Genomic DNA, 288,358 nt, shown 5'->3' on the forward strand with positions numbered 1-288,358 from the left:
GATGGACTGGTTGGATCTCCTTGCAGTCCAAGGGACTCTAAAGAGTCCTCTACAACACCACAGTTCAAGAGCATCAATTCTTCCCTGCTCAGCTTTCTTTATAGTTCAACTCTCACATCCATACATGACCACTGGAAAAACCATAACCTTGACTAGACAGACCTCTGTTGGCAAAGTATTGTCTTTGCTTTTTAATATGCTATCTAGGTTGATCATAACTTTCCTTCCAGGGAGTAAGTGTCTTTTAATTTAATGGCTGCAGTCACCATCAGCAGTGATTTTGGAGCCCCAAAAATAAAGTCAGCCACTGTCTCCACTGTGTCCCCATCTACTCCCCATGAAGTGATGGCACCAGATGCCATGATCTTAGTTTTCTGAATGTTGAGCTTAAGCCAACTTTTTCACTCTCCTCTTTCACTTTCATCAAGAGGCTCTTTAGTTCTTCTTCACTTTCTGCCATAAGGGTGGTGTTATCTTCATATCTGAGGTTATTGATTTTTCTCCCGGCAATCTTGATTCCAGCTTGTGCTTCCTCCAGCCCAGCGTTTCTCATGATGTACTCTGAATATAAGTTAAATAAGCAAGATGACAATATACAGCCTTGACATACTCCTTTTCCTATTTGGAACCAGTCTGTTGTTCCATGTCCAGTTCTAACTGTTGCTTCCTGACCTGCATACAGGTTTCTCTAGAGGCAGGTCAGGTGGTTTGGTATTCCCATCTCTTTCAGAATTTTCCACAGTTTATTGTGATCCACATAGTCAAAGGCTTTGGCATAGTCAATAGACGCTGTACCTAATGTAAATAAAACAGTGCAATGTTACAGAGTTAGATGAAGAGAACTAATTTAGGACAGATATCTGAGACAAGGAGCCTACCATGCAAGAAACTTGTGAAAAACCTTCCAAACAGAGGAAACAGCTAATGCAAAGATCTGAAGGTAAAAGGAAAGTGAAAGTGAAAGTTGCTCAGTCGTGTCCGACTCTTTGCGACCCCATGGACTACACAGCCCATGGAATTCTCCAGGCCAGAATACTGGAGTGGATAGCCTTTTCCTTTTCCAGGGGATCTTCCAAACCCAAGGTTGGAACCCAGGTCTCCCACATTGCAGGTGGATTCCTCACCAACTGAGCTGTCAGGGAAGCCCTAAAGGTGAAAGGGGCTTGGCTCATTTCTTGGAACAGAGAGAAGGCCAATGAGACCAGAAGGGATGGGTTGCAGAGATGAGGGGCACAAGATAAAGATGCTGAAGTAGACTGTTTAAGGAATGTGAAACCTGATAGGACTGTCTTTAAGATTTCTGTGATTTTGGACAAATTAATCTTTCAAAAATCTCTGTAAAATGAGTATAATGTTTTACCTATCTCATAGGGATATCATGAATATTAAACAACATAGTGTGTCTCTAAGCTATTAATACATGTGTGCAAGCTCAAGCGTATCTTACTCTGGAAAGAATACTGGACTGGGTTTCCATTTCCTTCCCCAGGAGCTTTTCCAATCTCAGGGATCAAACCCAAGTCTCTTGCATCTCCTGCACTAGCAGGCAGAATCTTTACCACTGATCCACCAAGGAAGCCCCAAGTATTCAATAGTGTTATTTTAAATTATTTAAGAGTAGTAATGACGTCAATTTTTGTGGTACAGGTCCACATTGCTGTCCCTCTTCTCAGCATTACTCCTGGGGAGAATATATAGTTGTTTCAACAGAATCAGTCACATTCCTGACTCTGTTTGCTGTCATCTCATCCAGTGGCTCTGATGTTTGAATTTAAATAGGTATATCCTATGTATGCATACGAAGTTCAAATTTAAGTAAATTTAACTACCAGAAATTTTGTTAGGAAATTAAAATATTAGAAAATATAAAAGATGTCTTTGAATTTACTGGGAAAAAATCTTATGGACATTGTGTGAATATTCTATTCTGTTTTTTCCAAATATAACTGGAAATTGCAGTTAGACAATAAGCAAGGAAGGTGGATTGAGCAGGGTTAGTCCCTTCCCCCACTTAGTTGCAATTATTCTGGTCAAACTCGTCTATCCATACCAGAGTATTTCACCCCTGACATCAAGAAGTGAAGAAGAGAAGAAGAGGCAAAGGAAAAAAAAGGCACCTCAGTTTGATTCAATTCAATAAATATTTATAAGTACTGGTGTGTTAGTTCAACATACACCAATATTTTAGACTCCTTTGAGTCTTGTTCACCTATCTGGCAAAATTTCACTTCAGCTGAACTTCCTATCTATTTTCTCTGTGCCTACAACAGAACAGTCCTGTTCCTTTTTTATACACATCTCTAAGACTGTATTCCTGTCCCTCAGAAAATGTAACTTAATTGGTAATTATACATTCATAAGTGTGCTCAACTGTTTAAATGCAATTGAATGTATCTTTTCCCCAAGTAGACTATAAACTCTAAGAGAACAAGAACTATGAGTATTTCTTGTTTATTATTGTATCCTCAGAAGATGGTTTTACACACACACACACACACACACACACACATGTATATGAACAGTATATCCTTTGTCTTCCACTATCTCCCAGAGTTTGCTCAGATTGATATCCATTGAGTTGGTGATGCTATCTAACCATCTCATACTCTGCCACACCCTTCTCCTTTTGCCTTCACTCTTTCCCGACATACGGTCTTTTCCAATGAGTCAGGTCCTCACATCTGGTGTCCAAAGTATTGGAGCCTCAGCTTTAGCATAAGTCTTTCCAGTGAATATCCAGGGTTGATTTCACTTAGGATTGACTGGTTTGATCTCCTTGCAGTCTCAAGAGTCTTTTCCAGCACCACAATTTGAAAGCATCTATACACACGCACACACGTATATAAACTATTGAATAAATTTGTGAACATGTTAGACACTGTGATAAACAGGGATACAAAAAGACTCAGAAATGTCATCAGTTCTCAAGGCACTTAAAATATTGCAGAGCAGAGAAGAAGTGAGGTGAGAAGTTAGGCCACATGTTAGTTATTGAGGAAAGGATCATTAAAAGAGATTTCATAACAAACAGTGATGTGATCTATTTAGATCTTCAATAAATCATTTACAGATAGTCTCCTAACCTAATGTATCATTGCTAGGTGTTGTGGTTTTAAAATATGTACACAAATGCTTTGATACTTCCCACTTCAAGAAGTGGAGCCTAATTTCCCTCCCCTGGGCCTAGCGACGTGTTTTGGACAAATAGAATGAAGTGAGAGTGACAGAACATAGCCGCTGAGACTAGGCCATAAAAGGCACTCGGGCTTCCTCTTCACTCTGACTTGAATCACTCCCTCTGAGGGAAGCCATCTGTCACACCAAGAAGACACATCAGCAGATCTGTGGAGAGATTCTAATGGAAAGGAGCAGCCATCAAGGAACTGAGACCTTTTGCCAATAGCCCTGTGAGGGAGCCATCTTGGAAGCAGCGCCTCCAGGCCTAGGCAAGCCTTCGGATGACTGAGCGCTCGGCTAAATTGCAACATCATGAGAGACTGAGTCACGCACCCCAGTTCAGCTGGGGTTCTGAGCTGCTGGCCCAGAAAACTGAAGATAACAAGTGTTTGCTGTTTTAAGCCACCAAGTTTTGTGATCACTTGTTATGTGGTGATGGATAACTAACACGATAGAAGCTAGTGTTTTTCCAGAGAAAATTGGGAAACACTACCAGATGGGCAAGTAACTGCCTACGAAAACTGAAGATAATAAATGTTTGTTGTTTTAAGCCACTAAGTTTTGTGATCATTTGTTACATGGTGAAGGATAACTAATATGATAAAAAACTAATATTTTTCTAGAGAGAAATTGGGAAATGGTACCGGATAGGCAAATGGCAACTACTTTTACTTGCTTACACATCGGCTACAACACTAGAATTTTCAGAAATTTTCCATTCCAAGTATCTACCCTGAAATACTTATCAGAATGCACTTAATTGAATGCATCTATGGTTGAGCAGTAATATGTTGAGGTAGAACAAGAAGGGGAATTCCTAGACTTGTGGGAGATACCCTTTTTTGATCAAGGTAATACATAAAAATTTTTTAAGTACTATGAGGCTTAGATTGAAAAAGAGTCCATTGCCCCAGCCTATTCTACCTCTGAGATCCATTCTTTAATTCCTTAACATGTGTTTTTTTCTTTTTTGTTTTTTGCCACCACATTTTTAAGTCATATGCTTATGCTGCTATTTCTTGTTAGATCAATTTTAGGATTTGTCTTTTGACTTCCTAATAAGAAAGATAAAGACTCAGCAGCACCTTTGTATTATTCCAGATTCCCACTTTCCCTACCTCCACCTCCCATGTACAATATACACAAGTTTTGGTTAAATTGCTGTCCAGCATTTATCTTAATGTGAGGCCTTGCAAGTCAAACAATATGCTATAGTACATTAGGTTTATTGTAAAACTGTTTTGAACTTCCTGTGATTAAAAGCCACCTTATTTTAAAAAGTGTTTAGTTGGGTTTTTTTTAAACGACTTTTTCTCTGAATAGTGTTTTTCAGAAAGTCACATCAGGTATCCCTCCTGTCCTGATTTTCCTGGAGAAGCCCCTCCTGGAGGCCACGGTCTTCTTGCTCTAATCTGGGCTCTGTAGGGATGCTGTGTAGCTCTTTCTGGAACTTCCCTACCCCTCCTCTTGTGTACTATCTTCTCTTTCCTGATACCCAGGGTTTTGGTTGGATCATACCCTCTCAGTGATTTTATGAGAAAGGAGTAAAAATGTACATTATCCTTCATCTCTAACCACATCCTAACTCTGCTCTGCTACTTAATTAACAGTTTAACTGGCTGTAGAATTCTCAGAATGTTGAAGGCCTTGCTCCGTTGTACTGTAGCTTCCAGGGCTTCTGCAGTGTCTTGCTGATTCTCAATCTTCTGTCAGAAACCAGGATTTCTTTTTTTCTTCCTGAACTTTTTGTCTCTGTTAGGAGAATTTTCTATCCATTGACTGGGGATTCAGTGTGCCCAGTGAATCTAGATAACCATTCTTCCATTTTGGTTATTTTATTGAATTACTTCTAAGGTTGCCTCTGTTTGCATGTTCTCCCTTTGTGGTACTCTTATTAATCAGACTCTTCTCCTTGAATTAATTCTCTAATTTTTCCCCATCTCTTCTTATCTATTTCTACATCTTTGTCTTTTTATTTCGCCATCTAGAAGATTTCATCAATATTTCTTCTAGTGTTTCTGCTGAAACTCCTTATTTTAGCTACCGTATAATTAGTTTCCAAGAACTCTTTCTTATTCCCTGCTTGTTCTTTTCAATGTAATCCTGTTCTTATGACCTTGATGATTCTGGTATAGCTTTTTTATTGTCTTCCTTTCTTCCCTCTCTGTTTCTTCAAAGTTCCCTTTTTCCTATTTATTTTGGCCTATTTTAATTTGGAGGCTTTCCTTAATCTGGTGAGCTTTGATTTTCTGATCATAGGATGAGTGAGGCACTAAAGTAAAAGAAAAAAAAAAAAAAAACACAGTAGTGTGAGTGGGAGGGACCAGCTGTCTTCTTGTTTTTGATGCCATTGTTTATTCCTAGAAAATTCTCCAATTCCCTTTTATTTTTCTTTTTTTAGGCTGTTCTGGGTCTTCATTGGGGTACACAAGCTCTTTGTCTCAGCCTGCTAGTTACCCTACTAGGGATCGAACCCGCATCCCATGCATTAGAAGGCAGATTCTTAATCACTGGACCACCAGGGACTCCAATCACCTTTTAGAATGGAAGAGAAAAGGATCAGGAGTGATGAGGTGAGTGGAAAGAAGTGTATAAGTTCTGCAGTTTTGGACCTGAGCATTACAGGTGGTCTGTTGAAGGTCAGAGAGGAGTTTTAACATTCAGCATAGAGGGATTTCACTTAATCTACACTTTTTCGTTTTAGAATTTCCTCTCTCTTTGGAATCATGCTGAGTCTAGAGTCCCTGGGTTTGTAGCCACCCTGTTTCTTGACTGGAGAGTCCTGATCTTGAAATGTTTTCTAAATGAATTTTAGATAACTTTCTTTTATTTTTTCTAATGACTCAATTAGTAGTTGAGATTCTACTGTCATCAGTTTTCCCACATCCATACCTTTTGTTAATTTTCTATTGTCAATTTCAATTCTACTCTGTCCTCTCCCTGATCCAAAGTTACTTCTGCCCAAAAGGATCGCTTTGTTTCTAAGTTTATAGTGGTTGTTTGAATGGTAATCATACACTGCCCTCTGACATCTCATGCTGTCAGTATCTTTTTACGTTCGCCAGGTAATTTGTTTGTAAGTTGACTAACTCACTCAGAGTCAGCTTGTGAAGCACAAACATAATGCTGAGTGCTGGGAAAACTGAGACTGCCAAAGGCAAGTTCCTTACTCGCCTGTTGGATATGGAAAACCTACACATAAGTATATATTTGATTCCATGTGGTAGGCACAATTATATGCTCTTATGAGACCAAAGAAGAGGAATCTGTACAACCACAGAGGAGGGGTTAGGGGGGATTTCCTGGAGGTAGCAGTTGCCTGAGCTGAATCGTAAAGCAGTTGAAAGTGAAAGTTGTTCAGTCGTGTCTGACTGGGGATTTCTCCAGGCCAGAATACTGGAGTGGGTAACCTTTCCTTTCTCCAGGGGATCTTCCCAACCCAGGGATCAAACCCAGGTCTCCTGCGTTGCAGGCAGATTCTTTACCAGCTGAGCCACAAGGGAAGGCCCTTAAAGGAGTTAGCCAGGTGTATTAAGTTGATGGGTGTGGGACAGGGGAGAAAACATTTCAGGGGTGGAAATAGGGGGGAGCAAAGATGTGGCATCTGGAAACAAGGTCTCTATGCATGTGTGCTAAGTCTCTTCAGTTATGTTTGACTCTTTGCAACCCTTTTGGACTGTAGGCCGCCAGTCTCCTCTGTCTATTCTCCAGGCAAGAATATTGGAGTGGGCTGCCACTTCCTCCTCCAGGAGATCTTCCCAACCCAGGGCTCGAACTCAATGCCTCTTATGTCTCCTGCATCGGCAGGCAGATTCTTTACCACCAGCACCACCTGCGAAGCCCAGCAATGTCTCTATGGGGATAATAGCAGTTCACTAGCTATAAGGCAGAGAGGTGTTGGAGATGAAGCTGGAGAAATAGTGGGGACCTTAAATGTTGTGCTGCGAATCTTGAATTTAATTCTTCAGAAGCACCAGATCAAGAGCATGCAGATTTTAGAGAGAGGTGTAATTTACATTTTTGAGAAATCAGGTTAGCAGGGAAGACTGTTTTTTGAGAAGTACAAGCCTAGAAGCTGGGTGATCAGTTGAGGAAATATTGTAATAAATCAGGTGAGCAACAGTTAGTCCTAGGTCATAAGGATGGTGAGAAAAAAAAAAATAAGGATGGAAAGGAGGGAATAAACTGATGACAGAATTGGTGGGATTTGATTCATCAGTAGATCATGGGAGGTGGAAGAGATGGGGAAACTGAGACTGACTTCCTGATTTCTTGCTGTCTACATATGTACATGGTAATGTAATCAAATGTGAGAAAACCAGATGGCTGTGTCCCATAGAAGCTTAAGGGAGAGATCTGAACTGGAAAAACAGATTTGGGAGTTATTAGCATAAAGGAAATATTTAAAATCATTAGATTGGGCAAGTTTCTCCAAGGTAGAGTATAGATAAAGAAAAGCACTGAAGAAAGGATAGAATCCTGGGGAAGACTCACATCTTAAAGGAGGGCTCAGGGACAGCCCATGAAGGAGACATAATATCAGAGCACTATAAGGAGGATCTGGAGTGTTTGCCACATAGAAATTCAATCTAAGGAAGAAGGAATCAGCTTTGTCGAAGCAATGGAGGTGTTATTATTTCAATGAGAAATGGTAATTGCATTTGGTGATAAGAAGGTCAGGTAAAGAGGAGTAGGAAGGTGGAGTTGGCAACCAGACTGCAGAAAAGGGTAAGGTGTAAATGGGAAATTAAGAAGTGAAGTCAGTTACTATATATAGTCTGCTCTTTCAGGAACCCAAGGTAAAGAAGATGATGACAGAACTTAGGTAGCAGGTCTCCCCAAGTTGGGCTTCCCTGGTGGCTCAGTGGTAAAGAATCTGCCTGTCAATGCAGGAGACGCAAGTTTGATCCCTAGGTCAGGACGATCCTCTGAAGAAGGAAATGGCAAGCCACTCCAGTATTCTTGCCTGAGAAGTCCCATGAACAGAGGAGCCTGGCGGGCCACAGACCATCGGGTCACAAAGAGATGTGACTTAGCGACTGAGCGAAACAACCCTCCAACTCAGATGATCTCAAGCAGCTCAACAGAAAGTCTGCTGAGACAGCATATGCACACACCCATTCAGTAAATACTACATAAATAGATCTAACCAAATATCAGCACAAACCTTTAGGTTTTTACTTAGCCTTTCTTCCTCTTGTGTGTCATAATAATCTTTTTCCTTGACCACATTTTTTTCCTTAATCATTTCCTTCTGGTCTATTCAACATCAGAAATTGTTTTATGTAGCGAGAAGCTTCTCACAAAAATCTCCATGTCCCATTTTGAGAAATTGGCCTCAAGCCATTTCCTGCTTTGGTCATTAAAAAAATAATAATAGCTGTTATTTGCAGAGTAATCAGAATTCCATCAAGAAATGCTGTGTACATTAAATCTAAGTCATGTTATTGTTATGATTGCTAGTATTAGAATAACAAGGTGGTGACCTTGTTCATCTCTAAAACATTTGATATTGTTTAGTGAAGTTATAATCTGGACTTTCAGAAATCCAAGGTTGAACTATGTACCCTGTGGATGCTCCTTAAATAGTTATTTGATGACTAATCAGTTATTTCATAGGCCTTAACATAGACAAGATGATGTCACAGCAGGCAGAGTTGAAGAAGTGAGCTCACACAAAGGACCAACCCAAAGAATTCTCAGGGAAATGTCAGTAATATTTGTACAGTATGTATAAAACATTCAAATATGTGAAAACATTTATACAATCTTAAATCCCATTTAAGATTGTATAAATCTTTAAATCTTAAAGTCACATTTTACAAATGTGAAAGGAATACTTATAATTATCAAGACAATAAAGTAAGATCCAGCAATCTCACTTCTGGGTTTATACCCAGATAACTATACTTCCTTTTGTTTGTTTTGACACCACATAGCATGTAGGATCTTACTTTCCCCATCAGGAATCAAACCCGTGCCCCCTGCATTGGAAGCACAGTGTCTTAACCACTGGGTAAATAGGGGTTTCCTTGGATATTTGTACTTCCACTTTCACCCAGCATTATTCACAATTGCCAAAGTATGGAAACAACCTAAGTGTCTGCCAATGGATAAATGAATAAAGAAGATGTGGTATACACATACAACAGACTATTACTTAGCATGAGAAAGGAAATCCTGCCATTTGCTACAAGATGCATGGGCCTTGAGGGTACTGTGTTAAGTGAAATAACTAGACAAAGACAAGCACTGCATGGCACCACTCATATGTAGAATGATGATAGGTCAAACTCATAGAAACAGACAGTAGAAAAGCGCTTGGCAGGGGCAAGGGGGTGGGGGAAGCAAGGAGAAGTTGGTAAAAGGGTTCATTCTTTTAGCTTTAAGATGAATAAAGTTAGGGGATCTACTGTGTAACATGGTAGCCATAGTCGATAACACTGTAATGTATCACTAATATTTTCTGAGAGTTGAACTTAAATACTCTCACCAAGAGAGGGAAGAAGGATAAATATATAAGATGATAAATGTGTTAACTTGATAGTGGAAATCCTATCACAGTGTCTATGTATGTCAAATCACCAAGATATACACTTTAATTATCTTACAATTTTGTCAATTATACTTCAATAAGGCTGGGGGAGGGGGGAAGGCAATAAAGTAAAAAAGATTATCTTAATTGGTGATTGTTTCTGATATGTTTGCTAGAAATCTGTTCTGGGCAAGAGTTTTAAGTTATGGAATAGAGCCTTTTTCATGGGAATATTGATGTTTTTAAACTTTTCCAAATTTCGGGCTGTTACATCAGCATGAAATTCAGAGCTGATTCATGTGGAAACTGTTTCTTTCTGCAACTTTAGGCTTTATTCATTTAGTTTCCCCTTTTTCACATGGTGTCTCTCATTTTGATAGCTTAATCTTCAGACATTAATGCTCTGAAAATGAAAGTCGCTCAAGAGTGTAACTCCTTGCAACCCCATGGACTGTAGACTGCCAGGCTCCTCTGTCCTTGGAATTCTCCAGGCAAGAATACTGGAGTAGGTTACCATTCCCTTCTCCAGAGGATCTTCCTGACCCAGAGATCAAATCCAGGTCTCTTGCATTGCAGGCAGATTCTTTACTGTCTGAGCCACCAGGAAAGCCTGTTAATACTCTAGGCATATGAAATATATTCATTCATTTTACAAATGCATGCAAATATTTTCGGGAGTCACAGGCATAATCCCTGTTTAAGGAGTTAAAAGAGATCACAATTCAGCAATAGAGACATAAAGTAGAGCTGTCATAAAAGATGACATACTAAAGTCCCTGGGGGGTCCATCCACGTGCAGGGACGGGTTTCATACATCTTTGTATCTCTGATGTCAGGCTCATTCTGGAAGAGAGTAAGTTTATTGAATTGAAATTAATTTAGACATTGGAACCAGGTGAAGAGGAAACCAGGAAGACCCATGATGAGGGATCGAATGAGTTAGGTCTGTCCCTAGAGGGATATGAGAACCCATACACAGTATAATGAAAAGACAACTTTCCAGGTAAAAAGAGAGTGATTGTATTAACATGCAAGTTGTAGATACTAAGATCAGAGATACTCCGGCCCACCAGGGTATCAGATGACCAGTGACTTTTTAATTACATGTTCACTGGCACTCATGGTCAGAGCAGAGGGTATGAGTCTCACCTCTACCACACTAAGTGATTTTTAATAATGTATATAAATCCTATGCCTGTTTTTATCAGAAAAATAGGAGTATAACCTATTTTAGGTCTACCATATCCTAGAGTTAAGTCAATAAGAGATGACTTTTTAAGAAAAAACAAAAAACGGTTTACAAAAAAAAATAAATAAATCGAAACATTTTAACTTTTAATGCAATGTGTAAGATGCTGGATAGCTTTCCAGTTTCACCTTGAAAAATGTATCCTTTAAGAAACAAACAAAAAAAAGCTGACGGACCAGTCCCTGGGCTGGTCTCAGAAGACCAGGCTCTCTCATGCCAGCTCCCATGCCTAGGTCATATCCCCTCACCTCTCTGGGCCTGTTTCCTCCTATAAAATAAAGAGTGATCTCCCACCTCGGTCCACACTTGACTATGAAATGTGGCTAGTTCGTATAAAATACATGACAGATTTCAAAGTTAAAACTGTAAAATACATTATGAATCGTTGAATATTGAGTATATTTTGAAATATTTTTGCATATATTGGTTTCAATAAATCTATTATTAAAATTAATTTCACCTGCTTCTTTTTGTTCTTTGGATGTGACTACTAGAAAATCATCGTACACAGCCCTGGTATTGATCACAAGTATCCTTTTCAGCTTTATGACTCAGCCAGGGCCACCGTGGACACGTAATTCACGGTTTGATTTCCTCGCATCGAGATACGGAAGGATTGGCCGGGAATGAGGAGGCTGGGGCGGGGCCCTGCCGGAAGACACAGACCCCTCCAGCGTTGGCTCGGGGTCTCGGAGCTGGGAGAACCCCGACTCCCGCGCGGGGCTGGTGGCCGCAGCCTGGTCGGGTACCCAAGCCCGGGGCGTTCAGGGGACTCGGGGCGGGGGCGGGCGCGGCTCTCCGGGCTAGGCGGAGTCGGGAAGAGGGTTGGTGCGTCAGCCACACGCGCGGGGAAGGAAGCGGGCCTCAGGTCCCAGGCGGCCCGCGCGGGCGCCCCGGCACGTCCGCAGGCTGCAACGAGAGGTGGCGGCTTCTGAGAGGAAGGAGAGACGAGGGCGGGCCTGAGAGGCGGCCGGGAGGTGGGGCGCGCCCGGGGGCTGGCCCGCGCGGGCTTCATCTGCGGACGCACGGCCTGCTCCCGAGCGCTGGGGATTCCGAGGCGCGGCACGACTAGCGGCTGGAGCGGCTATGGGCCGCCGCTGGGGCTTCCTGATCGGCTTCTTGATCGCCGTGGGGTTGCTGGGCTCGGGCCACGGCGAGCAGCGGCCCCCAGAGACGGCGGCGCAGAGGTGCTTCTGCCAGGTAAGCGGTGTGCGCGGCGGGGCTGCGGGTCCCGGGACCCCTGCCTCTGCCTTGAGCTGCGTCCCGCGCGCCCGGGCAGGTAGGGCGCCGGAGGGAGGGGTGCTAATTTCTCCACCCTTCCGGAAGAAGTCCCCGGTGCTTTTGCTCCCTGGCCGGGGCTGGGTCCTCTGCCCCTCACCTGGGTTGGTGTGAACAGGTCCGCCACCCGAAGACCCTGAACTGATGTCAGGGCGCCCTCCCGCGCTTCTGATCAGGCTTGGGGCGAGAGGCGTGGGTGCCCCACTGTCTGTTCCTACCTAATTGGTTTGTGCATCTCTGTTGGTCTTTCCTGCCCGAGAAGCGTGCGCGCGCGCACACACACACACACACACACACTCACACTCAGTATTTGTTATTCTCACAGAACCTGGGTCTTTTTAACTTCCAATTTGACTTGGAACAGCGTGGGCTGTGCCTCTGCTGGGTCCCTTCTCCACCCTTTCTGGTCAGAACAGACTTTTGAAGAGGGCTGCCCTCAGATCTTCCTGTCAGGCTGGAGCATGGCTTCGTGTGGTTTTTCTGTGTCTTAAGCTCAACTGCCTGGTGTCTTTGGGGCCGCGGTTGCCCCGTGTCCTTTCCTTTTCCTGAATGTAGTGGAACTCTGACCGCGGCGTCCGTATTGCTGGTCCCAATTGGGAGACCGGTCCTCAGTGTCCAAGTTTGAGAACAAGCTTATTATAATTATTTCCTTCGGTTAGTAAGACATGTAGATTCCTTGAGCAAAATATTCAAAGAAACTTACAGGTTTTGGTATCCACAAGATGTGATATTTTAATGTCATTGTTATTAAAAGTCACCTTTTGGTTTATTTCTGTTGATAAAAATGACATTTTATACAACATTGAGGGATGGGTATCCAAATTGTTCCTTTTAAGTAGATTTTACTGTTAACTTATTTAGTTCTATTATGGTCAGTAATGGAAGGGATGGGGGTGAGAAGAGGAGAAAGAGGATGGTAACAAATAAACATGAAGACAAAAATGGAGACAAACATATCTATATGTATGTATCAACCAAATCAGAAAGAGAGATAAAATTTAAAAAATGGAGAAAGAAAAGGGGAGGTGCAAATGATCCATTCAGCAAACATTTATAAACACTATATAAATTGATCTGAGAATTTGTAATGCAGAAATACAGTGGCATGATTCCTGCCCTGAAGAGCTCACAGTTTAGTTAATCATGTTCTTTGGGACTTGAGGAGAGGCGGGGATCCTTGGTGTTCTTTTTTTTTTTCAGTTAGTAAATATTGCTAGAAACTAAAAAAGCAAATTTTCACCTAAGGTTTGGAAATAAAAGTTCAAATCTTCTCTGGTTCTGTTAGCATTGGCCACAAAGTCCTTTTGATTCTTTTTTTGTTGCTAGTTGTAGCCTCGTCTTCCTTCCTGTTGCCTGTCCTTCTTACCACTTCTGCCTTGAGTTACCACACCATCACTCCTCGCCACTGCTGCATGGGTGCCTGGCTTGTTATATATACATGGGGATTCTGATTTGAACCACGGCAGCATGTATTTACGGCTTCCCTGGTGTCTCAGGGGTGAAAGAATCCTCCTGCAATGCAGGAGACACAGGTTCGATCCCTGGGTTGGAGAGATGGCTGGAGGAGGGCATGGCCACCCACTCCAGTATTCTTGTCTGGAGAATCCTGTGGACAAAGGAGCCTGGGGCTGCAATCATAGGGTTGAAAAGAATCAGACACACGACTTAGCAGTAGCATGTAGTTATTGGACCTCAGAAAGCCACTAAAGTATGTGCAAAGTTCTACAAATAATTGGGCTTAATTCAACAGGCATTTATTGAGGCCTAATGTGAACAGACTTTGAGAGATCAAAAAATAAATTCGAAAATTACAATTTAGTACCAATTCTTGCCACTCCAGAGTACGCAGACTGGTACATAATTGGTGCTTAGCAAATATGTGAATGCTACACTAGTTGGAGTATATTCTTAGTTAACAATGGGTTGATAGCTCCCAATGCATTTTTTTCCCCCAGTGAATCTGTAAACTTAGTTATTGCATATGCCTGTTAGTTGACATCACATCCTAGTAAAACCAATTTCACTATATGTTGTAAGTTCTTTTGAGAATAGTGCTTCAGTTTAGTTGCCCACAATAAGTGACCAGTTGTCTGGAAGTTATGAATTTCCCTTATATACATTCCTCACCCCCCTCCTAACTGCCACTCCTGTATCATTATGTTAAAAAATGTTAAAAAACAATTTCTTACATAGAAAATTGGCTTTTTTTAAACCTTTTAGTATACAAGTCAGTGAAGTATAACACATGAACAGTTTCATGTAAAAATCCCATAAATAAGGACTCACCCTTCCTTTAAATTAAAATAGTATTGTAGCAGGTATGGGCTTGAAGCAAGTGAAGATTTTTCAGTGTTTATTTCTTTTTGACAATTATTTCCTCATTATGCACCATTAAAGAGAATGAATATAACCGAACTTTAGTCCCAATTCATACAATCCCAGGATGCATTTTAAAGAAATCATCTCAAGAAGAGATATTGAAGCCAGGTATGGAGGCAGTATGGACACCTTTTTCAGTGAAATTAATTAGAAATGTGTTTGTAAACTTTTATACTCAGAATGTTTTGTCACTCAATATAGTTAATGCTAATAAACACTCAGATCCACTTCTTTGAATTCAGTAAATCTCCATCAGGCTAATGAAAGGGGAACAGTTTGGATAATCCAAAATGGCTACATCAGAAGTGGATTATTTCTTGTTTGGAATGCATTGTAGATACACTCTATGTACATGTATTTTACCTGTCTGGGTGTCTTGTTCAGGTCAATTTAAAAAAATTTGTGTTAGTCAGAGTGGCAGGACAATGGAAAAGACACTTGATAATATGTTGGGTGGTGGGTGGAAATAAGCCCAGGATTAAAACTTAGTCAGAAGGATCTTTGAAACAGGTTATATTGGAGAGATGTCCATTGGCTCTGAATGCCACCTACATTCCAGAGTTTTCTGAACAAAGCATGTGGACCAAAGTGTGTTTCACATTGGCTGCTATGCTTGAGTCATTTAACAATGATTCTAGTTATAGCAAGATCAAGACTTTAAAGCAGAAATTGCTCTTAGTGTTTTGTGTCCTTAGAAAGTTGCTACTACCCAGGATAGAGTCTTTTTGGTGCTTCTATGCTTTCTTTTGACAGAGTTGCCCCAGTCAGCTCTGTCAATGAATGAATGCCTCTCGTATGTGTGTTCGTGTGCATGTTTTAATGGTCACAAAACTCAGTAAAATTAAGTGCAACTAAAGTTCTTTGCCAAAATAAAGCACATTTTGGGCACTTTAAAAGGTATTTCATTCAAGTATGAGGAGTATACTCTTACAGTGCTTTGCAAAAAAATAATAATCTATGGTAAGACTGGAAGTTGTTAGCACACAAGAAAACTATTTAGGAAAAAAAACTATTTTGATAGTGTTTTTTATTTTGTTTTTTGTTGCAAAATAAAGGATACCTGTATCCAAAAACTTGAGAACAAACAAACCAGTGTTATTTCTTTTCCCTTGCCTTTTGTATTTTGGAATTTGGTTCAAACCGATCGGAGTCAATGGAGAAAGTAGTGGAGTTAACTTTTGATTGTCAGCTGTGTTCCCTTGGGGCTACAGATGTAAAATTTTTGGAGAACTTTAACTGCAAACTTGGCTTTTTTTTTTTTAATCTTGTTCATTAAGAAAAGAATGTTGTAGGGTGCTTTGGGGGAATAGTTAAGATCCCTGTCACTGGGAATATTTAGGCAGTGGTAGGGTAATAATAATTATCAACATTTACTGGGCATTTACTCTGGGTCATTTTATCCTGATATGAACTCTTTGAGATGAGATCTACTATTCTGTTGGGTTCGCCAAAAGTTCATTCAGGTTTTTCCATAGTATCTTATGGAAAAATTCCAACAAACTTTTTGGCTACCTCAATATTTTTGTACTCAGATAGGAAATTGAAAGTGTTAGTCACTCAGTCGTGTCTGACTCTTTGCTACCCCATGGACTGTAGTTCGCCAGGCTCCTCTGTCCATGGGATTGTCTGGGCAAGAAAATTGGAGTGTGTTGCCATTTTCTCCTCCAGGCGATCTTCCTGACCCAGGAATCAAACCCTAGTCTCCTGAGTATCCTGCACTGCAGGCGAACTCTTTACTGATAAGCCGCTAGGTTGAAAAGCATGGGGAATGTCAACAGCTGAGAAGTATCAGGGATGAGATGCAACCCCAGAAGGTCTAACTCCAGAGCCTGCCTGCTAGCCCTGTTGTTACACACTGCCTCCCCTCGAGGGCGTGTAGAAGGGGATTGCTGGGTTGCTTGGAAGAAAGCAATATAAGGCCTTCAAAGGCTTTCCTACTCTTAAGAGACCAGGACTGAATAGTGTTAGGCCTACCTTGGTCCATATATCTACCAGCCCTCAACAAGGGCCTTTCCATTGCTTCCTGTTCGTTTGGCCCCCTGCCCCGCCAAGGCTGATTATCATCAATCACTTTGTGGGTGTGTTGTGGGAGCAGGTAGGGGAGTGCATTTTTTTAAAAATTCAAATTCTTATGGTAGGGCCACAGTTCTGTTTTACTTCGGGAGATAGTATAGTGGTTGCTTATGCCTCCATAGCACATTGTGAAGTACAACATCAGCCATCCTTTTCAAACATCGCACCCATCTTTTGGTCTTAGCTTACAGGTAATAGAACTTTGCTTCATTTCTAAGGTTCTGCCCTGGGTCCATTAACTGGAGTTCTACCGTAGACTTTTCCTGAGACTGTTCTGGTAACATGCACGGTTCTCTGATGTCTAGAACTGGATCTGGTGTCATACCTGCTAGACTCTCTTCCAGAGATCAGGTTCTGCTGCCTGTTGGCAAGCTTCTCCGAACAGCCAAAGGGTTTGGATTTCCGAGGATCTTCCTGCGTCCCCTTTGCTGGACTCCTTCCATCCAGTGGCGCTCCTGTCACCCCTGTTCCACCCCCTTAGCTGCCCTTCGAGCTGAATTGTAGTTGGTAATACCTCCCACTTAATATCTAAGGTAAGAGGCAGAAGATTTCTAAATCTACCATTGTCCTGCTTTCTCTTCTCGGTGGCCTCTAGGCTATAAGCCGTCTCTGCTCTGGAGGTATCATGTATTTCTTTCTGGTTTGGAGCTTCTTGTCACTGTCCGTGTAATTAGGATGCTGATCAGCAGATATTGGACCCAGAGATTTGTTTGTCTTTGCTGCTTGCTTTCATTGCCCTGTGAGTGCCTTTCTGCCCTTTGACCTGGCATGGTCTGGGGCACTCACTTCCATTATAGGTGACCTGAACGTGCCCAGTTATAGTTAGGCAGCGCGGTGCTGGGCTCCGGTGAGGGACAGTGACAGTGGACAGCTTTCATTCATGTATTCACCAATCCAAACCAAAAATAATCGTTAAGCTTCTACTGTGTGCTTTCTAGAAGTGCAGTGCTCAGTACCAGGAATACAAAAATGAACAAACATGAATTTGCTCTCAAGGTTCTTAACTCTAGGGAGTGGGAGTGAAATATAGATACATTCAATAGAGTGAGGTCATTCTTGTGTAGGAGTTATGTGGAGTGTGGTGGAGCTCTTGGGAGAGACCATTAATTCAGCTGGGGGTGAGTGGTACCTGAGGGGAGTTTCCCAAAAGAGAGAAGGATAGATTTTTACCTTAGAAATGGATTGCCTCAAACCCTTCCTCTTCAGTCTTTTTGTGTTTTTTCTTTTGTGATTTAATGTGACTCTCTAGCCCCTGTCCCTTTGGCCTTTACAGCCTTTGTGCCTATTCTTCTTTTTTTTTTTTTTTAAATTTTATTTTATTATTATTTTTTCCATTTATTTTTATTAGTTGGAGGCTAATTACTTTACATCATTACAGTCATTTTTGTCATACATTGAAATGAATTAGCCATGGATGTGCCTATTATTCTTTGTATAATAATTTGTATCCAAGGGGAGAAACAGTAGCTTATTTTATGTTCTTAGAAGTTTTGCCTTGAAAGCACAAAAAGAGAGAGGCATGGAAAATCAAATCATCTATGTTAGGAGCACTTTGGGCTTCCTTCATGGTGGTAAAGAATCTGCCTGCAATGCAGGAGACCCAGGTTCAATCTCTGGGTCTGGAAGATCCTCTGGAGAAGGGAATGGCAACCCACTCCAGTATTCTTGCCTGGAGAAATCCATGGATAGAGGAGCCTGGCAGTCTACAGTCCATGGAGCTGCAAAGAGTTGGACACGACTGAGTGACTTATACACACACGCACAGAAGCACTTTTGTTTTGTTGGTACCCAGAATTAGGACTCTAAGATTGTTGTATACTGAGAGAATTTTTAGCAGGAAACAAGGACACATTTGCATATGAAATGAAAATAGTTATTACAGTGACAAAATATGTAGCTCAGATTTCTAGAAACTGAATTCTTTAGTCCAAAACAAATAAGACTAGGCAAATTGGATATGAAACAAACAAACAAACAAAACTTATCTCTTGAATATTGCTGTCATCATTCCAAGTATTCTTATTTCTTAGGTGAAAAATTTCCATTACTCTTTTGTGATGTTCTAAAATTAAAAGATAGTGTAGGATTTTACATATTCCAAAAGGAGAAGACTTAAATTCAGTATTTCAATGAATTATTCTTTATTTGCTTCCTTATCAATAGATTTTTAAGTTATTATTTTATTGGCAATACGTCTCCCAAAAATATAATCCAAAGTAGTTTATAATGCATTTGGGGGGTGGGCGTAGGCAAGAACGCCAATCCTTTCTCCAGGGATCAAACCCAGGTCTCCCCACACTGCAGGTAAGACGCTTTACCGCCTGAGCTACCAGGGAAGCCTCAAAGTAGTTGCAGATATTCAGGCCAAAGTCTAAGGATCTCTTTTCTGCAGCATGCTGTACATTAAAAAAAATTAAAAGGTTACTTAAAAAAATCATAATGTGTTTTTTACTTAAGGCAATGCTTTTCTGTTAGGCGTTTGCCTAATCTCAAATAAATATCTCAGAATTTTACCTTCACAATTGATAACATTGTCTGATTATAATATGTTTTCCCACTGCATATGATTATAATATGATTTAATAATTTGATTTCTTAAATACAGTTAAGACATTGATTTTAAGCATTTGAAGATTAGGATTGGCTTTGTGGTTAATTTGCCATCTCAGTGTTGCTGATGATAAGTAATTTTTAGCATCATTTTCAAATCTATAAAAATTTTCATGGCCGATATTTGAGGGTTGTTATATCCTTAAAATAAATTATTGTTTCACTTATAAATTCAGTATCATTTCTTACATTCACCAACCTTGTCTGTGACCTACAAATCCTGTTTGAAACTAAAAGGAAAGACAGAGACAACTGAATTATAGGAATACTGGGTCTCAAAGAATTCAAGGGTGGTAATGCCTTCAGGAAAGATGGTAGAAGTGGGAGTAGGCAAACTCTAGGGAATTCAGCTAGCATATGTTCTCCATCTTCTATTTCTGCTTCTTTGTGTATCTTGTAGAATCTTTCCTCTCTCTGCCAGCTAGCTGGCTTACGTGTTCCTCAGTTCACATGATGGAATATGGTCTGAGTTTACTTCTTTAGTGTCAGGGGGAGACATCGCTCCTTCTTAGCCTCAATTCCAGAGTGCTGGAGTGGAGACGATGACTTGTTTTGGATTAGAAGCCCACCCCTGGTCAGTCTGGAGGGTGGGATGGGGATATGGAGTGGCTGCAGGGAACCAACCAACTCTTTGGGGGTATTTGTATCATTTTGAGTTCAGTGCACCCTCCCTACAAATGGTATCCACTGCATTCCTGTAGGTATATAGTAAAAGCAATAGCATTACTCAGTTATGGTCATGTCCCAGCTCAGAAAATTATATGGAAGCAAGAGGCTAGGGGCTGGTTGAGTAAAGGGCTCTTTTATCATAACCATGTGAGGAAAAACTCTGTTGCGTCTATGATATTTTGATATAATACTCCATTTTCTTTGTAACAGGTTAGTGGTTACTTGGATGATTGTACCTGTGATGTTGAAACCATTGATAAATTTAATAACTACAGGCTTTTCCCAAGACTTCAAAAACTCCTGGAAAGTGACTACTTTAGATATTACAAGGTATTTAAAAATTTGTGGGGTGGTATAGGAATACTTAAAGCTTAAATGGATAATTACATTTTCTTAGGAATCACTGAGCTTCAAAATTGTGTTTATTATTTAAAATTGAGCAAGGCTATATTAGGAAAATGCAGTTTGTAAGAATGAACCATATGGTTCTGAAATGACCCATTGAATACTTTTAATTTCAAAAACTGAGTTTTGAACTCTAGTGTTAGAATCTAGCTGGTTAAATTGAAGTCAGAACAGAAACTATAATATTGTTATCGAAGTCATGAGTTGTTCATAACATTCCAAAACATCAGATTTGCTCCATTTAATTTAAAAAAAGAAGTATTTTTAAGAAGCATGACTTTATTCTGACCAGTATTATTTTAACAAGTAACTTGTGATGTTTTATCTTGAGATATCCATTGAAAGAGTATAGAAAACCTGATCATTGGAATATGCAGTACACATTGTGTTCACAATTGTCTGTTAGCTATTACTTTCATTGAAAGGCTGTGAGTTGGAAAAAAAAAAAAAAAGACTGTAAGTTGAACAGTGATGACATGAGCTACTTTGGCTCCCAGTTGCCATCTGTTCAGGAACTGCTTAGTAGCATATTTTGTCTTTATGACCAAGTCTACCAATTTGCTTAGACCAGCTACACATTTATACCATCACTGAAGCTTGACAACTGGTAAATGGATGAAGTAGAATAATTGCAACTGATAACATGACCAGGTTATAGTATCATAATTCAACATCAGTCTGTCACAATCTTGAGATTCTTATTTTTGTAACTTTTCTCTAATTATATTTTGCAGGTAAACCTGAAAAGGCCATGTCCTTTCTGGAATGATATCAGCCAGTGTGGAAGAAGGGATTGTGCTGTCAAGCCTTGTCACTCAGTAAGAACAGTCTATGCATTTAAGAACTGTCACACGTTTTTTGGAATAATTGCAGTTTTTTAAAGGGTGCAATATAACTAAAATAATATTTGAATCCTTAGGTTAAATATAACATTGTTTAAAATCAACATATTTAAACTTATGACTATAAAGCCTATTTCAAATTATTCTGTCTTCATAATAGTAGAATTTAGATTTTGTGGTTAATACAGTCTGTTGATTTATTACTAAGAGTAATAAAAGCTATTGTTCTTTTGGCTTGATATTTTTATTTATTTTTTATTGGCTGTACCAGGTCTTCGTTGCTGTGCGGGCTTTCTCTAGCTGCAGCAAGTGGAGGCTCCTTTCATTGTGGCACGCAGGCTTCTCATCGTGGTGGCCTCTCCTTGTGGAGCACAGGGTGTAGGCACACTAACTTCAGTGGTTGCAGGACACAGGCTCAGTGGCTGAGGCTTCTGGGCTCTAGAGCACAAGCTCAGTAGTTGGAGTACACAGGCTTAGCTGCCCCATGGCGTGTGGGATCTTCCCAGACCAAGAATCGAACCCCTGTCTCCTGTGTTAGCCGGCAGATTCTTAACCAGTGGACCACCAGGGAAGTCCCTTTTGGCTTATTATTTGTTTTTCTTATGTCTTAACTACAGTTATGTATGTAGTATTAAAAAAGTGAAATTTATTGAGGTACAAATGCAGTCCTGCAGTCCTTCCCCTTTTCTGAGGGTGCATTCATTTTCCTCCTTGGCAGGGATTTGAACAAAACCACTGGCTTTGCTTAGGAGTTCTGAGAGCATTAAAATTTGAAATATTCCACTCTGAAAGCAGAGAGTTTTACCCTTTTCAATGAAGAGATATTTTTTCCTTTAAAAGTGCATATTTTTATTTTACTTTCTTTTATTGAGATAAAATACATATAACATAAAATTTACCATTTTATTTTAGCCATTTCTAAGTGCACAGTTCATTGGCATTAAATACATTCACGCTGTTATACAGCCATCACCACCATCCATCTCTAGAACTTTTACATCCTTCTAAACTGAAACTTCATGCTCATTAAACAACAAATTCCTATTCCTCCCTCCCTTCAGCCGTGGGAAGTCACTATTTTACTTTCCTTCTCTATGAATGTGACTACTCTAGGTACATCATGTATAAGGGGAATCTTTATAATATTTGTTCTTTTGTGTCTGGCTTATTTTACTTCGCATATTTTCCAGGTTATCTATATTGGAACATGTGCTAGATTTTTATCTTTTAAAGACTGAATAATATTCCACTGTCTGTGTGTACTACATTTGGTTTATTCATTCACCTGTTGATTGACTTGGGTTATTTTCACCTTTTGGCTCTTGTGAATAATACTGCTATGAACATGGATGTACAGATTATATGTTTGAATCCCCACTTTCAGTTCTTTGGGGTATATACCTAGAAATAGAATTGCTGGATCATTTAGTAATTTTTAGTTCAATTTTTGAGCAACACCATGCTATCTTCTGAATTTGGCAATAAGGAGTCATGATCTGAGCCACAGTCAGTTCCTGGTTTTGTTTCTGTTGACTGTATAGAGCTTCTCCATCTTTCGCTGCAAAGAATATAATCATTCTGATTTCAGTATTGACCCTCTGGTGATGTCCATGTGTAGAGTCTTCCCTTGTGTTGTTGGAAGAGGGTGTTTGCTATGACCAGTGTGTTCTCTTGGCAAAACTCTGTTAGCCTTTGCCCTGCTTCATTTTGTAATCCAAGGCCAAATTTGCCTGTTACTCCAGGTATCTCTTGACTTCCTACTTTTGCATTCCAGACCCCTATAATAAAAAGGACATCTTTTTGGGGTGTTAGTTCTAGAAGGTCTTGTAGGTCTTCATAGAACTGCCAGCTTCAGCTTCTTCAGCACTACTGTTTGGGGCATAGACTTGGATTACTGTGATTTTGAATGATTTGCCTTGAAAACAAACAGATCATTCTATCGCTTTTGAAATTGCATCCAAGTACTGCATTTTGGACTCTTTTGTTGACTGAGGGCTACTCCATTTCTTCTAAGAGATTTTGCCCACAGTAGAAGATATAACAAAGTAGTAGATATAACAAAGGTCCATCTAGTCAAAGCTATGTTTTTCCTGGTAGTCACATATAGATGTGAGAGTTGGACTGTAAAGAAAGCTGAGCGCTGAAGAATTGATGCATTTGAACTGTGGTGTTGGAGAAGACTCTTGAGTCCCTTGGACTGCAAGGAGATCAAACCAATCAATCCTAAAGGAAATCAGTCCTGAATATTCATTGGAAGGACTGATGCTGAAGCTGAAACTCCAATACTTTGGCCACATGATGCAAAGAACCGACTCATTGGGAAAGACCCTAATGCTGGGAAAGATTGAAGGTGGGAGGAGAAGGGGTCAACAGAGGCTGAGATGGTTGGATGGCATCACTGATGTGATGGACATGAGTTTGAGTGGGCTCTGGGAGTTGGTGATGGACAGGAAGCCTGGTGTGCTGCAGTCCAGGGATTTCAAAGAGTCAGACACGACTGAGTGACTGAACTGAACTGATGCTGTCTTCTACAGTGACTGTACCATTTTACTTTCTCAGTTGCAGTGTACAAGGGTTCCAGTTTCTCCACATTTTTGCTAACACAGGGGCTTCCCTGATGGCTCAGATGTTAAAGTCTGCCTGCAGTGCAGGAGACCCAGGTTCAATCCCTGGGTCGGGAAGATCTCCTGGAGAAGGAGATGGCAGCCCACTCCGGTATTCTTGCCTCAAAAATTCCATGGACAGAAGAGCCTGGCAGGCTGTGGTCCATGGGGTCGAGAAGAGTCAGACATGACTGAGTGACTTCACTAAAATTGCTAACACTTGCTATTTTCCGTGGTTTGTTTGTTTGTTTGTTTGTTTGATAATAACCATCCTAATGGGTGTGAAGTGATAGTGTTGTTTTGAGCAGCTTATTTGTATACATGTAAATATTGCTACATATACGTGTCTAGTATAGGAATAAGGCAAATGTAAAGTGTTATTTATGAGAATTTTATCACTAGCTGAACAAAAAGCAAGTTTTTAGTTATTTTAATCCTCATAGACACAGCATTTTGAAAAGTCAAGGGTTAACTTAGGAAATACCTTATGTCTCTATGATTAAAACATGAACATATCATTAAAATGATATCAATTTAAATATTTCATTTTATTTCATTAGTTCTAGTATTTATATTTAGTAATAGGAAAAGTATTTGAGGAGATTCAAATTTACCAAGTACTTTTTTTATATGGCTTTTTACAATGCTAAAACTATGGTGGATTCTTATTAAAGACATTTAATTGCACTTACACATTAAATGGGCTATTATTAACATTAGTCAGAACAAGCAGCCTGGCAATTATTGCAAATTTGAATCTCATCTTGAAACAGCATTACTTGTAATTATTTTAACACAGTGTAGAACTAGGGGTTGCCACCTTCAGAAGAAGATTGGAGAGGGCAGAAAAATCTGAGAGACGCATAGCATAAAGTGATAGCTTATTGATTCCCAGGTTGACAGATTGACAGATGAAATCCATTTTACTGTAAGTCCTAGAGAAAACAGCCAAGTTTAGCATTTAAGAAATGCTAAAAGTTACGACGTTTATTATCTGACTTGAGCCCACAGAAATGCTAAAATAAAATAATTCGGTGAAAGCTAGCAATTTGTACTGGGAAACTGAGAAAACCTACTTATTTCACCTTCTGTAGAACTGGAGTCAAGTGCCTTTCATGCCAATACCCGCCACCACCCCCCCCAACCCCCCCCCCGGCCTTTTTTTTCTTGAACTGGGTTCTTGATGGAGAGAAGTCTTTAAAAAAAAAAAAAATGTGGGCTTCCTTGGTGGTGCAGTGGGAAGTTCCCCTTGAGAAGGAAATAGCAACCCACTCCAGTATTCTTGCCTGGGAAATCCCATGGACAGAGGAGCCTGGCGGGCTATAGCCCATGGGGTGGCAAAAGAGTCAGACATGACTTAGCGACTAAACAACAACAAGATATTTATTCACCCCATAAATATTCTTATATTTTAGTGTAGCAGAGGAGTGCCATAATTAGACTGAAGATTCAGAAAGATTATTGGTAGTATTGTGGCGAGTAGGGAGCGGAAGATGAGATGGAGAAGGACTAGCAATTAGCAATTGAATGTAATTTTATTCAGTAATGAATATTTTTGAGGGTCTACTATGTTCCTGGACCTGGGCATGTAAGATGAGCACTTGTCATGGTGAAGTACTGGGAGAGAAACACTAAGTGATCATTTCAGTACACGAGTGATGAGCCGCTGATAGATATGCTGAAGGTGTGCACATGCGGAGCAAAGGGAGCGTAGAGGAGAGAGCCCCCAAGAAGTCCACTCCAAGTGACAACGCGGGAGCGAGCCCCTTTAACTCCTCTTAGGACAAGCCTGTCTCAGTTCTAATAGTTCCTAAGTAGGGCAGTCTATCACCACCAAAGAGTGATTACATAATTTCAAATACTTTCAAATACTTGCTGCAGGCTAACTAATCAGCTGTCCCATCTAGCATTTTATTGTACATTACTGAAATCTTGACATCTCACTATTATAGTCTTCATTATGTATCTTAAAAAGACATTGTAGGAACTCCCTGGCTGTCCGATGTTTAGGACTCCATACTTTCACTGCTAAAGGCCCGGGTTCAATCCCTGGTTGGGTAACTAACATCCCACAAGCCACATGGTGTGGCCAAAAGAACAACAACGACAAAAAGAACACTGCATCATGAATACAGAGCAATTATCACATGTGCAATACAGGTACAAGGTTAAACACAGTTAACTCACTGCTACGGAAGGTCTGCTGATGTTTTGTTAATACATTTTTGAGCTAAATGAGGAACCAAGGCCAGTTTCTTTTTGTCAACACTTTGTTTTCTTTTTTCAGTTCATGTATATGCTTGGTTCAGGTTATACGTTGGGACACAGTGGAGATAGAAAAATAATAAAAAATTGAAATTCTGTTCTTCCTACGGGGCTTTAATGGGGAAGGCAATGGCAACCCATTCCAATATTCTTGCCTAGAGAATTCCATGGACAGACTGTGGTGTCGCAAAGAGTTGGACACAACTGAGTAACTAATGCAACACAACAATGGGACGTTAAAATGCACATCTTTTGATTTGCACCCCTGATTCCAGAGAATATTTGAATGAGGCAGATTGTCTTCCCATGGAGGCTGGACTCTCTCTGAAGAGTTACTTATTACCTTTACAGTTAATCAGAACAATGTTCTTTCACTTCCATTATTAATTGGCCAATGTGAAAAAGAAAAACAATATTCAGTGTTAGTCCGGGAGTAAGAAATGAGCTCTCTGGTGGTTAAGTCTTTTGTAGGTTAATTAGAAAGATGTATCCAATAAAAATGGTACATATCCTTTGACCTAGCGATTCTACAAAGATTTTCACTTATAATTGGATAGATGTCCAAAGATAACCATAAAGCAGCACTGAATATTGTAAAAATGTCAGTTCTGCTGAAATCAACCTATAAATTTGGCCTGGTTTATTATATGAAAAAACTAGACACCATCTAAATATCTGGTCATAGGAAAAGACTCTACACTGACCTAGTACAAAGTCTAGACGAGTACACAATAAAGTGTTCATCTCTGTGTGGGTCTTTCCCTTTGGAATCTATTTCAGGAAAGCACTGAATATATTTAGCATTAGAATAGGACCCTGCAATTTACAGAGCTCTCTCACATACATCATTATCTCTACTCACAGCATCACTTTGAGGATAGGTAGATAGATCTAAAACTAGTGCCATTTTCCTCTGAAAAGAACTAGAGTTCCTTAAAAAATGGTTGATTCCTAGACTGGAACAAGAAATATATAAGAACCTGGAGTATCTTGTCATAACAGAAACAAAAAGTGCTGTTAAAGATTACTGGGGTAGGGACTTCCCGGTGGTCCGGTGGCTGAGATTTCTTGCTCCCAATGCAGGGGACTTGGGTTTGGTTCCCTGGTTGGGGAACTGGATTCTGCATGTGGCAACTAAGGTTCCTGCATGCTGAAACAAAGATCTAGTGTGCCAGCAACTAACACCTGGCACAGCCAAATAAATAGAAATATTAAAAAAAAAAAAGATGACTAGGGTAACATATAAAAGATACCAGTGCAGCTAAAGACACAGGCCACATAAAAAAGGCCAGCACAGGCCAGCACTTAGCCTCCAGGTGGTTAAATATGGGACAGTTTGAGCATTAAGAATAATGGCTAAGATTCTACTTTTGTATTTCCATGCTCTAATGTGTATAATCAATCCATAGCATGACTTATTGAATTTTTTTGTTTATTTTTAAGAAATAATATAAAGATTGCCTAACTGTTCTCAGTTAAATATTAGCCTGTTAACTTCAGTCATTTGTTCTGTGAATTTTTCTTATAAATCATAGAACTATAAAATATTTTTTCAGAAGATAGAATAACTGTCATCTAAAAGCATTTTAAAATATTTTTCAGGATGAAGTTCCTGATGGAATTAAATCTGCAAGCTACAAGGTATGTATATATACTTATTAATGTGTCTAGTATTGGACAAAACTAAAAAAATTCACTTCCCCTACCAACTAATACCTCACTTCTCTGCTCCCCTGTAAAGTGATACTCCTTGCAGTGGCTGTAATTCTTTTTTCCTCCATTTTCTTTACCTTTTTTTTTTTAAATTAAAGCTTAAAAGAAAAATAAAAGTCGGGGGGAACCCCAAATTGTGTACACATCACCCAGCTTAAGGCATTACCAGTATATATGGTCAATCTTGTTTCATCTGTCCCTTCCACTCCATTCTCCCAATTATTTGAAAGCCAGTCTGAGATAAATCATTGTGTGTACAAATACTTCGTATGCATTTCTAAGACAGATGATACTTTAAAAACCCCACATGACCAAAGTCGGGGGCGGGTCTCTCTTGTTGTTTCGTAAATGCCTTAATGTCTGTGCCTGTGTGCTCCGTCGCTTCAGTCCCACTCTTTGTGACCCTACGGACTGTAGCCTGCTAGGCTCCCCTGTCCACTGGATTTTCTGGCGTGATTTGCTGTGCCCTCCTCCCGGGGATCCTCCTGACTCAGGGATCAAACCTGCATGTCCTGCGTCTCCTGCATTGCAGGCAGATTCTTTACCCATTGAGACACCTGGAGCCCTTAATAGTCAATTTCAAATAGGATTCACACATATTCTACACATTTCACTTGGTACGCGTCACACCTAAGGTGCTATTTGACTGGTCAGTGAAAAGTCTGGGAAATTATAGTTTAGGTTTATGAGAAATATGTGTGAGAAGCAGAGGGTGAGTAGTCCTAGTTTTATAGTGGCTTTATCCTTCATTGCATGGTGCAAATCAACCACTTATTACTATTTAGCACTTTTAAAATTTTACAGTGAATCCTTTTGACTGAAAGAACTAAAAGAGGAAAAAGAAAGTACATGTTTAATGAAAAATGAAGTACTGAATCTCCACTTCTCACAGCAGTTGATGATGATATATAACTCACACAAGGGTTATTGTTTACCATCCATAAGAACCTTGAAAGTATCACTGATCCTATGAAAATCAAAACACACAGATCTGCTGACAAAGCCTGAGCAGCCACTTTGTAAGTTAGTGGTTGTTTTAAGAAGAGTGTGTCTGAGACAGCTTAACATGTGCAGACAATAAATGCAGACAATAAATTTACATATCATTTTGGAATGTGTGTTTGTCCATTTAGACTACATAACTGTTCTAAGTTAAAATTTTCTGATATTTTATTATGAAAATTTTCATACATACAGCCAAGTTGAAGGAATTTTCCTGTGAACACTGTCATACTAATCACCTAGATTCTACTATTAACATTTTCATAAACTCACTTTACTACATATTTGTCTATCTGTTCATCCTTATAGCCATCCATTAAACCATTTTATTTTTTGGATGTATTTCAAATAAGTTGTAAGCATCAGTACACATTGCCCTCACTATATGTTATTAACTAAATATATACATAACTAGAAGTATATCATTGAGTAGAGTCTAATATTTGCTTACATGTACATTTAATAAAATTGATATACAATGAAGTGCACACATCTTAAGTGTGCATTTGTTAAATGCATACACCTTTATAACAGGCTTCTGTTTCAATACAGAACATTGCTGCTACCCTAGAAAGTTGTTTGATACCCCATCCCAGTCAATCCATACTCCTTCCCCAGAGGCAGTGACTGTTCTGCACTTTTTCCATGTTAGATTTAAGCTAATTTTGATCATTTTTGATTCTGCATTTTTTATTCATACACAAAGAATGAAGTCATAGCTATTAATGTGTTGGCTTCAGTGCAGAGCTTTGCATATAATTAAATGATGCCATCATCAGCTGTTTCAAATAATCATTTCAATTCCAGAATTTTAAAAAAAATATATTTATTTTTGGTTGTGCTGGGTCTTTGTTGCTTTGCATGGGCTTCTCTAGAGTGTGGACGCAGCTGTTGTGGCATACAGGCTTTAGTTGCTCTGAGGCATGTGGGATCTTCCCAGACGAGAGATTGAACCTGTGTCCTCCGCATTGGCAGGTGGATTCTTATCCAATGCACCACCAGGGAAGTCCCAGAAATTGCTTGCTTTTTTTCATTTAGTTGATGCTCAAAGTAAAATTTTCAGAAGTTCATTCTGTTGGAAAAAAGCATTTGTCACTGAATGTTAGTATAATTCGTTTAAAGTTCAAAATTGAAGATGAAGTGTTTGTTTTGTGGGATTGATACACATATTAAATTTTGATGAAACAGTATCCTGCTTCCCTGGTGGTCCAGTGGCTAAGACTCCATGCTTCCAATGCAGGGGGCCTGGGTTCGATCCCTAGTCAGGGAACTAGATCCCACACCTTGCAACTTAAGAGTTTGCAAACCACAGCTAAAGATCCCACATGTCGCAACTAAGACCTGGCACAGCCAAATAATAAAATATTAAGGAAAAAGAAATCATGTCCTGGTAAATCAAGAAATGTCCTTACTAAATCAAGGAATCTTACTAAATCAGAATTGTAATTGGTTGAGGTACATTCATAATTCATAATTGTATCCCGACATGCTGTGATATGTTACTACTTAAGATAGAAGTTACTACTTCTATCTATTTGACAATTACTATTGTCAAAATTATATATTTGTCAAAATATATAGGAGATGCTGAAGGACAGGGAAGCCTAGTGTGCTGCAGTCCATGGGGTCGCGGAGTCGGACATGACTGAACAGCTGAACAACAAAATAGGATTTTGTATTTATATATACACTAAGTAATGACTATGAAGTTTTGGGGATGATGCTTATGCTTAATAAAATATCACTTTAGCATGGTAGTGGACTTTCTTTGCTCTCCATCATCAATCCAATTTTATAAATGTTTGAGCCTTTGAAGAACTACTTTGTTAAATAGTCCAAGAATCCTTCATTGGTATTGATCATTTGTAAATAAATGAGCCCTCTAAATGTTGGTTGAATTTTCAAAATCAGTAGAGAATCATTATTCAAAGTATCTATTGGTGGACTGCTTAAAGAAAAGAACAAATTTCAGCTTTTGAAGCTTTAGCAAGTTGTACTTATTATAACAAAGCTTGTAAACAAAGACCTGGATATTCATTGATATGAAAAGTAGGAAAGAACTGTACATATTAAGTGAAGAAAGTTCAAATGGTATACTACATTAAATTCTGAAATTTTACAGTTGTGTTTTGGAGACTCTCCCCTTGTGGGAAGAGTCTCCTCTTGATGAACTCTTGTTTTTAACTGGATAAATTTATATTCTTAGCTAGGAGGGAAGCCCAAATTCTGACCTGAAATGGATTTAAATTAAGAAAGCTTACAATTTCATTTCTATTTGTAAAACATTTAAAATAATTAAAAAATAAGAATAATTTATTTGATGATTTTTGTCTTATTTATTAAAGAGATGTACTTAGAGGCAAAGAATAGAACTGTGAAAATATGTGGGCTAAAATATTTTCATGTATTTACCTGTAGAAGTAATATTTTTCTCAGTTAAAGTGAAAGTGGCTCAGTCGTGTCCAACTCTTTGCAACCCCACGAACTGTAGCCTGCCAGACTCCTCTGTCCATGGGGATTTTCCAGGCGAGAATACTGGAGTGGGTTGCCATTTCCTTCTCCAGGGTATTTTCCCAACTTAAGGATCGAATCTGGGTCTCCTGCATTGCAGGCAGACTCCTCACCAGCTGAGCCAGGAGGGAAATCTTCTTAATTAAAAATTGTATCTTTAGAGAAGAGTCAAGTGAAAGTCGGAGAAGGCAATGACAACCTACTCCAGTACTCTTGCCTGGAAAATCCCATGGACAGAGGAGCCTGGTAGGCTGCAGTCCATGGGGTCACTAAGAGTCGGACATGACTGAGCGACTTCATTTTCATTTTTCACTTTCATGCATTGGAGAAGGAAATGGCAACCCACTCCAGTGTTCTTGCCTGAGCAATCCCAGGGACGGGGGATCCTGGTGGGTTGTAGTCTGTGGGGTTGGACATGACTGAAGCGACTTAGCAGAAGCAGCAGCAGTTGAAAGTATGAATGATTTCAAATTAACCTTAAAATTAACTTTGAAGAAGATTGTGGGCAATTTTGTAAAACGTTGAAAATAATAAGCATTTTAGAAAAATTATTTTTCTTCAGAAAAAATGCCAATGACATAGTTTTGAGACAGATGTGACTTACAAAGCTGACTGAGTTATTAAATAGGAGCTCGGAATAGTTATTTTCTTTAACTTACATTTTAATATTCAGGTAATCACAATAGTAAAGTTAAACAACTTTTGCTTAAATATAGATAGGTATACTAAAATATGTAGGTGTATGTTATCTCTTGAACAAATTTTGTTTACTTTTTGATAAGTATTTTTAACTTTTTTATTTTGAAATAACTTTTAACTTATGGAAAAGTTGCAAGATTAATATAAAGATATTTGTACACTTTTTATAAACATTCACTAATTTTTAATATTTTGCCTCAACTGTCTTAGCATGCTTAAATACATAGAGTTTTTTAAATCATTTAAGAGTTATACATCGTGTGCCTTTACCCATTTATACTTAATTATGTATGTGTGAGCACATGCTCAGTTGTGTCTGACTGCAACGTCAAGGACTGCAGTCCTCCAGACTCCTCTGTCCATGGTATTGCCTGGGCAAGAATACTGGAGTGAGTTGCCGTTTCCTTCTCCAGGGGGTCTTCCCAACCCAGGGATAGAACCCGTGTCTCCTGCATTGCAGGCAGATGCTTTACCACTGAGCCACCAGAGAAGTCCTAATTATATATAAAAAGTAATTTTAATTTTGAAAGTAGTTTTTGAGTTGAATTTTCTTTAGGTCGACCAATGTGATGAAACAAATCATTTCAAACAATTATGTCATTTCAGTTATTTCAGTGTTCGCTTTTATCCTCAAAAGAGTCCTTGCCTGGACGGTCATTTGTATGATCATCCTTACAACAAGGACATGATGGGCACTCAGTTTACATTTGTTGAGTGATTGAATCTGTGGTCTCCTGCTTCCAGTATCATCTTTTAGCTGTATGGTAGTGATGCCTGGTGGGTCGTGAAGTCTCATGATCCATACTTACTTCCCTTGTACACAGCAAGCAGAACACATATCGTGACTTTGACTTTGCAAAGAAATACAGTTGTTAAAGAACGTATTTTATGCACCTAAAGATATTGGAGTATTTTTATAAGACTCAGTAGCCTCCAGGGCATTTTTAGAATCATGGTATTTAGAGTTGAATAGATCATAGACGCACATAGACGCCCAACCACTTATTTTATGGAAGAGAAAACTGATGCTCACAATTAGGTCATTAGAAAAGTGGAACACTGCCCCATGACTCCTTGCCAAGTGATTTCTTTAACCTCAAAGATTTTCTTAGTGGACATTTTGATAGCTGTTGGACTGTAAATTATTCTTTATTTTGTAAACATAATAGTAAGTTGTATTCTCCAGCAAAACAAAGAGCAAAGCCTTTTACTTATATTTTAGCTTCAGGAGGAGTGTGAGGCTTATTTTTTTTTTTTCTTGTAAAGTTTTGAAACCAAGGGGATGATGCTTGCTCTAAAAGAACCTCAAATGCGTTCGACAGTCTTCTTAAAAGTTTCTAAAGTACAATCAATTGAATTCTATTTCTTTACCTTTTGTTTTAGTATTCTGAAGAAGCCAATAATCTCATTGAAGAATGTGAGCAAGCTGAACGACTTGGAGCTGTGGATGAATCTCTGAGGTTTGGTGTTTTATTTGCAGAAATATTTTATGCTTTTTCAGGTGAAATGTTAATTTAAGAAAAAGAATAACTCCATTTTCTTTGTTTAAAGTGAGGAAACACAGAAGGCTGTTCTTCAGTGGACCAAGCATGATGATTCCTCAGACAACTTCTGTGAAGCTGATGGTATAACATTTTTTATACTATGCATGTTAAGATTGTACCTAAGGAAAAATATTCTTTAGAAATAATTTAAAGAAAAAAATCCCCAGTTTCTAACAGTTTGGCAGTTCCTCAAAAAGCTAAACACAGAATTACCATGTGACTTAACAGTCAAGTCCTCAGCATTTACCCCCAAAAGACTGAAGACAGTAAAGCAGATACTTGTACACCCTGTTCACAGCAGCCTTATTTGAAGCAGCCAAAACATGGAAACAACCCAAGTATCCATCAGCTGCTGCTAAGTCACGTCAGTCGTGTCCGACTCCATGTGACCCCACAGACGGCATCCCACCAGGCTCCCCCGTCCCTGGGATTCTCCAGGCAAGAACACTGGAGTGGGTTGCCATTTCCTTCTCCAGTGCATGCAAGTGAAAAGTGAAAGTGAAGTCGCTCAGTCGTGTCTGACTCTTCACCACCCCATGGACTGTAGCCTACCAGGCTCCTCCGTTCATGGGATTTTCCAGGCAAGAGTACTGGAGTGGGGTGCCATTGCCTTCTCCTGTATCCATCAGCAGATGAATGTATAAACACAGTGTAGTATACACATACAATGGAATGCTATTTAGCCATAAAAAGAAAAGAAGTTCTGATACATGCTGCAATATGGATAAACACTGAAAACATTAGGCTAAATGAAATAAGCCAGGTGCAAAAGGACAAGTGTCCTATGACCCCACTTACATGATATATCTAGAATAGGCAAACTGATAGAGGCAAGAAGTGGTTTTAAGTTGCCAGGAGTTATAGGAAGGAGAGTGGGAGTTATTGCTTAATGGTTATAGTCTCTATTTGAAGTCACAGGAAAGTTTGGAAACAGTGATGATTGTTGCACAACATTGTGAATATAATTATTGCCACTGAATTGCAGTCTTAAACATGGTTAAAATGGCAAATTTCATGTTGCGTGTATTTTACCACAATAAAACAATTTTAAAAGAAAACCCAGTTTCTGAAAAAAAAATTCACCTCCTGAGTTTGCAGTTCTGTGTACTTAGTAATATATATATTTAACTTTTGTAATATATACAGGTACTTTGTATAACCTGCTTTGTTGTACTGACCTTGGATTGTTAAATATTTTCCTTAATGATGATTTGTGTTGTTTTTTGGAAAGAAAATAATGAACCATGAGTTATGTCTGTGACATTTAAATAAAACCAAGCCAGAGCTCTGGTACGATTAAAATCTAGGAGTCCTAGAATGCATTAGAACCATTCGATTTATGGATTTTTAAATTAGATTTATAGATTCTCCCAGTCTTCCATTGTTTTTTTTTTAGTATCTCCTTTTTTGTAAGTTTACTTGTTAGCATTTTAATTGGCTAAACAAAATTAAACTGAGTTGAGTTTTTGTATCCTTCTTTGCTTCTTTTGGAACGGACTAATGATCTTTCAAAAAAAATCAGTGAAAAGAATGATATAGATCATTTTAATTATAAGCAAAAGATGAATCTTAAACACTCCTCTCCCCAAAAAAGGGAAAGTACTCATTTTTAATTTGTGGCTTCATTTTGGAGGAAAAAAGTACATAAACTTTACTTAGTGGAAACCGTGACCATATTTTAGCGGATACATGTCTGTAATCCATTGTTTCTAATTCCCAAATCTGAAACTTTGAAAAATGGCTATTTTTCTCCTTAAATTTAGTGCCGATTCACTCAGTATGAATATTCATGGTTTTTTTTTCATGTTTTTTTACTACAGAAATATTTATGTGTTTGTTTAAATGTTGCTGCCCCAATCTCTCCTGGAACAATATTCAACATATGTTGCATGTACTATATTACTGTTCTAAAATCTGAAAAGTTAGGAATTTCAAATCACATTTGGGCCCAAGGGTGTTGAGTAAGAACTGTGGACTTATACCTAGTATTAGGCCAATAAGGAAAGGATGAGAAAATGCTCTCCCAGCCCTAATTTTGCCATCTTTTCTGCAAGGATTCTTTGGCCTAAACATTGCTATATGAGATAAAATTCACCTTGTAACATGGCAACTTATATTTCTTTTAGGCCTGCAGTATTAGAGAAAGAATGGGAATACCTTTACCAGAGCATCCTTTTAAAGCTACATGCTTACTTTTGTGTCCCAAATCAGTAATTCATTCCATATATGATGGAGTTCTGTTATCTTGGCTGAATAACTTGTCCACATATTTTTGTTTCTTCTCTTACAGGAGGGTGAATATATTTTTTTAAAAAGGACAGCTTTATAAGAAATAAATAATGTATGTAATGGTAGATAGAGGATAGGTATTTTATATCTTTTTTTTCATATATTATTTTTATTTTTCTTATAACAAGTCATAAGGTAAGCATTTGTCTTACTTAGGACTTGTTTTTTTAATAACCTTTCAGTATTTTATTTTATTTTTTAAAATTAATTTATTTTAATTGAAGGCTAATTATAATATTGTAGTGGTTTTTGCCATACGTTGACATGAATCAGCCATGGGTATACTTCTGTTCCCCATCCCGAACCCCCCTCCCACCTCCCTCCCCATCCCATCCCTCTGGGTCATCCCAGTGCACCAGCCCTGAGCACCCTGTCTCATGCATTGAACCTGGACTGGCGATCTGTTTCACATATGATAATATACATGTTTCAATGCTATTCTCTCAAATTATCCCACCCTCACCTTCTCCCACAGAGTCCAAGAGACTATTCTTTACATCTGTGTCTCTTTTGCTGTCTTGCATATAGGGTCATTGTTACCATCATTCTAAATTCCATGTATATACATGAGTATACTGTATTGGAGTTTTTCTTTCTGACTTACTTCACTCTGTATAATGGGCTCCAGTTTCATCCATCTCATTAGAACTGATTCAAATGAATTCTTTTTAATGGCCGAGTAATATTCCGTGGTGTATATGTACCACAGTTTCCTTATCCATTCATCTGCTGATGGGCATCTAGGTTGCTTCCGTGTCCTGGCTATGATAAACAGTGCTGCGATGAACATTGGGGTACACATGTCTCTTTCAACTCTGGTTTCCTTGGTGTGTATGCCCAGCAGTGGGATTGCTGGGTTGTATGGCAGTTCTATTTCCAGTTTTTTAAGGAATCTCCACACTGTTCTCCATAGTGACTGTACTAGTTTGCATTCCCACCAACATTGTAAGAGGGTTCCTTTTTCTCCACACCCTCTCCCGCATTTATTGTTTGTAGACTTTTTGATGGCAGCCATTCTGACTGGCATGAGATGGTACTTCATTGTGGTTTTGATTTGCCTTTCTCTGATAATAAGTGATGTTGAGCATCTTTTCATGTGTTTGTTAGCCATCTGTATGTCTTCTTTGGAGAAATGTCTGTTTAGTTCTTTCACCCATCTTTTTGATTGGGTCACTTATTTTTCTGGAATTGAGCTGTAGGAGCTGCTTGTATATTTTTGAGATTAATTCTTTGCTTTGTTTGCTATTATTTTCACCCATTCTGAAGGCTGTCTTTTCACCTTGCTTATAGTTTCCTTCGTTGTGCAAAAGCTTTTAAGTTTAATTAGGTCCCATTTGTTTATTTTTGCTTTTATTTTCATTACTCTGGGAGGTGGGTCATAGAGGATCCTGCTGTGATTTATGTCAGAGAATGTTTTGCCTATGTTTTCCTCTAGGAGTTTTATAGTTTCTGGCCTTAGGTTTAGATCTTTAATCCGTTTTTAGTTTATTTTTGTGTATGGCATTAGAAAGTGTTCTAGTTTCATTCTTTTACAAGTGGTTGACCAGTTTTCCCAGCACCACTTGTTAAAAATTATTTGTTCTAGTTCTTGAAAAATACAGTTGGTAGCCTGATAGGGATTACATTGAATCTATAGATTGCTTTGGGTAGTATACTCATTTTCACTATATTGATAGATTCTTGATTCATGAATCAAGATTGATTCTTGATTCTTCTGATTCATGAAAATGGTATATTTCCCCATCTATTTGTGTCATCTTTAATTTCTTTCATCAGTGTTTTATATTTTTCTATATATAGGTCTTTTGTTTCTTTAGGTAGATTTATTCCTAAGTATTTTATTCTTTTCATTGCAATGGTGAATGGAATCGTTTCCTTAGTTTCTCTCTCTTTTTTCTCATTGTTAATGCATAGGAATGCAAGGGATTTCTGTGTGTTAATTTTATATCCTGCAACTTTACTATATTCATTGATTAGCTCTAGTAATTTTCTGGTGGGATCTTTAGGGTTTTCTATGTAGAGGATCATGTCATCTGCAAACAGTGAGAGTTTTACTTCTTTTCCAACCTGGATTCCTTTTATTTCTTCTTCTGCTCTGATTGCTGTGGCTAAAACTTCCAAAACTATGTTCAATAATTGTGGTGAGAGTGGGCACCCTTGTCTTGTTCTTGATTTTAGGGAAAATGCTTTCAGTTTTTCACCATTGAGGATGTTTGCTGTGGGTTTATTATATATAGCTTTTACTATGCTGAGGTATGTTCCTTCTAGTCCTGCTTTCTGAAGGGTTTTTATCATAAATGGATGTTGAATTTTGTCAAAGGCTTTCTTTGCATCTATTGAGATAACCATATGGTTTTTATCTTTCTATTTGTTAATGTGGTGTATCACATTAATTGCAGATATTAAAGAAACCTTGCATCCCTGGGATAAAGCCCACTTGGTCATGATGTATGATCTTTTAATATGTTGTTGGATTCTGTTTGCTAGAATTTTGTTAAGAATTTTTGCATCTATGTTCATCAGTGATATTGGCCTGTAGTTTTCTTTTTTTGAGGCATCTTTGTCTGGTTTTGTAATGAGGGTGATGGTGGCCTCATAGAATGAGTTTGGAAGTTTACCTTCCTCTGAATTTTCTGGAAGAGTTTGAGTAGGATAGGTGTTAACTCTTCTCTAAATTTTTGGTAGAATTCATCTGTGAAGCCATCTGGTCCTGGGCTTTTGTTTGCTGGAAGGTTTCTGATTACAGTTTCGATTTCTGTGCTTGCAATGGGTCTGTTAAGATTTTCTATTTCTTTGTGGCTCAGTTTTGGAAAGTTATACTTTTCTAAGAATTTGTCCATTTCTTCCAAGTTGTCCATTTTATTGGCATATAATTGCTGATAGTAGTCTCTTATGATCCTTTGTATTTCAGAGTTGTCTGTTGTGATTTCTCCATTTTCATTTCTAATTTTGTTGAGTTGATTCTTCCTTTTTTTCTTGATGAGTCTGGCTAATGGTTTGTCTATTTTATTTATCTTCTCAAAGAACCAGCTTTTAGCTTTGTTGATTTTTGCTGTGGTCTCCTTTGTTTCTTTTTCATTTATTTCTGCCCTAGTTTTTATGATTTTTTTCCTTCTACTAACCCTGATGTTCTTCATGTCTTCTTTTTCTAGTTGCTGTAGGTGTAGAGTTAGGTTATTTATTTGATTTTTCTCTTGTTTTTTGAGGTAACCTTGTATTGCTATGAACCTTCCCCTTAGCACTGCTTTTACTGAGTCCCATAGGTTTTGGGTTGTTGTGTTTTCATTTTCATTTGTTTCTTTGCATATTTTGATTTCTTTTTTAATTTCTTCTGTGATTTGTTGATTATTCAGAAGCGTGTTGTTTAGCCTCCATTTGTTTGTATTTTTAATAGCTTTTTTCCTGTAGTTGACATCTAATCTTAATTAGAAATTTGAGCTTTTGTCATCTAGCAAAATATGGTTATAGTAACTTTTAAAAATGAAGTTGGAGAGAGATGAAGTACGTCATAGTAAAATTATGAGTCAGCTAATGTTTATCTCTAATGAGGCACGATATTAGAAATTTAATCATTCCTTGGTGGTTTGTTTTCTGTCTTAAGATACTAAATTCTGTGTATTATTTATATATTTTGAAAGTCAGTGTTATTTTTTATGAATTTATTATAATTTGCTATGCTGAAGTAATCTCTATAGTACTGTTAATAATTGAGTTGAACAGAGTTATCTGTTCCTAAACTAGGTGATTCCATGCAGATTTGTTTTTAATGCTTTTATTTTTATTTCTAGTTATTTTAATTGCTACTTTTACCTTGAACTCTCAGTTATTTCTAGGTGCTATCACTGTGCTGTTTCCAGAAGCAGATTTCCTTCTAATTTATGACTCTAATAAACTGTGAATTGGGTTAAAAATAACCAAGCTTAGTTTATCTTAATTTTTTAAATGAGAAGTAGATACTGTAGAGAGCTTGGTGGACTGTCATGTAAGCACCTTTTGGCTCAGATTTTTATCATCCACTTTGGTTGCTTTGAGGCCGTTTTCACTGACTTCCTTATTCTTTGTTAGTTCCTGCTGTTAAGCTTTATAGTTGAATTAGGTATTACTGTATTATTAACTAATTCTGTAAGGCAACTGGAGGACTAGTGGTCATATTTTTTTTGGTTTTGTTTTAAAGTTTTAATACATTATACAAATTTATAGAACATATGAGAAACCAATATCCCATCAATTTTGGCGTGGTTTTCATATATATCTATAATTATCTTTTCTATAGTGCTTATCTTTTCATTTTATTAGGTTGCCTTTGTACTTAATAGTTCTTTTGATGGTAAAGTAGTCTATTATATATCATAATACCAGTGGAAATGGAAATGGAAGTGTTAGGTGCTCAGTTGTGTCCAACTGTTTGTGGTCCCATGGACTCTAGCCTACCAGGCTACGCTCTATGGAATTCTCCAGTCAAGAATACTGGAGTGGGTTGCCATTGCTTTCTCCAGAGGATCTTCTAATAACCACTAGTTAATATTTGTTTTACTCTTATTATTCTAAGCTTATTGTGCTTATTGTTCTAAGCACTCTGCATCTTTAAACTTCTTTAAGTCTCACAGTAACACTATGAGTATTATCCTCATTTTACAAATGAGGACACTGAGGCATAGAGAGTTTACATGACTTGCTCAGGGTTTCAAAGTCAGTAAGTAGTAGGTTGTTTGTTGTTCTGCCACTCACTTGTGTCCAACTCTTTGCAACCCCGTGGACTACATTATTGCCAAACTTCCCTGTCCCTGGCTCCTAGAGTGTGCTCAAACTCATGTCCATTGGGTCGATGATGCCATCCAGTCATCTCATCTGGGTACTCTGGCTCCAGAGCCTGTGCTCTGCTCTGTTGGACATTTAGGATGCTTCTAATTTTCCCTTTTGTAAATAATAATGATACAAATATCATTCTACTTATACTTTTTTTGCATATTTAAGATTATACCTTTGGGACAGCTTTGTAGTGGTCATGTAAAAAGGAAGTATTTGGTAACAAACTGTGTGGTACTAATATACCTCATTTACCTCATTCATTTATCTCAGTTACTTATGAACTGCTTGTGGTTAATGTGATGGGAAATGTACAGATATTCTTTGCCTGGATAGGTTACCAGAATCAAATTACTATGTTCCTTCAATACTATAATTCACATATGCCATAATTAACATTAAAACCAGGATGCTTTTGCCACTGGTGTGTAATTTAATGTGGATATTTTTGTTCCTTCTTCTTTTCCCTTGTATTTTTCTCCCTAAAAGGTGTTTTTAAGTCCCAAATGCATTGTTAACATTTGTGGTGCCTTAGAATCAATGGAATGCAGTGTGCCATACTAGCTTTTTAAGGTAACTGAGAAAAAAAGAAAGATTATTATAAAACATTTTGTTTTACAGACATACAGTCTCCTGATGCTGAGTATGTCGATTTGCTTCTTAATCCCGAGCGTTACACGGGTTACAAGGGACCAGATGCTTGGAAGATATGGAATGTCATTTATGAAGAAAACTGTTTTAAGTATGTGTCATTTTCCTTTCAAAATTCCTGAAAGATGTGTTCATTTCTCTTTATAAACAAACAAAATCATAATGACTTAAAATTACAAATCAAGTTCACTTTATTAAAGGATGTATTTGGACATAGTAACATACTCATTCATTAATCCAGTTTCCCTCTGGGGTAACATATAGACATGCATTTCAACAAATACTTCTTTCTTTTCCAAAAGACTTAGAATAGTATTAGACTTGTATGAGAGTGTTGTAGGCATTTCTCAAATGTTCCTTAAGTCGGTTATAGGATCTCAGGTGAGCTAACCTAGAGCCAGAGAGATGATATAGTTAATGCAGGGAATAAATTAGGATATATAGCTGCATATTCTTTTCAGTGCTCTATACTCCTCTTTTTTTGTTGCTGTGGTTATTTTACCTGCTTTCAAATTAAAGTTAAGTTCTCTTCAGAAAATAATTATAAATAAGCAATATTTGAGCACTTATGATATGCCAGTTGTTGTGTTAAATATGTTATAAACATTTTCTTCCTTAGTCCTTGTAACAGCTCTGTGTTGTAGTCATCACTGTTTACAGATGGAAAAACTGACACTTGGAAAGGTTAAGTGATCTGTCTAGTGTCAAAGACATAGTAAGTGGAAGAACCCTCTTTGTCCTCCTACCGACTGCAATGGAAGCTGTCAGTTTGAACAGTGAGACTGAGACATGCTTCAAGTTTACCCACTTGTAAGCCTCTAGGCTGTAAACAGGGTACTTACTGAGTTTTGGAAGGGATTGTGTATGCACATGGGTGTTATGCTATCTCAGAGATAGGGATAATTCTGGGAAAATTTCTGGAGTTCCCAAGTGTGGCAAAAATACTTTCCACTTTTTGTGTCAAATATAAGCATTTGAGATCAGCAGTTTCTTTTTTTGACTTGCAGAATTTCTGCAATTTAGAAAGTGGAGAGTTTTCATTATTTACTCATTTCTGCCATGTGTTTCATTTAAATTCTCTTGACTCATATTAGGAATGTTTGATTTACAGAATTTTTAGAGGTTTTTTCCCCTAATTTTTTAATATAAACTAAAATAGAGCCCAACTAAAGCATTTGTTAGACTTTGTATTAGTTATTAGTTAGCTATTATTTCCTAATTGATTTATATCATTGTCCACATAATATTTCTAAACTATAAACAACATAGGAGGCACTAAAATTGAGTATGTTAAAACACAGCTTACATGTTCTGTTCTCAAAGTGTCTCAAGTTGTGCAATTGTAAAATAAATAAAGTACATTAAAATGATCCTTATACTCTAGTAGTGATACTAATGAATTTAATTTGGGATTTAAAAACATTTTAGTGACATTACTCTCTTTTTTCTTATTAAATACTTACTAAAACTTATTAAAAACCATCTTTATTGAAATTATAATAAACTTGATGGCCACAGAGCAAATTGATAGACTTAAAATTATCAAAGTGGAAAATAATCTAACCACACTGTTTTTAATCCCTTTTTATTTTAGTGCTGGTGTTGAGTATTTGCCTTTCTTTCCTGCTTGTCTTTCAAATGAGTGTATTTTATGACATACACGTGTATATAACATATATAAAAATATGTTAGTAACTAGAAGAACTTGACTGGTGTTTTTTTTCTTCCTTTGTTTGAAGAAATGATTATGAAATGACTTTTTGGCTGCTACAGTGGGAAAAGATCCGCAACTTATCACTAAAACAAATAACAATCCTCCCTTATAGCAGTTAGAAAAAATAAATATTTTATAAGGTCAGTAAAACAGTTTGATTTTAGATATAGTTATTAACCAATGCTGGAGACATAAGACATGCAGTTCAATTCCTGGGACAGGAAGATCCCCTGGAGGAGGACATGGCAACCCACTCCAGTATTCTTGCCTGGAGAATCCCATGGGCAGAGGAGCCTGTCCTTGGGGTTGCAAAGATTCAGACACGACTGAAATGACTAAGCACACATGCACGCACATAATTATTAAAAACCTTTCTGAGGTAATTTCACTTTTACTTAACTAATTATAGCATGATGGGTAACATATTTATATTTTATACTTTAATTTTTTGTTTCTAGGCCACAGACAATTAAAAGACCTTTAAATCCTTTGGCTTCTGGTCAAGGTGAGTTATTTATTTGTGCTGTTATTTATCAGCTAGTGAACTTTGGTTAGAAGGAAGAAGGAGGCAAGATAAAGATTGGCAGGAGCATTTGAGATCATATATTCCTGTTTTCACAGAAGTTATGCCTCATTCTTGCAGAGAAATGGGTGTTGAAAATATTTACACTTCAGTAAGGAATATTTTTGTAATGAATTTAGGCTATCATAGGATGAAGTTTAAATTATACATTTTTAATATATTTTTGCAGAATGTGTGTGTTCAGGCTGTCAGTTGTTTTTACTCATCTTTTAGTTCAATGAATATCCAAAAAACTTCTGCCTCACATCTTCCTAAAACTTGAAATTATTGTATATCTTGGGAGTCTGATTTCAAATTCAGTTGACTTTATATCTCATTAACATTTTTCATTTTCTGCTTATACTCAGGATCTGGCTTAAATGCTTCCTTGCCCACCCTGTCAATTTCTCTGATCCCCCCTAACTGGCAGTAATCTCTCTCTCCTCACAAAATGATCTTATGTATTATTTTGTTCCTCTTTCAGCTCTTTCCACTTGCTAGCATTATTTTACTACTATTTATGTATCTATTGTCTTCCCAGGTGGTTCAGTGGTAAAGAATCTGCCTGCCAAGCAGGAGACTTGGGTTCAGTCCCTGAGTCCCTGATCCCCTGGAGAAGGAAGTGGTGACCCACTCCAGTACTCTTGCCTGGGAAATCCCATGGACAGTGGAGCCCAGTGGGTTACAGTCCATGGGGTCGCAAAGAGTCAGACACCACTGAGTGACTAAATCACCACCACCACCACCATGTATCTATTGATCTACCCTAGTACTTTGGACATATGAGTAGCATTTATTGGTTTCATCCCTCAGTAAACAGCCTGAAACATAATAGATGGAATAGTTAAATGATCGATGAAATTCGCCCTCCTCATTTAATAGTCTTGTCTACAGTAGTGAAAATCGCTTGTTTCTTCAACAAATGATTATCCACTATTTACTATGTGTTAGGCACTCGATAGGTGCAGAGGGGACGTAAAATTTAAAGTCACAAACCTTGCCCAGTCTATAAGAGGCAGAACAGTTTGTTAAATAAACCATTTCAAGTATATGATTTCAGGCTTTCTCCCTAGGAAATATATAACTATGTTTTCTGAATATATGCTTATTGACAAATTCTTTGATGTGCTTTTAGCAACTGTGGAATGGTTTTCATTTTTTAAATTTATTTGAAAAACTGCTGATCTCATAGAGTCAACAAACATAAATTTACTTCTGGAAAGCAGTGAGATTGCATCATTCCATAAATGTTGGCAGACTAGTCATTCTTAGGTTAGAAATGAAAGAATGTCTTTAAACACGGCTTTTGATTTATATGGAGTCGCATATGGTACTCAGTGGAAACTATTGATTTAATATCAGATGAGATGCAAATTCCTAGGCAAGAGATGATCTTCACTCTTATGTGAAGTCACTCACATTATGATCTGATAAGTTAATTAACCACCTTTGCTTATTTTAAAGATAAATGGGAACAATGTCAGTGTTTATCATCAGGGAACTGGTTAAATGAGTTATGGTATTTTTATATAGTAGAATATAGCCATTCTAAATGTTGCTGAAAATTTTGTATTCATTTATATCAGTGGTGATCAATAGTGCATTTAGGAGAAGAAGCAGGTATTAGACAGTATGTATTAATATATTTTTTATAAAAACATAATTAGTATAATATCTCCCTATCCTGTGCACAAAGAAAAAAAACACTTACCAAAATGTAAATGGTATTTATCTTTGGGCTCAGGGAGTTATGAATGATATATTTTATTTTGTCTTTGTGTTGTCTTTATAACATATATTTGCAATGAGCATCTGGTACTTTAATAAATGATGGCATTAAATAAAAGTGGCAAAATAAAGACAGTTTTTCAGTACTTAATGAGCAGCTGCATACAAACTGCTGGATTGTGCATATTTGGATCTTACACATAGTCTTTAAAAATATTGCTGAATAAGGTAAATTTTTATAACGTCAGTTCTGGGAGTTTTGAAGCAATAACACAGATCCTTAGCAGAAACTGTCTTATAGCTGTAGGATAAATAAATAAATAAAAAGGCTCTGACAGCCAAATAACTGAGTCCTTGAGATATTTAAGAGTACTCTTAGATGATAGATTACATTTCTCTTTCCTGTCAGCCCACATTAAATCTTGAACAAGCTGAAACTACTCTTTATCCAGGCTCTTGGAGATGAGGCCATTTAGTCAAATTAGGCATAATTCCTTTTATCACCAGAAAGAGTTGCAGTCACAAGCATATCACTCTCAGATATTATCTATGTGGGTGAACTGATGGACTAAAAGTAACGGAAGTGTAGCATTTTAAAAGGAGCTATCTGGAAGGAGTTTTTAATAATATAACTTTTGTTTTCTTTTTTCAGGTAAAAGTGAAGGTAAGTATAATTTCTTTATCATACATGACAGATATGAATTTGCTTATATTGAGAGGTTTGTGGGCAAACTTGTTTTTTCTTCCCACATGTGAGACTTGAGAAGTTACTTTTTATTTATTTATCTAAGATGCTGACAGGGAGGCATATGTTAAGGGAAAAATGACTCTGTGCCTGGGATCAGACAGTAGAGACAGGCTGCCTCAGCCTCTGATAATTCACTCATACACTTTATGTGTGTGAAAGTGAGGCATTTCCCGGCTTGTGTCAGGGAAAATTTCTTCTTTATTGACTGAACTCTGGGATTTGCTGGGTCACCCATAGGAAAGTTCTAGGCATGATCACTGAGGAAAACAATAGAATGGGAAAGACTAGAGATCTCTTCAAGAAAATTAGAGATACCAAGGGAACATTTCATGCAAAGATGGGCTCAATAAAGCACAGAAATGGTATGGACCTAACAGAAGAAGATATTAAGCAGGGGTAGCAAGAATACACAGAAGAACTATACAAAAAAGATCTTCATGACCCAGATAATCACGATGGTGTGATCACTCACCTAGAGCCAGACATCCTGGAATGTGAAGTCAAGTGGGCCTTAGGAAGCATCACTACAAACAAAGCTAGTGGAGGTGATGGAATTCCAGTTGAGTTATTTCAAATTCTAAAAGATGATGCTGTGAAAGTGCTGCACTCAAGACGCCAGCAAATCTGGAAATCTGGCCTCAGCAGTGGCCACAGGACTGGAAAATGTCAGTTTTCATTCCAATCCCAAAGAAAGGCAATGCCAAAGAATGCTCAAACTGCCACACAATTGCACTCATCTCACACACTAGTAAAGTAATGCTCAAAATTCTCCAAGCCAGGCTTCAGCAATCGTGAACCGTGAACTTCCAGATGTTCAAGCTGAATTTAGAAAAGGCAGAGGAACCAGAGATCAAATTGCCAGCATCTGCTGGATCATTGAAAAAGCAAGAGTTCCAGAAAAACATCTATTTCTGCTTTATTGACTATGCCAAAGCCTTTGACTGTGTGGATCATAATAAACTGTGGAAAATTCTGAAAGAGATGGGAATACCAGACCACCTGACCTGCCTCTTGAGAAACCTGTATGCAGGTCAGGAAGCAACAGTTAGAACTGGACATGGAACAACAGACTGGTTCCAAATAGGAAAAAGAGTACGTCAAGGCTGTATATTGTCACCCTCCTTATTTAACTTATATGCAGAGTAAATCATGAGAAACACTGGACTGGATGAAGCACAAGCTGGAATCAAGATTGCCAGGAGAAATAATAATAACCTCAGATATTCAGATGACACCACCCTTATGGCAGAGAGCAAAGAAGAACTAAAGAGCCTCTGATGAAAGAGGAGAGTGAAAAAGTTGGCTTAAAGCTCAACATTCAGAAAACTAAGATCATGGCATTTGGTCCCATCACTTCATGGCAAATAGATGGGGAAACAGTGGGAATAGTGGCTGACTTTATTTTTCTGGGCTCCAAAATCACTGCAGATGGTGACTGTAGCCATGAAATTAAAAGACACTTACCCCTTGGAAGGAAAGTTATGACCAACCTAGACAGCATATTAAAAAGCAGAGATGTTACTTTGCCAATAAAGGTCTGTCTAGTCAAGGCTACGGTTTTTCCAGTAGTCATGTATGGATGTTAAGAGTTGGACTATAAAGAAAGCTGAGCACTGAAGAATTGATGCTTTTGAACTGTGGCATTGGAGAAGACTCTTGAGAGTCCCTTGGACTGCAATGAGATCCAACCAGTCCATCCTAAAGGAGATCAGTCCTGTCCCGGGTGTTCATTGGAAGGACTGATGTTGAAGCTGAAACTGCAATAGTTTGGCCACCTGATGTGAAGAGCTGACTCATTGGAAAAGACCCTGATGCTGGGAAAGATTGAAAGCAGGAGGAGAAGGGGATGACAGAGGATGAGATGGTTGGATGGCATCACCGACTCAGTGGACATGAATTTGGGCAAACTCCAGGAATTGATGATGGACAGGGAGGCCTGGCATGCTGCAGTCCATGGGGTGGCAAAGAGTCAGACACGACTGAGCAACTGAACTGAACTGAGGCATGATCAGAGTGTTGATCTACTGGCTTCCAAGCCTGTGCTGATTCTTGTGTGTAGGTATTATTGCCAGCTTTTTAAGTTATTGTAATGTGCCAAATTTTAACATATTTTAGGTTTACAGTGTCTTTTTGAGAATATTTTTGCTTTATGAGTAAGATTGGGATGATTTTTGTTATTCTTAAGGCCATATGCGTAGCAATATGAGAAGACTCAGCAGTACTTAGCTTTACTGTAGGTAGATGAGATTGTTAAAATGTGTCACTTTTCTCTCACTCTAACTTCTCTTCTTTTTAAACAAAATTTTATTTATTTGTTTTTGGCAGTGCTGGATCTTTGTTGCCATGTAGGCTTTTCTCTAGTTGCAGGAAGCAGGGACTCCTCTCTAATTGTGGTGCGTGGGCTTCTCATTGCGGTGGCTTCTCTTGTGGCACTGGGCTCAGTAGTTGTGGCTCCTGGTCTCTAGAAGTGGGCTCAGTAGTTTGGTGCATGGGCTTAGTTGCTCTGTGGCATGTGGGATCTTCCCCTACCAGGGATCCAACTGCATTGGCAGGTGGGTTCTTTGCCATTGAGCCAGGGAAGCCCCCCATATTCTCTGTCTTCTGAGCATTATTTTTACGGGTTGCCTTTACATTATGTGTAAGTAACAGAATCCTGAAGTCTTATAACTTTGCTCTTTTATTGTTATACTTTATTTTATCATAATGGTAGCAGCTAAGTAAAATCCTGAATCATAACTATACTATTTGGAAGAGAAATTCTTTAGTAGTATGATTATTTTTGCAAAGCTGTCTCATATTTTGTTAGTGTTAGTGGTGACCCTATAATTTCCAGATATGAATAACTTTATTCCACCTTGGGTGTTCCCAGTTCTATGCTTTATTCTGGCTACATTAAAAGAAGCTATTTCACCAGTGCAGACAGCCCTTCCTCCTGGGCCACGGGGCATGGACAGAAAGGTGGCCACCCCCTCGCCCATCATGCACCACACATTCCTGGGGAACCTGGTGCTGAACCATCGGCAGACGGCCTGCCTCTGGGTCAGGGTTTCACATGTAGCAGAGCAGCTCCCTCACCACCATCTACTGAAAGTCGGCCCTCCACACAAGGGTTTGTAAAAAAAATTTAATAAAATAAACAAATTTTAAAATAAAAAAAAGAAAAGATAAGCTATTTCAGGTTTTTAATACCATTTCAAGATCTTAACCTATCTCATTATCAAAGTGTAGGTGGTTAACCTGTAGAGGCTATCCTTAGACAAAACATCTTATTTATAAGTGTGATTTTAAGTGTTCTTTCTGGGAAAATATGAAAGCGGGCATATTAGGCGATTATCTAGCTGGATCATATTCACAGACAATCTACTTCAGGACTACAAAACTAAACGAAAATTTCTTTGGAGGACTAAGTCCTAACTTAAAAAAAAAAAACAAACCCAAAACATAGAGGTTACCAGTAAGGAAACAAATCACTTATAATCCCACAACCCCAAAATAATTGACATTAATTATGGCTAAGAAGACATGCCAGTACTTTTCAAAGTAATTTGCAAATATGAATTTATTTAATCCTTCCAACAATCCTAAGAAATTTTGTTAGGATTTTTATTTCCATTTTTATAGACAGAAAATGAATCCCAGAAAGGTTCAGCAACTCAGCTAAAACCATATGATTTGTAAGTAGTAGAGTTTGGGATTCAAATCAGGCAGTTTGATTTCAGGGTCTATGCTTTTAACTACTTCATACTGCTTCTCTGCTAACACTTTGATAATTCTTATTATTTTCATGTTTATACCAATATACATTATTATTTTATATATTATTATTACCATGTCAACTTACTTCCTCAGCCTGTGTCCTGATCAGCTCAGGCTGCTCTAAAAAAATACTGTAAACTAGGTGGCTAAAATAAAAGACATTTATTTTCTCAGAGTTCTGGAGGCTGGGAAGTCCATGATCAAGGTGCCAGCAGATTTGGTTCTTGGGGAGGGCCCTCTTCCAGGCTTACAGATAGCTGTAAAGATACTGATTCCATCATGGTGACCCCACCCTCATGTCCTCATCTTAGCCTAGTTATTTCCCCAAGACCCACTTCTTTTTTTTTTTTTTTTTACTCTTTTTTTTTTTTTAATTAGTTGGAGGCTAATTGCTTTACATCATTACAGTAGTTTTTGTTATACATTGAAATGAATTAGCCATGGATTTACATGTATTCTCCATCCCAGTCCCCCCTCCCACCTCCCTCTCCACCCGATCCCTCTGGGTCTTCCCAGTGCACCAGGCCCGAGCACTTGTCTCATGTACCCAACCTGGGCTGGTTATCTGTTTCACCCTAGATAATATACATGTTTCAATGCTGTTCTCTTGAAACATCCCACCCTCGCCTTCTCCCAGAGTCCACAAGTCTGTTCTATGCATCTGAGTCTCTTTTTCTGTTTTGCATATAGGGTTATCGTTACCATCTTTCTAAAGTCCATATATATGTGTTAGTATACTGTAATGGTCTTTATCTTTCTGGCTTACTTCGCTCTGTATAATGGGCTCTAGTTTCATCCATCTCATTAGAACTGATTCAAATGAATTCTTTTTAATGGCTGAGTAATATTCCATGGTGTATATGTACCACAGCTTCCTCATCCATTCGTCTGCTGATGGGCATCTGGGTTGCTTCCATGTCCTGGCTATTATAAACAGTGCTGCGATGAACATTGGGGTGCACGTGTCTCTTTCAGATCTGGTTTCCTTGGTGTGTATGCCCAGAAGTGGGATTGCTGGGTCATACGGCAGTTCTATTTCCAGCTTTTTAAGAAATCTCCACACTGTTTTCCATAGTGGCTGTACTAATTTGCATTCCCACCAACAGTGTAAGAGGGTTCCCTTTTCTCCACACCCTCTCCAGCATTTATTGCTTGTAGACTTTTGGATAGCAGCCATCCTGACTGGCGTATAATGGTACCTCATTGTGGTTTTGCTTTGCATTTCTCTGATAATGAGTGATGTTGAGCATCTTTTCATGTGTTTGTTAGCCATCTGTATGTCTTCCTTGGAGAAATGTCTGTTGAGTTCTTTGGCCCATTTTTTGATTGGGTCATTTATTTTTCTGGAGTTGAGCTGGAGGAGTTGCTTGTATATTTTTGAGATTAATCCTTTGTCTGTTGCTTCATTTGCTATTATTTTCTCCCAATCTGAGGGCTGTCTTTTCACCTTGCTTATAGTTTCCTTTGTTGTGCAAAAGCTTTTAACTTTCATTAGGTCCCATTTGTTTATTTTTGCTTTTATTTCTGAAATTCTGGGATGTGGGTCATAGAGGATCTTGCTGTGATTTATGTCAGAGAGTGTTTTGCCTATGTTCTCCTCTAGGAGTTTGATAGTTTCTGGTCTTACATTTAGATCTTTAATCCATTTTGAGTTTATTTTTGTGTATGGTGTTAGAAAGTGTTCTAGTTTCATTCTTTTACAGGTGGTTGACCAGTTTTCCCAGCACCACTTGTTAAAGAGGTTATCTTTTTTCCATTGTATATCCTTGCCTCCTTTGTCGAAGATAAGGTGACCATAGGTTCGTGGATTTATCTCTGGGCTTTCTATTCTGTTCCATTGATCTATATTTCTGTTCTTGTGCCAGTACCATACTGTCTTGATGACTGTGGCTTTGTAGTAGAGTCTGAAGTCAGGCAGATTGATTCCTCCAGTTCCATTCTTCTTTCTCAGGATTAAGAAATCAAAATATGCATAGAAATGAATGAAAATGAAAACACAACAACCCCAAACCTATGGGACACTGTAAAAGCAGTGCTAAGGGGAAGATTCATAGCATTACAGGCCTACCTCAAGAAACAAGAAAAAAGTCAAATAAATAACCTAACTCTACACCTAAAGCAACTAGAGGAAGAAGAAATGAAGAACCCCAGGGTTAGTAGAAGGAAAGAAATCTTAAAAATTAGGGCAGAAATAAATGCAAAAGAAACTAAAGAGATCATAGCAAAAATTAACAAAGCTAAAAGCTGTTTTTTTGAAAAAATAAACAAAATTGACAAACCATTAGCAAGACTCATTAAGAAACAAAGGGAGAAGAACCAAATTAACAAAATTAGAAATGAAAATGGAGAGATCACAACAGACAACACTGAAATACAAAGGATCATAAGAGACTACTACCAGCAGCTCTATGCCAATAAAATGGACAACTTGGAAGAAATGGACAAGTTCTTAGAGAAGTATAACTTTCCAAAACTGAACCAGGAAGAAATAGAAGATCTTAACAAAATGATCACAAGCAAGGAAATCGAAACTGTAATCAGAAATCTTCCAGCAAACAAAAGCCCAGGACCAGATGGCTTCACAGCTGAATTCTACCAAAAATTTAGAGAAGAGCTAACACCTATCTTACTCAAACTCTTCCAGAAAATTGCAGAAGAAGGTAAACTTCCAAACTCATTCTATGAGGCCACCATCACCCTAATTCCAAAACCAGACAAAGATGCCACAAAAAAAGAAAACTACAGGCCAATATCACTGATGAACATAGACGCAAAAATCCTTAACAAAATTCTAGCAAACAGAATCCAACAACATATTAAAAAAATCATTCATCATGACCAAGTGGGCTTTATCCCAGGAATGCAAGGATTCTTTAATATCCGCAAGTCAATCAATGTAATACACCACATTAACAAATTGAAAGATAAAAACCATATGATTATCCCAAGACCCACTTCTAAATACCATATGGTGGGGGAGAAAGGGGAGTTTAGGGCTTCTACATATGAATTTTAGGAGGGGACACAAACATTCATCCATAACAACTTAGATTTCTAGAAATGGATTTACTGGATCAAAGGATAAGGGCACTTTAGGTGCTTGATACATATGACCAGATTCTTTCTGTCATTGAAAGGGTGTGCTGATTTACACCCCTTCCACTCATTTTGCCACCTAGTTTTACCTAACTCTTGTCTAAATTAAGTATCTTATTTCTTCTTCACTCTTTAAAGTTCTGTCTTTACAGTTTTAATTTGCATTTTAATTTATTTTTTTATCAAGGTATAATTGATGTATAATATTATATATTTCAGGTGTACAACATAGTGAGTCAGAATTTTTAAAGGTTATTTTCCAGTTATAGTTATTTAAAAATATTTGCTTTCTTCCCTGTGTTGTACAAGATATGCTTAATTTGCATTTTTATTATTAGTGTGACAGAACAGTTTTTATCTGTTACTACCATTTGTATTTTTCCTTTATGGATTCTCTATTCATATTATTTGCCCTTTTTAATGGGTGCTTTAGCATTTTTATTTGGTGTATGAACTTTTTATACACCAGATATTATTCTTTGTTGCATTTGTGACATACATTTTACTCAGTTTGTTTGCCTTTTCCTTTTGTTTATAAAGTTTTCTGACACAAATGTTTTAAGTTTTTATGTAATCTGTAAATATATAAATGTATGTTTATTCTATTTGTCATTTCTTCCATTACTTTTATGCTTGTTTGGTTGATTATTAATATTACTATGAACAACTTTGGTGAAAAGATCCATATAGTACAATGTTTGTCTTCTCTAGTAGATATATACATAGAATGTTCACATAGGTATAATATTTCTTATGCCTTTTTATGTATTATTTCAAACAAACATTTTCATACATTGTGTTCCACACGCTTGTCATTTTAAAGTTTTATATTATTCAGTCATGTTAACTTGAACATAGTATTTTATCATGTTAGCTTAGGCCTTGTTGTGCATTTTGGTTATTTCGGGTTTTAAAAATTATGTAGAACATAATCATATTTCTATGTATTATCACCCCACCTCCATTTTGAGTTGTTTCTTTAGAGCATAATTCTAAAAGCAGAATTATCAGGTCTAAGTATATGAACAGTGATTGCTGTAGCCCATAGAATATAAGTGACATTTGGTTTTTGTAACATTTCCTTAAATTGTTCTTTTGAAGTATGGCATGGCATAAAATACTATCAGTTATAGACAAATAATATACTTCCAATACTATTTTATAATTTTGACTTCTCTCATTTCAAAAAGTGCATAATGTGTTCTTAATTTTTATAACATGAATTGCTATTAAGGCTAAGTATTTTTCCATGTATAGATTTACTATTTAATTTCTGTGTTTTGACCTCATATAAAACACTTTATCCAGAAAGTTATAAGGCTAGGGAGTTATAAGGCTAGGGCCACCTAAGGCAATGTTAAAGCCTTCTGAAGACTGAGCAACTGAGTGGCACTTAAAGTGAATCCATACCAAGAACCTTTCTCCTTTGCAGATAAGACTGGGACCTTTAAATTGCTCTTTGGCACAAAGTTGCTATAATATTTTAAAACTTTTGAAAAATATATATTTGGGCATTTTTACAATCTTATAACTTATTTTTCTTTTAATTTCAGAGAATACTTTTTACAGTTGGCTAGAAGGTAATTGGACACTTTTAAACTAATTTTTTTCATTTTAAAATACACATAAAATTAATTTTATATCTTACAAGTTTCACATATGAAATTTCTATTTCCAAATTACCTTTTGTAGGTCTCTGCGTAGAGAAAAGAGCATTCTACAGACTTATATCTGGCCTCCATGCAAGCATTAATGTGCATTTGAGTGCACGATATCTTCTACAAGGTATATAATAGTCACTTTTATTCACTTTACTGCACTTAATTTCAGGTATCCTTAAAATTTTCTTGGTATTTACCTGGATGGGAAAAGATTGGCCCTGTTGAATAATAGGCAGGAAAAATTTATTCCTAAGTGGCAGTAATCAGGAATGTGGGAACTGTGGACATTATCAGGAAAAGTTCAGCCTATTCTTATCAGTCTTCACTTTCTTTTAAGAATCTGCTCAAAATCACACATATCACTTTGGAAATGTTCTTTTGTTTTGTTGTGGGAATTAAAATAGCTCCTAAGAGCACAGTTGTTTTCATTAGATACTACTGTATCTGAATCCTTATGTTTGCATGTCAGCTTCAGGCCTGTAGTTTAATGGGTAAAAGCGTTTTGGCTGCTCTTCATGCTTTACAAGGCTGTTGAAAAATGAGACCATGTTGGATTTTCATCAGTAACATGTTTATTCTAGAATTAAAGTATCTCTTACTTCTTAGAAACAAAATCATATTAACTTTAATTAGGACTTCAAACTCATTAGTAATTTCAGATAGTCATCTTTGACTTCTGTATCTTGGTTTTATGAATATATTTATATTTAGGAATTTGATTGGATTAGTCCTGGTTTCTCAGTAAAATAATTGAGTTTATTTTCCTTTTAAGTATGGGTTCTAGAAGATAAAATATTAATATGAAACTGTTAAAGGCTCAATTATGTAAAGCAGTTTTCATGGTTGTATTGATTATACATTTTAAAATATAAAATAAAATTAGCTTTTGTAAGCATAAATAATCTAAATACAATGAAACTTAATTTTAAAATTCAGTTTTTAATATTTAATTCTTTCTTCTCAGATACGTGGTTGGAAAAAAAATGGGGACACAACATTACAGAATTTCAACAACGATTTGATGGAATATTAACTGAAGGAGAAGGTCCACGAAGGCTTAAGAACTTGTATTTTCTCTACTTAATAGAATTAAGGGCTTTATCTAAAGTGGTTCCATTCTTTGAGCGCCCAGATTTTCAACTCTTCACTGGAAATAAAGATCAGGATGCAGAAAACAAAATGTTACTTCTGGAAATACTTCATGAAATCAAGTAAGTTGTGCATTACAACTCATGCAACTTATATATTAATAGAAGAGTGACAAGTGATATCCAAAATTAAATTCTTAAGTAATCAACTTAAAGGAAAATTATCTAAAAAATAATTAAAAGCTAATTTTGCTCATAGGTCTTTTAAAATTGAGTTTTGGTTTTATTTTCATTTTGACTTATGAACTAAGAGGTGCATATTTTTAGTTTTAAGAACCATTCTTTTGCTATTTGATACTTGCATTGTTTTTATATTTAGTTGAACAGGTTGGGTTTGGGCCCTAATTCTACTATGTTATACAGTTAGCTTTTATATTTGAGGATAAGAATTTATTTGAGGGCATCAAAATTTTGATTTATACTATCTGTTCTACTCTATTGTACTTGTATTATTCACCACTGACCAGCAAAATGTTGTATTAGCAGGACTTTTAATATTTTGTAATACATGAAAATGATTTTGTTTTATTCAGAGAATATGTTTTATTTAATGCAGGTCATTTCCTTTGCATTTTGATGAGAATTCATTTTTTGCTGGGAATAAAAAAGAAGCAAACAAACTAAAGGTAATAATTTTATACTTTAATTTTTAAATGTAAACTCACATGCAGATATGACTATAAGGCCATGTTTTATTCTTAACAGTAAATCCGAATATACATCTTGAAATTATAAGAAAAAAATCAGAGTCATAATCTTTCTTTTCCTCAAGAAAAAGAGGAAGTCCAAAAGCAGATCCAACTTAAGATTTAGTTTGTATTGTTTTCAACATAACAACGGAAATATGTGTGTGAATGTACTCTTTACAGAAGGTTTTCATTTCACACTGATTCTCTCGTGTAGTAAATAGAGCTTATGAATGAAAGGAAAGGGATCTAGAGCTGGAGAAGCAGAAACTGTCTTCTGCTGGAGAGAATTCTGAAAATAGTTTTGGCTAAATTATGGGATGCTCTTTAGAGGGAGAGGGCATAGTGTTGTTTTGGCATTCCTTTCATCCCCTGGGAACTAAAGGCATTTAGGGCTTCTTAGGTGGCATAGTTGGAGAAGGCAATGGCAAGCCACTCCGGTACTCTTGCCTGGAAAATCCCATGGAGGGAGGAGCCTGGTAGGCTGCAGTCCATGGGGTCGCTACGAGTCGGACACAGCTGAGCGACTTCACTTTCACTTTTCACTTTCACGCATTGGAGAAGGAAATGGCAACCCCCTCCAGTGATCTTGCCTGGAGAATCCCAGGGACCGGGCAGCCTGGTGGGCTGCCGGCTATGGGGTTGCACAGAATCAGACAAGACTGAAGCGACTTAGTAGCAGCAGCCCCAGGTGGCATAGTGGTAAAGAATCCGCCTGCCAATTCAGGAGACATGGGTTCGATTCCTGGGTTGGGACGATCCCCTGGCGAAGGAAATGGCGACCCACTCCAGTATTCTTGCCTGGAAAATTCCAGGGACAGAAGAGCCTGGTGGGCTTCAGTCCATGGGGCCACGACGAGTCAGACACAATGAGTGACTGCACACACAAAGGCATTTAGGTACGTCGGCAGGCAGTCCTGGAAAGAACAGAAGACCTGAGATCACACAGGATGGGTGTTGGTCTTTGTCTTGCCTCTTAATGGAGGTATGAATCCAGGCAAGACCATCTTTGTGCCTATTTGCCTCAAAATACAACAAATAAGAAATTTCATTGAAAAGATTTATTAAACACTCATTGTGTGTGGAGTGTGATTTTTGTCATTAAAGGGAGAGATGGCTTCCATCCTCAAGGGATATCTAAGTCTTTTTGAAGACTTAGAAGGGCTTCCGTTGTGGCTCAGCTGGTAAAGAACCTGCCTGCAATGTGGGAGACCTGGGTTTGATCCCTGGATTGGGAAATTCCCCTGGAGAAGGGAAAGGCTACCCACTCCAGTATTCTGGCCTGGAGAATTCCATGGACTTTACAGTCCATGGGGTCGCAAAGAGTGGTCGCAAAGAGTTGGACACGACTGAGCGACTTTCACTTTCACTTTGAAGACTTAAGTAAAATTATATTGTTCTCAATTAAAAAGGTATAGGTAAGTAAAGCAGGTGGTCCTCAGTAGAAGTGGGCTTGATGTGGTTTCATCAGAATATTTATGACAGTCTCCCTTTGTTTCTAATTTTTTGTTTCTTTCGATATTGAAAGAACCTGATTTTTCATAGCTTGCAAACAAAATACTTTTTGCACTTTTGTGTTTTTTGCTGTTAGATAATAGTTATTTTTGAATGCCCATCTACCTCCTACTTAAAGCATTCTTGCTGGAAATGCATACCTCAGTGCTTATGTAACCTACCAAACAGCTTCCAGGAACTTAGAAGTGAGGGGAAGATGCTGTAATGACTTTTTTCCCTACTATTTTTGATATCTGTCTTATTTTTAGTAGACTTGGTGGTTTATGGAGAGAATGTTTTGACATCTACTTGTTTTATATTGTGCAGATTAGAAATATTTCTCACATTGTTTTAATTTTATCAAAACTCTGAAATACTCAGCTTTGAGATCCTATGAAATTTAACAAATAATTTTTCTGAGTCCTTTTACAAGAAAAGAATAAAACACCAAGGAAACTTGTTAATATCGGTATTTACTTATTTTGAAATTATGGTTTATAGTGAACATCATGGATTTGAATAGTCACATAAGATTATTTTAATACCTCTTCTTGTCTCCTTTACACTCTATCAGTGTATGGTTATAAGTAGAGGACTTGTATGAAAGAGAAGTGTTCAGTGTTCACTTCAACACAGAATAGGATCTCACTTGAAGGCTTATAGAACATCTGAGAATTGGGTGAGAATTGTTTTTTGGCCAGTTGGTTTCATTGAATATAGATCAATGATCAATGTGGTTAAACCACAGAATGTTTGATCATTCTACTCACTGACTGTAATTTTTAGTATTGATCTTAAAACTATGTATATGAACAAGGAGAATTTTTATTTTTTTTATTTTATTTTATTTTATTTTCCATTTATTTTTATTAGTTGGAGGCTAATTACTTTACATCATTGCAGTGGTTTTTGTCATACACTGAAATGAATTAGCCATGGATTTACATGTATTCCCCATCCCGGTCCCCCCTCCCACCTCCCTCTCCACCTGATCCCTCTGGGTCTTCCCAGTGCACCAGGCCCGAGCACTTGTCTCATGCACCCAACCTGGGCTGGTGATCTGTTTCACCCTAGATAATATACATGTTTCGATGCTGTTCTCTTGAAACAAGGAGAATTTGTAAATGACTTAGGGTCTGTTTATTTTAAGGCTAATACATTTTTCTAATCTGAGTTAATTTTAGAATGTACTCAGGTTATTGGACATTGATTGTTATTTGTGGAAGTCATAAGGGTTTTCTCTTTGTTCTGGTCTAGTAAATTTCTAGCTTATTAATTTGGTTCTTTTATATTATGTTCATTTAAGCATTTGTGCTTGGTTTTAATTTTGCAATATTAGTTTGACTCTTGTTAAGCAACCACATTTATTCTCCATATATGTCGTACAAAGACTCAAGAGCTGCTCTATTCAAGTATTTGAATTCGTGAACATAGATTCAGATAACTGAGTTTAGACACTGTGTACAAAAGCCATGCACATTGTTTAGAGGCTTCCAAGCTTTAAAAGTATCAGTCTAAGTCAAGAGCTTTCATGCCTTTCCACATGATAATAGTGTTTTATTAGTGAAACTATAACTGCCAAAATCCATCATGCATTTATTGACACTTGAAACATAAAAGCTGTGTTTTATTGACCATGACATTTATATCCATTTGGAAATTTATAGTGTGTACATGTGAGCTATTTGTTCTGTCTGTATACAAATCCTTGTCTACTCAGGGATTTTGTAGACTTTTACACCAACTATAAATCCTCCAGAGGTCAGCACCTATAGGATGGGAACATCAACTTCAGAGTAATTTTAGTGCTCTGTTTCTGTTATTCTTATTAAAAGTGTGAGTATTCTTTAATTTGAAGTTGAAATACAAGTTTAAAGGAAACCTCAAATCACCAAAAATCTAGAGTAGTATTGCTGGGTAAATATTTTTTAAAACTAAGTTGAAAATTAGAATTACTTCTTACTTATTCCAAAGGGTATAGAAACACACAATATAGAATATTGCTAACAAGTGGTAACATTTAATATTAATAATTTTGGCTTTGTATTAAATTAATAAGGTATAAGACCTGGGACCTTATTATAAATCTTTTACATGATACAGCTGTTGACTGTTTCAAAGTCTCAGGCTGAATGACGTATCTGGGGAAAGACTGTCTCCAGAGTGAACTGAGGTCTGCTTTGAATAGTAGGTTCCAGTCTTTGCTGATTTATTCCCATTTTTAGATCTTTGCTTATGTTCTCTTCTGATTGAGCTCAGTGTGTGGTTTAGCACCATAAAAACAAGCAAACAAAATATTATATACTTACCAAATTATAGGCTATTTGATATAATGAATGTTTCATCTGAAATGTATGTCAGATTTCCTGCTTCAAGTACTGTAAGCCTGGGATTCCACTGTAAATTCAGGACAGGGGAGTCATTGGAGAATTAATTAATAATTTCCACTGGTGTGAAAGAAGGATATGTTCTTGGCTTCCTTTCTTTCTTCCTTACCCCTTAAAGACATACACTGCTTTTAGATGAGTTTAATGAGTTTCTCTCTGAAACTTGGTGGAGGGTACATGGATTTCACTATATTCTATAGATTTTTGTATGATAATAAAGCATGTATGATAATAATAATAAATGGTAAAAGATCTGGTTGTTTTTCCTAATACCAGAGAGAAGGGCTTTCATTTAACTATTATGAAACCAAAGGTTTTTACTTGTTCCCTCCATTATTTATTCCTTTCTCCCTTCCTTTTTTCCTTTTTTGGTAAATGATGTCATACAACCTCTGCCCCTCCCCTGATATTGACATATGGTTAATAATCACATACAATAGAACACCTCAACTCAGTTACTTTGTGTACATTTACAGACAGTCTAGTTTGGGAGGCAGGCAGTCCTGGGGTTTGGATTTGCTATTTACTAGATATGGGAATTTGAGCAAGTTACCTAGCTTCTCTGGACCTTATGTTTTTAATTCATTAGGTGTAGATTGTAATCATACCTTGGGCTTCCCTGGTAGCTTAGCTGGTAAAGAATCTGCCTGCAACGCGGGAGACCTGGGTTAGATCCCTGGGTTGGAAGGATCCCCTGGAGAAGGGAAAGGCTATCCATTGCAGTAATCTGGAGAATTCCATGCACCGTATAGTTGGTGGGGTTGCAGAGTCGGACACGACTGAGCGACTTTCACTTTTGCATTTGTGGTGAAGGTGAGATATAATTGCATATGTAAAGATTGTGGTGTGTAGGAGGTGTTCCGTGTACACTGATTTCCGTTTTCTTCCCTTCTTTGGTGCTCTCCAGTGCCTTGCACGCAGTGAGGCACATAGAAGGCACTCAGAGATACTTAGTATTTGACCATATACTACATCTTAATAAAATTTTAAATTATTCTTAGGAGGACTTCCGACTGCATTTTAGAAATATTTCAAGAATCATGGACTGTGTTGGTTGTTTGAAATGCCGACTGTGGGGAAAGCTTCAGGTAAGCATATCAAGCTCAATCCTGTTTTCTTTCTTTGCACAAGGAATTTTCTGATTTCTCTTTTTTTCTTATTTCTATTATAGACTCAGGGTTTGGGCACTGCTCTGAAGATCTTGTTTTCTGAGAAACTGATTGCAAATATGCCAGAAAGTGGACCCAGTTATGAATTCCATCTAACCAGACAAGAAATAGTATCATTATTTAATGCATTTGGAAGGTTAGTTTGCACCAAAATTTTTTTTTGCTAGCCAAGTAAGTCTAATACAACACATATACTCTCAGATAAAACTGGGTAGGGAATATCCTGTTTAGTGAAATTATCTCACTACAAAATTCTGTGATCTTATGAAATACTTTAACTTTGTAGATACGTGCAATCATTAGATGATATTCTTTATTGTCACCTCTTGATTCTTGTAATCATTATTAATTCACTGAGTGCTTCAGTATTCATCTTAGGGAATTTGTAAATATTTTCTAATCTATAGTGCTACCCAAATGTTTTTTTGAAGGTCCTAGAAAAAATCATGTTGTGTAATGTAGGTGTACATATAAAATTTGTGAATTTGCCATTGTGTAAAAACATGCTTTTAAAAATAATTTTCATAAAAATGATTAGGAAATAAACTTAAAATTAGGAACTTACATTATAAAATTTAAGTACAGATGCATTTCCTCCTGGCCTATCATATCTAAAGAATGCAGAGATTTATTTAAAAAAAGAAACTAACATTTTCTAAGGACTATATTTCTTCACTTAAAAAATCATGATTTAATAATTGAACTTCAAAATTATTCTTTAGTACACAGATGCTTGACAGTTATATTTGAGTATTTTGCTGTTTTTTTCATGGTGTAGAACAGAGCTAAAGTATACTTAAAATAACAAACTTTTTATAAAAGTTAGTAAAAACAATTTGGTCACACGTTTACTGTTCTCACTCTTTATAGTCCAAAGGCTTTGATTCTTTGTATATTTATTTAATAAATGTGGTAAATTGATTAGTTTAAGTGTTCATATAGTTATACATATTTAAAATACATATTTTAATGCTTATGTACTTTATAAAGTATATACCTATACTTTATATATACGTATAAAGTATATACCTATATATTTTAAGTACTAAGCATATGAATATACTTATGAATACTTAAAAATACAATACTTATGTACTTTATAATTTTGTACTTTGAAACTTTAAACTTAGTTGTGACTAATTAAAAATAACTGATTTTGGGGGAAAGTTATCTTAGTTTTAATATGTCAAATTAAGAACAAAAGTGCATCAAAACAGAGTAAATGTTTTATGTACCTTTATGTTTGTTGAAATAAATTAACATTTTTTTCTGTGTTCTGAAAATGCAAAGTGAATAACTTGTAAAGTTATCTAAAATAGTTTCTGAGTGAAATTTATTTTGTTTACAGAATTTCAACAAGTGTGAAAGAATTAGAAAACTTCAGGAACTTGTTACAAAGTGTTCATTAAAGAAAGCAAGTTGAAAAGTGCCTATTTCTGGACAGTGGAGGCCAAAGAATGGAATTTCATTCAAAGGCATAAACAGCAATGAGAGTCTTAAGTCAAACATTTTATATAAAGCTGCTTTTGTAAAAGGGAATTATGTTGTTTTAAATAACAATTTTTTAAATTGTGTTAAATCTATGTGTAATATTATTGTGAGTAAAAGTAAAACTTTGATAATGTGGTACATCTTTAATGTTTAATATTAAGTAAAATCATCAGGATTATCAAATTCACATAAGGTAAATCTAAGTAAATGATGTTTTAAGTCTCTCAAACTAGAATTTTGTGTAAGAAGACATAATATAAATTAAACTGTGGCCAATGTGAAAAGTGCTTATAGGAGAATGTTATGACCCATTATTAACAACCTAAATTACTAACAGCCTAAATGTTCAACATTTAGGGTGAACAGATTTGGTAAATAAAAGTACAGAATGCCTTGTTAAATTTGAATTTCAGATAAACAACAGTTTTTTAATATAAGTATGTTGCATGTAATATGGGACAAACTTATACCAAAAAATTATTCCTCCTTTACCTGGGATATACCTGGGAGTCCTGTGTTTTATTTGGCAACTCTACAATACATTGGTATGAAACAAATCACTTTTAGAATTATTTTGCTATTTTGATTGGCTTATTTTGGTGTGTAGAAAGATACAATGATAATTCAAGGGTATAAGGGATTTCTAAGCAGTGTGAAAAGTTGAATAGATTTGTATATTTATTCTCATAGTACTTTCCCTGATTCTGAATAAAAATTTGGGGAAAGTTTTTATTTTTATATAATTTCAAATTTATAGAAATGTTTCCAGGATAGTATCAATACAAAGAACTCTTTACCAGATACCTTAATTGTTCATATTTGCTTTCTCTCTCATGCTTTCTCTGTATATATACATGCATATACTATTTTTTTCTCAATCATTTGAAGAGTCAGTTATAGGCATCATGTCCTTTGAACCATGTGTAATATGAATAAGGTTTCAATGATTTTTTTTTTTTCAGGAAAAATATCTGGAACTATATACTACTATAATTCTTAGAATAAGGAATCATTTTGAGTTCCAACCTAAAATTCTTTTTTGAATTTTGTTACCCTTTTAATGCTGTATAGTCATAGGCATAAAATTTGGGGGTTTTGTATGTGATATTCATTTCTTTCTTCTCCCCATAACTAAACTGTAATTTTTAGAAGTCTTGAAGGGAAGATCTTCAATGATAAAAAATATTTGAAGGGGTTTAGGAATTTATAGCACATGGTAATTGTAGGAAAAAGGGAGATGTATACCTCAAAATCATGGGCCCTTTCTGTATGTCTTAGCAGGTATATCAGGTTGAGATGTAACATTATTAATAAAGCAGGGTTTATTTATATAATGGCTTAGAAATGCTACTTAACACTACTGTATGCTTTTTCTTCTTTATGTCCCTACAGCCTGATACAGTGTCAAGCACATAGTAGGTGTCCAATAAATATTTGAGTGAATGTATGAAAATGTATTCAATATATTTAATTATCACAGAACTAAGTTTAATAATATATGTCCTATTTCCTTTCCTCCCTAATTTGAATAGGGCAGGAAAAGAAAGATATTAACCTACTATGAAGTCAGTATTCTTAGAGACTCAAAAGACTATGAAGTGAGCACCAAATATAGAAGTGTAAGGACGTTTGTGGTACTCTGAAAATTTGGTAGATGGGTTTCAGTGGTCATTTTGCCTGTGTAACTCTTTAACTCTCATCTCATGTCCCTACTCTCTCTTTTTGTAAAGCCAAACTTTGGAAAGAATTTCCCTGTCTTCACTTTGGCCCCCTCCACTTGCTCCTTTAACTGAAATTTGGCTTTTTTTCTTAGTAGTTAACAATCTTGTCTTTTGAAGTCTAAAATCCCAATTCTAAATCTATGGTTTGGTTCACAAGCTATTTCTTACTTGACTTTTTTTCTGCATTTGACACTGCTGACAGCCCCTTCCTTAAAAACCTCTTTTCCACCAGGTTTCTTGTATTTCCCTCACTTCTGAGTGCCTCTTTTCATGTATTCTTTAAGTTATTCCTTAGGCTTTTATTCCTGCCGTCTTCAACACCACCACTTCTCACTCTTGAGTCCTTCCAATTCAGTGATCTCTAAATCTGTATCTTTAGCCTAAACTTCTCAGACCATCTGCCTTCTACGCATCTTCACTTGGTTTCCCACAGACACCTGTGTGCATCTTAAAAAGTTACTCTGCCCCAAACCTACTCGTATGCTTATGCTCCTTCCTTTGGTTAATTTTAGAAGCATCATCATTTAAATTCTCTAGGCTAACCCTTCCACTCCCCTGTCCAGCCAGTGTCTAATCTCTATGGATTTTATTTCCATATCTCTGATATATCACTGTCTTTCCATTTTGATTGCTCTTCCCTAAAGTACAAACCTTTTTCCTTGCACCTGACCTGTCTCCTCTCTTGCTTCACAATGTTACCAAAGTGGGCTCTCTATAAGCACTGTCACACTGTTACTCCCTGCTTAACACACAGTGAACTCATGACCCTTTAGGAAGAAACCAGACCTCTTTCCTTGGTGAACAAAGTGCTCTGATAGGGGTCTTTCTGTTTCCGCCAACCTCATGTTCTGCTAAAGCTGACTTACAGTTCTTCAGATGCAGCATTGTCAGGCCTCCACAGCTCGGTGCCTGCTGTTCTCTATCACGTGCCCTAGCCATCCTTCCCCACCTGGGAAACTTCTGTGTATCCTTGCAGGTCCAGCATAGCGATCACTTCTGTAAATTCGCCCTTGCTCCATCCAAGGAGGATCATCTAAGTTCTTTTGTGTCACCACTGTAATTACAACCTACCTCTACTGTGTCACTTATTGTACTGTATTGTTTTTGTTTTTTAAAGTCTCCTTTACTAGAATGTGAGCTCCTTAAGGGCAGGAAAAGGAACTTTATCCATGTTTGCATCTCCACAGCATAGTTTTTGGCATATGAACACTTAATAAATGTTTGTTGAATAAATTGATTTTAAAATGACAACTTTATTATCACTAGTGATCATACCTTCACTCCAAATATTCTTCACAGTAAGTCAGTAGGCACCCAAGGATTTCTGGACTTTAGGTGATCATTAAAGCTTCTGAAACTATATTAGAAATTTGGTGTGGTTTTGGCAAGTTATGAAAGGGGCCTATTATGGAAAAAATGGTAAGAACTCTTTTTTTTTCAGGGGAAAACATTCCTGAAGAATTTCTTGAATAATCAAAGAAAAGCTGCCCAGGATTATGAGCTAGATAAATTTCTACCTGTTTAAGAATCTAAGGGGAAGGAGAGAGGTGTTGTAAGTTGTTTCACACAAGGATTTTTCTTAGCTTAATGTTTGAATAAACATGTACTATCTAATATGGGCTTCCCAGATGATGCTTCCCAGGTGGCGCTAGTGGTCAAGAACTCACCTGCCAATGCAGGTAGATGTAAGAGACACAGGTTCAATCCCTGGTTCAGGAAGATCCTCTAGAGGAGGGCACAGCAACCTACTCCAGTATTCTTGCCCGGAGGATCCCATGGACAGAGGAGACTGGCAGGCTGTATAGTCCATAGGGTCGCAGAGTCAGACATAACTGAAGTGACTTAGCACGTATGCACATACTATCTAATAACTTTGGTATTTTAAAGTATGGCATTTCATATCGAATTAGTGTATAACACTAATTAGTGTACAGCTAATGTTCTACATACAGTTATCTCAATGTTCAGTACATACAGTTATCCACTTATACAGTAGTTCGACTTTAGATTTTTCAACTTGACAACAGTGCAAAAGTGATACACATTCAATAGAAACTGTACTTCCACTTTTGAATTTTGTCCCCCCCCACCCCTGGCTAGTGATATGCAGTAGGGACCGCTCTCATGATTTGGGGCAGTGGCAGCACCGCAGCACCCCCTCAGCCACTCACTCACAAGGGTAAACAACCCATACACAACCATTCCGTGCCAAATACAACTGTTTTTTCACTTTCAGTACAGTATTCAATAACTTATACATGATATTCAACACTCTATTACAAAACAGGTTTTGTGTTAGATGGTTTTGCCCAACTGTAGTTTAATATAAGTGTTTTGAGCATGTTGGTTGGATGGCATCACCGACTCGATGGACATGAGTTTGAGCAAACTCCGGGAGTTGGTGATGGACAGGGAGGCCTGGTGTGCTGCTGTTCATGGAGTCGCAGAGTCGGACACGACTGAGCAATTGAACTGAACTGAACTGAAGGAAGGCTAGTCTAGGCTGTGATGTTCTAGGCCAGCTGTATTAGATGCATTTTCACTTAGGACAAGCCAAGGAATATCTGTAATTACAAGCTCACTAAAAGTGAGCTGTCATTTGTAACTAGGTATTTTTCTCTTTCCTGTGGTTGGCTTCTTATACTTACATGACAGAAACTCAATGGGTGTAGTCTGTTAAAAGAGATTAAGAAAACCAGACCTCCAAATAAAAGAAACACTTTTATTTTTAACAGTAGTGTTTTGTTACAATTTAGTGAAACAAATAAATACATTCATTGGCCACAGCTATACTTTTATAACCAGTTTGACACTGATTTTATAGCTGAGAAACACTGTTAAACAATAAAAAAGGCAGCTATGCTTAAAAAAGCCACTTTAGCTATAAATTACATCTTTCAGAAAACTACTACCAGCTATAGTGAGTGGCAAGAGTTTCAAAATTAATGACCATCCAAATGAAACAATAAAAACAAGTACTGCTAATCACTGTAGAATTATACACTTAAGCAATGAAATTCTCTTTTCTAGTTAAGTGAACCAAAAAGAAGGTTTGAAATTGTCATCATGTGCTTCAGTGCAGGATGAACAGGGGATCGATAGCCCTTTGATTTGATAAACAACTCCTTCTTTCAAGACCAGACTTAAAGTGCTCCTAGTGCTTTGGAATTTTTAAGCAAAAACTGGGCCAGAAGCTTCTCTTTCTTTGTCTTTGGTAATTTATTGTGGGAGATGTCTATAAGGAGACAAATGCAAGAATTCAGGTTCCCTGGTCAAGGATAAGAAATTTACAAATCTCGGATTTGGAAGAAATCAACTAATGCAACTGAAAAAACCAGGTTATTTTATCTGAAATATTTTTAAAAACTAATCCTCACTTATCTGGTCAAATAGGAGCATTATGTAAGGAAGTCTGGGGAAGCTTTCCTAGAAAACATGTATCACTTTGAACCCCAAGGATTAACAAAGGCAACACATCTTCTTAGTTAGCTCTAGATAATTAAATACCTAACATTATTAAGAAAATAAATAGTTGGCATTCTGAAAAGAAACCAGTAACTGAAGTTGCAGTAAAAATACACTCAGGTAAGTGCATGGTATGTTGTCCTGTTATGACCTATAAATTCTATACCATAAATTTTTAAATAATTTGGTTGCATTGAGAGAATTTACTATAAATCCAAAGTGACATGTATAAGTTTATGCTTTGGACTGAATTCAGAATTATTTTGTATGATAAAAAGATGAAATTTCTTTGGCTGTGTACCAGCTTCCCAAGAGATCAAAAGCATTAAAAATTTCATTTTTTTCCTGGGGTTTCACGTACTGTTATACTTCTGTGAAGTTACTGAATCAATCAAAAAGTTGAAAGATGTTTTATGTAAGAGAAGAAAAAGAATATAACTTTGTAATCAAAGTAAAGACAGAAAAAGATAGTTGTATTAGTTCCAGTTCTGAAGAAATAGATTAGCAAATAACCGTATATAGTCATCTTTAAGCATGTTGTGACAGCTTCCCAATGTTGCCTTTTACCTTGGGCTCTTGAGGTATTTAGCATCTACTTTTTTCCATATAGACATTGGTAGAAAGTGCATTTTAAAATTCTCTATCACTTTAGCCTACCATATATATATATATATATATATATATATATTTTAGATCTAAGATAGGACGTTCAAGATAGTTTTAATGTAATTATGAAAGTACTCCAATATTGTTAACCACTGGCTTTTATACTTACCTAGTTAGTACCTTCACATGAGTTGTTCATTTAGTCTAGTGCTGGAATTAATTTTAATTAAATTTAATTTGGTTTTGCTCATATGCAAGATATTAAAATGAAAACTAAAGGAAGAATTATATGTATTACAAAGTATTGCACTTGAGTTCACTGCAATAACATATCATGATTTAATTTACCTGAGGATAATCCTGATTCATAGGAATAATAGGTATGCCTTGCTATATTTTATTTCAGCTAATTGAATGCCTTTGAAAATGTATTCATGTTTTAACTTAGAATTGTATATTTTCTGAATAATTCTTAAATGCATCTGTAAACTTTAGTCCTAAGAAGTTTCTATCAATATCTCCCTACAGAAAAATTGCTGTTGTTTTCTTGAAGAATCATGCTTAAACTACTGCATTATCTTAACCATACAGGATAATCACTTGTCCAATTCTACTCAAAGTAGCCACGTGATTTTGATTGGTATACTTTGCTCTTGAAGAAATGACTGTGGCTTTCCAAAGAACACTGCTGGTCCTCACTGTAAAGGACTACTAGTATCATTTCTTTATAATGATTGTTTGAATAATTTCAGTTAGTACTGTACAATCATGCTTAAAAGAACTATCTTCAATGATTACATATTCTCAACAGATCTTTCAAAAGAATGATACATTTTTATGCCTTCATTCTGTGCACTGTTGACACTATAAACTTTATTGGGTAAGAATTCCACATGGACTACACTGCTGGATATACAGGCTTTGATTTTTGTGAGGAAACTGCCTCCTGATTTGATGTACAACATAACATCCCAGTGTGAAGACTGGGGATGACTTTGGGGACTGCAGTGTACTCTTTCAGAACAAAGATAAAAGTGCAAATATGCGTTTGATATTCCAAAGTCAGGATGTTTGGAGGCCATCAAGTCCCTTAAGATGTAATCCTTCTTTTCTCTGGCTCCAAATTTTCCATTGTACTTCATTTTACCAGGACGAGGTCAAAAGTAACAGCTGTGTCCTCCACTGGATTCAGCCACATTTCCAGGCTTTGTTTTCAGTTGTAACGGATAATGGAATGCTTATGCAGATGGGATTTAAACACATTGAATATACACATTTATGAAAAATGATTGAAGAATCACAACTTGGTAATGCTATCAGTTTTGTGGTGTCACGTATAAGCTATGGTGACTGTTCATGTCTAAGTTACTACAAGTAAAGAGCAAAGGAGCAGTGTCTGTCAGAGGTCCATGCAGGTGGGGAGAGACTGCGTAACTGCTGCTGCCACACCCCGTCATGGTGCCATACCAGCCCAAGCCTTGTGAGTTTGACAAACTGCAAAAAAAGGGCAAAAAAGGACTGCGGTCAGGATACAATAACTCATGTTGGCACTTCTAGTTCTCAATGAATTATGTTCTTTGCCAAATAATGGCTTCCTACAAAATTCAATAACTTATATCTAATATCCTTGATTCTATATCACATATTAGAAAAGGATGAATAAAGACCATTCAAAATTAGTAAAACTTGATTATCAGATGATAATAATAATAGTAATATAGTGCTTATTATTACTGGGCTTTATTCTAGGACATACATATGTATGTTTACACACACATGCACTCAATCTTTACAACAATCCTATCAGATAGGTTCTATTATTATCCCTATTTTACAGATGAACTTAAAAGCTTTTGCACAACAAAGGAAACTATAAGCAAGGTGAAAAGACAGCCCTCAGATTGGGAGAAAATAATAGCAAACGAAGCAACAGACAAAGGATTAATCTTAAAAATATACAAGCAACTCCTCCAGCTCAACTCCAGAAAAATAAATGACCCAATCAAAAAATGGGCCAAAGAACTCAACAGACATTTCTCCAAGGAAGACATACAGATGGCTAACAAACACATGAAAAGATGCTCAACATCACTCATTATCAGAGAAATGCAAATCAAAACCACAATGAGGTACCATTATACGCCAGTCAGGATGGCTGCTATCCAAAAGTCTACAAGCAATAAATGCTGGAGAGGGTGTGGAGAAAAGGGAACCCTCTTACACTGTTGGTGGGAATGCAAATTAGTACAGCCACTATGGAAAACAGTGTGGAGATTTCTTAAAAAGCTGGAAATAGAACTGCCATATGACCCAGCAATCCCACTTCTGGGCATACACACCAAGGAAACCAGATCTGAAAGAGCCACATGCACCCCAATGTTCATCGCAGCACTGTTTATAATAGCCAGGACATGGAAGCAACCCAGATGCCCATCAGCAGATGAATGGATGAGGAAGCTGTGGTACATATACACCATGGAATATTACTCAGCCATTAAAAAGAATTCATTTGAATCAGTTCTAATGAGATGGATGAAACTGGAGCCCATTATACAGAGCGAAGTAAGCCAGAAAGATAAAGACCATTACAGTATACTAACACATATATATGGACTTTAGAAAGATGGTAACGATAACCCTATATGCAAAACAGAAAAAGAGACTCAGATGTATGGAACAGACTTGTGGACTCTGGGAGAAGGCGAGGGTGGGATGTTTCAGGAGAACAGCATTGAAACATGTATATTATCTAGGGTGAAACAGATCACCAGCCTAGGTTGGGTGCATGAGACAAGTGCTCGGGCCTGGTGCACTGGGAAGACCCAGAGGGATCGGGTGGAGAAAACAGACAAAAGATTGAGGTTAACTTGTCCAGATGAAGTGAGGATTAGAGAAAATACTATATCAAACTCAAAGCATTATGTAATGTGCATTAAGGCTTTCTCTTTGCACTGATACAAAGCTAAAATGGTATGGACTTGTAATGATTTTGGAACAAGGAGGGCACTGAAGATTTCTTATAGTAACTAAGCTTCCTAGGAGTTTTATTTAGGGTTTCTCTGTGGATTTTGAACAGCACAGTAGATATGGAAACATATATAATCACTATAATAGTATTTCTTCTCTGCTCACCAACCCCCATCAGCTTTGAACTAACGAGGGATCCTGAAATGAAAGGGTGCCATTTTACCCCCAAAGGCATTTCTCAAATAAAGGTAACATATGGACTTAGGAGCAGATGATAATTCTTTATAGTACAGGTCTCATCGTGGGTTTAACATCTACTGTTCTATGCGCCAATGTTAAATGATCTTATATATTGATATGTATCAGCAAATCACCCTTTTCATATTTGGGTTAAAGCTTTTTAAAAAAATCTATGTTGGTACTAATTCAGTGCAACTACCTTCCTTCTCTTGAACTTCCCAGTCTTGGCAAGTCATCATCACTATCATATCGTCTCGGATTGTCGAAGAAGTATGCTCTGGAACTATAACTGTGACTATTTATCATGCCAGCAGGTGCCTGTGAACAATGTAGTAGATAGAATATGAAGATTTACTTTTCAACTAAGAAAGGAGGTTGAGACCTATAATCCTTTTTAGTTTTTGCCAAAAATAGAAAATCAATATAAATGTTCTATTATTTTTAAAAATAAGAGCAGGCATTAGGTAATGTTATGATATCATACCAAATTCTGGTTTAATCTCTGTGCCCGGAAAAACAGTACCACTGACCATGCTGGCACATGTTCCCACAGAAAGAGGACCATTCCAAATACAATATACTCTTCTCCACTTACGTCTTTTACGTGAGCCTGTGAATAGAATATGGTCGAGCAGTTTTAAAATCAGTCTTACATGTAAGGAATCACCCTCCACAAACAACTTGCTTCAGGTAGGGTAAGTTAAAAGATCAACTTACAAGCACATAGAACTCTAAATTAATTTTCCATATTTTATGGCTTCTCATGTAATGATATTTATTCTTTAAAGATCATAAAATGCTTTGATGTTAAGTAGAATAAAGAGGTATTAACTTTTTCAACACATCAATTTATGAAAATATTTTTAACACATGGGTAGTGGTGTGGGTGGTTTAGGTCCCATAGTCTGAGGAGGGTTATAGAAGAGACTACAGGTTCCAGCTCCTCCAAAGGCAAAATAATTGCACTTACCCTGAGTTACACCTGTAGAGAAATGTAACATGCAAGTCGCTCAGCTCTGTTGCTATTTAAAAACATGCTTTTGGGCTTAAATCCCATGTTGAATTTGTTTCTATTCAAATAGATGTGGGGAAAGAGAAATGGGAAAGGAGTGAAGGGAATCTGCCACACGGAACCAAATGTGAAAATTCCTTCTTTGAAAGATAATTAAAATTCTGATAAAATAGCATTCCAGAATGCTTAAATTCAGTACAAAGTTAAATAAATATAAATAAAGATATGACATGCACCTAGGTCAGACTATTTCTAGCAGAAGGATGGAGAATGCTGGGAGGTCAAATATGCATAGCAAGGGTACCAGGAGTCACTAGAGAAAACACCTAGATACCCAAGGAACTATGAAAGCACTCCCATTTTCAAGACTGACAATGTCAGATTTTCATAAAAGCCATACATCTAAAACTGAGCCAAATATTTAGGTTATATGTAGTTCTTGGGTAAGAGAGAATTAATTTCATCCTAGCAAATTAAAGACATAACCATATTTACTAGCTAATGACAGAATATCAGCTTATCTAGAGATACTTAAACAATATCCTTTACAAATTAGTAAAATAGATTTATAACCAATAGATTTAATGTTAATATTATGCTGTTAATATTATTCACAAAAAGAAAAGAAAATACTACTTTGGGAGAAGTTCTCTCTGAAGAATGATTTCAACTGCCACATATGAATGACAATTTTTAAACATAGAACTTTGAAGTATGATTACTGATAGTGGCTAGAGATTCCATAAAAGTGTTTGTAAGTCAAACACTTAAAACATTCTCCTAGTCAGGCTAACTTCATTATCATACACTTAGATTCGCAATACATGCTAGATTCTTACCTTATCCGAAAGGTTATCCCAGCCATAATTAAATGGGCTTTCTAATGTATCCTGAGATATGGTGATCACCACCAAATTATAACATGCTCTTGAAGAGTACAGAAGAATGACCACAGAGCCTACGACAACAGTCTGGCATAGAGACATACCCTAAAAGAAATAAAAGTCATCATCACAATAGCCTACACATTTGTCATGATATATATTGTCCACATACAATATAGTCACCTCTTGCAATGTACCCCTAGAAAACGCTGAGTGAGTGCCAGTTGAAATCAATTCTTGATTATCATGCTTTACAATTCCTATTTTTAGAACCACTTGTGTTTCAACTACCCTGTTAATACATGTAAGTTTTTTGTCAACTTGCCTAGCAGCAGCTGGAGGAAGATTTTTGTTCAGCCAAGGTTACCTTACTTCCTTAAGTAATATATGAATAAACAAGTTGGCAAATGATCGATGTTAATCAGAGAGGTAGTTTAGGCACAATGAGAAAAGAATGGGAAATAGAAACATTAGTCCATTTGATACACTTAATTTCCAATAAGAAGCAAAATTAGAATAGAAACAATTCCTGTACTATTTGCTTTGTTCTATTAGAGTTGATGTTAATCCTCTGTTGATATTGTTATGTTGATGGCAAAATGATGCAGGCACCCAAATGCACTTTCAAATCCAAAATATTTTAATACTAAAGCTTTCACCATTTCCTGAAATATAGAAAGAAAGCCTAATATAACAGTGGTTATAACAGTGGTTGTCAACTAGAATGTATATATTGGAGAAGGGTGTGGTATCCACTTTTGCAGAGATTCTTAACCTGAAATATTTGAATACAGCTGGTTTTCTTTGTAATCCTATTTATTTTAAAGACATTATTCTGAAAAGTGACACAACTACCAAACATATTGTGAAAAACACCTAATACGGTGTTTTGGAAGTTTGTATTTTAGTGTCACAATGATTAAGCGGAAATGATGGCATTCACCACACAAGGGTCAGGGCTGCTGGATGATTGACAATTTATAGGAGAGTTCTCCACATAAGAGAATTCTCTGACCTTTATAACTTCCTCTTGGACATTTATGAAGATGAAAAACTTATGCATAATGAACTGAGCCAGAACCCAAATCTGTTTTAAATATAAAGTTTATGCTTATCTAGTTTTAAATAGATGCCAACATATCCAGAAACACACATAGCATGTAAGTTGAGGGAAATTTGTCCTTTGTTTTTTGTTCGGACCTTTATCAAGAACAGTCAAATATTTCAGAAAGGTGTGAAAGTGACAGCAATACTGCTTGTGGTATATAGTGCAAAAGCAACACACCTGTCACAGTCTGCATTCATAGTCTCATTCACAATTTCTATGTGTAGATACAAGCATCTGACCACTATAGCATACCCTCAAATCTACACATTCAAGTATTTATTAATTACTTTCCTTTTATTTTCTCATTATATTACAATTAGGGCAGTTGCACTGAATTTTTGAAGTTATGTGTGCATGTATATTAAACAATCTATTAATTTCAGCATAGAAATAGGTTATTAAAATTTATGAGAAGGTTTCAATGGGTTTGGTAGGATTGAGAAATATTATAACTGACATGCTCATAAGAACAACACATTTTTAGAGGTGAATAAGAAGAAAGCAAACTTAAAGACGAAATATATCTTGAAAGATTTTGGGATAGCAATAGCGTATCTTCTCTGAGCTAACTCACTATTACAGCAAAAAGTATGTGTGAAAATAAAATCCTAGCAAGATTAAATTTTTTAATCAAGACTAAGCTTTTCCACAATGTGCATTTTTATTGTGCATATTTATTATGAATCCAAAAAAAATGTTGCTAATAAAAAGCTAATCTAAAAGCAATCCAGTTTCCATTTTAAAAATACTATATTATTACAGAAAAGTTAAGTAACAAGAAAAGTTAGAATGCTGTAAGCATTATCATCCTTTAATATGCTGCTGCTGCTGCTAAGTCGCTTCAGCTGTGTCCGACTCTGTGCGACCCCATAGACGGCAGCCCACCAGGCTCCCCCGTCCCTGGGATTCTCCAGGTAAGAACACTGGAGTGGGTTGCCATTTCCTTCTCCAATGCATGAAAGTGAAAAATGAAAGTGAGGTCGCTCAGTTGTGTCCGACTTGTAGCGACCCCATGGACTGCAGCCTACCAGGCTCCTCTGTCCATGGGATTTTTCAGGCAAGAGTACTGGAGTGGGGTGCCATTGCCTTCTGCAATCCTTTAATATAACCATAAGTAAATTTATAGTTACTGCTTTAGAAATACTATGACTTCTAAAAGTAATAACATCTTATAATATGGAGTTTCTCTACTTACACTTGTAAATATTAGAAAAAACTGCAAAGAAGTGTGAGCAAAGAATAGTATCAGAGCAATTAGCAAAGCAAAATTGCAGCCAAATTACATACATATAATAGAGAAAGAAGTCCACCAATTTAGAAAACAAATTAAGATTCTTCCCACAAAATATAGGATCATAAAACAAAAGATAAGCCACATGGAAAGTGCTATTGGAAAGTTAGAGAAAATTTTTCTAAATTGAATAGTCATGACAAACAATTCCCTCAGGAGCAATCCTCAAAGAATGATTCTCCCTTCCTCTACTTCAGACATCTGCAAACCATTGTTTTAGTAATTCCACACTTGACAAGTAAAGAAGAGTTAGACCTCACTCCAGTATGCTTACCATTGACTAGAGTTCAGTATTTGTTTATAGGTACTTTTAGGACGCAGATATGCAGAAACCTCAACTTACCATTTATTGAATTTTGACAACTGGTGTATACAAACAAAGAACATTACCATCACTCTCGAATGTTCTCTGACATCCGTTCCCACCAGCCAACCCCTCAGACACGAATATTCCCCTGCTTTTGTTTTAACCACAACTTAGTTCTGCCTACTCTAGAACTTCACATAAATGGAATTATAGAATATGAACTCTTGTGTAGGTAGGTATCACTCACTCCACATGTTTTGAGATTCATCCATGCTGTTGGATGTACCAGTAGTTAGGTCTTTGCACTGCTGAGGTGGACAATGAACGTGACCAACTCCTGGTTTGCTCAAAAGTTTCCTAGTTAAAAAACTTTCCTAGTTTTAGCACTGAAAGTCCCATATTCCAGAAATCCTTTGAGTCCCTGGCAAACCAGGACAGTTAACCCCACTAATTCCACTGTATAATTACATGAATGTGTTTATATGAGAATTTGTTTATCCACTTTTTCTGTTGATGGACTGTTTCTGTGAATGGTCTTACTCAAATCTTTTTGTGGACATATTCTTTTGCTTTTCTTGGGTAAATACCTCAGAATGGAATTGCTGGGTCATGTGATAGGTTTAAGTCCAGCTGTATAAGAAACTGCCAGATCTTTCCCCAAAATGGATGTACAATTTTATATTTCCAACAAAATATGAGAGTTCCAGTTGTTCCAATTCCTAGATAACATTTGGAGTTGTCAATCTCTTTAATTTTAACCATGCTGTGGATATTTTGGTTTTAATTTGCATTTCCTCAGATGACTAACGATACTGTGTTTATTGGCCATTTGTATATCTTCTTTGTGAAAAGTCTGTTCATATCTTTGACCATTTTTAAATTGGGCTGTCTTTTAAAAAATTATTGAGTTGTAGACACTCCCTGCATATATTGGAAATGATTCATTGTCAGATGTATGCATTGCAAATATTTCCCTAAAATCTGTGGTTTGCCTTAGCATTTTCTTAGTCTTGCCTTTTGATGGGAAAATTTAATTTTAATTAAGTCTAATTTATTATTATTCTTTTGTGATTACGTTCAATGACCTGCTTAAGAGATTTTCAAAAGGAAATTAGTCCTGAATATTCATTGGAAGGACTGATGCTAAAGCTGAAACTCCAATACTTTGGCCACCTCATACGAAAACTGACTCATTGGAAGAGACCCTGATACTGGGAAAGATTGAAGGCAGAAGAAGGGGATAATAGAGGATGAGATGGTTGGATGGTATCACTGACTCAATGGACATTGAGCAAGCTCTGGGAGTTGGTGATGGACAGGGAAGCCCAGCGTACTGCAGTCCATGGGATCGCAGGGAGTCAGACATGACTGAGTGACTGAACTGAAGAGATCTTTGCCTGTACCCAAACTGTAAAGATAATCTCTTATGTTTAGTTTTAAAAGCTTTAGACTTTTTTGAACTGTATTTAAATTTGTGACCCGTTTTGAATTTTTGTGTGTATATGAGATGCAGCTAGAGGTTCATTTTATTTCATGTGGATATCCAGTTGTTCCAGCACCACTAGCTTTCCCTTTGAATTGTTTTAGCACCTTTGTCAAAACTCAAGATTATTTAAGTGTGGATTGTTTCCAGGCTATTATGTTTGTCTATGTCTTAATTACTATGGTTTTACACTAAGTTTCAAAGTCATGTGTTCTAACTCTTCTTTTTCAGAATTACCTTCTGCATTGTTCACTACAATAACTGTTAGCCACATGTATTTACATAATCACATTTAAACATGTTAAATTAAAAGATCAGTTCCTTTGTAGCACTAGTCCTCTTTCAAGTGCTCCATAGTTACATATTGGCTAGTACAGATATATAATATTTTTATCATCACAGAAAGTTCTATTGGAAAGCACTACTTTTTAAAAGTATTTTAGGTCCTTTCTATACCCATATAAATTTTAGAATAAATTTGTCAATTTCTGTTTTTTAAAGCTGCAAGGTGCAATTATAATTGGGATTGCATTTTACTGATAGATCTTTTGTGGGGAGAATTGTCATCTTAAAAATACTGTATCTTCTAATCCATAAATAATGGTCTTCAATGATTTAGATCTTTCTCTCAGCAACATGTAATAGTTTTCAGTATAGAGGTACTGCTTGTTTTTTGCAAAATAGATTCCTAAGTATTTTGGTTTCTTTATGCTATAGAATTGCTTTTTGAATTTAATTTTCCAACTGACTATATCTGGTATATAGGAAAATCATGTAATTTTGCATTTTGACCTTGTATCCTGAGAACTTGCTATATTCATGATTCTTCAGGATGCTCTACTTAAGCAACCATGTTATCTGCAATTAGTTTTCTTTCTTTTTTTTTTGATGGGCTAGGTGGTTTTTTAAAAAATATTAACTTATTTTAATCAGAGTATAATTAGTTTACAATATTGTGATGGTTTCTGCCATACATCAACATGAATCGGCCACAGGTATACATGTGTCCCCCCATCCTGAATCCCCTTCCCGCCTCCCTCCCCACCCTATCCCTCTGGGTTGTCCTATTATACAGAGTGAATTAAGTCAGAAAGAGAAAGTCAAATACTGCATATTAATGCATGCATATATATGGAATTTAGAAAGATGGTACCGAAGATCCTATATGCAGGGCAGCAAAGGAGTCATAGATGTAAAAAACAGTTTTACTTCTTAATTTCTAATTTTATACCTTCTGTTTTTGTTTTATTGGACTACTGAATAGAAATGGTGAGAATGGACTTCCTTGCTTTGTTTCCAACCTTAAGGGCAAAACATTCAATACTTTCAGTGTGACACAGATTGCAGGTTTTTTAGAGATGTCTTTTATCAGGTTGAGGAACATTCCTTCTATTCCCTATTGGCTTAAAGTTTCATTGCACATATTTAAATTTAATAAATAAATTTATTTAATAAATTTAATTATTTTTAAATCATGAAGGGTGCTGAATTTTGTCAGATGTTTTTGCTACACCTATTCAAATGATTATTTATCTTTTCTCTTTTGTTCTCTCAATGTAGTGAATTACATTGATTGACTGATTTTCAAATGTTAAATCAGTGTTGCTAGATTCTGTATCTCTAAGTATAAGAGATTACAAGTGTGTGCTCAGTCACTTCAGTCGTGTCCAACTCTGTGTGACCCTATGGACTGCAGCCTGCCAGGCTCCTCTATCCATGGGGTTATTCTGGCATGAATATTGCAGTGGATTGCCATGCCCTCTTCCAGGGGATCTTCCTAACCCCGGGATTGAACCTACATCTCCTGAGGCTCATGAATTGGGACTGAGCATAGGACGATAAAAGCTCCAACTATGATTGTGGGGATTTTTATCCCTTTATTTCTTACTACCTGGTAAGTTCCTCCTCTTTATTCCTACTATTTGGTTTCATATACACATCTGTTATTTTTATGTGTTTGATGAACTGTACCTCTTTATATTTGGTAATATTCTTTGCTTAACTTTTATATCTGGTAATACCCTTTGTCTTGACAACTCTTTTGCTTAATATTAAAGTGCCTTCTTACACTTATTGAATGAGTAGTATATCAGTTTTCTTGTTCAACTTATATCTATCTTTATATTTAAAGTGCCTTCTGAAGTCACAGTATAGATGGGTCTTGTTTTGTTTTTTTTTTTTAAATTCATTTTGACAGTCTCTACCTTTTAACAGGAGTGTTTAGTCCATTAACATTTACTATAATTAGTGATATGTTTAAATTTAGGTCTTACATTTTACTATTTGCATATTTATTTGTTGTTCCCCTATCCATTATTTCCTGCATCTTTTGGTTAATTGAATATCTTTTAGAACTCCATTTTAATTTATCTATTGAACTTTTAACTATACTTTTCTATTCCTTGTTGTTTTCTTTTTGCCTTAAGTGGTTGCTCTAGGGCAGCAGTCCTTAAAGTGTGGTCTCGGGATCTTAAAAATCAAAATCAAGATGATTAAAAACAAGAGTACTAAGATGTTATTTGCCTATTATATTTTCATTCTCTTTTGTATATACAGCAGAGTTTTCCAGAGACTTTATGATATGTGATGGTGTCAACACTCTGTATACATGTGTGTTCTTGTGTTTTCTATTAATAGGTTCCTGATATAATAGATTTAGGGTATATACACATCCATTTTCAGAGATTAACTCAGCTTGTTCTCTGTATCTTTATTGGGTTCTTGTTAATTTTCTTTAATTATACCTGATATACCTGCTAAAACCTCATTATTATCAAACAGTTAGGTTTATTTTCTTTTTTGGCAATGCCCATAACATGGTCTGTGGGTTCCTAGCTCCCAATCAGGGATCAAACCCATAGCCCCTGCAGTGGAAGCATGGAGTTTTAACCACCAGACCATCAGGAAAATCCCCAAACAAGTAGTTATTCTGAAATCCTAGAAGAAAAGAAGAGAAAGGGGGACTTCCCTGGTAATCCAGTGGTTAGGACTTGATGTTTTCACTGCCGTGGCCTGGGTTCAAACTCAGGTTGGGGAACTAAGATCCAGCAAGCCACAGGGTGTAGCCAAAAGAAAAAAAAAATGAAATGAAATCCTAAATTTTTCCTTGTATCTACATGGCAGCACAATAAGACTAGGTAGAATTAATATATTTGTTTCATAATATTTAAGCATTTAAATAACTTAAAATATTAAATTTAATATTAAACTCATTTTAGAAATTAATCACATGTTACTCTAAAATGAAAAATTATAATTGTTTTCATATTTAAGAATGGATTATTGGCTTAGGAATGGGGACTTATCTTTTTATTGGTACAAAGTTTCAGTATGGGATGATGAAGATGATCTGGAGATGGACAGTGGTGATGGTTACACAGCAATGTAAATGTACTTTATGTCCCTGAACTGTACATTTAAAAATGGTTAAAATCATAAATTTTATGTTATATATATTCATTAGAATAACAAATATTTTTCTCTACACACAGCTTTTCTGTTTACTTCTAAGATACTGAGAAAGTTGAAAGTGTTAGAATTCTCTGACTCAGTGAAGAAAGAAATCTATATAAAGTAACTGGGTGACACTGATTTCCTGTTTTATCAAATGAAATGCAATGAGCTTTATAAATGTTAATAATTTACCTTATTGTCTTTTGCGACAGAACATTATGTCCAAGTTAAGCTGCAGCATCATTTTGAGATCAATCATTCAGAGATTAAAGCAAAACAATTGTAATTGTAAATGCAGGTGTGGTGAGCATTTAAATGCCACAAATTGTTTTTATAACTTTCCAAACTAGAAATTAAAAAACCATTCAGGCACTTTATAGGCTAAGTTGTTATACTGCATTGGTTGGCAAACCAATCACAATAGCCGAGAGACTAGTAAAGCCTTGAAAAGTTAACATTGTTGAATGCCTCCTGGATGAAACATGCATTACCATTTTCCAATATAGAAATTTACTAATTCAAAGATTTAGCTAAAAACAGTGATTTAATGTCTTATCAATAGACTTGTGTTACTGTGTTTGCCTTAAAAATAAATAAATCTGATATAGCAGGACTAATTTTGTTTGTATTCATTTGGTGTCAGCACCAGCTAATCATACAAGATACTCTTATGTCAATGCCTGAGAAGTAGCACTGAAATATTCGAAGTGTTGAAAATTCTTCTGATTATTTATGCTGGGCCAGTTGCGCTGATAGTCTCACCTACGGTACAGAAACAATCGATGGTAAAACTGTGGGCTGGAGCACAAATCAATGCAGTGGTACCAAAGAGTATTATGTTCTTTACTACTATGCACTCCCAGTTAAAAAAGAAAGTTCATTTAAGAATATCCCTGATGAAACAGTGAAAATATTTATTAAGTATTGACCCCCCAGTACCTATCTATTTAATACTATGTGTGAAGAGATAGGATATGCATTGAAGTGATTCTGCTGTATACTGAAGCACAGTAGTTGTCTTGAGGAGAAGCACTTATGTGGTTGTTTGACTTGTGAGCTGAACTTATGAGCCACTTTTTTCATGAAACCCCATTTTCTACTTAACAGACAGCTATGGCAGACAAACAACGGTCATTTAGACTTGGTTAATAAGCATACTTCTTTTTTCAAAAATAAATGAAATGAGTATGTCATGTCAAAGAAAACATCTAATAATATTTATTGCCAATGATGAAATATGAACTTTCAAGTCAAAATTAGAATTTTTGAAAACTTGTAAGTACCTGTATCCACTGTAAGACTGGCAGCTTCCCAAACTTAAATACTTTCTTTGATGGGGTTGGTGGTAGTATTAACAAAAGTGATTCTGGATATTGTCTAATGAAATGTATCAACATTTTGAAGATCTGTGACCACTCTTTTCCTGTGATCAATGCATGATGTTATAACTCATTCAAAGTGTTAAGACAGACCAATGGAGAGTACAGAAAGTTCACTAATATGGCTTTAGATTCTATATGGCAACTAACCTTTAAGAAACCTCCACTTCAGAGTTTTGGTGTAGTATTAAAGAAGAATATCCACAATTATCTGAAAAGGCTATTTAAATTCTCCTCCATTTTCCAACTACATATATGTGTGAGGATGGATTTTCTTCATATACTTCAACCTAAACAACATATCACAACAGATTGAATGCAGAAGCAGATATGAAAATCCAGATGTCTTCTATTAAGTCAGACATTAAAGAGATTTCAAAATGTATAACAATGTCAATCTTTTCACTAACTTACTTTTGTTTTGGAAAACATAATTATCTAGCATAAAAACATTTTATTCATGTTAACATAGAATAGATCTATTATTGGTATTTTAATGAATTAATAAATGAATATTTTTAATTTCTCATTTTTTCTAAAATGTATATATAGGTAGATATAAGTTATACAAACAAAATCTCTTTGGGGTCCTGAGTAATTCTTAGTATTGTAATGGGATCTTGACACCAAAACGTTTGAGAATCACTGCTCTAGGGATTATAAAATATATCCTTAACTTTTCATAGTCTAAATAATTGTTAATATTATTCCATTTGATGTAAAATATAATAACTGTGACCATATAGGCCCTGTCCTTTATGCTACAGTGCTATAGTTGTTCTATATACTATACCGAGAATTATGTATTATATCTACACACCTAAGCCTCACATTATAATGTTTGCTTTGCACAGTCATATTTATTTTAAAGAAATTAGGAAATTATATTTACCCACACATTTTTTATTTCTTGTGTTCTTCATTCCTTCCTGAAGAGCTAAAATTCAAGCCAATTTTATTCCTCTTCAGTCTGTAAAATTCTCTTAGCATTTTTTGTAGTGTAGGTCTGTTGGTAGTTCATCTTCTTTGTTTTCTTTTTCTTTTATCTGAAGATTTTTTACTTCTTCATGATTCTTTAAGAATATTTTTGCAAGATAACAGATTTCAGAGTTGACAACATTTTTCTTTCAGCATTTCAAAGATATTGTTTCCATGTCTTCAGGCTGTATTACATCTGATGAGAAGTGACTGAACCTTTGAATCAATGTTCCCTTATGTATGTGTCATTCTTTTCCATTTGCAAAATTTTCTTTTTTTAGGTTTTAAGCACTTCAGGGCTTCCCCGATGGCTCAGTGGGTAAAGAATTCGCCTGCAATGCAGGAGACACAGGAGACGTGGGTTCGATTCCTGGGTCATGAAGATTCCCTGGAGGAGGAAATGGTAACCCACTCCAGTATTCTTGCCTGGGAAATCCCATGGACAGAGGATCCTGGCAGGGTACAACAGTCCATGGGTCACAGAGAGTTGGACACAACTGAGCAAATAACACTTTCACTCTCACTTCAAGCACTTTGACTACAATGAACCTAGGTGAGATTTTCTTTATACTTATCCTGATTGGGATTGCTGAGCTTCATGAAATTGCAAATTTGTGTCTATCATCAAAATTGGAAAATTTAAGTCACATGTCTTCACACGTTTTTTTCCCAATCTCATTTTCTTCCTCTTTTCCCTTGGGAATTCCAATTATACGTAATTTGACCCTGAGACTCTGTTCATTTCATTGTCATCTCCCCTCCCTGTCCCCCATCATCCTCTGGTCTTCAGATTGGATAATTTCTGATTGATTTAAGTTCACTGACTCTTCTTTCATCTCCAATCTGCTGCTAAGCCCAAGTAGTGACTATTTAATTTTAAATACTGTATTTTTTAATTCTAAACTTTCTGGTAGTATTAAAAAATAGCTTCTATTTCTCTTTAAGATTTCTTATTAATTCATTCACATATTAATATATATTTCCTTCATATCCTTGAGCATATTATAAAATCATTGATAAATTCAACATCTGGGTTAACATCTGAGACTGCCACCAATGATTGCTTTTTGAGTTTTTCTTTTTGCTCTTGAGTATGAGTTATAGTTTTCCTGTTTCTTCATATATCTAGTGACCTTGGATTCTGTCCTGGACATTGTGAGAGCCATGTTTTAGAGTTTGGATGCTGCTATAGTTTTCTAAAACGTATTGATTTTTTTTCTTTTCCCTTAAATTTTTTTTTATTTTTAGCAAATGATTAAGCTGGCTAGATTCAAATCTCAAACTGTCTCCCCTGCATGAATAGCAGCTGAAATCTCAGTTCAATTTCTTTAACCTTTACTGTGCTGCTGCTTAGAGTATGTCCTGAACATGTCTAGTTCAAGTATCAGATAAAAATTTGGCAGAGTTTAAAATCAGAATTTGGACCTTCCTCTACCTGGCTGTCTTCTTCCTGAGATTTTCCACTGACTTTCCATCTGGAATAGTTTCTTGAATTTTGCCCTATGATTCTTCAAGCAAGTAAAATAGCAGGTTTCTCTTCAAGTTTTGGCTGCCCCATGGATGGGACTTTTCCTCAGGCTAGAAGCTGTAAAAAGCAGGAAACTCACGCTGTGTCAGTTCCTTCTTCTAAGAGGCTGCTCTCCAGTGTTGTCAGTGCTTTTTATATTTTTTCCAGGATTTGTCTTTGCTTTCTGCAGAAGGTTGAGTCCAATAGAAGCTACTTGGCCAATAGCAGAAGTAGAACCCTGCACATGTTTCTGAATCCATCTCACAAATGCTATTTCCATTTTGAAATTAGAATGCCAAACTAAGCATCAAAAATAAGAAAACAAAGTAATCTCAATTAGTAAATTTAAAATGTATTTTGATAATTATAAGGCCTAAACAGTTTTAAAAATAGTTTCATGATGCTAAGACACAATGAAATTAGATCTCTGGCTCCAATGACTCCACTGTTACAGATAAGATGGCTTTAAGTTGATGGACTTTATGTCCATGGAAAAATAAAAAACTTCTGAAAATGCTGGCTGGTCTAGTAGAAGAATTTAGAAGTATAAAGGAAAGGTACTCGAGCTTAGGAAGAGATAAAAGATATAAACCCAGGGTTGTAAGCAGGGATTTTTCAAATGGGACAAGTGTGTGGTGGATTGGTTCAGCAACAGAATAGGAAATAAGACTTGCAGTATAAGAACTGGAATAATGAAGGCAGTAAATTAAAGAAGCACCACAGCTTAAGATGAATGAAAAAAATTCCAGTGACTCAAGAGAGAAATCAGAACACTGGGAAGGTAGCAATCATATCTATTATAGAGGATGATGCAGCCTCTGTTTTTTGTTTTTTTTTTTTTAACCATCATCCTCAACAAATTCTGGTGAAGTCATATTTCAGGGTGGTGGATGACAGGCATTAATGGTATTTTAGTCTATTACTTTAATGTGGCCTAAGTAATCATAAACTACTTCTTTAGTCTTATGGGATCAGCTGGTCTCCATGAATGATCAAAAATATAGTTTAAGTTGAATGTTACTGTGCCTCTGCAAGATGCTGATGATGCCTTCCATCCCAATATAGTAATTAATATGGATCAAGAGTTGAGTGAACATGGGACAGAAAGGTTTGCATAGTAATTAAAACTGTTAGACATTCAGGAGAGAGAGAGAGAGAAAATGCATTATTTGCAAACAGCTAACTAGGCAGGGAGACAAGCTAACCTTGAGTCAGATAATCATCTGCTTTACACTCTCATCCAGATATAAAGTTGTACATGTCCTTGATCATAGATGTAAGGCTAAAAGCTCAACTTCTGTACTCACCCTAACTTTGAGTGGTCTTTCATACAGATAATCCCAACTTGCCATTATTTTGGCTCCTATAATGGCAAGTTGGGATTATCTGTATGAAAGATCACTGAAAGATAAGGTGAGTACAAAAGTTGAGCTTTTAAATTAATTAATTTGAAACCTTTTTTGTGCCACTATTTTATCCATTAAAAATAACATGTCTCCTATATTCTTATAAATATGCTTATTTTTCCTGAAATGGAAATTAATATTAGAATAAAAATAATTTTATTGTATGTATTTTAATGTTAAAAATTATAATTCTGATTAAACATAAATAAATTCAAATATACCACAGAAAACAAAGAAAGGCAAAGCAAAGAGCAATTCAAAAAACTTAACTGGAGAAAAGGACTAATACTGACAAATGATCATATTAATAAATACAATGTATTTGTTTACCCTATAAAGAGTTTGTAAAAAAGAAACATTTTATCTAAAGTTAATGAGACACACTTGAAATGTCAGCAATATACAAAAAGTTTAAAAATAATATTAAGAAAAAAATTAAAAAATAAAAAAGGTCATTATATACTTTCAACAATACATGTTCCAAAAATTTCTAAGAAAAATGACTCAATTATTAGATGAAATGTTGGAGACTTCAACCATTACAAAATCTGTGCAGAATGGAATATAAACAGAGTCAAAATTAAAATATTTAAAAGAGAAATCCTATTCTCCAATAATTCTTATCTTTTTCACTGTTCCTTTGGAGAATTTTATTATATATAGAGGACATGTCTCCAGACACATTTTGCCAACAATTTTAGGTATTCAAGAACTTTTTGAAGCTACATTACCATCCTTTTTTATATATTAGGATCATAATAACTAACATTTATAAGGCCTTCCTAACTGCTAGGAATCACACTAAACACTTTATATTCATTTTAATTTAATTTTTATAACAACATTATAAGGTAGGTTCCACTCTTATCCTCAAACAACCTATGAGATCAACATTATCATTATTTTCATTTTACAGACCAGGAGAGTGACCATTAGAGATGCTGTTACTGAAACAGGAGGCAAGGCGGCAGGGAACAAGTTTTAAAAGAATGATATGGCCATAGGACATGACAAAAACTAGTTAAACCAACTAGGTCCAATGTGGCAGAAGATCTGACTTCCTGTGGACCTCGTTATATGCCCATCATAACACATTAGCAAAAGCTAAGTGACACACCCACCAGTGCCATGACAATTTCAAGCTGGACCATCAAAAACCAAAAGGTTGACAATAGTCCAATTCCTGGAAGTCTTTGTCCCTTCCTCAAAATATTTGCAATAATCCTCCCACTCACTAGCCTATAAAATTACCCAATACATAAAAACTAACCACCCCATAATTCAGGACCTCTTGCCTTCTGAGATGGCCCACACTCTATCTGTAGAATGTGCTTCTCTCTAAATAAATCCACTTCTTACCTATCACTTTGTCTCTCACTGAATTCTTTCCTCAATGAGACATTAAGAATCTAAGCTTCATTAAGGGCTGAGACCAGGTATGTGATATCAAGACCATGAGTTCAAATCCCAATCTGAACAACCTGCACATTCTCATTACTTTTCCAATTGCTCAATTGGTCATACAGCCAATGAACAGGAGAGACAGGATTTATTTATATCCTTATCTCTCGGATCCCAGGGGTTTTTTTAGCTCTTAAGCACTATGATACACTGTCCCTCACTAAGGTCATTTCAAATTAATTAAAAAATCAATATATATGAAAAAGAGATATAAACATATCTCGAAGTATATCCAACCACATTTTAAAATTTATATTACCCTCATTGCAAAAGAGAATTTGCAGTAGTTACAGAGATACACACAGAATAAAAAATAAATATAGGAATGTGTGGGGATGGGGTAAGATGTGAGGATGGGCTAAGAACGTGAAGTGAAAGGAGAGGCAGTCCCGGAACAAAACTGGGTATCATAAGATCACCTGTGACTGCTATAAAGATGAGCCACAGATTTGCCTCTGCACAACACAGTAGCCAGAGAAAAGAACTTAATAATATTTTTCTTGGTACTAAACTGGAGAAAAAGATCTTTTCTAGGGAGCAACAACATAATATGATAAGACTTTAAGACAAATGTTTCTCACAAGAAATTTCTTACACATTCCCTGATGTAGACCAAAGCATGATGTGCCAGTATATGTCAGGAAAGACAATTCTATCCAGGCTATAATGCAGTCTCAGAATACAACTCTATAATGAACTGGATTAGGCAGAGAGTAGATATGGACTAGATGGGGAAATGGACAGACTGTATGTCCTTCAGGTAATGTTTCTGTCAATTAAACTTTTGAGTTTAACAACTAATAGCTTATTTTCTCCAACAAGAACCTGGAGTACAGAAATGCTACATTGTTCAGGAGGCCAGAGTCATATGCATGGACAATCATGCAGAGGGTAAAACTGAGAAATTCCAGTGGAAGCTAGAGGGCCCAAAGAGAACATACATCTGAATTTTAGACTTTTCACCAAAGTGAAAGTAGAATAGCATTTGTCTATACGTAGAGATATCATCTAATTCACACCAATGTGTAAATATGTAGTATTTAAGACATGGCTGAAATCCAAAGGATGTTGCTATAATATACAGTAACGATATTATGGAAAGTTGGCAGGCAGTACTTGAGAAAACATATTGCTCTAAATGCCTTTATTAGTTTAATTTAAAATAATAAATTAAGTATCTATATAAGAACATAGATATGGAACAAAGTAACAACCTTACATATGTAAGAAAATCAGAAACTGAAAGGGAAGAAATAAACTATTCAAATTCATAATAACGAATATTTAAAAAGCAAGTCAGAGTTGCTACTTTGAAAAAGAACCAAGTCACAACACTGATCTAGTAGGTAAAAGAATAAAGTTAAGAGAATTCAAACAGAAAGTTATTTCTAAATTTTATTTTGGAGATGAAGAAGAAGGGACAAAATTAAGGTCATAAAAAGGAGAAACATTAAAGTTATGCCTTAAAGTTAGGTAAGATAAGGACAAACAGGAATAGAGTACTGGGAGCGGAAAGACATTTTGGGAAGATGAAACAGCCTAAGGGTATAGAGACAGAGAAGCATAACTGTACTACTTAGAAATAAGGTTGGTAAGACTGAGACAAATCATGGAGGATCTCATTATCACTGAATATGTAGAAGTAGGAAGGAAGAATAAAGAGAAAAACAGAAGACCAAAGTCTGAACTTTCAGGAAACTCTCTTAGGGATAGCAAGAAACAAGGTCAGTTTGAAAGTGGAGGAGACAGATGCTCAACAAACATTTGCTGATTGAATAAAAGAAATGGCTATTACTATATATTGTTATAGAAGTCAAAAAACAAAAATGAGTCTAGACATTTTACAAAGAAAATGTGAAAGCAAGATGATGTACTATTTGAGTAAACCTAATTAGGAAAACCAAGAACTACAGAACAGCATAATACAAATAATTTACTATCTCATATTATATTTACCTTTATAGGTATGTATCTGAACATGTTTCTCTGCAGCGTTGCGAGAGAATCCTGAATCCATGCACTTTTTAAATTTAAGTGTATATTTTTCATATGATAGTGACAGGGAAGGTATTTAAAATAATTCTGGAGGAATTATCAGATTAACTTCCCTCCTCACATTGGTAACTTAACTACATTCAGAGAATTCTGTATATCACAGTGAGCAAAACCAAACTCAAAAAGTTTCTAAGTATTCAGAAAACAAGCCTTCAAATTCAGCCTCATTTATCTATGTTTTATCACTAGACAAAAGAGGTAAGGAATTTATCCTGGTGTTGTCACACTATGAAAAGATGCTGTTGCAACATCAAAAGATTATGCACCACAACAACGGTGGTTATATTATTCTTAACACTTATATGGAAGCCAGAATTAACTAAAATATTTGATTTTTAGGAAGTAAACTGTTAGAAGTTGGATAAAAAAATTTCCAGACAAGATTAATGGATTTGAAAGTTAAGTCTCTCTATGTCTCTCTTTCTCTCCTCTATTTCTATTTTTGTTTCTATATTTCTATTTCTATTGATATAAGTTTAAAAAATAAAATTAAAATCTTCACCTAAACTTCAGGGACAAGTTGATTTCCATGCATTTAATTATAGTACCTTACTTTAGTAGGATTATATTAAGGGTGATAATAATATAGAAGTCTAAAAAATATTTCAGAGAACTGTTTAAGAAACTATCTTGCCTATTGTCAGTGAATAGGCAACGATGCCAAATTAAAGCAAGCTCATATGTATGTATAACCCCCCAGCCCAATATCCATACACATATACCCCATACCCAATGCCACACATACTCTGGGATGCTGATTCACCACTCAACCACACTCTCAGTCAGCAACAGCAGAAATGTTCATGGTTCTCTGTTAACGGGTTAACATTGGCTTTTGTTTCCTGACCCAAAAGTATATGGAAAGCGAGAAGCAAGGCATTTATAAATTCAGTTACATGAGTAGCTGTTTCAAATACCATAGGGACTTCATATTATGGAGTGAAGTAACATTTTCTAAAACTTTATACAAATCAACAACACTATACCAGTAAGACATCTTGACATTGCTAACCCAAATGTATATAAATATAAAGTGGTAAATCTGTTTAATGGCAGTACTGCCACCCTTACTGATGAAACCTAAGTTGTTAGTATGGCCTTGGATATTAGACTATTTGTGATACATTTGTATACATTCTGGCTTATGTAGTTTAATTATAGCCTCCAATGCAGAGGATATAAATCATAGGAAATACAACATGTTCAAGGTAAGTGTCTTTGTTTAAAAACCATTGTTCAGTGAGCACCAAGTTTTGAATACTTTTTACTTTCTTGTGACCATTCTTTCATGCTCAGAAATGTACCTGACATTCAGAATGCTTTTTAAAGAAATATAAAATGTCCATTAAAATATGGTTCATAAGATAAGGATTTGAAGTGAGACTGTCAAGTATAAATTTAAGAAATACACTTACCTTTGATTCGAGGTAGACATTTGCTGATGACATTTTTGTAATTTTGCATATGTAACTAACTAAAGAGATGGCACAAAGAATAAACAGGCTATCATTAATTAATGCTCGAACAAACACAGTCCATTTCAACTGATTTTCTGGGACATCTCCATGGACTAACATTGCGCAAGTCAAGTTCACCACTAAAAAGAGAAGGCTTGCCAATATAAAGCCCAAATGCAACAGAATTCTGAAAGAAAAAATGAATTTATTAGATTTTTATAAAACTAATGAGAAACTAAACTTAATATTGAATTAGTGTGTTACTTTAAGTACAATAATTCCTTCAGTTTAAACTGTTTGTAATTTCATTAAATACAAATTTAATAATTACACAGTTACTTAGGATATTTTTGCAATTATGATATTAGTAACTAAGCCATTTAAAAATGGCATCAGATTTTAAACCATGAATTTAAAAATAATCTCATGTGGACTTGAATTCAGTTGCCTCTATCAGGAAGAGTAATATAGGATTATCTTAACTAATTAAAGTAATCCTGAATTTTTCATTTTGTAACTGCTGAGCACATTTTCATTGACCTTTCCATTCTAAGAATTAGCAGGCTTCTAAAATTTTCTTGTAAAATTAATATACCATATATAAATTTAAATTGATCACTAATATTAACTTTAGAAGGTAAGGGAAATATGTTTTAAACAATACTCCCCTTTATGAACATCTGATTATAGCAAACATTTATTTCAAACAAGACTAAAAAGGAACATAGGGACAATATATGTAGAGTTTCATACACCCATCAATATCTCATCTTCTTATAAAGTGGCATATTTATTATGCATACAGAACTACTCCCAAAGTAGAATGCTTAACTACTTCCCCTTAAGAAAAATTAGACCACTTCATAAAAACTCTTCAGGTAAGGTGTGGCTCTCTGTATCAAGTAGTTGGAACAGCTATCTATATGAAAGTAACTCAATTCAAATACATTTATACTCCAAATTAACATGATCCGGAAACTTATTTGCCATTCTAAAAGCCTCTACTTTGGGTCACTTTCAATAGTGGGAATTACAAAACGTTGTTTGCCTTTGTAAGTAATTACACAAGGAAAATGGAAGGCAATGTGTAACCTGTAACAAGCAATCTTTATTAAGCATACATGCAAAATACAAGGATTCTAGTTTGAGAAGTTTAGATCTTAATATTCTTTCAGGTTAAATAATAAAAATAATAATTATATAGCTTGAAACCTAAAATGAACCTTGAAATTATCCATACATTCAGGGAATTACAATAGATTAAGAATAAAAGCATCAAGAGGTTAGATGAGGAGCACTGCTGCCAAGTTTATAGATGAATTGGTCTGAAACCCAAGGCTCCTGACTCCCCAGTTTAGCAATCTCATTTTCGAGGTGAATCAGTACAGAAACATTACTTATTTCATGGAATGACACTATACATTCTCACTCCAAACAGCATAATCTGTTTGACTATGAGAGTATAATCTATTTTGAGAATTTGTAGACCCTATGAACTACATCTGACATCTGAAGTGGGACAGGGGCAGAGCACTAAAAAAGGTATGCGGCAGCAATACTGCTGAAGGGGGAAGCCCAGATTACTCAGTTCACTTTCTATGAACTAATCTAAATACATAATCTTCTACAAAACTGCTAAAGCACCCTCAACTACCAAGCCCTTCTACCTTGAGAAGTATACTGTAAAAAAAATTTACACATGCTACTCATGAAACTTACTTGTGTTTGTCAAGTTCAGTTGCACATCTGACTTTACATATAACCTATAAAGAGAGTATAGAAAAAAGGTTTTGAAAACGTGTAATACAGTACTCTTATATTTGCTTTGAATATGTATTTCAAAGTGATACAACAAATAATAATAGCAAGCAAACCTCAAATGTTAACAGTACAATAATAACTTTCTTTGGTATAATTTTAAAATTAAATTTCTATCTTTAAATTTTTAAACTGAAATAATTCAGTTTATGCATTTATTGAACTTTTATTTTGAGCCAAACATTGCACTGAATGGCTTGTAACCTATTTTAAACTTATCTTAAGATGGAACAACTTACTTAAATATGAATATGGCTGAGTGTTCTCCAAATATTATTCCCCCATAAGATGAAATGAAGTCATTAAAGGAAACAAAGGACCAAAAAATGAACACAAAGATGATGAACATATATCATATTTAGTTAACTTACTTCTTTCATAAAGTCTTGCAAAAGGCAGGTCCTCAAATACTTGATGAATCAAGATAAGCAGGTAGATAAGGCGAATTTGAAATAAACATGGTAACTTCTGAGAACATGGGTGGAAGGTCTAAATTCTTGACTGGTGAATTTGGACTTTACTTTTTATATAGTGGGAAGATAATGAAAGTTTTCATGTAAGCACTCCAAAATACTTCATTAATCTGGCATCAGAGTACACACAACCACAGAGAAACTACAGGCTAAAAGTAGAAAGGCTAGGGACTTCCCTGGCAGTCCAGTAGTTAAGACTCTACACATCAACTGCAGGGGGCGCAGGTTCAATCCCTGCTTGGGGAACTAAGATCGCATATGTCCACAAGGCTCAGCCAAAATAAATAAATAAACATGGAAAGACTTGTTATAAGATTATTGAAATAGATAAGAACTTTGAGTGGGGGTGGGAGTGGGGTTGGGGTGGGGGAATCTAGAAAGAGGCAAGTACAGAACGTTATAAAGAAACCTAGTGTAAGTCTTTAATAACTTACTGATTTTACTCAAACAAGTACTGAGCACATACTATGAAAGGTACCATGGATTCATAAACCTAGTAACTGTTTCTGCCCTCAAGGAGCTCAGTGTATGGAAGAAAGAGTTAAACCAACTATTTTGAAACATGGTGATATCAATGCAAAAGATACTGTTACAACATCTAAGAAGGGAGAAAGACTAATTCAGTCCAGGAAATGGTGAGAGGTAAGGAGACAGAGGAGAGATTATGTAGAGTCAGTGAAAGAAAAAGTCACTCAGTCAAGTCCAACTCTTTGCAACCCCATGGACTATGCAGTCCATGGAATTCTCCAGGCCAGAATACTGGGGTGGGTAGCCTTTCCTTTCTCCAGGGGATCTTCCCAACCCAGGGATCGAACCCAGGTCTCCTGCATTGCGGGTGGATTCTTTACTGAGTTATCAGGAAAGGCCTGTAAAGAGTCAGCGAGGGCTTTGGAAGACACATTTCAGTCAAGTTATGACGGATAAATGAGTATTAGGTAAATGCTCAGGCAAAGATAGCAGCTTGTGAGTTTACATATATGTTATGTTTTGGTTAACAGTGCCACCATTTACCAGAAGCTAGATGTGATAAAGGATTCTAAAATATCAGCTTGTTAATCTCTAATCATTCTCAGATGTATGTTTTCTTTGTCACTAATACTATACTGAATTATTACTACAGCCTTTTAATTGGTCTCTCTGCTTCCATTCTTAACTCCATCTATATCTTTAGAACATAACTGGGCATTTTGCCATTTTCCCTTTATTCTCACCTCTCTACATTTTTTATTTTTATTCAAAATTATACTAAAATATATATAACATAAAACTACAACTTAACCATTTTCAAATGTACAGTTCAGTTGCATTGAGTACCTTCACATTGTTATGCAACCATCACCATCATCATCCACCTCTGGGATTTCTTCATCCTCCTGAACTGAAACTCCGTATCCATCTAACAATATCTCCCTGTTCCTCTCCCCTCTAGTCTCTGGCAATCACCATTCTAATCTCTGTCTTTATGAATTTGGCTACTCCAAGTACCTCATATAAAAGAAATTATACAACATTCATCTTCTTGTTATTGGCTTATTTCACTCAGCACAATGTCTTCAAGGTTTATCCATGTACCTCACACGTGAGCATCTGTCAGAATTATCTTCCTTTTTCAGCCTGAATAATATTCCATTTATGTATATACTATATTTTGTTTTTATATTCACCCATTGATGGACACCTGAATAGCTTCTGCCTCTTGGATACTGTGAATGCCGCTGCTTGGACACCGTGAATAATTCTATACAGGAATATGTTTTGCTGTTGCTCATTCCCTAAGTCGTGTTCAAAGCTTTGTGACCCCACGGGCTGTAGCACGCCAAGCTTCCCTGTCCTTCACCATCTCAGAGTTTGTTCAAACTCAAGTCCATTGATTCGGTGATGCCATCCAATCATCTCATTCTCTGTCGCCTCCTTCTCCTCCTGCCCTCAATTTTTCCCAGCATCAGGGTCTTGTTTCTTCGCACCAGATGACCAAAGTATTGGAGCTTCAGCTTTAGCATCAGTCCTTCCAATGAATATTCAGGATTTGATTTCCTTTAGGATAGACTGGTTTGATCTCCTTGCTGTCCAAGGGACTCTCAAGAGTCTTCTCTAGCACTACAATTCAAAGCATCAATTCTTCAGTGCTCAGCCTTGTTCATGGTGCAACTCTCACATCCGTACTATATATGACTTCAATCACTTAAGAGTAAGTTGCGTATGCAATGCCCCTTTACCTTTAAATATATCAGTGTATATGATACTTACTTTATAAAGGAAATTATCTTCTATATCCAGTACAATTATAAAAATAATAAAATTGATATTGATAAAGTATCGTTATCTAGTCTGCAGACCTTATTCAGATTTTGCCATTTGCTTCCCAAAGTGCCATTTACACGGTGAGGGAGGGAACCCAAGATTATACATTGCACATAGGTTTATTGTATACTTAATTCCTTGTTATTTTTTCCTTTTGTCTTTTATGATATTCAGTTTTAAAGAGTTTAGACCAGTGATTCTGTAGAATGCTTCTCACTGGGTTTATCAGATAGTTCCTCATGATTAGATTCAGAATATGCATTTTGATAGGAAAATCACAGAAATGATGGCACTGCATTCTTCCAGTGCATTATATTATGAGGCTCACGATGCTGATTTCTCCCATTACTGTGATGTTAACTTTGATCATTGGTTAAGACGGTATTCACCAGGTTTCTCCACTGTTTATGTCACTATTTTCCCCACTGTAATGTGGAGAGATATTTATATTCTTATTTTTTATTATGTTTACTTTTAATTGGAGAAAAATTGCTTTACAACGTTGTGTTGGTTTCTGTAGTACAACAACGGGAAGCAGTCATAATTATACATATATTTGCCCCCTCTTGAGTCTCTCTTCTCTTCCCCTCATCCTGCCACTCTTCGTTGTCACAGAGCACTACGCTGGGCTTCCTGTGTTATACAGCAGCTTCCTGAGATATTTAACGTCTAGTAAATGTCTTTTCTTCTTTAAACTTTCACACACTAGTTTCAGCATCTATCAATCATTATTGCCTGAATAAATTATTACTATTTGGAACACTTTGTTTAAAAAAAAATGAATCTGATCATACTATTCCAGGAAAAAGCCCACACTCCTTTGATACAGCAAAGGTCTTTTATCACCCAGCTCCACCTTCCCATCATTGAATCCTTTTATCCCTGTCTTCAATCTTATGGTCTGCTCTGTATCCTTGCATTACAAATCACACTCTATGGCACTTATTCACATTTTTATCCCCCTCTTAAGAGAGGCTGTAACTTACTCATATTTATAGTCCCAGTGCCCAGCATAATGCCTGGTTCATAGTAGGTTCAGAAAATGTTTGAATAAGTGAGCAGTGAATTTAGGTCAAAGCAAGTACTTTGGTATGTCGCTGTGTGTGTGAGTATTAGAAATACGGCACAAGCAGAAACTGAAGGGAAAAGCAGTCGGCCAATAATGGAAGACTTGTACAAAAACGTGAAAGGATTAGACCTTAATTCTCACAAACTGTATAATATGTTTTTATGCTTGAGTAATTTATTAGGTGTCAGTATAGACAATGGATCAGAATGCCAAAAAGAATTTCAGTTAAGGCTGTTGCATTTGAGCAAGCTGAAAGTGGTAGTAACTCAGTCCAGGCTCCTCTGTCCTTGGGATTCTCCAGAGAAGAATACTGGAGTGGGTTTCCATTCCCTTCTCCAGGGGATCTTCCCAACCCAGGGATCGAACCTGAGTCTCCTGCATTGCAGGCGGATTCTTAACCACATGAGCCACCAGGGAATGAGTCTACTCTTCCTCATTCTCAAGTTTTGAATCTAAAGAACTATTAGAATGAAAGTCCCACTGACAAAAGATTTTAAAAGTCAGGTCATGTAATTGATTTTTAGTTTTAAAATTTATTATATATAGGTAGAAATAGAGATAGCAGGTGAGCTTTGGAATATAAGAAATAAATCATAACCACCTATAGAGGTGACAGGTGCAACTCAAAGTAGAAGATACTTGGGAAAACAAATGTAGAATGAGAAATCAACCTGTGATATGTTCACATTTTACAGTAAAAGTGAAAAAGCCCAAAAAGTGAAGAAAAGAGAGATGAGCAAGGGAGAGAGGCTTAAGAATCAGACTAGTCATAGAAAGCAGTGGAGTAGTTTAGAGGTAAAAGGAAGAAAGTATAGCCTTTGTTCAATTTTGCAAAAAATCAAGAATAATTAAGAAATGAACATTTGACTGGGATAACTTGAAGAGACTAGTTTTCAGTGGAATTACAGGAAAAAAAAGCGAGGAAGAAAGACAACAAAGGCAGTGAACACAGACAATACAAGATATTTTTTAAGATAGGAGATAAGAGAAACCTGGGAATTTTTTTGACTGGAAGTCATATATTGGAATATTGCATATTTCTGCATGGTCCAGGGTTTCTGCTATGCAAGGGATTTGCACAGTGCACATCCTTGAAAACTAGAAATGATGTCTATCCCAGTGGAAGAGGGAAGATCCGTCTCCTGACTGGTATAATAGAACATCGCTCTCCCTGAAGACATTCCAGGGGAGTAAAGTTTTCATTTCCCTCCTTGGTGAAGATCTGCTTACATTTCAGAATAAAGACAAGGTCTGCCTGTCTTCTTCACTTGGAGCTCTCTATCCTATAACATGCCTTGCTGCACACACAGGTAACATCTGGCCCTCACTGGTTGCCTTATGGGAACTGGGCTCGGGGAATTGGTTTAAAACACTCCTTTGGTTGCTTCTTGTTTTTTCCCATGAGCAATAAATGGCCTTTTTCTCTGACCTATGCGTCTTCTGCTTTCTATTGGTATATGTCTATAAAACTGTGGGAGGCTAACCTATCAGCTCTCAACTAGAATAAAATCTCAGACATTTACAATTTCTGATTTAATGATCTGTTGATCAGAAACGAACTAGAGAGGGTGAAATGGTAAATGGAGGAGAGTGGGAGAAAGGAAAGGAGAGCTCAGTTGTTAAAGAGGGCTCTAGGTGAAGCAGGTCAGCCCTGAAAAGGAAAACACACACTTTTGAGATAAGAGAGAAGAAAAGATAGCTGAGTAAAAACTTGGAGATCTGTACAGAAAATGTAAAATAATCTACAAACCACTTTGTTAAAATAAGAAATTTGGATGTAGCAATTTTGATATAGAGAAAATGGATGAGGGAATTTGGCAGATGGATTCTATTTTTTTTTAAAGTAAAGTAGGAGGCCATCTGAGTTAAATTCACCCATTCCAGTCCATTTTAGTTTGCTGATTCCTAGAATGTCGACGTTTACACTTGCCATCTCCTGTTTGACCACTTCCAATTTGCCTTGATTCATGGACCTAACATTCCAGGTTCCTACTGCAATATTACTCTTTACAGCATTGGACTTTGCTTCTATCACCAGTCACATCCACAAGTGGGTATTGTTTTTGCTTTGGCTCCATCCCTTCATTCTTTCTGGAGTTATTTCTCCACTGATCTCTAGTAGCATATTGGGCACCTACCAACCAGTCCATCCCAAAGGAGATCAGTCCTGGGTGTTCATTGGAAGGACTGATGCTGAAGCTGAAACTCCAATACTTTGGCCACCTTGTGCAGAGTTGACTCATGGAAAATACCCTGATGCTGGGAGGGATTGGGGGCAGGAGGAGAAGGGGATGACAGAGGATGAGATGGCTGGATGGCATGACTGACTCGATGGACATGAGTTTGAGTGGACTCTGGGAGTTGGTGATGGACAGGGCGGCCTGGTGTGCTGCGATTCATGGGGTCACTAAGAGTCGGACACGACTGAGCGACTGAACTGAACTGAACTGAAAGTAGGAGGCAAGGTCATATCCTGAGAAGGGATGTTAGATTTAAGCACTTGGAATATGAGAAACATTTGGAATACATGAATAGAGGGCTATAAAAGATTATTTTCAGAAACAGAGAGGTCCAGATAAAGTCAGGCAGTTGACAGTGGATGTGGTCAGCAAAGGTTCCTAATTTTAAAATTGAAACAATCTAACAGGAAAAAAATGGATGCCATTAAAAAGTTAGGATAACTACATTGTACTTTTCAAATAGTAATTTAGAACTGTGACATGTGGAACTACTGCAGAGAAAGAAAGAGTGGGTGAGTGAACCACAAGGGCACAACATAGTCAAGAGAAGAGAAACACTAGACAGGCCAGGTACTAAATGCAAATCACATCAGACAGAAGCTAATGGAGTGAGGAAAACAAAAAGGGTAAAGTGAGTAGAGGTTAGGATGAAGATAAAAAACACATAAATGGATGAATTAAAGATGTATAAGGGGAAGAGAAGAAACTGGGTGAAAAGAATTGCTTAATTTTCAAGAACTGATCCAAGTCGTGATCATGCTACTGAGCAGCTCAAATAGAAATGGAGGGTTTTAGAGCTCTGAGAATTGACTGAAGTGAGAGACACTGGATGGATTATCAATGGGGGCTTTGAAAAAGATCTCTATAACAAGAGACCAGGCTAGGAGAAGGAAAGTAATGGTTCATCCATGGAGTGGAAGTCCTTATGATAGCTAATGAGGATCTAATCAGATGGCATGTGTTTAAGAGCAATGATGATGGTATAACATTAGTAAGTAGTACTGGGAAACATAAAATAGGCCAATTATTCTTCCCACAAGTCTGCAAAAAGCTATATTTCAGTGAAGGCATCTAAAAGGTTCAAATGAAGAAGAGAATGGGGACAGAGTAGAAAGTGTAATTCAAAAGGTCATGGAATGGGATAAATAATGGGTATGAGAGGGAGTGGAGATGAATAAGAAAAAAAATTAAAGGTCAGCAATCCTCCCAGATTTGCAATATGTTACAATGTGTCATATAAACACAACCAGGTGCTTTGATCACATTTAGATTATAGTAAGATTAAAAATGATGACCTGATATTAGTAGATTCCAAGTATTTTATAGAATATAGCTAACAGGACATGATGCTAGGTAAAAAATTAATATCATAAAATGTCAAGCAATTATGATTTATTATGATATTAAGACAGTGAAGGACAGTTCATGAAACACACAAAAACATTTACTTTATGTAGATTTCTAGAAGTTTACGATGGTAAATAACATATATCTACATGATTCACCAATGACAATTTATGGTCAGAGAGGCCATACCTTTTCAGGTCTTTCTCAATAGCAGAAAAACTGAATAAATGGACCATTTTATTTTTTAATCAAACATTAGGAAATTGAAGTATAGTTGATTTATAATCAGTTGTGTCAGACTCTTTGCAACCCCATGGGCTATAGCCTGGCAGACTCCTCTGTCCATGGAATTCTTCAAGCAAGAATATTGGAGTGGGTTGCCATTTCCTCCTCCAGGGGATCTTCCTGACCCAGGGATCAAACCCAGTTTCCTGCGTCTCCTGCATTGGCAGGCAGATTCTTTACCTGCCACCTGGGAAGCCCTGATTTATAATATTATATTAGTTTTAGGTGTACAATGCAGAAATTTAAAATTTTTTAGTAAATTATACTCCACTTAAAGCTATTATAAAGTATTTGCTATAGTCCTTGTGTTATACAGTATATCCCTGTAGTTTACATACTGTATATATAGTAGTTTGTACTTCTTAACCTCTACCCCTATCTTTCCCCTCTCATCTTCTCTTTCTCCCTGGTAACCACTAGTTTGTTATCTATATCTGTGAGTCTGTTTTTGTTTTGTTATAGTCATTCATTTAGTTTTCAGATTCCATATATAAGTGATAATATACAGTATTTGTCTTTGTCTTATTTTACTATGTGTAATACCCTCCAAGTCCATCCATGTTACTGTAAATGAAAAAAAAATTTCATTTTTCATGGCTGAATAGTATTTCATTTATATGTATACATCATTTATCTGTTTATGGACATTTAAGTTATTTCCATATTTTGGTTATTATAAATTAAGTTGCTATGAACACTGAGGTGCAAGTATCTTTTTGAATTAGTCTGTTCTCTTTCTTCAGATATATTCCCAGAAGTGGAATTGCTGCATCATATGATATAGCCCTACCTTTAGGTTTTTGAGAAACCTCCATCCTGTTTTCTACAGCAGTTGTACCAATTTACATTCCCACCAACAGTATATAAGAGCTCTCTTTTCTCCACATCCTCACCAACAGGTTATTTGTGCTCTTTTTGAGTGATGATAGCCACGCTGACAAGTGTAAGGTAACAGTCAATGTGGTTTTGGTTTTGTATTTCTCTGATTAGTGATGTTGAGTATATTTTCATGTGCCTGTTAGCCATCTATGTACCTTTCTTGGAAAAATGTCTACTCAGGTCTTCAGTTCATTTTTAAAATCAAGTTATTTGTTCTTTTGATGTTGAGCTGAAGGAGCTGTTTATATGTTCTAGATATTAACCCCTTATTAGTCATATCTGCTGGAGAAGGCAATGGCACCCCACTCCAGTACTCTTGCCTGGAAAATCCCAGGGATGGGGGAGCCTGGTAGGCTGCAGTCCATGGGGCCACACAGAGTCGGACACGACTGAAGCGACTTAGCAGCAGCAGCAGCAGCAGTCGTATCTGCAAACATTTTCTGTCATTCAATACATTGTCTTTTTGTTTTGTTGATGTTTTCCTTTGCTATGAAGAAGCTTTTATGCTTGATTGGGTTCCATCTGTCTGTTGTGGCTTTTGTTTCCCTTGCCTTAGGAGACAGATCCAAAAAAATATTACTACGACACATCTCAAAGAGTGTTCTGCCTGTTTTCCTCTAGGAGGTTATGGCCTCTGATCTTTAATTAATTTTGAGTTTATTTTTGTATGTGGTATTTATCTTTGTATATGATTTAATTTCATTCTTCTACATGTAGCCACTTAGTTTCCCATACCACTTACTGAAGAGTCTGTCTTTTTCCCATTGTATATTCTTGTCTCTTTTGTCCTAATCAACCATAACAGTGTGGGTTTATTTCTGGGCTCTCTATTCTGTTCCATTAATCCATGATCCAGTTTTTGTGCCAGTACTACACTGTTTTTATGACTGTAGCTTTGTAGTATAGTCTGAAGTCAGGGAGCATTAATGAATTTAGTTAATACAGGTATCTCAATATTTGAGGATGAGTTACAGTGGAAATGTGTATCATTTACTGTCTCCCAGCGTGTGCAGAACAATGGTGCTTAGAAACAGTAGATACTGAAATACCTATGGAACGTGTGATTTCTATAGAATTTCTTTTTGTCAAGTTTCCTTCATCTGTTGATTTGAAATAGAAACTTTATTGGAGAACATACCTATATAAACTTTGAAATTGATGCAAAAATAAATTGTGGTGAATATAATCTCTTTCCCATGGTAAACAGAAACTGAAACTCGCTCAGTCATGACTGACTCTGCGACCCTGTGGACTATACAGTCCACAGAATTCTCCAAGCCAGGATACTGGAGTGTGTAGCCTTTCCCTTCTCCAGGGGATCGTCCCAACCCAGGGATCGAACCCAGGTCTCCCACATTGCAGGCGGATTCTTTACCAGCTGAGCCACAAGGAAGCCCATGGTAACAGAAAGGCATGTATTTCCAACAAGGTAGCTTTCTTTCATAGAAACATTTTCCTTAGTTTCCATATCACTTTAAGTTCCTGTGGAGCACAGTGCACCATTCTCATGTTTGCCATTGCTACTTCTGCAGATTTTAAAAATGAGACTTTTAGTTACCTTAGCTATAAATTGAGTAGTCAAACTTTTCTCACATATTCTCTTTCAGTGCCTATTCTACATTTCATGTTTTAAAAACTCCTTCTAATCTTCTAAATATTTTTTTCTTTATAGCAACTTATTTCTAGCACACATAGAATACAATATTTTTCTGTCAGTTTCTTAGGATACTAGCACCTTTTTCTTGCTTAGCCTGTTTTTTTTTTTAAGTTGCTTAAAAATGATTTTATACAATTTAATTGGGGTGTTTTGACTTGTAATTCAATAAGTTCCAGATTAATACTGAAGATACATATCTAATTTTGTTCTCACCTGAAACTCCACTAAGACAATACTAAAGGGATTTTCTTAAAATAGATATACCTATAAATGTGAGTAGAATGGGGAATGATAAATAAAGTGTTAGAAGCTAGAAAGCAGACGGATATGTGTGCAGAAAAGAGTTAACATAGCATTCCTAAGACTGTTATCCTTACCCACTTGTAAGGCTGGTACTTGGCTGGCATTGGGAACTTGGGATTTTGGGGGAGATTTTCACCACTCCCTATATGAGAAAGGTATTTCATTGTGCCCAGGCTATTTGTACAAACAATATGGTTTGTACTCAACACTTGCTTTCCCTATGGGAGTCTGGAATTTTGGGGTTGGGCAAAGAGAGTTTATATAACTAAGCCCCAGTTTAAAAAAATGTTGGCACTGAGTTTCTCATGAGCTTCCCTGGTAAATAACATTTCATACATGTTGTCACAACTCATTACGGAAGGAATTAAGCATATCCTCTGACTCTCCTCAGAATTTTTGGAAGCTTGTGCCTGGTTTCCTCTGGAACTTATGCCATGTATCTTGAAATCTTTATTGGTTTTGCCCTATCCTTGCAACAAAATGTAACCATGGTACATAAGTCCTATTAGCAAATCACTGAGGCTGAGCATGGTCTTAGGGATCATCAACACAATGTGATGAATCCCAAGCTAGTAGTGAGGAGGACTGAGAACCAACTTGATAAATATTTCAGAATCTTCAAAAGGTTCAGGAACCAAGAGAACCAAGTACTACTGGAACTGAGAAGTAGAAGTGACTAAAACAGAGGTGGATAAAAGCTGTTTATGAGCAGTTAAGTCCATAACTGCGAAGAAAGAGCTAAAGAACTAAAGAGCCTCTTGATGAAAGTGAAAAAGGAGAGTGAAAAAGTTGGCTTAAAACCCAACATTCAGAAAAGTAAGATCATGGCATCTGGTCCCATCACTTCATAGCAAATAGATGAGGAAACAGTGAAAACAGTGACAGACTTTATTTTGGGGGGCTCCAAAATCACTGCAGATGGTGACTGCAGCCATGAAATTAAAAGACGCTTGCTCCTTGGAAGAAAAGTTGTGACCAACCTAGACAGCATATTAAAAAGCAGAGATGTTATTTTGCCAATAAAGGTCCGTCCAGTCAAAGCTATGGTTTTTCCAGTAGTCATGTGTGGATGTGAGAGTTGGACTATAAAGAAAGCTGAGCACTGAAGAATTGATACTTCTGAACTGTGGTGTTGGAGAAAACTCTTGAGAGTCCCTTGGACTACAAGGAGATCAAACCAGTCCATCCTAAAGGAAATCAGTCCTGAATATTCATTGGAAGCACTGAGGCTGAAACTGAAACCCCAATACTTTGGCCACCTGATGTGAAGAAATGACTCATTGGAAAAGACCCTGATGCTGGGAAAGATTGAGGGCACGAGGAGAACCGGACGACAGAGGAAGAGATGGTTGGATGGCATCACTGACTCGATGGACATGGGTTTGGGTAGACTCTGGGAATTGGTGATGGACAGGGAGGCCTGGTGTGCTGCAGTTCATGGGGTCGCAAAGAGTCAGACATGACAGCGACTGAACTGAACTCAACTGATGCTGGGAAAGATGGAAGGCGGGAGGAAAAGGGGACAACAGAAGATGAGATGGTTGGATGGCATCACCGACTCAATGGACATGAGTTTGAGTAAACTCCGGGAGTTGGTGATGGACAGGGAGGCCTGGGGTCCTGCAGTCCATGGGGCTGCAAACAGTCGGACATGACTGGGCGACTGAACTGAAGCCCCTAAATCTCTTTCCCTCGTCCATGCCCTGAAATGCCACTTATTCATTCTGGCAGATACCTGGGTGTTTATTCTCTGTAGAGACTACTCTGACCTAGAGTATGAGTTAGATGGCAAGCACAGTTGATAGTCTGCCACCATGCTAAAAACAAGGAGATTAGTGATAAATATCAATTAAAGGGAGTCTCCCATGCCCAAACTCTCTTCCATGACAATATTCTCAAAGTGTTGTAAGCCACAGCTTAATTCTCTGAAGGATTTTTCTTCCTGAGAAATCTGATCAGTCCAAGAGGAAAGACCCAAATATAACAATTCCAGTATCAGGGGTTCCCTACAAATTGTCTAGCCAGACTGTCTACTGTGTACATGCCTCACCCAGATGCTTAGAGATTCTACTCTTAATTATGAAAAGACAGCCAAGGATAACTGGATAGCTCAAAAGTTTTCAATGAAAGATGGAGATCCCAACAAACTAATAGAAAAAGAAAAGTATAAAGAAAAGAACTAGACAAACAATTCCATCATTAGTAGACTTGGAGAGATAAGAAAATCTACTGCACTCAAGAAACAAAAACAAGATGCTATTAATAAAAAATTCAGAGAACAAAAAAGAGCTCTTAGAAATTAAACAAGCTAATAAAAATGAAAATGTCAAGAGAGGGGCTAGAAGTTGGAGAAATCTTCCCCAAAAAACCTAGAGAATAAAGACATATTAAAAAATAGAGAAGAGGTAAGAAAAAGATCTGTCTTGGAAGTCCAACATCCAAATGTTAGGGGTTCAGAAAGAACAGAAACAAAGGAGGGGAGAAAAATAAATGAAAAATTGAAGAATGTTTCTCCAAACCAAAGCATGCATATGGCTAAACTGAAAGGGCATGTTCAATGCCCAGTAAAATGTATAGAAAACATGAAGAGAGATCATTTTGGAACTCTAGGGTCAAAGAAAAGTCTAATAGGGTTCTAGAAAATAAAAACAATTCACATGGAAAGGATCAGGAATCAGAATGGCTTTCAAGCTTCAATCACAACAAAGTGGAGCAACACCTTAAAAAATCTTTAGGGAAAATTATCTCCAACTTAGAATTCTATAGCTGCTTAAACTATCAATAAAATATAACAGTAGAACAAAAATATTGGACATGAAAAGCCCCCCAAAATTGCTTATCAAGCATACTTTCTCTAGAAGGTTCTAGAGAATTACTTCACTGAAAGGTATGCAATAAGGGATTAACTTAGCAGGCCTGAGTTGTAAAAACTCTGCACATTCCACAGAAAGATCTGGTTCTTGCCTAGCACTCGGAAGGTATTTCTGAATCTTTGGAGTATCTTAGCTTTGTTTACCTGGGGACTTGGGCCATTCCAAATAATTTATGCTAACAATGTGATTTATGGTGGCCATGTGACCACCATAATTTATGCTAATATATGATTTATGTAACCTAGACCATTTAATATGAGTTTGACCTTTGAAGAGGTTGGAGACTGAGCAATTAAAATCCTCCAGGGAGACCATGCCTATTTGACCGATTCCCCAAAAAGAAAACCCTGGACACCATGTTTTAGGTGAGTTCTCCCGGCTGGTAATACTTTATAGATGTTGTCCCATGTTGTTGCTAAGAGAATAAGCACTGTCTACAAGACTGCTGGGAAAGGACAACTGGAAATGTATCCTGGTTTCTCCTGGACAAAGAGAAACCTTAGAGATTTAATTCAGAAACTTAATTGTATAAAGAAAGCTGTGCTTTAGAGATGAAGTGAACTGTCTAGGAACACACAAGAAATTAAAAGGATTAAAACCTAGGTGTCCTGACTCCTAATTCAAGGCTCATAGGGATCCTGGTTTTCTCTGATACATTAATACATTTAGATCTTTGATGGTACAGAGTTCAATTCCTTAATTTCCAAGGAGACAAACACTGCTTTATTAATAATAGTGTCATACATATGTCACTGTAACTACTTGTTCATTGTTCAAGATTTGCAGAATTAACATACCCAAGAAAAATATACTCAGAAACCAAATGATCTGTTTAGTAAAATATAATGACCTAGAAGCAGTTTAACATCTCTATTTTGTGCTCTTTTGCAGACTATAAAGTACCTTTACCATATCCTTTACTTAACTAGAAGTAGATTTTTTAGAAAGCATAAATAACTATTTCAGGAATGAAGTATTAATGTTTTAAGGAGGAAAATTTGTAAGTTGTCATTACTGAAAATCAACCCAAAATATAACAGGTTACTATGGGTTGCTCATTAGTTTACCATGCATAGCTCTCTTATTGAAAATTTAACATACCCTGTATTAAGAAATAAACATAATTTATTTCTGAACTAAGAATTTCATACATTAGATTTAAACTTCTTTGAGAACTAAACTGAATTTGTGATGAAACTGTGGTACCCTTTAAAAATTTTTTCCCTATAAAGTCCCTCACTGTATATTACTGATTTTTCATAAAACCTTTCATGCTTCTCAAACTAGGAAGATAGCAGAATTGCTTTTTGTAAAGAAAGACAGAGAGCCAAATTCATTGGAGAATATCGTTCTAACTGATAATGGTGGTCATAAAAAGAGGCAGAATGTATCAGAAGTAATAGAATATCCTAAGGGAGAAAGAAGCAGAAAGAACACTGATTAATTTCTTTCCATCTAGATATCTTAAGGACAATAACAGTTTGACCATCATCAGTGATGGTGCTCATTCATACTATCTTAAAACCTGCTAACTCCATGGTATGACAGAAAAGTTCTAGAGTACACAGTATCACCTCAAACCAGCCCAGGTGGCTTGATAAGCAACTGGGCAAAGTTCTAAACGACAGCTGTGGAAAGAACACAAGTTTCAGAAAACACTACTTAAGCATTTTTATGTGTGTGTGTGTGCGCTTAGTTGTGTTCGACTATTTGTGACCCCATGAACTGTGACCCACCAAGCTCCTCTGTCCATTTCCAGGCAAGAATACTGGAGTGGGTTGCCATTTCCCACTTCAGGGCATCTTCCCCACCCAGGACTTGAATCTGCACTCCTTGCATCTCCTGCATTGGGAGATGGATTCTTTACCACTGTGCCCCTTGGGAAGCCCTAAGCATTTTTTTGAAAAATTCATTTTTAATTAGAGGATAATTGCTTTACAATATTGTGTTGGCTTCTGCCATACATCAATATGAATCAGTCATAGGTATAATGTCCCCTCCCTCTTGAACCTGCCTCCCACTTTCTAGGCTCTAGGTTGTCACAGAGCACTAGATTTAAGCTCACTGCATCATATAGCAAATTTCCACTGGCTATCTAATTTGATATATGGTAATATATATGATTTAATGCTACTCTCTCAATTTGTTCCCCCACAATCATTTTTATACTGAGAGACTAAAGCTGAAAAAATTGTAGCACGTGATCAATATGCTAATGGAAAATGGCAGCTGTAATTGGTCTGTGAATTTTAAGTTAAATCTAATCTAATACAGACACTGTATTAGATTCCAGAACTAGGTCACACAGTAAGAAGAAATTTTTTTTTAAGAAACCCTCAAATTCTAGATGCTTTATCAGTGTCAGATAATGACAACTATACACCTTAGATATCAGTGAGACTAACCACTTTACAAATTAAACAACGGGAGCAGAAAACTAGTGATTTGGAAAATATCAATTAACCAAGTAAAACAGAATTTGGAGTAGAACTCAGACTTTCAGAAATGATGAAATTATACTACTTAAAACAGATCCCTTAAAGTTATAACAAAAAGATGACAAGGATACTTAATTCATAAAAGCTTGTCTTTATTTAAAACAAATTAGATGCAAAGTTCAACTCTGCTAAATTTAGAGATTGATTGTATCTGTGCAGATGAAAAGAATTTCTTTTAAATTCCTTTACCTTACCATGAATTTGCTCTACCATCCAAATCATTAAGCACTGATCTACATATGTAACAGTGCTAGGTGCTGAAGAGCATGCAAAACTTCCTTCAAAACAAATATACAATTGTGATTAACCTAAAGCAATGGACAGTATAGTAGAGTGAGGCAGACATTGATGGTGTATCATGGGATGTATGATACTTTCTTCATACTTGTTCAAACTTAGAACAAAATCAACTTCCCATAATTTAAGGTGTAAATTATTCAGAGTTCATTTTAACTAATGTTGTTCAGTCGCTAAGTCATGTCTGACTCTTTGTGACTCATGGACTGCATGTCAGGCTTCCTTGCCCTTCACTATCTCCTGGAGTTTGCTCACATTCATGTACATTGGGTTGGTGACGCTATCCAACCATCTCATTCTCTGCCATCCCCTTCTCCTCCTGCCCTCAATCTTTCCCAGCATCAAGGTCTTTCCCAATGAGTCAGCTCTCCGCATCAGGTGGCCAAAGTATTGGAGCTTCAGCTTCAGCATCAGTCCTTCCAATGAATACTCAGGATTTGATTTCCTTAGGATTGACTGGTTTGATGTCCTTGTTGTCCAAGGGACTCTCAAGAGTCTTTTCCAGCACTTCAATTCAAAATCATCAATTCTTCGGCACTCAGCCTCTCTTATGGTCCAACTCTCACCTCCATATATGACTACTGGGAAAACCATAGCTTTGACAATAAGGACCTTTGTTGGACACTTTAGGTCTTACTTTCATTAAATTTCAAACAAAACTGTGCACTTTTTCAGGAAGGATCCATTTCATTGAGGTATATGTATGCAGGTGTACAATTTGATGAATTTTGTCATACTTTAACAACCTAAGAAACCACTATTTCTGTCAAAAACAGAATATTTTCACACCCTCTAAATTTCATCCTGCTTCTTTGTTGTATATCCTTCCCTTCTGGTTCAAGTCCTAAGCAATTGGTGATCTACTTTTTGTGTCTGGGTTTTCTAAAATTTAAAATAAATGTAGTGATATAGTATGAGCTGAGCTCATTTTTGTTCATCTGACCTACTTAATTTTAGATTCATCCTTGTTGTGCTTATCACTAGCACGTTCCTATCTTACTGCCAAGTATACACCTTTGTATACTTTATATAATATTTTGTTTATCCCTTTGCATTTTATGGATATCTGGGGCAATTTCAGTCTTGGCCATTGTGAATTAAGCTACTTTGAACATTCACACTCAAGTTTTTGCAGAGACATATGCTTTCCTTTCTGTTGGGCATCTAGGACTTCAATAGCTGTTTTATGATGTGTTTCACTTTTTTAAAACTGTCCAACTGTTTTTCAAAGTGATTATAAAATGTTATGTTCCTAACATCAGGGTATACTTTCTTATTAATCCACATCTTTGCCAATACTTGCTATAATTGTTTTAATTTCAGTCTTTTCAGTCAATATTTAATGGCATCTCATTGTTGCAATTTTCATTTTCCTGATGAGTAATCTTGAGTGTCTTTTCATGTGTTTTTTGGCCATGCATATGTATTCTTTTATCAAGTGTCTTTCAAAATATTTTTCCCATATACTTTGGATTTTCTTATTGTTAAGGATAATTAGAAAAAGAGAAATTAGAAAATATCTCAAGACATAAAATGATGTAGCTTTTTTTGTTACACTGAAGCAATTTTTTTTCTATTCTTAGTTTGTTGAGTTTTTATCATAAAATAGTGTTCAGTTCATTTCAGTTGCTCAGTCGTGTCCAACTCTCTGTGATCACATGGACTGCAGCATGCCAGGCTTTCCTATCCATCACCAACTCCCAGGGCTTGCTCAAACTCATGTCCATCAAGTCAGTGATGCCATCCAACCATCTCATCCTCTGTCGTCCCCTTCTCCTCCCACCTTCCATCTTTCCCAACATCAGGGTCTTTTCCAATGAGTCAGTTCTTCTCATCAGGTGGTCAAAGTAAGGGAGCTTCAGCTTCAGCCTCAGTCCTTCCAATGAATAGTCAGGACTGATCTCCTTTAGGATGGACTGGTTTGATCTCCTTGCAGTCCAAGGGACTCTCAAGAGTTTTCTCCAACACCACAGTTTAAAAGCATCAATTCTTCGGTGCTCAGCTTTCTTTATAGTCCAACTCTCACATCCACAGCTTTGGCCGGATGGACCTTTGTTGGCAAAGTAATGTCTCAGTATTTTAATATGCTATCTAGGTTGGCCACAGCTTTTCTTCCAAGGAGCAAGCATCTTTAAGTTTCATGGCTGCAGTCACCATCTGCAGCGATTTTGGAGCTCCCCAAAATAAAGTCTGTCACTGTTTTCACTGTTTCCTCATCTATTTGCCATGAAGTGACGGGACCAGATGATCTTAGTTTTCTGAATGTTGAGTTTTAAGCCAACTTTTTCACTCTCCTCTTTCACTTTCATCAAGAGGCTCTTTAGTTCCTCTTTGCTTTCTGCCATAAGGGTGGTGTCATCTGCATATCTGAAGTTCAGTTCAGTTGCTCAGTCGTGTCTGACCCTGCGACCCCATGAATCACAGCACACCAGGCCTCCCTGTCCATCACCAACTCCCGGAGTTTACTCAAACTCATGCCCATCAAGTCGGTGATGCCATCCAGCCATCTCATCCTCTGTTGTTCCCTTCTCCTCCTGTACCCAATCCCTCCCACCATCAGGGTCTTTTCCAGTGAGTCAACTCTTTGTATGAGGTGGCCAAAGTATCTGAGGTTAAATTTTGTCAAATACCTTTTCTGTGATCTATTGAAGACATGTGACATCTTTTATTTTGTTAATATGGTGTATCACATCGATTGATTTTCCTATACTGAACCATCCTTACATCTCAGGGGTAATTCCCACTTGGTCATGGTGTGCTGTTGGATCTTTTCAATGTGCTGCTGGATTCAGTTTGCTATTATTTTGTTGAGGACTTCTGAATCTATGTTCATTAGGAATACTGACCTGTAGTTTTCTTTTCAGGTGGTATCTTTGACTTTAATATCAAGGTGATGATTGTCTCACTGAACTTGTTAGGAAGTGTTCTCTCCTCTTCAATTTTTTGGAAATATTTGAGAACTGACATTAATTCTTTAAATATTTGGTTGAATGGTCCAATGAAGCCATGTATGTCTGGAGTTTTTTTTATTGGGAAGTTTTTGATTATTGATTCATTCTCCATGTTAGTTATAGGTCTGTTCATACTTTCTTCATGATTCCGTCTTAATGTGTCTCTGGGAGTTTATCCATTTCTTTTAGGTTATTCAAGTTTTGGTACATAAATGTTTATAGTAGTCTCTTATGATCCTGTTTATTTCTGTGGCATCAGTTGTAATGTCTCATCTTTCATTTCTACTTGTACTTATTTTGTCTTTCTTCTTAATTGGCTAGCTAAGAATCTGTCAATTGTTTTGCTTTTCAAAAAACTTAGTTTCATCAATTTTTCTATTATTTTTAAATTCTCTGTTTTATTTCTGCTCTAGTCTTTCTTATCTCCTTCCATCTGCTAATTTTGAACTTAATTTGTTCTTTTTTCCCCCAGCTCCTAGGTATATAAAGTTAGGCTGTTCATCTGAGATCTTTCTTCTTTTTAAATACAGATGCTTATTGCTTTAGAAATCTCTCTTAATACTGCTTTTTCCACAGCCCATCATTTTTAGTATGCTGTTTTTTCTTTTGTCATAACTTATTTTCTAATTTCCTTTTGATTTCTTCTTTGACCCAGTGGTTGTTCAAGAGTATATGAATTTCCATATAGTTGTAAATTTTCTAGTTTTACTTCTGCTACTGAGTTCTAGTTTTACTCCACTGTGGTAAGAAAAGATACTCTGCATGATTTTAATTTTAAATATGCTAAGACTTGAGAAGAATGTATATTTTATTGTTGTTGTGTGAAATGTTCTATATATGTCTGTTAGTGCCATTTGGTCCACAGTATTGTTCAAATGCTTGGTTTCTTTATTGATCTTTTGTCTAGATGCTTTATCCATTATAGAATGTAGGGCATTGAAGTCTCTTACAGCTTTGATATTTGTGTCATTTCTTCTTTCAATTTTATTAATATTTGTTTTATACATTTAGGTACTCTGGTGTTGGATGCATACTCATTCATAATTGTTACATCTTCCTGGTGGAGTCACCCTTTTAGCATAATATAATGTCCTTCTTTGTCTCTTATGACAGTTTTTGACTTGAAGCCTATTTTGTCTAACTAAAGTAACACCATTTGAATGAAGAGTTCCAAAGAATAGCAAGGAGAAATAAGAAAGCCTTCCTCAGTGATCAATGCAAAGAAGTAGAGGAAAACAACAGAATAGGAAAGACTAGAGATCTCTTCAAGAAAATTAGAGATACCAAGGGAACGTTTCTTACAAAGATGGGTTCGATAAAGGACAGAAATGGTATGGACTAACAGAAGCAGAAGATATTAAGAAGAGGTGACAAGAATACACAGAACAACTGTACAAAAAAGATCTTCATGGCCCAGATAATCACGATGGTATGATCATTCACCTTGAGTCAGACATCCTGGAATGTGAAGTCAAGTGGGCCTTAGGAAGCATCACTATGAACAAAGCTAGTGAAGGTGATGGAATTCCAGTTGAGCTATTTCAAATCATGAAAGATGGTGCTGTGAAAGTGCTGCACTCAATATGCCAGCAAATTTGGAAAACTCAGCTGTGGCCACAGGACTGGAAAAGGTCAGTTTTCATTCCAATCCCAAAGAAAGGCAATGCCAAAGAATGTTCAAACTACTACACAAATGCACTCATCTCACATGCTAGTAAAGTAATGCTCAAAATTCTCCAAGCCAGGCTCCAGCAATACGTGAACTGTGAACTTCCAGATGTTCAAGCTAGTTTTAGAAAAGGCAGAGGAACCAGAGATCAAATTGCCAGCATCTGCTGGATCATGGAAAAAGCAAGAGTTCCAGAAAAACATCTATTTCTGCTTTATTAACTATGCCAAAGTCTTTGACTGTATGGATCACAATAAACTGTGGAAAATTCTGAAAGAGATGGGAATACCAGACCACCTGACCTGCCTCTTGAGAAACCTATAATGCAGGTCATGAAGCAACAGTTAGAACTGGACATGGAACAACAGACTGGTTCCAAATAGGAAAAGGAGTATGTCAAAGCTGTATATTGTCACCATGCTTAATTAACATATGCAGAGTACATCATGAGAAATGCTAGGCTGGAAGAAACAAGCTGGAATCAAGATTGCCGGGAGAAATATCAATAACCTCAGATATGCAGATGACACCACCCTTATGACAGAAAGTGAAGAGGAACTAAAAAGCCTCTTGATGAAAGTGAAAGAGAAGAGTGAAAAAGTTGGCTTAAAGCTTAACATTCAGAAAACTAAGATCATGGCATCTGTTCCCATCACTTAATGGCAAATAGATGGGGAAACAGTGTCAGACTTTATTTGTTGGTACTCCAAAATCACTGCAGATGGTGATTGCAGCCATAAAATTAAAAGACGCTTACTCCTTGGAAGAAAAGTTATGACCAACCTAGATAGCATACTAAAAAGCAGAGACATAACTTTGCCAACAAAGGTCCGTCTAGTCAAGGCTATGGTTTTTCCACTGGTCATGTATGGATGTGAGAGTTGGACTGTGAAGGAAGCTGAGTGCTGAAAAATTGATGCTTTTGAACTGTGGTGTTGGAGAAGACTCTTGAGAGTCCCTTGGACTGCAAGGAAATCCAATCAGTCCATCCAAAAAGAGATCAGTCCTGGGTGTTCATTGGAAGGACTGATGCTGAAGCTGAAGCTCCAGTACTTTGGCCACCTCATGTGAAGAGTTGACTTCATTGGAAAAGACCATAATGCTGGGAGGGATTGGGGGCAGGAGGAGAAGGGAATGCCAGAGGATGAGATGGCTGGATGGCATCACTGACTCGATGGACATGAGTTTGAGTAAACTCTGGGAGTTGGTGATGGACAGGGAGGCCTGGCATGCTCCGATTTATGGGGTTGCAAAGAGTTGGACACAACTGAGCGAGTGAACTGAACTGAACTGAACTGAAAGTAACACCTACATTCTTTGGTTATTATTTTCATATCTTTTTTCATCCTTTACTTTTACTCTATGTGTGTCCTTAAGTTCAAAGTGAGTTTCTTATATATAGCATACAGTTGGGTCTTTCATTTTTTTAGTTCATTCAGCAACTCTTATGTCCTTTGACTTCAGAGTTTAATCAATATGCATTTAAAGTACTATTAAAAAGAAATTATTTATATTGCCATTTTGTTGATGTTTTTCTTTTAGTCTTATAGTTCTTTGGTCTGTTATTTCTCTCTTGTTGTCTTCATCTTTTGTTTTTTTTTGTATTAATACATGTTGTTTTCTTTTCCCTTTTAATTTTGTGTAACTTTTATAGCATATGTGTGAGTGTTTACCTTAAGGCTTACAGAATACCCTACATAACAGTCTATTTAAAGCTGATAACTTAAATTCAATTGCATACAAACTCTATACTTAAACTTCTGCCCACACTCCAACCTTTTAGTGTCATCATTTATATGTTTATCTTGTGTATCTTTTAATATCTTTAATAGTCTTTATTTTTATATTTTTCTTATCTTTTATACCAGAATTAAGTTATTTACCCACCACCATTATAGTAATACAATTTCTGTACCTGTCTGTATATTTGTCTTTATCAATGAGTTTCATACTTATGCTATTATGTTACTTTTTAGTATCATTTTCAACCTGAAGAGCTTGCTTTAGCATTTCCTATAGGACAAGTCTAGTAGTGACCTCTTCTAGCTTTTGTTTATCTGGGAAAATCATTCTCTTTTCATTTTTTGGAAGGATAATTTAGCAGAGTATGTTATTCTTGCTTGGCAGTCCGCCACCTGCCCCCTCCCCCTTATCCCTTTAATTAGATTATCCTGCTCGTTTTCTGAACTGCGAAATTTCTGCTGAAAAATCTCTCATAGCCTTACAGGGGTTCCTTCGTATGTGACAAGTTTTTTCCTTCTCTGCTTTCAAAATTCAAAGGTCTTTGACTTTTGATAATTTGATTATAACATGTCTTGGAGTGTGTGCATTTTTTTATATTCTTTTGACTTCTTGAGTCTGGATGTCTATTTTCTACTTCACTTTTGGGAAGTTTTCAGTCATCATTACTACTGAATAACCTTTCTGGTATTTTCTTTTCTGTCTGGGATTCATTGTGTATATTGGTTTGACGGTGTACCAGTAAGTCCCTTTAGCTTTGTTCATTCCTTTTTCTTTTTTGACTGAATTATTTCCAGTGATTTGTCTTCAGATTCATTGATCCTTTCTCTTGTTTTATTATCCAGTCTGTTGACGAACCACTGAATTTTTCACTTTAGTTTTCATGTTCTTCAGCTCTATGATTTATGTTTTGTACTTTTTGATATATATACATATATACATTTTTGTTCACACTGCATGGATTGTGGGATTATAGTTCCCTGACCAGTGACTGAACTTGTGCCCCTTGCAGTGGAAGTGTGAAGTCCTATAACTGGATGATCAGAAATTGCCTTAATATTTTCTCTTTTAAAATTCTGCTTTGTTGAAATTGTTCATGCTTTGGTCTGTTGCCTGTGGTTAGCATCTTTATGACGGTCATTGTGAATTTTCTATCAGGCAAATTATATAGCTCTGTTTCATTGGGGTTTCTGGATATTTATTTTGTTTGAAACATCTTTGCCTGATTCATTTTCCTCAGTCTCAACTCTGCATTAGTGTCAATACATTATACAAAATAGGTACCTCCCCCAATCTTCATGGACTGGCCATGGACAGCAGAATACTGTCATCAACCAACTTTTCCAGAGACTCTGGGGCCTCGACCAACTCTTTCCCTCCTCAGGGAGTAGCAGGAAGTTGTAGTTCAGGTTTCTTCACTCTCTGCTGAGGAAGCAGGGTAGCTATGTTGTTTGCCAGTTGAAGATGCTGTCCCCAATCTCCTCCAGGTGGCTAAACTGTATTGGACACCTCAGACTTCCAAGACTGGTAAGATAGAAGGTCTCACCTCTAGGTGAGTACCCTCGTAGGGAGTACAAACGAAACACTGGGGTACTGGACATATGAACTAACCCCTTCCTTTGGGAGAAGCTCAGAGCTAGGAGGTCTCATCCCAATTGTATGGCACTGCACTGGGGTCAGGGACTCTAATGTGAGTCTGTCCCAAACCTCCTTATTGGTTTTGATGATTTTTGTTGTGTGTTCACCTGCTATACAGGAGAATTTCGATTAGTTTCTGAATTTCTCACACAGGGAATTTGTGAATTGTTGCTGATGGTATGTTTGTAGGGGGATGGAGGGTCCATCACTATCTTGCTGATGTCACCCCAACATAGCTTCTATTTTTTCCTGTTGTTGACAGTGTTACTGTGAGCAGAATTTTAGGTTGCTGGTTATTTTCTCTCAGTATTTTTAAGATGTTTCACCATCTTCTGGATTCCTTAGTTGTTAATGAAATGCCAAAATAAACTAATTTTCATTCCTTTTTTTGTAATATCTGTATGGAGTTGTTTTAATCACAGTTTGTCTTTGGTATTTTGAGATATTACTCTTTGTTCATTTTCCTTTAATCTGTCTTGGATTTTTTTGGCTCTCTGAATTTTAAATTTAGCATCTTTCATTAATTTGGGCAAATTCTAAGTCATTATTTTTTATAGTAATTTCTCTAAAATTCCAATACATTGGACCTGCTCATTATATCTTAATCCTTTAATCTCTGTTCTTATTTTCCATCTTTTACTTCTCTGAGATATATTCTGGGTGATTTCTTCCTCATATCTTTCAGCTTAATGATCTCCTTTTAGCTATTTAATTTGTTCAGTTCATTTCAGTTTGTAATTTTAAATTGTTCCTTCATTAAAAAATGATTTCTTTCCAAATATGCCTAGTTAATTTACATTATTTATCATATATCAATAGTGTTACTTTATTAAATCAAATGAATAGATATTTTATACTATCTATTTGATAATTTTGGCATCTTTAATCTTTGAAAGGAAGAGTTCTCAGAGTGATTTTTCATTTTGAGCTCATGTTCCTTTGAATTTTGTCAGAATTCTGGGTTTATAGTATACTTCTCAACAGATTACTTGGATTCGCTCCCTCCAGGTGCTTGAGGTTACCACCAAGTCAGGGTAACATTAAACTACATTTTTCTAGTTGACCTTTTTCCTCCTCTAAAATCACAAAAGTGTGATTTCAGGCTTCAACCCTGTGTGAGAAAAAGCTTGCTATGCATTTTCAGAGAAGACATTTTTCCTCAATTTGTACCTCCTTTACTCAGCGCCACGGAACAGACAAGCACAAATCTCACCACCAACCTCTGAGAACCTGTTTACTTTCTCCCTAATTCATCTACTTAAGATGTGTATTTCAATAATTCTGGCGTTAAACTGGAGGGGATGAGTTCTCTGACTAGACCTCACCACAAGGTATTGTCTCCAATGTCACCTCTTCATATCAATGTGCTGTCACCCCCAAGACATTGAAATTCAGGATTTAGGTTAGCAGGAAGCAGCAAGCAATCACCCCGAAAACCCAAGACAAACATCTGTGTGGTATTTTACAATTTCACATTCACTTCTTTTTTTATGGCTTCTTGTCTCTGAAGAACTTCCTCACTTACAACTCATTCACTGAAAGGGATTAAATACTCTCTGCAGCATTTTAAGGCATTTCTCTGAGTCTTTGTTCAGCCAGATGGCCCTGGTTTCTACTTCTATAAACTAGGAGGTGAGGGTCATAAGCTGAGTAAGGAGGAAAAGAGTTTGCTGAAGAGTGGAAAAGGTTTGAAATGGTGGGAATTGGGAAAGCAAGATAAACACTGAGCACTAAATAATAAGCAGTATAAATGAAAAGCAGTATTCAGAAAAGATCATAGAGAGGAGATCACTTGACAAGACTTTATAGCTCATGGGCTATACAGTAGTCTCATTTCTGATACATACTAAGACATAAAACCTTGGACAAATTACACTGTTTATACCTATCTATTTCATAGGGATTGGGAAGACATGTGTTGTGAAGTGCTTTGAAAATACTAAATCACATAAAATGTAAGACATTGTAATTATGTCTTTGCCATAGAAATGTATCTCAAACTATTGCTTCACAGATGATCTCAGGAAAAATAGAATCAAGTTAATGGATATAACAGTTTAGTAGATTTGGATAAAAACAGTTTATAATCACATTTATGGATAAAAATCTAACACCGAGAAAAGTACAGTTTCCAGTAGATAGTAACTGACTCATGAGGTGAGACTTACTTGTTTTGCAGGCTTTTCTGTTTAATAGATTTGTTGAAACCAAATTAGCAAAGCCCTAATTATTATGGGCCATTTGCCATGATATAAAAATAGTTTTGCTAAGTAAAACTCTATTAAAGCAATTCCATCAGTAAGATTTTACCTGTAGTAATCAGAAGTAACTAATTGAACCAAAAAAATCTAAGAGAATCTTAGCATTCATTTCAGAGCCAATGTTTTAGGCACAAAATATAAAGATCCCAGAAAGTACACAAATAATTTACCTCATATATTTATCAAAGTTAACTCTCGAATTTTAGATGGTTAAATATTTTCAAGATTTTGGTCTTTTTTCAAGATTGTCATCTAAAAATATATTCACTATTGTCTAGGAGTTTAAAATGTGATAAAGTAACTTCTTATCCTCAGGGAGTTTCTATTTTAGGTGGTAAAAGTACTTTTATGAGAAATCATAGACCATTATAACAAAATGAAAGCACCTGTTAAGTTGAACTCCACCATGTTCTCTGACATTTCATCAATATTTGGAAGAACACATCGAATGTCAGGGACAATGACAGCAGCCATGCATGTAAGAGTTAAGATTCTGAATTCAATTTTCCTAGCTGTATTGGCATTGTGATTTAGTAACTGCACTTTATTGTGATTAAGCAACTGGCACTCATGTTACAGAATTGCAAGAAAAAAATGTCAATATGGGTCATGGAGGTGAACTCATTGATTTTGGCATGCATCAACAACACTGCAAAGATACTATCAACTATCATTTTAAGTCCTTTTACTTGTTCCAATGGTAGGTAGCATGTTTAATCAGATAACTTATTTTAAAGACTGAACCCTTTTCTAGTAAAAGTACAGGAGTGTGAACTTTTCTTTGGTAAGTACATGGTAAAGTACATGTTCTATTAATCATGCTGGAAAAAGTTCAATAGGTGTTTTAAACTTAGTGCATACGTTTATTATTTTTTTCGAACTATTTGTTGCAGGAGGTAAGTATGTAAAACTAATTATTTCAGAAAGGGCTACCTCCCCTTATCTGAATTCCATTCAAATATGGTCAAGAAAAGAAAGAGTGGTCTAGGCAGTCTTAACTTTTTGAAAACTTATTTTTAGAATAATTTCCACAATGTATTTGAAGTAGTAATGGTTGTTTCACAAACTTTATTTTTATACTGCTCTATGGTTCTTTGTAACTAAGTCTTTAAGTTAGAATTTAATTTTAAACTACTACTATATGTTTTTATATAGTAATACGTGAACTGTGAACTTCCAGATGTTCAAGCTGGTTTTAGAAAAGGCAGAGGAACCAGAGATCAAATTGCTAATATCTGCTGGATCATCGAAAAAGCAAGAGAGAAAAACATCTATTTCAGCTTTATTGACTATGCCAAAGCCTTCGACTGTGTAGATCACAAGAAACTGTGGAAAATTCTGAAAGAGATGGGAATACCAGACCACCTGACCTACCTCTTGAGAAACCTGTATGCAGGTCAGGAAGCAACAGTTAGAACTGAACATGGAACAACAGACTGGTTCCAAATAGGAAAAGGAGTACATCAAGGCTGTATGTTGTCACCCTGCTTATTTAACTTCTATGCAGAGTTTGAGTACATCATGTGAAACGCTGGGCTGGAAGAAGCACAAGCTGGAATCAAGATTGCCAGGAGAAATATCAATACCCTCAGATATGCAGATGACACCACCCTTATGGCAGAGAGTGAAGATGAACTAAAAAGCCTCTTGATGAAAGTGAAAGAGAAGAGTGAAAAAGTTGGCTTAAAGCTTAACATTCAGAAAACAGATCATGGCATCTGGTCCTATCACCTCATGGGAAATAGATGGGGAGACAGTGGAAACAGTGTCAGACTATTTTTTGGGGCTCCAAAATCACTGTGGATGGTGATTGCAGCCATGAAATTAAAAGACGCTTTTAAAAAAATAAAAATAAATAAATAAAAGACTCTTACTCCTTGGAAGGAAAGTTATGACCAACCTAGATAGATACTAAAAAGCAGAGGCATTACTTTGCCAACAAAGGTCCGTCTAGTCAAGGCTATGGTTTTTCCAGTGGTCATGTATGGATGTGAAAGTTGGACTGTTAAGAAAGCTGAGTGCCAAAAAATTGATGCTTTTGAACTATGGTGTTGGAGAAGACTCTTGAGAGTCCCTTGGACTGCAAGGAGATCCAACCAGTCTATCCTCAAGGAGATCAGTCCTGGGTGTTCATTGGAAGGACTGATGCTGAAGCTGAAACTCCAGTACTTTGGCCACCTCATGCGAAGAGTTGACTTATTGGAAAAGACCCTGATGCTGGGAGGGATTGGGGGCAGGAGGAGAAGGGGATGACAGAGGATGAGATGGCTGGATGGTAGCACCAACTCGATGGGCATGAGTTTGAGTAAACTCCAGGAGCTGGTGATGGACAGGGAGGCCTGGCGTGCTGCAATTCATGGGGTCGCAAAGAGTTGGACACGACTGAGTGACTGAACTGAACTGAAATGTTTTTAATTAGTGAGAAGTGAACACAACAAATACTTTAAAGAAGTCAAAAGTAAAATGAAACTGGCATTTAATACGACAGATTGGGTAATCAAGAAGCACAACTATTTAAAACAGATATAAGGGTCTTTTGGTTAAAAAAAAAGTCAAATGTTAAGTTTTAAATTTGTCACCATGTAGATTTTCCTTACCACTCTGCTGTAATACAAAGAACTCACTGGGAAAGCCTTATTCATTCAGAGCGATCAATAGTGCTTCCAACTACTTGGAATTGATATAAAAATTTGAATTAAAAAACTGGATATGGAACAACAGACCGATTCCAAATTGGGAAAGGAATACATCAGTGCGGTATATTGTCACCTTGCTTATTGAACTTATATACAGAGTACATCATGCGAAAAGCCGGGCTGGAGAAGCACAAGCTGGAATCCAGATTGCAGGGAGAAATATCAATAAGCTCAGATATGCAGATGACACCACCCTTATGGCAGAAAGCAAAGAGGAACTAAAGAGCCTCTTGATGAAAGTGAAAGAGGAGAGTGAAAAAGTTGGCTTAAAACTCAACATTCCAAAAACGAAGATCATGGCCTCTGGTCCCATCACTTCATGGCAAATAGATGGGGAAACAATGGAAACAGTGAGAGACTTTATTTTGGGGAGCTCCAAAATCACTGCAGATGGTAACTGCAGCCATGAAATTCAAAGACACTTGCTCCTTGGAAGAAAAGCTATGACCAACCCAGACAGCATATTAAAAAGCAGAGACATTACTTTACTGGACGTTGTCTAGTCAAAGCTATGGTTTTTCCAGTAGTCATGTATGGATGTAAGAGTTGTACTATAAAGAAAGCTGAGCACCAAAGAATTGATGCTTTTGAACTGTGGTGTTGAAGAAGACTCTTGAGAGTCCCTTGGATTGCAAAGAGTTCAAAACCGTCAATGCTGAAGGAAATCAGTCCTGAATATTCTTTGGAAGGACTGATGCTGAGCTGAAACTCCAATACTTTGGCCACCTGATGCAAAGAACTGACCCACTGGAAAAGACCCTGATGCTGGGAAAGATTGGAGGAGGAGAAGGGGACGACAGAGGAAGAGATGGTTGGATGGCATCACTGACTCAATGGACATGAGTTTGAGCAAGCTCTGGGAGTTGGTGATGGACAGGGAAGCCTGGTGTGGTGCAGTCCATGGGGTCTTAAGGAGTCAGACACAACTGAGTGACTGAACTGAACTGTTTTAAATACAGATTCCTTTGTATTTTTTCTATTGAATATGGAAATGATTTCTGGTTAAAAATGTCTCTTTTTAAACAGGTGAAAATATATTCTTTTAAGTATAGTTATGTTTCTTAAAATCATTTGTTTTATAAAAAGACAAGGATAGATAAACTTACATTCTTTCTAGGAGACACTCCAAAAGGAAAAAAACTTTAGCCCAGTTTCTTTCCAAATTATGTTTTCTAGGATAATAGAACCTTACTGTTTTTTAAAAAAGTACATGACAGAAACAAGATATCCATTTAATAGGAAATTAAATATCCTATTTAATAGGAAGACTTTTAGACATTTAAGTATCTTCCTCACTAGCTTGGAATAACAGCAATCAAAAGTCTGAAAATCCAATCTGGATATTGTGTAGTTTATGCTGTAGAAGTATGCTTTCAGAATTTCAAGCTTAAATATAGATGCTTTTTCCCTACTGTGATAATGTTTAGTCAATTTGTGTTTACCTTAGGGTGAGAGGTATGACTGGAAGAAGGTACAAGGGGATCTCCAGGGCACTAAAACTGATGCATATCTTAATCCAGGTGGTGGTAACATGAGTGTGTGCATATGTAAAATTTCACATAGCTGTATATGTAAGCTTTATGTACTTTATGGTATATGTTATATTTCAAGAAAAAGTAAAAAGAATGTTTAGCTAGTTATGAAATGCCCAACTGTTTTACAATGAGTCATTAATATGACTTTGTTGGTGAAAATGGTATAAAACAAATTATCTGATACTCAGGGCTTAAGGACTGCTGATCATGCTTAGGCAAACTATATCTGAAGCTAGAGCAAAGTTTTAGTGATGAGATGTGCTGGTAGTGTATCAGAAATTGCCAGGAAGAACACAGTGTATCAGCTTAACTATAAAGGACTGAAGTATTGTAACAGTTGAAGCAACAACCAGAAGATCAGAACATCTGCAAATAAGTGATGTGACTATGGCATGTTTATTTGATTTATTTACCCATGTTCTTATTTCTGCTTACTGTTTGGGTTTTTGTCACCGTATTGCTTTGACTTCCAAATGATTGGGAATTCTGTTACATATTCTTAACTGTTGTTTTTAGTGTGGTAAAAAGGTGAATTTATGATTATGCTTTTAAAATTACGCATTCAACTTCATAGCTATTACTGGAGAAAAGTTGGTTTACGCAGGAAATACAAACACACAATCTGCCTCAAATGTTTATACTTTTGCTCAGAACCATGTTAATTCTCATCACCTCCAAAAGCCTTTGAGAGGATTAGCTGCATAGACCAATATTGTTCTATATTAGTCAGTATTAAGCATATGATGTCACCTTGTTTCCTCCCCTCCTCAAGCTTTTTTTTTTTTTTTTGCGGGGGGGGGAGGGGAGTGGGGAGTTGTATGTGTTGTTTTATTTTTTTGGTAATTCTCAAAATTCCGTGGCTTAAATACCACTAACTGGCACACATGATTGATAAACTTACACTCTCAAACCTGTTTGAAATGGGTCAAATACCTAAGCGCTGCAGAACAATGCAAACCAACCAGCAATTCCTCATAAAAGAGAAAGGGGGTGTGATTAGGTGCCAGCTATTAAGCAAGTTATTGCAAAAACAGTTCGGTGGTTTGTTTCTGCAGTAGGCGCAGGTTAAACTAGTATTTTCTCTTCATTAGCTGGAAAAAATAAAAAAGACTAGGCTTTAGGAGGTAGAACCAACAGTCGAGGCATGAAGCCACTGGGGCAAACACACTCGGGGCTTTACGGAGGTCTTTATACTGACCCTCGGGATTGGTTACTGATTATTAACCCCGCCGGGGAACTATCGGACGGAATTTGTGTGAAGCTTATCGAGCCCAAGGAAAGGAGATGCAGGAGGGAATATAAGCTTCTAATAAAAGAAACGCAGTAACAATAGCAGAGGAACAGCTCTGCCTGGTGACGTAATGGCTGGCAGCAGTCCAGCCTCAGCGGAGCTGCTGCTACCTCAGCATCCAACCTCCCTCAACACAGTCCAGCTTCGGCAGAGCGACCCCGGCTGCTACTTCGTGCGGTGCCACTTTGTCGGTGCCACCGACACGTTCGCTTACAAGGGCCAGGACGCCAAACAAAGGCTGGTCTTGCTGTTTCAAGTTGTCTGAACACACACTCTCACTCACCACCCCACCCCCCCGCCCCCCAACTCCCCAAACCCCTCAGTAGTCGAGTCAGTCGGCTGCTTAAGTTTAGGGCCAGAAACCTGGCGCACACTCCAGGCGTGCCTCAGTTTCCCCGGGCTGCTCTCGGGTCCGCTTCTGCCGGTCCGCACCCCCCCCCCCGCCCCCCCCCCCCGCAAGCCGCCACCGATCCTCAGACCGAGTGAAACGCGGCGGCCCCACTCTCCCGCCCGGCCCCGCGTGCCGGTCCTCCCGCCTTACCTCCGCCAGGTAGAGGTTGAGGAGACAGAGCGTGGAGAACTGGAGACAGGAGGGGAAGCAGTAGAGCAGCCAGTGGGGGAAGAAGTGCAGGTGAGCGGGCGGCCGGAGCAGGGGCAAGGAGCCGCTGAGCGAGAAGGCGGCGGAGAAGAGGGTGGTCCTGAGCGCTGCCCACAGGAGACAGAGGAAGAGACAGAGGCTCTGGTAACTCAGCCGCCGCTCGCGGTACAGGAGCAGCCGCCACAGCTGCAGGTAGGCAAAGGCGAAGAGCGCGGCGTAGAGCAGGGCGTGCAGGATGCTCAGCGCCAGCTGCACCGAGCCAGGCACCGCGGCGCCTGAGGCGGCAGCGACGGCGTCTCCGCCGCCCCCGCCGGGCGTCGAGGGCTCGCGGCCGGCCGCCGGACCCGGCACAGACACCCTCATGAGGGGGCTGGGGGGGCGGGCGAAAGAGCGCGGGAAGGAAGGGGCCGGACTCGGAGCCGCGGTCGAGGGGGAGAAGGATGTCCCCCTGACCCCCCACCCACCCCAACCTCCAACCCCAGGAAGCGCCGTGACAGGACCCAGAGCCCCGCGGAGAGCAGCCGCGGCTCCCCGGACCCCGCCTCCTCTCCCCGCCCCCCCACCCCCGGGGGTCTCGGCTCCTCCTGCTCCGGCTCGGCTTGGTAGATGCAAAAAACAACTCTCGGCTGGAGACAATCAGCTGAGAAACCCGAGCATTTGAGGCGCTCGCTCCGCACCTTGGGCTCCAGCCGATTGGCCCAGGAGGGCACGCCCCCTGGGCGCCGCGCTCGGAAGACCACAGGCCACAGCACCTGTCGCTCAGGGATCCCACGACCTGATTGGGCGTTCGCTTTCCCCGCTTGCTCCCTCCCATTCTTTCCCCAACCACGCTGCAGATTGGCCCAACTACGGCACGGCCTACTCGCGCTGGCGGGCGGGCTAGACGTCGCCTGTCACCGGGGTGGCTCTTGCCCGCCCCCTGCGCTTCCCATTGGCTGGAGAGGCCGCGCGTAAGGCCCACGAGGACAGGGAGGAGCCTCGTGGGTTGTTTTTTGCCCAGCGGTACGACTCAGAAGAGCGGTGCAGGCTGCTGCTGCGGAGGCGGGAGGACAGCGAACTCGCAGGTAGGGGGAGCGGTTCGCGGTTACTGGGCAGGCAGAGCACGGCCCCGCCTTCTGGCTCTCATCCTTCACGTGGAGAGAACTGTCGGTCCGCAGACCAGATCCCAGCCGGCAAGTCTTGTCCTCAGGTCTCGGGTACGTAGGTGGCAGCGCCGGTCCTGGAGACGAGGGCTATGATATCTGCAAGCAGGTATGCTTGCCGGCATTCGGATCTGGTGGGTCTCCCTCAGCAACGACCGCACCACCCGGCTGTGGAGTTTGGCTTAATTAGGGCCTCACCTGGATGCTTCTCAGGGACGTTTTGTTTTCTTCTTTTTCCCTAGCGTGAGCGCCTATAAAACGTGAGCCCTTTGTGGGGAGAGGGCAAGGAATGAGGCGAAGGCTGAACGGAAGATCTAAGTAAGAGACCTTCCCCTCCCTCAGAACATGTTCCAGAAGAGAGTGGAAAGAGAATGGGATGGGTATGGAAGCCGTCTCTGAGTAGGGAGAAAGTGGGCATTTAAAACTTAGAATTTGGGAAGATGCTGTGAGCGTTAGGTTAGGCAAAACGAGAGAATCAGAATTTTAAGTATTTGATGGATGTCTGGAGAGGAAAAGGGGAAGGGGAATAGTCTGTGCTTTTTGAATTCCCGATGTATTCCTTCAAAGATCTGGACCTGTGTGTGGGTGGATGGTTGTGCTCTATCTAGCGCTCAGAGTTGTTTGGTAACAAAATGAGCCAAGTAGTGCAAAATGATGAGAGAATCATTTGTGTTCCCCTGAGGATGGGTGGCGCATCGTTATTTAAGTATCCCTGTGAAAGACACTGCTACATTTATTTCTGTAGCTAAGACTCAGCCTTTCCTAACTCACCATCCTAAGAAGCGTGTAGCTAAGAGATTCACAGCGAAGGTAAACATCTCCAGACTGTGGGACAGTAGTTCAGCCAGGCAGCACATGCTGCTGTGTTTTGGGTTCTGTGTAGGGTGTGCCGACAAACTGATGGATGTTGAGGTCTGGTACTGTCCTGTGAAGATCCGTCAGTTGGAACACTCAGCTGAGCAGGTTGTCCTGTGCAGCCAGCCTGCAGTAGGCAAACTTGGAGGAGAAGTTCACAGGCCTAATCCAACATCAGTGCTCTGCAGAAGGATCTTGGTGGTGGTTTTTTTGGTTGTTGTTGTTGTAGCTTATGGCATCTGCCTCAGATTCATAGAGAATGTGGTTAGGCCAGTACACTGATTTGAAAGGGTTCAGAGAGCTCCTCGCCCCAGTGAATTAACTGATTACAGTTATGTGCTTAAGCACATCAGTTAAGCATGGATTCAGAGTTATGTGCTTTTAGGCAGTTGCCAAATCGGGAAAGCCACTTATTTTCTGGCGTGTTTTATTTTTGTATGTTTTATAATCAGTGAATCAGGTCATGAATATATTTTCTCCATGAAGGGGTTTTTCTTTTTTCCCAAAATTCTCTACTCACAGTGAGAGTAAACCACACATGGGCTTCCCAGGCGGCTCAGTGGTAAAGAGTCCGCCTGCCGATGCTATAGAAACAGGAGACGCCAGTTTGATTCCTGAGTCGGGAAGATCCCCTGCAGAAGAGAATGGCAACCCACTCCAGTATTCTTGCCTGGAGAATTCCTTGGATAGAGCAGCCTGGAGGGCTACAGTCCATGGGGTTGCAAAGAGTCAGACACAACTGAGCACGCACACACATGCTCATTTCACATCTTTACTTGTGAGATTTTTTTTTTTTTTTTTAATTTCAGAGTCATAGGAAATCTGGATAGTCACCTTTTTCTCCTTCCTTTTTGGGGGCATGTATATGGGGAGGTGTAGACAGAAGATTTGCCTCACTCCCTCAGGGAAACTCTTTTAAGTGGAGAGGTGTTGACTCCTTTTATTGCCTCTTTTGGGTCATAAATGATAAACTGTGAGATTTATCATTTATGAGATCTAATCAGCATTTTATTGGAGGCTGGCTTCAGTGAACAGGTTCTGTTCTCCAATAGCACTGTTAAACTGTAAGAAAGATAATTTTTGACAGGATGTTCTTACAGGAACTTTGCAAGTACTATATGCCCCCATTTGTTGCAGAATATGAAGTATGGCTTTTCCCAGAGAATGATGCCTGCAGATTTTGGTGTATTTTGTTTAATGTTTAGAGTTGGCTGATTTCCTGTTTCTCAAAAGGGGAAACCATTAGTTTTATGTTTAATGATAAGGGGAATTCAGGCCTTTACAGAGGAAACTAACCAAGGGTCTTCTAGAAAAGCTTGTGCCTGGAAAACCTAAAATTTGAAATGTGTCCCTGATGCACAATGATTGAATATTGTTGTTTTGGGAGAGGAGATTAGCACAGTGGTCTTTCAAACATTTGAAAGCAGAAGAATTGTTTGCCAAGTGTTGTTATTTATAGGACCCAGTTCCCAAATGAGATCGCTCCAGCTGAAGAGGGCCACCAGCTGCTCCATCTGCACAGAAGGGCAAATCCTTGTCCACTCCTCTCACTAGCAGGAGGATCAGTGTTTTTCTCCTGAGGTACTTCCTCCTCCTTTCTCAGAATTCTGGTGCTGAGCAAAACAAACTTTTGTTGCTGTTAACATTTTATTTATAAGCTTTAGCCCTTTTTGTACTAGAACTTCATGCATCCATTCTTACAGTGTTTGTCATCCTCTATTTGTCCTTGGTTAAATGTCACACACTTTTCCCCAACTTTTAAATGACCTGTGCATGCATACTTGTTTAGAGTTTAGGGATGAGGCAGAAGTTATATCTTACATACTAACTCTGATTATTCAGCCAGGAGCATCGTATTGAAGAACTGAGGGCTCTTTCCAGGTGGAAAGGTTGAGTCTGCACTTCGTGGGGAGGTGTCTGTGTGTAGTATTGGCAAATATTTGCACATGAGTTCATTTTCTTTTCATATTGGCACTGGTTGTGGTAACAGTCAGTTGCATTTTAGAGTCATCTTCCCTTTTAAAATCTTCCTAAAGTGAAATTGGGTCAATTTCTTGTGAATTCTTTGAAATATATTCATTTAAAATCTAGGATATGTGTTTATGTTCAAGTCACTCTCTTCTTAGCTGTTACTAAAACAAATAGGGCTAGGCTGGGAAATAGTGTAATAACAACCCTAAATCTTTAGAAGTTTAAAGCAAGATGTTTATTTTATGTTAATACTGGTAGGCTGGGAGCCTTGTCCCATGTTGCCCTCTTCCTGAGACTTGATTCAACAGTTTGAGTGTTTTCAATCATTGTGGCAGAGACAAAGTGTATCATGACACATACACATTGACTTTTAAAAGCTTTTGGAAGTTACATATGATACTTTGCACATTTCATTGGCCAAATCAAGTCATGGCCATATGTAACTCAAGGAAGTGGGGAAGTAGAATTTTAACATGTGTAGAGACCTAGGAACATTTGGACACTCTCTCATTTTTGTGAGTAGATATTCTCCTTCCTATATGTACTTCAAAGAATCCGCCTGCCAATGCAGGAGATGTGGGTTCAATCCCTGGGTCAGGAAGATTCCCTGGAGAAGGAAGTGGCAACCTACTCCAGTCTTCTTTCCTGGGAAGTCCCATGGATAGAGGAGCCTGGCAGGCCACAGTCTATGGGGTCACAAAGAGTCAGGCACGACTTAGTGGCCAAACACAACTGTATTCTTCTTCCTGTATGCACTTCATCCTTGGCTCTTCCCTGCAGAGATGACCCCTAACTTGCGTTCAGTCACTGTGTCAAGCTCAAAGTCTGGGATCTCTGAGTATTGCTTAGTAGCCGTGATCTCTGGACTTCATAAATTATCCATTTCCCTTACACTGTTGAATTCATAGAGTAGTTGTAGGGACATATAACTACAATATGTGTTCTTATTAATAATATTTGAAGAGGAGAAACATGGAAGACATAAACCAGACACTGAACTGTAGTGATTTGGAAACTCGCTGGACAGATTTTGCTAGGGCTCAAAGTATAAGAAAAATGAAATAAAAAAGCATATCAAATGACTAGTTAACATTTGACTAGCCCACAGATTCACTTTGTGAAATTGCTATAAAAGCTGCTAAACATTTATAGTCCATTTCTGTGTTTTTCTCATTTTTGTAGACCAGTGCTGCTGCTGCTGCTAAGTCACTTCAGTCGTGTCTGACTCTGTGCGACCCCATAAACGGCTGCCCACCAGGCTCCTCCATCCCCGGGATTCTCCAGGCAAGAACACTGGAGTGGGTTGCCATTTCCTTCTCCAATGCATGAAAGTGAAAAGTGAAAGTGAAGTTGCTTAGTCGTGTCTGACTCTTTGGATCCCATGGACTGCAGCCCACCAGGCTCCTCCATCCCCGGGATTCTTCAGGCAAGAACACTGGAGTGGGTTGCCATTTCCTTCTCCAATGCAGGAAAGTGAAAAGTGAAAGTGAAGTTGCTTAGTCGTGTCCGACTCTTTGGATCCCATGGACTGCAGCCTACCAGGCTCCTCCATCCATGGGATTTTCCAGGCAAGAGGACTGGAGTGGGGTTGCCATTGCCTTCTCCTGTAGACCAGTGACAAACAGTTACTATTCTAGCACATGCCCTCGAGCGTAGTTCTTTATGGTCCTTGGCTTTGGCTTGCAAGAATTCTTTTGATTTTTATCATCTTTGGCCACATCTGAGTTGGACTTTGGAGAATATGGCTTTTTTCTGCAGCTGAGCAGTTTTGTCAGTGTGTTTCCTGTACCCTGCAAAGGTGGGGACTTAGGAATTGTTTTAAGTTTGGAGCAGCTAGTCTTTTAGATGGTGGTGTTTCTTTGAGTGCCTTTCTTTTATTTCCTTGTTAAACACAATCAACAGCAACTACCACATACTACTCATCTTGTCTTCCAGCCTCTTCTCTTTGGACCATAAATAAGTTCTTTAGCCACGTGAACCTAGCTACATGCTCATAAATTCATTAGGTACTTCTCACTTCCAAATTATTGTAGCGACAGTTACATCAAATGTTTTGTTATTTCTTAACACAAAACATTTGTTGAGGTCCTGTCTCTGTGTTTCCTTGAAGAGGAAGAGTTCCCATGAGTAGTCTTACAACAGTTTCCTGCTGCTTGGCCCTTGAGCCTATGTGTGGGGTTCTTGTTAAGGCAGCACCTCACTTGTAATTTGTATACTGGTGAAGATAAACTAGATTATGCTGCAGTAATCCACCCCCTGCCACACCAGTCTCAGTGGTTTAAGACAACAAAGTTTATTTCTTCCTATGTCATATATTCATTGCATACCACCTGGGGGTTCTCTGGGCTGCACCCCATCTGAGACCTGTGCTGACAAACAGCCACCATCTGAGTGTTTTCAGTGACTGTGACAGAAGAAGAGAAAGCCAGGCATATTGTACAGTAGCTGTTAAACTGTTGGTGAGACAGCCTTATGTGCTTATAGTGTTGAAAGAGCAAGGTATATGGAGTTTCAGTTTATCAGCTCTGTTGTAAATTGGAGAACTAAATTGTTTCTCATTACCCCTGAAATGTTAAATTGAAGAGTAAATGGTCTTCATGACTACTGAAATGATAAATGTCTAATTTAGTATGATTTTTTTCCCCTAAGTTTTTCATTCTTTCATCTCTTCATTCTTTACTGAAAAGTTCCACTTCTATCCTTATGAGTAATTCTTGCTACTTTTTTCCCCTGTCTCCTGTTTTGACATAGTGATCTTTTGCTTAAAAGATAAGGAATCTATTTGAAGTTAAAATTAAAATTCTCACCTATACCTGTTGGTGTAGCTTTACTTTCTAAAAGTATGATGTTTAATATAAAAACTAATTCTCCCAAACTATCTTCTTTTAAATGTAGATAATATATATCAGCAGTAGAAAAGCTTCCTGAAAGAAGAAATTGTTCAAAAGAAATTTGAAAGTAGTGAAAGTATAAGCAGAGAGAACTGACAGTGGACACAGAAGACAGACAGCATGGGAGTAGGTACAGCATGAAAGAAGATGAGAAGATGATATATAGGCTAAATCTGCGTCCAGAAGATAGAACTGAATTAAAATATGAGTTGAAAGAGCTGTTTGTGTTTCTAAGCTGTTTAAATCCATCAAAAATTACTATATGTATATTTTGGAAGGAATGTTCTTAAATAGTTTCAGTAGATATCCTCTAAGGTAGGTGGCCCCAACCTTTTTGGTGCCAGGGACCAGTTTCGTGGAAAACAGGTTTTCCATATATGGGAGTGGGGGGCAGGAAGGGTGGTTTCAAGATGACTCAAATGTATTACATTTATTATGCACTTTATTTCTATTATTATTATATCAGCTCCACCTCATATCATCAGGCATTAGATCCCAGAGATTGGGGACCCCTATGCTAGAGGATTTAAAGTAAAAAGAATGTAGACGTATATTTTGGATCTCATTTTCATGTTAGTGGTTTTAATTGCTATTTGAGTATTAATTGTAAATCCAGTCTAGGTAGAGAATGACTAAATACCCTGTTTAAAAAAAGTGGGTTGAATAATGTTTTAGAATTAATTTTAGAATCCTTAGAAATGACGGCTTAACATACACCAGTAAGTGGGGCTTCCCTGATGGTTCAGTGGTAAAGAATTCACCTGCAATGCAGGAGATGCAGGAGACTCAGATTTGATCCCTGAAGTTGGGAAGATTCCCTGGAGGAGGAAATGGCATCCCACTCCAGTATTCTTGCCTGAAGAATCCCATGGAGAGAGGAGTCTAGTGGACTATACAGTTCAAAGGTTCACAAAGAGTCAGACACAGCGGAACACACACACACACACACACACACCAATAAATAGCTGTTAAACATAATATACTTAGTATTGTGTTTTCCAGATATCTTTGATATCTTTTGTATCAAAAATTAATAGTATTATCAAATCAGTGTCATTATATATCATCCCCTCTCACATTTGTACTAGAAGGAAATAGTAAGGTATTGTCAAAATCAAACCTGAGACGAATTTCTTATATTATTCTTTTTAACAGATTTTACTTCATTCATTCATTTAACAAATTCCTGGGGCACAACTTTGTCGAATACCTACTCTTGCTAGGTATTGTCCTGGGCAACAGAACACAACAGTGAAGAAAATAGATTCTCCCGTCCATATACAGCCACAGTTGATGATGTCTTCCAGTTTCAGTGTGTTTAGAGCTGGCATCTCTTTTGTCATGATGTGCATTTTTTATACATCAGCAGTAGACTCTCCAGAGCTGAGTCCTCAGAAATTCTTCAGTACATTGCAACCAGGAAAAGCCACCTTAGTTTATTTTTGTCAAGCTGGTAAGTATTTTTTATATTTTAATGTGATTTTTGTGATGTTTCTATTGTTGTTTAATCATTATGCTCAGGGAGAACTCACTGTCAGGATTAATAAAATGTGCTTTAAAGCTGTTACTATGATATGCCTACCTGGGTTTGAATCCTGACTTTGCTTCTTGACCTGTTTTGTGACCGGGGTCAAGTCACTTAATCTCTCTGTGTGTCTTTTTTGTCATCCATAATGAGGAAATAGTGTGTGCTTTATAAATTCGTTGTGATGATTAAGTGACTTAGCTCATGTCCCTAATCCACAGTAAATACTAGGTGAGAATTAGCTATGAGTAATATCATTTCATTGCCATTTCTAAAAGTAAACATTTTGATATTTTTAGCATGAAAATATTTTTAAAGTATTTTAAAACTTTAGATATAGCAATACTAATGCTTAAGTTTAATACTCTGCTTTAACCATACTATTTATTATACTGAATTAATTAATACAGCTATTGAAGATAACTGATCATTGTCATGGTTCTATTAAAATTTCTCATGCCTTAAAAAATACTATTTTTGGAATTAGTAAGTGAAGTGAATTCACATATTTGTTGGCTCCCTTATAGGGCTTCTCTGGTGGCTTAGAAGGTAAAGAGTCTGCCTCCAATGTAGGGGACCTGGATTCGAACCCCAGGTCGGGAAGATCTCCTGGAGAAGGGAATGGCAACCCACTCCAGTATCCTTGCCTAGAGAATTCCATGGACAGAGGAGCCTGGTAGGCTACAGTCCATAGGGTCACAAAAAGTCAGGCATGACTGAGCGACTGATACTTTATTATAATTAGGATTTGAAAATGGTATGTTAAAATCATTTTGAAATTTTTGTACATATATGTTATGTATATAATATTAAACTTGGAAAAATAATGACAACTGTTCCATTTAAATAAACACTTATTTATCTACTTTATGTTTATAAAGCTTTTAAGGTCACAAAATGAAAGTATTTCATGATAAAAATATTAGACATAAGAATAATGAGGCAATAGGAAATAGGGTACAAAAATACGTAATTTGGTTTGTTTAGTCACTTGTTGTTGCATAGTAGTTGGGCAAACTAATATATTTCTTTTGCAGTTTGCAGCTTTGGGCTTTAATTTTAAAAATTCATTTTTCCTAAGGGGCAAGTTATAAAACATTCATAAAACATTTCTTATTTTAGAGTCTCCAAGAACTTCTATGTTTCTTGAAGAACTGAATGAGGCTGCTAAACCTCTCCAAGACTATGGAATTTCAGTAGCAAAGGTAAAAACATATTTTTATTAATAGATGATTAGTGACAAACAGTTTACAGCTGTGTGACCTAAGACTGAGTGTCTAAAAATAATGTGTTGTTTCACATCTTTTTCAAACTGGAAAAATATTTTTTCTATCTTTTTTTCATAAGAATAAGCAGAAGTATAGATGGTTCCAAATTGTTATACAAGTTAATGGCAATACAGGGGAAAAAGCTATTTAAAATTCTTAGAGCTTCATTTTGTAAACCATTCTATTGAAGCTATAGTGTCATTTTTTTCAGTCTTCTATATAGGCTTTTTTAATTTTGCCTGAGAAATACATCATAATAGATATTCATAACTATTGAAACATTTCTATTAGCACAAACTGAGGTACCAGAATTGAAGTTATTGAAGTGTGTGTTTTTGTTTTTTCTTTCATATTCTGTCTTTATAATTGCTTATGTTGTGGTTATCATATTTATTTTTAGAAAAACTTTAAGACAACCTAATTTGAACATATTTAATTTCTCAAAGTGTTCAAACTTGCTGTGGAGTATTATGGAAAATTTCCAGATGCATCATGGTTTAAATAGCTTCACGAACCTTTCATTTTGTTAGAATTTGTACCTCGGAAAGTGGAATGATTAATAACCCAGTGATTATTAAATTCTTTCAGATTAGTGTCTCCCTGAGTTTCTGTGTACATTTATTCTTTTCTAGTTCATTAGCCTTCCTCCTTTGAAAGATGGCTACTGTCTCTCTTGATCCCTGCAGCTTGAGTTCCCAGGGCAGGAAACACAGAAAAGTTAACTGACTGACTTTTAAAGGGAAACTGTTCACTCTCACCACAGAACACTTCTGACGCCAAATATGTGTGTTTTCCACACCAAGCAGTCCTGACACCAACAGCCCAGAGTTAGTACAGACGCCTCAGGGGAGGGTACAGTCCTGTGAGACTGCCCTCACTTCAGATCCCAGTCACAGGGAGTGAGAAGATCCCCAGGTTTCCTACGACTTCTGGAGAACTTGACTACAAATGGGGGTTCTCACAACCCCCTCCTCAGGGTCCATAATTGGCTACAGCGACTCACAGAACTCAGGGAAATACTTTTCTTAACTGTTATGGGCTTCTTATAAAGGATATCTCGGGAGTGGCCAGGAGGAAATGCATGGGCAAGATCTGGATGAGTCTCAAGTGCAGGAGCTGGGAATTGGGGCTGAAAGTCACCACTCTCTAACCTTGCCTTTTGCTGGGAACCAGCCCCCTTCCTGAAGCTATCTAGGGGCCCCAACTGCCAGTCATTTCATTTGCATACAGACAGACACTCTTATCACTACCAGAGATTCCAAGGCTTTTAGAAACGCTTACATTTGGGGTTAAAAGACCAAATATTAGAATAAGAGATACTCCTATCACTCCATCATTCAGGAAATTACAGGGTTTTAGGTGCTTCCTAGGGCTCAGTCAGTGAAGAACATGCCTGCAATGCAGGAGACCTGGGTTTGATCCCTTGGTCAGCAACATCCCCTAGAGGAGGAAATGGCCGTCAACACCAGTATTTTTGCCTGGGAAATCCCATGGATAGAGGAGCCTGGTGGGATACAGTCCATGGGGTTGCAAGCATCAGACATGACTTAGCAACTAAACCACCATAACCACCACCAGGAGCTCTGTGTCAGGAATGAGGGGTAGAGACCAAATGTCTATTTCTTATTATATCATAGTTATATTCCTTGGAGAAGGAAATGGCAACCCACTGCAGTATTCTTGTCAGAAAAATCCTGTGGACAGAGGAGCCTGATGGTCTGTAGTCCAATGATCACGAAGAATTGGACACGACTGAGTGACTAAGCATGCATGTATATACCTTAAAAAAAAAATCTTTTTTTTTGAATGTCAGTTCTCTTTGTATAGAGGTCTCAGGGTCTCGATTAACTGTCAACCAGTTTATGCTCTAGAATGATAATGGTGCTCAAGCTTTGAATAAAAATTGAGATTTAGAAACAAAATATAATGTTGGTATGACACTCGAAAGGGATAATCATACTGTTTATCTAGCAGTCAGTAAACTAATGACTAGTAACTATGTGTCTGCTAACTGGAGTAGAAAAAGAAGGTTCATGCCTAAAGATCACCCTTATGAGCTAACGGTTCATAAATCTTTTACAGTTGAGGACTCTTAAGTTATGTGGAAAGGAAACTATGGTGGAAGAGATAGACTTGTTTTGAAAGAGATAGACCTAGGCCTCGAGTACCTAGCTCAGTCTCTGGTACATAGTAGATACTCAGTACTGTTTATGAGATTCAGATCAGCTTACTATTGTCTCTTATTGGATTGTAGACTTAAAAAATATTCACAACCTAAAAGCTGAGAGTTATGTTTTCTTAGGAGGGAATTTTTAGGACTTAAAACCCAGGAGCCAGCACCTCAAGTAACCCTGAGAGAATAGCTCTGAGGAGGTGACAAGAGCAACCAGATTATGTAGAAGTTTTGCAAAAAAGGGCACTAGTCCAAATGTCAAACTGATCGCTGTTAATTAAAGGAAAGCCAAATATCTCAAGTTAAGGAATTTAGCGCTTTTCTGTGTATAGGAATATACGAGAGTCTGGGCTCACTGAAATCATTCCTTTGATATGTGTACCTCTGTTATCTGGTACCAGTATCCTATATTTTCACATCCTGAGTTTTCTCAGGGCTGACCTTCGGTGGTGGCTGCAATCGCTGATGACCGTGACATCCTTTGTTTACTGATATGGCAGGAAATACTCCATTTCTCAAGATAGAAAAATGACTAAGATCCCAGACTTTTTCTTTGGAGAGTAGATATCCAAAACACATTCACAGACCCCTCCCCCCCCCGTTTTTTTTTTTTGTTTTTTGATTACACTGTATACCTTTGGGAATCTTAGCTCCCTAACCAAGGATTGAATCTGGGCCCTTGGCAGTGAAAGCCTGGAGTCCCAACCACTGTACTGCCAGAGAATTCCTGCAGACCATGTTAATAACTGGCAGAACTTGGTCATATAAGAGGTACAAATATAATGCTGTAGAGGTTTAAAAGAAAGAAATCTTACATGATTATCGAAGTGGACGTCATATTATGGTATTGGGAAAGACTTCACAAAAAGTAGCATTTTGAGATTGTCTTCAGAAGTTAAGATTTCTTCAGGCAGATGTAGATGAAGAAAACACTAAATTATTAATGGACTAAATGTTCCAGTTAAGAAAACAATTGTTAGGCTGGGAACAATAACCAAACCCAATTGTAAGATATTTAGAAATGCATCTTTAAGGCTTTAGAAACTCTCAAAGTAAATGAAGGAAAAATACTATATCATGCAAATAATAACCAAAAGAAAGCTGGTGTGACTATATTACTTTATCAATATAGATTTAAAAACAAAAAAACCTTTGGGTCATCTTTTTTCAATCATAACCATTCCATTAATAAGTCCTTCAGGTTCTACTTCCCTGGTAGCTCAACTGGTAAAGAATCTGCCTGTAGTGCAGGAGACCCCAGTTTCAATTCCTGGGTCAGGAAGATCCCCTGGAGAGGGGATAGGCTACCCACTCCAGTATTCCTGGGCTTCCCTGGTGGCTTAGCTGGTAAAGAATCTGCCTGCAATGTGAGAGACCTGGGTTCGATCCCTGGGTCAGGAAGATCCCCTGGAGAAGGGAAAGGCTGCTCACTTCAGTATTCTGGGCTGGAGAATTTCATGGACTGTACAGTTCATAGGGTTGCAAAGAGTCAGACACGACTAAGTGCCTTTCACTTTCATTCAGGTTCTACTATTAAAACCATGCATATTTGACCACTTCTGGTGTCTTCATTTCCAGTATCTTGTCCAAACTTCCTCACTTCTCCTCTGGGAAACCACAACAGCTGCCTGTTTGGTCTTTCTTCTTTCACTTTTGTCTCACCAAACCCTTTTCCACATGTAAGCAAATGTATCAGATCTCAAAAAGGCTTCCCATTACAGTTATGTTAAAATCAAAACTCCTCTGTGGACATCGACTTCCTCTTATCTCACTTTCTGTTCCTCCACCTTCCTCAATTTGTTCCTGACACTTGCTAGTTGTCTTTTTGTTACTTGAACCTGCTAGATGTGTATTTCCATAAGGCCTATGCAGGTATTTCCCCCTCATCTCTTCCACATACTTATATATTTGCATGCATCACTCCGTTACTTCAGTTCTTTGTTCATATGTTACCTCCTCAGAGAAGCCTTCTTGATGACTTACCTAAAATGTTCTGTCATACACTATCCCTGTAGTAAGTTTTTTTTTCCTTCATAGTACTTAACATTACATATTATTTAGTTTTTAAATGGTCTATCTCTGCTTTTAGAATATAAGTTCTAAAGAGAAAGATTTTAATTTGGAACCTAACTGTGCTGCCAATCAAGAGAATAGTGACTAGCATATGATAGGTGTTCAAATGGGTTTTGAGTGAATGAAGGGACAAATCTATTATCGTAATAACAACCATCCTCTGTGCTCTGACTTAGAAAAAAATTTTTTTAATTACAGTAAAATTCATGGCTTTTGGTCATGACTATACTCTGACTTTTAATTCTGGTTCTCTATTCCTCATATCTTTTCTGGGTATCAGTTCTCTTTTAGTAGCTGTTTAAAAAATAAAACAAATGTGACTTTTCCACTTGTTAGTGTGCTTCCTCGAACTCCATTAACATTAACCTGAAAACAAAAACCCAAAACAACAAGAAGAAACCCATTCAAAAAGAAAACAAAATGCAAATTTAACAAAATCCAAAACAAAATACTAACTGTTCTTCCAGCCTTGGTTTTGCTAAGTTTTGTTGCTGGCAGCCCACTCGCCCTGTCTGACAGCCTCTCATTCTCTCTCTTTCCTTCCCCTCTATGTCCCATGCTGCATGTTATATGCTCAGTCATCTTAGTTTTACTTTCTGTACTTGTGAAAAGTCTCTTGAATCTCTCCTGACCTTTTCTGCTTTACCTCAGGTCCCCGTCGTCCTTGGCCTGTGAGAGTGAGTGTTAGTCGCTCAGTGGTGTCCCACTCCTTGCAACCCTATGGACTGTAGCCCGCCAGGCTCCTCTGTCCATGGGATTCTCCAGACATGAATACTGGAGTGGGTTGCCATGCCCTCCTCTAGGGGATCTTCCTGCCCCAGGGATCCCACCCAGTCTCCCACATTGCAGGTGGATTCTTTACAGTTTGAGCCACAGGGAAGCCCTCCGTGACCCGTGGTGGTGGTGGTGTAGTCGCTAAGTCGTATCCGACTCTTGCAACCCCATGGGCTGTAGCCTGCCAGGCTCCTCTGTCTGTGGGATTCTCCAGGCAAGAATACTGGAGTGGGTTGCCATTTCCTTCTCCAGAGGATCTTCCTGACCCAGGAATCGAACCCAGGTCTCCGGCATTGCAGGCAGATTCTCTACTGACTGAGCTATGAGGGAAGCTTTGACCTGTGCTGCTGTGATAATCCTGTCAGCTGGCTTCCTTGCCTTTGTGCTCTCGTGCCTTCCATTTCATCTGCATGTTGCTGCCAGGGTCATCCTCATGTTTTTCACATGGAGTCCTCATTGTAAGCTATCAAGAGTGTTGTGGCTGCTCTAAAATCATCAGGGACTCAGACTCATTCTTTCTGTTTCACCATCCTTAGCAAGGGTCTCTCGTTTAAGGATGCCTTATGGTCCATGATGACTGCTGCTGCCTACCTGTCTTGTTAGGTTTTTTTCCTTTGTCAGCAAGGAGTGGGAGGACCATGAGTACCAGACAACCCCCCTTTAAGACCCTTCTAGGAATTCCAAACCTGTGACTTCTCCTAACATTATTTAGCGATCCTTAGCTGTTGGCGGAGTCTGGAAAAGTCTTTTAATGGGGGTACTTGCTATTAGTGACATTCTGTTAGTGAAGCAAAAAGAGTGGGATGGATTTGGGTTGGGGAACCAGCAGTATCTGTCATACCTATGTTCCAGCTACTGAGATGCTCCGTGGTTCCAACTTACCATTCACTTCTGTTTCCTGGCTTTTGCCCATGATTTTTTTGTCTTGCCTTTATTGTTTCCTTCCTTTTCTACTTCATTACTTTCTACTTCCTTCATAAGATTGAACTGAATTAGGTATGATTAAATATAACTCTTTGATATAGAGACGTTTCTCTGGGTTCCTTTCTCTGGGTTACCTCCAGCACTTGCATAAGTGAGCAGTTATTGCATACAAATTGGAAAAAAAATAAAATAAGAAATGTGATCTGGAGATACACTGCAATGTTTAATTTTCCTTTGTGTTTCCCTAACCAAGAAACTCTGCCATTTGCTCTATATTCTTAAGCCTTTAATCTTTTAAAGGTTAATTGTGTCACAGAAGAAACATCGAGATACTGTGGAAGTGAAAAGGATATGATGAAAGCATATTTATTCAGGTAAACTAGTTTTTTCTCACTGGGATGGGTAAATATAAAGCTATACCTTGAAGATATTCAAGTATACAAAATGTCACAAAGCCAGAAGGAAGCTCTGTGTAGTGGGGATCATATGAAGCTTAGCAAAAAGTCTAAGTAATAGATTTGTTACCTCCACTTTGGCTTCCTAATCTACAGATTAAGGAGAATGATACTTAAGTATCAGGGTTGTTTTGGATATTATATGAGAATCTTATGTAAGCTTTCACTGCAAATGCCTGGTAAGTAAGCACTTAGCATTTTTAATGTGCTAAGTAGATATGTCAGGTCAGGTGTGAAATAAATGTCTTACTACTTTATTTTTGAGGGATCTACAGATTTCCAGATTATAGATTTCTCCATACTGGGGTCTGCTAATCTGAGTCAGCAAGCTCTTGGGATTTGGCCTAGAAGTGGGGAGAGGTCCTTTCTCCTCTGGGGCCTGCTGCTGAGGACCCTTCTTTGTCTCTTCGCTTGCCTCCTTCCCAGCCCATGTGGGGCATCTGTGTATGCTGTGAGACAGGGAGGCTGGGAGGAAGCCTTGCTGGGACTCAGGTTTTTTCCCAGTCTTTTTGCCAACCACAGAGCCTAGGCTTTTCAAAGAGCCTGTCTATGAGGTGTGTTTAGTAAGTATTTGAGTGTGTGTTATGACAGTGCCCTGGTATGCGCATCGGACAGTGGATAAGACACAGGTTCTAACATCAAAGAACTTCCAGTCAGTGTGTTAGAGCCACAAGTGTGAATGCTAAGGAAATCTTTCTGTAATGCTTTGCAGGGGCAACATAGCGCTGAGAGAATTCCCAACGGATACCTTGTTTGACGTGGATGCTATCGTTGCTCATGTTCTCTTGTAAGTTCAGGGGGCACTTGTTCACTTATTTGTTATTTATCTATTGATTTCATTTTAGACAATTGCAATCCTTTGTAATACTTTAGGGCCTTGACATTGTATTTGTAAGCATCAGTTTTATACATATTGCTTATCTGTTTTCCCACGTAGTGAAGTGAAAGTTGCTCAGTCTTGTCTGACTCTTTGCGACCTCATATACAGTCCATGGACCTCATATACAGTCCATGGAATTCTCCAGGTTAGGATACTGGAGTGGGTAGCTTTTCCCTTCTCCAGGGGATCTTCCCAACCCAGTAATTGAATTCACATCTCCTGTGTCTCCTGCACTGCAAGCAGATTCTTTACCCGCTGAGCCATCCGGAAGCCCTGGGTGAAAGTTAAGTTACAGGACATTCTCAACTTCACAGGTGAAAAGTTGTGGTTATCACATGTTCCAGTACTAATATTAGTGAATAGTCTTTAGAAATCTCTGCTAACCATGCCTGTGGCCTGAACAGCCAGTTGTAAGAGATAAGAGATGGTCTTTTGAAGAAGGAATTCCAAACAGCTCCTGGGCTGTCCCGAGATAAAGAAGGGATGGCTATCTTGATAGTGGGGGTGATAAAAAGTTTAGCAAAAAATTCAAGTCATAGATGTGTTAGTTCTCAAGAAGCTTACTCATTTATGCTCTTTTTACAGTGGACACCCAATGACTATCTTTGACCCAGAAATAAGGGTGAAGAATCAGAGAAGGTTCTTTAAGGGATTGGGGAGGGGATGCTAATGTTGTCTTTGACAAGTTTGACAGCAGATTCTGGAGCAGCAGGTTCACGCTAGCTCCACGACAAAGGTGGTTTTGAAACAATTGGGCAGTAGATGTGGAGAGGCTGTTCGAGCAGGGGGCCCTGTTACCTGAACTGGCGCCTGTGGGGCTTGTGTCATTCAATCCTGCTGTGGTGTCCTATTCCTTTGCTGTACAAAGGCTGATTTATGGAACACTAATACCACAAATAGAGTATTCCCCAGGGTCCTGCTATGTGCCAGCTACTTATAAGGCATTGGAGATGCCAAACAGAATAAGATACAGTTCTGTCTTCTAAGAATTTAGCATTTTGTTACAAAGACAGATATATAAACAGAAAATATCATATAGTAAGGGAAATGGAGCTTCATAAGGGCTTAAACGTCAACAGGGTAGAGAATATTTCCTTCATATAGTAAGGGAAATGGAGCTTCATAAGGGCTTAAACGTCAACAGGGTAGAGAATATTTCCTTGGGTCTAGAATGAGGGTGGATATTTGGTAAGAAGCCTTCCTGAAGGAAGGTAGCATTTGGGGTGGGTCTTAAAGGATAAACAGGGGTTTGCTCAGTGAAGAAATGAAAGGTGGAAGAAGCAGAGGCAACTATGAGCCCAGGCAGGGAGGTCAAGATAGTTTGGAGAGGGTGGTTTTACTGGCGTTTCAAATGCATGGAAAGCAGGAGGTGAGAGCAGAAAAGCTGGCATGGGGTCAACGGAGGGGATCTTTGCTTACCATGTGAAGGAGTTGAGGCTTTGGGGTAGCCAGTGAAGGGTGAGGAGTCCAGCCCTGGGCCACACAGTCCTTGTGGGTTCTTCCAGGCCCAACCACAGGCAACGGCAGCCTTTGTCCAGCAGGCCTCGTAGAGGGAAGGTGCCCACTCACAGCAGAGTGGGAGCCAGCTCTTTGGGGCCCCTTGGAATGAGATGACTCCTGCTGTGGCCTGGAGCTGTTCTGTGGTTGGGGAAGGAAGTGGAGCTTGTGGAGTTGGTGTCTCTCCTCCCCTTTTGCCTCTTGCACTGGCGCAGTGAGCGTATAAAGGCTTGGTTTTACTTTGACTCTTTGTCCTAATTGACCTGATTGTTCAGCAGAAGGCGGTAGGCAGTAAGAGATGTGATCAGATTAGCACTTAAGAGCTCTTTCTGGTGGGTGAGAGACAAGTCCGTGGGATCCACACACATGTAGACACCATTGTGTGGCCACTGTAGAACCTAGGGAAATAAAGATAGCAAAGAGGAAGTTTCTTTTTAACGGTGAGGAGGTGAAATTTTCAAGAAATGCTTGTTTGGTTGTGTTGGGTCTTAGTTGTGGCACAAGAGGTCTTTGTTGCATTCCGTGGGATCTTTTGTTGGGGTGCACAGACTTTGTAGTTGTGGAACAGAGGCTCCAGAGTGAGCGGGCTCAGTAATTGAGGCGCATGGGCTTAGTTGCCCGGCAGCCTATGGGACTCAGTTCCCCAATCAGGGATTGAATCCGTGTCCCCTGCATTGCGAGGCCAATTCTTAACCACCAGGCCACCAGGAAAGCCCTCTGCTGCTGCTGCTGCTGAGTCACTTCAATCATGTCCAATTCTGTGCGACCCCGTAGATGGCAGCCCACCAAACTCCTCCGTCCCTGGGATTCTCCAGGCAAGAACACTGGAGTGGGCTGCCATTTCCTTCTCCAGTGCGTGAAAGTGAAAAGTGAAAGTGAAGTCGCTCAGTCGTGTCCGACTCTGTGCGACCCCATAGACAGCAGCCCACCAGGCTCCTCCGTCCATAGGATTTTCCAGGCAAGAGGACTGGAGTAGGGTGCCATTGCCTTCTCAGGAAAGCCCTCTAAGAGGTGAAATTAACTGAGCTTGGTAGCGATTAATTTGAGTAATCCCTGATCTCTTCTTTTCCTTCCTTCTCTCCTCACTCTACCCCAAATCTGATCTGATCACCATCTGAGATAGGCAAAGGAAGAAGGGCAAGTTTACAGGAAAAAAATAAGTCAGATGCTCATCTTATCTGAGTCTCAAGTAGGCAGTTGTAGGAATTTGCATTCCTGAGAAGTGTTGTCAACATGTAGGTCATCTAGGGAGCATTCTAGGATAGTACAAACATATAGAGGAAGAAGAAACTGGGCAGAAATATATCAGGAGAGTAGAATTCCAAAGAGGCAATGTCCTCGTTTTTGTTTAAAATATAAGAAAAATGACTTGTGAAATACAGTATTTTACAAAAATTTTCAGTAACAATATTTAGAATCTTGAAGAACTGTGCTAAATAAATAGTATGCCATATCAGAGCTGTGCTTTTTTTTTTCCTCCACGAGGAAAGAGAATGCCTCCTAAGCCATCATCCTACTTCTTTGTGCTAAAAGCATCAGTTTAACACCCAGTTCCTGGCAAGCAGTTCCTCTCTTGTACTCTTCAGTTGCATACTGTTCATAGGAATGAAACTGAACTTGTTGCTGGATATTTTTTGCGCATTTTTCTATCACATTTTGAACTTTCATTCTTATTAATTTCAAAGTACTTTCTGTTTATAAAGGAGATAGAAACTGTACATTTTCCTGTTTGTCATTTATCTTTTGAATTTCCCTATTTTTTTTTTAATATTATCAGTTCAAATTCATCTTTTCTCTTTTGACTTCTGGATTTTAAGTTGTACCAAGGTCTCCCTTTTGCTTTTGTTACAAAGGAATTCACTTAAAAACCTACCAGATTATTTTTTAGAGCAGTTTTAGGATTACAGAAAATTGAACAGACAATACAGAGAATTCCTCATTTCTCCTCTGTACTGTTTCCTCTGTTACATTATTACATTGGTGTGGTACCTTGTTACAGTTGATGAATTGATATTGACACATTATTATTAACCAAAGTGCATACTTTTTATCAGGATTCACTCTGTTGTATAGTTCTATGAGTTTTGACAAATGTGTAATGACTTGTATCCATGGTTATTTATCAGACAGTAAGTTTCACAGCCCTAAAAAATCCCCTCTACTCCACTTAGTTATCCTTCTCTGCCACTCCCCAGCCTCTGATCTTTTTACTGTATAGTTTTGCCTTTTTGAGGGTCATGTAGATGGAACTGTACCCCAGAAAAAGGGCTCAGAGATTCACAGAAAGCCAAGTTCTGACAGTGACTGCAGTGAAGTAAGGATTTATTGCAGGCCACTGAGCAAGTGAGTGGGAGACAAACCTCAGGTCCACTCCAATTTGGTCTCTGAGTTTGGAGCTGGGGGAGAAGAACAGAGAAGCTGGGGTTATTCATTGTCTAGTGATGTTTCTGTGACATTTCTTAGTTGTAGTTTCAGAAGTCAGGATACCTGCAGTTTACTAACATCTGGTTGGGTGGACCATGACCCCAGGGTGGGGAGGTCTGATAGCTCATCCTGCCCTGGAGAAAAAACCTGAGTCTGTATATACTTTAATGATAAGTTATCCATGACAGCAGTTTTAGTATGTTAACAGTGTTGTAGACAACAACAGCTTTAGTCACCTGACTCTGGTGATTACTGTTCAGTTAGCACAGGGTTGAGGTCAGAGGGACAAGAAAGGGAATACAGTTTTGGTTATAGAAGTTAATCATAAAATTGTCAGGGGGACTTGATTTTAGAGGGAGCTCAGCTTCAGAATCATACAGCATGTACCCTTTTCAGATTGGCTGCTGCATATAATTAGTAGTATGTTCTAAGATTCCTGCATGCCTTTTCATGGCTTGGTAGCTCATTTCCTTTTTTTATTGCTGAGTAATATTCCATTGTACGGATATATCACTGTTTATCTCTTCACCTGTTGAAGGACATCTTGCTTGCTTCCAAGTTTTGGCAGTTATCATTAAAGTTGCTATGAAGCTCCGTGTGTAGGTTTTTCTCTTTTGATGTGGTTTTTCAACTCATTTGGGTAATATCTTTGGGGTGTGATTTCTCGATCATATTTTAAGATTGCTTTGGTTTGTAAAAAACTGCCAAACCGTCTCCAAACTGTATCATTTTGCATTACCACCTACATTGAATGAGTTCCTGTTGGTACACATCCCCACCAACATTTGGTATTGCTAATTTTCTTCTTTCTTTTTTAACTTTAGCTATTCTATTAGGTGTGTAGTGGTATCTGATTTTAATTTACAACTTCCTAAGCACATACGATATTGAGTATCTTTTAATATGCTTATTTGACATCTGTATATTTTCTTTGGTGGGGTATCTGCTCAAATCTTCTGCCCATATTGTAAATTTTTTTTTTTTCTCATTGTTGAGTTTAAGAGTTCTTTTATGTGTTTTGGATACAAGTCCTTTATCAGGTATATATATGTTTTGCAAATATTTTCTCCCAGTCTGTGGCTTGTACTTCAGTCTCTTAACAATGTCTTAATTTTTAATAATAAGGAAATGCAACACTACAATTTTTTTTTCATGGACCATGCTTTAGGTTGTATCTAAAAATTCATTGCCAAATCCAAGGTCACCAAGATTTTCTTCCATGTCTTACATTTAGGTCTCTGCTCCATTTTGAGTTATTTTTTGTGAAAGGTGGATAGTCAGTGTCTAGGTGTACTTATTGGCATGTGGATGTCCAGTTGCTTTAGCACCCTTTTTTGAAAAGTCTAGCCTTTTTCCACTAAATTGCTTTTGATCCTTTGTCAAAGATCAGATTCTATTTATGTGGGTGTATTTCTTCTCTTAATGTCTTAATGGTTCATTTTTACATTTAAGTCTTTGCTTTGTTTGGAATTTAACTAGGTAAATGGTATGAGCAATGAATTTAGCTATATAGTAATCAGGTGGTTAAATAGTTATCCCAACAGAACTGAGATTAATCTCCGTTTTCAAGATGCCGTTTTTCATACTAAACACTCATATATATTTGGGCCTACTTTGGACTTTCTGTTTCATTAATCTGTCTTGTTGTTTTCTTTTTTTCTTTTTTTACTGTTACCTTAATTACCGAGGCTTTATAATATACTGTCTGAAAGATCCTGGACACGACTGAGCAACTAAGCACAGCACAGCACATCTGAAAGATCCAGGTCCCTTCATATTTCTTTTTCTAGAATCACATTTTTATTCTGTTTACATGTGACATTTAAAATTGGGTTGTCCAGTTTCTTCTTCTCCCTCATTAAATCCTACTGGCATTAAATTTATAAGTTATTTTAGGGATACTTGGCATCTTTGAATGAATCTTCCCATCCCAAAACCAGATGTCTTTCCATTTATTCAAGTTTTGTATCCTCTAGTAGTGTTTTAATTTTTTCTTTGTATATGCTTGGACAGTAAAATTTATTACTAGGTATCTTATGTCTTCTATTCTTATTGTAAATGGGTTCTTTTCTTCCATTATCCTCTAATACACACATACTGGTAAATTTGTATGTGATTAGTAATCTATAGTTATTTATACTTGAAACAGAAAAGATTAAGGTTTTAGACAATTTTTTAGTCTCAGAAAATTGAGGAAGAATTGAGTTAGTAAAATCTTAGAATAACAAGTGTAAACTAGGGTAATCCTACACTAAATAGTTAGAGAACTGCATATTTTTGAACCATAATGGCCAATTAAATCATGGTTTTTTTGGTAGGACATTTAAAATATTCCTAAAACATCAGTTATTAAAAGTATGTTGACTTAATGGTCTACTAAGATTTTTCACACATTGATTTTTCAGGATATATTAATGAAATAAACCAAGTGTTTAGAGCATAGTAGAGTTCTGTGTGTATAAGAAAGGAAGTGTTAGAGTCTAAAACTCTGAAGGGTCTTTGATGTTACCCTCTTTACGTATATACGTGTAGAAATGCCAAGTCTTAGAATTGGCAATCACACACAGCAATAAGAGCAGTCAGAGTAACGTGACAGTACTGGATTGCTTTTTCCAGTTCTCCACAGAGCTGCAAGGTGAAAGCTGTATTCTTAACATCTGTATTTACAGCAAGGTTTGGAGAAGAGCTTAAATTGTGAATCTCTGAGTTTATATAGGAGCTGGCATATCTACTTTTTCCTTCTAGAGATAGAGCGCTTATCTTTTTCTCTGGAATTTAAGTAAATTGCTTGGGGTGGGAGATAAAGGCTTCTTTCCCTAAATATAAGAGTGTAACTCCAGGGAAGATAAGAAAGGTTTTATTACCTTTGAATGGAAGCAGATGGCTCCAGAGAAAAGAAGACAAGATTAAGAGGAGACATTTTCCATCTTTGTGTCCTGTCAGTTTTCACCTTCAGGAGAGCTGGGCTGTACAGGAACACTGAGAAATCTAGGAGAAGTAGTCTTCTAACAGAGGCATATATAATATATATTTATGGCGTGGATGCATTTCAGTTCAGTTCAGTCGCTCCGTCGTGTCTGACTCTTTGAGACCCCATGGACTGTAGCATGCCAGGCTTCCCTGTCCATACCCACTCCCGGAACTTGCTCAAACACATGTCCATTGAGTTGGTGATGCCATCCAGCCATCTCATCCTCTGTCATCCCCTTCTCCTCCTTCCTTCAGTCTTTCCCAGCATTAGGGTCTTTTCCACTGAGTCAGTTCTTCGCATCAGGTGGCCAAAGTATTGGAGTTTCAGCTTCAGCATCCAATGAATATTCAGGACTGATTTCCTTTAGGATTGACTGGTTGGAACTCCTTGCAGTCTTTCAAGAGTCTTCAACACCACAGTTCAAAAGCATCAATTCTTTGGAACTCAGCTTTCTAGTCAGCTCTCACATCCATACATGACTACTGGAAAAACCATAGCTTTGACTAGACGGACCTTTGTCAGCAAGGTAATGTCTCTGCTTTTTAATATGCTGTCTAGGTTGGTCATAGCTTTTCTTCCAAGGAGCAAGCATCTTTTGATTTCATGGCTGCAGTCACCATCTGCAGTGATTTTGGAGCCCAAGAAAATAAAGTCTCTCACTGTTTCCACTGTTTCCCCATCTATTTGCCATGAAGTGGTAGGACCGGATGCCATGATCTTCATTTTTTGAATGTTGAGGTTTAAGCCAGCTTTTTCACTCTTCTCTTCCATTTTGATCAAGAGGCTCTTCAGTTCTTGTATGCATTTAGTGTAAATATTTCAGAGTTTCACAAGAAACTGATGATTGGTTTATGGAACTGGAATGGGAAAGCTAGGATGGGAAGAAAGAATTGGAGGTAGACTTTTCACTCTTCAACTTTTCAGATACTTTTTGAGTCCTACAAAAGTGTTAAAATGTGCAAAATAAATAAAATTTAAAATAGAAATAAGATTATAAATTTAGAGTCTAAAAATCCTTAGCTCTATTTTCTAAAATATACATAGTCAAAAAGTTTGGTAACTGTAAGGAAAATTTCACTTCCCAGCTTTAAGATGGCATTAAGAAAGGTAATATTTAGAAAAAGATAATATTTAGTGTTACTTCACCAAGTAACAATTAATCTTTATTTGTTGATTGAGAAAACCTTATGTTACACTCCTGAGGCAAGTCAGATAGAGATATAGGAGACTGAGGCACTGTAATCTCAAAGGTGGGCTTCCCTGGTGGCTTAGATGGTAAAGATGCTAATAAGGCCATTACCCCCACTAGTTGTTGACGTCTAGAAATCATCACATGATCCAAAAAGGAAAGATTGTCTAGTGCTATAAAGAAACACTTAAATCTCATTAACTCTTTATTAAGATGTGCTAATTGATATACTTGTGGCAATATTTAGTCAAATGGAAGGTTTCTTTCCTCTTAAGGTTAATATACTACTGACAATAATATGAACTACGAATATTATGGGAATTATTTTCAAATATCATAAATTCTGCTAACATTTTATTTTTAACACATTACTGCAGAACCTGGGTCCTGAGACTTTAGGTGATGTTGCTGGAGAGCCTCTGGGAAGGATCCTACTGGAGGTGTCTTCCTCTAAAACTCCTGAACTGTGCCCAGGCTGGTCCCTTCCTGATAGGTTTTGAGCTGTTGTTAAATCCTTTCTGTCTATCAGATTTGTTCCTACCCAGTATTGTCACCTGGGTTCTTGTTTGATAGTGACATACTGAGAGAAATTGTAATAAAATAATTGCTTGTCTTAGATTTGAATTCCTCACAGCTCCTTGTTAATTTGGTAGTAACTAATATTGTAAACACACACCCACCTCTATCACCACAAGCATCCTGTTTTGGTAGTAATGGTTGTATGCCCAGAGTGTGCCCTCTTATACACGGTCCTTCTACCAGAGCATGGCGTCGTGCATGACATGTGTTATGTGTTCAGAAAATATCGGATTGGTGGAAGAATGAATTGGGAAGCTTCACTTTTTGGTTGTTAAAAATTGGAGTAGCAGAAATCTTATGTTATAAGCCTGTAAGATTATTTCTAGTGATAAGAATTTTTTAAGTGGTAAGATAGTTGGAGAATGTATAACATATGACAAAAAGACCAAGACTGATGCTTTGCAGAAAGATCCTACTGGAAGTATCTTCCTCTAAAACTCCTGAACCAGGCTGGTCCCTTCCTGATGTTTTTGAACTTTATTACTTGTTTTCTCAATTCACGTTTCACTGGCTTCAGTTTGTTTTTTTAATTGTATTGTTTAGAAAATGCTTTATGAAGTATTTGGGATATTTCATTTTATACATGGATCTGCCTTGTGTAATATACAGTCATCCCTCAGCATTGGAGGGGGACTGGTTTCAGCACCCCCTCGTCCCTCCCTCTCTGACCCCCTCTCCCTCATACCAGCATCCTCAGATACTCAAGTCCCTTACATGTTAGCATATAACCTATGCACACCTTCCTGTAAACTTTAAATCATCTCTTAGGTTACTTAGCCCAGTACAGTGTGAATGCTGTGTAAGTAGGTGTCATTACATGGCAAATTCAAGTTTTGCTTTTTAGAACTTTCTGGAATTATGTTTTTGGAATACTTTCCATTCACAGTTGGCTTAATCTGTGAATGCAGAACCCACTGGCCAATTGTAATTAATTAGATAAAGTAACTTGTCTGTCTCTTTCCCCGTGCTGTTGCCCTCTTTTCCCTCCTCCCTCTTTATCTTCATTTTGCCCTGCGGGTTTTGGTAAGGCAAAATAGAAGGTAACAGTTCCTTTTTATTGGATTTTTTAGAATTTAATAGTGACAGAACATAATAAAAAGTGGGTTTTTTTCTGAAAAAAGGCTGAGCAACCTGCTGCTCTAAAAGCAGGGTAGAGTAGACTCCTGAATTCCCCCTTTTTTCTGACACCCACTGAATTCTTGACCATATATTTTATGTGCCTAGTGGTTGTATTAGGAGAGTCTCAGCAAGAGTATGCCAAGGGAAAGGAAGGCCTTTCTGGGGCAGGAAGAGCCCCCAGGTCAGAGCAGGCTCATGGTGTTTTATCGCGTCTTTGGAGCAGGAAGATCTTAAAACAGATTTTTCCTTTAACCCATTTCTCCTCCTCGGAACTGGAGTAAAGGAGCACTGGCTTGTGGAATGGATCCAGAGATCCCTAGGTGTCCCTGTATCCTGGAAGTTAACATTTAAAAATACATATTCAAGTTAGGGACGCCTTTGGGAATAATCCCACAGATCATGAGATTATGAATGTCATTAGTTTTGGTTATTATTACCTCGTGGATCACTCGCTTGCTCAGTCACTCGTTTGTGTCTGACTCTTTGTGACCCGGTGGACTGCAGCACGCCAGGCTTCCCTGTCCATCACCAGCTCCCAGAGCCTACTCAAACGCATGTCCATAGAGTTGGTGATGCCAGCCAACCATCTCATCCTCTGTCCTCCTCTTCTCCTCCTTCTACCTCGTAGATAATGACTCTTTAATAATAATAAGCTTTGGGACTTTAGACAAGATAGCCTCTTTAAGCCCCATGACCTTTTCTGTAAAATGGAGTTAATGATAGTCCTGATCTCAGATGGTTGCCATGAAAATTAAGCAAGACTAAGAGCATGCCTGGGTGTTCTTAGTTATAAACCCCCAAATCTGGGTCTGACTGGCTTATGCAGAAAAGAACTTGGAGAGGGTAAAGGGAATCTCAGTCTCACTAGAAGGGTTGGAGAACTGGAGTAGACTTACGTGGCTCTGAGTCAGTCATAGTCGTGACACAGAGCTGGTCTCAGGAGGACTGCTGCGTCTCTGCTTGTCATCAGATGCCACAGCTTGCGTTGCTAGCACTGCGGCTGTCATTAGCGGTGTTGTCATCCCTGCCTTTGAAGCTGACTCTTGCTGCTACTGCTTCTGGAAATAATTCTGCACTGTCCCTGATTCTGTACATCACTGGCTCCCAGCTTAGGATGTCAGACAAGTGATTTTGGGCCATATAGCCTAGCAACAGGGAACCTGGGAAGGCAAATTTACAAAATGACCAGCTTGTATGAAGGGACTTGGACTTTGCTCACCATGAAGACTTAGAAAACTGGGAATTTCCAAAGCAAGAGAGTCAGTCAGTCCCAAACTGATAAATTGCCACTGCTTATAATATACTTAGTACTATGCCTGACAAGTGGGAATTGTCCCCCCAGACACTGGCTTTTATTAATTTATACTTGCCTGTCTTTGAGGAAAAAGTTAGATTTCTACTCCTAGGTTTGATTTTTGAAGCAAAAAAAAAAAAAAAAAATTGCTACTAGAGCAGTAAAGCTAAATGGATGGATGTAATTCCTAAGCAGAGAATTTACATGGCAGTCCGATTATGTTCACTAGATGGTGCCTCCCAGTGATTTTGAAGTGACTTGAGGGTAATTCTGGTCTTGCTAGCCAAAATGTATAAGCAGCCAGTAACCCAGATTGCCACTGAGACTTTCTTGCTATTTATTAATTGCCTCTCTTTTTACCTGGTTTACCATTTATGAGGGGTCAGTAATAACATAGTTTAGAAAGTTACAGGCAAAGTGTCAAAAAACCTGGGTTTGAAAATCTCTACCAGTGACTACTGGTATATCTTGGAGCATGTTACTTAACCCCTGAGATTCTTTCCTCTGTGTGTCTGTATATGTGTTCTTGCGCGCGTGCGTGTGTGTGTGTGTGTGTGTGTGTGTGTAACAAGAAATTTCCCAAGAATATCATTGAGGATTTAAATGTGCTAAGTCGCTTCAGTCATGTCCGACTCTTTGTGACCCTGTGGACCATAGCCCGCCAGGTTCCTCTGTCCATGGGATTCTCCAAGCAAGAATATTGGAGTGAGTTGTCGTACCCTCCTCCAGGGGATCTTCCCCACCCAGGAATCGAACCTGCTTTTCTTACATCTTCTGCGTTGGCAGGTGGGTTCTTTACCACTAGTGCCACCTGAAGATTTAAATGAAAATGTGAAAATATCTAGGAAATAGTGAGTACTGCTCAGTAAATATTGCTTTTAAAAATAAAACAAGAGCCCTGGGAATTACAGAACTTCAAGTTTCACATTTCTTTTAAAAAGTGGAAGAAATCTGTGATATGTAGGTAAATATTTAAGCAGTGTAACTTAGGGCAGCCATTTCAGGGTACCCCTGAAGTTATGATATTTTCACAGTAATATTGAGATGTTTGCCTTTTTCACTTTCATTGTTTCATGAATTCTCTTTCTAAAGACTACGTGATGTGTGTGTGGTGTCATAACAGAGTGAACAGAGAAGCAAATACGAGAATCTACCTGTCTTCTATTTAGTTCAGTGTTATAGAGATTTACAGAAGTGTAAAGCAATGCCATTCTTTTTATTAGACTTTTCTTTCGTTTTGAAAATTTTGTTTTTAATAAGTGTAAATGTGCAATGGTGTTTATTTTTATTTTTTAAAGAATTAACATTTTAAATTGCTGTTTTAATTTCTATTTTGGCAACTATTGATAGATGAGACCTACGTAAACGAAAACCCATTGAAGAGCTCAGTAATTTTTAAGGGTATAAAGAGATTCTGAGACCAGAAAATTTGAGAATTGCTATTTTAGTGGAAAGTGCTATGTTTTCAATAAGAGGAAACTATGATTGACTAATTTATTGGACTGAACCTTGGGCTTCCTTGGTAGCTCAGACAGTAAAGAATCCACCTGCAGTGAGGTTCAGTCCCTCATCTGGAAGCTCTCCTGAAGAAGGGAGTGGCTACTCACTGCAATATTCTTGCCTGGAGAGTTTCACGGACACAGGAACCCGGCAGGCTGTAGTCCGTGGGGTCACAAAGAGCTGGACATGACCGAGGGACTAACATATTTCCTTATTTATGTGTATGGACTTGGAACAACTCCAAAATTCATAAAGTCTAGCTTAACAACAATACACATACAGACAGAGACATGCATGTGGAGATTAAGTGGAATTTGTTGTTAGTCACAGAGAATTTATATAGAAGTAGAAATTTTTAAAAGGAGATTCTTTTCAATGAACTAATGTGATCAATTATTCTGATCTATACATTAAATGTACCAGGTTCTATTCTAAGTTATTATGGATATACTGACAAAATAGACAAAGTCCCTGCCTCAAGAAGGTAACTGTTTAATGAGAGAGGCAGGGATAAACAAGTAAAAAATATATATGAATAATTATAAATTGTGATAAGAACTACATAGGAGCACATATTATGAAATTCAAGAGGAAAATGATGCAGACCTACTTATACAAGGGAGGCTTCTCTAAGTCAATGATTTTTAAGCTGAGACAGTATGTATGAGAAGGAGCAGAGGGAATAGCTTTCTGCAAAGAGAACGGTGTATGTAAAGACCCTGAGGTGTTGCCTAAAGTAGGGTAGACATGAGGAATGGCAGAACAAAATGATGTTGGAGAAGTAGGCAAGATCTAGGCCATGCAGGGCCTTATAGGCAATGGAAGGAAGGCTCTAGTTTAGACATGTGAAGGGCTCAAATGTGTCTATGGCTGAGAGGTTTGTAAGGGATTATTTGGCCAGAAGAGAGTGTTAGTAAGTACAGTGTATATTGAGGTAGTTGTGATAGAGGATAAGCAGTTATTTCTCATAACTGTCCCTGGTTGATGTTCTCAGTGACAGAATAATGACTTAGTGATTTTAATTCAGTATTGAAATTCCTAGGTTCTTACTACTGAGAGTTTGTTCAGAAGATTAAATTTCTTTTTTGATTATGTTCTTTAACTTACTCAAAATATGTATTAAATAACTAAGTGCCTGCCAGATTTTTCTACCAGTTATATCTCTGTTTGTTTCAGTGCTCTTCTTTTTAATGAAGTAAAATATATTACCACCCTGGGAGACCTTCAGAACATAGAAAATGCTCTAAAAGGAAAAGGAAACATTGCATTTGCGTATGTCAGAGCCATTGGAACACCAGGTATTTATCAACTTTGTCTTTAATCTTTGCTGTGCCTCTATATATGTGTGTCTATGTTGAAGGACTTAATGTATTTTAACTACCATTGTAATATTTTAAAATAAATTTAAAGGCTCTTTTACCATTACATTTTCTTTCTTCAAGTAGGCAGCATAGTACAGTGATTGAATAAGAACTCTGGAGCCAGACACCTAGGTTAAACTCCCTGTCCCACCAACTACTTACAGTGTGACCTCGGTGTGCTCAATCATGTCCAACTCTTTGCAACCCCTTGGACTGTAGCCCACCAGACTCCTCTGTCCATGGGATTCTCCAGGCAAGAATACTGGAGTGCGTTGCCATTTCCTCCTCCAGGGAATCTTCCTGACCCAGGGATCGAACCCACGTCTTCCGTGTCTCCTGCATTGGCAGGCGGGTTCCTTACCATTAGCACCACCTGGGAAGCCCAGAAAATACAGAACGCTTCACGAATTTGCGTGTCATCCTTGTGCAGGGACCATGCTAATCTTCTCTGTATCATTCTAATTTTAGTATCTGAGCTGCTGAAGCAAGCATATGACCTTGGACAATTGACTTATTTAACCTGTTCCCTGGTCACTAAGATGGTGAAAATAATTGTGCCTACCTCTTAGTTTATTGTGAGAACCAAGGGAATTTGAAAAAATAAAAAGGTTCCTGGCACATAGTAGGTGCTCTGTGTCTGCTATTACTGTTTTTTATTTCCTAACAGTCCTCATGGTACCTGATTTAGTATTCAGTAGTTTATAGTATTTGGTAAATGTTGTTGGCTGACTTGACTTCCTTTTTTATTTTGGTGTTTGCTGTTTATGACATATTTTTCTTGACTTTTAAAAAATTTTGACAACATCACCTTAGCCTTAATAGGTAATTTTGTCATAAAGAAAATTATAAATGTTTTATAAACAAATAATTATTATGCTTTCATGATTTTTATTTGTTAATGGTATAACTTGGACATGTTAATATAAAATGTTGTTAAAAACATTTAAAATTGTATATGCTGTATGAAATAAAATAATTTATTGGAAAATTCTGTTTTTACAGACATAAAGCTTGATGGCTACATGGTTTAAACAATGTACATGTAAAATAATACCCCACAATCAACCTGTTTATTGTTTACTTTTCAGGGCCCCTCAGGTATTGTATTTTGTCCATAGTCTGTAATTAAAGTCAGTAAGAGGGATGAACTATACAAGGACTTACACTGTCATAATGGAACCAGAAATCCCTGATTTATATTTTATCAGGATCAGTCTGACTTCTGGGTTTGGAATAGAGTAGAAGGAGCAATAGTAGAATAAGGGAGAAAATCAGGAAGTTATCACAGTAATGCAGGCAGGAGATGGTGGTGGGTGGCTTGGAACAGGGTATCAGCAGCAATGGCAGTGAAAATACATTTGAATTTTAGCCATAGTTTGGATTGTAAGAGGTACTGAATTTTCTGACATATTGGATATAGATTGAGAAAGATAGCAGAGACAAGGATGGCTCTAGGATTTTGGCCTGAGTTCCCTCCCTGAATGGTGAAATTGCTAATAACTAAGGTGGGGCAGACTGGAAATAGTTTGGAGAAGAAAGCTCTAGAATCGACTTTTGGACACCATACTTGTGAATTACCCATTAGACAGCCAAGTAGCGATATCATCAAGGTAGTTGTAGTTGGATATTGCTAGTCTGCATTTGATGGTGGAATACAGACTAGGGATAAACATTTATGCCATAAAGTTGTGAGACCAGAGGACATCACGAAGGGAGTGAGGCTAGATTGAAAAGAGAAGCCTGAACTCATTAGATACGTCATCTTTCACGGGTCAGTAGAGGAGGTGGAAGGAATGACCTGTGTGTCACAAAGTGACGAGAGGGTTTTAGTGAAGAGAGAGTAGCAATTGAATGAAAGGATGCTGAAAGATTGACTAGGATAAGAACCACCGGTTGGCCATTATGCTTAGCAATATGAAGTTACCCATGCCCTTGATACACATGATTTTTGTAGAGCAGTAGGGATCAATGCCTGCCTAGGGTATAAGAGAATAGGCAGAGAGCAACTGGAGACTGTGGCTATAGAGTCTCATATAAGATTTTGCTATTAAGGGAAGGAGGAGATGAGGCAGTGGCCGGAGGAGTATGTGGGGTCGAGTGAAGAATTTTTTAAGAAGCGTATTTGTATGTTGACATGAAAGATCTTGTAGAAAAAGGAAAATACATTATGGAGAAAAAGGAAGGGAAAATTATTGGAACAACATCTTTGAGTAGACTTGGGTAGATGGAATCTAGTGAATGGGGGAAGGGGTGGCTCTTTGCTGGGAGCGTGGAAAATTCACCTATGGTATTAGGAGAGAAGACAGAGAATATTGGCATCAATTTAGTTAAGGGGGCAGATACATATGGTGCTGGGAACTTCTTTGGTTTTGCTTAATTGATTCATTTTCTTAATGAAATAGAAATAAAGTGATCAGATAGTGTGAGGAAACAAGGGATGAACTAATTGTTTTAGAAGGCCTGAAAATAAAGAATGGCTGTTATGCAGCAGTAATAGTTGATGCCAGTAATCTAAAATGAGACCATGGGCATGGTTATGCTAGCAGGTTCTTGTTTTCTTCCCGCAGTCATATTCACTTTTATGGGTGTAAGTGCAAAACAGGCAGATTGTTTGATTTAACTTGGATTGTGTTTTAGCTAGACAGGCGGATAAGTGACTATAAAGACTGACCATGGAATTTAAGCTGGACTAGGAGGGAAGAAAGAGGACCTGAGGTGGGTGAAGGACAGTGAAAATGTAAGACTGTAAATTCCGGAAGGTTAAAGTTGTGTACTAGACAAGTGACCCAGAGATGGAAGGGTGTGTGCATGTGTGTGTGTGTGTGTTTGGGGGGGAGTGCTACACATTGAAAATTAGGAGGATTTGCAGATTGGTGATTACAAGCCTGAAGTGGGACAGTGACCATGAGTGGTTAAGGTAGGGCTGAAGCGAAATCACTGGAGTTTCCAGATAAGACCAAGGACTGAAAGGCTAGGATTTTGCGAGGAACATGTATGGGGATAGGAAAATCGGAGAGCGTGACAGTGTGACAGAAGCTAAATTTTTCATGAGATGAGGGGGATTAATTCTGGCTGGGTTAGTAGATGACTCCGACAAGGCAGAGTGGTGAGTGGAATAATCTGATGAAATGTGATTCAAGTGATAGAAGTTTAGGTCAGGGAGGGGAAAATAACTACCTGGAAATGGCAGTGAGAAAAAAAGGGAAAATAAGATATGGAAAGGAAGAAATTCTCAAAGGAATGCTTTAAGAAAATTTCTCAGAACTGAGGGATTTGAGCCTCCAAATTGCAAGGGTTCACTGAATCCCAGCAGTGTTTAAATGTAGAGCCATGCCAGAGGATCTCATTTTGAATTTTCAGAATATTGGGAACAAACACTATTCTAAAATTTTCCAGAAAGAAAAAAGTATGCTGTTTAAGGATCAAGAATCAGGATGACTTTGGATTTGGGAGCCAATGAAAATGGAGGAATGCTTTCAAAATTCTTAGGGGGAATGACTTGAACCTAGAATTCTATATGCAGACAACTATAGTTAGTTATGAAAGTAGAATAAAGCCACTTTGAGAAGGTTAAGGTTGCAAAAAATGTTTATTCCATATATCCTCTCCCAGAAAGGAGCTAGAGAATGGGAGCAAGGGAACAAATTAGTCCCGAAGATGAGGGTAATAGGCCAAGGCCCCAATACAAGAGTGAGAATCAGAATCCCCAGGACAGTAATGAAAGTGAGCTCCTAGGATGAAAGTTGGGGCAGGTTGAGTAGCAAGAGTCCTCGTTCAAGCAAATCAGAAGACTCTGCATAAATGTCTGCAAAGAGAGGGAATGGATAGTAAAACAGATACATTTGAAGTATTGGGGGCCTAAGACAGTTGCAGAAGAGTTTAGGGATAAATTAGCAAGGAATGTAAACAAAAATTTTTAAAAAGATACTTATAACTGTAGTGAAAAAATTCTCAAAAGGAAATTGTATTTACTGAGTCCCAACAATATGAAACCATGAACTTCCAGATGTTCAAGCTGGATTTAGAAAAGGCAGAGGAACCAGAGATCAAATTGCCAACATCCGTTGGATCATTGAAAAAGCAAGAGAATACCAGAAAAACATCTACTTCTGCTTTATTTATTACGCCAAAGCCTTTGACTGTGTAGATCACAACAAACTGGAAAATTCTTCAAGAGATGGGAATACCAGACCACCTTACCTGCCTCCTGAGAAATCTGTATACAGGTCAAGAAGCAACAGTTAGAACTGGACATGGAACAACAGACTGGTTCCAAATTGGGAAAGGAGTACGTCAAGGTTGTTTATTGTCACCCTGCTTATTTAACTTATATGTAAAATGCAAAATGCCAGGCTGGATGAACCCCAAGCTGGAATTAAGATTACTGGGAGAAATATCAATAACCTCAGATAACACAGATGGCACCACCCTTATGGCAGAAAGCGAAGAACTAAAGAGCCTCTTGATGAAAGAGGAGAGTGAAAAAGCTGGCTTAAAACTCAACATTTGAAAAATGAAGATCATGGCATCTGGTCCCACCACTTCATGGCAAATAGATGGGGAAACAGTGAGAGACTTTATTTTGGGGGGCTCCAAAATCACTGCAGATGGTGACTGCAGCCATGAAATTCAAAGATGCTTGCTCCATGGAAGAAAAGCTGTGACCAACCTGGATGGCATATTAGAAAGCAGAGACATTACTTTGCTGACAAAGGTCCATCTAGTCAAAGCTATAGTTTTTCCAGTAGTCATGTATGGATGTGAGTTGGACTATAAAAAAAGCTGAGTGCCAAAAAATTGAAATTTTTGAACTGTGGTGTTGGAGAAGACTGTTGAGAGTCCCCTGGACTGTGAGATCCAACCAGTCAATCCTAAAGGAAATCAGTCCTGAATATTCATTGGAAGGACTGATGCTGAAGCTGAAACTCCAATACTTTGGCCACTTGATGTGAAGAACTGACTTATTGGAAAAGACCCTGATGCTGGGAAAGATTGAAGGTGGGAGGAGAAGGGGACAACAGAGGATGAGATGGTTTGATGGCATCACCGACTCGATGGACATGAGTTTGAGCAAGCTCCAGGAGTTGGTGATGGACAGGGAAGCCTGGTGTACTGCAATCCATGGGGTCACAAAGAGTCGGACATGACTGAATGACTGAACTGAACTGAACAATATGAAAACTGAGTATTGATCTAATAAAAACGAGGACTATATTGGGCAAATTGAGGGGATCGAATTATGTACATTTGTGGAATGAGGTTTCAGAAAAGAGAACTATTTATCATCTTTCATAGTGGGAAGTCAAGAGACAATACTAACACACACAAATAATCAGGAAATAAAAGTTTAAGAGCGTCATTTAGGGATTTGGAGGTAAATACCTAAAGAAAGAGAAAGTTGAAAGTAGTTGCCCCTTGGAAATGGTGTCAAGGGTAAAGGAACTGTTCATTTTAAAAATATACCTTATAGAATTGTCTCTTTTTTGATAAGAATAAGTTTGATTAAAAAAATAAGCCATAAGTAGCATACAGACATATTCATGCATAAAATATAACATACGAAAGTGGTGTGGCATACTCTCTTCCCTACTACTGGGAAAAAACTATCACAGATTTGTCATATAGCTTCAAGTATAACTCATTTTTAATTCCCTTTTAGTTCTGCTCTTACCTTGACTTGACTGGAACAGACTTCTTATAACTTCTTTAACTGCCTGCATATTCCCAACTGGGATCCCTACAAAGGATTTTTCTTTAAACATGGTAGAGCATGAAAGTGTGTGGGAAAGTATTCAAAATAGAATCGCACAAACTAACCTCTCCTCCCTCTCACCTCCCCTCTCTTTTTCAGAGCACAGAGCCGTCATGGAAGCTGCTTTTGTGTATGGGACCACACACCAATTTGTCTTAACCACGGAAATTGCCCTTTTGGAGAGTATTGGGTATGTATAAGAAATATAAGTAAACTATTTTAAGTTTCACTTGTTTCACATTACTTTTTCAGCATTTCTGTCATACTGTCACAGCATGGACTAATCTGAAAGGAATCATAAGCAGGTGTGAATATATAAATGAAACCTGAAATCCTCTTCATTACTATCATGTGAAAGTGAAAGTTTCTCAATTGTGTCCAACACTTTGCGACCCCATGGACTATACAGTCCATGGACTTCTCCAGGCCAGAATACTGAAGTGGGTAGCCTTTCCCTTCTCCAGGGGATCTTCCCAACCCAGGGATTAAACCCAGGTCTCCCGCATTGCAGGCGGTTTCTTTACCAGCTGAGCCACAGGCTGTACTAAAATGAGCTTAAAGATACAGAAGTGATATTAAACTAAGGTGAACCAAGGCAATATGGATAAGCCACAGATGTGATCCCTTGAGTGGTCATGTGTATTTTAGAAATATATCTACCCCAGTTGTCAGGGGATCAAATAACAGCTTTTATGACTAAGCTCTAGAGATTCTTTGAGAGTTCCATCAGTTACTATACCAGAAAAATCTTAAATATATTTGAGTACAATTTTGAACAGATGTTTTCTAAATGTTTAATTTTCTTGTCTAGTTTCTAGCTTACAGTTGTAGGTAGAGACCTTCTTTGGACTCTTTTTGACTGGGCAACCGAGGGGTAAAGTTTTTCTTCTGTTTAGTACATAGGGACACAAGAGACATAGGAACACCAGTGCGTTTGAAAGACTTTTTAAGTTTGATTTCAAAATATTTTTCAGGAAAATTAATACAAAGCAAGGCAAAGGGGTGATTGGGTGACCCTTTTAAAACCATGTTCTCTTGAAACATCCCACCCCCGGGTTCTCCCATAGAGTCCACAAGTCTGTTCTATACATCTGAGTCTCTTTTTCTTTTTTTGCATATAGGGTTATCGTTACCATCTTTCTAAATTCCATATATATGTGTTAGTATACTGTAATGGTCTTTATCTTTCTGGCTTACTTTGCTCTGTATAATGGGCTCCAGTTTCACCCATCTCATTAGAACTGATTCAAATGAATTCTTTTTAACGGCTGAGTAATATTCCATGGTGTATATGTACCACAGCTTCCTCATCCATTCATCTGCTGATGGGCATCTAGGTTGCTTCCATGTCCTGGCAATTATAAACAGTGCTGCGATGAACATTGGGGTGCACGTGTCTCTTTCAGATCTTAAAACCATGCAAGAGTTTTTAATGAGTCCTCTTGCTCACCTCTCAGAAAATAGTGACTATTTGTTAAACCGCACACAAATCCCAGATATTTTACAGTTTGGTAAATTTGGTTGTTAGTGCATAGAAAGCTGATAAAGTGAAATGGTTTTTTTTTGGGGGGGGGTGTTGTTGGGAGTGCATAGGCAAAGAATGAAGTACTTGCAAATAAAATTTATTGCTCTGTACAACATCAACCAACATTCCTTTTTCCCTCTTCTTATTGAACTGCCATTCTGCTAGTTCTCTCATTAATGAGTTAAAGAAAACTTTGATGCATGTTTACTATTTGTATAAGAATTAGTATTCTTAACAATTTGAGAATCATGCTGATAGTATCATAAAGCTCTATGATATGTAGTCACTGTATCTCAAGATATAATGAGCAGTAGTTTAGACAGCTACTTGGCTACTACCAGTGTAGACTGCCAAATTCCCATCTTGGGATGGGGGAACCCGGCTGTTCTCAGTCCCATGGTGATTTTGGGGTAGCCCCACAGTTTCTCTGAGGATTTTTTGTACTTTCTCCTCTGTTATCATCATCTTTATTTTTCTGCGAATGAACAATTGCTAATAACAGTGACATGCTTCAAATATAGAGTGTTGGTTATTTACTGGCAAGGTATGGGTCCTCTCATTTGTCTTACAAATCCTGTTCAGCAAGATCAGACTATACAGTGATCAATGATTAAGCATGGTAATGTTCTGGAAAGATTTTTGCTTGTCTCCATTTTTAAAATGAGAATTAAAAACAGTTATTCTGTTTTTCATAAATTTGTTAGTATATGACACATTGGAGAGGTTTATTCATGGCTAACAAAGTGGAGAGGAATCATACCTGGCCCCGATGTGGTAGGGAAGGACTGTGGATTCAGAATATGTAGTCAGTGGCTCAGATGGTAAAGAATTCGCCTGCAATGCGGGAGACCTTTGTTCGATTCCTGGGTTGGGAAGATCCCCTGGAGGAGAGCATGGCAACCCACTCCAGTATTCTTGCCTGAAGAATCCTCATGAACAGAGGAGCTTGGTAGGCTGCAGTCCATGGGTTCACAGAGTCGGACGCGGCTGAGCAACTAAGCACATGACATCACTTCTAGATGAAGTAGTTAACGACTTTGAGTTGTCACATAATGGAGGAGAAGTGTTAGTTGCTAAGTCATTTCCAAATCTTTGTGACCCCATGGACTGTAGCCTGCCGGCTCCTCTGCCCGTGGGTTTTCCCAGGCAAGAATACTGGAGTAGGTTACCATTCCTTTCTCCAGGGATGGTCCCAACCCAGTGACCGAACCTAGGTCTCCTGCATTGCAGGCAGATTCTTTATCACCGGAGCCACCAGGGAAGCCCCACCATTTAATGGAGGAGAGATGAATGTATTTTTTCTTCCATCTGTTCTTTTTCTTTTTTCTTTCCTTTGTTCATTCTTTCATTCAACAATTATCTATTGAATGCCGTCTGTGTTCTAGGTACTGTTCTTCTTGCAGGGTGATAACTTTGGATAATCTTGTATATTAATAGTTATGTTGGACCTGAGTATGTTTGAAATGGTTAAGAAGGGTATATGTGCTCTGTACTGACCTTCATGGGAAAAGAAGAGGATATATGTTTATGTATCACTGATTCACTTTGCTGTACACCTGAAACTAACACAACATTGTAAACCAACAAAACTCCAATAACAATTTTCTTTAAATGCTAAGAAAAGAAAAGGGTATATATGATGGGTAGTAAAAGAGGTAGCATGCTGTAGAGACACAAGTACTTTCTGCTACCTCCCCATATTCCCTTCTTAAAGTATCTGTGTATAGGCCAAGAAGGGTGTTACCCCTACTTCATACTTATCACAGTCTGTTAAGTCGGAGGTGGCCACCTGACCTAGAGTCAACCAATCCATGGGCTTACCTGAGCAAATGAGATGTCTTCTTCCAGGAACTTGGAATTGAACATGGGAGAAACTGGATTATACAGCACTTTAACTGTCTTGCTTACTGAATGTTTTGCCCATGTGGAAGTAAAGCAGAAAGAGTGGGGAGCTAAAAAGTGTTAATGGCAAAATGAAGGACCCTGAACTCTTGCTGTTCAGATCTGTACATTTGTTCTCTGATCCAGTTACTTGGATTTTCCTTGTATTCTGTGAGATACCCTTCTAAACTAGTAAGTTCCCCCACCCCCACTTTTTTGGTTTCTGTTACCTATAACCAAATGATCTCTGATTAGATAACTTTCTGACATAATTTTATTATTTCATAAATTACGGTTTGTGGTCCAACCTCAGCTGGGTTATCATGCTCTTAACACTTTCCATTCAGTATTATGTGACTGTTTATGGTTTCCCTCAAAAAAGTTATGTACTTTGACTGGGGCCTTGGCTATATTGTTCCTATTGTCTGAAATACTCCTTAGTCTTCTTGGCGAAGTCATTCTCTTACTGTTTTTAATCTCTGTGGTGATCTTCCTTTCCGTTTCCTTCCTTCTCTTCCCTGACTTGAGCAGAATGAAATATTTCTTTGTTTCTCATAGCACCCTGTATATTATAGTACTTATGAACCACATTTTTTTTTAACTAAATATGTCCTTTAGCCCATGCCCCTCAAGGATTTGAAATATCTTATTCATCTTAGTCTTTTACATTTAGCACAGGGCCTAACATAGTAGGCATTAAGTAATATTGAGTGCTCATTTCTTTAATCATTGAATCTACTAGATATTGATTTGTAATGAAATTTGAAGTCAGTGAATCTTGGAGCTCAGTTGAAGCATGTGTCAATAATTAAAATAACATTGTAAAAATAAAAATTTGCTGTATTTTGCCAGACTGTACTAATGCCATATGGAGATTTATAGAATGTTATTTTAATTTTGGCAAACCTTACTTACTATAAGTTTATCTTTGAATTTTCATATTGAAGGGAATGCCAAAACTCAAATTATAAGCCACATTTGCTGGGTTTTCTAATATTTCAGATACAAACTCACTAACTCTCACAAAGTGTCACATGGTTTCTATCTTAAGGCATGTTTTGGCTGAAGTTTATTCAAAACAGATTTGGGTTTAAATTAAACCTAGAAGATTTGTGTTACAAAACTTTATTTAGCATAGCTATAGAAAAGCAACTATATTTTAAGATAATCTCATTGTTCCCAAGGTGACAGTCTTTTATTTAAAAATAATTGTGTAGACCTGTCTCTAACCTAATTTAAAAGTTAGCATATGAAACAGTTCAGGAAAAAAAAATTGCTTATACATCTCAAAAATTCCTTTTATTCTCTTTTTTTGCTTTGGTCCACTTAATTTTGTTATACTGTTTTAGGCTTTTACCAAAATAGTAATTCAAAAGCACAAAACTTAGGACAAAGAGATTTATTATGTCTTTCTGCATAGTAGAAGAATCACACATTGAACTTCAAGTTGGTCTGTTCCTCATTTTTAATTTGCAGCCCTGAGGATATAGAGTATCCACATCTCTACTTTTTTCACTGTAAACCAGTCTTGGACCTGACCCAGCCATGTAGGAGAATACTAATGAAGCAGTCACTGACTACACTGAACATTCATCAATTTATTAAGACAATGGAAGCACCTCTGCTGGTATGTGTCTTATTTAAATATGTTAGATAATTTGTATGTAAAATTTATTGTTTTGATTTACAGATATGCATTTAACTTAGATGAGCTGTATCTTTTCCCCTTGAACATATTTATTTCATTTAGGCAGATTTAGGAGTAGTACCTTATTAAAGGTAGATTAGAGGATAAACTGTGTATTCATAAAATGGTATTTTATTGCCTTGAAGTGTTGTTGTTTTGAACAACCCAATATAGCATTGTGTAATTATAATGGTAGTTATAATGAACTGTGGAACTATTCTGTGGTAGTTATGACTTGTGACCATTCTGAGATCACAAAGATTACATCATGGGCTAAGAAAAGACCTCTTTTGATGAATGTTTTGATTCCTGTTTTAAAAGTTTATAAATACTTGCATTATAGCATTTTTGGTGTCTCACCTTCCTTAGTGTTAGCCTGGAAGAATCTTAGACTCAATGGGTGATCAACTGACTTCTCTCTGGAACTTTAAAGGGTTGTCCTGAGCATATGTAAAATTTTCAATAGGCCTTCTCCCTCACCATGTCCTTTTTACATAAAAATTGTGCATATGTGCTATAAATAATTCAAACAGTGCAGCAAAGTATAAAGAATGAAAAATTTTAAATCCACTAATTCCCATCATTCAGAAATGAACTGTTAGATGCAACCAGTCATCTCTGCATCCATATAGATACATATAGATAGAGGGATGAATGAATTCATGGACATATATTGCATGAGCTGCTTTATAGTAAGAAGCACTGTATTTAATCTTATTTGAATTTACTAGAAGAAAAAGAAACTGATATGAAACTAGAGGAATTATGGAACTTTTGAGAAATTGTTTCATTAGAGGACTGTTTAGGAAATACTGTCTTAAGTGTTGAAATGATTATGGAAAACACTGAGAAGTGAAAATTATTATTTTAAGAAAACTGCATATTTTCATTTTAGATAATACTGATTTACTCCTTGGTGTAAAAGATGAGAATATTAACTTCATATGTTTATTTCCATCTCAGTTCCTCTTTACCCTCCAGATTGTTGTTTTCTGTTAGTTTACATTGTAAAGGTTATAATATTTATATTGTGTTCTATAATCATAATTCCCATTTTTTTAAAAAGCCCTGCTTTCATATTTAAATAGATTCAGAGCTCATCAGTCCCAGTTCTACTGGCTTCATTCCTTAGTTCTTTATTTTGGTCAGTTTTTATTTGGTTGGATTTTGACTTCAAGCAACTAAGAAAAAACATAACAGTATATAAGTCTTTTTCCTTTCTGTTCACATGGGAGAGGGAAATATTTACTATGTCCTTTGGGAGAAGATCCTCTGATTTTGGTTTGATCTTCCACTTCCCTACAAAGCCCTCATAAGTTCATTGTACAGTTCTTCATCATTTCTCTCCACCCTCATTTCCTTTTCTTCCAATGTTGATATTAAGAATTCTCAGGATTTTGTCTACTCACCAGTCAACATTATCTATAAACATTTATAAAGATGGAAGTGTGATTCAGACTCTTTGATGAACTTTGGATGAATGATCATATGCATTGTTTCACTTCTAAACATATGAAAATAGATGCAGGTTGGAGAGTTTGTGTGTTTGTGTGTTAAGCAGATAGGGTTCCTGGACGTTTAGTTGTTGTAGATACGTAGCACAGCTGCATCTTATTATCATGATAGGCTCATTCTTGAAACCCAGCAACTTTGCTGTGAAATTAAGCCTGAGGAGAAATCATGTGAAAAGAAATTGAGGGCCCTAGCCCACAACTCTGCGCTCATACTAGTTAGCAATAGCTTGCTAACTAGCAAATGAGCCATTTTTAAAGTTGAACCTTCACCCTCCAGTCAAAATGCCCCACAAATGCAACGTGGGCCAGAGATGAGTTTGTAGACATATGAACAACAGAAATGATTCTTTTATTTTAAGCATTAGGTTTTGGGGTGCTTTGCTACATACACAATGATAGAGGCTCAGAACACACCCTCAATCTGTTTCTATGGCATTAGCTACTCTAGGTTTTTAAATCTGAATTTTCAGGTCAGATTTTCCTTTGAAGTTCCTGTCCCATGTATTTAACTACTTATTAGATGTCTCTCTCCTAAGCTCTACATGTCTGACATTAACATGTTGTCTTTTACCATCTGTTCTTGGTCCATTATCTTGGTTAATTTACTGTCCAGTCACTCATGGCAGAAGCCTAGAAAATCATTCTCAATTCCTGCATCTGATTTTAGATCTGAAATATCTTCTCGAATTCTTCATTCTAACAGCCAGTACTTTTATCCAGGTTCTTCCTGTCTCTTGTGTACTATTTTAGTAATAGGAATTGATCTGGTCTATATTCCTATATTTCACTCTCTTTAAGTTCATACTCTTTGTTGCTTGCATAGTAATATATTTTAAACACACATGTATGATCTTGTTCTGATAATATTTGCAGTTCCTAAATGGCTTCAATTATTTACAGAATGAAGGCCTACTTTCTTAGGAGGATATACATGGTTTTAATGATCTGGTCCTTTGCCAATTCTCCAGCCTTACTTGTCTGTTCCCATGTTTACTTTTTAATATTGAATTGCTTATGGTTCTCCAAATACTCAAAGAAGAAACCAGGCTTTTCTGTTTCTTCAGGCTGTTATACCCATTCAGATCTTGACAATTCAGTTCTGCGTGGTTGTGAGACTGAGGTTTCTACCTTCTTGCTAGCTTATGGCTGGTGTTGCTCTTAACTCCTGTGGTCTGTTCTCAGATTCTGGCCATGTGGCCCTCTCAAAAAAAATTGCAAGTTTCTCCTTCAAAGCCAGCAGACAATCTTGCTCCATTGTGCTGTGACAGTCTTACATGGTATAATCTAATCAAGGGAATGACTATGCTGTGAGTACCACCCATGCTCAAGGAATTAGGATTATACAAAATGTGTATACCAGGAATTTTGGGAGTCATCTTAGAATTATGTCTACCATAGCTAAATGCAGATTTCTCTCTGGAAACTTTAAGGATTAGAAAAATGATTCTCTATTATTAGAAAATTTGCAAGAAAGCATCTCTCTGCGTGCCTGCTTTTATCCCCTATGCTGGTTTTACTCAGTGGGCTCTTTCAATCTGGCAGCTTGTGCTCCTTTAGTTGTGGGAAATTTCTGTATTTATTTCAGTGATGATTTCTTCCCTTCTGTTTTCTCCCTTCTCTCTTTCTGGGACTCCTGTTTGAATGTTGGGTCTCTTGAACTAGTCCCTCAATTTTATTATCTTTTCTATTTTCCAGCTGTCTTTTGCCATACTTTCTGCAGATTTATTCAACTTTAGTTTTCATTTTTTGTGAATACAGTATCTTCTCATCTTTTTGAGCTTATCGGTAGTGGTTTTCTGAACCTTTCTTCTTCCTGAATAATCTGTTTCCTCCATGTTACTTGTTTTTCTGTTTGTTCTGGTCTTTCATGTTAGAGGCTCTCCTCTTGTTCATGATTTAGAATATGAAACTAAAGAAGTTGGCTGGAAATTCTGAGACTATGGATCAGACTTGTTAACTTTGAGCTCCTAGGGTGGTTGGACCTGGACAGGTTTTTGGTGAACCACAATGTCAGTAGCTTTAGGCTTTTACTTTTGGTTGTTCAAGATCCCCAGAGAAAGATCTTCCAGTTTTCTGCTGAAATACAGAAGTCTGGTTGCTAGCTTACCAGAAACCGAGTGGGGAGGGGCTAGAAGGAGTCTCAGCATTTGGTTGCTCAGTCCCTCTGCTTTGAGCATGGTATTGACACTCAGCTGTTCCTGCAGTCCCCCCAGATTTCTTCTGGTATGATGCAGGGGTAGTTGCCTAAGGAGTTAGGGAAGAGGATCTAGAGATCTAACTGCTTCTCCAAAGGTTTTGTCTGTTCTTTCTTACTCTGGAGCCTTCCTGCCATCATTCCCCTCCCCCTTCTCCTTTCCCTGTTCCAGAAGCTCCAGGCACTGACAGTTCCTGAGCAGTTTTAGGATTCTGCAGTTAAAGTGAAATTGTTTCTTATCCTTTCCTCTCATAGCTAGGATTTTGTTGTTCTTTAGCTTCTAAGACTTTGCTGCCTTTACTCTTTTCCTTTCTTTATGTGTGTATGTTCATCTGTTTTGAAAAATCCTACTGCTGAAGTTGTCCTGGGATTTCTGGAAGGAGTGAAGTTAGATGTGTATTCAAGCTGATGTCAGCTCAGATGTTCCTCATTGTTCTGTAATATGTCATTATATATGTTAAATTCTCATATGGAAGAATTTGTTATGTGTTTCGTTTTCATTTCAAATCTCTCTCTTTATTCAGCAGCACCACAGTTTTGTTGCTTTTTTTGGTTTCTCTGATATTCTTATTCTTTATGGTTGTAAATATCTGTATAACTAGTTGTAAAATTTGTTAGTTTCATATGTTAGTTTAAATTATATAGGTACATGGGAGCATGAAACTTAGAAAACCATGAGACCATTTTTGTTAATTGTGGATTTATTTCACAGACTTGTTTTTTCACTTATTATTAGCAGGGTTTAAATCCAAATGTTGGAACATTATTATCACATAGTGAAGACGTTTTGTTCTTTTTCTAAATGAAGACTGAAGTTACTGAAGATCCTAGACAAGTTTCAACTGTTCATGTACAACTAGGATTACCACTGGTTTTTATTGTTGGTCAACAAGCTACTTATGAAGCTGATAGAACAACTGCAGAATGGGTTGCTTGGCGTCTTCTGGGAAAAGCTGGAGTTCTACTTTTGTTAAGGTATTTTAAACATGGAATAGTAACTATTATCTATTTAGCAGGACACTGGTATTTTTCTTGATCATCTGTTCACTGGTAAATAAATTAAAATCTCTAATAGATTCTAATATAGTTAGAGCCAGTTGCTGAGTTGAAATCTTTAATTATCAGCTTGATTAATAGTTAGACCTTTAAACTTTACTAAATGAAGGTGTAGGTTAAGATAGAGTATAGAAAACCTGGTCTGTATTTACATGACAAATTTCTCAGTCTCACTAAATTGTAATCTTTTCTCATAAACATTTTTAGTATAAAATTTTCAGTTCAGTTTTAGATTGACCTCCTGGATGACTATTATTCTTGAGATTGGCAACATATAACATTTATTTCCGTTTTTATAAAGGGACTCTTTGGAAGTGGACATTCCTGAGGATACTAATGTTATCGTCAGAAGAGCAGAAGAGGTTGGTCATTTTCTATATTGGTCTACAACGTGTGCTTATTTAAAAGAGGTTAATACACATGGTCCTAAAGTAACATATGCTTATTACAGAAAAATTCTATGAATTGCCACTATTCAGAGATAACAGTTGTTAATATTTTGGTGTGTTATTTTCATTTGTTAATCTCTTTTTCCGTGTGTATGTGTGTGTGTGTGTGTATTTATATAAATATATGTATATCTACATATGCGTATTTTTAAAGAAATTTAGGTTCACGCTGTATACATCCTACTTTCACATACAGTTATATTTCATTACTTGGTATTGTGCTGTGATGCCTGCCTTTAAACACTTGTTTTGGGCCTCACTGATTTATTTCCCTTTGCTGAATCTCTGGAAGTAAATTTTGTTAAGTGAGATGTTTCTTTTTCAGAGCTCGGGCCTTTAACCACTTTTAATTAATCTTTTTTGTGATTTAAAAATTTTATAGATTATACTTCATTTAAAATTATTATTAACTATTGGCTGTATTCCTTATGCTGTGCAATATATCCTTGTGACTTATTTATTTTATTCATGGTAGTTTGTACCTCTTAATTCCCTCCCCCATTCCCTCTTTCTACTGGTAACCATTAGTTTGTACTCTATATCTGTGAGTCTGTTTCTGTTTTGTTATATTCATTTGTTTTATGTTTTAAATTCCACATATAAGTGATAATGTACAGCATTTGTCTTTTTCTGCCTGCTTATTTCATTGAGCATAATATCCTCCAGGTCCATCTATATTATTGGAAATGACAAAATTTCATTCTTTTTTTATGGCAGAGTGATATTTCATTGTATATGTATGCCACATTTTCTTTACCCACTTGTCTGTTCATAGACACAGGTTGCTTCCATATCTTGGCTATTGTAAATAATGCTACTATGAAGATTGGAATAAATGTATATTTTCAGATTAGTGTTTTTGTTTTACTCTTTAGATTCTACTCTTTTATTTTTACTTTTTCATGTGTGAAGTTAATTGACGTTCATTTTTTTTTTCCCCTGAGTGTGACTTTTTTTTCTTTTCTTCCATGGAAAGGCATTTTATTAGTAAAATAAAATGTGTGTACATGTGTGTACATGTACTGTGTGTACATGTACAGTGTGTACATGTCAATGGGAATTTTAAAGACTTTTAAAATACACAGTCAAATTTCCCTCCAGAAATATTATTTTACCAGAAGGATTTAGAATTCTTTGTTCTTCATACATCTTTGCCAGTACTGAGTAGTAATCTTTAAAAAAAATTATTTCTATACACAAGAAAAGTTTCCATATTAATTTGCATGTCTTTGATAACTTCGACTAGTGAGATCACCTGTATTTCCTTTGTAAATTTCTTAAATTTTTGAATTTCTTAAATTCTTAAAAATTTCCTTAAATTTTTCTTAATTAAGAACTCTTTGAAATATCTTCTAAATATTTTAAACATATGCTAAAAAATTGTTGATATGTTTACAAATGGTCAGATAGTTTAAACTTAAATTCTCTTGCATAAGTCTTTGGTATGAATACTGGATTCAGATATCAAGATTGCTGGGAGAAATATCAATAACCTCAGATACACAGATGACACCACCCTTATGGCAGAAAGTGAAGAGGAACTAAAGAGCCTCTTGATGAAAGTGAAAGAGGAGAGTGAAAGAGCTGGCTTAAAACCCAACATTCAGAAAACTAAGATCATGGCATCCGGTCCCATCACTTCATGGCAAGTAGATGAGGAAACAATGGAAACAGTGAGAGACTTTATTTTCTTGGACTCCAAAATCACTGATGCTGGTGACTGCAGCCACGAAATTAAAAGACGCTTGCTCCTTGGAAGAAAAGCCATGACCAATCTAGACAGCATATTAGAAAGCAGAGACATTACTTTGCTGACAAAAGTCCATCTAGTCAAAGCTATAGTTTTTCCAGCAGTCATGTATGGATGTGAGAGTTGAACCATAAAGAAAGCTGAGCGCCGAAGAATTGATGCTTTTGAACTGTGGTTTTGGAGAAGATTCTTGAGAGTCCCTTGGACTGCAAGGAGATCAAACTAGTCAATCCTAAAGAAAATCAGTCCTGAATATTCTTTGGAAGGACTGATGCTGAGCTGAAACTCCAATACTTTGGCCACCTGATGTGAAGAACTGACTCATTGGAAAAGACCCTGATGCTAGGAAAGATTGAAGGCAGGGGGAGAAGGGGATGACAGAGGATGAGATGGTTGGATGGCATCACCGACTCAATGGACATGAGTTTGAGCAAGCTGCAGGAGTTGGTGATGGATAGGGAAGCCTAGCATGCTGCAGTCCATGGGGTCACAGAGAGTCAGTCACGACTGAACAACTGAACTGAATTGACTGCTGAATACAGAGTTAAAGAGTCAGAAGACTCCGTTCCTGCTAGTTCTGGGCCCAGATAACTGAATTAACTTCTTCCAGCTCAGTTTTCTCATTTGTGAAATAGTTATAAAACCTTTCCTTCTAACTTATAAGAAATATTATAAGACCAAATAGGAAAATACTTTGAGAACTGTAATACTGTTCAAATATGTGTACTGTGAGGTCATTATGCTTTGCTTTTAGACCAGGTAATGGAAAGAATACTTACTGAAACTTTTTTTTTTTAATCTATTAGATAAAGGATTCCAAAATAGGACATTACTTTGTTATTGAGAAAAAGGTTTTATAGAAGAATTAAAGTTCATGTTGTTTTCCCAGTACATATAAAAGTTACATTTATACTATACTGTAGTCTGTTAAGTGTGCAATAGCATTATGTCTAAAAAAATAATGTATGTACCTTTAGTTAAAAAATAGTTACTGCTAAAAAATGCTAACCGTCATCTGAGCCTCTCAGTTCAGTTCAGTCACTCAGTCGTGTCCGACTCTTTGTGACCCCATGAATTGCAGCACGCCAGGCCTCCCTGTCCATCACCAACTCCCAGAGTTTACTCAAACTCATGCCCATTGAGTCGGTGATGCCATCCAGCCATCTCATCCTCTGTCGTCCCTTTCTCCTCCTGCCCCCAATCCCTCCCAGCATCAGGGTCTTTTCCAATGAGTCAACTCTTTGCATGAGGTGGCCAAAGTATTGGAGTTTAGCTTCAGCATCATTCCGTCCAATGAACACCCAGGACTGATCTCCTTTAGGATGGACTGGTTGGATCTCCTTGCAGTCCAAGGGACTCTCAAGAGTCTTCTCCAACACCACAGTTCAAAAGCATCAATTTTTCGGCACTCAGCTTTCTTCATAGTCCAACTCTCACATCCATACATGACCACTGGAAAAACCATAGCCTTGACCAGACAGACCTTTGTTGGCAAAGTAATGTCTCTGCTTTTTAATATGCTATCTAGGTTGGTCATAACTTTCCTTCCAAGGAGTAAGCATCTTTTAATTTCATGGCTGCAGTCACCATCCACAGTGATTTTGGAGCCCCCCAAAATAAAGTCTGACACTGTTTCCGTTGTCTCCCCATCCATTTCCCATGAGGTGATGGGACCAGATGCCATGATCTTAGTTTTCTGAATGTTGAGCTTTAAGCCAACTTTTCCACTCTCCTCTTTCACTTTCATCAAGAGGCTCTTCAGTTCCTCTTCACTCTCTGCCATAAGGTGGTGTCAGCTGCATGTCTGAGGTCACTGATACATCTTTTTGCTCATGGAGGGCCCTGTCTTGATGTTGATGGCTGCTGGGTGATCAAGACAGTTGCTGAAGGCTGGGGTAGCTGTGGCAATTTCTTACAATAAGACAACAGTAAAGTTTGCCACATTGATTGACTCTTCCTTTCACAAATGATTTTTTCTGTAGTATGCAGTGCTAGTTGATAGAATTTTACCCACAGTAGAACTTCTTTCAAAATTGGCATCAATCCCCTCAGACTCTGCTGGTGCTCTATCAGCTAAGTTTTTGTAAGATTCTCTATCTTTTGTTCTTATATCAACAATCTTTAGAGCTGCTTCACCAGAAGTAGATTCCATCTCCAGAAACCACTTTCTTTGCTCATCTATAAGAAACAGCTCTTCATCTGTGCAAGTTTGATTGTGAGATTGCAGCAGGGATAATTTCTAAAATAATCTAGTGGCCTAAAATTGCATGTTTTAAAAAGTTATGGTTGAGCCTTAGTGTAAGAAATTTTAATGGAATAATTTCAATGGAATATAATTTGGTATTCTTAAAATATCTGGGGCCAGGTATTATTTTTATGGTTATGGCTAAACAGTCAATTGAACTTTGTAGTAGAATTATTTATTTATTTATTTTTATTAAATTACTTTTTTTCCCCTTCTTTTTGGCCATGCCACACAACTTGTGGCATCTAAATTCCCCTACCAGGGATTGAACCCAGGCCAAGGCAGTGAAAGCCCCAAACCTAACTGCTAGGCCACCAGGGGCCTCTCTAGGGAAATTATTTTAGATTAAGTATTATTTTGAATGGTGGTGGTGGTTTGGTCACTAAGTTGTGTAAAATATCAAAAGAATTCTGGTGCTATTTGCAATAAAATTGTATATATTTGTATCTTGTATTGAGGTAGGACTTACTGTTATATGTAAAATACTTCAGATTTCAGCAGAATGTAACTGACAAGAAGCAAGTGAGACTTTCAGTTTTGTGTTTTGCCCTCTTTTCTAGCAGCCTGCACTATCTTTCTATAATGTTTAGATACTTTTAATATTGTGGAGTTAATTTCCCATTTGTATTTTTAAGTATTAAAATTGAAATTCACAGGTTTAGTTTCATTTTAGTGTCAAACAAGTAAAATATATTAACATGGTTCATTATATTCTAGTCATATCTTTTAAAATTAATGTATTTCTAGGAAGCACAAATGGAATTTTTGGCATTAAATCATATTGATTTAATAGTATTCCATGTGGAAAGTACCATGTACATTGAGGAAATGGGCAAATATGAAGACATGGAAGATCTAAATATAGGTAATGTGTTTTTTTGATGCTCATGTTCCCCTCCCATTTCTGTCCAGCATCCTTAAGGTCAGTGAAATTTCAATGAATTAACTTTCACATTCAAGAATATGAAGAGACCTGAAGAAATTAATTTTGACTCACATTTTAGCAAGTTGATTGGGTGAAAATATACAAGGATGCTCTATTTTGCTTAGTGTGATACCTTTCATTGTTATATGTTAGGCTTCTCTCTTTCCGCCTGTGCCTTTATCCTCCAGATCAGTTCTTTCAGTCCTACTGATCTATTCCATGTTTAAAAACGACCCAGGAGCCACAATACGATATTTATTTTTGTTACTCCTATTAGGGTATGAAATTCTGATGACTGTAGTTATATTTGTAGTTGTAAATGAATCCAGTTGTTATCAGTAAAAGGAGTAAACTTTGATAACATTTTTATAATTATTTTTAACATTATTTTTAATAATGTTAAAAATAATTATTAATGTTTTAACATTTAAACATTTAACATTGATATTTTAATGTTAAATTAATTTTAACACAATGTCAAAATAATTTTAACATTAATTTTAACATTATTTTAACATAATTTTACCAATTCTGTTTTTCTTTTTATTGTTCTATCGCTTACATTTTGAAGTATTCTATACTTTTCAAGGCAATTTCCCACACATTTTTTACTTTGATTGTTATCCTCTGAGTTAGTTGAGGTTACCTTCATTGTAGGTGAAGAATCCGTGTTTCGGCAGAGTTCAATGATCTGCACAAAGTCACAAATGGCATGTGGAGCATTCTGACTTGAAATTTCATTTATGACCATTATCATTCCTGGTACTTTATAACATATCCTATTCTGAAATTGCTCAGTTGCTTTTCTCCCTTCTGTACTGGTCTATTATAAACTTCTAAGGCAGGGATTATGTCTTGTGCATTTACTAAATGTATCCTGTTTAGTAAATTATTGAATTTTTATCATGAGTCCCATTGAGTAAATACTTTTTATGTAATCCTGTCATTACGAGTCCCAGGAAGGAAGGAATTTGCATACTCTTTTCATGAGAACCGTTTATTATGATGATCACAATCTGTATTATAAATTTAGTAAGGCCTCTGAGCTTTAACTGAGCTTCCCTGGTGGCTCAGATGGTAAAGCATCTGCCTGCAATGCGGGAGACCCAGGTTCGATCCCTGGGTTGGGAAGATCTCCTGGAGAAGGAAATGGCAACCCACTGCAGTATTCTTGCCTGGAGAATCCCGGACGGAGGAACCTGGTAGGCTACAGTCCATGGGGTCACAAAGAGTCGGACATGACTGAGCAACTTCACTTTCACTGAGCTTTAATTGATACATGACCAGCTTCATGGTTTGAGCACTGTTATAGTTTTCTGATATACAGAGGTTAGAACTGCTAATGATTTAAGCCAGAGTTCTTCTCCATAGCATCATCATTGTATAGGCAGACCTGTGTTCTGGTCTCTTGCTCCTTGCTTTATTCCTATCATCGTTAATATATTCAAACTTTCAAAGTCATAGGAATCATCCTAGTGTCAGTTTAATAGGATTCCTGTTCTCAGTGGAAGTTGCCTTTTTCAAAATTTTGTTGCCATGTGTCATTTTACTTAGTGACTCTCTGGCTTCAGTTTGCCCTTTGGTGCTGCCTTCTCATTGTTTCTCTCTCTTGTCTTCGCTCCTCAGCCCCGTTCTTGTGTTCTGGGGATGGGGGGTGTTTGGTCTTAACTTCCTATGTTTGTAATCCATATTGACTCATAACATAGTATGATGTTGTGCCAAACACACAATTGCCCTCTTATTTTCATTCCTTCTCATTAAATAGGAAAGATAGATGAGGCTTGGAAAGAGTTTGTTATCATGTAAAAGTGGAATATAAAGAAAAATGCTCTTCAAAGGAAATGAACACACAATGAGTCAGAATTAAGTAAACTGGGCTCTACAAAAAGGAGAGTATGAAAAAAACTTGTGTGACTAAAAAGAATATATATACATGTTGATAAGTAGGTGAAATGTAGAGCTGAGGAGTAAATATATTTAAAAACTAAAGTGGCTTATTAAGAGAATGGGAAAGCAGAAATGTGTTAGAACAAGGTAAGAACTGCCATATGACCCAGCAATCCCACTTCTGGGCATACACACCAAGGAAACCAGATCTGAAAGAGACACGTGCACCCCAATGTTCATCACAGCACTGTTTATAATAGCCAGGACATGGAAGCAACCCAGATGCCCACCAGCAGATGAATGGATGAGGAAGCTGTGGTACATATACACCATGGAATATTACTCAGCCATTAAAAAGAATTCATTTGAATCAGTTCTAATGAGATGGACGAAACTGGAGCCCATCATACAGAGTGAAGTAAGCCAGAAAGATAAAGACCATTACAGTATACTAACACATATATATGGACTTTAGAAAGATGATAACGATAACCCTATATGCAAAACAGAAAAAGAGACTCAGATGTATAGAACAGACTTGTGGACTCTGGGAGAAGGCGAGGGTGGGATGTTTCAAAAGAACAGCATTGAAACATGTATATTATCTAGGGTGAAACAGATCACCAGCCCAGGTTGGGTACATGAGACAAGTGCTCGGGCCTGGTGCACTGGGAAGACCCAGAGGGATCGGGTGGAGAGGGAGGTGGGAGGGGGGACTGGGATGGGGAATACATGTAAATCCATGGCTAATTCATTTCAATGTATAACAAAAACTACTGTAATGATGTAAAGTAATTAGCCTCCAACTAATAAAAATTAAAAAAAAAAAAAAAGAAAACCAAAAAAAAAAAAAAAGAGAGAAGAAAGGATGGATTAGGAAATAAGAATGGACTGGCAGGATAATGAAAATATGTGAATAATAAGAAAATACTGTAAATGAGAAGATTGGCCTTTAATTTTTATCTTGAGGGCATAACTTTTAGTGTCAGAGAATGTGATATTTGAAAGTATCTTAAAATTAATAGTGTAAGTCTTATGGTTCACAGGTTTGAACACTGAGACTCAGAGTTATGTAATCGACTAGAGTCACACAGCTAAAAATTGCTGATGTGATACTAAAATCTAGATCTAGTCTTTTATGATATTGGAAATCATATGGAAAATAATAATTTAGTTTTCTGACTGCATTGTCTTTCTCACTTCCTTTCTTTTTAATATGTTATTACAGAGAATTATAAATGTATCATAAAATAGGATACTAGAACAAACCTCCAGATAACCATTTCCTGGCCTCACCCAACTAACATCAGTCAGTGGCTAATCCTGTTACAATCATAGCCCTTTACTTATTATTTTGCACCTAATTCCAAACATATAAACTCATCCATAAATATTTCCCTGTATTTCAGACATGTAAGGATTCTTTTAAAATTAACATAATGCTATTACTACATCTATATGGTTAAGAATTCTTAATATCAGATGCTTAGTCGACATTCAGATTTCCAGCTTCATGCTTTTTCATGCCACTGTTGCTTTGTACATGCTGTTCATTTTACTTAGATGCCTCTACTGCTTCCTTAAGTTTCATTTTTCGTTTAATAATGTTCAGCTAGTGTCAACTTCTAGGAAGCTTTAATTGTCTCTCTAATCAAGTTAGATGTGCCTCCAGTGTTACCATATGATCTGTACAAACTTCCAACAGGATATTTGTGAATTCAGAATATGTGTGTTTATGTGTGTTTACTACATACTTGAATGGATAGATGAATAAATGGGTGGGTGTGTCTGTCTTAATGAAAAGTTTTTTTTTTAGATTTAATTGATATGTAACATTATATTAGTTTTAGCTGTATACCACAATTATTCAATATTTCTATATATTGTGGTTAATGAAATTAGTTTTACATATTCAGAATCTACCCATAACTCAGTACACATAGAATGAAATCTCAATTTCTTGGTTTATATGGGCTTTTATGGCTTTCCATGTGGCGCTAGTGGTAAAGAACCTGCTTGCCAATTCAGGAGAAGGAGACATAAGAGATACAGGTTCAATCCTGGATCGGGAAAATCACCTGGAGGGAGAAATGGCAACCCACTGCTGTATTCTTGCCTGGAGAATCCCATAGACAGAGGAGCCTGGCAGGCTACATACAGTCTGTGGGGTCACAAAGAATTGAACACAACTGAGCGACTAATACACACATGATCTGGAAAGCCTAGAGTTTTCTCACGTCATTTCTTCAGTCTATTTTGTCTTAGTCAAATGTGCCTTCCCTCAGTGCCTAGAGTATGCTGAGCTCTTTTATGTCTCAGAGTCTTTGCATATGTTGTTCTCTTTGTCTAGAACATTCTTTTATTGATTATCTGGTAGACTTTGGATCGCCCAGTTTAAATCTCCCTGTTAAACTCTCTCACTGTATCTTTTGCCTTTCTTCTTAAACTGATCACGTTTATAGTTACGTATTTATTTAGTGATGAGTTTATTGATCGACTTTTCCGTGGATAGAAACTGTGTGGTCAGGAGCTGTGTCTGCTTTGCTTGCCACTTTCCTTAGTGTCCATCACAATGCTTGCTGTGTAGTAGAAGCTAAAGAAATACTGTCAAACATGTGTGGTAGGACTTTTTTAGGTTATAAATTAATATATTGATTAGAAATAAATGTTATTTGTTGTCAAGTTTGTTATTTTTATATTTATATTTATTATATTATTGACAAGTGTAAGTAATTCCTTTTGGAATTAACTAAAACTTGATCATTTCTAGGTCAGGAAGCATCTGAGAGTCATTTAAGATGGAAAGCCAGACAACTGGAAAGTTTTCTAAATATGCATTTTAAATATTAAGATAGTATGAATTCATGAGTTTCTGTGAAGTGCCAAATTTTCATATGCTTGCCTGGGAGAAGAGCTTAAATATTTTAAATTATAGATTTATATTTATATTAATTTCTCTTCAAACATTTCAGGAATTCAAGATGATGAAGTGGAAGAAACTGTTTACAGAGACAGGAAGAGACAGTTACCTTTGGAACTCACTGTGGAGTTAACAGAAGAGACATTTCATGCGACAGTAACGGCTTCTGACAGCATAGTGCTTTTCTATGCTGGCTGTGAGTATTATGAACCTTTAGAGGTGACTACTGTACTGCATATTAGGACATTTAAAGTAGGCAGATTTTACTTTTGCATTCTGTTATTACACATTGTAAAATGACATAGCTTTCATATGTCCCACACTTTTAAACAGTTTACTTCGGAGCTGTTTCTAGGGTCGTAAAACTGATTATATATGGTATAGTCAAAGTGTTAGTCGCTCAGTCATTATCTGACTCTCTGCAATCCCATAGACTGTAGCCAGCCAGGCACTTCTGCCTATGGGATTCTCCAGGCAAGAATACTGGAGTGGGTTGCCATTCCCTTCTCCAGGGGATCTGAGCCTCCTGCATTGCAGGCAGGTTCTTTACCATGTAAGCCACCAGAGAAGCCCTGATTATAAATATCTGACTTACAAATTGGAGATTATGATTAAACTAGATGTTAAGCTTACTAATTTGGAAAATGGTTGTTATTCAAGCTAATGATTTGAATAGATTAACAGTTATTGTAGGTTTATAGGCATTATATTGCTTTTATCTTCAAATAATAGCCATTCAATTGCACTCCTTGCCATATGAATGTAGAAAATTAGTTGTATTTGGAACTCTCTTGAATGTGTGGACAATACTGAGTGCTGCATATTAGAATATTTCTTAGTATAAAATAATTTTGAGATACCCCATTAATCTATATGTTTGTTACATATAAGTATGGATGCTTTAGAAATATGTATGTTGTAATATTTATTTAATTTTTTATTTTAATGTAGGGCAAGCAGTATCCATGGCATTTCTGCAGTCCTATATCGACGTGGCAATTAAACTGAAAGGTATTACACTGTTGTTGGCATGTTTATTTTCCTGGTTCTGAGCTATAGCTATTTGTAAAATTGTGTCACGCTGAAGATGTAGAAAACCAAATAAAATTTCACATTATTATGTTTGTGTCTCCACGGTTCATACATTAAGGAACCATGAGTTTCAAAACTGTTAGGAGCATTCCGTTTGATTGTCTTCATTAAATTGTCTTATAGCTTTATACTTAATCCAGTAAACTTTTTGGCTGAATTCAGTCATTCAGCAAACATTTATTGAGTGCTTACTATGTGCCAGTTACTGTTAAATATTATTAAATATGTACTAAATATTATTAAATAAAATTTTGATCAATAAGCCTATAGTCTCACAGTCTAATGAAGGCTCTAAGATCCCAGTGTTCTTGAAGCTATACAGTTAGCTTTTCATGGGTAGGGAATTTCTTAATAGCCAGAATCTTCTTATTTTAACTATTCTATGAAATCTGATTCAGTGGTAGACAAACAGTAATCCAAGCAATGAACTCAAAATGTCTATGCCACTGTCCCAGCAAAGACAAAAGGAGGAGTAGGGAGGCCTGTTAGTAAGAGAGAGAGTAATAGATTAGGTAAGTATAATATTTTGTAATCATTCGAATAAGACAGTCTATATCATGCTTTGTATCTTTAATATAATTTCTTCTTGCTTTGTTTTTCTTGTTAATAAAAGCTGTTATGGCTAAATGGGCTTTTTCTTGGCTACTCCAGAAATGCATCCACCATTTAGTTTTTTGGGAGCATTAGCTTATAGCTTCTTTTATAATTTAGTCAGTTCCTTATGGGAAGAAAGTATGCCTTATACTCAGCTCACTGGACTTGGTGCATTGTCTTACATTACAGAGTATGTCATGTTTAATAATTGTTGAGTGAATGAATTAGCAAATATAATAGAGTTTCATAAATTTTGTTTTATTTTGTGGAAAAGGTGTACTGGTGTACAACTTGTGTGCGTGTGTGTGTATATATATATGTATATATATGTGTATATATATGTGGGGCTTTTGTGAATTCAAGAAGTTGATTCCAGAAAATCAACCTAAACATAATATGTTTTATAATAATAAAAGCATCAGAGATATAAAGAAATCATTTTTGATCCATTTCTTTTCCATTCATTTCCAGACTACATTCGATCCATTGTTTGATTCTTTCATTCCCCAGGAGAAGGGATGATTAAGTCTGTAGATAATATGATCCTTAGTTTTTTTTAAAGCAAATCCTGTCACTATCTAGTTCTCCTTTATGGTTGCAATCTACAGACTGATATAAGTTTCTTCTCTTAGGTTTTCCAGCCTTACTGGTAAAATGATTAGAAGAAAGAAAAAGTAGGAAAATATAAACCATAATGAAATAGTAATTGGATAATGTCCCTGAATACTAGAATTATCCCCCCTCCCCAGCCCATTTGGCTAGATACCAAATGAAAATGGAAGAAGGTTCTCTTACTTTCTTCTCTGTTAATGACCAAATAAAGACCTGACCCCTCAATGCAAGGACTCTGAGTTGTATGTGTTTGTAGAATAAAAAAAAGCATATTAACCAACCTAAAGACTTGATTTCTTTTTTCAATTAGTATGTTCTTTATGAATAACAATTCTTTTAGTAATTAGATATCAGATAGGTGGATTATTTTGGAAGTTCATGGGGCTGCATATAGAAATGCGTACTATAGGTAACAATAATGTTTTGTGTCTATGGTGAAGCCTATACTCTTAATTTTATAAACTAGGACAATATTGTAATACTTTGGACCTTTAGTCTTGGGGAAAAGCCACTTTTTATCTCTTAGTCCAAGAGGATGAAGAATATTTTATACTCAGTCACAAGGTGGCACCAAATGTCAAGTTTTCATAATTACATAGTGTCTGTAGCTGAGAGTCTTGTTTTTCTTTTAAATTAGGATCCTTATTTGAAGTTGCTGTGTTGTTAAAGTATGTGGAGTGTAATACTACAGTAATCTTAGAACATTAGACTATTCCACTCGAAACATGATTAAGTATTGAAACCATTTTACAGCAAAGAAAATTAAAATGTGATAACTTCAATATAAGTAGCCTTATCATTTTTTAATAATATATATCAATATTCTTTTTTCAGTTTTAAAGATAACATCAAAGTTTTCGGCTTGGACTGCCGGGACATTTTAAGCAGTGGTAGACCCATTGAGGATGCTTATTGAAGGGAGAGAACTACATTTATTATGACACCATGTCATAATGGTGTCCTTTGGTGGCAATACATAGTATGATACTCCATCTGAACAAGGACCAGTACATGCACCACTAGATGTTTATTGACTAAATGACTAAAATAATGGAGAAGAGAACTTTATAGAGTAGATCTAAGCTTAGAAGGAATAAAGATTTATCTTTGTATGCTCATATATTATTCAGATATTAACATACTTTAATGTAAATACTGAAAATTTGTTCATGAAGAAATATCAGGGTACATTTCACAAATTTTTATTGGATACATAATATGTAATAGACATTGTACCAGGTAGCAGGTTTATAAGATGACTAGACTCTGAGATAGAATCTAGGATCACAATGCAAGGATGAACTTTTAGTATTAAAACTTTTGATGATAAAATATTAAAATATTGCATTTCACAATTTTATTCATAAGGGTAGGTTACATCCTAATTTAGAATTAAATTGATATACAAAGATTCCTTCTTTGATCTAATACTATATGAAAATTTCCTTTTATTAGATTTTCTTTCTTTCATAAGCTGAGTTGTATGCTACTTTGTTATTTGTTTTTTGATATCTCTGCACCTAATTATATATTTTGGAGAACTGGAGAACTTTACATATACAGTTGACTTAGACAACACAGGGATTAGGGGTGTTGACATTCCGTGCAGGAGAAAATCCAAGTGTAACAGGTTTTGCCCTCCATATACACGTTTGCCGGAGAAGGCAGTAGCAACCCACTCCAGTACTCTTGCCTGGAAAATCCCATGGACGGAGGAGCCTGGTAGGCTGCAGTCCATGGGGTCGCTAAGAGTCAGACACGACTGAGCAACTTCACTTTCACTTTTCACTTTCATGCATTGGAGAAGGAAATGGCAACCCACTCCAGTGTTCTTGCCTGGAGAATTCCAGGGACGGGGGGAGCCTGGTGGGCTGCCGTCTATGGGGTCGCACAGAGTCAGACACGACTGAAGCGACTTAGCAGCAGCAGCAGCATACACGTTTGCTCTATATCTAAGTTTCCATATCTGTGGATTCATCCAACCTTGGATCATGTAGGACTGTAGTATTCACTATTGAAAAAAATCCATAAGTGAACCTACACAGTGTTTTTAAAGGGTCATCTGTATTAGTAGAGAACAAGTAGGAATTTCTCTTTGAGGTTCTGCTGTGTGTTTTCTCAGGCTGAAAAGAAATTATTTAGATTAAATAAATATGTATGAAATTATACTGTTGAGACAGGTTGGATATATGAAAGTGAAAAGTGAAAGTCACTCAGTTGCGACCCCATGGACTATACAGTTTGTGGAATTCTCCAGGCCAGAATACTGGAGTGGGTAGCCTTTCCCTTCTCCAGGGGATCTTCCCAACCCAGGGATCGAACTCAGGTCTCCCACATTGCAGGCAGATTCTTTACCAGCTGAGCCCCAAGGGAAACCCAAGAATACTGGAGTGGGTAACCTATCCCTTTTCCAGGGGATCTTCCCAACCCAGGAATTGAACTGGGGTCTCCTGCATTGCAGGCACATTCTTTACCAACTGAGCTATCAGAGAAGTGAAGTGAAGTGAAGTTGCTCAGTTGTGTCCGACTCTTAGCGACCCCATGGACTATAGCCTACCAGGCTCCTCCGTCCATGGGATTTTCCAGGCAAGAGTACTGGAGCGGGTTGCCATTTCCTTCTCCAGGGGATCTTCCCTATCCAGGGGTCGAACCCAGGTCTCCCGCATTGTAGGCAGACGCTTTACCATCTGAGCCACCAGGGAAGTCTGAGCTATCAGAGAAGCCCTAGATAAACATCATGGAGGCCCTAGATAGTATATTCACACACATATCTAAGGTATTTCATGTATGAGGACTGCTCTAGATTCTGGAAAACCAGTGATGAGGAAACCAGACACAGTCCCTGACCTCAGGAAGCTCAGATCATACAACAACACAAATGAGTACATAATTCCATGGTGAGGTAGGGAAAAGAGCACGGTCCTTTAGCAGTATAAGAATCAGATGTAGATCAGGGTGTCAATGGAGGCTTCTTTGAAATGGTCACACATGCGGAGATCTGAAGGGTGAGAAAGACCTGACTGGTAAAATTGGTAGAGGTGGGCTGATAGCAAAGTAGATTTGCGTTTTGAAAAGATATCTCTAGCTTCAGTGTAGAGACATATTAAATTCTGGGAGATGAATCAGGAGAAGTGATGACTAGAATGATGGCAGGAAAGAGAAAGGGACCAATATAAGACGTACTCGGAATTTAGGTGGTAACATTGGAAGGCATGCGGATTGATGAGGTAAGACCTGAGGAGCTTAGGAATGAGGAGGTGTGACAGGTGATACTTTGCTTTTAGAGTTGCACAGGATGGCAACGTTCACTACTGTTCAGAGGAAAGAAACCGTGTTTGGTTTTAGACGTCTTGAGTTTGAGGATGTTTCTGTTCAAAGGGACCTGGAGAAGGCAGTATGGACACATGGATCTGGAACTTTGAGGAGCCTGGGCCAAAGCTAAAAATTTAGGATTTCTTAGGTTGTTGATGATTATTGAGATTGTCTAGAAGAGACTGAAGAACAAGAAGAGAAAGCAACTCAAACTGAGCCTTGAGGGAACTCCTGACTCCACTGGCCGAAGAGCCTGCAAAAGGGAACAAAAGGAGGCAGCTGGGGAGAGGTTGGAGCCAGTGGGAGGAGGTGCTGCCGAGAACCAAGGGAAGAGAGTGCCCCAGGAGCCTGCCGTGCTGCTGAGAAGCTGAAATAAGAATGGGATAGAAAGACATTAACAGTTCTCAACAACTGAGTTTTCTACATGAACATTTATAAAAATGTGCATTTTCTTTTTATTTAGGCACATCCACCATGCTGCTTGCGAGAGTAAACTGTGCAGATTGGTCTCATGTGTGTACCAAGCAAAATGTTACCGAATTTCCTGTTGTAAAGATGTACAAGGAAGGCCAGAACCCAGTATCTTACACTGGTATGCTGGGAACTGAAGATCTCTTAAAATTTATTCAACTGTAAGTATTCAGCTTCACTGTAAGACTTTTTAAGTTTTAGATCTATTCAACTCCTAATTCCCTTACTTATTTGACTCACCTTGGATAGGTTAAGGAAGTATGAACACTGATGAGAAAATTTTGGGGAGATAGAAATTTTATTTAATGAGACTGATTTTTCTTTTTTTTTTTAGAATAGTGTTCAGTTGTCTTTATTTTGTCAGATGTTTATCCTATGGAATATACTAAGTTCAGTATATATATATTTTTACAAGCTGAGAAGTATTTTTAAAAATTAATTTTGACTGTAAATATTCATCCAGCAACAGGATTTCATGCCCAGTGAACATTACGTCTGTCCAAGAAGCAGAAGAATATTTACATGGGGAATTATATAAAGACCTAATCTCCTATTCTAGCATGTCAGTACTGGGACTGTTTAGTCCAACCATGACAAGAGGTAAGTGGAGCTGAACATTTAAATTATATAATGGATAGTTGAAGGCTTGTTTGTTTTCTTTTTAAAGAATTAATATATTTTTAAATTAAAGAGAACTCAATTGTAGAGAATTTCAAAAATACAAAAAAGTTTGAAGAAAAATAAAAATCTTTATTGTTAAATTTTAATGTAATTTCTTCCCTCTTTTTTTATGAACTTATGTGTTGAATATTAATATACATTTTAATGTAATTGGGCTAGTACTGTGTATTTAGGTTAGTATCTGCTGTTTTTATTTAACATTAAGTGGGTGCATTTTTCCATGTGATTAGTATTCTTCAAAAACATTGTGGCTGTATAATTGATTGGATGAAAATACCATAATTTATTTAACTGTTTACCAACAAATAATTTCTTTTATTTCCTTTTTTCTTTTTGTTATATGTAAAGAGTATTTTTATTTATGAGTCTTTGTATAGATTTTAGACTATTTAATAGCTATGGATTCCCAGTAGGAGAATAACTTTGTCTTCTGTAAGCTGTGTATGTGTTATTCATTTTTTTAAAAAAAGGTTTTTACATTTGTCTAAAGGATTACTATGAGATTATAATATATTAAAGATATTAAGCTTTTGTCATTTTATTAACATTCCAATTATTTCCCCCAGTTGGTTGTTTGCTTTTTAGCTTTGTCTAGTAATTTTATATGTAATAGTTAAAATTTTTTTCAAATTTATTGATTTTGAGATTTCTTCCATTGCTTTAGCTATAGAAAATGCTTATCATTCTGATCAGTTAATAGCCACCCGTCTCTTCTTGTTGCTTTAATTTATAATATTTTCTTATGCTATATTGTCTTCTTGAATATTCTTTTTTAAAATTTGTGGGTGATAAGACACAGATAACATGAAACTTACCATCTTAATCATTTATAAGTGTATAGTTAACTAGTGTTAACTGTATTTCTATTGTGTGCAAATTCTGATTTCCAGAACTTTTTCATCTTACAAAATTGAAACTCTTTACATGTTAAAGAACAACTCCCTTTCCCTGTTTCCCTAGCCCTTGGCAAATACCGTTTTCCTGTCCATGTCTATGAATTTAACTTCTCTAGTACCTCATGAAAGCCAGATCATGTAGTGTTTGTCTTTTTCTGAATAGCTAATATATATACACATATCTTTTTGAATGTTTTCTATTTTATTCACTTTACCTAGTGATACTTAATCTAATTTATTTTATAAAACATGTTGAATATGATTGGTCGTCTCTTTTTCTTTTTGACAATTTCTTATCTTTTTTGCTGATTGACTCTTCTAAGTGAACTTCAGCCATTTACGCATATTGTCTAAACTTATGCAAATTTTTATTGCTTGTTTTATGCTTCATTGGTATTTCTTGTTTAAAAAAATGCTTTTTTAAAATTTACTGAAGGATAGTTGATTTATAATGTTGTATTAATTTCAACTGTGCCTCAGAGTGACTCAGTTATACACATTTTTTTTTTTCATGTTCTTTTCTATTATGGTTTATCATAGGATACTGTAATAGTACCCTGTGCTATAGAGTAGAACCTTGTTGTTTACTCATCCTATATATAATAGTTTGTATATGTTAATCCCAAACTCCAAATTCTTCCCTCCCTCACACTTCCCTTCTTGTCAACCAATAGTCTTTTCTGGTGTGTGAGGCTGTTTCTGTTTCATCGATAGTTCATTTATGTTGTATTTTAGATTCCACACATAAGTGATATCATATGGTATTTGTCTTTCTCTTTCTGACTTGCTTCACTTAGTCTGACAGTCTCTAGGTCCATCCATGTTGCTGCAAATGGCATTATTTTGTTCTTTTTCATGGCTGAGTAGTATTCCATTATATGTGTATGTACCCCATCTTCTTTATCTGTTCATCTTTCGATGGACATTTAAGTTGTTTGTGTCTTGGCTATTGTGAATAGTGCTGCTGTGAACACAGGGGTGCTTATAACCTTTCAAGTTATAGTTTTATCTGGGTTTATGCCTAGCAGTGGAATTACAGAATCATATGGCAACTCTAGTTTTGGTTCTTTGAGCAACTTTCACATATTGTTTTCCTTTTTTTTTTTTTTTGCTTTTCAACCCATTTATTATTTTTTTTCATTTATTTTTATTAGTTGGAGGCTAATTACTTTACAGTATTGTAGTGGTTTTTGCCATACATTGACATGAATCAGCCATGGATTTACATGTGTTCCCCATCCCGATCCCCCCTCCCACCTCCCTCCCCATCCCATCCCTCTGGGTCTTCCCAGTGCACCAGCCCTGAGCACTTGTCTCATGCATCCAACCTGGGCTGGTGATCTGTTTCACCCTTGATGGTATACTTGTTTCAATGCTGTTCTCTCAGACATACTGTTTTCCTATAGTGGCTGCACCACTTTACATTCCCACCAACCGTGTAAGAGAGTATCTTTTTCTTCACACCCTTTCCAACATTTATTATTTGTAGACTTTTTAATGATGGCCATTCTGACTGGTGGGAGGTGGTACCTCACTGTAGTATTGATTTGTATTCTCTAGTAATTAATGATGATGAGCATCTTTTCATGTGCCTGTTGGCCCCTGTATGTCGTCTTTGGAGAAATATCTGTTTAGACCGTCTACCCATTTTTTCAGTTGGGCTTTTTGTTTTTTGTTATTGAATTGTGTGAGCTGCTTGTATATTTTGGAAATTAAGCCTTTTATTGGTTGCATCCTTTGCAAATATTTTTTCCCAGTTCATAGGTTGTTTTTTTGTTTTATTTTTTATTTCCTTTGCTATACAGAAGCTTGTAAGCTTGATTAGGTCATATTTGTTTTTGCTTTCATTTCTATTTCCTTGGGAGACTAAACCTAAGAAAACGAATTCATCTTATTTTTGATGCATTTCAAATTAATGCTTTTGCCTTCAGCTTTGATACAATGCTTATAGTAATAAGTTTAATTTGTTTGTTTTCCATAGTATCATTGGTTTTCCATAGTATCATAAGCCCACCAGTGGGCTTCCCTGATGGTTGAGATGGTAAAGAATCTGCCTACAAGGCAGGAGGCCCGGGTTCGATCCCTGGGTTGGGAAGATTCCCTGGAGAGTGGAATGCCCACGCTAGTATTCTTACCAGGATAATTCACGGACAGAGGAGCTTGGCGGGTTATAGTCCATGGGGTCGCAAGGAGTCAGACACGACTGAGCAATTAGAATACTCTCTACCCTACTGGCTGTAGTGTTCTTTCAACATTACAGCTTGTCTATACTTAAACTGCCTCGCTCTGCCTTTTTTGTCCTTCATAGGGCTGGGTCTTTCAATAAGTTTTAGAGGGGGAGTCCACAGGGTATTTATTCTAACCAATGGATTTGCCTAGAATGTTATTCTCTCTTGGCTTTGGAGATGGATGGCCTCTTGACGGGATAGCAAAAAGTGTTTTCTTCATCATGTCAACTGAAAAAAAAAATGCACAATGTGAGAGTTGTGAGTTAAGTTTTATTTGGGGGCAAAATGAAGTTTATAGCCTGGAGCCAACCTCTCAGATAGTTTTGAGGATCTGCTCTGAAGAGCTGAGCGGGGAGGCAGTATGTATGTAATTGTGGTGAAGAGGATTACATGCAGGCAAGCACTCGTGTTGACAGAAGACTGCTGCTAGTCACAAGAAGGCACTGCTGGTCACAAGGAGCAGATGTCTCTGTTAATGATTTTAGTGCTGCTTTTCTAGATACGAAAAGATACAATAAATTGGGTCCATAAAATCTTCTGAAAATATCTATCTGAAGGCTTGTTCTGCCAGTTTTCCCCAGAGTGCAGAGTGCCTCATTCCTGAGATCCACCCTGAACTCCTTTCAGGGTGTGTTCAATTTGTTCATCACTAAAATGGTTAGTTACCTCCTCACAGAGGCAGGTGGCAAGTAACAATGTTTAATTGGCATTCTCATGCTGTTCCCATTTACGTAGCAAACTTTCGCTTTCATTTTTCGTTTACTTAAGATGAATTTCAAAATCTGAATGAAATATTTTAAGAATGTTTGCATGGGAAGAAGGTCCCCAGTGTCCAGCATTATAATTGTATATAGTTGATACTATTAACTATTGATTCTTATTAAATTTTGCTTTCTTTCTTGCTTTTTGTCTACTAGACAAATTGCTGTCTAGTAATTTTTTCTTTCTACTTTGTCTTCAGAATTTTTTAAAATAAAAAGGCAAAAAAACTCATTAGTAAGAATAAGACGGCTGTTAATGTGTGCCATGTGGCTTACCATCTTAGAAGGCAAAATCCAGAGGGTATAACTTTTTAATTTCTATTCTATGAAAAATCGTGAAGTAAATGACTCTATGTTTTATTCCTTTTTCCCTTTCTCTTGTTTTTTTCACCCACATTGACTTTGTTTTCTGCCTACCTCAGGTGCCTGGTGTCCTGAAGTTCTTATTTATTATTTACACTGGGCCTCCTTCCGAAAAGAATTAGTCTTTAGATAATAAAAAGCACAAATACAATAAAATCATTAAAACAAGGATAAGAGTCAAGCAATAAAGGTAGGAGATAATTAGGTAGAATACCTAGAAACAATAGAGTGATCATAAAACTTAACCCTGAGCAATCTGGTAGCAAATAGAAACAAAGATGAAATTTTTGCCAACTTATCATCATTATATAATAAATGGCAAAATACAAGTTAGGGTGCTGAGTCACCCGTAGAGAAAATATTTCTCTGATTGTATGTGCTGAGAGGAATTTTTCATGTATGTGTTATATACGTATGGATTTTATTTAGAGATCAACATAAGGCACAGCGTGGTGGTGTTTAGTCGCCAAGTTGTGTCCAACTCTTCTGTGAGCCCATGAACCATAGCTTGCCAGCCTCCTCTGTCCCTGGGGTTTCCCAGGCGATAATACTGGAGCGGGTTGCCATTTCCTTCTCCAGGGGATCTTCCTGACCCAGGGATGGAACCCATATCTCCTGCATTGGCAGGCAGATAGATTCTTTACCACTGAGGTACTTGCATGACCCCCAGAAACACTGTACTTGACCACGTTTCTATACAAATGATGATAAAATTTACATATAATTGTCTCAACAAACGTCAAAAGCATAATGCTGAAATATCGATACATAAAGGTGCTTCTGGTGTACCAGAATGATGTAGTCTGGATGTGATGCGTTTTTAATGGCTTGGTTGCTTCTAAGCCTTTTAAGTCAGGTATTACTTCCTCTTCTTTTTTGTTTGTTTTTGTTTGCAGATATTCATTGATAGTTGGATTTTCAGCATCTACTGAATGAGAAAACATAAAGCAATAAAGGGCTCTTATGAATCCATAAAATTTTTATGTTCATTTTAATTATATTCACAAATGCCAACTACCAGAATTTGCTGAGCACTTTTTGTATGAGATCTTAATTGTTGTTCATGTAGATTCTAATGGTTTAAAGACTAATGTCAGTCCCATGAAAGCTGAAATGTCTCTTTTATCCTCTGGTGTATCTTTCAGGACCCTCCACTAGAAAGTTAACTACTTTTCCCCTTATCGTTAATAAATACCTTGTGGAAATATAATTTAAAACTCTGTAAATGTCCTGTTTCTCATCTTACTTTTGCATACCAGTTTTAGAATCCACTCACTGTCTGAAAGAGGTATTACTATGATAGTTGCCAAGTGGGCAGTTTCTAATTCCATTAATCCTTCTACCTTTATTAGTTGGCATACTACTTATTTGTTTATCAGTATGGTTAGCTGAGTTCTTATTTTATTCAATGGATTATAATCAGTCACTATCATTAGTTTGCTCAGGTTGTCCTAGGATCCCTTTCATTCTATTATGCTTTTTTTCCCCTCATCCCTAGTACCTGTGACCTTTTGATATGTCTCCATTGTTTTTTGAATGTCCTTTTGCCACAAAATGTTCCCAGCCCCATTCCTAGAATCAGCCAGTTCTCCAGGGAATCCAGTTTCCTTTAGTGAGACATTGAATCTAAAAGCTGAGATCTCAGAGTTAGGAATGCTTTTAGTTACTGGGGTGTTCTTGCCTCTTGCTGACAGAGCTAAAATGCAGATGAATCTACATATGTGTATGTATAAATATAACTATGTAATAAAATGTAACAGTGGAAAGAAGCAGTATTGCTAAATTAATGTATTTATGCTTAAAATCAAAACAACTAAATATTGTAAGTCACTATTAATATTATATCTCAAGTATATTTATAGTGGTTAAAAAGCTTTTTATTTAGATAACTGATCATTTCCTTATATTTGGGTTGCCATATATCCTGACATACATGGCAGTTTTCACCAAAGAGGAGAATGTGCCTGGTTTCAAGCATTCAAAGGGGAATTTACACTTTGATTTAGTGGAAATGGATATAGATCTGAGGTCTAAAATCTTAAATACTCCCATTCCCCAAGGAACTTTTAGGATTTATGTACAAGTAGACTCATGAAGAGCCTTCCAAGAAACATATTCATGAGTTTATAATCTTATGAATGAGCAAATTATATGGAATGTTCGTGTCTTTCCCTACTGTGTTTTATTTAAAAAAGAAGAAGCTAAAACAGATTCCATTATGTCATTGCTTTAGGTAGCAGTCATCAATTATTGATCAGAATTTAGAGGAATTTCTCTTAGAGATAAGAGTGTAGGCACTCTGTTCCTTCTAGTTGCCTGGTTTTCTTATGTAGCTTTTCTGCTTTGGCATAGCACAGGCTAAAGAAAATGTTTTCATGGATTACTCATTTCTCATTAAATTTGTGATTATAAATGACTTCTCAATGTTGCTTGCAGGTGGATCTTGCCACCCTCGTAAGTGGCTTTACTACATGTTTCTCAGTCTTGCAGAAAGCCTGCATCATTTTTAAAGAAAATCTGGTGGTTACCCAGTGTTAACGGTGCTGGTGCTCACATCACGAACATAGTGCTGACTGCTGAGGGACAGATCTTCTGGGTTCAGCTTACCCAGACCTCTAGGTGCTTTATGGTTCAGTAGTTCCATCATTGCTTTTCTATTTGAACTGCTGTGAACCTTTCATACAGCCAGCCAAGGTATCATCTGGCCTTCAGTTGGCAAGAATACATCATTTACAAAAGTCCATCTCTGCTCCTTTCTCATTAGTCTACAGCTGTTTAATTCAGACTTGTTTCTGGGTTGTAAGATCCAGAACATGCTCTCATTTATGAAACTGTATTCAGAAACCTGCAGAGATAATAGTTCTTATTTTGAATATGCTTATCATAACAAATGGGAGAAGACTAATCCACAAATTAATAAAAATTCAGAAGTAACAAAAACGCCTTACAGAAAAATACAGGAAATAAAAAAAGAAGATGCAAATCCCTCATAATTGTAGAACCCTAACACAGACACGACAAGTTGACTCATTGGAAAAGACCCTGATGCTGGGAGGGATTGGGGGCAGGAGGAGAAGGGGACGACAGAGGATGAGATGGGGTTGCAAAGAGTCAGACGTGACTGAGTGACTGGACTGAACTGAACTGAACACAGACACTGTCAGAGGACTAGAATTTCCAGTCTTCTGTCTTTTTCTATGCATATCGGTCCTCTTAGGTTTTGTGGTGTAAGGTGTGCATCATTTCACATACCTGCTTGTCTTTCCAGGCTCCATATAGCCCAGCTGTCTCCATTTACCTTGCCATAGGAGTAGATTAAAAGGCAACAAATTTTTATTTAACAAATCTGTATGATCAGAACCCTATAAATCTTATAAATTACAGTTGACCCTTGAAAATGAGGGAGTTTGGTTTGCTGACCCCCTGTGCAGTGAAAAATCTCCATGCTGCTGTCTCTGCCTTAAAAACAATGGGTTTGATAAATGATCTATCCAAGGGCAGCAAGCTCAGTTTGGGTAGAGTTAGGACTCAAACCCTCCTTTTGGTTCCACATGTTTGTCATCTCTGATTGAGATCTCCCCACCTCCCCATTGTGATCTCCCCATCCATCTCTGAGTTTATGGGGAACATAAACTTTTCTCCACACCTAGTTTAAATGTCTATAAAATGAAAATGCAGGTACTCTATTTATTGAAAAAACTTCACGTTTAAGTGGATTTGTGCAATTCACACTCAATGTTGTTCAAGGGTCAACTGTACATTTAGAGTACATTTTTTTACAGAACATTAAATTATGTACATTATGTATGTTGTATTACATTAACGTGCATTTTTATAATAATCAAATATCATGATAACACAGGTTTATTTTAGAACCAAGAAGGTATGTAAGGTCTACACTTGTTGTTTAGTTACTCAGTCATGTCCAACTCTTTTGTAACCCCATGGACTGTAGCCCACCAGGGTTCTCTGTCCATGGACTTCTCCGGGCAAGACTACTTGCTTGGGTTGCCATTTCCTTCTCCAGGGAACCTTCCTGACACAGGAATTGAACCCACTTCTACTGCTTTGGCAGGTGGATTCTTTACCACTGAGCCACCAGGGAAGCTACAAGGTCTATACTGAAATATATTTATAATTAGTAATAAAGCATTATCATCTATAAATCTGTTCATCAGTTGAATAGCACATATAACTTTAAAGGTTTCAGATTTTTATCTTGTTTGTATATTTATAGCGAAAGAAGAGTTCACTGAAGCAGGAAGCTACCTAAAAGGATATGTTACCACAGGAATTTATTCTGAAGAAGATGTTTTGAGACTGTAAGTGTATTATAATTTTAGGGAGGAGGAAGTTTGCAAAGTAATGTATTACCTGTCTTCACACGATTTTTTTTTTTTTTTTTTAAGGAAAATAGGGCAGCAACATACCTAAATTTTTAATTTCATCCTGGGAAAATCTGGAAAGTACTATCTGGCTATTTAGAATTTTTCCATACTCAAAATTCTTTAGGCTAGAGCCCCCCCCCCCCCCCATGAGGCAACATTGAATTCATACCACTTCATCTTCCTATAAAATTTTTCCTCTTTGGATTCTATTACCTGCAATTTAAATTCTTTGCAGTTATAGTTTTTTGAGGAATTTTACATCTTGAGTGTCTGGGTTTTGATTTGCCATCAAGTTATGCATAAAAATCAGAGTTTTTACATATTTCTCCCAGAGTTTTAGGTGATGAACTGATAGTTCTACTTAATTTTGTTATTGCAGACATACACTTAAGCAGTGCTTTTTTTAGCCACTTAAGTTGCTTTGTTTGTAGAATTTGGGGCTGCTGTAAACTATCTAATATTTCAGTTGCTGCAGAATGAATGAACTGAGAATTTAGACGTTATTAATACACATCACATTCTACACTGACTTATCTTCAGCTGCACATGGAATTGTTTGTGTTTCTTACCCTCTGACTATACTATTGCCAATTGTGATTTCTGAGCTTAATTAAATCTTTCATCCTGAACACTGGTGACACATGCATTTGATGATTGAGCTCCTCTTCTATCCAAGAAATCAGTGACTTTTGAAAAGTGAATACCAAACTCTAGACTTCTAGGGAATATGAGACCTATTCAACTGACACATGGATAGTCACCCACTGTCTTCTAGACCAATAGTTTTCAGAGTATGTTTTGTTTATAACTGACTCATCCGCTAAGAGTACCTTCCAGGTAATCTGAAGACTGGGCAGTAGAAAGCCCAGTCTTCAGATTGATACTTTGTTTTAGCATGAATCAAATTTTTACATGATATAAATGTTACCATATCACTGGTAATTTCACTTGGGCATTTTTTCCTATTTAGTGATTTTCTTTTAGGTTTAGTTAGCAAAAGTAGTGGTAGGAGAGAGCAGATTTCACGTTCTCTTTCAGTGAAGAGAGCTCAGACTCTGTATCTGGAATACCTCAGTGTGAATGCTGTCTCTGCTATTTATCACTCTTTCATCATCTGTAAAATGAGGATTATAGGGCCATTCTGAGGGTTAAATAAAAATGTAACTAGAAGCACCTGGTATAGTGCCTGGCAAATTTAGGCCTATTCTCATAAATGCCTATCTCCTTGCTCAGCAGTTTGGTGAGCAGTCCAAAAAGTTAAGAACCATTCAATGTGTTCCTAGTCCTGTTTAGACATTTTCTTGATGAGTAAATTGTCTAGAAAACAATAAAATCTGGCTAGATTAGTATCTGTTGTTTTCTTCTAATCTAGGTTGTCAAGGCTCTTGAACTTGCTCAGATAGCCTCACATAAAAGCTAAGTTTGCCTGGAAATGGAGATTTTCTTTTTCTTTTTTTCTTAGTAGGGCTTCCTGTTTGCTGCCTCCACTGTGACTTCTTGGCCTAACTGTTCATGTTTTTGATGACTTGCTGTGTTTTAGTTGGGAATTTTAATACTCCATTTCTCCACAGGTCAAGTAAATACACCGTACCTCTTCCAGCCCTGCTGCTTGCCAGACACAAAGAAGGCAAAATAGAGAGCATTCCATTAGTTAACGTCCATGTGCAAGACATAGTTCAAATAATAACAAATGCATCACTGGAAACATTTGTGAGTATATTTTATAATAAGGATGTTGTTTGAAATAAAATCTAGAGCAGTTAAAGATAGTGTAAAAAACAGTGTGTGTTTTAACACATGGTTTTCCATCTTTTGTTGGCACAGGGCATGATGTTTGGTGAGCTCTAGATTCATTGGGCTGCTCTGTTTTATTATTCACCCATCATGCATATAGCTCCTTTAATCCACTGCCAAAAGTTTACATGTCTTTGGATTATTTTTCTTGCTGGGATGCTTGTGGCTTATGGCCAGTTGAAGTACTCCATCTGGGCTGAAACTTGGCATGAAGCAAGTTTGGATTCCAGAGAGCAGCATGCTAGGCTTCCAATCCTTGCTTGCCTCCTCACTGGCTGTATGTAAGCGTCTCTCCACATGTGTAAAATGGTTATTGTAAGGACTAAATGAGAATGGGTGTTCAGTGCTCCGTGTACAGTGTTTAGCCCCTGGTAAACACTCAGCAAATGTTAGCTAGTATTGCTTACATTGTTGTAGAGAAAAGTATGTCTTGTTAAAGTCCTTTTCTGATGCCTGCTTTGTATAATAGTGGATTTAAAGGCACAACAGATGTAACCTGCATTTCTTGATTTTGGTTGTTTTTCATTAATATTAAACACAGCTAGAATGTTATAAATTGATGCTTTTCTACATTTCTAAAGTGACGTGGGAGCAGTATTATCAACTATAAATAGTGAATGAATATCCTCTTGTTGTTGTCTTTTGTCATGATGATCTAAACAATATTACATTTTAGGTTAAGAAATGAATGTGTTCTTTAAGTCCTTTTGTGGCCTCAGTCCTACTAACTCCCCTCCCCTAATTAAAGTTACAGTTTATAATTAATCAAATCATTAAAATTTTTAGGATGTGGTTTTCTAAATTATTTATTAAAGTAACATTTTTGTCTTTGATGACTTTATTAAATGACTGTCTTTTTAGCGCAACCATAGTGTAATATTTTTGGAATTTTTATAAGACGTTAGCTTTTTTCCCAGATAATACAGAAAACTATAAAGGGGAAAATTAGAATAAATCATAGCTTCTTTAACCAAGTGTAAATTTAGGGATATATTTTCCCAAACTTAAAAAACATTCCATGTGTGCTGTTGTTAAATTTCCTAATGCTGCTTTGTGTTGGAGCTTTTAAGTCTAGAGCATCAGTGACTGTATACAGTAGCTATCTTCTGGCCTGCCCTTAGGTACTGGAAAGACTTCTCTGGATAGGAAGAAGCAGTGGATGGCCAGATGGTAAACATTTTTTTATAAATCAAACTTTTATTATAATGAACCTGATGACAAATTAGTCCAGGTAAACAATGCCCAGATCATAGTTAGTTAAATGTTAGTTGCTCGGTCATGTCCAACTCTTTATGACCTCATGTATTGTATGTAGCCCACCAGCTTCCTCTGTCCATGGAATTTTGCAGGCAAGAATACTGGATTGGGTTGCCATGCCCTCCTCCAGGGGTTCTTTCCAACTCAGGGATTGAACCTGCATCTCTTATGTCTCCTGCATTGGCAGGCAGGTTCTTTACCACTAGCGCCACCCGTATAATGACAAGTATACCGTCTATGTAATGGCTCACAATTCATATGGCCAACCCAGACCTTGGGCCTGCTCTCCAGGCTCCTGTATACAGTTGTCTGCTTGACAGCCTGTCTTGAATATCTTTGAAAGTGAAAGTGGTAGTCGCTCAGTTGTGTCTGACTCTTCACAAACCCCTGCCAGGCTCCTCTGTGGAGTTTTCCAGGCAAGAATAGTGGAACTCTCCAGGCAAGAACACTGGAGTGGGTAACCATTCCTTTCTCCAGGAGATCTTCTTAACCCAGGGATCGAACTTGGGTTTCCTGCATTGCAGGCAGATTCTTTACCATCAGAGTCATCATGGAAGCCCCAGATCATAGCTAATTATGTGCTAATTAACTAGTTATTGCAATTAAGCAATTTAAGGCTGTCATAGTTAGAACTCTTTGTTGGGTAATATGTTTAGCACTTTTCTCAAATACATTGAGTTCATTTTTGTGCTTTTATTATAAATAAGAATACGGGAACATACGTAATTATAGTCTCTTATGTACTCAAATAGGCAAATATCCAACAGTAAGTGTATTTGATGACCTTTTCTTTTTCTCCGGGTGGCCTCTGAGTAGCAATCAAAACCCTTGATTGTGCTATTCCTTTTTAAAATTCTCTCTTCTTTTGGCTTTTGCAGTTCCATCCTCTCCAGGTGCCCCTTCAACCCTCTTGCCACTCTAGAATTACATCTTCAACCATTGTTTCTTCTTTTGCTACATTCATTCTTTGGGAGACTTAGTATCTATACCCATAACTTATATGGGTCATTATACCAGCTGATGATTCCTAACTTTTGAGTTTCTAATCTTAACTAAACTTGCATAACTCTTAGTCTTTCTTACCTGACAGGAAAGAGCAGTGCCTGTCACTGGCCTATCTTTCAACAAATTCATACTCTAGTTAGTCATCTAAAACAGGCCTGACCACGTGACTTATTTGATACAAAATCTCAGTATTTCTGGGAGCTAGAAAACCTCTCTAGTCATTTTCCCACGTGGTCTTACAGCCGTATTTGCTTCTGGCCTGCCTGAGTCTGACACATGTCACTGTCACTGTTCCCCAGACTGTCTGTATGCCCAACACCTGTCTGCTCCCTGTGTCTGGAATCCCCGCTCTAGCACACACTTCAGTCTGTCAAGGTCTTTTTCCTTATCCAAGGCCCAGGTCAAATATCACTTCCTAAAGTCACCCATGAGCTCCCCTACCTTGTTTTTTAGTTTTAATTTAGAGCCACTAGGCTTCCTTATTCATGCTCAGTCACTTCAGTCGTGTTGGACTCTTTACAACCCTAAGGACTGTAGCCCACCAGGCTCCTCTGTCCTTGGGGTTTTCTAGGCAAGAATACTGGAGTGGGTTGCCATGCCCTCCTTCGGGGGATCTTCCCAACCCAGGGATCGATCTATATCTCCTGCATTTCAGGCTGATTCTTTACCGCTGAGCCACTAGGGTCTTCTTATTGTTATACATTAAAATTTTTTCTTGGGTCACAGCAGTTTGCACACTTGCCTCCTCCTCTAAACTATGAACTCTTTGAGGGCAGAGTAAGCATCTTACTTCTTTTTGATTCAGTACCCAGCATAAGGGGCTTTCATTGGTAAAGAATCTGCCTGCTGATGCAGGAGACATGGGTTTGATCCTTGTGTCAGGAAGATCCCCCCTGGCAGTCTGCTCCAGTATTCTTGCCTGGAAAATCCCATGGACAGAGGAGCCTGACAGGCTGTGGTCCATGGGATCACAAAGAGTCGGACACAACCAAGCAACCGAGCACGCACACATGCACACATGTACCCACCCAGCAGAAGATCTTAAAATTCTCAATAAATTTTTGAATTGAGCTGTGATGGCTCCATTACACCATATCCATCAGATCTGTTCTGCTGGTTTGATAAGATCTGTCGGTTTTAGGAGGGGGACATAACTCATGTAGAAGAGAAATGACAGTAGTTAACGTAAGACAACATGGGGGAGTTTGGAGAAAAGGGGATCTAAGATTTAAATCTTGAAAGAGAAAGGTGTGAGAAGAGGACTTTGAGTGGTGAAAGGGAAAGAATTCAAAGAAAAATGAAAACTGGCAGAGGAAAGTGGCTTTGAGAACTAAGTAGGGAGAAGTATGTACCAGGGTTTGGTGTTTGAGGATGAATTGGAGGTGGTTGGCACCATAAAAAAAATTGTTCATTTGGATTCCTAGTGAGATCCAGTGAGATGGCATACTCGTAAACAAAATCCCTGGGTGCTAGTTTCGTTTAATTCTCCCTCCTGCTCAGCTGTGTGACTTCAGCACGTCAGCTTCTCATCCTTGGTTTCCTCATCTGTCAGCTGGGGATTTGTTTTCTGATGTAGGAAGATTTAATCCATACTGGACAAGTATATCCAGAAGATGAATTAATAGATGTGGTACTAAATATGGAAAATGGTAGAAGCCTTTAATACTCTAAGTCACTGCTGTTTTTAATCCTAAGTATTTTAACGTTGTTTGTTACTCTTTTCAATTCTTATTAATAACAGCCTACACAAATTGTCTTCTACAAATATATTTTTAAAAAATGCTCTCTTTTAATTAATAAAAAGAGTAAGATTTCTTATTTCTTACTATTTTTTCTTTATGTTAAACCCCTCAAAAATAAGAGCCTTTAAAATTTGTTTTAGCATATTATTGTATTACTTTAATTATGCTAAAAACTCAATTTTGAAAGTTAGATTTATTAATTTTTAAATAATCATAGATGTTAAAAGATTGTATCTTTAAAGCTTAGCTTATATTTTTTTAAAAAATTTTATGCTAGAGGAAAAATACTTGTCATGTGTGTGTTGGTTAGTTTGATCCAGATTTTAACATAAGAAATTACTTGAAATACTACATGCTTATAAAACAAGGAGCTCCTTTAATTTATTTTCAAATTCTATTAGTTTTATTTTGAAAATAATTCATTATTAAAATGAGTTTAAATAAAAAACACTCTTGAAATTCATATTTGTTAATCAATATAGTAAAATCTCCACTTAAATGAAAATGTGTTTGAAATACATTTTATAAACTAACATGCAAGAGTGATTTGAACATTATTTTCTATTTTATGTATTATAATTTCCTGTTTTTTCTTGATTTGTTTTGTTTTTAAACAGCCAGAGATCACTGTGGAAAATCTTCCCATTTACTTAAGACTTCAGAAACCATTACTTATTTTATTCAGTGATGGTGGCATAGATCTTCAGCATGAAAAAACAATACTGATGCTGGCTAAAAAGAAATACTTGGATTCACTTACCCCTTGTTGGTTAAATCTGTAGGTATATTTTTTATTTTTTAATATGTAAAAAGTAAAGAAAGTAATATTATTAAGTCTTCATTACAGAATGAAAGTACCTTTGGAGTTAATGTTATGAAACCAATGTATAAGTCATCATGGTATTTTAGTAACTAAACTGCCTCAGATGGTCTGAGATGATCTTGTTTTAGATTGAATTCTATTTTACAATAAATTCTTTTTTTTTTTTGGCTGTGTTTTTTTTTAACTTTATTCAAGCATAATTGACAAATAAATTTGTAAGATATTTAAAATGTACATTGAGATAATTTAAACACAATGCATATATGTATGCATTGTGAAATAACTCTTTCATCTAGTTAATTAACACATCCATCACCTCTTATATTTGTTTTATAAATGTAAATGTTGGGATGGGGTGGAGTGAGAACATTTAAGTTCTACTCATGTAGCAAATTTCAATGATACAGCACAGTATTATCAACTATATTCACTGTGTTATACATTAAATCCTTGGATCTTACTCATCTTGCAACTGAAAAGTCTGTTTCCTTTTACCAGTCTCACCTCATTTCCCCCACCCTGCAGTCCCTGGCAACTTTTCTACTCTGTTTTTATGAGTTTGACTTTTTTTTTTAGGATTCCACATGTTAGTGTTACTGCTATGTAGTATTTGTCTTTCTCTGTCTCTTTAAGTATCTTGTTATTTTATAGTTTGTAGCCATTTAATTTTGAGCTGACATGATCAGATAGTTGACTAAACTTTGAAAGGAATATATTGATTATGTCAGGACAAAATTGATGAGCTGGTGGACTATGTCTGTTTTTTATTAAAACTCTCATGCTGCCTTTTTTCTCCTAAGAGACATACAGTACATACCTCATGTTAAAAGAAACATTTTATGACTCTAATTACCAATAATGTAGTTATAGACCTCTTGATTTTTAGGACTTACTTCCATAAAATAAACTTCCTGGTATGGTGCTGTATTTAAAGGTTAATGTTTTACAAACAGTTGTTCTTGTTATAGAAAGAAATATTTACTAACGTGTTTAGTTGCTCCCTTTTCTAGGAAGAAGACACCAGTAGGGAGAGGAGTCTTGCAGGCATATTTTGGTACTCTGCCCCCCCTTCCTCTTCTTGTTGTGGTGAATCTGCATTCAGGTGGCCACGTGTTTGCATTTCCTTCAGACCAGGCTATCACTGAACAGAACCTTTTATTGTGGCTGAAGAAATTAGAAGCAGGACTAGAAAGTCATATCAGTAAGTTTCCTGTTTGAATGTATGCAATTATTCTACATTTTGTTTCATGGATTTTTAAACTTGAATTATAGCTGATGAATGCTAGAATGAGTTGAATTGTAATGTTTGTAAATATTCTAAATATTAATACACTGATAGCATTGTCCATATAGTCTGTTATATGGTAGATATTCTTACCCACAGAAAATGAGTGCTGTTATATTACATTTAATAATAGCTAAACATTTATTGAATGCTCAGTAGGTATCATGCACAAAGTTACATGCTTCACATGTATTATCTGCTTTATTCTCACAGGAGTCATAGGACATACCTGTAAAGGAGCTAAATAACTAGTTCAAAGTCATATAATTAACCAGTCAATGAGGAAACTTGGATTTCAACATGGCTCTGTTGTACTCCAGAGCCAGAATTTTGAACCACAAGAAAATAGATCTTGGCCCTGAGTTTACAATGCTGGTTTCATGACATGCCATGAAAGTGAAAGTGTAGTCTTTCAGTGGTGTCCATCTCTTTGTGACCTCATGGACTGTAGCCCACCAGGCTCCTCTGTCTATGGAATTCTCTAGGCAAGAATACTGGAGTGGATTGCCATTTTCCTCTCCAGGGGATCTTCCCAACCCAGGGATCAAACCTGGGTCTCTTGCATTGCAGGCAGATTCTTTACCATCTGAGCCACAGGGGAAGTCCAAGACATGACATGCCATAGTCGCTATTTTTCTAAAACCTCTGTGGGTTTGTACTTGTGGCATAGATAGGTTTGTTAGTTTATGTACAATCATGGCAACAAGCCTGTTGCTATAATTTAGTTAACATGTAATAACCTAGATCATTAGTCTGTTGAGGAAATAGTGATGTAATGAAGTTTCCTAAGGCATTTGTAAAGGTTTTGTTATTGGAAACCAAATGAACTATTTTATAATAACATTTTGATGCTGTTCATGACTGAGTTCTGAAATAAGTTTGTGTATGTGTGTATGTGAACACATGTGAATATGTGTACATGTACACACACAATTCTGGTATATAAACTCCAATTCATTGTTATGCTGTCTCTCAGTTTGCATGTTGTCAATCTATCACTATGTATGTTTATGTATATTTAATCATATTCTTGAATTTATTCAAGTGTCAATCTTTGAAACATACTTGTTCTTCCCAGGAGGTCTATCCATTTCATTTTTGTTAAATTAGGCAGTTTTAACTAAATTGTTATGTCTAAATAGTCTATTGATTATTTTTGTATATTGAAATACAATTCACATATCATAAAGTACACCCTTTTAAAGTGTACAGTTCGATGTGGTTTGGATTTTTTTTAATGCATTCACAAGATTGTACCATTCACAACCATTACCACTACTGAATTTTAAAATATTTTCATCACCCCCAAAAGAAACCCTGTACCCATTCACAGTCACTCTACATTCTCCCCTCTTTTCATTCACTAACCACTTATTTATCTTCTGTCTTTCTGGATTTGTCTAGTCTAGACATTTCATATAAATGGAGTCATACACCATGTGGCCTTTTGTGTTTGGCTTCTTTCACTTAGCATAGGTTTTTAAGAATCATCAGTGTTGTAATGTGAATCAGTGGTTCATTCCTTTTTATGGGTGAATCATATTCCATTGGATGGATATATCCCATTTTGTTTTTCCATTCATCAGTTGATATACATTTACACTGTCTCCATTTCTTGCTAATATAAATAATGCTGCTATGAACATTCATGTACATGTTTTTCTAACAACTATACAGATGTCTTATGCCAGTTACCCCACTGTCTTGAATATAACATCTTTGAAATAGGTTTTCAAATTGGGAAATTTGATTCCTCCAACCTTGTTCCTTGTGTGACAGATTATTTTGGCTATTCTGGGTCCTCTTGGATGGTATTTTTAAGTCTTAGTTTTCTGAGATATAATGGATTAGTCTGAGCATTTAGAAATGTAAAAAAGTAACTAAATTGACTATTTGGTTTGTCATAATCTGGAAGAAGCCTTTCTGTGGTTGTTAGCACTCACTGATGGCCTCTTCATTCTAACCACACAGCAGAGGGGTCCTTTCAGTTGCAGCTCTTGAACTCTTCAGATAGGCTGCATTCTCTGTCTGCACTGCTGTTTTATAGAAGCGTCTGAGTGCTATCATTGTGCAGTTGCCATGACACAGAGGCCTCATGGACTCTGACTACATCAGATAGGATTATATGTAAGTAGGTCAGGCCGGAGTACCTCTCCACTGAACAGCTTTTTTTTTTTTTAATTTTTTTTCCATTTATTTTTATTAGTTGGAGGCTAATTACTTTACAGTATTGTAGTGGTTTTTGCCATACATTGACATGAATCAGCCATGGATTTACATTCATTCCCTATCCCGATCCCCCCTCCCACCTCCCTCCCCACCCCATCCCTCTGGATCTTCCCAGTGCACCAGCCCCAAGCACTTGTCTCATGCATCCAACCTGGGCTGGTGATCTGTTTCACCCTTGATAGTATACTTGTTTCGATGCTCTTCTCTCAAAACATCCCACCCTCGCCTTCTCCCACAGAGTCCAAAAGTCTGTTCTGTACATCTGTGTCTCTTTTTCTGTTTTGCATATAGGGTTATCGTTACCATCTTTCTAAATTCCATATATATGCGTTAGTATACTGTATTGGTCTTTATCTTTCTGGCTTACTTCACTCTGTATAATAGGCTCCAGTTTCATCCATCTCATTAGAACTGATTCAAATGAATTCTTTTTAATGGCTGAGTAATATTCCATAGTGTATATGTACCACAGCTTTCTTATCCATTCGTCTGCTGATGGGCATCTAGGTTGCTTCCATGTCCTGGCTATTATAAACAGTGCTGCGATGAACATTGGGGTGCACGTGTCTCGTTCAGATCTGGTTTCCTTGGTGTGTATGCCCAGGAGTGGGATTGCTGGGTCATATGGCAGTTCTATTTCCAGTTTTTTAAGAAATTTCCACACTGTTCTCCTTAGCGGCTGTACTAGTTTGCATTCCTACCAACAGTGTAAGAGGGTTCCCTTTTCTCCACACCCTCTCCAGCATTTATTGCTTGCAGACTTTTGGATAGCAGCCATCCTGACTGGCATGTAATGGTACCTCATTGTGGTTTTGATTTGCATTTCTCTGATAATGAGTGATGTTGAGCATCTTTTCATGTGTTTGTTAGCCATCTGTATGTCTTCCTTGGAGAAATGTCTGTCTAGTTCTTTGGCCCATTTTTTGATTGGGTCATTTATTTTTCTGGAATTGAGCTGCAGGAGTTGCTTGTATATTTTTGAGATTAATCCTTTGTCTGTTGTTTCATTTGCTATTATTTTCTCCCATTCTGAGGGCTATCTTTTCACCTTGCTTATAGTTTCCTTTGTTGTGCAGAAGCTTTCAAGTTTCATTAGGTCCCATTTGTTTATTTTTGCTTTTATTTCCAGTATTCTGGGAGGTGGGTCATAGAGGATCCTGCTGTGATTTATGTTGGAGAGTGTTTTGCCTATGTTCTCCTCTAGGAGTTTTATAGTTTCTGGTCTTACATTTAGATCTCTAATCCATTTTGAGTTTATTTTTGTGTATGGTGTTAGAAACACCTTATCTTCGACAAAGGAGGCAAGGATACACAATGGAAAAAAACAACCTCTTTAACAAATGGTGCTGGGAAAACTGGTCAACCACTTGTAAAAGAATGAAACTGAATAGCTTTTAAAAAGGTCATGTGATGTTCAGAGACAAAGAAACCCGAACTTCTGACCCAGCTTCCTTGACTACTAACTGTGTGTTTTTTTTCCTTTGTTTCCTCCTGATAGTCCCTACTCTGTGTTACAGTTATTTTAAAAATTAAAACGAAGTATGCAGAGGCATACGTTTTAAAGTGTAAAGCCTACAGTATTTCTTATGCTTCGAGTAAAGATCCTTTCCTACTAAGGGCCTCCTTAGGGGCTTTGATTTCTCAACTAAACCATTAGCAAGGATCAGAATTCTTCTGAGTTTCCTGAGAGACTCGTATTTCTTCCATTGCAATGATGGTAATGCCTCTGGTTTCCATTATTTCTTTGTATCTCTGCTCCCAATCTTAAGTTATTCCTGCAGCCTCTGCAGCGGGGAAGAAGCCAGGGTCCAGGCAGGACTTTTCTGTATGGAGCCCTGTCCTCTGTGCTGCCAGGACCTGCTCTCACTGCATCCTGGGAGGCAGGTCTGAGACATGAATGCTGCAGCTCCCCTTAGGAGAGCCTGCGTCTCTAACACAGTGCCACTGGCCTCTGCCTCACCTTGCTTGCTGCACATCTTAATTTCTGTGAAATTGTGACCACTGGCTATTCTTATTTGACATTTACACTTAATTTTGGTCAAGTTCTTTGACCTTTCGAGGACTTGGTTTTCTCATATATAAAGTTGGGATAATAATTGTACTTACCTCATGAGGTTGTAAGGATTAAATACATAATTCCTGATACATAGTAAAGCCTCAGTCTATGTTAGTTATTATTATTATCATTACTAATTTGATAATAGTGTCTTTTTTGCCCATATGTGAGGAGAGTACAGTTTTATTTGCAATTGAAAAAATTAAGATCTTTGTACAGTTCCTCAGGAAATAATGAGCAGAATTAGAATGTCCAGTTTCAGGCATTTTGTCATTGTCTCAGACCACTAGGCTTCAGTGCTTACCATAAAAATAAATATTGATAAATCTTTGCTGTGCTTTAAATTGGACCTCTGTTAAAGATACTTCATCTGCATATTACACAGTACAGTTATTTTACTTCTTACCTATTCATTATATTCAGGGAACTATTTTATCCATTTGTCACTATTGACACTGACAGCAGACTATATTTGAGTCTGTTATCTGGGCAACACTGTAATTTGAAACATCAATTACAGGGGTAACTTAAATGTAATACCTTGCTGATGTACCACAGATTTCATATACTTGAGCCTGAGTGAAGAAATCATATCAATGAGTAGAGTATACATATACATATATATATATGTACTGATGCAGATTTTTGTCTGTGTTTTAATTAGAGTTTGTATGACTGTCCTAAGCTTTTATTTGATTTATGAGAGATGCTTGAGTTTTTGCTTTATGAGCATTACTTTCTTTTCATATAACAGTATATAGATTCTTTCATTGGAATTTAATTTTTAAATGTTTAGTTTGCACATTTCCTTATGTAATTTCTCACATAGTACTTTGAATAGGCATCTAAACTCTGAAATTGTGTGAACTCTGTTTACCGAATGGAGTAAAGCTTGTCTATTTATCCAATATATATGTTATCAGGTTAAGTCCTTCTTCTTTTAATGACCAATATTTTAAAATAATGTTAAAATTCACTGCCATGAAGCCCTCCTAAGTGCTTCTAATCACTGCCTGTTTATAGTACAGTTGATTCCATAGCAGTCTTCCGAAACAGAAAATGCTTTAAAATATAAGAAATATTTTTCTAAAATTTATATATATATGGTCCAAAATTTTTATCTGGAATGATCTATAGTTACAGTACTTTGGGCATAAAGGCAGGGGTAGGGAGGGAAGCAAGAGACTTCTTCATTTTAACTTGTCCCTGGCTGTTGTAATCTCATTACACATATTGCTACTTTTTTAACCCTCAGCAATGGTTAACAGGCAGTGAGATTATGGACCTTTATGTTTTTTGCCTATTAATACCTATCTTTATTTAAAATAGCACAGCCTATAAATGAAAATGTCTAGTAATGACAAATGCATTAAGTTTCTTAGACAATGATGATAATAAAATGTAGCTTTCCCGTAGATAAATAAAACTGATAAGGCCTTCACTCCTATAAATATATTTTTCAAAATAAAACATTTTCTAGTATATTCATGTGATGGGATTTTATATCTGTTCCTCTTTAACCCTTGATTCTACCTTCCTTGCAGAAGTTTTACCTGCTAAGGAATGGAAACCTCCTCTGCCTGCTTATGATTTTCTAAGTATGATGGATGCGGCAGCATCTGAGCATCTTACTAGGAAAGATCCCGAGTGTATAAAAGAAACTGACGTGCAGGAAGGTGATAAAGAACAGCCTGACGATAAATCCGCAATCACAGAGGAATCGACTGGAACATTGAAAATGAAGCATTCAAGCAGAAGTAGTTGGTTTGAAGAAGCCAAAAAACTGCTCAGGCATGATAATAAAGAATTATGATACTCAAAAGTGAGCTAATTTTATAGGGCTGTGAAAAGCTTCCCAAAGTCTTTTTGGCTTATTTGATAGACTTGAGAATTTATTTCACTATAAAGTAATACTGAGTCATTTCAAGTTTCTAGATCAGGGCTATTCAATGGAAATATAATGTGCAATATAGTAATTTAGAATTTTCTGTAGCCACATTAAAATAAAACTGAGCAGGTGAAATTAATTTTATTTCACCCAATTTAAGTATACCACCCAAAAATAGTTCAGTTAACATAAAAATTGTGAGTTATTTTACATTCTTTTTTTGTATCAAGTCTTCAAAATCCAGTGCGTCTTTTATGCTTACTACACGTCTCACTTCAGCGTAGCTACGTTTCAAGTGCTCAGTAGCCACGTATGGCTGGTGACACAGGTGAAGCCATACGTATTCATGTATCCACTCTCCCCCAAACTCCCCTCCCATCCAGTCTGCCGCACAACACTGAGCAGAGTTCCCTCTGCTATAGTTGGTCTTTCTTGGTTATTTATTTTAAATATAGCAGTGTGTACATGTCCATCCCAAACTCCCTAACAACCATAAGTTCATTCTCTAAATCTGTGAGTGTCTTTCTATAAAACCAGTGTTTCTTAATCAGGGGAGAGTTTTGCCCCCAAGGGGACATTTGGTAATGTCAAGAGGCATTTTTGATTGTCATTACTAGGGGCATTACTGGCGTATAGTGGGGTTAAGTAGGAGCCAGGGATGCTAATAAGCATCTTACAATGCATTGGACAACTCCTCCCACCCCAAGCAAAGAATTACTCTCCCCAAAAGTCAATAATCCCAAGTTTGGGTTAAACTAATCTGTGGCAAAATGTTAAATTCCCCTATATTTTTAAAAGTAATGAAATAACCCTAAAAAGAATGCAGAGTAAGATATATTTAATATATATTATGTTGTATATGTTATATAATGATTATCTTATATATAATAATATATATTACATATAATATATATATATAATTCTTATATATATACAGTTGCTCCTTAGACCAACCTAGATTTGAACTGCATCGTTCTACTTACATGTAGATTTCTTTCACTGGATACTTTCTACAGTACTATAGTGTCCGTGGTTGATTGACTTTGCAGATGTGGAACCATGGATATGGAGGGCTAACTGTAAAAAGCTGTTTGTTTGGGGGTTGGCTCCCCTAAACCCCACATTATTCAAGGGTAAACTGTATATTTCATAGTATCATAGATCATTTGTTCCACCCAGCACCCTTCCTAGATGTTTTTCTTATGGCATGTAGTCTGTATTAATTCAATTCATTCTCAGTTTTTTATTTGTTACCTGGGAGATATGAAAGTTAACTCCAAATATAGCTTGTATTAGTAAAATGTCACCAGCCTAACCATTAACTGCAAGCACATAAAAACTTGAAATCAATTAGTCATTGTACCATAGCCAGAAATTTTGACAGTTATTAATATTTGTTTTTAATAATTTTAAATAAAGTATCTGGATTTCAGGCTACCTTTAAAAGCTTCCTGTGGCCTCTATCATGCTGTCTATTGGACCACTTTCCCTGTATCAGTTGGATTTCTTTGGTTGCAAGCAACAGAAATTTAGCTTTGATTAACTTAAGCAAAGTAAGAATATTGGTAATTCATAGAGTTAAGCTATGCTTTGAAAAAATACAAACAAAAGCTGTTCGGGGATCTGTATAGCAGGAACTAACCAGCCCAGTAATTTTTCTGTCTTCCTGTCCAGCTGTTTTTCTCTCTTTCATGTCTCAGGGACTCCTGGGAATGTTGGCTAGGGGAAGACTAACTGGCAGCCCTAACCAGATTTCTACAGTACAGAAGAGGTGAGCCTTACAGAAGAAATCTAGATTCTGTTTGCTAAGAAAAGGGAGCATGAGTGTGGAGAGAGAAGAAAAACAGCAAAGAGGAAATCTATGAATCCTCAAGACACCACTTGCTGTGCTTCTACCTAGCCTTTTATTCTTTTCAGGTGTTTCTGTCACATCCTCCTATCCATGTGTGAGAGTTTCAAAAGCTCGCTCTCTCTATCCTCAAGTGTTGGAGTTTTCCCATGTATCTCCCTGAATCTCTGTAAGAGTTGGCCAGTGCATATGTACATTCTGAGTAACATTTCATTCCTCATGAATCAAATTATTTTACCCTCTCCTGACTCATCTATGCTGGAAGAAACATCCTTGGTCCAGCCCTTATGATGAAATATTTCATTCATTTCACATTTCCTGAAGTTCATTACCCAAACTTATGCTTCTTTTAAAAACTAACTAAACATGGATAAGCAGAACGTTTTATTCAAAGATCTGTGTCTATCATTGGTAATAGAAAATAATCAAATAGGTATACTTTGGGAGTTGTGCTTCCATTTAAGATGTAGAAAGCTGCAAGAGAATGTTCCTCCCATCTTAATAAAATAAAAATCAAAACTTTTCTATTACACATCAGAGAAGGCAGCCAAAGGAACTGAATTCCAGAATGACAGGCCTCTTAAAGAGACAGAATACATGAACTATTTCACCTGTGGCAGAGAATAGGAGGCTGCCAGTAAAGAAGACACTTAGAAAGGTCTAAGATGTGTCCCTGCCTGCAAGTTATAAGTTAGCTTGCCATAGTTTCTTGTATTAGAGAAAAGGGACTTCATTACTTAACCCAATAGTATCAATCAGTGTCAGTATCTCTGCTGGTTCCCTGATCCCCAGTCCCACGGGGCAATGAGAGGAGGGCCAGGTGACACCTATACATGCTGAGCTCCAGGAACCTAAATATTTTATAAGTATTAAGCATGCCTGTCCTTTGTTCTGGAGGGAGACATCTTTGTTACAGTAGATGGTAATCACATGTGTCTCTCTTCAGAGGAAGATGCTATCTCTGTTTACCCCAGCTGAGAAGGTGGTTGAGACAGAACAGAGGCAGTCAGTGCCTCTCCATAGATCATGTGCAAACATGAGCGACCCATGAAAAAGTATCTTCCAACAAAAATCAGCTAAAATTTTAAAGAATTTAGGGGCAAGCATGGACGAAGAAGGCAATTGCGACCCACTCCAGTACTCTTGCCTGGAAAATCCCATGGGCAGAGGAGCGTGGTGGGCTGCAGTCCATGGGGTCGTGAAGAGTCGGACACGACTGAGTGACTTCACTTTCACTTTCCTGCATTGGAGAAGGAAATGGCAACCCACTCCAGTGTTCTTGCCTGGAGAATCCCAGGGACGGGAAAGCCTGGTGGGCTGCCATCTATGGGGTCGCACAGAGTCAGACACGACTGAAGCGACTTAGCAGCAGTAGCAGCAACATGGACTGACTATTAGCTTAGAGTAAGTGGGAGCTTATCTCTCCTTGGTATTCTTTGGAACTCTGCATTCAAATGGGAATATCTTTCCTTTTCTCCTTTGTTTTTCACTTCTCTTTTGTTCACAGCTATCTGTAAGGCCTCCTCAGACAGCCATTTTGCTTTTTTGCATTTCTTTTTCTTGGGGATAAGAAAGTCTTACTCAGTGATCAGTGCAAAGAAATAAAGGAAAACAATAGGATGGGAAAGACTAGAGATCTCTTCAAGAATATTAGAGATACAAAGGGAACATTTCATGCAAAGATGGGCTCAATAAAGGAATAATGGTATACCATTTCAATAAAGAAATGGTATTGACCTAACAGAAGCAGAAGATATTAAGAAGAGGTGGCTAGAGTACACAGAAGAACTGTACAAAAAAGATCTTCACGACCCAGATAATGACGATGGTGTGATCACTCACCTAGAGCCAGACATCCTGGAATGTGAAGTCAAGTGGGCCTTAGGAAGTATCACTATGAACAAAGCTAGTGGAGGTGATGGAATTCCAGGTGAGCTATTTCAAATTCTAAAAGATGATGCTGTGAAAGTGCTACACTCAATATGCCAGCAAATTGGAAAACTCAGCAGTGGCCACAGGACTGGAAAAGGTTAGTTTTCATTCCAATCCCAAAGAAAGGCAATGCCAAAGAATGTTCAAACTACCGCACAATTGCACTCATCTCACACTCTAGTAAAGTAATGCTAAAAATTTTCTAAAGCCAGGCTTCAGCAATATGTGAACCTTGAAATTCCAGATGTTCAAGCTAGTTTTAGAAAAGGCAGAGGAACCAGAGATCAAATTCTCAACATCTGCTGGATCATTGAAAAAGCAAGAGTTCCAGAAAAACATCTATTTCTGTTTTATTGACTATGCCAAAGCCTTTGTGTAGATAACAATAAACTGTGGAAAATTTTGAAAGAGATGGGAATACCAGACCATCTAACCTGACTCTTGAGAAATCTGTATGCAGGTCAGGAAGCAACAGTTCGAACTGGACATAGAACAACAGACATTCCAAACAGGAAAAGGAGTACGTCAAGGCTATATATTGTCACTCTGCTTATTTAACTTACATGCAGAGTACATCATGAGAAACGCTGGACTGGATGAAGCACAAGCTGGAATCAAGATTTCCAGGAGAAATAACCTCATTTATGTAGATGACACCGTCTTATGGCAGAAAGTGAAGAATTAAAGGGCCTCTTGATGAAAGGTGAAAGAGGAGAGTGAAAAAGTTGGTTTAAAGCTCAACATTCAGAAAACTAAGATCATGGCATCCAGTCCCATCACTTCATGGCAAATGGATGGGGAAACAATGGAAACAGTGAGAGACTTTATTCTTCTGGGCTCCAAAATCACTGCAGATGGTGACTGTAGCCATGAAATTAAAAGACGCTTACTCCTTGGAAGGAAAGTTATGACCAACTTAGAAGCATATTTAAAAGCAGAGACATTACTTTGCCAATGAAGGTCTGTCTAATTAAGGCTATGGTTTTTCCTAGTCATGTATGGATGTAAGAGTTGGACTATAAAGAAAGTTGAGTGCTGAAGCATTGATGCTTTTGAACTGTGGTGTTGAGGGAGACTCTTGAGAGTCCCTTGGACTGCAAAGAGATCCAACCAGTCCATCCTAAGGGAGATCAGTCCTTAGTATTCATTGGAAGGACTGATACTGAGGCTCAAACTCCAATACTTTGGCCACCTGATGTGAAGAGCTGACTCATTTGAAAAGACCCTGATGCTGGGGAAGATTGAACGCAGGAGAAGGGGACGACAGAGGATGAGATGTTTGAATGGCATCACTGACTCAATGGAGATGAGTTTGAGTAAACTCTGGGAGTTGATGTTGTACAGGGAGGCCTGGCATGCTGAGGTCCATGGGGTCACAAAGAGTCGGAAACGACTGAGCGACTGAACTGAACTGAACTGAAGTGGGAGCTTTGACATGACAGTAGTTCACATTCTCCTGGGAGCTCCTTTCCACCAGTTTCTGCTGGGTGCTATGAGAACTTTTGGGGCAGGAGCCTGGTGAGAAGATAGCCCTCAAAGACACAAGCGTGCAGGTAGTGGTTGATCTAATATTCTCTGGTGATGAAACATTGACCACTTCCTCAGACTTTCTCTTTCTTTTTTTTTTTTTCCAGACTTTCTCTTATATGAGTAAAAAACATTAACCACTGCTAGAGAGAGCATAACTTCCTGCCTTCAGGGCCCAGGCACAGATCCACTGCATCTGGGGAAGGAGTAAATGCAAAAAGGTTTGGCCTCTGGGGAGAGGTAGAAAACCTCTTTGGCCCAGGATACTGCACCAACACCAAGTGGAGATCTGCTATCAATGGGAGAAGAGCAGTTCACCACTGGGGGAGTTTGAGACTGTGGGGTGACACAGGTAAGCAGGACTGGCCCAAAGCTGAAGATGGAGAAGGAGAACAGATACTCTGGCACCCAGGTCTGACCCAAGTGCAAGATGACTTCAGCCCATCCCTGAAGGAGCATGCAGACTGTATTACACCAAAGGTAAAAATAATAAAATCCAAGCCTGTTTTCATGGATTTGATCCACTCAGTCTCTCACACTAGTGGCCATGTATAAGTATTATTTATCTTTCTCAACTATTCTCCACAAGATGTGTGGCATTCAGTCAAAAATTCTAAGACTTAAAAAAAGTAAAACAATTCATAGTCAAGAGATGAAACAAATGACACAACTAAACTCAGAAATGACCCAGATATTGGAAATTGTGAGACAGAGACTTTTAACTATGATGAATGTGTTAAAGGATTTACTGGAAAAACAAAAGGCAAGCTTGAGCATATCTGCCGAAAATAGGCAATTATAAGTCACCAGAGTGGACTTGAAAAAAACCAAAATAGAACTTTTAGAAATAAAAATACAATAGCTAAAAATTTAAATTGGACACAGCTGAAAAGAAAGTGATAACTAGAAGATAGATGATAAAAATTATTCAAAATATACCACAGAGAGACAAAAAGATGAAACATACAGAAAAGAGATTAGAAGTCTAGGATGATGGAGAGATAAAGATTAACATCTGTTAATAATTAATAGGTGTTCCACAAGGAGAAGAGGGAGAATGGGGCAGAGATACCAAATATGGAGACAATTACTGAGGATTTTCCAGAGTGATGAAAGATACCAATTCACAGATTCAGAAGTTTATAAATTTCTAAGTGGATTAAATAAAAAGAAATCTGTACTAGACACAGAGTGAAACTACGGAACATCAAAGGCAAAGAGAATCTTAAAAGATGTCAAAGAAAAAGACCAATTACATCCACACTATTGGAAACTGGACAACAGCTGAATCAGAGGCTGTGGCATGGTATTTTCAAAAGGCTGCAAGAAAAATATTTGCTAACCCAGAATTTATATCCAGTGAAATTTTTTTTTGAAAAGAGGATAAGATAAACACAGTTCAGAATAGCAGAGACTGAGTGGCCATCAAGAAAAATAAGGAGATTCCGGATATTTATTTCATGTGGAAGGAAAGAGATCCCAGATGGGAGGGCAGAGAAGACAAAAGACATAAAGAAGCAAAGTGATAAATACCTGGGTGAATCTGAATGAGCACCAAGAGCATAAAACACTCATAAATGCAAAATTTTAAAGAAAACATGATGGAATTAACATATTAACGACAACAATGTATAAGTAGGGAAAGGAGTGGATAGAGATGATTACTTTTAAGGTCCCTGGGAAATGAAGATGGTTATTGATTAGTCTTAGCTTGTGACAGGCAGTAAGTATGCATTTTGTAACTTTTAGGGTATCCACTAAAAGGATAGAAAACTTTCACACGGTGAGAGGGAAAAAATGTAGGTACCAAAAATAATCAACAGCAAGAAAAGAAAATAAATGAAACATAGAGCAGGTGGGATAAATAGCACAAAATAAGACAGCAATTTAAACAGAAATGCTAGTAAACAAGTGCTAATGGGTCAAATATTCCAATTAAAAGACCATCAAGCAGGATCAAAAAGTCAATACAAAGTTTATAAAAGACATAAGTTAAACATACAGAAAGGTTAAAGGTAAAAGGACAGAAAAAGATATGCCATTCAATTTCTAGGTAAGAAAAAGTTGGTCAGGTTAGACAGCCTTAATATCGGATAAGAAAGACATTAAGGCAAACAGCATTATTGAAGATAAAAAATCACTTCATAATAATAAAATGTTCAATTTGTAACACTTGTAAATTCGTGATCACCTAAGAACAGTTTTCACACTGTTCATGGGGTTCTCAAGGCAAGAATACTGAAGTGGTTTGCCATTCCCTTCTCCAGTGGACCACGTCTTGTCAGAGTTCTCCAATATGACCCATCCATCTTGGGTGGCCCTACAGGGCATGGCTCATAGTTTTCATTTAGTTAGACAAGGCTATGGTCCATGTGATCAGCTTGATTAGTTTTCTGTGACTATGGTTTTCATTCTGTCTGCCCTCTGCCTGATAAGGATAAGAGGCTTATGGAAGCTTCCACATAGGAGAGACTGACTGTGGGGGAAACTGGGTCTTGTTCTTATAGGCAGGGCCATGCTCAGTAAATCTTTAATCCAATTTTCTGTTGATGGGTGGGGCTGTGTTCCCTCCCTCCTGTTTCACCTGAGACCAAACTATGGTGGAAGTAATGAAGATAACGGTGACCTCCTTCGAAAGGTCCCGTGCACCCATTGCCACACTCAGCGCCCCCGACCCTGTAGCAGGCCTCTGCCGACCCACGCCTCCACCACAGGCTCCTGGACACTTCACGGGCAAGTCTGAGTCAGTCTCTTTTGGGGTCACTGCTCCTTTCTCCTGGGTCCTGGTGTGCACAAGGTTTTGTTTGTGCCCTCCAAAACTCTGTTTCCCCAGCCCTGTGTAAGTTGTGTAATCAATTCGCACTGGCCTCCACAGTCAAATTCCCTAGGGGTTCTCAGTCCCTTTGCCAGATTCCCAGGTTTATTGACTATGCCAAAGCCTTTGACTGTGTGGATCACAAGAAACTGTGGAAAATTCTGAAAGAGATGGGAATACCAGACCACCTGGGCTGCCTCCTGAGAAATCTGTATGCAGGTCAAGAAGCAACAGTTAGAACTGGACATGGAACAACAGACTGGCTCCAAATCAAGAAAGGAGTACGTCAAGGCTGTATATTGTCACCCTGCTTATTTAACTTATATGCAGAGAACATCATGTGAAATGCTGGGCTGGATGAAGCACAGTTGGAATCAAGAGTTCTGGGAGAAATATCAATAACCTCAGATATGCAGATGACACCACCCTTATGGCAGAAAGTGAAGAGGAACTAAAAAGCATCTTGATGAAAGTGAAAGACGAGAGTGAAAAAGCTGGCTTAAAGCTCAACATTCAGAAAACTAAGATCATGGCATCTGGCCCTATTACTTCATGGCAAATAGATGGGGAAACAATGGAAACAGTGACAGACTTTATTTTCTTGGCCTCCAAAATCACTGCAGATGGTGACTGCAGCCTTGAAATTAAAAGACGTTTGCTCCTTGGAAGAAAAGCTATGACCAAGCTAGACAGCATATTAAAAAGTAGAGACATTACTAGGTCCATCTAGTCAAAGCTATGGTTTTTGCATAGTCATGTATGGATGTGAGAGCTGGACCATAAAGAAAGCTGAGTACTAAAGAATTGATGCTTTTGAACTGTGGTGTTGGAGAAGACTCTTGAAAGTCCCTTGGATGGCAAGGAGATCAAATCAGTCAATCCTAGAGGAAACCAGTCCTGAATCTTCATTGGAAAGACTGGGGCTGAACCTGAAACTCCAATACTTTGGCCACCTGATGTGGAGAACTGACTCATTGGAAAAGACCCTGATGCTGGGAAAGATTGATGGCAGGAGGAGATGGGGATGACAGAGGATGAGATGGTTTGATGGCATCACTGATTCAGTGGACATGAGTTTGAGCAAGCTTCAGGAGTTGGTGATGGACAGGGAAGCCTGGTGTGCTGCAGTCCATGGGGTCGCAAAGAGTCAGACATAACTGAGTGACTGAACTGAACTGAACTGAATAACAGTTTTAAACTATATGACACAAGTTTAATAGTTCACAAATTATCAAGTGTCATTTAATAAGCTTAATCTTACTTTGCCTGACCACAGAATATTCATTCTTTTTGAGCATACATGGAACATTTACAAAAACTGATACGTGTTGAACCATAAAGCAAGTCTTAATAATTGTTAAAGGACTAAAATCATACAGAACATACCCTCTGACCACAATGCAGTTAATCTAGAGGGAAAAGAAAGACCAAATGATAACTAGGTTATGTAGAGTTAAAGGGATGGGTAGACAAATCTAAACTTTAGATAAAAATCTGGGAGTCATACAGTTTATTAATGGCAAAACCTGGAATTAAACCTGAGTCTCTTTCACATTCATTTAGTGGCATGATACCATATAAAGGCTTTTCTGTCTTTTTTTTTTTTTTTTTTTGCACTGAAAAAATACTGCAATACTTCTTTTTGCACTGAAAGTCAATACATATAATACAGAAAAATCATACTAAAATGGCCTATTTCTGGATTATTGAATAAGCAGAGAATTCGAACATCTCTCCCACTTAGAGTTGTCTCATGTTCTCACACTTTATGGTTGTAGGTTGTAATTTCATAGTCTTTTAAAATATGCCTTTTTTTTTTTTAAACTAAGATCATCCAAGACTTAGTTTGGATAACCCAGGGTCAAGTTCTTATATAGGCCTTAAGAGCTATTAAAAATAACCCAGGGTCAAGTTCTTATATAGGCCTTAAGAGCTATTTAAAAAACAGATGGGAGTCTTGTGAAATATTCCAGACAGCCCTTCTGACTTGTAGTAGGTGAAATTTCACGTCAGCCTTTTAATCAAATAAAGTACTCATTTCCTCTGACCTTAGGTGCAGTCCTAATTTTCTGTTTCTTACGTAGATACTTTATGATAGTTACGAAGTCTGTTTCTGAAAACTAATTTTCCTCACATTTAAACATATTTCCTGGCTAGAGAAACAACATAACCTGCTACCAGTTCTTTGTGCCAGGAAACTTCTTCTGAGTGCATGGTTTCTTATGTTAAGAGTAACCAATGCATTTAAATCTCTTCCCCAAAGTTAGCAGAGTGGAACTCTAAGGATACATCAGCTTTAGATGGTCTTGACAAGTGTGAATGGTAAGTAAATCCCTACTGAGATACTAAAACAAGGTAGGATCATTCTTGTTTCTAAAGATAATTATACTCCAGGGAAGGAGAGAGGGGAGGAAGTTATTGGAAGACAGTTTCCTTAAAAAGAGTCTAAGGAAGCATCATTCAATTGTTCAATTGAAATACTTCATTCAAATTCAATTCAAATACTAACAATTTGTTTTGTATTTGACCTAATGTTTCACTTCTTATTTTTAGTTTTTGAGATGCCTATGTTGAACATGTTTCTTATTCAGGTTTGGTAAAAAGAGTTAAGAATATCTATATATATCCAGAAACATCTGGGAGAGGTGGTATTGCACTGTACTTAAGAGTATGGGGTGATTTGGACTGATTTGGACTGAAGAGTCTTCAAGTCCTTATTCTTTCAATAGCTAGCTGTATGGTGTTGTGAATTACTTAAAATTTTTACATCTTGGTTTCTTTATTGAACATACTGCTCATCACATAGTGTTGTGGATTAAAGGGGAGAATGCATAGAGAGCATTTGATAAAAACCTTCTTAAAGGTGGTTTTATTTATCAGAAACCTTTTCCTATTAGCAAAGTAATACATTCTTGTAACAAAAATTCAAAGAATACGGAAATCTAAAAAAGCACAATAATTGTCTCACTTCCCTCTGACTCTGATTACAGAACCAAGTGTTAACCACTACTAATAATTTGGTTTGTATTTGACCTAAATATTTCACTTCTTATTTTTAGAGTTTGAGATGCCTATGTTAGAACATGCTCCTCATTCAGTTTACTTTTCCTTTCCATATATAACGTTAGAAAAATGTTTCTTTCACTCTCTGGTTAAATCCATATTTAGTGTTCATACAGAGGTCTGGAAATAGAGGTTGTAGAAGAATCATTTGATCATAAATATGCTCCATATTTGCCTTAGAATTGGAGTTTGCTCTTCCAACCTGAACTTTAAAAATTAGCATTATTATACCTACAGTGTCCTTTGGCTGAAATGAATACCACCCTCCCATCCCCAGGCATCCCAGAGTACAATGCCTAAGAGCATCGTTCCGTACTGAGTAGCACATCCAGATGTCCTGTTAAGGGCAGCATCCCCCGTATGTCTAGGTATTGCTGTGCTAGTATCTGATGAATACTGCTGGGGGTGTGAATGTCGCATCAACTAAGAATGCTTTAACTGCATGTAACAGATAACCTGACGGTAGCTTAAATATGTAGGGTGTTATTTTACCTGATAAGAAGCCTGCAGATAAAGCAGTTCCCTGGTAGCACTAGGTTATGTTTTTGGATTTGCTGTCCATATTTTAATGGCTTGTTTCCCCTTCTCTGCAAGGCACTTGCTGAGGCTCAAGTGTCCAGCAATGTATTCAAGGCAGGAAAAAAGGAGGGAGGGTGGTGTCAGATAGGTCTTTCTCCATTTTATATGGAAAACAAAGGCATAATCAGAAGTCCTGGGAGACTTCTGTTTGTGTATCATACTTGGACCAGAGCTAGACCACACAGCTACTCCTACCTACAAAAGAGCTGGGAAGCAAGTCATGTATTTGGTTTCCCAATCTCTACATTGGGAAACAGCAATGGAAAATGGTGCAACCAATGCATAGTCTCTGGCACAAGGAGGGAAAGTGGGAGATGAGGGGGTGGATTATAACTGGTCTGCTGCTTTTTTTCTTCTTGTTGGTGCTGGTCTGAAGACACACCCCAGTCTTAGCAGTGAAGGTGACCCACAAGCTCTCCAATGAGAAGCTCCATACCAAGGGAAGGCCTGGATCCCCCCAACTGTTACATCTCTTAATGACCAGCTCCCTTGGTTCATACATAGTTACTTGCCCAGGGTGCCAGTGCCCCCTGAGGCAGGGTTGAGGCAGTTCTGACATCTGCCATCTCTTTTTTGTGTGTGTGGTTAACACTTGACATTTACTAATTAAGACAACCAACTCTTTTACTTTTATTTGCATTTATTTTCTGCGGCATTTATTCCCGGGCCATAAGTTTTTCTTTCTTCAGTTTCTTCTGGGATATCTTTTTCTTCTATGCAACCCCCTCTTCTGGTTTAGGAACAATCTGTTCTTTTTCAGTAAGGACCATCTCAATGTGGCAGGGAGAGCTCATGTAGGGGCTGATCCGACCGTGAGCTCTGTAAGTCCTGCGCCGCATCTTGGGGGCTTTGTTCACTTGGATGTGCTCAGTGACCAGAGAATCTGCATCTAAGCCCTTAAGTTCAGCATTACTCTCTACATTTTTGAGCATGTGTAGTAAAAATTCAGCACTCTTTTTGGGCCACCGACCCTGCGTCCAGCCCCACTGTTTGGCCTGTGCACACCTACCAACTCCATCATTTTAACGACGGAATGGCACACATTGCTTCTTTAAAGTGACATCCTTCAGATACTTGGTGGCTTTTCGGATATGCATACCCTTTATGGCCTGGGCAGTTTCACGAGTGTTCTTAAAGTGAACACGAAGATTTGAACCTCTTGATTTGCATGATTTTGTGGGGTTTTCTGGGTCGAGTGAATAGTGCACCATTTTTAGGGGTCAGCTCAGGCCACTTACCGGAAAAGCCATCTGCCATCTCTTGAGCACCAGGCTCTCTGTTGCTGTTCTCTGTCAGCTCAGTCATGCATTCAGCCAAAAATTATCATAACTTTCTACCCTCAAGGTTTGTTTTGGGTACTCTTCCTTCCCATCTTCCCTGCTCCTGAGCATGGTTGAGGGTCACTCTGGCCCACTGGGAAGACCTCTCAAAGTCCAGGTATCCTTATGCAAATGAGTCCACCCTTTATTGAATTTTGTCTGCCCAAGGGTTGTGGACTTCGTGTGCTCTTTTCTGTAGCCAGAGGATCCTGGCTTACACTTACTTAACAAGTAATAAGCATTCAAATGACTCTCTGAAGAACAAGGAATATCATCCAAGGTGACTGGATTGCCTACTTGCTTATCAGAGAAGTGGAGTTTGCCTCCTCCCACCTAAAAAAAAGAAAAGCTGGCTACACAAAAAATTAGAAAATATGCAGTAACTGCAATACTTGCACATGGCATAATTGATTCTGAAGTTTCATGCAACATATCTTTACATCATGTTATTCATTCATTCAACCATCTGTGGTGCCTATAAGTGCCAGACCCTAAGCCAAATACTATGGATATAAAGTGAAATCAGGCATTGTCCTTTACCTGAAAGACCTTAGCATCCAGTGTGTGTGGGAGATATAGAAACCATTTTTGCCTGTTGCCTTGTGCTAGGGCCAAGAGGTGCTTAGGATGATAGGGAGTCCCAGTGGATCCAGGGCAGCTGAACAAGCTAAGGGCCAGACAACTTTCTAGGGGAGATGATACTTGAGCTGAATTTTGAGTATAAGTAGAAGTTGCTAAGGGAATTTCCAAGGAGATGAAAGAGCATGGGTGATGACAGGATGTCCATGGTATTTTTTCTCTTGCACACACCAGGTCATTTCTGCATAAGCCAGCTCATTATACAACTGGTGCATGAAACAAGAGAAGGAGTTCCATACAGAGAGAAGGGTATTTGGTGAAACGGAGTCTAGGAGGCCAGAGAGGAACAGGAGCCAGGTACTACAAATTGATGTTGAACTAATGAGCTTGAACTCTGGATCATAGGTTGTAGATTTAAGTTACAAGCTTATTAGGTGATTTTCCCTTCTAAGAGTGAAAAAGTAAACTTTAAATATTTCTATTTTAATGAAAGGGAAAAGTTAAAACATCAATGCTGGGTTGAGTGCAAAGCCCCATGGTCTTCCCGAAAAGATAGGTCCAATTATTTTAGAGTAATAGTCCCTTTCTGCCAGTCTGTTTGCTAGCATTAGATTAAGTAGATTAAACCCTCTGAGGATTTAAAAGTTGTAGGTGAATGTTTTATCCTGGAAATTATAATGAATTAGAAACCCTCTAGGGCTGAAGTTATTTCCTACAGTAATTTTTCCAGGCTATTGGAGTACAATTTATTCCCCTGTAATATAAAATGCACAAAATGGGAACTCAGTTAGTAAACCTCTCTTGGCATCTCAGTTATTACAGTTCCAGGAAATGACAAAAATATGGGGAGAACAGAGACCAATATTTTCACATCAATTTTCTCTCTTTATTTTGGCTTCAAAGTGTTCCAGTATTTCTGTAGTTTCCTAGAAGATCAGGACTTTGAGAAGCAGATTCTCATCATGAAGTCAATATAATTCAAGTCAGAAAGGGTCAATTTTATTTTTAGCTTTTTTTTAAACTTTAAATTGCAGCAAAAACATTCATTTACTGGTTTTAAAACCCCTTATGTGTATACATACCACAGTGCTGCAATGAACATTGGGGTATATGTGTCTTTTTCAATTATGGTTTCCTCAGGGTATATGCCCAGTAGTGGGATTGTTGGGTCATATGATAACTTTATTCCTAGTTTTTGAAGAATCTTCATACTGTTCTCCATAGTGGCTGTATCAATTTGCATTCCCACCAACAGTGCAAGGGGGTTCCCTCTTCTTATGGAACATTACTCAGCCACAAAAAGGAGCACATTTGACTCAGTTCTAATAAAGTGGAAGAACCTAGAGCCTACTATACAGAGTTAAGTAAGTCAGAAGAGCAGATATCATATATTAACACATATATATGGAATCTAGAAAGATGGTACTGATGAACCTATCTGTAGCAGCAATGGGGATACAGACCTGGGACATGGCAGGTGTGGGGAAGATGAATTGAGAGGAGAGGGTATGATGAACTGAGATAGTAACATTGGAACATACACATAAGCAGATGTAGAATTAGACAGCCAGTGGAAACTTGCTGTATGACACAGGGAGCTCAAATTCAGTGCTCTGTGACAACCTGGAGGGGTAAGATGGTGTGGGAAGTGGAAGGGAGGTTCAAGAGGGAGAGGATATACATACACCTACGGCTGCTTCATGGTACCACATGGTGAAATCATATACAATATTGTAAACCAATTATCCTCCAACTAAAAATAAATTAATTAAAAAAAGAAACCCTCTTTATGCATTTTTAAAGTAGTATTCTGGCCCACCCTGAGATTTTATACTGTAAGAATTTCAGAAGGTCATCAGTACTGATCGTTTCTAATGTTCTGTGTATGATGCTTATTGCTGAAGTGGTTAATAATGAACTTATTCTTCTGGCGTTCTGCGGTGCATGGGGTTGCAAAGAGTCAGACATGACTGAGAGACTGAACTGAACTGAGACCCTACAAAATATTGATTCATATTCAGTTTTCTAATTTATAACACTCTTTCCCATATATTGCCTGTTTGACCTTCATAATATCTCTGTAAAATAAGACTTGGCATTTTATAAGCTAGGAAAATAATTGAAAGGTTCTGGCAAATAAATCTCAAGTTTTCATTTGCATCACCTACAGGAGCTTTTCATAAAATAGATTCCTGTATTTACTCTCCCACTCAACCTCCAAGACTCTGATTCAATGGTTAAAAGGCTGCCTGAACGATGCTGATAGTGAACCCAGTTGGGAATTCCTGCTTAAGAGGACTTTTCTAGAGTCCTTAAGGAATGGAACCAGAACTTAAGCTAGAAACGCTGACTGTAAGTTGACAGATTTCCCCATAGATCACAAGTCAGGTGGAAGAAGTAGGTAAGCAGCAGGGATTATGGGAATGCAGGTAGATGGATGTGGATTGATGGTAAAAAGATACATCTTAGAACAATTTTCCTTCAAAGAATTTTCAACAGTGAAGATGGAGTGACAGTCAATGAAGACAGAAATCTTCAGATTGGTAACATTTTAGAGGATGGTGGGGGAAGAGGACAGACAGGTTAGTTAGTATGGATGTGCTATTTGTTTCTATGCACAAAAAATAATGGGGAAATGAGGCAAAAGAAATAGTAAGATGGTTCCTTGTATCTTTTCAAAAGCCACAGTGGAAAAAAAAATCCATGATAAGTTGGAAAATTGAAAACAAATAATTCAAAAAATAGTTGCCTTCAAGCCAAAATAATTCCTAGGTATTAATATGGGGAAAAGATACTGCATGTTTTAGAAGATGAATTATAGTGAAACTCTAGGAAGGAAGACCTGAGTGATAGGTATTTCCAGTTTTATATTACAAATGATGAAACTATGGTTCAAGGAAGTAAAGGATATTAAGATGCGTAGTGAGTGTGTGGGAGAAGGAACTGGAACCTGTGAATTAAAGTTTTCTATCAAACACTGTCTATAACAAATAGCAGCACAAAGAAGAACCCACAAGAGAAGGAGAATAGATTCTAGGAGAAGAAAAGAAGGCCTAGGAAATGCAACCTTCACTCCATTCTGTGATGCGGATGGAATGTAATGTTGCCATCCTGTGTTTTTGTCGTCAAAGAAAACCACAGAGCTGTGACCATGAAATTTCTTCTTGGAGAGTTGACACTGGGACTTTCCAAATTTTTATTATTCAGAACACAAAATTTCAGCATGAGGCAGGATTTAAAAATGGATTTTGTAGAGAATAAAATTTAGAAAATTTCCTTGGCTGCTACTCCTCACCTGTTGGTTGAGAATTTTTGTTTCAGATAATGCCATCTTAAGTATACTACAAGCACTTTCTGCTTGTAAGTGTTTGTAGTCATAATGTATTTCATCAAATGTATTTCTTTCACAGCTATAAAGGACTTCTAGAAGTTTATTTTGTTATTTTTAATCATTGATAATCTATGCACTGGATTGTTGCGTTCCCTCCAATAAAGCCCCCTTTCATAGACAAAGAAAGAAAGAAAGTCGCTCAGTCATATCTGATTCTTTGGGACCCCATGGACAGTCCATGGAATTCTCCAGGCCAGAATACTGGAGTGGGTAGCCTTTCCTTTCTCCGGGAGTTCTTCCCAACCCAGGGATAGAACCCACGTCTCCTGCATTGCAGGGAGATTCTTTACCAGTTGAGCCACAAGGAAAGCCTGAAATACTGGAGTGGGCAGCCTATCCCTTCTCCAGGGGATCTTCCCAACCCAGGAATTGAACCGGGCTCTAAGAGTTGGACATGACTGAGCGACTTCACTTTCACTTTCCACTTTCATGCATTGGAGAAGGAAATGGCAACCCACTCCAGTGTTCTTGCCTGGAGGATCCCAGGGACGGGGGAGCCTGGTGGGCTGCCATCTCTGGGGTCGCACAGAGTCGGACACGACTGAAGCGACTAGCAGCAGCAGCAGCAGCTCCTTCACTGCAGGCATTCTTTACCAACTGAGCTATCAGGGAAGCCCCAGCATAGAGGTTGTCACATCCAGTCATTATTTCATAGTTATCCAGGTTTCCTCAGAGTCTATGTCTTCTTTCCATTTCTTTTCCAGAGGCCTTTTCATGTGCCAAGTCTCAAGTTAGGCCTCTCACGCCACTTATGTCTTAGATAAATCTGAGCTTGGCTTCAGGAAAATATTAAAGACACAACTAGTACCTAAAATGTCTTCAGTCTGAATGTTTTGATACATCCTGAATCACTTCCCACAGTCCATGGAAGGAATTTGATTAAGCTCTGCTTCAAAAACCATCTGATCATAATTTGTTTTTCCTAAGACAAAGTAATCTTGTATATCATGAGCAGGAACCCAAGAATCCACAGCGGTCATTTTCTTATAGGAACACAGGAGATTATTTGTCTTTCTAAAAGTAAATGCAAAACCTATAAACTGCATGATTGTTCTTTTCTAAGTCTCTAGAAATCACCTCAAATGCAATTATAAACATTTCAGATACAGTATTTAACATTGAGAACATTAAAAATTCTTTTATAATTTTATTTATTTCTGTCTCTGCTAGGTCTTCTTTGCTGTGTGGACTTTTCTCTAGTTACAGCCAGCTGAGGCTACCCTCTCGCTGCGCTGCTCCTTGTGGTACCATATGGACCACAGCTCCATGTGGTAGAAGAGGTAGCATCCTCTTCTTGCTAAGCATGGGTCTCTAGGGCACATAGCTTCAGTAGTTGCAGCTCATGGGCTCAGTATCGTGGTCCCTGGACTCTAGGGCACAGGCTCAATAGTTGTGGCGCATGGACTTATTTGCCCCATGGCATGTGGAATCTTCCCAGACCAGGACTGAGCCGATGTCTCCTGCATTGGCAGGCAGACTCTTTACCACTGACCCACCAGGGAAGCCCAATTACATAAAATTATGTATATATATTTGTTCATAATGGAACCAGAAGCAAAGCAATACTTATCATATAGGAACTTGTTTTTCTTGTTTCACTCTTCCTTCTCATAGTTATTAACAGACAGATGCTGTAAAAAGAATTTAAATTCAGTATTGGTGGGAAAGAATTTCAGAGTTATTTCTAGTAATTCCCTTGCTCCCTTAATGGTATCAGAATTTTAAAAAAATATGTAGCTGACTTTATTTTGTTAACACTTGCTCTAATCTTAACTTCATCAAATGGCTGTTTTTCATCCCCACTAACAGAACTGGAAATCTGATAGTTCAGGGTCTTTGAATGGTTGTCGCTCCCCTTGAGAATTGTCTTTAGCTTTTGCCTACTAGAGAAAATAATGATTATTATAGTTTTCAAGAGTCTTTTTAAAAATAGAGATTTATCTTATTTTGATGATAATTTCAACTCACTATTTATATTTTCTGAATGGATAATAATTTCATATATACATATGGTAGGCAGTTGAATAAGCAAAATTTCAGTTAAATAAATCATTTTGTAACTTAAAAAATTAAGAATTGCATTCTAAATGAAAATTCATACACTCTGGATATGTTTATGCAATTTCAGAGCTTGACTATGTATACCTGTATATGTATCTCTGTGTGTGTGTGTGTGTGTGTGTGTGTGTGTGTGTATGCCTGTATGTGTGTTTCTGATAGAAACTGATTTAAGAAACTATTTTAAGAGAAAAAAATGCCCATAACTAGCTCATTCATGCTTTACTTTTATTGTATGAAATTGAGCACACTGAGTAGTTTGTTCTGTTTCTGATTTTACCTTGTTTTGCTTGTCGTTTCTGTTCCCTAATGGCTACCAAAAATAATATTTGTAAGTATTTGTAACACCAGGCATCTTCTTTCTTCTTTAGTCTAATAGTCTAAAATTCTTTGATCTTGAATACAAATAGAAATCCCAGGACCTTTCCGAGGGTTGAAGGGAAAATATTGAAAAGTAATTTGAACTCAGGACCACATGCAACATATACATGTATGTGGTATGCTACAAACTGCGGAACTATGGCAGCGGTGGCTGTGGTAGAATATGTGTACTTGCTCCTGTGGCCCTCCTTTCTATAAATATCTTATAGCAAAAGAGGTTCTTTACTTCAGGTCGATGATACATATAGGCACAAGGGAGTGTACAGGTGGACATAGGCATTTTTCTGACAGATAGATTGATAATCTTTCTTTAGACTGTCAAAGGATTCCATAATGTAAAAATGGCAAAAAAAAAATATTAATGAACTAAAAGCTTAGAAGATGACTGTATACAATTAGCTTTACATTTCAGATTTTCTAAGCATCACTTATGTATCAGGATTCTCTAGAGACACAGAACCAGTAGGAGCTATCTAGCTAGCTACTGAAGAGTAGATTTGCTATAGGAATTGTTTAAGCAGCTGTGGAAGCCAAGAAGTCCCTTGATCTGCAATCTATGGGCTGAAGAATGAGGACAGTTGTCCACATGCAAAGGTCTAAGAACAGGGGAGCTGATGGGATAAATCTCAACCTGAGTCCAAAAGCCTGAGAAACAGGAATCCCAACTATGAGGCCAGGAGAAGATGAAAAGTCTTCCCTCAGGAAGAGAGTGTGTTCTTCCTCCACCTTTTTTAAAATCTACTCAGGCTCTCAACAAATCGGATGGTGCCCACCCACCCTGGGGAGGACCACTTGCTTCACTCAGTTCACCAGTTCAGCTGCTAATCTCTTCTGGAGACACTCACAAACACATCCAGATAAAATGTCTTACCAGCTATCTGGGCATCCCCTGTTAGCCTAGTCAAATTGGGACATAAAATTAACCATCACAACTTAACAGTTTGAAACTTAAATTTGTGACTTTGTTTTCTGCCTCTTAAGATTCAGATGCCAGTCAGAAACTAAGGAAACTTAATTGACATGAATGGTACAGGCATATGACTAGAGCAGAGAAAGTACAAGTTTACTTTATGAGTAATGTGTTCCTGAAGACTTGGCAGAATTCAAAACTTGCACATTTCATGTCTAGTTGCTCCCATAGGACTGACAATGTTTACTAGTGAAAGTGGCCAAGGCATATGCCAATTATGTAAACATATTTGGTAATTTATTCATCCCTCCTCCAACTTAAAATTATAACTCTTCAAGATTAAAAAATAGATTTACTTTATTTCTAATTTTGTGCTGAAACCAAAACTTTATTGATATTTCCAGTTCAGCCTTTTCAAGTTAATTCTAATTCACATGTATTTGCATTATGTATGTTATACTCTGTGTGGTAACTAAGCCTTCTCAAGATTAGAAAGAATGAATTAAAAAAATTTTTAGCTCAATAATTTTATCTCTTGTAAGATGCTATTCACAAATAATTTTGCACAACCAATAGTGCCACTAATACTACTGCTGGTAAAATTACCATAACTAATGGCCCAATCAATCTATAAATGGAAATAAATTTCTGCCCATTTTCCAGTAGTTGTCTATGTTTTGTTTCTTTTTTATCCTGTAGCAGTCTGACACTAAGGAAATCCAACTAGAAGGAGAGGTTGAGCCAAATAAAATGTCAATCAAAAACAGGTTTGAAAATATATATCTAATTCTTGTTTTCATAAAGTGCATGCGTGTGTGTGTGTGTGTTTAATTTTCACTTTGATTCAGTGTTCTGTGGATAACTTTAACACTTGAAAATGGTTTGAACAAATTAAGCCATTCATTTTGATTCTTGGACTTTTTGGTTTCCAATCCCTAATTGGAAAGGAGATTATAAATACCCTTGATTTGACTGTATACTTCAGTCACAATAGTGTAAGTAAAATCTTTAGGGCTTTATAATAAAAATTAAATTTTTTTTTTTTTTGCATTTGAGAAATTTTAATTTTAAGGACACTGATTTATCATGAACCAAACCTCTGGCTTTTAGGTGTTTTGGCCTCAACATGCAAAGCTTCTTTATACAAGTTAAGCAAAAGTGGCATGTTTGGTCTTCAGGTTACAAGTAATACTGACCCTCTTGATTGTCTCAAATAAGAGGGTCTTACTTTAAATACACAGGGGAGAAGAGTAAGGAAAAGAGGCATCTAGGGCCTCATGGGGACCAACTAAGAGCAGCAGAACCAAAAGTCATGTAGAGACAGCCAGCGACGCATATCTGGGCTACATCGCCATCACGGCGTAATTTGAGAACTAGATTTCCATTCCTCAAGATCCAGGTCTACCTTTAGGGACCTGTCACGTCCCCCTCAACCATGGAAGTCCAAGGAGCCCTTTTTCAGTGCTCTGCCATTCCTGCCCTTCAGCTAACGGCGCGGCCTCCTCCAGAAAGCCGCCCTCAGCCCCTCAGTGTCCCTCCTCTGCGAGAGGTCACGTGTGCCTTGCGACGCCATTGTTCCTCCCGTTGTACTGTATTTCTCGTTTACTTGTCAGACGCCTCTTCTAGGTTGTGAAATGGTGTTCCGTGCCTTGGTCATCTCTGTATTCCTATCCTTGGTTTGTCTCTGTGATTTTCAGTCTTTGCTCCCTTTACCAGCTGCTTTTAATTGACTTTCTTTTTAGGATTCAATACTTTCTCAAAGGGAGAATTAGACTTGTCATTTAGTCACCATCATCTCTGTGGGCCAGAGCTTTTGTGCCATATTACCTCCCAGGTTGTAGACATAAAAATTGGCTGCCCTGATCCAACAGCTCTGGCTAATTGATGAGATTATATTACCAGCATGATTTCTGTAGTCTAGATTGGCAATGGGTTTGGTGGGTGGGTTGTGTTTTGAGACTTGAACTGTGCAGTGCAAGAGATCACAGCTTTCTTTGATCCAAAATCTTGTTGAGTGATTAAATACATGAGCAATCTATATTGGTTATCATTCAGCCTCTCCTTTTTGAACTATTTTCTTTTAGATTGAAGAACTAATATTCCTTTGGGGAAGAAGTATGGTCTCAGTTTTCAACAGGCAAAATTTTCATTTCCTTCATTAACATCCCTGGTAACAAGAACCAGTTGCTGAGAAATAGGTCACAGTTATGCATGAAACACCAAACTACTGGTGTAATAACCTCAAATGTCAGTAGATCTTTAATGAAAAGCTTTCAGTTTTTGGCAGCACTTTGGTGATTAATTTCCACTCTATAATTTGTATTTGTACAACAAATTCATCAAAATTAGGCTTGCTTTTCCCAATACAGTCCTTGCTAGACCTCTATTTACTTCTTCATTTCAAAGAACCATTTTTGGCCACACTTGTACTTCAAGATGTTTGTTTTTCGTCTCTGGTCACCCAGGTCTTTCTTACTACTGTAGTACCTAGGAAAATCAGTGCACTCTGTTTCAGCTCTGGTGATGGTTAATGTATTTGCCAATTAACTAGATTATGGTGCCAGTTGTTTGGTTAACACCAGACTAGCTATTGCTGTGAAGGTATTAATATTTAAATCAGTAGACATTGACTAAAGCACTCTGCCCTCCATCACGTGAATGGGCTTCATACAACCAGTTGAAAGCCTTACAAGTACAGACTGAAGTCCCTGGAGAAAGAAGGAAGAAGTCCTTCCTCCAAACTGCATTCAGACTCCAGACTGCAAACTTTGGAAATTCCAGCCTGCTGGCCTACTCTGCAAATTTCAGGGACTGAATTTCAGTGATTGCCAGTCCCTCGCAATCACATGAGCAAATTCCTTAAAAGAAATCTCTCTCCCCTTCTTTCTCCCTCTGTACGCACTGTACATTATACACTCAGAGAGAGACTAAGTGAATTAGACTACAGACATATACACATCCTGTTGGCTCTATTTCTCTGGAGAATATAGCTACTCTCACCCTTAATAATGAAGTGGGACTATTCATGGCCACTGAGAATAAATTAGATCAATGGTTCTGAATCAGGGGGCCCACGGAGGTATCTCAGAGACCAGCAAAGGGAACAAGTAAAGTGCTGAGAGGAAACATTCTGTTCCTCCCTTTCTGAGCTTCAACCAGAATGGTTCCACTTTTATCTCATATGTTGGAAGATGGTGCAAATGTGCTTAGAAAATATTCCACTGCTAAATATAGAGCTTGAAAATTACATGGTTACAGTTCGGATGAACCAGTTTCTCAAAGGTTACATGTATCTGGTATCTGAAATTTTTTACTAAATATTTCAGCGTAATTTTTGACTGATGACAGAGGAATAGCCCAAAATGTGCCAAATGTATATTTCTGTAGGCTGTGAAGGTATTATCTTTATGATAAAGATTTTTCAGGACATATCCTCTCCCAGTAGCTATATTCTATCCAGCTCCATAGTTCTGTAAATATCTGGCTTCACAGGAGGTGCTAGTGGTAAAGAACCTGCCTACCAATGCAGGATACCTGAGATGTGGGTTTGATCCCTGGGTCAGGAAGATCCCCTGGAGGAGGGCATGGCAACCCGCTCTAGTATTTTTGCCTGGAGAATCCTATGGACAGAAGAGCCTGGTGGGCTACAATCCATGGGATTGCAAAGAATCAGATATGACTGAAGCGACTTAGCACACACAAGAAGATATAATTATCTTTCCTTCTCACATGCAAGTCCATCTTCTTGAGAGGCCTTTCATTAGAGCAACAATCTCTAAAAATCATGAAACATAAGGATTTATTTTTTACAGGATCAGTGGGAAAACTAAATCAAGATGTGGCCACAGGACCAGGGGAGGGCTGGATTCTCTCTGAGTTGCTGTGTGCAGGAACTTGGGAAGGAAGGAAGGAAAACCTGGACTGATGTTCACCAAGTTCTGAAACATCAGTGGAAAGTGTGAGGAGGAGTAAAAACCTGTGAAGTGGTGGGCTGATACGTTGACAGTCTTGTGGTTGCGGAACTCAGTGGTAGGCCTGAAGGAATTTGATCTTTCAACTAGAACTAGCTAGAAGTGGTGTTAGAATCCTCTGCCTTTACTCACGTTGTTTGGGTAGGATTAACCAGAGAAGATGCATCTCGTAACAGAAATGGGCTTCCAGAAACATCTGATGGGCTGGGATCCTGCTATCCAACATTGCCTGGCCCAGCAAAACATGAAGTCTTAAGATTTCTCTGAGCTAGAAGGTCATCATGTGGTTTTGCTATTGATGGGGATGGGGATTTTGTGGGGAAGTAGCAACCTGAGCAGAGTCTTAAAATGCATCTATATAATCACACACTTTCTACCACCATACACAAAAATAAACTCAAAATGGATTAGAGATCTAAATGTAAGACCAGAAACCATAAAACTCCTAGAGGAGAACATAGGCAAAACACTCTCCGACATAAATCACAGCAGGATCCTCTATGACCCACCTCCCAGAATATTGGAAATAAAAGCAAAAATAAACAAATGGGACCTAATGAAACTTAAAAGCTTCTGCACAACAAAGGAAACTATAAGCAAGGTGAAAAGATAGCCTTCAGAATGGGAGAAAATAATAGCAAACAAAGCAACAAAGAATTAATCTCAAAAATATACAAGCAACTCCTGCAGCTCAATTCCAGGAAAATAAACGACCCAACCAACAAATGGGCCAAAGAACTAAACAGACATTTATCCAAAAAAGACATATAGCTGGCTAACAAACACGTGAAAAGATGCTCAACATCACTCATTATTAGAGAAATGCAAATCAAAACCACAATGGGATACCATTTCACGCCAGTCAGAATGGCTGCTATCCAAAAGTCTACAAGCAATAAATGCTGGAGAGGGTGTGGAGAAAAGGGAACCCTCTTACACTGTTGGTGGGAATGCAAACTAGTACAGCCACTATGGAAAACAGTGTGGAGATTTCTTAAAAAACTGGAAATAGAACTGCCATATGACCCAGCAATTCCAATCCTGGGCATACACACTGAAAGAGACACATGTACCCCAATGTTCATCGCAGCACTGTTTATAATAGCCAGGACATGGAAGCAACCTAGACGCCCATCAGCAGACAAATGGAATAAAAAGCTGTGGTACATATACACCATGGAATATTACTCAGCCATTAAAAAGAATACATTTGAATCAGTTCTAATGAAGTGGATGAAACTGGAGCCCACTATACAGAGTGAAGTAAGCCAGAAAGAAAAACACCAATACAGTATACTAACGCATATATATGGAATTTAGGAAGATGGTAACGATAACCCTATATGCAAGACAGAAAAAGAGACAGAGATGTACAGAACAGACTTTTGGACTCTGTGGGAGAAGGTGAGGGTGGGATGATCTGAGAGAATGGCATTGAAACATGTATATTATCAATTGTGAAACAGATCGCCAGCCCAGGCTGGATGCATGAGACAAGTGCTCAGGGCTGGTGCACTGGGAAGACCCAGAGGGATGGGATGGGGAGGGAGGTGGGAGGGGGGGTCAGTATGGGGAACACATGCAAATCCATGTCTGATTCATATCAATGTATAGCAAAAACCACTACAATATTGTAAAGTAATTAGCCTCCAACTAATATAAATAAATGAAAATATAAAATAAAATGCATCTGTGTAATTAATAGAACAGTATGGTACTCGTGCAAAAATAGAAACACAGATCAATGGAATAGCAGATAAAGACAAGAAACAAACCACACACCTGTGGTCAATTAATCTGCTAAAGAGGAGGCAAGAACATACTATGGAGAAAAGATAGTCTCTTCAATAAGTGGAGCTGGGAAACCTGGACAGCTACATATAAAAGAATAAAGTAAGAACATTCTTTAACACCATGCACAAAAATAAATTTAAAATGGATTAAAGATCGAAATGTAAGTCCAGATGCTATAAAATTCTTAAAGGAAAACATAGGCAGAATACTCTCTGACACAAATCACAGCATTATCTTTTTGGATCCACCTCCTAGAGTAATGAAATAAAAACAAAAATAAACAAATGGGACCTAGACTTAAGAGCTTTTGCACAGCAAAGGAAACCATAAACAAAATAAAAGACAATGCACAGAATGGGAGGAAATATATGCAAAAAAATATGACTGACAAGGAAATAATCTCCAAAATATACAAAGAGCTTATGTAACTCAATATAAAAAATAAAAATTAAAAAATGGGTTGTTAGAGAAATGCAAAACGAAACTACACTGAGATATCACTTCACACCAGTCAGAATGGCCATCATAAAAAGGCTACAAACAATAAATGGTGGAGAGGGTGTGGAGTAAAGGGAACACGCCTATGCTGTTGGTGGCCACGTAAATTGGTACAACTATTACAGAGAATAGTATGGAGGTTGCTTAGAAAACTAAATATAGAAGTAGCATATAATCCAGCAATCCCACTCCTGGGCATATATCCAGAGAAAACCATAATTTGAAAAGATACCTACACTCCAAAGTTCATTTCTTATAATAGCCAAGACATGCAAGCAACCTAAATGTTCATCAACAGATAAGGAAGATGTGGTACATACTGGAGTATTACTTAGCCATAAAAAGGATTAAGTAATGCCATTTGTAGTAATATGGATTAACCTAGAGATTATCATACTAAGTGAATTAAGTCAAACAGAAAAAGACAAATATCATGATACAGCTTATATGAGGAATCAAAAAAATGATACAAATGAACTTATTTACAAAACAGAAACAGACTTACAGAATTAGAAAACAAATTTATGGTTACCAAAGGGGAAAGGTGGGAGGAAGGCATAAATTAGGTGTTTGGGATTAACAAATACATGCTACTGTATTTAAAATAGATAACCAACAGGACCTGCTGTATAGCACAAGGTACTCAGTATTCTATAATAACCTACATGGAAAAAGAATTTGAAAAGGAATAGCTGTATATGTGAATAACTGAATCAGTTTGCTGTGCTCCTGAAAGTAACAACATTTAAAATCAACCATGTGGACTGAGTCGCTTTAGTCATGTCTGACTCCTTGCAACCCTATGGACTGTAGCCCACCAAGCTCCTCTGTCCACGGGATTCTCCAGGCAGGAATACTTGGGTTGCCATTTTTTCCTTCGAAGTATCTTCCTGATCCAGGACTGAAGCCATGTCTCTTACATCTCCTGCATTGGTAGGTGGGTTTTTTTTTTTACCATTCATGCCACTCCAATATATATTTTAAAAAAAACTTAAAAAAATGCATCAGTGCATCTCACTCTTCTAAAGTTCCCTTCCTATTATAGGCTAAAATCTAGGTGAGTGTTTTTCAAACTGTAGAGTATATCAGAATCACCTGTGGAAACATCAATTGCTGGACCCACCACCAGAGTTTCTAATTCAGACAGCAATGAGGTCAAACCAGTCAATCCTAAAGGAAATCAACCCTGAATATTGATTACAAGGACTGATGCTGAAGCTGAAGCTCCAATACTTTGGCCACCTGATGCAAAGAGCTGACTCATTGGAAAAGACCCTGATGCTGGGAAAGATTGAGGGCAGGAGGAGAAGTGGGCAACAGAGGATGAGATGGTTGGACGGCATCACCAACTCAATGGATGTGAGTTTGAGCAAACTCTGAGAGATGGTGAAGGACAAAGAAGTCTGGCATGCTGCAGTCCATGGGGTCATGAAGAGTTGGACATGACTTAGTGATTGAACAATAATAATAAGGTCCAGGATAGGACCTGAGAATTTACATGTTAATAAATTTCTAGGTGATGATACTGCTGGACCATGGACCACACTGAGAACCATTAGTCTAGGCTACCTAGCATCCCACAAATGGACTTTCTTAGTTCAGTCCTTGCCAATCCCTCTTGTCTATCTTCCCACCTCTTGCCCTGCACTTTGTGATTCAGCAGTTAGAAACTACTTATGGTGAATCTGGCAGTCACTGTGCTCTTTCCTGCCGCCTAGGTTCATGTTCTTCACTCTGCTTGGGATGCGCATTCCTCCTTATCCCATTTATTTACCTGATTAATTTGTACTTAGCTTTTATGAGTCTGTATCCACAATCCTTCAATAATCTTCTTTATCACTTTTGTTGCCTCCCACCTCTCCAGTTCTTCTTCTAGCCAGACGGTCCTCCTCAATGCTTCCATAGTCTGAACACTTTCTGCACTGCACATATCCCCTTAGACTAGAATTGTCAATTTATGTGTCTGTTTCTTCCGTGACACTGTCAGTTCCTTGAAACCTGAACTACATCTTTTTCTTTGAATGCACAGTGCACTAAAAATAGAGGTTCTCGGTAAATTTAAGGGAGGGAGTAGAAGGAAGGGGGAAAGTGAAATGTGCACCCTTGGTTCCTGGGGCCTCTAATACACAGAGAGCATGTGGCCTGGCTTGGAGTCAAGCTTCCGGTGGCGATCAGGCAGTAAAAGGATTCTTTCAATTACATCTGTTCTTAATCCTGTAATCTATAAACATTTTGGTGCAAATCAAACAGACAACACATTGGAGTTATATGGCGGCAATCTTCTATGTGGTTAGGCTGTGAGCATGGAGGCTTATGATGAGGGGCTCTATGTGATTAGTCTGGCAAAGTCTGGCTGGTGTCACCTTTAACTTCTCCTCAGTTGAAGTACACCCTTATTAAAATGTAGGACAAGTTTAATAATTTAGAATACATAGTTATCACCTTGCTTTACCTAGTACACGAGGACCATTAATTGCATAGTGAAGCATGCCCAGGAGGTACTCTGGTTCACAGACTCCTTTAAATAGTGTTTGGGCTTTCAGTTTTTCCATGCCTCCTGTCTGTCTTCATGATTTATTATTCTGTTTCATCCAGGGCCCCATTGAGGATGAAAGACTTTAGTCCATTTTACCCAGGAAAGAGCATAGAGAGAATTCCATGTAACCCTCTCATTTTCTTGATGCTGAGCACAAGGGATCTGTTCAGGCCCAGAGCTGGCCCCAGTGGAGCACTGGAATCAGGCTCCTGCTCTCAGCACCGTACCATGCTGCCCTGCATCATCTGTTAAAGAAGCCCCACTTTACATTTTCAAATTCTACTATTCCCAAAGCATCATAGTTGCAAAACAGACTCAATTAGAAAGCCCCTATAATAGGATAGAGCAAATTTAAAGGTGAAATCCAAGAGATGGACTGCACAGGAAGGTATGGTTTATTATGCCAGTTGTACAATCACAAGCGATGTGTACTGAGGGTTTTCTCTGTTGTGGGCACCACACTAAGTGCTTTGAGAGTATTAAAGCACTATTTATGTGTGGATCCCCATGGCCACACTATGAGCAGGTCCATTGTTATTCCCAGTTTACAGATTGGAAACTGGGGCTTAAAGGCCAAGAAACACCCCTCAAAAATCTACACTATTAATGCCAAAATTCAAGTGCAGGTGGTTTGTCTCCAGAACTCTCACCCTTCACTGCTCCACAGATAGAGAAAAACCAGATAGAAATTCCAGTCTGGTTGCAATAGTGACCGAAGCAAAACAATTGCTACCTAAGGTAAATAGCAAGACAACAAAGTGCCCCTGGGCACCTCCTGCTTCACCTCGTGTTTGTGAAAATACGGACATTGTAATGGGCTGGTGTCCTTATGATTTAACTTCTTGTCTTAATGATTTGTAGATGAATTACATACACTTAGGCTTGGAAGACACCACAGAGTCCACCTGGTGCAGCGTGACCAGATTGACAAGGCCAACCTTTGTAGGATCCCTGGGGAAAAGTGGGAAGTCTTTGCTGAAGACCAGCCTGTGATGGAAGGTTCACCTCGGGAGAGTCTGCTCAATCAGTTAGGAGAGTCATGCCTCCCTGTCTGTGGGGGGTTGGTTGCAGGACCTCTACAGAAACCAAACTCCAGGGATGCTCAAATCTTTCATGTTAAGTATCAGCACTACAGGTGGGCCCCATGGCTGCCCATGTTTTTGTTGTTGCTCAGTCACTTTGTCGTGCCCAACTCTTTGCAACCCCATGGACTGGAGACCACCTGGTTCCTCTGTCCATGGGGTTTTTCAGGCAAGAATACTAGAGTGGGTTGTCATTTCCTTCTCTAGGGGATCTTTCCAGACCAGAGATTGAACTTGCATCTCCTGCATTGGCAGGTGGATTTTTACTACTGAGCCTCCTGGGCAGCTGATGACTGACCACACTGTCTTGTAAAACCTTGAGTCCTCATGAGTTGTTGACTCTCTGCATATTTTGCCTCATTTTTCCAACCGGATTGCAACCTATATAAAATCAGGTATTGGGATTCATTCATCTTGTTATTTTCCAAAGCACTTAGCATTCTGTAACCTTAAAATAAAAATTTACTGATTGAACATGAATCCCTCAAACTTACAGATCACACAACTCTGTCCTCTTTGGGGGATTGGATATATGATGCTCTAATGAAGGGTGGTGGAAGAATGGAAGTGTTTCTTATTCTACAGATATTTTTCAAAGGAATGGGATACTTTCTAAATATGAATTCAGTACACTTTTATTTGAGACTAAACATATTAGTATTTGGACTCCCCTGGTGGCTCAGTCAGTAAAACGTCTGCCTACAATGCAGGAGACCTGGGTTCAATCCCTGGGTCAGGAAGATCCCCTGGAGAAGGAAATGGCAACCCACTCCAGTAATGTTGCCTGGAAAATCCCATGGATGAAGGATCCTGGTAGGCTACAGTCCATGGGGTTGCAAAGAGTTGGACACGACTGAGCAACTTCACTTAACTTAATATTACTATTATTTCATTTGTCTGATACTACATTTTAGCTCATCTCCAAATATCTATTTGAGAAGAATTAGTCATTTGCTATACATAATCTGAATCACTTTTATATCCTATTTTTATTTCTTACTGGGGATTTCCTACAAATCATATATGACCCACGAATTTCTCTTTAGCACTCCAATTTTGGAAAAAAAAAAAATGTGATCCTGTGCGCTGGTTTGGTCTGTTCTAAATACACATTTCCTTTTTCCAAATACACATCTATACCAGATGGGTTTACCACAAGTGAAGAATAAAGGTCAAAAGAAGTTAATTGGTACAAAAGGCCATTAGGTTAAAAAAATGTCATTTGTCATAACATGAAATTTTTAAATGCATATTTGATTTAATATATAAGTAAGCACAATCAGTGGAATATAAAAAAGGATATTACAAAATGTAAATTCAACTGGCTATGATCTTTTATTGACTTGAATTCAAATTCACTGGGGCTTCCCTGGTAGCTCAGTGGTAAAGAATCTGCCTGTCAGTGCAGGAGGTGTGAGCTTGATCCCTGATCTGGGAAGATCCCATATGCCTCAGAGCAACTAAGTTCTTGCCCCGAAACTATTGAGTCTGTAGTCTAGAGCCCAGGAACTGCACCTGCTGAGCCCATGTGCTGCAATTACTGAAGCTGACCCAACCTAGAGTCTGTGCTCTGCAAAAATAGAAGCTCTTGCTCGCAACAACTAGAGAAAGCACACGCAGCAATGAAGACCTAGCACAGCCAAAAGTAAAAAAGATAAACAAAATAATTTAAAAAATTATTTTCGCTATGCTAGAAAAAAAGTTAAAACTACTACTTAGGTAGTTGTAGCACTCCTGGATGGTGATATGGGGAGTATCAGTGCCATTTTGAACGTTACTGTGTACTTAGAGTATTTATTCAACATTCAACAAATATTTATTCAGCCCCTATGTGTCAGGCATAGTGTTCTAAGGTTACACTGGTAACAAAGACAGTTTCTGCCCTCTTGCAATTTACATTCTAGAAAGCCTCCCTCCCCAAATAAAGAAACTCCAGTGCAGGTTCAAATCTGTCTGTAGTTTGGGGTTGCTACCTGCCTCATAAAGCGAAGTTGAGGGTTTGTCTTCTAAAAAGACAAAAACCTCTGAAAAAAACCTTTTATACAATTGGAGGGAAAAAAAAGAAAATCCAAACAAGTAACCAAGATGACAAATAACTGCAAGATATAATAAGTCCTGAAAGGAGGCTGGGATAGAGAATCAGTTTGAAGTGAGGTTGGGGGAAGAGTTAAAATGCTTTAGAAAGCAGGGTTTGGTGTTGGCCTTTCTGAGGAGGAAAGAGTTAAGCTGAAAACTGAAGCATGAGTAATAGACGAGAGATGTGCGTGTGTGCATGCGTGTGTGTGTGCATGCGTGTGTGTGTATGCATGCATGTGTGTCTGTGTGCACATGCACCCCACCAATGGGAAGCCACAGTTATAAAGACTGTGAGGCAGGAAAGAACTTCAGGGACTGAGCAGCTCAGAGGAGCCCCTTTTGAATGGTAAAACGTAAATGATAGAAAGGGATCAGTAGCGGAAGAGGTGGGCAGGAGCTGGTTTGGGCAGGGCCTCACCAGTCATTGCAAAGGAGCTGGGATCTAAGTCCAATGGAAGCCATTTAAGGTATTACAAAGGGACATGACAAGACCTGATTTGTGCCCTAAGAAGGACACTTTCATTGTGGTGAGGAAAAATAGATCCATGGAGAAACAAGGATAGAAGCAAAGACTGAAGGGAAACAACTATGGTTTTGGGGTGAAAATGATGGTAACTTGGACTAGGAAGGCAGTAGTGAAGGCAGACTGAAGTGGATGGATTGATGATGGGATGAACATGGAGGTTAGGGAAAGAGAAATGAAGCTTGACTCTTCTTTTTGACTTAAGCCAAACGTAATTATATGTGGGGGTGGGGAACTGCTTTTGTGGGTGGTATTGATTCTATTTTGAACATGTTTGGTTTGAAATGTTTGTATGCTATCCTAGCTCAACAAATGATGTCAAGTTGAGAGATGACAAGCTTAAATAGTGTGGAGCTATAGGAGGGGTCTCAACTAGGAATATCACTTAGGTAGTAATTCATTATAAAAAGAAATATTTGAAGAAGTTCAAATATTCTTGAACAGAATGAGAAGGGATGGGAATGGATGAGATCACCTAAGAAAAAGAATTGAAAAGAAAGAGTATTGAGGAGAAATTCCTAAGAAACACTACCAAAAGGAATTGCTCTTGCAAAGGGCCCAAGGAAAAAGTGGTCAGTGGGGTAGAAGGAAAACCAGGAAGCTGCCAAGAAAGAATAATGTTAAGTAGTCAAAATTTGGACAAACTACCAAAATTTGGACAAATCAATATTTCTATGCTTCTATTTCCTCATTGCTAACACAGATTTATACATTTTCATTAAATAAAAAATTTATAGTAGCATATTAGTTTTATATTGCTTCTATAACACAGTGCCATAAACTTTGTGGCTTAAAGCAACAAGAATGTAAAGCAACTTACTTTTCTGGAACTGAGAAGGCCAAAACAGGTCTTTTACACCAGACTAGTATCAGTGTATCAGTTGGCCTGCTTCTTCTTGGAGGTACTAAGGGAAAATCTGTTTCTTTGCCTTTTCTAGCCTCTTGAGGCTGCTCACATTCCTTGACTTACAGCCTCCTCTCTTCTTCAAAGTTAGAAGTGGCAAGTGGAGACCTGACATCTCTTCCAGCAAGCTTCTGACATCTCTCCAAGCGAGCTTCCAACATCTTACCTCCTTCTGACTCTGCCTCCTCCACTGGCTCCCACTCTCTTTGACTGAACTGAAAGGCCCTGTGATTACATTGAACTCACGTGGGGAGTCAGGCTACTCTCCCTATCTCATTGTCAGTTGATTAGCAACTTTAGTTCTAACTGCAGCTTAATTCTCCTTTATCATATGACATTTGTTGAGTGACTACATGGCACAATGCTTAAGAATGTTTATTGAATAAATGAATGCAGATGGTAGATTTCAGATAGAGCTACAGAAGCCCTGTACTAACCTCATTTGATTTTACCTTTGCCAGAAACTTGTGGGATGGACTAGCATTCCTCCAAGCCAGTTTGTTTTCTTGACGTCTCCATTTAAGTTCACAGACCCACTGCTTACTCATGTGTGAAAACGCAAAGATCTTTTATTGTATATTTTGAATTATTTATATCAAGTCTACTTTCTCTCCCATCTTTTGTTCTTTTTGACACTTTCCCCACTTCATTCATTCAACAAACAAGACATCAAAGTCTATTACATGGGACTTCCCTGGTGGTCCAGTGTCTGAGACTCTACGCTGCCAGTGCAAGGGGTGAGGGCTCAATCCCTGGTCAGGGAAGATTCCATATGCCATGTGGCCAAAAAAAAAGTCTATGTGCATGAACCGAGAACTTTCAGATGTTCAAACTGGATTTAGAAAAGGTAGAGGAACCAAAGATCAAACTGCCAGCATCTGTTGGGTGATAGAAAAAGCAAGAGAATTCCAAAAAAAAAATCTGCTTCATTGACTATGCCAAAGCCTTTGACAGTGTGGGTCACAATAAACTGTGGAAAATTCTGAAAGAGATGGGAATAACAGATCACCTTACCTGACTCCTTGGTCAGTATGCAGATCAAGAAGCAACAGTTAGAACTGGACATGAAACAAAGGACCGGTTCCAAATTGGGAAAGGAGTACTTCAAGGCTATATATTGTCACCCTGCTTATTTAACTTATATGAAGGGTACATCATGCAAAATGTTGGATGAAGCACAAGCTGGAATAAAAATTGCCAGGAGAAATATCAATAACCTCAGATATGCAGATGACACCACCCTTATGGCAGAAAGTGGAGAGGAACTAAAGAGCCTCTTGATGAAAGTGAAAGAGGAGAGTCAAAAAGCTGGCTTAAAACTCAACATTCAAAACACTAAGATCATGGCATCTGGTCCCATAACTTTATGGAAAATAGGTGGGGAAACAGTGAGACTTCATTTTCTTGGGCTCCAAAATCACTGCAGATGGTGACTGCAGCCATGAAATTAAAAGACTTGCTCCTTGGAAGAAAAGCTATGACCAACCTAGACAGCATATTAAAAAGCAGAGACATAACTCTTCCAACAAAGGTCTGTCTAATCAAAGCTATGGTTTCCCCAGTAGCCATGTATGGATGTGAGAGTTGGACCATAAAGAAAGCTTAGTGCCAAATAATTGATGCATTTGAACTGTGGTGTTGGAAAAGACTCTTGAGAGTCCCTTGGATGGCAAGGAGATCAAATCAGTCAATCCTAAAGGAAATCAGTCCTGAATATGCATTGGAAGGACTGAGGCTAAAGCTTAAACTCCAATACTTTGGCCACCTAATGCGAAGAGCTGACTCATTGGAAAAGAGCCTGATGCTGGGAAAGGTTGAAGGTGTGAGGAGAAGGGGATGACAGAGCATGAGATGGTTGGATGACATCACCGACTCGAGGGACATGAGTTTGAGCAAGCTCCAGGAGCTGGTGATAGACAGGGAGGCCTGGCATGCTGCAGTCCATGGGGTCACAGTCAGACATGACTGAGTGACTGAACTAAACTGAAATGACCATCAGCTGGTTAGGACCCTCACTATCTCTCTTGGCTTCTTCGGAGTCAAGTCTCCATGGCCTCTGCCACATTTCTTTACTAAAGCACAGTAGGACTATTCTCCATACGTGCTTAGTATTTGCCTTCATCTCTTGTTCACTTTTGTTTCTTTCGCCTAGAATGTCTTTACCTTTTTTGCCGAGTAGTATTATATGCCCTTACTTTTTCAGCCCCAGTTCTCACCTTATTCTTCTCAGAAGCCTCTTTGACCCTGACAACCATGTCTTTTCTCTCCCTGAACATTCTTGTCCTCTTGATTTCCTGTATAGTCATCTGGGTTGTAAGCATGTCTGAGTGCACTCAATTTCTCTCCAAGAGGCTCTCAGCTTATTCAGGGCAGTAACTGCATTTTCTTGTAGCCACACAGGCTCTAGATTTCAAGTTTGAATCCTGGCTCTGCTACGTGCAAGCTCTGTAGCTTTGGGCAAGTTATTAACCTTTCTCTATGCTTCAGATTCCTTATCTGCTCAATGGTGTTAATGATATTCCTGAGTCAATAGCGTTATTATGAGAACTGATTAACATAGGGACTAACAAAACACATGGTAAGCACTCAATTAACTTGAGTTGAACTTCTGCACATCTAGACGATTGAGAATTTGGTATTACCACTTATTTGAGGGAGAACAAAGATTTTAAGAGTTAAATCAGTTCAGTTCAGTTGCTCAGTTGTGTCCGACTCTTTGCAACCCCAAGGGCTGTAGCACGCCAGGCTTCCCTGTCCGTCACAAACTCCTGGAGCCTACTCAAACTCATGTCCATTGCATCAGTGATGCCATCCAACCATCTCATCCTTTGTCATCCCCTTCTCCCGCCTTCAATCTTTCCCAGCATCAGGGTCTTTTCCAATGAGTCAGTTCTTCACATCAGGTGGCCAAAGTATTGGAGTTTCAGCTTCAGCGTCAGTCCTTCCAATTCAGGACTGATTCCTTTAGGATTGACTGGTTGGATCTCCTTGCAGTCCAAGGGACTCTCAGGAGTCTTCTCAACACCACAGTTCAGTTCTTTGGATCCTCCCAAGTTAGGAAAGAACTAGGTTTAGAAGTTGCATCACTTCAGCTCCACTTCCCACATACCTCCTACTTCTGATTTGGAAGGAATAGATTTATTTTATTTAAGAGTGTTTTATCTTTTTCTTAAATAGAAGACTGGAGTCAAGCTACCTGATTTTATGTACTCTGGTTTTAACATATAGGAGATGATTTGGGCAAAGTTCTCAGCCTGTAAAAACATTCACATCCTTATGGCTGAGTCCCTTCACTGTTCATCCAAAACTATCACAACATTGTTAATCAACTATGCCCAAATACAAAATAAAAAGTTTTTTAAAAATATTCACATTCTGCAGTTTATCTGGCCAAGTCCCAAATCTTCATTGTAAACTCCTTGACCCTAAATCCATGAAATACTTGAGAGCAGGCTAACAGTTCCTCTCCTTTATATGAAACTCCCATTGTACTGGAAGACCTCAGTGGTTCCAGGAGGGTCCATGACACTGTTCCTAGTTCCCTTGCTTTTTCACTTCAGGTTTTGCTGGGGGTCGGGGGAAGCCCTGGAATGTAAATCTTCAAAGTGCCTTAGATGATATACAGATACCTGGTTTTTTTTTTTAAATAATCATGACTACTATAATTTGTTATTGGATACATAATATAAAACATAGATAAATTATAACATCAATAACCTAAAACATAAAGGGGGTGGTAAAAGTGTAAAGTTTAGGAATGCTATCAAAGTTGAGTTGTTATAGCCTAAAATAGGATGTTATAAGATATTTTACGAAAGTAGTATGGTAACCATACACACACACACACACACACACACACACACACACACACACACAAACCTGTAGTAGTTACACAAAAGATAAAGGAGTCAAAGGACAAAGCTAAAAACGTCATTATATCACAAAGAAAGATAGCAAGATAAGAAGTAAGGAATAATGGACCTACAAAGCAGACTTTATTTTCTTGGACTCCAAAATCACTGCAGATGGTGACTGCAGTCATGAAATTAAAAGACACTTGCTCCTTGGAAGAAAGCTATAACAAATCTAGATAGCATATTAAAAAGCAGAGACATTAATTTGCCAACAAAGGTCAGTATAGTTAAGGCTATGGTTTTTCCAATAGTCATGTATGAATGTTAGAGTTGGACCATAAAGAAGGCTGAGTGCCAAAAAAAAAAGAAAAAAAAAAGAAAGCTGAGTGCCAAAGAATTGATGTTTTTGAACTGTGGTGTTGGAGAAGACTCTTGAGAGTCCCTTGGACTGCAAGGAGATCAAGTCAGTCAATCCTAGGGGGAAAATAAAATTACCCCAGGGCTGTCGCTGGCTGGGAGTTTTCAGAATGGACATTGGGGCTTCAGGGTTTCATTCAACTGTCATCCTCTTGGGGCAGACCTTGAAATGTCAGTGTTTTGAGGACCCTTTTCTGCTTCAGGAAAACCACAAGTTGCAAATGCAAATCCTGTGGTAGCACCACTTGTAGAAGTAGGGCAGAAAAACTCCAGCTGCTTGAGAAGCAGTGAGACACTTGCATACCCCATTTGCATTCTGTACTGGTCTGTTTTAAAACAGGTATGTATACAGGGTTATCGTTACCATCTTTCTAAAGTCCATATATATGTGTTAGTATACTGTAATGGTCTTTATCTTTCTGGCTTACTTCGCTAACGATAACCCTATATGCAAAACAGAAAAAGAGACTCAGATGTATAGAACAGACTTGTGGGCTCTGGGAGAAGGCGAGGGTGGGATGTTTCAAGAGAACAGCATTGAAACATATATATTATCTAGGGTGAAACAGATCACCAGCCCAGGTTGGGTGCATGAGACAAGTGCTCGGGCCTGGTGCACTGGGAAGATCCAGAGGGATCGGGTGGAGAGGGAGGTGGGAGGGGGGACAGGGATGGGGAATACATGTAAATCCATGGCTAATTCATTTCAATGTATGACAAAAACTACTGTAATGATGTAAAATAATTAGCCTCCAACTAATAAATGAAAAAAAAAAAAAAAGAAAAAAAAATAAAACAGGTATGTATAAAAACAATCACATCATTCTCTGGTTCGAACAATTTAAATGGCTATTTACTGTCAACAAGATTAATCTAGACTCTCTGGCCTAGCGCATAAGATCTGCCATCACTCAGCCTTAATTTACCTAAGACTGACTTTCCCAGGCCTGGGAGCATCCACACTCCTTTTTCTAATCATTCACTAAAAAAGTACACATGTGCTCTAGTCTTGCTGAGGCAATGTTGAAATATAATTTTAAAGGGGGAAATAGTAATATCCCACTTCTAATCTCACAGGGTGCATGATAATATTAATAAAAATTACTACCTAACAAACATTGTACAAAAAAAAAAGCACTGCATACACATTAACCCATCTTACTCTTCATAACCTAAACACCATTACATTTTTATCCAGAAGGAAACTCAGGGGTTAAGAAAATTGCCCAGAGTCCTATAGTGAGAAAATGGTAGAACCAGGATTCCAACTGACAGTCTGGCTTTTAAACCTCTGTGACCTTCCAGAAGGCTTATTCTCCAGGGAGAGATTGTTCTGCTGACATCTGAACCTTCAGGAACTTTTACTGTCTCTGCTAGCTTCTGCCGACTTGGCTGGTTAAAGTGGATCCTTACTAAGGAGAAAATGGACCAAATCTCCCTTAAAGCCCATGTACATCCAAGAGCCACAGAGTGCAGTATAATTTGATAATTGTCTGTTTTTTTCTGAAAAGGACCAAACAAAACTAGATTCTCTGCATCATCTCCCTTGCTGAGAAGTCTTATTGAATTACAAGTTCATAAGAGAAATGTTTACGTGAGTTGTATAATTTAACTAAGCTTTCCACGAGAATGCTCAAGTTAATGGCTAACAGCTGTGGGGAGCATGAAAACAACTTGCTCATACCTGGAGTGCCTTCAGACTTGAAGAAGCTGGCCTGCAGTGGCTCTCCATCTGCACTGCACATTATAATCACAAGAGAAGCAGGGTTTTTGAGAAATACCTGGTCATTGGGCCCCTCCCCAGACCAAATTGTATTCTGATGCATCGGTAAATGCAGATGTGTGTAGGGGGGTGGTGAGCGGTGGGTGGGCAGAGGCACTGGGAGTTTTTGAAAGCACTCCAGGTGATATTAACATGCAGCTGTAGGGACTAGAACTTCTGGGCTTCCCTGGTGGAGCTAGTGGTAGAGAACCACTGCCAATGCAGGAGACTTAAGAGATGCAGGTTCTATCCCTGGGTTGGGAAGATTCCGTGGAGGAGGGCATGGCAACCCACTCCAGTATTCTTGTCCGGAGAATCCCATGGACAGGGGAGCCTGGTGGGCCACAGTACCATCCAGGGTTGCAAAGAGTCAGACACAATGAAGTGACTTAGCACGCACACACAGGGACTAGAACTACTGAGCTAGAGAAAAAAGATGTATATTTGTTTTTAGTGATCTGCAATCCTTCACAGTGATTCCAATCCCTAATTCAGTTAAGACTTGGACAATATGGACCTTTTTCAGCTGTCCAAAATGTTATTTTAAAAACTGGGAACAAATGGCAGTACTCTGAAAGTGTGCAGAAGTTAATGAAACAAAACAATTTCAGATCTGGGTTGTTCTTTGTAACCTTGATACTCCAAGTGTGGTTTGAGGGTGAGTACCATCAGCCTGACCTGGGATCTGGTTAGAGGCTGAATGTTAGGCCCTCCCGGAAATCCACACACTTTTCAAAACCCATATATTACAGTGTAAGAAGCACTGCCTTGGACATCATCTTTTCCCGCAGGGTATGAACGAGTTGATGGAACTCCCATCTAGAGACTGGACTCCCATACTGGGAGCTGAGGGGCCAAGTCGACTAATTTCCTGGACTTGTTACTCTCCACTACATTATGCTGATACACCTGAAAAATCAGTTCTGGGTTTCTTTCCCTGAGTGGATCCAGATTCTTATCTTCCATTTCTATCAAGGAGGTTTCCAGGATGAGGCCTTTAATGATCAACTCATGTTTGTAAAGGGGAGAAAGACACCTATGATAAAACGTATGCATGAAAAGTAGAATTGATCTGTAAAATCTAATTTTACCTCGGCCTCAAAGAGAAAACCATAGTAGAACTCCTGTAAAATCTTTTTTCTTAAGAAAGGAAAAAATCCCTTAAATAGGACACCATAAGATGGAATTATTTAAAGTTTGGTGGATAAAAACAAATCTTAAATAACAAAAGTTGGGTGTCACTCCAATAAAAGTTTCCATTTCAGCTCTGCTTGAAGTTGTTTGTTGGTATAAATTTTTACCAGGGTACAAATTTTTCATGTGAGGAGATATAATTGCTATGTCTCTCCATACGGAAATGACTTTGCTCCGTAGCACTCAATTCTGCCAATGGTTGCAAGATTTAATGTTATCAATTCAGGGTTCCTTGATCAAGCAATCTCTTTGGATTAAATGCTGAGGCAGAAATATGAGTCTTCCCTGTCACATGAAGGGTGAGGTTGAGGGCAAGGGTGCTTCTGGAACATTTGGCACTGGGGCAGGGTGCTGGTGCCACATGGCACTGCTTGTCGAACTGAAGGGCATCCCCTGGTCTGGTCCCATCGACGTACCTGGTGTCTGTTGCCTATCTCTGCAGCTTTGCCTGCTGCCCTTAGGGCCTTGTTACCTACTGCCCTTGGGGCCAGGTTACCCTCATCTGCTTTGTCTCAGCAGTCCTTTCTGCTCCAGGATCTCCCAAGCTTACCTGTAGTTTTTCCAGTTCTCCCCACCCTCTTTCTGGCTGGGTCCAGAGAAGCAGAGGGCAAGGCAATGGCATTTCTCAAAGACCCAGTGCAGCTGAGCCTGAGTCTCAGAGTCCAGGGATCTCTCTTGTCTTCCTGGGTGTGCAATACCTCTCTTTTTGGTGGGAATGGCTCTTATGTAATTACACATTTTTTCTGTTACATGGTTCATGATATAAATCCCATGCTCTAATTTGGCCAGCTTGTGGCTCCTGATATTTAAAAGGAAGTTTTGTGTGTGTGTGTGTGTGTGTAAAATTTCAAAAAATCCTTTACCCTCAATGCCTGTCTTCCAGCTAGGTGCGTGTCTCCCCAGATGCTCAAAAGCCAAGTGCTGAAAAGTGTCTTTCTCTCTCCAGCCATGACACCCACACCCTGAGAGCAGTGCACAAAGCTCTCAATATAACAGGCTGGGGATGGAGAGAAGAACAGAACAGAACACTGGACAATACATTTTTAAACCAAAACACAATCCCGCCAAATTCCTGCAAACCAAGCCACATTTTAAGTCCAATATGCCACCTTTATTCTTAAGGAATCTATTTATGAGAGACAGAATTCAGCTGTATGAACTTTCTTTGAGTCCTTTGTGCAGGACATTTCATAAGGTCCTACACAGTATATATTATACTTGTCCTCAGGTGTCTATTAGGTACCTCTTACTGTTGTAAAGGACTACCACAAACATGGAAACATAAAGCAACACAACTGCATTATCTTAAAGTTCTGGAAGTCAGAAGATCAAACCTGGTTTCACTGGGTTAAAATCAAGGTGGGCGTCCCTGGTGGCTCAGATGGTAAAGAATCTGCCTGCAATGCGGGAGACCTGGGTTTGACCCCTGAGTTGGGAAGATTCCCTGGAGGAAGGCATGGCAATCTACTCCAGTGTTCTTGCCTGGAGAATCCCCAAGGACAGAGGAGCCTGGTGGGCTGCCGTCCACAAGGTTGCAAAGCGTCAGACATGAAAGTGACTAAGAACCCACACATAAAATCAAGGTGTTGGCAAGCCTATATCCTTTCTGGAGAGTCTAAGGGAGGACCCACTTTACTGTCTTTTGCACATTCTCGAGGCTGCCTACATTCCTTGGCTCGCGGTCTCTTCCTCCATTTTCAAAACCAGCAGTGGTGCCTCTCTCCTCTCTGGCCTCTGCTTCTATCCTATGTCTTCACTCTCTGATTGTGACCCTATTTGTTGTTGTCCAGTTGCTAAGTTGTGTCTGACTCTTCACAGTCCCATGGATTGCAGCATGCCAGGCTCCCCTGTCTTCACTATCTCCTGGAGTTTGCTCAGCTTCCTATTCATTGAGTCAGTGAACCATCTCATCCACTGTCATCCCCTTCTCCTCCTGACTTCAATCTTTCCCAGCACTGGGGTCTTTTCCAATGAGTCCACTCTTTGCATCAGGTGGCCAAGGTATTGGAGCTTCAGCTTCAGCATCAGTCCTTCCAGTGAATATTCAGGGTTGATTTCCTTAAGGATTGACTGGTTGGATCTCCTTGCTGTCCAAGGGACTCTCAAGAGTCTTCTCCAGCACCACAGTTTGAAAGCATCAATTCTTCACTGTTCAGCCTTCTTTATGGTTCAAATTTCACATCTATACATGACTACTGGAAAAACCATAACTTTAACTGTATGCACCTTTGATGGCAAAGTGATGTCTCTACTTTTTAATATGCTGTCTAGTTTTGTCATAGCTTTCCTTCCAAAGAGCAAGCGTCTTTTAATTTCCTAGCTGCAGTCACCGTCCACAGTGATTTTGGAGTCTCCTGCCTCTCTCTTATTAGGACTCTTGTGCTTGAGCCCCTTGGGCTCTCTCCAAATATCCAGGATAACCTCCTCATCTAATGACCCTTCATTTAGTCACATTGGCAAAGGCCCTTTTAGGGTATAGAGTAGCATATTCACAGGTCCAGGGATTAGGATGTGGACACCTTTGGGTAGAGGGGGGCATCAGTCACCAATGCGTGCCCGAAGGAGAGGACAAGGTTGAGAAATTTCCTGTGATACCATTGATGTTTTTGTTGTTGTTGTTGTTGAAATTATTGTTTTATATTGGAGCATAGTCGGTTAACAGTGTTGTGTTAGTGTATGGCGTACAGCAGAGTGATTCAGTTTTACATACACATGAACCTATTCTTTTTCACATTCTTTACACGGTTAGGTTATTACATTAGGTTACTACAGAATATTGGGCTGAGGCCCCTGTGCGCCACAGTAGGCGCTCATTGGTTATCTATTTTAAATATAGTAGTGTGTACATGCCAGGGTGATTCTTTTCTTCTTGTATGTTTTTCTTTATCTTCCTTCATTTAAGTAGGGAGCCAGGTTCTGACTCTGCCTTAGAGTGGGGGAGGAAGCAGAAATTGCTGGCAGGACACTTCCCTTTCTGATTTTTTATTTTTATTTTTTTTCCATTTATTTTTATTAGTTGGAGGCTAATTACTTTACAATATTGTAGTGGTTTTTGTCATACATTGACATGAATCAGCCATGGATTTACATGTGTTCCCCATCCCAATCCCCCCTCCCACCTCCCTCTACCCGATTCCTCTGGGTCTTCCCAGTGCACTAGGCCCGAGCACTTGTCTCATGCATCCAACCTGGGCTGATGATCTGTTTCACCATAGATAATATACATGTTTCGATGCTGTTCTCTTGAAACATCCCACCCTCGCCTTCTCCCACAGAGTCCATAAGTCTGTTCTGTACATCTGTGTCTCTTTTTCTATTTTGCATATAGGGTTATCATTACCATCTTTCTAAATTCCATATATATGCATTAGTATACTGTAATGGTCTTTATCTTTCTGGCTTACTTCACTCTGTATAATGGGCTCCAGTTTCATCCATCTCATTAGAACTGATTCAAATGAATTCCTTTTAACGGCTGAGTAATATTCCATGGTGTATATGTACCACAGCTTCCTTATCCATTTGTCTGCTGATGGGCATCTAGGTTGCTTCCATGTCCTGGCTATTATAAACAGTGCTGCGATGAACATTGGGGTGCACGTGTCTCTTTCAGATCTGGTTTCCTTGGTGTGTATGCCCAGGAGTGGGATTGCTGGGTCATATGGCAGTTCTATTTCCAGCTTTTTAAGGAATCTCCACACTGTTCTCCATAGTGGCTGTACTAGTTTGCATTCCCACCAACAGTGTAAGAGGGTTCCCTTTTCTCCACACCCTCTCCAGCATTTATTGCTTGTAGACTTTTAGATAGCAGCCATCCTGACTGGCGTGTAATGGTACCTCATTGTGGTTTTGATTTGCATTTCTCTAATAATGAGCGATGTTGAGCATCTTTTCATGTGTTTGTTAGCCATCTGTATGTCTTCTTTGGAGAAATGTCTGTCTAGTTCTTTGGCCCATTTTTTGATTGGGTCATTTATTTTTCTGGAGTTGAGCTGGAGGAGTTGCTTGTATATTTTTGAGATTAATCCTTTGTCTGTTGCTTCGTTTGCTATTATTTTCTCCCAATCTGAGGGCTATCTTTTCACCTTGCTTATAGCTTCTTTGTTGTGCAAAAGCTTTTAAGTTTCATTAGGTCCCATTTGTTTATTTTTGCTTTTATTTCCAATATTCTGGGAGGTGGGTCATAGAGAATCCTGCTGTGATTTATGTCAGAGAGTTTTGCCTATGTTCTCCTCTAGGAGTTTTATGGTCTTACGTTTAGATCTTTAATCCATTTTGAGTTCATTTTTGTGTATGGTGTACAACCTCTTTAACAAGTGGTGCTGGGAAAACTGGTCAACCACTTGTAATAGAATGAAACTAGAACACTTTGATTTTTGATTTTTAAAAGCCTAAGTGCAATGAGGAAGTTGCACTGGGAGACCCAAGGAGAGGTGGGAGGGAAGCAGGAGGTGAGGGGGGTTCCCCAGCCTTGGAGGTGAGTGGGATTAGGAATGGGGTGGGGAGCCCTTGCTCCAAGGAGGTGGTGAGACCTCAGAAAAAGGACCGTCTATCTCTTGGTCTTGAATAGGACCCTAGCACCCTCAGGCATTACCCAGAATCGGCACAACGGCTAGCAGCAGGTGTCCGGTGTCCTGGTGACTGACATCCAGAGGAAACTCTCAGGGTCTTGGTCCTGCAGGGGGCCTAACAATGTGTGAAACTGAAATACACCCCAGCATGGCAGGATGGAGGCTTAGAATCAAAATAAATTGGATTGAAGAAAATAAGGAAATTCAGTATTTCTTGCCCAATTGTCTAAATCATAAATATAAGATGAAATAGGATCACTGCTCAATAGACATATAATGAAGAAAGCTAAGTTTCTTCGTTCCTCCCAGCTCCCTTTATGTCTAAAGTGTTGTGCAGTCAAATCATAGGGGGTTACTCTAGAGTGCACTTAGTATAATGGAGAGGGAAGGGCACAGTGCAGAGGGGCACCTAATTCTAACTCAGGGGGTCAGGAAAGACTTTTGGAAGAATTGGCATCTAAGCTGATTGGGAGATGTCAGGTCTTAGTGACTGAAGGAAACAGTGACAGTAAAAGGGAAGATGGGAGGAAGAATGTCAGCCCAGGGGTAGAAATTCAGCAGGTGTTTTAGAAGCCAAGCTAAGCGCCTTGGCCTGGACACCCTCCTCCCTATTCCCCTGGAGCAAGGGGTGGGGGGGGGCATTTTTCATGTTTCTCTTCACTTTCCTTGTCCACCCTCCCCCTACCCTCAACTCTGGGGCTGAGGCAGTGAGGCAGAGGCCCCTGCCTGCTGGGTGTGCAGGGCAGGAGCTCACACAGCTTAAGAAGCTGGTTTCTGGGGTGCTAGGCAGTGCACCTCTGCTTTTCCTACAAGGATTACAAATTAACATTCCCATAGGTCTCTGGGAAACCTTCTGGATGTCCTGGTATGAGCTGTGTCCAAGGCTTTGAACAGCGTGTGTCTGGTGCTCGGACAAGCTGCACCAGAAGCTAGGATTTGACCACATGCATAGAGATGTGACCCTAAGTTATGAAACTCGATGGTGTAAACAAGGTAGAGAAAGTAGAGATGCAAGAGAGGAAGATGGTGAAGAGAACTATGAGTTTGATTGCAGGTTGGTGGAGTTTAAAATGCCTCTCACCTATATATATATATATTTTTTTTTAATCAAATGTTGATTTAGTTTTCCAGCCAGTCTTTACATCATGATGTAAGAAGGCCAAACTATAATATTCAAAACAGTAGAGATATCCCTCCTGATTACATTTCTACTTGTTCCAGTTTCCAACTGGGGAGTCCAGGAACTCTTATTTCCCTGTCTCTCACTCCCAGCCACTTAGTTACACGGGCCTGACTTCCACATATGCCCTAATGACAGTGGTGAGAGATGGGGTAAGGGGCTTCCTCCTGGCATGGGCTGCAGGGGAGGGAAGGACGCGTCTGTGGAGATGGTGAGGGGGATGAGAGAGCAGGAGCCGTGAGGCAGAGGCCCCTGCCTGCTGGGTGTGCGGGGGAGGAGCTCACACAGCTGTGGTTCTTAAGAAGCTGGTTTCTGGGGTGCTAGGCAGTGCACCTCTGCTTTTCCTACAAGGATTACAAAAAATAATCTATAGTATTAATCCTTTTATTTTTCACTCAATTTCATTTCTGGCCCTGTCTCCCTTCACCTGTTTACTGGTACCTAAAACGCATAGCGTCAGATCCTCTTGGGTTTCTCATCTCCTCACCTCTTCTTTAATTCAGTATCTGTGGTTTGAGGTCTTCAAAAGGGCATGGGCGGTAGGAAGGAGCATGTGGCCCTGGCACCTGTGGAAAGAGATGCCCACAGCTCCGCAGGCTTGGCCAATGCTTGGACCACAGGAGTTTTGTGAGGTTGCGTCTTTTCCTTCCATCGGTTCAGCCGTTGTGGCCTGTAGATTGAGTTTAACCAAACAGATACTGCAGTGGACTAAACACTTATGTCCCCTCCTCTCTCCCAATTCATACATTAGAATCCTAACCCACAGGTGACAGTGTTTGGAGGTGGGGCCTTTAGAGGGTGATTAGGTCATGAGGGTAGAGCCCTGAGGAAAGGGACTAGTGCCTTTGTGAAAGAGGGCCCAGAGAGCCCCCTCGCCCCTTCCGCCATGTGAGGACTAGTAAAGGGGGCAACCAGCGTGCAGGCTGAATTGTCTGGTTCCAGAATCTCAGACTTCTCAGCTTCTAGAATTTTGAGACATAAGTTTCTGTTGTTTATAAGCCCCTCAGTCTATGCTATTTTCGTTAGAGCAGTCCAAATGGACTAAGACAGGTATATAGTTAGTGTGACCTGTACAACTGAGCCAATTAAAAATTAAGTTTGTCTTAAACTTTGCATTTGAAAAATCAGAGGGCAATGGTGGGCCCACACTCCTGTTAGGCAGCTATCAGCAGACCGTGAGGTCACCACTGCCAGCCTACGAGGGCCATTCCACTCCAGGACGCCACAGCCCACAGCTTCTTGCTGACTTTTTACAACCATCTCTGTTTCCTTCACTGATGTCAACTATTCACCCCTGTAGGCCTCTGAGTTGTAACTCCTAGCCTAGATGCAGACATTTATTTTCTGGACTCTTACCCTTCTTACCCCTATCTCCTGCCCCATCTGCCAGCTACTGAGAACAGCGAACAGCGTACAAGTTATTTCTGTTCTAGAAACAGCAAAGATCTCTTTCTCCCTCTGAGGGCTTCTCACTTCTCCCTCAGCTTCTCCTTCCAGTGGTCTCTTTTCCTGTTTCTGCAAGACTCCGCCTGCCCCTCGCTGTTCAATAAGACAGTTTGCTTATGCACGTAACAAATTCCCTTCCCTAAGGGTTTGTGCTTTTGGAACTTAACAGCCAGAAAGACTGGAAAGGCTATTTTTAATTTTTGCTACCTTCCTTGAGGAAATGAAAAACAGAGCCTGCTTGAATAAAAGGGAGGGAAGAAAAAAGACAACTCCACTGTAAATTAATCTATAAAAATATCACACAGCCATGATTACTTGTTTAAAAATGTTAGACATGCTCATTGTGACAGTTCAAGCATTATACAGATGACCTATCAGGACAAGGAGGTTTCCAGATATTCCGCCACCCAGAGATGACTGCTATTCATGTATTCTTTCGGAATTGCTATTAGGATTTTCTTTAGAAATGGGCTTACACTTTTATATTGATCTATATCTTGATTTTTTTCACTTTTCCATGTCAGTCCACACTGATTTACCTCATTGTTTTTATTGGTACTGAGTAACCCTGTACATGATTGAACCCTTGTTTAGTTCTCAGATCCGATTTTGAGGGCCCTTTTGATTGTTTTAGATTTTTATTATAACAGAAGCAGTGGACATTCTTTTACACAATTCTCTTCACAACTTGTGTAAGTAGGTCCCAGAAGAGGATCAGCTGGGGCAAGGAACACGGACATTTAAAATGTTGATAGAAAAGCAAGACCCCTATATATGCTGTCTACAAGAGACCCACCTCAAAGCAAGGGACACATACAGACTAAAAGTGAAGGGCTGGAAAAAAAATATTCCACGCAAACAGAGACCAAAAGAAAGCAGGAGTCGCAATACTCATATCAGATAAAATAGACTTTCAAATTAAGTCTGTGAAAAGAGACAAAGATGGACACTACATAATGATCAAAGGATCAATCCAAGAAGAAGATATAACAATTATAAATATGTATGCACCCAACATAGGAGCACCGCAATATGTAAGGCAAACGCTAACGAGTATGAAAGAGGAAATTAATAGTAACACAATAATAGTAGGAGACTTTAATACCCCACTCACAACTATGGATAGATCAACTAAACAGAAAATGAACAAGGAAACACAAACTTTAACGGACACAATGGACCAGCTAGACCTAATTGACATCTATAGGACGTTTCACCCCAAAACAATCAACTTCACCTTTTTCTCAAGTGCACACGGAACCTTCTCCAGATTAGATCACATCCTGGGCCATAAATCTAGTCTTCGTAAATTCAAAAAGATTGAAATCATTCCAGTCATCTTTTCTGACCACAGTGCAGTAAGATTAGATCTCAATTACAGGAAAAAAATTATTAAAAATTCAAACATATGGAGGCTAAACAACACGCTTCTGAATAACCAACAAATCATAGAAGAAATCAAAAAAGAAATCAAAATATGCATAGAAATAAATGAAAATGATAACACAACAACCCAAAACCTATGGGACACTGTAAAAGCAGTGCTAAGGGGAAGATTCATAGCATTACAGGCCTACCTCAAGAAACAAGAAAAAAGTCAAATAAATAACCTAACTCTACACCTAAAGCAACTAGAGGAAGAAGAAATGAAGAACCCCAGGGTTAGTAGAAGGAAAGAAATCTTAAAAATTAGGGCAGAAATAAATGCAAAAGAAACTAAAGAGATCATAGCAAAAATTAACAAAGCTAAAAGCTGGTTTTTTGAAAAAATTAACAAAATTGACAAACCATTAGCAAGACTCATTAAGAAACAAAGGGAGAAGAACAAAATTAACAAAATTAGAAATGAAAATGGAGACATCACAACAGACAACACTGAAATACAAAGGATCATAAGAGACTACTATCAGCAGCTCTATGCCAATAAAATGGACAAATTGGAAGAAATGGACAAATTCTTAGAGAAGTATAACTTTCCAAAACTGAACCAGGAAGAAATAGAAGATCTTAACAGATCCATCACAAGCAAGGAAATCGAAACTGTAATCAGAAATCTTCCAGCAAACAAAAGCCCAGGACCAGATGGCTTCACAGCTGAATTCTACCAAAAATTTAGAGAGGAGCTAACACCTGTCTTACTCAAACTCTTCCAGAAAATTGCAGAAGAAGGTAAACTTCCAAACTCATTCTATGAGGCCACCATCACCCTAATTCCAAAACCAGACAAAGATGCCACAAAAAAAGAAAACTACAGGCCAATATCACTGATGAACATAGATGCAAAAATCCTTAACAAAATTCTAGCAAACAGAATCCAACAACATATTAAAAAAATCATACACCATGACCAAGTGGGCTTTATCCCAGGAATGCAAGGATTCTTTAATATCCGCAAGTCAATCAATGTAATACACCACATTAACAAATTGAAAGATAAAAACCATATGATTATCTCAATAGATGCAGAAAAAGCCTTTGACAAAATTCAACATCCATTTATGATTAAAACTCTCCAGAAAGCAGGAATAGAAGGAACATACCTCAACATAATAAAAGCTATATATGACAAACCCACAGCAAGCATCACCCTCAATGGTGAAAAATTGAAAGCATTTCCCCTGAAATCAGGAACAAGACAAGGGTGCCCACTCTCACCACTACTATTCAACATAGTTTTGGAAGTTTTGGCCACAGCAATCAGGGCAGAAAAAGAAGTAAAAGGAATCCAGATAGGAAAAGAAGAAGTGAAACTCTCGCTGTTTGCAGACGACATGATCCTCTACATAGAAAACCCTAAAGACTCTACCAGAAAATTACTAGAGCTAATCAACGAATACAGTCAAGTTGCAGGATATAAAATTAACACACAGAAATCTCTTGCATTCCTATACACTAACAATGAGAAAACAGAAAGAGAAATTAAGGAAACAATACCATTCACCATTGCAACAAAAAGAATAAAATACTTAGGAGTATATCTACCTAAAGAAACAAAAGACCTATACATAGAAAACTATAAAACACTGATGAAAGAAATCAAAGAGGACACAAGCAGATGGAGAAATATACCGTGTTCATGGATTGGAAGAATCAATATTGTCAAAATGGCTATACTACCCAAAGTAATCTATAGATTCAATGCAATCCCTATCAAACTACCAACAGTATTTTTCACAGAACTAGAACAAATAATTTCACAATTTGTATGGAAATACAAAAAACCTCGAATAGCCAAAGTAATCCTGAGAAAGAAGAATGGAACTGGAGGAATCAATCTGCCTGACTTCAGACTCTACTACAAAGCCACAGTCATCAAGACAGTATGGTACTGGCACAAAGACAGAAATATAGATCAATGGAACAGAATAGAAAGCCCAGAGATAAATCCACGAACCTATGGTCACCTTATCTTCGACAAAGGAGGCAAGGATATACAATGGAAAAAAGATAACCTCTTTAACAAGTGCTGGGAAAACTGGTCAACCACCTGTAAAAGAATGAAACTAGAACACTTTCTAACACCATACACAAAAATAAACTCAAAATGGATTAAAGATCTAAATGTAAGACCAGAAACTATAAAACTCCTAGAGGAGAACATAGGCAAAACACTCTCCGACATAAATCACAGCAGGATCCTCTATGACCCACATCCCAGAATTTCAGAAATAAAAGCAAAAATAAACAAATGGGACCTAATGAAACTTAAAAGCTTTTGCACAACAAAGGAAACTATAAGCAAGGTGAAAAGACAGCCCTCAGATTGGGAGAAAATAATAGCAAACGAAGCAACAGACAAAGGATTAATCTCAAAAATATACAAGCAACTCCTCCAGCTCAACTCCAGAAAAATAAATGACCCAATCAAAAAATGGGCCAAAGAACTAAACAGACATTTCTCCAAAAAAGACATACAGATGGCTAACAAACACATGAAAAGATGCTCAACATCACTCATTATCAGAGAAATGCAAATCAAAACCACAATGAGGTACCATTATACGCCAGTCAGGATGGCTGCTATCCAAAAGTCTACAAGCAATAAATGCTGGAGAGGGTGTGGAGAAAAGGGAACCCTCTTACACTGTTGGTGGGAATGCAAATTAGTACAGCCACTATGGAAAACAGTGTGGAGATTTCTTAAAAAGCTGGAAATAGAACTGCCATATGACCCAGCAATCCCACTTCTGGGCATACACACCAAGGAAACCAGATCTGAAAGAGACACGTGCACCCCAATGTTCATCGCAGCACTGTTTATAATAGCCAGGACATGGAAGCAACCCAGATGCCCATCAGCAGACGAATGGATGAGGAAGCTGTGGTACATATACACCATGGAATATTACTCAGCCATTAAAAAAATTCATTTGAATCAGTTCTAATGTGATGGATGAAACTGGAGCCCATTATACAGAGCGAAGTAAGCCAGAAAGATAAAGACCATTACAGTATACTAACACATACATATGGACTTTAGAAAGATGGTAACGATAACCCTATATGCAAAACAGAAAAAGAGACTCAGATGTATAGAACAGACTTGTGGACTCTGGGAGAAGGCGAGGGTGGGATGTTTCAAGAGAACAGCATTGAAACATGTATACTATCTAGGGTGAAACAGATAACCAGCCCAGGTTGGGTACATGAGACAAGTGCTCGGGCCTAGTGCACTGGGAAGACCCAGAGGGATCGGGTGGAGAGGGAGGTGGGAGGGGGGACTGGGATGGGGAATACATGTAAATCCATGCTAATTCATTTCAATGTATAACAAAAACTACTGTAATGATGTAAAGTAATTAGCCTCCAACTAATAAAAAAAAAAAAATTTTTTTTTAAAAATTAAAAAAAATTAAGAAAAAAAATAAAATAAAATGTTGATAGATACTGCCAATGAATCCCCCAAACCCTACAGTGTCAAAAATGTTGAGCTAGAATTTCTTTTTCCACACCCTTGCCAACATTAGTAAGTAAGTAAGTAAAGTTGTTCAGTCGTGTCCAACTCTTTGCGACCCCATGGACTGTAGCCTACCAGGCTCCTCTGTCCATGGGATTTTCCAGGCAAGAGTACTGGAGTGGGCTGCCAAATAAAACTGACTTGTCATTTTTTTGCATATTAAAATACAAATAAAATATACTTTCTGCCTTAGAAGAATATAGTAAGTATATTGGCTACAATGGAAATTTTCTTTAATGAGCAAGTATTTTGATGTGTTCCACTAAGGAGAGGCTTAATGAAAAATGATCAGCAAGAACAAACAAGACATGCAGGGGTCTACAGAGACCAAGTCCAACCTAGGGTGTGGAGATGAGGCCAGCCTCAAACCAGGTGATGGGTACCGAGTAGGTGTGCAGTTTGAGGGAGAGAAAAATAAAATTATTTTTTAGTGCAAATGGCCCTCTAACTAAATATAGGAAAAATATTTATGAGTAAAATTTATGAATAAAGGATGGTCATATCTATTAAATACAGAATACCAAAAAAACACCTTCAATCTCTGATGGAAAAGCCATTTAAGCTTTTGTTGACTTGATCATGAATCAGTTAAAATTTTTGAGTTATGGGTTTCAGAGCACTGGAAATAGAAGTAGGAGGTTCAAAGGAATGTTAAAAATGGTTTATTTACTTACAGTTTGAAATCTAATTGGAAGACAAAATTTAAATACAGGGAAGTTGAATAACTTTCCTAGATTAGAATATGAGGATTTATCATCATTTAGAAAAGAAAACTCCTCGATGAGGTTTTCAAAGACATTGGCAAGATGAGGCAGTCACTGGCATGTACAGAATTCTAGCTGAGTTCTGGGATGATTCTGACCTGAGAAATGAGAAATTATATTTTCTGCTACTGCTCCCACTGCAAGCCCAAATAGTCAGACAGAAGGTAGGCCAGATTATTACCCTCTTATAATTGAAAATTGTTTGATATGCTTGGGCTTATGCATATGGTGAACATTTGGAAATTCTGGACTTGCTGCCTGCAGAACATTTTAACTAAAAGCAGTAAACTGAACACAGATTTTGGACTTTTAGCCAGATCAGTTTTTTCTGTACACATTGCCATTTCTGCTTCATACTGAGAGATTTAGCTGGCAACCTTAGGGACTTTGCATGAAAAAACGTTGACTCCAAAAGAAATGTGGAGAATGCGAATCTCTGTTCAAATTTCGGCCAAAGTAAAGAAGTAGTTTCACGTCAGCATGAGTTGCCAATAATAATGTTATAAAAAATGTTTTCCGGAAGCCAACAATCTATTTTTTTTTTTTTTTTTTTGGTCTGCATGAAAATACTTAGTAAACAGAAGTTTTGGATACAATTTAAAACAATAGATCTCCATTGTGTGACACATACAAATAGAAAGTTAAAAATGGAGAACTTATTCATGCAAAGGTCAGTAAGAAGGTTTCCCACAATAATTGGATCTGAGTAAGCAAGTACTCATTGAATGCCTTTTACGTGGCCAGCACCATGAAGGGATTGTGGAGGAGGGAAAGGGGACTAATGAAACACCATACAAAGTCCCTGATTTGAGGAGCCTTCACTGAAATGGAGGGATAAGAAAGAAACACATGAAACTGCTAAGTAACCATATAAAGCAGTGTGAGGTGATATATTTGTTTGAGTAGAGAAATTCCCTAAGTGTGATGAGTGGTTGCAGAAAGTGAAGGTAATAGAGACTGAAGGAGGTTTTCATGGACTAGAGAGTGTGGAGAGGGTAACCCCGCAGAAGGACATTCCAGGATGGGAGCAGCAGAAAACAAGGGGGCATGTGAGGGAGGGAGGAACAGACTGGTCTGGAAGAGTGATCCGGTCAGAGTGACCCAGTCACTTTCTAGCAGGTAGAAGTCTTGGCTGCCTGCCCACACCTGCTTACTGTATTCGTCCCTTTTGTTTTACACCCAGCTCTATCTCTTAGCGCTGCTGGAACCATTTGTCTCTTCTGAATTCTGTGTTCCTCTCTCCCCACTCAGGCTGTTTAAACACCGTATCAGGAGTTAGACTGCTTGGGTTGAATCCAGGCTCCTCCACTTACCAGTTGCGCAAATTATTCAATTTCTTTTTGCCTTGGTTTTCCCATCTTTAAAGAGGAGTGAGTAATGATTAAATTCATTAACACATATAAAAGTTTTTATAACCGTGACTAGTACCTAGTCAGCAATCAGAGAATGTTAACTATAATATTAGCTATTCCTTGATTGGTGGTGAGGATTCATTTAAAAAATTATACTGGTAATATATGGGGATCATCTTTGGAGGCACTAACAATAATCCAGAGTCCAGGTAAGAGAGGCTGAGTGAGGGTGACCCCTGGATGTAGTGGCTTAATTGAGGTGCCACCCTTGATGCCCTCCCAATAGCCTCACCAGTACCAGTGTCATCCCTGTCTGATATCCCCCACCCTCAGGAAACATTTCTACAGGTGGTGATCGTCAAGAGTAAATAGATGAGGACATCAGTTTTGTTTATGGACAAAGAGGAGACACTGAACAGAGATAGGATAAGATCAAAATAGCTTCTGAGAATAGTTTAAGGAATTGATTCTATAGATAGAGGATGTGAGACTTGGAATTAGGAAACCATGTCCATGAATGTGAAATTTAAGGAAAGGGAAGAGGAAGAGGAGTCAAAGAACAGCAATCAAAGAGAATGGAGACAAACCAGAGAAGATGACCATGTGGAAGCTGGGAGAACAGTTTCAAGCAGAAGAGATTTTTATTTGTGACCCAAATGAATGTCTCATTCTCTCATCAGAACCTAGGCTTCCTTTGCCTATGGTTTATCAAACATTTCTCAGTAACCCTAACATTTGGTGACCCTGTCAACACTTTTCAGAGATTCTTGTGATTTTGCTCGTTATTGGCAAACTCTTCTGCACACTCTTCAAAACTAGAGTTGGCCCTTAAACTCAAAAGGACCTAGTTCATGGTCTTAGCCCATCACTACCTATTCTTTCTACCACTAGTCTGTTTTCTTCTTTCCTTAAGCAGAAAGGCCAATAATATATTTGTGATGATTTTGAAATTATAGCCATGTATCAGACCAATCTTTTTTTTTTCTTTTTTCCATTTATTTTTATTAGTTGGAGGCTAATTACTTTACAATATTGTAGTGGTTTTTGTCATACATTGACATGAATCAGCCATGGATTTACATGTATTCCCCATCCCGATCCCCCTCTCACCTCCCTCTCCACCCGATTCCTCTGGGTCTTCCCAGTGCACCAGCCCCGAGCGCTTGTCTCATGCATCCAGCCTGGGCTGATGATCTGTTTCACCATAGGTAATATACATGTTTCGATGCTGTTCTCTCAAAACATCCCACCCTCGCCTTCTCCCACAGAGTCCAAAAGTCTGTTCTGTACATCTGTGTCTCTTTTTCTGTTTTGCATATAGGGTTATCATTACCATCTTTCTAAATTCCATATATATGCATTAGTATACTGTATTGGTCTTTATCTTTCTGGCTTACTTCACTCTGTATGATGGGCTCCAGTTTCATCCATCTCATTAGAACTGATTCAAAGGAATTCTTTTTAATGGCTGAGTAATATTCCATGGTGTATATGTAGTGGTGAGAGTGGGCACCCTTGTCTTGTTCCTGATTTCAGGGGAAATGCTTTCAATTTTTCACCATTGAGGGTAATGCTTGCTGTGGGTTTGTCATATATAGCTTTTATTATGGTGAGGTATGTTCCTTCTATTCCTGCTTTCTGGAGAGTTTTAATCATAAATGAGTGTTGAATTTTGTCAAAGGCTTTTTCTGCATCTATTGAGATTATCATATGGTTTTTATCTTCCAATTTGTTAATGTGGTGTATTACATTGATTGATTTGCAGATATTAAAGAATCCTTGCATTCCTGGGATAAAGCCCACTTGGTCATGGTGTATGACTTTTTAAATATGTTGTTGGATTCTGTTTGCTGGAATTTTGTTAAAGATTTTTGCATCTACGTTCATCAGTGATGTTGGCCTGTAGTTTTCTTTTTTTGAGGCATCTTTGTCTGGTTTTGGAATGAGGGTGATGGTGGCCTCATAGAATGAGTTTGGAAGTTTACCTTCTTCTGCAATTTTCTGGAAGAGTTTGAGTAAGATAGGTGTTAGCTCTTCTCTAAATTTTTAGTAGAATTCAGCTGTGAAGCCATCTGGTCCTGGGCTTTTGTTTGCTGGAAGATTTCTGATTACAGTTTCGATTTCCTTGCTTGTGATGGATCTGTTAAGATCTTCTATTTCTTCTGGCTCAGTTTTGGAAAGTTATACTTTTCTAAGAATTTGTCCATTTCTTCCAAGTTGTCCATTTTATTGGCATAGAGCTGCTGGTAGTAGTCTCTTATGATCCTTTGTATTTCAGTGTTGTCTGTCGTGATCTCTCCATTTTCGTTTCTAATTTTGTTAATTTGGTTCTTCTCCCTTTATTTCTTAATGAGTCTTGCTAATGGTTTGTCAATTTTGTTTATTTTTTCAAAAAACCAGCTTTTAGCTTTGTTGATTTTTGCTATGGTCTCTTTAGTTTCTTTTGCATTTATTTCTGCCCTAATTTTTTAAGATTTCTTTCCTTCTACTAACCCTGGGGTTCTTCATTTCTTCCTTCTCTAGTTGCTTTAGGTGTAGAGTTAGGTTATTTATTTGACTTTTTTCTTGTTTCTTGAGGTAAGCCTGTAATGCTATGAACCTTCCCCTTAGCACTGCTTTTACAGTGTCCCATAGGTTTTGGGTTGTTGTGTTTTCATGTTCATTTGTTTCTATGCATATTTTGACTTCTTTTTTTATTTCTTCTATGATTTGTTGGTTATTCAGAAGCATGTTATTTAGCCTCCAAATGTTTGAATTTTTAATAATTTTTTTCCTGTAACTGAGATCTAATCTTACTGCACTGTGGTCAGAAAAGATGACTGGAATGATTTCAATTTTTTTGAATTTACCAAGGCTAGATTTATGGCCAAGGTTGTGATCTATTCTGGAGAAGGTTCTGTGTGCACTTGAGAAAATGGTGAAGTTGATTGTTTTGGGGTGAAATGCCCTATAGATATCAATTAGGTCTAGCTGGTCCAAAGTTTGTGTTTCCTTGTTAATTTTCTGTTTAGTTGATCTATCCATAGTTGTGAGTAGGGTATTAAAGTCTCCCACTATTATTGTGTTACTATTAATTTCCTCTTTCATACTCGTTAGCGTTTGCCTTACATATTGTGGTGCTCCTATGTTGGGTGCATATATATTTATAATTGTTATATCTTCTTCTTGGACTGATCCTTTGATCATTATGTAGTGTCTTTCTTTGTCTCTTTTCACAGCCTTAATTTTAAAGTCTATTTTATCTGATATGAGTATTGCGACTCCTGCTTTCTTTTGGTCACGTTTGCGTGAAATATTATTTTCCAGCCCTTCACTTTTAGTCTGTATGTGTCCCTTGTTTTGAGGTGGGTCTCTGGTAGACAGCATATATAGGGGTCTTGCTTTTGTATCCATTCAGCCAGTCTTTGTCTTTTGGTTGGCGCACGCAACCCATTTACATTTAAGGTAATTATTGATAGGTATAGACCAGTCAATCTTAAAGGAAATCAACCTGAATATTCATTGGAAGGACTGAAGCTGAGGCTGAAGCTCCAGTACTTTGGCCACCTGATGCAAAGAACTGACTCATTAGAAAAGACCCTGATGCTGGGAAAGATTGAAGGCAGGAAGAAAAGAGGGCAACAGAGGATGAGATGGTTGGATGGCATCACCAACTCAATGAACATGAGCTTGAGCAAACTCCAGGAGATAGTAGAGGACAGGGAAGCCTGGCATGTTGCAGTCCTTGGGGTGGCAGAGTCGGATACAACTTGACAACTGAACAACAACACATTTTAAACTCATTGCATTTTTAAATGATGTAGTCCTTGTGTGTAATTTCCATTTTCTTTCCTATCTCAGCTATTCACATGTAGCTGCTGATTTATGATGTTCCCCTGGGCAAGTTCAAATCCTGAAAGATGATGCTGTGAAAGTGCTGCACTCAATGTGCCAGCAAATTTGGAAAACTCAGCAGTGGCCACAGGACTGGAAAATGTCAGTTTTCATTCCAATCCCTAAGAAAGGCAGTTCCAAAAAATGCTTAAACTACTGCACAATTGCACTCATCTCACACGCTAGTAAAGTAATGCTCAAAATTCTCCAAGCCAGGCTTCAGCAATACATGAACTGAGAACTTCCAGATGTTCAAGCTGGTTTTAGAAAAGGCAGAGGAACCAGAGATCAAATTGCCAGTATCTGCTGGATCATCGAAAAAGCAAGAGAGTGTCAGAAAAACATCTATTTCTGCTTTATTGACTATGCCAAAGCCTTTGACCGTGTGGATCACAATAAACTGTGGAAAATTCTGAAAGAGATAGGAATACCAGACCACCTGACCCACCTCTTGAGAAACCTGTATGCAGGTCAGGAAGCAACAGTTAGAACTGGACATGGAACAACAGACTGGTTCCAAATAGGAAAAGGAGTTCGTCAAGGCTGTATATTGTCACCCTGCTTATTTAACCTATATGCAGAGTACATCATGAGAAACGCTGGGCTGGAAGAAGCACAAGCTGGATTCAAGATTGCCAGGAGAAATATCAATAACCTCAGATATGCAGATGACACCACCCTTCTGGCAGAAAGTGAAGAGGAACTAAAAAGCCTCTTGATGAAAGTGAAAGAGGAGAGTGAAAAAGTTGGCTTAAAGCTCAACATTCAGAAAACTAAAATCATGGCATCTGGTCCCATCACCTCATGGGAAATAGATAGGGAGACAGTGGAAACAGTGTCAGACTTCATTTTTTTGGGCTCCAAAATCACTTCAGATGGTGACTGCAGCCATGAAATTAAAAGAAGTTTACTCCTTGGAAGGAAAGTTATGACCAACCTAGACAGCATATTAAAATGCAGAGACATTACTTTGCCAACAAAGGTCCGTCTGGTCAAGGCTATGATTTTTCCAGTGGTCATGTATGGATGTGAGAGTTGAATTATAAAGAAAGCTGAGCATTGAAGAATTGATGTTTTTGAACCGTGGTGTTGGAGAAGACTCTTGAGAGTCCCTTGGACTGCAAGGAGATCCAAGCAGTCCATCCTAAAGGAGATCAGACCTCAGTGTTCATTGGAAGGACTGATGCTGAAGCTGAAACTCCAATACTTTGGCCACCTCATGCAAGGAGTTGACTCTTTGGAAAAGACCCTGATGCTGAGAGGGATTGGGGTTGGGAGGAAAAGGGGACAACAGAGGATGAGATGGCTGGATGGCATCACTGACTTGATGGACATGAGTTTGAGTAAACTCCGGGAGTTGGTGGTGGACAGGGAGGCCTGGCGTGCTGCGGTTCATGGGGTCGCAAAGAGTCAGACATGACTGAGCAACTGAACTGAAATGACTGAACTGAATCTGAACAAGTCCCTTCCCCCTCTGTCCCAAGCTTCTCATTCAGGCAGTTACCAATTAATGTTTAATAAGATATCTCAGAATGATCCAATAAAACAAACCTATTCCAAGGACTTCTAAATTTATTCAAGATTCTCCATCTTTCTTTCTGATGCCATCCATTATATTTCTGCTTTCCTAGTTCTCCTTAAAGCTCCCTAAGTGTAGCCACAGCCCCGGGCTCACGTGTTAGCTCTCTGTTCTCTCTCAGGGTGTTAATCTACCTAAGGGCTTTATATATCTGCTCTATACTGGTGTCTTCAAACCTGTATCTCTGCTCTTCTCACCTAAACTCTAGCTCTCCAGTTTTCATTGCCTCCGGTTGGATGTGCCACCGTCAGTCCAAGCTGAGAAAGACCAGGTTCAGCATGGCACCAGCTGCCAGTCACTGGAACTCTTGTCTGACTTTTCGCTTTCCCCTGCCCTTGTACAAGTTCAGTGGATGAGCCCTAGAAGTTCTGTCCACTTATAACAGAGAGCCTCCTATTCTGCCCTCTAAAACAGTCCCTGTTAAACTATAATTCCTGTTCTGTTTAAGCTTTTTGAGGATAAGGATTATACCTTGTTCACCTTTAAATTCCTATCTATAATCCTTTATTTTTGAAAATAGACATGCAAAAAATATGTTTGAATTTAGTAGTTGAGTTGCAAAGAGAGTGTTCCATGCTGAAATATGTTAATAAAGCCTGGAGTTGAAGTTAATTAGGATTCCTTATTAGATTGCTAGTGGTTATTATTAATAATTCCTAAAATAAGCAGTATAGTACACGAGTGGGTCAAAACGTCATTGATTCTAGGATCCTTTTTCTCCAGCACCAACCGCATCTCTCTGAACAAAAGTCCCCAGAAAAAGTTTGTCAAATGTACTTGGATGATTATCCATATACAAAATAACAAAATATAAAAATTAACCCCACATGAATAAAAATGTTATTTATAAAATATATACACATATACATATATTTAAAGCAACTAAAGAACTTTAAGAAAATAAGAAAATACACGTGAATATTTCTCAATCTTTTTCTGGGAAAGAATTTTCTAAGTATAACACACATAGCAAGAACCACAAATATTGACATCAGTTCAGTTCAGTTCAGTCACTCAGTCGTGTCCGACTCTTTGTGACCCCATGAATTGCAGCACGCCAGGCCTCCCTGTCCATCACCAACTCCCAGAGTTTACTCAAACTCATGTCCATTGAGTTGGTGATGCCATCCAGCCATCTCATCTTCTGTTGTCCACTTCTCCTCCTGCCCCCAATCCCTCCCAGCATCAGGGTCTTTTCCAATGAGTCAACTGTTCGCATGAGGTAGCCAATGTATTGGAGTTTCGGCCTCAGCATCAGTCCTTCCAGTGAACACCCAGGCCAGATCTCCTTTAGGATGGACTGCTTGGATCTCCTTGCAGTCCAAGGGACTCTCAAGAGTCTTCTCCAACACCATAGTTCAAAAGCATCAATTCTTCGGCACTCAGCTTTCTTCACAGTCCAACTCTCACATCCATACATGACCATTGGAAAAACCATAGCCTTGACTAGACGGACCTTTGTTGGCAAAGTAATGTCACTGCGTTTTAATATGCTGTCTAGGTTGGTCATAACTTTCCTTCCAAGGAGTAAGTGTCTTTTAATTTCATGGCTGCAGTCATCATCTGAAGTGATTTTGGAGCCCAAAAAAATAAAGTCTGACACTGTTTCCACTGTCTCCCCATCTATTTCCCATGAAGTGATGGGACCAGATGCCATGATTTTAGTTTTCTGAATGTTGAGCTTTAAGCCAACTTTTTCACTCTCCTCTTTCACTTTCATCAAGAGGCTTTTTAGTTCCTCTTCACTTTCTGCCAGAAGGGTGGTGTCATCTGCATATCTGAGGTTATTGATATTTCTCCTGGCAATCTTGAATCCAGCTTGTGCTTCTTCCAGCCCAGCGTTTCTCATGATGTACTCTGCATACAAGTTAAATAAGCAGGGTGACAATATACAGCCTTGACGAACTCTTTTTCCTGTTTGGAACCAGTCTGTTGTTCCATGTCCAGTTCTAACTGTTGCTTCCTGACCTGCATATAGGTTTCTCAAGAGGTGGGTCAGGTGGTCTGGTGTTCCCATCTCTTTCAGAATTTTCCACAGTTTATTGTGATCCACACAGTCGAAGGCTTTGGCATAGTCAATAAAGCAGAAATAGATGTTTTACTGACACTCTCTTGCTTTTTCGATGATCCAGCGGATACTGGCAATTTGATCTCTGGTTCCTCTGCCTTTTCTAAAACCAGCTTGAACATCTGGAAGTTCTCAGTTCATGTATTGCTGAAGCCTGGCTTGGAGAATTTTGAGCATTACTTTACTAGCGTGTGAGATGAGTGCAATTGTGCTGTAGTTTGAGCATCCTTTGGGATTGCCTTTCTTAGGGATTGGAATGAAAACTGATGTTTTCCAGTCCTGTGGCCACTGCTGAGTTTTCCAAATTTGCTGGCATATTGAGTGCAGCACTTTCACAGCATCATCTTTCAGGATTTGAAATAGCTCAACTGGAATTCCATCACCTCCACTAGCTTTGTTGGTAGTGATGCTTTCTAAGGCCCACCTGACTTCACATTCCAGGATGTCTGGCTCTAAGTGAGTGATCACACCATCGTGATTATCTGGGTCGTGAAGATCTTTTTTGTACAGTTTTTCTGTGTATTCTAGCCACCTCATCTTAATATCTTCTGCTTCTGTTAGGTCCGTACAATTTCTGTCCTTTATTGAACCCATATTTTCATGAAATGTTCCCTTTGTATCTCTAATTTTCTTGAAGAGATCTCTAGTCTTTCCCATTCTTGTTTTCCTCTATTTCTTTGCATTTCACTGAGGAAGGCTTTCTTATCTCTCCTTGCTATTCTTTGGAATTCTGCATTCAAATGGGAATATCTTTCCTTTTCTCCTTTGCTTTTCGCTTCTCTTCTTTTCACAACTATTTGTATTGACATAGGTAACTATATATTTAAAATTTTTAAATATTTCAATGCATTTTAAAAACTGTGAGATTAATTCCAACACCAGAAGATAGAACATTGTAAATAAAACATTTGCAATGTATGTGACAGATAAAGAATGGATATCCTTACCATATAAAAAAAAAACTCTTAAAAAATGAGAAAAAGATGAACATCCCCAAAAGAATAATGGGGAAGAAACACACATAAGCCATTCGCAAAAAAAGGGATATCTACAGATGGCCAAAAACAGATGCTCAACATCACTAATAACGAGAGAAATGTAAAGCAAAACTACAAAGAGGGATCACCTCACCAGTCAGAATGGCCATCATAAAAAAAATCTACAAACAGTAAGTGCTGGAGAGGACGTGGAGGAAAGGGAATCCTCTTACACTGGTGGTGGGAATGTAAATTGGTGCAATCATTATGAAACCATTATGGCTTCCCTGGTGGCTCAATGGTAAGGAATCTGCCTGCAATGCAGGAGACCTGGGTTCAATCCCTGGGTCGGGAAGATCCCCTGGAGAAGGACATGGCAACCCACTCCAGTATTTTTGCCTGGAGGATCCCATGGACAGAGGAACCTGGCAGGCCACAGTCCGTAGGGTCACAGAGTCAGCAACTAAACTTTCACTTTTATTTTCCTTGTGCAGAACAGTGTGGAGGTTGCTTAAAAAACTAAATATATAAGTACAATATGATCCAGCAATCCTCCTCTTTGGCAATAGCTGGAAAAAATGTAATTCAAACAGATACATGCACCCCAATATTCACTGCACTGCTATTTACAATAGCTTAGACATGTAAACCTTTTAAATGTCCATGGACAGATGAATGTATAAAGAAAATGTGGTACCTTTATCAACAGAATATTACTGAGTCATTAAAAAGAAGGAAATAATGCCATTTGCAGCAGCACAGATGGGCATAGACATTGTCACACTAAGTGAAGTGAGTCAGACAGAGACAACTCATATAATGTCACTTATGTGTGGAATCTAATTTAAAAAGTGATATAAATTAACTTATTTACAAAACAAAGACAGACTCATAGATCTCAAAACCAAATTTACGATTACCAAAAGGGAAATGTGGGGAGAAGGGACAGATTAGGAGAATAGAATTAACACACACACACACTTCTGTACATAAAATCAATAAATATACCTGAAACTAAACACTATGTCATAAGTCTACTCCAATAAATTTTTTTAAAAGGAAAAGAAACAAAAAAATTAAAAAACTAAGACTGATAAAAAAGAAGAAGAAACATCAATGGTCAATAATGTTTGGGGAAAAAATTAAACCCAGCTATGTATTTAATTAAATACAAGCTAATATAGAAAATTTGACAAGAATATGAGGGGAAATAGGTGTTCTATCGGAGAAGGCAATAGCAATCCACTCCAGTACTCTTGCCTGGAACATCCCATGGACAGAGGAGCCTGGTAGGCAGTCCATGGGGTCGTGAAGAGTCAGACATGACTGAGCGACTTCACTTCCCCTTTTCACTTTTATGCATTGGAGAAGGAAATGGCAACCTACTCCAGTGTTCTTGCCTGGAGAATCCCAGGGATGGAGTCGCACAGAGTCAGACACGACTGAAGTGACTTAGCAGAAGCAGCAGGTGTTCTATTACAGTGATGGTGGAAGAGCAAATTTGTATAACTATTTGAAGAGTAATTTGTCAGTATTTACCAAAAGCTTTTGAAAGTTGCCTCTCTTTTTACCCAACAACTCTATTTACATGGATTTATGTTAAGAACTTATTAAAACAAACAGATGGAGAAATATACCGTGTTCATGGATTGGAAGAATCAATATTGTCAAAATGGCTATACTACCCAAAGCAATCTATAGATTCAATGCAATCCCTATCAAACTACCAATGGTATTTTTCACAGAACTAGAACAAATAATTTCACAATTTGTATGGAAATACAAAAAACCTCGAATAGCCAAAGTAATCCTGAGAAAGAAGAATGGGACTGGAGGAATCAATCTGCCTGACTCCAGACTATACTACAAAGCCACAGTCATCAAGACAGTATGGTACTGGCACAAAGACAGAAATATAGATCAATGGAACAGAATAGAAAGCCCAGAGATAAATCCACGAACCTATGGTCACCTTATCTTCGACAAAGGAGGCAAGGATATACAATGGAAAAAGACAACCTCTTTAACAAATGATGCTGGGAAAACTGGTCAACCATCTGTAAAAGACTGAAACTAGAACACTTTCTAACACCATACACAAAAATAAACTCAAAATGGATTAAAGATCTAAATGTAAGACCAGAAACTATAAAACTCCTAGAGGAGAACATAGGCAAAACACTCTCCGACATAAATCACAGCAGGATCCTCTATGACCCACATCCCAGAATTTTAGAAATAAAAGCAAAAATAAACAAATGGGACCTAATGAAACTTAAAAGCGTTTGCACAACAAAGGAAACTATAAGCAAGGTGAAAAGACAGCCCTCAGATTGGGAGAAAATAATAGCAAACGAAGCAACAGACAAAGGATTAATCTCAAAAATATACAAGCAACTCCTCCAGCTCAACTCCAGAAAAATAAATGACCCAATCAAAAAATGGGCCAAAGAACTAAACAGACATTTCTCCAAGGAAGACATACAGATGGCACAAAAACACATGAAAAGATGCTCAACATCACTCATTATCAGAGAAATGCAAATCAAAACCACAATGAGGTACCATTATACGCCAGTCAGGATGGCTGCTATCCAAAAGTCTACAAGCATTAAATGCTGGAGAGGGTGTGGAGAAAAGGGAACCCTCTTACACTGTTGGTGGGAATGCAAATTAGTACAGCCACTATGGAAAACAGTGTGGAGATTTCTTTAAAAACTGGAAATAGAACTGCCATATGACCCAGCAATCCCACTCCTGGGCATACACACCAAGGAAACCAGATCTGTAAGAGACACGTGCACCCCAATGTTCATCGCAGCACTGTTTATAATAGCCAGGACATGGAAGCAACCCAGATGCCCATCAGCAGATGAATGGATGAGGAAGCTGTGGTACATATACATCATGGAATATTACTCAGCCATTAAAAAGAATTCATTTGAATCAGTTCTAATGAGATGGATGAAACTGGAGCCCATTATACAGAGCGAAGTAAGCCAGAAAGATCAAGGCCATTACAGTATACTAACACATATATATGGAATTTAGAAAGATGGTAACGATAACCCTATATGCAAAACAGAAAAAGAGACTCAGATGTATAGAACAGACTTGTGGACTCTGGGAGAAGGCGAGGGTGGGATGTTTCAAGAGAACAGCATTGAAACATGTATATTATCTAGGGTGAAACAGATCACCAGCCCAGGTTGGGTGCATGAGACAAGTGCTCGGGCCTGGTACACTGGGAAGACCCAGAGGGATCGGGTGGAGAGGGAGGTGGGAGGGGGGACTGGGATGGGGAATACATGTAAATCCATGGCTAATTCATTTCAGTGTATGACGAAAACTACTGCAATGATGTAAAGTAATTAGCCTCCAACTAATAAAAAAAAAATAAATATTAAAAAAAAAGAAAAAAGAAAAATCTCCCCTTTCCCTAAATAATCCAGCCCTCCAAGCTGCCTGTGTGTGAACTTCCTCTCTTTGAATATCAAGTTTCTTGGCTCCCTTGACTCCAGCTCCGCCTCCAGTCCTGAATAGACTGCGGAAGGAAGCCTCAAGGCAGTCCAGACCCTGCCTATGGGGTCAAGGCCTTCCCTCTCCCAGAAACCTGAGAGATTTTGAGTCTAACTCATGTGACAGGTGCCTGTTCAAACTGGAGAGCCAAATCTTGCTTAACTGGTAGCACCGTTTGCTTGCAACTCTCTCCTCAGCCTCAGGATCTGCTCCTGGGGGTTGAGTAAGGATGAAAGATGTGTTTTTAATTTGCCACAAGATAATTGTTTCTCTGAAACCAGGTTAATCATCACCAAAGATTTGGTTGATCATTCCTTGGCTTCTCTTGCAAGCACATTTTCTCTTTCATTCTCTGACCTTCCCAGACTCTGCTCTGATTCCTGTCACTACCAGATTCCGAAGTGTGCTTCCGAAGGCCCTGTTCAGCCCCTCCCAAGCGCTCTCAGCCCGGGCTGTCACGTCTTCAGCGCTCACTGCCCAGCTAACACTACCCGAAGACACTTTGCTCCAGTGCAGTGTCTTTCCTGGCGCCAACTCCACGTGCTGAAAAGCTACTCCAGGCTGTCCTCTTGGTGCCTCAGACTCAATAAATTAGCTCTGAAATCAGCTAACTATGTCTTCCCCAAATCCCCCGACCTTCCTGTTTCTGAAGTAAAACTGCCTTTCTTCTTTTTACTAAGCCCCAAACCTTAGTCACTCGTGACCACTTTCTCTTTTCCTTCCTCTCTGAAGCTCTCTCTAGCTCCCATCTTCATGCCCAGTTAAACCTTTCTTCATACCTCTTCCACCCATCTGTTTTCCCTCTGGTGCTACCATCTTCTCCTGAGCCCAGCTCTATCACTCCAGCACAGAGGCTGCTGTGATCTCTTGACTCCTCCCTGCCACCCCAACGCTAATGATTCCCCAACTCACCACCAAGTGAATCTTCCTAAGGCACTGCTTGGATCCTGTCATTCCGCCCTTCAGACACTGAGAAGGCTCCTATTCAGTCCAGTCCTGCAAGCCTGGCATTCAAGGCCTTCTGTCATCTTTTCCCAATGGCAGTCGTCAACTCCTATATCTTACTGCTTTGTAATACAAGCTTGGGGCTTCCCCCGTGGCTCAGTGATAAAGAATCAGCCTGCCAATGAAGGAGACTCAGGTTTGATCCCTGGGTCAAGAAGATTCCCTGGAGTAGGCATGGCAATCCACTCCAGTATTCTTGCCTGGAAAATCCCATGAACAGAAGAGCCTAGTGGGCTACAGTCCATAGGATCACAAAGAGCAGGACACGACTTAGTGACTAGACATCAATAGCAATAACAAATACAAACTTAGTATCCAGTTCACCAGATATTTTGACCACTCTGTAATTCCACCTAGCCCTTCTTATCTTCATACTTTGGCAAAACTTCTTCTCTCATATTTCTTTCCCATCTATGTAAACCACCTCCTTAAATTATCACTGCTAGGTTCCTAGAGAGGACTTTGTTTCAAATGGCATATAACCCATTTTCTATTGCATTACTGTCTATGTTCATGTCCAATCTCCCCTACAGGATTAAAGTCTTTGTCTTACACATATATGTATACTCACATCTCCTGGCACATATTAAGTACTAACTATTAAGTGCTTGTTTAATGAGGAAATGAGTGAACACTTAAAACAAGTTGGCAACTTATGTTTCAGCCTTTCTGTCTCTTAGTAGGAATCACCTAGGGATGGCCAACTGGCTATATCATTAAAGTCAGCCTATTTTGGCAAAGATGCCCACATACAGCTACCATTTTGTAGTGTGACTTTTGTCTCTATAAAACAAAACACAAATTGTTGTGATGTGTTAGTGAAGAAGACACCAGAAAAAATATTGCCATATAAGCAGGAGTAGGGCCAGCTCTTCTGCCTTAGGTGCTTTTGTTCCTTGTCTATGTGGAAAACCCTGCCACCTTCTTCCTGGTAATGGACCCTGCATACTTTCTTGGCCCCATTACCACCAGCCACAAGAATAGGAATGTGGCAGGTAAGATGCAGTCTCAGGAGTCTATTTGCACGTGGACTCTGAGCTCAAAGCACACCAGTTAGATACTTCACAGAGACTCTCTTCTGGAGCTAAAAAGGAAGTGGAGATAGAGTATTGCTTCCCTGGCAGCTTAGTCTGTAAAGAATTGGCCTCCAGTGCAGGAGCCCCGAGTTCAAGCCCTAGGTCAGGAAGATCCCCTGGAGGAGGAAGTAGCAACCCACTCCAGAACTCTTGCCTGGAGAACCCCATGGACAGAGGAGCCTGGCAAGCCCCACTCCACGGGGTCGTAAATAGTCAGACATGACTGAAGTGACTGAGCCCAAGCACATCTCCAACTAGAAAACAATGCAGTTATCTTAAATTTTATGTATCCTAAATGGAGTTCTTTATCACTCTAATGCATTTTTCTCTGTCTTTTCACATCAAAAGAAATGGCACCAGGATCCACCTGATTACCCTATCTCTCAACAAATTCTACTGATTTTCAGTCCAAATGGTCCAAATCTGGCCCTTTCTTTGTCTTCTCTATCACAGAACAAACTCTCTGCTGGCCTCCTGGCAGCTGTTTTTCCAGCCTCGTTTCATACTGGTCCTCTGCCCTGTTCAGTAGGCTCCAGCCACTCTGGCCTCCTTTCTGCTCCTCTGATGTCCCTTTCTAATGACTTCACACTTTTGTATATGTTGTTCTATCTACCTAGAACATTCTTTCCACAGCTCTAGAATAGCTAACCATTTGCAGGCCTCATTTCAAATGCCGCTTCTTTCAGAGCTCTCATCTGGCAGACTCTAAAGCCTTCTCCCAACTTCTCACTTCTTCATCCTGTTTCTTTATGACACTTATGACAATGAATAATTATCATGTTTAATTTGTTTACCTTTGCTTCTTTTTACTGGAATGTAAGCTCTCTGAAGGTAGACTCTTTTCTGGTCTAGCACTCAATGAATGTTTATGGAATTATTATAACAGTAATTATCTGCAATATTTCCAGTCTTTCTTTCTTAACATTTCTCCTCCTTCAGTATCTGAGACATGAAATTCTGTTTTCTGTCTTGCTTTCTTCCTCTTCCATCTTCTAAGAGTATATATTCTCTAAAATTCTACCTTTTTTCCCCTTCTCTTTGGTCTACACTCTAGAAAATAAATTCCATGAAGGCAAGACCTCTGTTACTCTTGTGTCCCTAAGATCTCAGACAGAGATCCCATGTTTAGTACAGAATAAGGGCTCAATAGAAATTAATTGAATGAATGAATGATTTCTTTCCCATGGTACTTACATGACTTCAGTTCTTCCTGCATGGGACACTCTCTGACTGATCTTCTGATAATCTGTCCCACACTTTCAGTTCCTATTAGGTGTTTGCTCCTGAATTTTTTGTGAACACATACATGTTGGTATATCCAAAATTGAATTCATCATTTCTCTTTAAGCCCTCTTCCTTCTCAGTTCCTTTCTGAGTTCCATTATCATTTCTGATGCCGACACCATCATTTTTCTAATCAACCCAGTGAAAAATCTTAGAGTCAGTCTTACTTATGCTCCACATTTGTTTGCCAACTCTTGTTAATTTCACTTCCCATCTATCCCCTTTCCCTTAGGCCCTCTATCCCTGCTCTGATTCAGTTCTTTACCGCATGGCTAGAGTTCTCAGCCTTCATAGATTCCAGCTTCCTTAATGTTCTTGCTCACTCAAGCTGACCCATTTTCAATTCTCGCTGTAGACCACTTCCAGACTTCTTTACTGAAAGCACTCTCCTGCTTGAAAATATCAATTGTTCTCTGGAATGAATACAGTCAAATCTAGGCTAGAAATTTGAAGTTCTTTATCCATCTCAAACTTCCATTCTGACTGCATCACCTCTTTTCAAATTTTCTCCTTTCTGGCAGTCCTGAATTAATCAACATTCTGGTGTCTATCTTGTACTTTTCTTCTCTGATACCTCTGCTCATGCTATTCACTCAGTCTGTAATCTCTATGAAAGTGAAAGTGTTAGTCACTCAGTCATGTGTGAATCTCTGTGACCCCATGGACTGCAGCTCACCAGGCTCCTCTGTCCATGGAATTCTCCAGGCAAGAATACTGAGTGGGTTGCCATTCCCTTCTCCAGGAGATCTTCCTGACCCAGGGATCGAACCCAGGTCTGTTGTATTGCAGGCAGATTCTTTACCGTCTGAGCCACCAGGGAAGCGATGTTTTAAATTCCTATTACAATTAATTATCCTTTGTATTTTACCTATTTGATTGGATCCTGTTAAATCATAAACTCCTTGAGCACAGGAACCATGTCTAATCATGTTTTTAACCTCCAGAGGTCCAATATGGTGCCCAGCACATATCTGTCGAATGCTGAGAGGCACCGTAATAGAGTATTTAAGGGTATGGAGGACTTGGGTCCAAAATCCAGCAAACTTGAGCAAGTAATAAGCCTTATTAAGACTCAGTTTCCTGAGTTGGAAAATAGGAAGAATGTTGCCTACTTTGTGCAGTTGCTGTGAGAATTAAATAGAACATTTAGAGCCCCTGGAGCCTGATAAGTACTATTATAAAATGAAAGGGACCTCTCCCTCTCCTTGATCATGAGGAGGTATAAAATTTAAAGAACCCCACTATACAGTTACAGCCATTTCTTTGGGGGAAATTAAGGCAATCCCATGGGAAAAGTTCAATATAAATTATGTAATTCTACATAACAGATCATTTCCACTTTCATAACAGGTTACAGTATATTCATAGAATTTCAGAGTTTAAAAGAAGCTTAACAGTTTTCTCCTTTAGTTCTCTCTTTTGATATGAGGACACTAAAGCCATGGAAACAAAGAAATCTGGCCAATGTCACATAGTTAGCCCCCTTTGCATTGTGTAGATTTTACTTGTTATAATAACAGTTTTAGGTCCTTACCGTAACAATCTAATGAGAAGTTTCATGTAATTCTTATGAAAATTACAACTTAAACACAAAATGACATTAACAACAACAAAAAAATGTCATTAACTTTCTTCAAGATTTTTATGGATAACACTTAATAAGTATAATACAATCCAGTAACCCCACTGCTATATACATCCAAAGGAATTAAAATCAAAATCTTGAAGACATATCTGCCCTCCCATGTTCATTGTAGCACTATTCACAATAGCCAAGATGTGGAATCAACCTAAGTGTCTATCGACAGATTCATGGAAAAAGAAAATGTAATATAAATATACAGTGGAATATTATTCAGTATTCAAAAAGAAAGAAATCCTGCCATTTGTGACAATATGGATGGACCCAGAGGATATTATGCTAAGTGAAATAAAGCAGACAAAGGAGAACAAACACTACGTGATACTATTTACATGAGGAATCTAAAATAGTCGAATCCATAGGAGTGGAGAGTGAATGGTGGTTAACAGGAACTGGGGGGGATCAGGATGATGGGGAGGTATTAGTCAAAGGATACTAACTTTCAATTATGCAAGATGGGTAAGTCCTGGAGATCTACTGCACAGTGCAGTGGCTAAAGGTAGCCATACTGTCTTGTTCTCTTAAAAATTTGCTAAGCAGGTAGAACTTACGTTACGCATTCTTATCATATACATGCAAATAATAATAATGAGGTAGAAGAAAAGTTCTGGAGGTGATAGATATGTTTATGGAATAGATTGTGGTGATAGCTTCACAGATGTGTACTTATTTCCAAACTCATCAAAGCTTTACACACTAAGTATATGCAGCTGTTTGTACGTCAATTGTACTTCAGTTACTCTAGCAACTGAAAAAGATGATGATGATAGGGATATTATATAACAACTTCACTAGCCTATGTATTGTTCTGCTTCAGCAAATGAAAATTCTAATCTATTTGACACTTTTTAAATGTTCTGAGATCCTTGGTTGGGTGGAGCAGTGGTGGTGGTTTAATCACTAAATCATGTCCAGCTCTTGTGACCCCATGGACTGTAGCCTTCCAGGCTCCTCTGTCCATGGGATTTCCCAGGCAAGAATACTGGAGTGGGTTTCCATTTCTTCTCCAGGGGATCTTTCTGACCCAGGAATTGAACCTGGGCCTCTCACACAGCAGGCGGATTCTTAACCGACTGAGCTACCAGGGAAGCCGTGGAACAGTAGATACTTGTAAAGTGGTCACTTCCTGGCTTGGTGTTCTTAGACAAGCTGAGAACTAGATGTCATGTTTGGCCATAGAGGAATTTAACTTTCTATTAATTGTGTGACTTGACTGAACAGCAATTCATCTGTGGCTTGCCTTGAAATTTCTAGGTTTCTCATACCCCTAAGAAACACTGAATAATCTACTGTGAGAACAAACTTAATTCATTTTAGCCCCACTTTGGAGCAAAGGTCATAAGAACAGCGTGTCTCTGGTCTATTATTACCCAGTTGCTCCTGTCCATAATGGATGTTTATGACTCACTGCTTATTGAGGAACCACTTCTACGGAAAATTGCCAAATAGCTTCCAAAAATCCAAAACAAAATGTCTTGGCTCCCAGGGTTTGGGGTTAGATCTGAATGGCTCATTTTCAAGTTGTTCAGGACCATACCTCAAGCTGTTGGTAGAAAAGACCAAGGAAGCTCAGGAACCTAAGCCTCGGCCTAGGGGTGTGGAGAGCTAGCCTCAGAACCCAGGCCCTGCTGAAGTTCTTAGAGGAGGAGACTTCCTGAGGCCAGGCTTAGCGGAGAGGTGATGCGGGCATTGTAACAGTTCTTGTGGAGTGTTTTCAAGGCATGGCAGACCAGAGAGGATCTATCTGTATCTTCCCATGCCAGGCTTAAGGGGCCACTGGCCTACCTCATTCTTGGAGCACTGGTCACAAATGATGATCCATGGAAATGTTAAGAACAACTTTGGGAAATAAAATTAAACAAGTTTCTTTACTGCAAGATTTCTATGAGCCTTCAATATAGATTCATATTCATCATGGTTCATTGTGAATCTTCTATAGATGCTATTTTTTTTTCGAATCTATTTGACCAGGAGATCTCCCCTCACTTTTTAGTAGTACAAGTATTAGCATTTGAAGAATTGTTAATGGGGTTAATGAAATTTCAATCTTGAGAAAAACACAGGAAGCTCCAAACCAACTTTGTTTTGAAGAGTTTCCAGGACTTTTTGACGGTTACCTCAAAATGAATGGCAGGTCTAACTCTTAGGTTTTGGGGTTTTTTTGTTTTTTCCTTCAGATTTTGAGTCTGGGCAGTGGGTCTCTAAAGCTAGAATGGCTCCAGATGCGATCCAGTCTCCCTGAGGGCTTTGTACCTGACTGGCCCTGCTGGAGCTGTGAAAAAATACAGTGTGGTTTAGTGCTTGAGAGCACTAGCTCTGAAACTGTGAAACATTGATACATTACTTAATCTGTTTCAAAGTCCTCATCTGTAAAATGGAGATAATAATAGCATCTAGCCCATGTGCTTATATGAGAATTTGACAAATTAATACATTTTGGTGGTGGTCGTTTAGTCACTAAGTTGTGTCCAGCTCTTGCGATCCCATGACTGTGCCCACCAGGCTCCCCCGTCCCTGGGATTCTCCAGGCAAGAATACTGGAGTGGGTTGCCATTTCCTTCTCCAGGGGGTCTTCCTGACCCAAGAATCGAACGTGGGTCTCATGCATTGCAGACAGATGGTTTACCAACTGAGCTATGAGGGAAGCCCTACATTTTAAAAGCACATAAAACAGTGCCTGGCACAAAGTAAATATTAAAGAAAACAAATTAGCTGTTGTTGGGCCTGGACTTCAGTCTCTGAGGCTGCCCTGTACATGGAGATGGTGGGAAGGGAAGCCCTTTGTCTTGCATTTGCCCAAGTCAGAGGTTCTCCACTGTGGATCCAGTCTAAGTGTAAATTAGCAACAACATTTTCTCACAAATGCAATCTTGCCTCTCAAAACTTACCACACATAAATAGTACCAATAGGGAATGCCTAGAAACACAGGCTTTCTTCTCAGAAGAATTAAGCATCTGTTTCCCTCTGAATGAAATATGATACCCGGCTTACATGATTATTATTTATGGTGCTGTACCTTGGTGTTTACAAAATGTTCAGGAAGCACAGATCCTCTGCATAGAAAATAAAAGTATCCATAAGGCTGGATAAATTTTCCTTATCTCACCTCACTATGACCTTCAGAACTTGCTTATTTAATTTAAAAGTTACTGGTGCTGATATACAAACTGTAAGCTGCTTCCTTCTGGTTCAGCTTCAGCAGTACAACTTTGAATGGGAGAGAATCTAGGGTTTCTGGCCCATTCTGGAATGACATCAAAAGTTTAGAGACTATCTATGAAGACAGGGATGGAAAACACATTCTACCTATTCCCACTGCATTTGACTGGAGTTAAACTTATATATATATTTTTTGCCAGATAATATCATCTAATGGTGGTCTAAGTTGAGATAACCTGATTTATTTTAACTAACTGAACTAAATGAACTCAAACCAACAATTTAATCAGTTTAACTAAAGCTACACATCAGCTCTCACATTTCCCCCAAGCAAATATGAATGAAAGAGTCATCTCATTATCTATTTGTGGATGGAAAACAAGACAATGACAAAAAGGAAAAAGAACTTAGTTATGAACAGTCATTAGAAACCTCTTTAGCAATTCATGTGCTGTGCTGTGCTTAGTTGCTCAGTCATGTCAGACTCTTTGCAACCCCATGGACTGTAGACCACCAGGCTCCTCCATGAGATTTCCCAGACAAGAATACAGAGTTGCCATTTCACTCTCCAGGAGATCTTCCCGACCCAGGAATCGAACCTGGGTCTTCCTGCATTGCAGGCAGA

The 288,358-nt window shown here is 38.1% G+C and overlaps 4 protein-coding genes and 3 non-coding genes across 14 annotated transcripts; 4 read left to right on the forward strand and 3 right to left on the reverse strand.

The window, feature by feature from the left end:
• Positions 1 to 11,587: 11,587 nt before the first annotated feature.
• Positions 11,588 to 65,912, forward strand: ERO1A (endoplasmic reticulum oxidoreductase 1 alpha). Of its 2 annotated transcripts, XM_020897404.2 has the most exons (16): positions 11,588 to 12,161; positions 20,181 to 20,300; positions 21,110 to 21,193; positions 27,688 to 27,726; positions 33,394 to 33,470; positions 33,562 to 33,635; positions 41,271 to 41,391; positions 43,473 to 43,519; positions 45,957 to 45,968; positions 54,458 to 54,484; positions 54,597 to 54,689; positions 55,530 to 55,776; positions 56,270 to 56,339; positions 61,282 to 61,368; positions 61,452 to 61,585; positions 62,798 to 65,912. In XM_020897404.2, the coding sequence occupies exons 1-16, from the start codon at positions 12,048 to 12,050 to the stop codon at positions 62,856 to 62,858; spliced, it is 1,407 nt and encodes a 468-aa protein (XP_020753063.2). In that variant the 5' UTR covers positions 11,588 to 12,047; the 3' UTR covers positions 62,859 to 65,912. The 2 variants fall into 2 exon arrangements, with proteins under 2 accessions (XP_020753063.2, XP_070324716.1); XM_070468615.1 differs by lacking the exon at positions 45,957 to 45,968.
• Positions 29,998 to 30,070, forward strand: TRNAW-CCA (transfer RNA tryptophan (anticodon CCA)). Its single transcript has one exon. It is a non-coding gene; the product is annotated as a tRNA-Trp (tRNA).
• Positions 65,913 to 67,369: 1,457 nt separating the features above from the next.
• On the reverse strand, positions 67,370 to 126,815 carry GPR137C (G protein-coupled receptor 137C). Its single transcript, XM_070468616.1, has 7 exons — positions 126,083 to 126,815; positions 93,440 to 93,483; positions 91,679 to 91,907; positions 73,791 to 73,940; positions 72,424 to 72,549; positions 72,139 to 72,257; positions 67,370 to 70,226 (listed from the first exon to the last, which is right to left on the reverse strand). Exons 1-7 carry the CDS (start codon positions 126,500 to 126,502, stop codon positions 70,049 to 70,051), a joined length of 1,266 nt encoding a protein of 421 aa, XP_070324717.1. The 5' UTR covers positions 126,503 to 126,815; the 3' UTR covers positions 67,370 to 70,048.
• A 284-nt stretch (positions 126,816 to 127,099) lies between these two features.
• On the forward strand, positions 127,100 to 213,703 carry TXNDC16 (thioredoxin domain containing 16). 7 transcript variants are annotated; one of them, XM_070468619.1, is made up of 22 exons: positions 127,128 to 127,335; positions 129,596 to 129,717; positions 131,290 to 131,533; positions 134,154 to 134,451; positions 135,646 to 135,728; positions 142,036 to 142,109; positions 142,903 to 142,977; positions 156,820 to 156,941; positions 162,856 to 162,946; positions 167,639 to 167,789; positions 172,366 to 172,532; positions 172,915 to 172,975; positions 177,805 to 177,922; positions 182,842 to 182,985; positions 183,741 to 183,800; positions 188,863 to 189,031; positions 189,334 to 189,470; positions 198,037 to 198,121; positions 199,759 to 199,897; positions 204,603 to 204,763; positions 205,819 to 206,009; positions 211,923 to 213,703. In XM_070468619.1, the coding sequence occupies exons 4-22, from the start codon at positions 134,292 to 134,294 to the stop codon at positions 212,189 to 212,191; spliced, it is 2,457 nt and encodes an 818-aa protein (XP_070324720.1). In that variant the 5' UTR covers positions 127,128 to 127,335; positions 129,596 to 129,717; positions 131,290 to 131,533; positions 134,154 to 134,291; the 3' UTR covers positions 212,192 to 213,703. The 7 variants fall into 7 exon arrangements, with proteins under 7 accessions (XP_070324723.1, XP_070324720.1, XP_070324718.1 ...); XM_070468623.1 differs by having other exon boundaries at positions 127,134 to 127,203; XM_070468624.1 differs by lacking the exon at positions 127,128 to 127,335 and adding an exon at positions 127,515 to 127,599.
• Positions 157,390 to 157,492, reverse strand: LOC139035743 (U6 spliceosomal RNA). Its single transcript, XR_011488462.1, has one exon. It is a non-coding gene; the product is annotated as a U6 spliceosomal RNA (small nuclear RNA).
• Positions 179,042 to 179,113, forward strand: TRNAC-GCA (transfer RNA cysteine (anticodon GCA)). Its single transcript has one exon. It is a non-coding gene; the product is annotated as a tRNA-Cys (tRNA).
• Positions 213,704 to 224,674: 10,971 nt separating the features above from the next.
• Positions 224,675 to 225,256, reverse strand: LOC110139523 (large ribosomal subunit protein uL22). Its single transcript, XM_020897450.2, is given in 1 exon segment — positions 224,675 to 225,256. A coding segment is annotated over 1 exon segment (498 nt). The 5' UTR covers positions 225,243 to 225,256; the 3' UTR covers positions 224,675 to 224,744.
• Positions 225,257 to 288,358: the final 63,102 nt, after the last annotated feature.

Source organism: Odocoileus virginianus, chromosome 6, assembly GCF_023699985.2.
Source record: "Odocoileus virginianus isolate 20LAN1187 ecotype Illinois chromosome 6, Ovbor_1.2, whole genome shotgun sequence".
Lineage (NCBI taxonomy): Eukaryota > Metazoa > Chordata > Mammalia > Artiodactyla > Cervidae > Odocoileus > Odocoileus virginianus.

Coding starts and splice junctions, on each gene's coding strand:
- GPR137C (XM_070468616.1), bottom strand. CDS start 126,502: ATGAGGGTGTCTGTGCCGGGTCCGGCGGCCGGCCGCGAGCCCTCGACG. Junction 72,550..73,790: donor GGGATAACCTTTCGGATAAG/GTAAGAATCTAG, acceptor TTCTATTCACAG/GCTCACGTAAAAGACGTAAG. Junction 70,227..72,138: donor GGAAGTTCAAGAGAAGGAAG/GTAGTTGCACTG, acceptor CTTTTTTTGCAG/TTTGTCAAACTCACAAGGCT.
- ERO1A (XM_020897404.2), top strand. CDS start 12,048: ATGGGCCGCCGCTGGGGCTTCCTGATCGGCTTCTTGATCGCCGTGGGG. Junction 33,471..33,561: donor GCTGTGGATGAATCTCTGAG/GTTTGGTGTTTT, acceptor CTTTGTTTAAAG/TGAGGAAACACAGAAGGCTG. Junction 61,586..62,797: donor TTATTTAATGCATTTGGAAG/GTTAGTTTGCAC, acceptor TTTTGTTTACAG/AATTTCAACAAGTGTGAAAG.
- TXNDC16 (XM_070468622.1), top strand. CDS start 134,292: ATGATGTCTTCCAGTTTCAGTGTGTTTAGAGCTGGCATCTCTTTTGTC. Junction 135,729..142,035: donor ATGGAATTTCAGTAGCAAAG/GTAAAAACATAT, acceptor AATCTTTTAAAG/GTTAATTGTGTCACAGAAGA. Junction 189,471..198,036: donor TAGTCCAACCATGACAAGAG/GTAAGTGGAGCT, acceptor GTATATTTATAG/CGAAAGAAGAGTTCACTGAA.